General features: G+C 42.7%; 1 protein-coding gene and 3 long non-coding RNA genes across 4 annotated transcripts in view; 2 read left to right on the top strand and 2 right to left on the bottom strand.

Moving 5' to 3' along the window:
• Positions 1 to 3,369, top strand: part of LOC117507916 — an 11,686-nt gene extending 8,317 nt beyond the window's left edge. Inside the window, exons 2-3 of the long non-coding RNA XR_004559880.1 lie at positions 3,178 to 3,181; positions 3,358 to 3,369. This is a non-coding gene — a long non-coding RNA (uncharacterized LOC117507916). The remainder of the gene's footprint in view (positions 1 to 3,177; positions 3,182 to 3,357) is intronic.
• Positions 3,370 to 57,813: 54,444 nt separating this feature from the next.
• LOC117507915 lies at positions 57,814 to 64,291 on the bottom strand. Its single transcript, XR_004559879.1, has 4 exons — positions 64,277 to 64,291; positions 63,157 to 63,164; positions 58,612 to 58,616; positions 57,814 to 57,949 (listed from the first exon to the last, which is right to left on the bottom strand). It is a non-coding gene; the product is annotated as an uncharacterized LOC117507915 (long non-coding RNA).
• A 5,302-nt stretch (positions 64,292 to 69,593) lies between these two features.
• Positions 69,594 to 89,625, top strand: LOC117507914. Its single transcript, XR_004559878.1, has 4 exons — positions 69,594 to 69,606; positions 79,096 to 79,100; positions 83,647 to 83,648; positions 89,488 to 89,625. It is a non-coding gene; the product is annotated as an uncharacterized LOC117507914 (long non-coding RNA).
• Positions 89,626 to 166,169: 76,544 nt separating this feature from the next.
• On the bottom strand, positions 166,170 to 287,604 carry camk1a (calcium/calmodulin-dependent protein kinase Ia). Its single transcript, XM_034166388.1, is given in 13 exon segments — positions 166,170 to 166,457; positions 166,534 to 166,702; positions 170,077 to 170,164; positions 170,237 to 170,285; positions 170,288 to 170,314; positions 170,391 to 170,503; positions 170,593 to 170,668; positions 174,150 to 174,276; positions 174,357 to 174,495; positions 177,646 to 177,720; positions 178,586 to 178,717; positions 264,640 to 264,758; positions 287,493 to 287,604. Coding segments are annotated over 12 exon segments (1,185 nt in total). The 5' UTR covers positions 264,726 to 264,758; positions 287,493 to 287,604; the 3' UTR covers positions 166,170 to 166,353.
• Positions 287,605 to 288,358: the final 754 nt, after the last annotated feature.

The raw sequence follows: 288,358 nt of genomic DNA, 5'->3' as shown, positions 1-288,358 counted from the left end.
TCCAGCTACTGTTCTGGTTTAGATGTAACGTCATCCCCAGATGACCGTGGGCTGTGCATGGTTTAGTAGGTTAAACAAACAAGTCATGGAGCTTTCTGAAGTGGACTTGGATTCTCCTCATCAAACTGTGCTAAAAACTGGCATAGCAGAATTGATGTTGTTGGTTGAGATCTATATGATTGTAATAGTTATTAATGTAATAGTTATTAGTTAGCTTTTCATCGTTCAACAGTGAGATCCATCATATTTGGTCCTTTCAGTTTATAGCTGAGACAAATTGAGTAAAAACAGGAAGTTTTACTTTTGCAGTTGCTGGAATCACTTGAGGTCAAGGTCATCTGACCATAAATTCTGAACCTTGCCCAGAGCTTCATTAATTGCAAAGGGAGATGACATGAACATGATCCATTCCCTGATATCAGGAGCAACACGGTCACATTTCTTAGGCACTGAAGGAGAGTTAAGTATCTGTACAATGAAACTGTTGTTTACATAAATCAATACATCGCCTCCTTTACTTTTCTGTTCTATGTAAATTAATGTTATCGAGCAATAGTTTCTCTTGGTTTGGAACTTTGGCACTGACCCAGGTTGCTGAGAGGCTAAATCAGCATTTTGCAGTTTCATTTCAGTGCATTTTCAGAAGCAGGCATTTTATATTTAAGTGCCGAAGGCTGCACTCATTCCATTTTTTTTAATCAAGAGGGTTAAATTTTATTATTAGCCATGTTTATTGGTAATAATGAAATAGGGCTGTTTGCATAGGGCTGTTTGTTGCATATGTTTTTCTGTTTGTGTCTTTGTTCTCATGACAAAACACAGTAAGTAAATAGGCGCTTATACTAGTAGCAACACCAGTCAAGGGCTCAAAAGTCAAATGCTCCTTGGCATACTCTCTATGTTGACCTCTGAGCTGTTGCCTGTGGTTATATGTGTGATGTCAAAGGTCTGGAGTTCACAAAGTTTGAAATATCCTCAATTGATCCTCTCCCCTCCCCCTCTAGCTGCCACCTTATCGTGGTGGGGGAGTTTGTGTACCCGGATGATCTCCCCCTCACGCTGCCACCTTATCGTGGTGGGGGAGTTTGTGTACCCGGATGATCCTAGGAGCTATGTTGTCAGGGGCTTTGTGCCCCTTGTAGGGTCTCCCAAGGCAAACAGGTCTTAGGTGACGAGTCAGACTAAGGGCAGTTCAGAACCTCCATGACCAGTAAAAAAATCAAGGACTGAGACGTCGCCTGGTATGGCGGAGCTGGGGCCCCACCCTGGAGCCAGGCCTGGGGTTGGGGCTTGCGTGCGAGCACCTGGTGGTCGGGCCTTAGCCCATGGGGCCCGGCCGGGCTCAGCCCAAAAGAGTGACGTGGGCCCGCCCTCCTGTGGGTTCACCACGTGCAGAGGGGGCCATGGGGGTCGGGTGCAGACAGGATTGGGTGGCGGTTGAGGGCGGGTGGCCAGGCGGCCCGGTCCATGCTCACAGCCCCTGGCTGTTGGGACGTGGAATGTCACCTCGCTGGGGGGGAAGGAGCCTGAGCTTGTGCGGGAGGTTGAGAGATACCGACTAGAGATAGTCGGGCTCACCTCCACTCACAGCTTGGGCTCTGGTACCCAACTCCTGGAGAGGGGCTGGATGCTTCATTTTTTGGCATTGCCCATGGGGAGAGGCGGAGAGCTGGGGTCGCATTGCTTATTGCTCCCCAGCTCATTCGCCATGTGTTGGAGTTTACTCCAGTGAACGAGAGGGTCGCGTCCCTACACCTTCGGGTCAGGGACAGGTATCTCACCGTTGTCTCGGCCTATGGGCCAAGCGGCAGTGCAGAGTACCCGACCTTCTTGGAGTCCCTGGGAGGGGTACTAGATATCGCTCTGACTGGGGACTCCATTGTTCTCCTGGGGGATTTCAACGCCCACATGGGCAGCGACAGTGAGACCTGGAGGGGGGTGATCTTGAAGCACGGCCTCCCCGATCTGAACCCGAGTGGTGTTCAGTTGTTGGACTTCTGTGCTAGTCACAGTTTGTCCATCACGAACACCATGTTCGAGCACAAGGGTGTCCATAAGTGCACGTGGCACCAGGACATCCTGAGCCGGAGGTCGATGATCGACTTTGTAGTCGTATCATCTGACCTTCGGCCACGTGTCTCGGACACTCGAGTGAAGAGAGGGGCAGATCTGTCAACCGATCACCACCTGGTGGTGAGTTGGTCAGACCTGGTCAGACCTGGCAGGCCCGAACGTATTGTGAGGGTCTGCTGGGAACGACTGGCGGAAACCTCTGTCAGCGAGGTCTTCAACTCCCACCTCCGGGAGAGCTTCTCCCAGATCCCGGGGGAGGTTGGAGACATGGAGTCCGAGTGGACCATGTTGTCCACCTCCATTGTTGATGTGGCTGCTCGTAGCTGTGGTCACAAGGTCTCTGGTGCCTGTCGCAGCGGCAATCCCCGAACTTGGTGGTGGACGCCGGAAGTAAGGGATGCTGTCAAGCTGAAGAAGAAGTCCTACTTATCTTTGTTGGTAGGTGGGACCCCGGAGGCAGCTGACAGGTACCGGCAGGCCAAGCGTGCCACAGCCCGTGTGGTCGCAGAGGCAAAAACTCGGGTCTGGGAGGAGTTTGGGGAGGCCATGGAGGAGGACTATCGGTCGGCCTCGAAGAGATTCTGGCAAACCTGTCCGGCGCCTCAGGAGGCAGAAGCAGCTCTCCACCAGCACTGTTTACGGTGTGGGTGGGGAGCTGTTGACCCTGACTGGGGATGTTGTCGGGCGATGGAAGGAATACTTCGAGGATCTCCTCAATCCCATCGTCACATTTTCCGAAGAGGAAGCAGAGACTGGGGACTAAGAGGCGGACTCATCCATTACCCAGGACGAAGTCACCGAGGTGGTTAGAAAGCTCCTCGGTGGCAAGGCTCCTGGGGTGGATGAAATCCGTCCTGAGTACCTTAAGTCTCTGGATGTTGTGGGACTGTCTTGGCTGACATGCCTCTGCAACATCACGTGGCGATTGGGGACAGTGCCTCTGGATTGGCAGACCGGGGTGGTGGTCCCTCTGTTTAAGAAGGAGGACTGGAGGGTATGTTCCAACTATAGGGGATCACACTCCTCAGCCTCCCTGGTAAGGTCTATTCCAGAGTACTGGAGAGGAGAATTTGGCCGATGGTCGAACCTCGGATTCAGGAGGAGCAGTGTGGTTTTCGTCCTGGTCATGGCACACTGGACCAGCTCTACACGCTCCATCGGGTGCTCGAGGGTTCATGGGAGTTTGCCCAACCAGTCCACATGTGTTTTGTGGATCTGGAGAAGGCGTTTGACCATGTCCCTTGGGGCACTCTGTGGGGGGTGCTCCAGGAGTACGGGGTCCAGGGTCCTTTGCTAAGGGCTATCCGGTCGCTGTACAACCGCAGCAGGAGCTTGGTTTGCATTGCCAGTAGTAAGTCAAACCTGTTTCCAGTGCACGTTGGCCTCTGCCAGTGCTGCCCTTTGTCACTGGTTCTGTTCTTTTTTTTTTTTTGGACAGAATTTCTAGGCGCAGCCAGGGTGTAGAGGGGGTCTGGTTTGGGAACCACAGAATCTCGTCTCTACTGTTTGCGGACGATGTGGTTCTGTTGGCTTCGTCAAATCAGGACCTTCAGCGTGCACTGGGGCGGTTTGCAGCCGAATGTGAAGCGTCCGGGATAAGAATCAGCACCTCCAAATCCGAGGCCATGGTTCTCGACCGGAAAAAGGTGCTTTGCCCTCTTTAGGTCGGTGGAGTGTCCTTGCCTCAAGTGGAGGAGTTAAGTATCTCGGGGTCTTGTTCACGAGTGAGGGACGGATGGAGCGTGAGATCGATAGATGGATCGGTGCAGCATCTGCAGTGATGCGGTCGCTGTATCGGACCGTCGTGGTGAAGAGAGAGCTGAATAGGGGGGCAAAGCTCTCGATATACCGATCGATCTACATTCCGATCCTCACCTATGGTCATGAGATTTGGTTCATGACCGAAAGAACAAGATCGTGAGTACAAGTGGCCTAGATGAGTTTCCTCCGCAGGGTGGCTGGGCGCTCCCTTAGAGATAGGGTGAGGAGCTCAGTCACTCGGGAGGAGCTCAGAGTCGAGCTGCTGCTCCTCTACATCGAAAGGAGTCAGTTGAGGTGGCTCGGGCATCTTTTCCGGATGCACCCTGGACGCCTCGCTGGAGAGGTGTTCCGGGCACGTCCCATTGGGAGGAGGCCCCGGGGAAAACCCAGGACACGCTGGAGGGACTACATCTCTCGGCTGGCTTGGGAATGCCTTGGGGTTCCCCCGGAGGAGCTGGGGGAGGTGTGTGTGGATCGGGAGGTCTGGGCGGCTTTGCTTGAGCTGCTGCCCCCGCAACCCCACTCCCGATAAAGCGGAAGAAAATAGATGGATGGATGGATGATCCTCTCCCCACTGTGGAGAGGATCAATTGTGCATGAACTGAGTACACAAAAGTCGGGCGTCCGTTAGCATCTGCAACAAAGTTGGCCAGAAATGACAAATGTCCCAGTGTGACTCATGGATATGTCATTAATGTATAGCGAATATATGACAAATAAAAGCAGATATACCAGGGAATAAAAGTGAATGTGACCGCAGAGGCTCCCCCACGAGGGGCACAGCTGGTAAATTTTGTGAAATATATTGCAGCCATTGCGGATATATAACGCCCAATCACGGATGTGTAACACATATATTGAGGAAACGGATCAGACGCATTGCGACACACACGGAAGTAGAACGGATGTATTGGGAATGCAGTGCGCATGTGTGGCGGAAACAGCGGTTGCAGCGCACATGCGTGGCATCTGCATTGCGGTCATAAAGGAAGCACACTCGGGCCTGCCGGGATCAGTATTCACACTGACACCACAGCAACAACATGTCGACATGGCTCGGTCTCCCACCCCGCCATCCGAAGCCGCTGCTGTCAAAGAGGTCCTGGTCGTATTGACACCGAAGACGCGTGTGATTTGGGAGGGTGAAGGGAAGGAGAACAAAGCGCACAGAGAAAGCAGTAGACCAGCAGCCAGAGAGGAAGGTGAGGAATAACTTCACCCTCCCACCAGAACATGAGGACACTGTGTTTGAGTGGCTGAAGGACAATGAGCTGCTGTGGAGAAGGGGGCATAGGCTGTTCAAGGACACGAACAGGAAGAAGGCCCTGTGGGAAGAGAAAGCGAGGGAGCTGAACGTGTCCTCTGACCATCTGCAGGGCTGGTGGAGGTGCATGCATACGTGGTATGTGAAGCTGCACAAGGTCAAGTTGGGAGAGGTATGTGCTGCAGACATGTGTGTTCTATGAGGGAGAACTGAGACACCGGTCGTCTGCAGCCATGAAACACATAACTAATGTTTTGCAATGTGTGATTTATGTCATTTGTACATGCTATTCATTTTATTTTGGTTTCCTTCTTAGTACATTGCGTTTATAATGCAACACCATAGACCTGTAATTATTTTGGTTATACCTACAGCTGCCTCGTGACGCGGACCCTGATGCTGCAGACACTGCATCTGAGGCTGGGTCAGAGGCTGAGAGTGTCCCCATTGACGCAGCCGACCGTGACGAGGAGTTGGAGGCTGAAGGGCTGCTCTCCAACATAGAGAGGACCGCTGCACAGGCTCAAAAGGTGCATGCTACAGCAGAGGTGGCAGCGGCAGTCGGCGAAAAGGAGGCACCAGGATGCTGAGGAGGAGGACTGCTTGAGGGACATCTGGGACAGCATGAGAGCCAAAACCCAGCTGCTGTCCCAGCTTGTTGGCAAGAAGCCATCCTCACCCAGGAGCCCTTCATCACCTACGTGTCGGATATGCTGAGAGGGCTCCCAGAGGATCAGGGCAATGCCATGGTGAGGAAGATCAGCTCCCTGCTGCATGACCCCAATGCCACCATCTCCTCCTGTTCTACCGAGCTGCCCTTCATTCACCCTGCAACACCCAGGGTGAGCCAGTCCCTGTGTGCACCCCCTGAGGACCTGTACCAGCCGTACCCCCAGTACCAGCGGCCACAGCCACCTGCCTACCCCCAATACCAGCCGTCACAGTGGTTCTAGTAGCCACAGCCACCTGCCTTCCCCCAGTACCAGCCATCACAGCAATTCCAGCAGCCGCAGCCACCTGCCTTCCCCCAGTACCTCCCAGGTACCAGCAGTGCCACTGACCGGCCAAGACTTCCAGCAGACACTATGTCACATGTGTTGGAGTCGACACATGACATGGCTGGCTCCCTGAACCTGTCCCTCAGTGGATGGGGGGATGTCAGTTCACCATGCATGAGGGGCCTCCACACACCTCCTGCTCCACTGCCGTCGACACCTGCAAGTCCACAGAAACAGGTAGACACCTCTCCATAGATTTGTGGACAATATTGAGCCATGGACAGGTCACGTGTTTATGTGATGTTTGCAGTAATACCTTTATAATGACCCTTATGCACACAATGCATAACCTTGATTTCTGTTACATGGCTGGGGGGGCCTGGCTGCCTTTTTGTTTCTGTCCTTTGTTTCTCCTTCCAGGTGGCTTGCATTTGGGACTGAGTGGCTGTGTTGCTGAGGTTATCAGGACCTCACCCTGATCACCTGCGGCTCGTCAGGACTCACAGCTGTGGTGCATCTATATGGATTGGAACATGGTGGCATTTAAGACTGGAGTATACAGTGTGTATTTGCCAGAGACTCGACCTTGTGACCAGACGGGTGAGATCGTCGTCTCGGGAGCCATCTCATCATCAGTGGATGCAGAGAACGTCCAGGGTTTGATGCACGGTCTGTGAAAGAGGAGGGGGTGAGGTCTCACGCTCGTCAGCACACTTCCTGAGGTACGTTAGATTTTGTGACTAACATTTATACAGTCAGTAAATGTGGTGTCCCTCACACCTTTATTATATTGAGCTGTATGTTAGTCATGTATCGGCTTCCACTGCAGTGGAGTTTTGTGAACTGGATGTTCCATGCCTGCAGGTTGGGAAGCTGATTAGTAATCAAGCCAGGAAGTGTTTGCTGTTTGTGTACACCTTTAAGTGTTCTCTCTGTGTGTAGAGTGTGGACTCACATAATGGTTCCTTCTTTCACAGACTCGGTTTGTTGCGGCCACCTGGGGGGTGTCGGCGGGGTCCTTGGGTCTGAACAGCTTCTGGCTCCGGACCGTTAGCGCTGCTGGGAGCGCACCACGCCAGACCGCACTTTCTTTTGTATATTTTGTATCACTGTTATGTATTAAATTCAGTTAGCCTTTGTACCGTGCTCTGCTTATTTCATACTGGGTCCTTCAAACGCTGGTCGGTTCTCCGAGCTGCGTCCGACACATAACAATTTCAGTGTCCCTTTCTTGTGACCTCCTAATAAGACCTATATTAATGCAAGACAATTAATTGTGCACATGATATAACAGTGATGCATACCTCACATGCTATGTTCTCATAGTCCATTGACACATATATAATACAAAGAAAGGATTGTAAGTCATAATATACTTTCTTGTAAAGTGGAGACCAATACATGGAGATAACATCCAACATTACAACCTGCCAAAGAATTAATCAAGGAGGTGGCAAACTATACCAGTGTGTCTTCAGGGTTTGAAGGTCCATTCTGTGTTGCCAGGCTACGGCACCAGCAGGTGAATTGCACCAGTGCTTGATCAGGTTGCACTGCATCTTGCCTGCTTTTGACGCCGTGTTGGGTGCTTGGACACCCACAGTGTCAGCAGGGTTTGGACCCTTCTCCATTCTCCTGGCTCCATTTGACCATTTTGCAGGTGACGGTCCACAAGCCTATTCTGCAGTACTGGGTAGCGGGTGTGCATCAGGTTGTGGAGCAGGATACGTGCCCTCACTATGTGCTTGACTGTGTCAACATGGTGCTGAATGGTAGTGAGCAGTACCTGGAATCTATTGGCCATAATACCAAAGGCATTCGCCACCATTCTTCATGCCCATGACAATCTGTAGTTGAAGATGCGCTCCTTCCTGCTCAGATTCCTGGCACTGTATGGCTTCATCGGGTATGTTCTCAGGGAGAAAGCGTCATCACCCACAATGAAATAGGGAATATCTTGTGTGTCATTGGGCATGGGGTCTGGATGTGGCCAACCACTGATGTTGTTGTGTTCTAGACCTTGTTTCAGCTCACTGTGGTTGTAGTTCTGGGTGTCTGATGCAGCGCCATTACCTGATACATCAGCCAAGAGGAATTTGTAGTTGGAACTGACCATGTCAAGCAGTATGATGCTGAAGTAGCCCTTGTAGTTGTAGTATTCAGAGCCTATGTTGGGGATAGCTTGCATGCCAAATGCTTGCCATCAATGGCACCAATAGTTGAGGGAAGTTCCAACGCTGCAGCTAGTCATCAGCAATTTGCCGCCATTCGTCGTCGGTGGAGGGGCAGGTCATCAGCTCATCAAGGTACTCCCCCAATATGGCCTCACATACCTCTCTGACAACCTTGCTGATGGTGTTGTGTGGCACCCTCCAGGCATACTGCATGTCCTTGTATTTTGTACCTGAGGCCAGGTGGCGCAGGGTTACTGCCCCTTCAGGCCTGGCTCCAGGTTAGGTCTGAAGTTGGTCTGTTCCCTGATCAGTCTGGGAGTGAGCAGGTTCACCAATTCATTATACATGTCTGAGGGCATTCTCATGAAGTTGTGGAAGGCAAGTGGATCCTCATTACGCAGCTCCACCATCAGCCTATTGTACATGCCCATGTCCGGTCTTCTACCAATCCATGGTCTCACCCACACAGCCCTTTGTGTTACTCTGCACCTTCTTCTCTGCCTCTGGAGCACGTGCAGGACCTGGGCAAGTTGGATTATATGTTGTTGGATAGTAGAGAAGCTTGAATCTTCAACTGGACTGGGTTGCTTGACGTGAAGACGTTTTGCTTCAAATTGCAGAAGCTTCCTCAGCTAAAATTCTTGCTCTGGTAGTCTGACTTCTGTCTTGACTCTTGTAGAGAAGAACTTCTACAAGCTTCTCTACTATGGAAACCACCTGGACAACTGAGAGCCTTCACAGAAACATGTTGTTGGATGGCAGCAACTATCACACCATGTTTTTGGGGATCCATAGCTACATCTGTAATTCTCCACAGCTGGGTTGGCACTGACCAGCATATCCGTGTTTGTAATGCATCCGTGTATGTTCGCATATCAGATGCAAGGCAGGCGTAATACACACGCTTTATTCGTGGCCACTCTGTATGCATGCGCTACAACCCATTTGGGACCGTGATGTAGATGTGATAGGCACGCTTTATATCCATGTTACACAACTGTCCCAGTCCGCTGCCAAGCAACACTACCCCATCAGTTGTGGATATCAGCAGATAACAGTGGATATACAGTGCACAGATTGAGTATGTATTGCGTATGTAAGGCGGATGTCATCTGCATCTAAAATTTTGTGCAGCTCAAAAATCCTGGCAACAGACATACGTGCCTCTGCGGATAATCGCGGATGTGTGCGGATGTCGGGCAACTCACACACGCATGTTTCATGGATATTTGGATGTTTAGCGATTAAACACCACTTTTGTTCACATTTCATGTGCAAATCTTCCTGGATGCCAATGGGACCGGGCCCTAAATAGCTTTCATAGGGTGTATACTTAAGGTTTCTAATTGTTGAACTCATCCTCCGTGGTCTCTCCAAACTTCTTCCACACCCGAGATTTTTCCTCAGCCACCACTGAGGCTGCAGTCCTTCTGGCTGCTGGTACCTTTCCTCTGTGCCAACCAGACATAAACGGCCTCCTTCTTCAGCCTGATGGCTTCCCTTACTGCAGTTGTCCACCAGTGGGTTCTTGAGTGGCTGCCACGATAAATGCTGACAACGATCTGGCCACAGCTCAAAGCAACAGCCTCAGCAATGTAGGCCTTGAACATGGACCTCTCTGCTTCCATGTCTCGGGATTGTTCATAAACTGTTGGACTGTTTTTGTCACGCAGTTGTTCACAAAGTGGTGATCCTCACCCCATCTTTGCTTGTGAAAGGCTGAGCCTTTTGGGGATGCTCCTTTTATACCCAATCATGACACTCACCTGTTTCCAATTAACCTGTTCAACTGTGGAATGTTCCAAACAGGTGTTGTTTAAGCATTCATCAACTTTCCCAGTCTTTTGTCACCCCTGTCCCAGCTTTTTTGAAATGTGTTGCAGGCATCCATTTCAAAATGAGCAAATATTTGCACAAAAACAAAAAAGTCTATCAGTTTGAACATTAAATATCTTGTCTTTGTGGTCTATTCAGTTGAATATAGGTTGAAGAGGATTTGCAAATCATTGTATTCTGTTTTTATTTACATATCACACAACATCCCAACTTCATTGGAATTAGGGTTGTAATGATTGTAATGCACTTTACACAGATATTAACCAGTCATCTCTTGCATGCCTCCAGCTGGTGCAGAATGCTGCTGCTCATCTTTTAACAAGTACTTCTAGACATGAGCGTATTATGCTTGTACTGTACTTACTCCACTAGCTTCCAGTTTGTTTTAGAATTGATTTTAAGATTTTCATGCTATTCATGGCTTTACACCTTCCTACCAGTCTGAAATTTTAACTCTCTGCACTTACAGTAGGACATTACAGGCATTTGCTGTAGTTGGCCCCACACTCTAAAAAGCAACTGCTGTCTCAATGAGAAAAACTGATGTAACAATTTGCATAGCTTTTTTAAAGTTATTTCAATTTAGCTATTTCAGCTTTCAACTGAGTTAATGCCACAAGTCTTCTCTACTTAAGCTGACATAAAAAAAATAAAAAAAATCGATGCAAATTGCTCCATCATTTTTTTCTCAAGAGACAGTGGTTAATTTTTTTAGAGTGCAGACTGTGGAACAAGCTACCTCCTAATTTACAAGCTATTCCTGACCTAGCACTCAATGCTTAAGACTAATTTAGCAGTAGGCAGTGTGCATAAGAGCTCTAGGTCTGGGGTCACCAGACTACGGCCCGCGGGCCGACTCCAGCCCGCCACGCCCACTCAACCGGCCCCCCTGCCCCCCACCACCTGAACCGGCCCCATGAGGCAATCCCCCCCCAAAAAATTCAAATTTTTTTTGGCCAATAGTAGCTCATCTGCATCTTGGATTTTGTTGATTTTATCAATTATAATTGATATTTAGTCATAAAATTAGCTATTCATTAGGGATGTGAATTGTACAACAACTCACGATTCAATTCGATTCCGATTCTTGGGGTGACCATTCGATTCAGAATCGATTTTTGATTCAAAGAGCTCTGAGAAATAGTTATATTACTTAAAAGTGTTTATGTTTAAGAAAATGCAGCTTTACAAGGTTAATCAAGTGATTCTAGATGTAAATTTACTTATCTGCTTTGCTCGTCCAGAGTTGGCTGACAGTTTAGTGAAGTGCCGGTCAGTAGTCGGCAGATACTGCTGCTCTGCTCTTTTAGCTCCAGGTGTTAGCGTAGCATGTGGGCTTGCAGATTTGAAGTATTTCCGAAGTATTTGACTTTCATTTTGCAGATTTTGCACACTGCATAAGTCATGTCAAGCTCCTTCTTATGCAGCAAATAATAAAATCCAAAATGCGCCCAAACATTTGCCTTCAGCAAAGACGGTGCTGGCTAAATTAGCTCTTCATCCGCCATGCTAAGCTGCAGCCACTGAACCTGCAGCTCACAAGTGTTTGAAGCACGCCGGACCCCCCCCGCGCGGGGATGCTGTAGTACAGAAACTGTTGCCTGACAAACAGTACACGCAGCAAGTAACCAAGAAAATGTTTTAAAAAATGCTTTTTAAAAATCGATTCTCGGACATTTTGGATCGATTCAGAATCGTAATAAATAAGAATCACAATTCGGACGTGAATCGATTTTTTCCAACACCCCTACTATTCATATTTTCCTAATTTACGTCATACTGTAGCCCTATGCACACGATCAAGCAGACAGAGCCTGAATAGAGAGAACTGTCAATGTTGTTCAGGAGGAAGGTAAAATGGCTAGCAGTAAGTGGAAAGTTGATAGAGAGTGCAGAGTTTTCAAAGAACAGTTGCCACAGATTATTTTTTCATTCAGTGTAAAGAGTGTGCAGTTTGTCTTATATGTAAAGAAAGTGTGTCGGTTTTGAAAGAATATAATCTGCGTCGTCACTACGAAACCCGCCACAAAGAGTATGCTAGCTTACAAGGCCAAACAAGAGAAGACAGGATTCGGAGGATGAAAGGGGGACTGGCTGCACAACAAAATGTATTCCTTCACCAAACCCAGATCAACCAGGCAGCTCTCCGAGCTAGCTATAAGGTAGCTCACCTACTAGCTACCCATGGAAAGCCATTTACTGATGGAGACTTCGTTAAAGTATGCATGGCTGCTGTGGCCGAGGAAGTGTGTCCCGACAAGAAGGATGCGCTCAGCGTGGTGTGTCTCTCCGCAACAAGTATGACCAGGCGAACTCAAGATTTGGGGGACAACATGTATGACCAGCTAAAATGAGAAAGTGTCAGAATTTGAGTTTTTTGCGTTGGCCATGGATGAGAGCAATGATGTGCAGGACACAGCACAGCTGCTCATTTTTATTTGTGGGGTTAGCGCAAGATTTGAAGTCACTGAGGAGCTGGCATCTCTAAAAAGTCTCAAAGGTACTACGACAGGAGAGGATATTTTTGTCCAAGTTTACAAAACGATGGAAGAGTTGGGTCTACAGTGGTCCAAATTGGCCAGCATCACTACGGATGGCGCACCTAGCATGATTGGCAAAACGAGGGGGCTAGTAGGGCACTTGAATCACGAATTCGAGGAACGAGGTCTCAGCCCCCCACTACAAGTCCACTGTCTGATTCACCAGTAAGCGCTATGCTGCAAAGTTCTGATGTGGGTGTCTGTCATGAAGGTGGATGTGCACTGTGTTAACTACATCTGGAAAAATGCGCTGAAACACAGACAGTTCCAGGCCTTTCTCTCCGAGCTTGAGTCTGCTTATGGGGATGTACTGTATTACACAGAAATCCGATGGCTAAGTTGAGGCAGGGTGTTGTGCCGTTTTTACGACCTGCTACCTGAAATCAACACTTTCCTCCAATCTAAAGGTGAAATGGTGCAAGAGCTGACCGAGCCAGAATGGAAATGGGATCTCGTGTTTTTAACTGACGTAACTGAAATGTTGAACCACCTTAACGTGCAGCTCCAAGGCAAAGGGAAGCTAATCACTGACATGTATTCTCACATCAAAGCGTTTGAAGTCAAACTAGTGTTGCTTGCGCAACATATCCAAAAGCTGGACTTCACGCATCTCCCTGCCACCCAAAGCTACTGCGCTGAGAAACCAGCTGTCCTGTTCCCAGTAAAAAGTGCAAGGATGCACTGGAAATTTTGCAGGGAGAGTTCAGTGCGTGGTTCCGTGAAATTCATGTCATCGGTAAAGGAATACGCTTGTTCCAGAACCCTTTTGCTGCCGACATTAATGATGTCCTTCCCTCTCTTCAGTTTGAACTAGCCGAGCTGCAGAATTGCGATATCCTGAAAGACGCGTTCAAGCCAGACTGTCTCATTGAGTTCTATGCTGCGCTCCCAGAGCAAACCTACCGAAACATGTAAGAACAAAACGGAGGTGGTTTTGTCTCGCTCCAGTAGCGAATCCATCGTGACGCGCGAAGCCTCCGCTCGGCTTTCCATGACAAAATCTCTTGTTAAAAGTGAAATCTGCCGGAAAATGGTTGATGTCCAGCTCTTGTGATAACCAAAGAAATGGCACACGATGGTCATGGATCCAGACAGCCATCCGTTTAGAAATGAAATGGTCGTTCAGCCTGTCGATGGTGGAGGCCGTCCTTAAAGCGACAGTAACACTCCTTATTCTCTACCAAGCCCGTAACATTTTCACCGAAAGCCAGATAAATTTTTCTAATGGTTTCCAGCTGCCAGTCTCTAACAGTTTCTGAAAAAATTCTGATGGAAAAAAAGCCCAAATCATTCCGCCATTTCCTGACAATGAAAATCTGCCAAGGGGGTGGACCACTCCTCACTCAAAGCCTGCTCACAGGCGAATGACGCAAAAAACTCACGCATGCGCACGAGGGTTCAAGCTTGTCTGACGCAATCACACGTGATTCAAATCCATATGGTTTTTGAAAAAAATAATAAGGTCGGATACTTTTCTAATAGACCTCGTATGTGCCAGGAATCAAGTGTTGGCATAATAGTGGGGATGGCTGTGCCAGGCTAATATTCTCTACTACACAATAAGACCTGCTGGTGATCATTTTGTCTGGGCCATATGGCCGACCCGACCCCGGCCGCCCATCAAAGTCAGGACCAACAATGTAGCCCCCAGAGAAGAAAGTTTGGTGACCCCTGCTCTAGGTCGTTGTTTGTTTGGTGTTTGTGATCGCCTTTGATTTTACTCAGAAGCCTTCACTGTTTGTAAACTTGAAACTGGCTTATCAGCAGCTGACAGTGTACCAAGTACTAAACATAAGCGGTTAGCTGTAACTTCTGCTAATTTTTTATCGGTTTGTCGGTTTGGTGTTATAAAAGTCAACTTTTCATTTAGCTGATTAGCGGTTAGCTGTACTCACCACTGGTGGTTAGTATGTCTGACTCTGTCCATCAGCTTTGATTTCATCAATTCCACATTCCTTTCTGTGTGGAATTTGCATGGTTTTTGTCACCAAAACATGCACATTAAGCATTCTGAAGCCCATAATACAGTCCAACCACTCACTTATGGTGTCATGTTGTTTCATAATTTAGACATGAAAAACACCCACGGACATAATTTTAGCAAGCTCTAAGAAACTTCGACATGTTCACCACAGCAGTAGCATAAAGCATTGCAATAATAACTTGACGTTAGTAAGACTGCTGGAATGGAACCCTCGCTTAGACAGTTATGACTTGTCAAATTAGCGAGGATTTGGCTTAATCACGTTTGCTGGAATACGCCTTTGGTCACTGAGCTGATCCAGACCACGTCAGCCGCTGCTGTGGAGGGCCTTTGCTGCCTGAGCTCGCTTGGGTCCGGGGGGGGGTTAACCACTGGTATCCCCCATTGATCCCAAGGCTTCGGTGTTGGCTGAGTTTGCCAGGACTGTTGCTTCAGTAGTCAGTTCCATCAACTTGCTTGACCCAAGAGGTGAAGGTGTTTGTTGAAAATGGTTTCTGGTGGCTTCCCAAAAATTTTGTGGAACCAGATTAAAAGTCTTTGTGAATTTAGAAAAAGTTAGTTTTGAGAGCCGTGTTGTAAATTACAAAAAAAAGGAAAAGTCACTTTTCTGTAAATTCGCTCTTATTCGGAAAAGTTCCGCTAGGAAGTTATCTTATAAAAATGATCAACTTGACGAGCCTCAAAAGAGTTATCAGGCTGGTACACTGTCAACAAACAAGAATGAACAAAGAACCACGTGGTAGCTTAGCTACACGAGGCTATAGGCCACAAAAGAAAATTAAGCGTGCGCAAAAAACAAGCGGAGTGCTGAAGGAGAGAAGAATAGAGGCACAAAAGAATTAGCGGAAGGGGAAGAGCAGAAGGGCCAAGCACGAAGGGATTCTGTTCTGTCCTTTTAAAAGGGACTTACGCCATTAACTCCACCCACTTGGGTGTGCAATTTCACGTAAGAGCACTTTACGTGCAGAAAGGCAGACATATGAGTTAATATACTTAAAAACATTATGTTGTCACACACTTTGTTCTAAGATACTATCAGAGGTGGAATGTAACGAAGTATTTTTACTTCGTTACTGTACTTAAGTAGTTTTTCTGGAATTTGTACTTCACTTAAGTAAAAATAAAAATGCATACTTTTACTTTTACTTCGTTACATTTTTGTGACAATTATCTGTACTTTCTACTCCTTACATTTCTGGAACTGACGTCGTTGCTCGTTACATTTAGTCTGAAAATACTGTTGTGCTGCGTGGATATTTGCTACTGTCATTGCTACTGTACATTTCAACCAATCAGGTAAGTATCTGATGGGTCAGAACCCTTCCACTCAAAGCACCCAAGGATGCAAAGTATTGCATGAATATTCAGAATTCAGAAGAAGAACAATGGACTCGAAGACAGGTGACACAAGTCCGTGGCCATACCTAGAGAAAATATTTCAGTTCCAACATTATAAAGACAACTCTGATGCTTTAGGTGTGTTCCATGCAGGCCGAAGATCAAGGAATTGATGGCGTTTAAAAATTCGCCATCAAATTTGAAAAAGCATCTTGACGTAAGGCTAACTGTATGCTTCGCCGTTATGTCAAATGCTATGTGCAGATTATGACTTGACAGGCTCAGCAGGTGCGGTCGAGTAGCCCAATATTTTAAAATAGCATGAAGATTTGATTTTGCAAAGGTAGAATCTGTTCTTTTGTACTTGAATCTTGTACTTTTGTACTCAAAAGTAAATTTAAAAGTTAGTACTTCGTATTTTTACTTAAGTACATTTTTGGTGTACTACTTCTACTTTTACTTGAGTAAATATTTCGCAGGGTACTTCTACTTTTACTTAAGTACAAAACTTCAGTACTTCTTCCACCTCTGGATACTATTGAATGAATGTAGCATTATTAAAGTTACTTCAACACATATAAACAAACTATTGATTAGAAACAGCATATTTCACCATCAAAATATTGATAAATCGGAAAACATCACATTTAACACAACAGCAGTTACAATGTACACGTCATTAAATGGAATATACGTATGCAAAGCATTTACTTGATTAAATAAGACATTAGAATTTTTTTATATATATATATTGTCAGAGTTGAAATCTGTAAAAAGCAACTCAGTTAACTAAACACAAAGAATGATCACGCCAGAGACTGAATTTCATTTCCTGATCAGGGAGAGCCAGCATGACCCCTCGTCACTGTCCGTCAGTCAGCTCTGAAGGGCCCGCCCACTCTGCTCCTGAATTTATTGCACACAGACATATTACAAAACAATATACGAGGTGCAGAGGCATTCGCACGTTGGGACGAAGCCGCAATAGTGGAGAACAAAAGCAAGTCCGTGTTGGAAGTCTCACGGGACATGTTGTGACATGCCCAGCTCTCCACAATTTCTCGGATACTCACTCGACTAAAAAGCCACCGAAAGCCATCTGAATCTTCTGAATGGTGGAAGACCTCTGTCTCAGTTCAGCTCAGCAAGGGACTGAGGGACTCTGGAACTTTTTTTTTATGTTATTTCCCTTCAGCTGTAGTGCATAAATCTGTACTATCATCAGTATGTGTAAGGCATGCTGCAAGTGGAATTAAAATAATGTTAGTGCATAAATCTGTACGATCATCAGTATGTGTAAGGCATGCTGCAAGTGGAATTAAAATAATGTGTCATGTACGCTGTCCTGTGCCCTTTTCTTGACGTTTTCTTCAAACACAGGTGCACAGGAATGCAGGATAATCTTGTCTCCCGTTCTCAAAGATGCAGTTTCGTCTGCTTCTTTCTCCTGGTCTGGTCACATCAGTGCTGTATTTCAAGCTTGTAGTATGTCTGCTTCTGATCCTGGTTCAAGTTGACAGGCCTCTCCTTGGTCACAGCTGGTTACTCGTCTGCTTCAGGACCCTGGTATCTGCTTCAACCTCTGGTCTGTGTCTTTGTTCACTTGTGGTCACTCTCTGTCTCTGTTATGACGCGCTTCCAGCCATTGCTGGGCCTATAGGCCATCAGCCAACACTGTTACACGTCGCTCCCCTTGTCTTGTTCGGGATCTTTCAGGTATCTTTGTCTTTTGCAGTGGGATAGATGCACCCAAGATGACCTCTCTGCAATTTTCACTGCAGTGGGGGTGGTTAGCAGCACTTGGAATGGACCTTCTCACCTTGGAGATGACCATTTCTTTCTCTTAATAGTCTTTATCAGCACCCAGTCACCAATCTGGATCTGATTCTCAGGGTCTTGCACAGAAATAGGAGAGTCTGGTATCTTGTTAGCGTGTATGACATTCTTATGGGATAACACATGTTTCATATAATCAACTAATCCCTCATCCTCACTATCAGGCCCAGCTATTTTCTGTAAATCTGGTATTCTGTAGGGCCTGCCATACAAAATTTCGAATGGCGTAAGGCCAGTCTCTGAGTTGGGTGTTATATGCATGTACAGTTTCACCAAATCCAAACAATAAACCCAGTTTTTTCCTGTTTCTTCCATACATTTTCTGAGCTTACTTTTAATTGTCCCATTTGCTCTTTCCACTAAACCTGCACTTTGAGGATGGTAAGCACAATGTGTTTTTGCATTTATATTCAAATGTTCTATTAAATGTTGGATGATTTTATTTACAAAATGTGTACCATTATCACTGTACATTGTTTCAGGTAGTCCATGTCTTGGAATTATGTCTCTACAAAGTATCTTTGCAACTGTTAAAGCATCTGCATGTTAATCAGGGAACACCTCTACCCATTTGCTCTATGCATCAATCAATACTAGGCAATATTTTTTTCCCTTCACATTGGTTCAATTCAATAAAATCCATATGGATTATTTGGAACGGGTATTGAGGTGTTGTAAATTTTCCTCGTATTGGCCTCTCATTCCCCTGTGGGTTATGCTTTGCATAAATTAAACATGTTCTGCAGTAATGTTTTGCATATGCCTGAAATCCAAACATCACAAAATGATTATTAACCAGGCCAACCATCCCAGCCATAGAAACGGGACATGGTCCATGACTTACGACAGCTGCCCACTTGAAAAGGCTACGGGGTAGGACTGGTTTGTTTGAGGATTAGGCATAAACACCATCAGCGGTTTGGTGGACAAAATTGATTGATTGGATGAATGATAAGCACTGATTAATATCGATTATTATGTGCAAGCCAATCTTAATATGGCAATTCAATTCCTGACAATGATCCAATACTCCAATTAGATCAATAAACCGCCTACCATGTAGGCATATGGGCAAATTTTACCCCAGCACAGTACCCCAGTGCCATATCCTCATGTCCTAGTGAGTCAGAGCGTCACAGAGACAAGGTCGAGTAATCATGACTGGGCCTGCCTTAGGTTGTCTCAGGGTTTAAGATGGGATCTTACCCGTCATGGGCTTGCAGCCTTCCATACTGGGCAGGGGTTCCAAGAGGTGGGGGAACACCCATTAAGAGGTGTCATGTCAAAACAGCTTTAATTGCACAGAACATCAAACATGCAGGATCACTGAAAGTGAAATGAAGTATCTTTTAGCAATTTATCCCAGAATAGAACTGTTGGATTAATCATATGCGTAAACACCAATAATAAATAGAAATAATGACAGAATCTGATACATAAACAATGTTTGGTTTGCAGGAATAACTATGCATCAGGATGGACAATAATCATGTGAAAAGTTGTCCAACAATCGCTTTCCTTTAAGTCCTAACTTAATCTGCATATATTAACTGATAATTAATAAGCACCTCATTGGTCATCAATGCTTTATGAAAGGCTGCAGCTTCTTATTCAGTTTGCAGCAGGAATTAGTTGCATCTCATGAGAGTTCACATTATTTCAATCGGAACACAGGATGATAAAAATATTGAATTATTATTATTTGTTGCTTCTACATTGCTGTCAATTCACCCTCACCAACATTAACGCTTTCAACAGGAGCACTATAAACATGTTACAATAATCAACATAGTTTTACAGTTCACACACTGTACAACCTTCTGCTCTGCTCTCCGGCTGGAGTGATAAATTACACTTTGTTCCCAAAACAAACCACGCTTCAAAAAATAGAACACTGAATGTATTTGATAAAGTCAATGCAACGTAATGCAAAACAACATTAAAGCTGGAATTGATTACGTCAGATAAACAATATCTCTCTAAATTTAACAGTAACAAACACTTTTAAAACACTAGTATCAATTACATGTAAGCAATTATCAAATCAAATCAATTTTATTTATATAGCGCCAATGTTGTGTGGGCTGCCGAAGAGGAGGTACTGCTGGCCCACCACCAGATGGCGCCCTGCCATTTTGGCATTTTCTGGGCTCTAGAGGGCGCACTGGCCTTTTGTGGTTCTTCCAGGTGCACTGTTAGGCTGGCAGCTGTTTCTCATCATCATCACCACATCCATAAAAGCCTGGGAGAGACACCATAACTCTGCCGAGTTATCAGCTTACCACACAGGTAAACCGACTCAGCCGTTTTGTGCTGTATGCACATTCATTGTAACTGAAGTCTTTGCAGTTGTGACTTATACTTGCAGCTTGTAGCCGAGTTTGTGGAAGTTGGAGGAGTTGGCGTCTCCACTCCTCACTTCTGACTTACTGAGTATAACATTTGACACTGCACGTCCTCCAGTTTTTCCTCTGCACTCTGGGAGTATCTGGATTTATTCCTCCAAGAGGATAACTGTGAGTTTCTGACTGTTTGCTGGGTGTACACACATCCACCTTAACCTGTTTTTGCTCCTGCCAGCAGTACCGGTCTGACAGCCTCGAGCGGTGGCCACCTGGGGGACCAGGACTTGGCGGCTCTGGTGTATTGCAGGCCTCCGGCTGGCGGTGGAACTTCATGGGTTCCGGCTCTTCTCTGGATAGGCGTCTGCTACCCTCGGGCCTGCCCACGTGTCACCATTTTGTTATTAATTGGACTCAGCATATTCATCTTCTGTTTGCACTTTTGCATAATAAATCGTTATTTATTGGAATTCCTATTGACCGCTCCTTTACGCCCCCTAATGTGGGTCTGTGCATTCACTTTCCCAACAGGATAACTCGGCCACGTCATGGACTCCGAGGGGCGTTTAGCACCTACTGACCGTTCAATGGAAGTGCAAGGTGCGCAGGATCCACCAGGAAGATCGCTGAGTGAGCTGCAGCACATTCTGTCTAACCTCACTGCTTGGTTGGATTTATTAAATGAGCAGGACGCTCTCCTCAGCCATTGGATGGAGGCTCTCACCACGCAGGTAGATGCGCGCCAGGCACGGCTGCAGCTGCTCCCCCTCCAGTGGATCAGCCGCCAAACAGAGTTAAATCAGTGGTCGTTCAGAGGTCCCCCCCTCGTCACCCGAAGCTTACATAAGTCCCCCGGAACGGTACGGTGGTTGTGTTGAAACGTGCGCGGACTTCCTGATGCAGTGCGCGCTCGTTTTTTCACAATGGCCCATTATGTACGTGTCTGAGCACATCCGGGTGGCTTATGTAATTAATTTACTTCGGGGCAGAGCACGCGCCTGGGCTACGGCGCTCTGGGAACGAGATTCACGGGTCCTCACTACTTATACTGAGTTTATAAGGGAGTTTCGACTGGTGTTCGATCATCCCAACAGAGGCAAGGGAGTGTAGCTGATTATGCAATCGACTTCCGCATCACGGCAGCAAGGTCCGGTTGGAATGCAGTCTCACTCCGCGCTGCCTTTGTAAACGGGCTGTCTCCGGCCCTAAAGGAGCATTTGGTGGCTAAGGATCAGCCGCGGGATTTAGATGGGCTTATTGATCTGGTCATACTCTTAGACAATCGGCTTGAGGAATTCAAGTGGGAGTGAGACGAAGGGCGTGGCCGGGTGCGTCCTGTCCCTCTCCCCTCCAGATCCGAGTTAGTGCCATCCTTTCCCTGCTCCAAAGCCAGGGCTCTCCGCGTTACACCAGCTCCCCCTGCTGACGTAGCTATGGAAACGAGCAGGGCGAAAGTGACAGTAAAAGAAAAACAAAGGAGACTGGCATGTGGAGAGTGTGTTTACTGTGGCTCGAATGAGCATGCGCAGAATAAGGGGCCCCAGGCGGTTAAACAACAAAGCTCAACCTTAGAGACTGGGCTAAGAGTGAGCCATACAAACCACACGGGTGTCCCACACAAATGCGCACGACTCCCAGTCACAATCCTCTGTGGGGATTTAACCCTTACCGCTCCAGCACTGATCGACACAGGATCGGAAGGGAACCTACTGGATAGTAGGTGGGCTAAGGCTGTGGGGCTCCCTCTGGTGGCCGTTCCTTCACCATTGAAGGTGCGGGCACTAGATGGCACCCTACTACCAGAAATAACACACCAGACACAGCCTTTAACCTTGGTTGTCTCTGGTAATCACAGGAAGGAGATTGTGTTTTATGTAACACCTTCTACCTCCAGAGTTATTTTGGGTTATCCAAGGATGATAAAACACAATCCCCAGATTGATTGGTCGTCTGGGGTTGTGGCTCAATGGAGCGAAACCTGCCACCGGGAGTGTTTGAGATCCTCGGTGCCACCTTGCGATGAAGTTAAAGAGGAGGTCAGAGTCCCCCCCAATCTCACGGAGGTGCCGGCTGAGTATTATGACCTTGCTGACGTCTTCAGCAAAGATCTGGCACTCACCCTACCCCCTCACCGACCATATGATTGTGCTATTGATTTGGTTCCAGGCGCTGAGTATCTGTCCAGCAGGCTGTACAACCTCTCACATCCTGAACGCGAATCAATAGAGACCTACATCCGGGACTCATTAGCTGCCAGGCTAATCCGATATTCTTCATCCCCGTTAGGTGCAGGTTTCTTTTTTGTGGGCAAGAAGGATGGCGGTCTCAGTCCATGCATTGATTATAGAGGGTTGAACGAGATCACGATTCGCAACTGATACCCTTTACCTCTATTGGATTCAGTGTTCACGCCCCTGCATGCAGCCAAAATATTCACAAAACTGGATCTTAGGAATGCTTACCATCTGGTTCGGATACGGAAGGGAAACGAATGGAAGATGGCATTTAACACCCCCTTAGGTCAGTTTGAGTACCTGGTCATGCCGTTCGGCCTCACCAACGCCCCTGCGACGTTTCAAGCCTTGGTTAATGACGTTCTGCGGGATTTCCTGCACCGATTCATCTTCGTATATCTAGACAATATCCTCATCTTCTCCCAGGATCCTGAGACTCATGTTAAGCATGTCCGTCAGGTCCTTCAGCGGTTATTGGAGAACCGGCTGTTTGTGAAGGCCAAGAAGTGCGAGTTCCACCGCACCTCTCTGTCCTTCTTGGGGTTCATTATCTCCTCCAACTCCGTCGCACCTGATCCGGCTAAAGTAGCTGTGGTGAGAGATTGGCCCCAACCGGTAAATCGTAGGAAGCTGCAACAGTTCCTAGGGTTTGTCAATTTCTACAGGAGGTTCATTAAGGGCTATAGTCAGGTAGTCGGCCCCCTTACAGCCCTGACCTCCACAAAATTCCCCTTCACCTGGTCGGATCGATGCAAAGCCGCGTTTAGGGAGTTGAAACACCGGTTTTCAACTGCACCCGTTCTGGTGCAGCCTGATCCTAACCACCAGTTTATTGTTGAAGTGGATGCCTCTGACTCAGGGATAGGAGCCGTGCTGTCCCAGAGCAGGGAGTCCGACAGTGTTCTCCACCCCTGTGCTTACTACTCCCGCAGGTTAACCCCTGCAGAACGGAACTATGACGTTGGCAATAGGGAACTCCTGGCGGTGAAAGAGGCCCTCGAAGAGTGGAGACATCTGTTGGAGGGAGCTGTGGTCCCATTTGTGGTTTTCACTGACCATCGGAACCTGGAATACATCCAGACTGCAAAGCGTCTGAACCCCAGGCAAGACCGATGGTTGCTTATTTTCGGACACTTCAACTTTAAGATCACCTGCCGCCCCGGGACCAAGAACATCCAGTCTGACGCCCTGTCCCGGGTGCACGAAGAGGAAGTTGGAGCAAGGCTGTTGGACCCACCAGACACCATCTTACCGGAATCCACTATCGTCGCAGCCCTCACATGGGACGTGGAGGGTGTGGTCAGGGAGGCCGTGATGCATCATCCAGATCCCGGAGGTGGTCCTCCCAACAGGCTGTATGTGCCAAAAGATGCTCAGACTACCATGTTGGACTTCTGTCATGGTTCCAAGCTCTCCTGCCATCCGGGGGTGCGAAGAACCGTGGCAGTGGTCCGGCAACGGTTCTGGTGGCCGTCGGTCAAAGCCGACACCAGGGACTACATCCGGGCTTGTACCACCTGTGCCAGGGGCAAGGCTTCACACCAGCTGGAAACAGGACTCCTCCAGCCATTGCCTGTGCCTCGTCGCCGACTAACGGTCAAGCAGAGCGGGTCAACCAGGACCTGGAGTAAGCGTTGAGATGTGTCACCTCTGCGCACCCGACGGCCTGGAGTCAACATCTGGCCTGGATCGAGTATGCTCACAATAGCCAAATCTCATCATCCACCGGCCTCTCCCCGTTCGAGGTCTGTTTGGGGTACCAGCCCCCATTGTTTCCGGCTGTTGAGGGAGAGGTCGAGGTGCCCTCGGTCCAGGCCCACCTCAGGAGATGCTGTCTGGTGTGGAAGAAAGCCCGCTCTGTACTCCTGAAGGCCCGGAAGCGGGCTAAGGACCATGCAGACCGCCGACGAGCCCTGGCCCCAGCTTATCAGCCCAGGCAGGAGGTTTGGCTATCAACCAAAAACATCCCTCTCCAAACGGACTCCCCGAAGTTGACTGACTGTTACATCGGACCCTTCAAAATCCTCACAGTGATCTGCCCGGCCGCGGTGAAGCTCCAGCTCCCAGCTTCACTGTGGATACACCCGGTTTTTCATGTTTCCAGGATCAAGCTGTACCACACGTCTGACCTCTGCACCTTCGGACCGGCTCCGCCTCCTGCCCGCATCATTGATGGAGAACCCGCATGGACATGGTCAAAAAACTCCTTGATGTACGTCGGAGGGGTCGGGGGTACCAATACCTGGTAGACTGGCAGGGTTATGGTCCAGAAGAACGCTCCTGGGTGAAGAGGAGCTTCATTTTGGATCCTGCCCTCCTGGCGGATTTCTACAGGGAACACTCCGACAAGCCGGGTCGGGGGCCAGGAGGCGCCCTTTGAGGGGGGGTTCTGTTGTGTGGGCCGCCAAACAGGAGGTACTGCTGGCCAACCACCAGATGGCGCCCTGCCATTTTGGCATTTTTTGGCACTGGCCTTTTTTGGTTCTTCTAGGTGCACCGTTAGGCTGGCAGCTGTTTCTCATCATCATTACCACATCCATAAAAGCCTGGGAGAGACACCATAACTCTGCCGAGTTATCAGCTTACCACACAGGTAAACCGACTCAGCCATTTTGTGCTGTAGGCACATTCATTGTAACTGAAGTCTTTGCAGTTGTGACTTATACTTGCAGCTTGTAGCCGAGTTTGTGGAAGTTGGAGGAGTTGGCGTCTCCACTCCTCACTTCTGACTTACTGAGTATAACATTTGACACTGCACGTCCTCCAGTTTTTCCTCTGCACTCTGGGAGTATCTGGATTTATTCCTCCAAGAGGAACTGTGAGACTTGGCGGCTCTGGTGTATTGCAGGCCTCTGGCTGGCGGTGGAACTTCATGGGTTCCGGCTCTTCTCTGGATAGGCGTCTCCTACCCTTGGGCCTGCCCAAGTGTCACCATTTTGTTATTAATTGGACTCAGCATATTCATCTTCTGTTTGCACTTTTGCATAATAAATCGTTATTTATTGGAATTCCTATTGACCGCTCATTTATGCCCCCTAACGTGGGTCCGTACATTCACTTTCCCAACAGCAAAATCACAACAAACAGTTGCCCCAAGGTGCTTTATATTGTAAGGCAAAAGCCATACAACAATTACAGAAAAACCTCAACGGTCAAAACGACCCCCTATGAGCAAGCACTTGGCAACAGTGAGAAGGAAAAACTCCCTTTTAACAGGAAGAAACCTCCAGCAGAACCAGGCTCAGGGAGGGGCAGTCTTCTGAGAGAATCAGGAAAAAGACATGCTGTGGAAGAGAGCAGAGATCAATCACTAATGATTAAATGCAGAGTGGTGCATACAGAGCAAAAAGAGGTGAATAAAAAGAAACACTCAGTGCATCATAGGAATCCCCCAGCAGTCTAAGTCTATAGCAGCATAACTAAGGGATGGTTCAGGGTCACCTGATCCAGCCCTAACTATAAGCTTTAGCAAAAAGGAAAGTTTTAAGCTTAATCTTAAAAGTAGAGAGGGTGTCTGTCTCCCTAATCCAAACTGGGAGCTGGCTCCACAGGAGAGGAGCCTGAAAGCTGAAGGCTCTGCCTCCCATTCTACTCTTACAAACCCTAGGAACTACAAGTAAGCCTGCAGTCTGAGAGCGAAGAGCTCTATTGGGGTGATATGGTACTATGAGGTCCCTAAGATAAGATGGGACCTGATTATTCAAAACCTTATAAGTAAGAAGAAGAATTTTAAATTCTATTCTGGAATTAACAGGGAGCCAGTGAAGAGAAGCCAATATGGGTGAAATATGCTCTCTCCTTCAGTCCCTGTCAGTACTCTAGCTGCAGCATTTTGAATTAACTGAAGGCTTTTCAGGGAACTTTTAGGACAACCTGATAATAATGAATTACAATAGTCCAGCCTAGAAGAAATAAATGCATGAATTAGCTTTTCAGCATCACTCTGAAACAAGACCTTTCTAATTTTAGAGATATTGCGCAAATGCAAAAAAGCAGTCCTACATATTTGCTTAATATGTGCATTGAAGGACATATCCTGATCAAAAATGACTCCAAGATTTCTCACAGTATTACTGGAGGTGACGGTAATGCCACCCAGTGTAAGGATCTGGTTAGACACCATGTTTCTAAAATTTGTGGGGCTAAGTACAATAACTTCAGTTTTATCTGAATTTAAAAGCAGGAAATTAGAGGTCATCCATGTCTTTATGTCTGAAAGACATTCCTGCAGTTTAACTAATTGGTGTGTGTCCTCTGGCTTCATGGATAGATAAAGCTTAGTATCATCTGCGTAACAATGAAAATTTAAGCAATGCTTTCTAATAATACTGCCTAAGGGAAGCATGTATAAAATGAATGAAATCGGTCCTAGCACAGAACCTTGTGGAACTCCATAATTAACCTTAGTCCGTGAAGAAGACTCCACATTTACATGAACAAATTGTAATCTATTAGATAAATATGATTCAAACCACTGCAGCGCAGTGCCTTTAATACCTATGGCATGCTCTAATCTCTGTAATAAAATTTTATGGTCAACAGTATCAAAAGCTGCAAAGAGGTCCAACAGGACGAGCACAGAGATGAGTCCACTGTCTGAGGCCATAAGAAGATCATTTGTAACCTTCACTAATGCTGTTTTACTAATGTTATGATGAATTCTGAAACCTGACTGAGACTTCAAATAGACCATTCCTCTGCAGATGATCAGTAAGCTGTTTTACAACTACCCTTTCAAGAATTTTTGAGAGAAAAGGAAGGTTGGAGATTGGCCTATAATTAGCTAAGATAGCTGGGTCAAGTGATGGCTTTTTAAGTAATGGTTTAATTACTGCCACCTTAAAAGCCTGTGGTACATAGCCAACTAATAAAGATAGATTGATCATATTTAAGATCGAAGCATTAATTAATGATAGGGCTTCCTTGAGCAGCCTGGTAGGAATGGGGTCTAATAGACATGTTGATGGTTTGGAGGAAGTGACTAATGAAAATAACTCAGACAGAACAATCGGAGAGAAAGAGTCTAACCAAATACCAGCATTACTGAAAGCAGCCGAACATAAAGATATGTCTTTGGGATGGTTATGAATAATTTTTTCTCTAATAGTTAAAATTTTATTTGCAAAAAATGTCATGAAGTCATTACTAGTTAAAGTTAAAGGAATACTCAGCTAAATAGAGCTCTGACTCTTTGTCAGCCTGGCTACAGTGCTGAAAAGAAACCTGGAGATGTTCTTATTTTCTTAAATTCAGTGATGAATAGTAAGATGTCCTAGCTTTATGGAGGGCTTTTTTATAGAACAACAGACTTTTTCCAGGCTAAATGAAGATCTTCTAAATTAGTGAGACGCCATTTCCTCTCCAGCTTACGGGTTATCTGCTTTAAGCTGTGAGTTTGTGGGTTATACCACGGAGTCAGGCACTTCTGATTTAAGGCTCTCTTTTTCAGAGGAGCGACAGCATCCAAAGTTGTGCTCAATGAGGATGTAAAGCTATTGACGAGATACTCTATCTCACTCACAGAGTTTAGGTAGCTACTCTGCACTGTGTTGGTATATGGCATTGAAGAACATAACAAAGAAGGAATCATATCCTTAAACCTAGTTACAGCGCTTTCAGAAAGACTTCTACTGTAATGAAACTAAATGTAAATGTTATTAAGAAATGATCAGGAAAAAAAGGGGTTTTCAGGGAATACTGTTAAATCTTCAATTTCTATGCCATATGTCAGAACAAGATCTAAAGTGTGGTTAAAGTGGTGGGTGGGCTCATTTACATTTTGAGCGAAGCCAACTGAATCTAATAATAGATTAAATGCAGTGTTGAGGCTGTCATTCTCAGCATCTATGTGGATGTTAAAATCACCCACTATAATTATCTTATCTGAGCTAAGCACTAAGTCAGACAAAAGGTCTGAAAAATCACAAAGAAACTCACAGTAACGACCAGGTGGACGATAGATAATAACAAATAAAACTGGTCTTTGAGACTTCCAATTTGGATGGACAAGACTAAGAGTCAAGCTTTCAAATTAATTAAAGCTCTGTCTGGGTCTTTGATTAGTTAATAAGCTGGAGTGGAAGATTGCTGCTAATCCTCCTCCTCGACCCGTGCTTCGAGCATTCTGACAGTTAGTGTGACTCGGGGGTGTTGACTCATTTAAACTAACATATTCATCCTGCTGTAACTAGGTTTCTGTAAGGCAGAATAAATCAATATGTTGATCAATTATTATATCATTTACTAACAGGGACTTAGAAGAGAGAGACCTAATATTTAATAAACCACATTTAACTATTTTAGTCTGTGGTGCAGTTGAAGTTGCTATATTATTTTTTCTTTTTGAATTTTTATGCTTAAATAGATTTTTACTGGTTATTGGTGGTCTGGGAGCAGGCACCATCTCTACTGGGATGGGGTATTGGGGGGATGGCAGGGGGAGAGAAGCTGCAGAGAGGTGTGTAAGACTACAACTCTGCTTCCTGGTCCCAACCCTGGATAGTCACAATTTGGAGGGTTTAATAAAATTGGCCAGATTTCTAGAGATGAGAGCTGCTCCATCCAAAGTGGGATGTATGTTGTCTCTCCTAACAAGACCATGTTTTCCCCAGAAGCTTTGCCAATTATTTATGAAGCCCACCTCATTTTTTGGACACCACTCAGACAGCCAGCAATTCAAGGAGAACATGCGGCTAAACATGTCAGTCCCGGTCCGATTGGGGAGGGGCCCAGAGAAAACTACAGAGTCTGACATTGTTTTTGCAAAGTTACACACCGATTCAATATTAATTTTAGTGACCTCCGATTGGCGTAACCGGGTGTCATTACTGCTGACGTGAATTACAGTCTTACCAAATTTATGCTTAGCCTTAGCCAGCAGTTTCAAATTTCCTTCAATGTTGCCTGTTCTGGCCCCCGGAAGACATTTGACTATGGTTGCTGGTGTCGCTAACTTCACATTTCTCAAAACAGAGTCGCCAATAACCAGAGTTTGTTCCTCGGTGGGTGTGTCGTCGAGTGGGGAAAAACGGTTAGAAATGTGAATGGGTTGGTGGTGTACAGGGGGCTTCTGTTTAGAACTACGCTTCTTCCTCACAGTCACCCAGCCGGCCTGCTTTCCTGGCTGCTCGGGATCTGCTGGGGGACAGCTAACGGCGCTAAGCTACCTTGGTCCGCACCAACTACAGGAGCCTGGCTAGCTGTAGGATTTTCCAAGGTACGGAGCCGAGTCTCCAATTCGCCCAGCCTGGCCTCCAAAGCTACGAACAAGTTACACTTATTACAAGTACCGTTACTGCTAAAGAAGGCCGAGGAATAACTAAACATTTCACACCCAGCGCAGAAACGTGCGGGAGAGACAGGAGAAGCTGCCATGCTAAACCGGCTAAGAGCTAATAGCTGCGCTAAACTAGCGGATTCCTAAAAACACACAAAGTGAAGAATGTGAAAAAAATTTAGAGGTGATTCATCAGAGAGAGTGCTTTAGTTAAGGCACGTGAAGATTACACTGTGAAATAAATCGATATCTAGTTATCTAGATCAATCTATACGCAGATTAAACAGCTAACAGATACAGCAAAACACAGCTGTGCTCCGGAACAGGAAGTGATACAATACCGCAGTGAAAGCCAACCGCAGTGAGGGGTTTTACATGTAAAAACCCCTGTATCTTATGTGTTAAAGCACAACAAAACATTGCTGCAGTGTTTCTCAATTTCTCAAGTTGTGGGGCTGTGGAGCGGCAGGGAGAGGAGGAGGAGGGAAGTGAGCATTTAGAGCTTCCCTCAGCAGCTGTCTGTATACGGGTGATTCTTACACTACGGGCACTTATTATGTCCTTTGATCATATTGTATGAAAAACAGAAAAATGGGGAAATTTCACACTTTTATAGTTATCTTTACAATGAAAGTGTGTTAAGAAATTTGTTCTAGTAGTCTATGATGACTTTTTCACCTTTTTTCAGCATCATTATATGCAAATATTGCCGTTTTGTGCTTGTCCCACACCCAGGCTTTTGATCTTCAATGATAAAAATGAATGGTAAAAAAAATGTTTTTTCTAATGTTTTAAAATATCTCTTTATAAAATATCAGTAAAATAATCAAAACATAATTGGGGTATTCAATGTCATACAACTGTTGTGATTTTTTAAACAAAATGTAGTTGTCCCACACTATTGCCGTAATTTCCACCACAACACTGTAATGTCCCTTTAAACAGTTTGTACGAAAGATTGTTTGGGTAGTTCCTATGGAGATAAACAGTGACATCAGAGCACATGTATATAGCGCCAAATCACAACAAGGCGCTTTATATTGTAAGGCAATGGTGTGGTGGAAATTACATTTACAAGGCCAATAGTGCCCGTAGTTAAAGAATCACCCATACACGCTCCTCCTCTAACATCCCAGACCAGGAACAGAATACCACAACTGCTACAACAAACAAGCAAAATAACCCAACTCTTCTCAAATAAAAACCCAAAAAACATCCACAGGTCCAAAGAAGACCTGTATTACATTACATGCAACATATTATACACACATGTAGACACATAGAACTCAACGGAACTGTTAATTACTGTGGACTGATAGGAGACTTTTTTCTTTTTTCTCTTTTGCCAACCTTCTGTGAGGCTGTTTGGGGACCAGAGGTCAAGAACCGGGTATGCAATCACAGTCTCACAATCAGTTGTTTTTTTTGTTTTTTTTTAGTCCTCAGAGAAACTACCACAACCACTGCTCCCTTCTGTCTGTTATGTCATCAAAAGTAATTAGTGGATCAGTCAATCAACAATTTTTCAATCTTTTAGCAGTATTTAATATGTATATTGGGGAACTGATTCATAGAAATGTTTTATAACCCAAAGTCTTCATTGCCTAGATGAGCCTGTTTCCAGCAAGTTCATAGATACCCACTGGAACTCATTGATCTAAGTGGTCAGTTCCACAGTAGCTCATTCATGATTACTGAGGCAAGATTGGCCAAATACTGCAATGTTCAACTGAAGCAGTCAATCTGAATTTTCTTCTTTTCCCCCAGACAGAAAATAATCAACCCACACAAATTTCAAACCAACACCACACAAAAATATATCACACAAACAATAAGTCCAATCATTAATCACTCTACTGAAATATAATCTTGATCAGCTTTGCTTAAAATCTGTTAAGTAGGTGAAACTAACCAACTTTTACACCTTATCCAGTGTACAAAAATCAACCATATTTTAACCACTTCATCCCAGTTACTTGATCATTCAATATGGAAAGTAGGAAGACGATAGTATTTATTGTCTTTGAGTTATCATCTTAACAAGCTGAAAAGTTTTATTTCATCAACAGATCTATTTCAGAATTCTCCCTCAAAATACTCTATCTTTTACCCTGGACACCAACTCACACTCATATACACGTACAAAATTGATTAATGTGCACTTATTTCTCAGTATCTTAACTCCACACTTTAAAATGTTTGAGGAGCCAGCAACTGTGACCTTGACAGTTTTAAAACAATTCACAATAATTACACACAATCTGTCTATATAGAGACAGCAGAATAAAAGTAAGGAAAAATTGATAAATATAATCTTCTAGAAAAGAAAGAACTGCAACCTTATATGTACATAAACAAAATTCATGTTGAAAACAGAGGACTCACTTATCTTTGTGAGTGTGTACATTCACGCGCAAAGTGTCCATTCTTCCCACACTTCCAACATGTCAATTTCCTCTTTATCTCACGCCCACGAGCTTTGCCTCTGGCCGCTCTGCGGTGCTGACCTTTGCCCTTTCCTACAAAATACACTTCTTCCTCACACATCATTATGACTGCTCCGGCAGGTTTAAAAACTGCTGTGTTTGGTGCAAAAGCATGGTCTGGTGTACTTTTCACTCCACGTCTCTTGCCTTTTTGTAAAATCACTGGTGTTCTCTTTTATGGTATCATATACATTGTTGTGGAGTTTAACTGTAATTTTCCCAAGAAGTTAACTGTCTCTCGCCACATTTTTAAGTGTTCAGGTGATGCTGGATCTTTGGTCATCGTCTGTGGTCTGGTGAGTGTAGGGAGGTGGAGGAGGCACACTTGCTGTAGCTTCAGCATTATCTGCGGCTGGGTAAAGAGCTGTGTCTGCATTCTGCGGAGGGGGCCTCTGGCTCCCTCCCGGTGTCTCCTTATCAATTTCATTTTTATTATAAAAGACGCTCTTAAGATCGTCTTGTCCCTGCTTCAGTTTTTTTTTTTACTTTATTCTCAGCCTCACGCCGCCTGTAGGCTTCACTTTTCCACTTTAGTGCATTTTCTAACCCACACGTTTTGCTTTTTTTGCAGAGTCCTTAACTTTCTTCTTTATATTATCCACTAATTCTTCTGGCTGTAATTTCCCTGAGAAATTGAACTGTTTTTGCCACATGCTTAAATGTTTAGATGACCCGTGAAATTTAACCTCCATATACCTAAAATCATTAGACTGAGGTTGTGTGTCATGTTTACTGTGAGAACAGCAGTTACCCATTTTAGCTGTTCGTGGGGTTATCTCATAGGGAGATCTAAACGAACAGGTTGTTGTTCTTTTTTCACTGTTTGGTCATGATCACTCTGAAAAATGTCACCACTTCGACCTCTGAGAGGTGGGTGACCTTGCTTATGGCTTCTTTCCAGACTCGTAGCTTCACAAACAGGTGTGGTGCGTATAGAACGCTTACACCTTACTTCACAGACAGGGCTTCATTTCTGCCAGTGGGTTAAAACTGGTGACAGGGCCCCCGCGATTCAGTTGTGCACGCCCTCAGTCATAAAAACACACACATTCACACAAACACATTCACACCGCTGCGCTTCAACTGTTATCATGTTTTAGCTCTGCTGTTATCACGCTTTCTGCTCCAACTGGTTTTTATATCAGAATTTATATAATATGTTTATATATAATACATCGGAATTTTACGGCTCGCCCACCAAAGGTTTCACCGACCTAACACTGTACAGTTTTTTATGCGCTGTTCCAGACCAGAAAGTGCTCTTTCAGTTGTCTCTTGCTTCTTTTAATTGCCAATTGTAACCGCTGCCAGCTCAGTCTGGAGCCAACAGCCACATCAGGTGTCTGACACAGCAGGAAATGCAGCGCGCGCACGCGGCTCTGTAACAGATGGTCTTTAACCGCTGCACCACCTGACTTTTCTCTTTCTCTCCCAGAGAGTCAAATTTAACGCTTTACAGCCAGGCTTTAGCCTCACACCTTACAGTGTTTAAGCCAAGAGACAAACCAAAAAAGACATTACGGGGTTTTCCTTGCGGTGGTCCTGGCCACACACACACATGTGCACATAAAGAAAAGCAGTCTCACCCGTGATCACACTCTGTCACCACCGCTGAAGTCCGTATGACTTCACCCTGTTAGGTGCCGACCCGTTAGGGAGGAGACCCATCCCCCCGGAAAAGGGTCTGCGGGAACTAGTCCCGGCCATGGCCACGGTCTCCATGGGCATCCTCCGTCACAGGCCGACCACCGTTCCGGTCTGTTGGCATCCGGCTCGAAGGACCAAGATGTCAGAGTTGAAATCTGTAAAAAGCAACTCAGTTAGCTAAACACAAAGAATGATCACGCCAGAGACTGAATTTCATTTCCTGATCAGGGAGAGCCAGCATGACCCCTCGTCACTGTCCGTCAGTCAGTTCTGAAGGGCTCGCCCACTCTGCTCCTGAATTTATTGCACACAGACATATTACAAAACAATATACAAGGCACAGCTGTGTTTCTTCAGTCAATTCATACTTGTATCACTTCGCACCTGGAATGCGCCCTGCAGTATTGCTCAGACAGATAGTAATTGTTCTTCAAATTGAGACATTACAGCGCCAGCCTCGAACTAGTGTATAAGTTGTGTTATTCTCTGCTCAAGGCCGAAATATTAATCTCTAGCAAAACACTCTCGCATTCATTCACCAACAAATGTTACTTTTCTTATGGGAACAGTTGTAATCTGTGTTCAGCAAAAACATAGCTTTAGCAAAATAGTCTGCGCATTCATTAAGCAGAAGAACAAATGTTACTTCAACAGTTTATATTACTGTTTTAACAATAAGTGATTATTTAGAAGAATAATGGTGCATGAACTCTTACACATGCATATATGTATATATGGAAAACAGAACAGAATCAAAACAAGATGAAAGGCAGTTCATCAAAGTAAAGGCATCAAAGTAAAGACAAAGACATTAATATTTGATAATAATATTGATAATATTGACAATAATATAATATTATAATATTATATTATATAATAATATTGACAATATATAGAAAACTCTATCATATATATATATATATATAGAGAGAGAGAGAGAGAGAGAGAGAGAGAGAGAGAGAGAGAGAGAGAGAGAGAGAGAGAGAGAGAGAGAGAGAGAGAGAGAGAGAGAGAGAGAGAGAGAGAATAATGTTCTTTTGCATTTTAAAGAAAAAGTTCCTTTTTTTCACTGAGACCTGTGGAGATAAGCTGATTGTCAAAGTTTTGAGTTTATGGTTACCTTATCTCAGAAGAGATCCTCTCTGGATGATCTGGAAAGCTTCTCATTGATGTGAAACAATTAAGATGTCCTATAATTTCTGCTGACCGAAATTTCACTGATAAGCAGGTTTCAAGAACCTCTTTGAAGAGCTTTAAATTGGAGGCCTCGGGACAGCACATCTGGAAAGGAGGTTTCAGAGAAGTTGCCCGTTGGAACCAGGATTTTCCCAGGTCAAAAGTGAAACAGCAGTCATCCTTCAGTTAAAACCTCATGTTTTGGTTGAGAAAACAATGTATTTATTTAGTTATGATGAAGCAAGGCTATGATTGCTACAATACATTTGTGCTCAAAAGTTTACATACCCATTGGCCATTATTCAGGGAATATGAATGATAACACAAAAACTTTTTTCACTCATGGTTAGTGGTTGTGCGAAGCCATATTTTGTTAAACAACTGTGTTTACTCATTTTAAATCACAATGATAACAGAAACTATTCAAATGACCCTGATAAAAACTTAACATATGCTGGTGATTTTGGCCTGATAACATGCACACAAGTTGACACAAACAGGTACGATTGAGCCAGATACTCCTTTCAGACCAGTATCCGGTACATATAAAGCATTTTTGACTAGCACTCCAGTGGTGGGCACAGTTCCGCTAATCCACTAACCGCTAATTACTGAAGATAATGTTTTCATTATCGGATTAGATTTTCAGATAACTTTGAAAACCATTATCAGACTAATTATCGTCCGATATGTTTTGGTCCGATAATTTTTAGACCGCTAACATATTTTTGCAGATGTAAACAAAGCTGAGTAGTTACAAACATTTATAAAATCAGTTATCAGTTAGTAAAAATCAGTTGCATACTTAGTAGTTCATCATTTATTACTACATTGAATGTCAATTCCTGGGCTCTTCTGTTATTCATTCATACACTTAAGAATATTCATGTTCTGAGTTCAGAAAAAAAAAACGTGTTCTGTAAATATTTCTCTTACTTTTGTGATCAAAATCATTGACTTGAATCTCAATTTTGAGGCTGTTCTGTAAATAGTTTTCAAATAACCAATAAATATAGCAACTTCTCATAAATCCATATCAGTTTCAGACTTAAAATAATGTACTGATTTAAGCCCCACCCATTTCAGGTTAAACCACGCCCAATTCCGGTTTAGGCCACGCCCACTACGAGTACAGATATGGATGCAGATCATTTAGATGGTTGAACAGATACAGATACAGATAGTGGTGTACTCGCTCATCCCTACAAACAGGTTTGAATGGCTACAAAAGGCAGCCATCCTCGCCTGTGATCTGTTTTCTTGTAATCAGTGTGTGTGTGTGTGTGTGTGTGTCTGTGTGTGTGTGTGTGTATAAAAGTTCAGCGAGTTTCTGGGCTCCAGACGGACCCTTGGATCTGTCATCCAGTGCTGCACTGACGTTTCTGATTTCTGAGTGTAGCGCATGGCCTCGCTTCGCCATAATTAAATAAATACATGAATGCTTTCTCAACGAAAACCTGAGTTTTGAACTGAGGACAGAGACTGTTGTGTTTTCAAAGGAAATTCCTGGTTCCATCTGGAGATATGCGTTGGAGACCCCCGGACCCCCCCCCCCATGGGCCTCCACTGTGGCCCATATCACAACAGAACTGTATGGCCTCACGCCAAGGCCAGACGCTCTCCAGACTGCAAGAGGATCTCTTCCATGATAAGACGTGGCCATAAACTTTGAGCCTTGACAACCAGCTATTATCTCTAAGTGAAGAAAAAGACCTTTTGTTTAAATGCAGGAGAACAGTATTTTATTTTATGCATATATAAAATTCTAATGTTGTTTGTAGTGATTAATCAAACAAAATGCTTTGCATATAATCACTTCATTTAAATAACACGTGCTCCTTGTAACTGATGTGTGTTTAAATGTAATCTTTCTGCATTATCAATATGTTGATGGTGAAATATTCTTTTTTAACCAAATGGAGTGTTTAAGTGACTATTAATAATGTGTATCCATTTGAGTGTCTTAGAACAAATATTATGCCAAAATAGTTAGTGTTTAAATAGTTGAATAATTTCTTTGTCTGCCCTTCTCTTCACATGAAGTCTGTGAAGTTACCCATCCATGAGGCAGGGTTTAATGACATAAGCCCCCTTTAAAAGTTTCAGAAAGGAGCTCTTCTGTGGCTCCTTCTGCCTGCCTTCTTTAGCCTTTTCTGCCTCTCTCTTCCTTTCTTCAAGCGCTTAACTTTATTTTTAGGTCAACAAGGCCCCATGCTAGCCTAGCTAAGCTACCACGTGGCTTCATTTGTTTTTCATTCTTTGATAACTTTTAACAAATTAATAGGCTGACATTTTAAGGTTCGTCAAGTCTTTCAAATTTTTAAGAGAACTTCCTGAACTTTTCAAAATAGCGAATTTACAGAAAAGCAACTTTCCTTTTCTGTACTTTACAATGCTGCTCTTAAAGTTTTAGCTTTTTTCTAAATTCACAAAGACTTTTAATCTGGCTCCAACAAACTTTTAACTACTAGAACCCATTTTCAACAAACGCCTTCCACCTCTGGGGTCAGTGGACCTGATTGCAACCAGCCACCCTGTAGGTAAAACCAGCCAACACTGAAGCCTTGCAGTCACTGGGGAGACCGCTGATTTAACCCCTGACCCAAGTGAGATCACGCTACAAAGGGTCTAACACATCAACGACGGACGGACTGTTCATCCGAACCATCTCTTCAATGGATCAGCTAAGTGACCCAGTTAAAGGTTCCAGAAAATGGGTTTTGTTGTCAATGGATGCAAAGTGGCTTCTTTTTGAACATATTCATATATTTGTTTAATCATTTTCTTAATAATAATTGGCTTCAAATTTCATCACTAAATTCAAATCAGATTTATTTACTTAAAGTCTTTAAGCTTTATCTCACTACTTTCTTTCAACTAGGGTTGAGCCGGATACTCGTTTCAGACAAGTATCCGGTATGGATAAAGAATTTTTGATGAGCACAAGCATGATCCGAAAAAAACTTATAAATATCTGTACTCGTGCTGAAGGAAAATTCTCATTGGCTAACTGACTGTCTTCATGCTCTGTGACTGGCCAGTCACACAGAGCGCCCACCCATCCCGACACAGACACGTCTCTCTGCAGCTTCTCACAGACACATACAGACAGGATTTCTCTCTGTGCTTGGCTGGAATCTGCCTCACGTTGCTCTGTCATGACTCTAAGTTTTCTTCAGCTCGCCTCTTTTTCGGTTTGTCTGATATTTAAAATTACTTGGTGAACTTGTTTTGAATCTTACGCTGTGCTATTGACAAGAGAGAGCTGAAAACAGCTCCTGTCACGTCGGTCACTACCTTCACTACGGTCGGGTTATTTATTTATTTATTAACCGTTTGCTTGCTCTTCGTTTGGTTTGGTGATATAAAGTCAGTTGGAAAACTTTGCTCCTAATGAACGCAGTGCTTTTGAGAAGAATACAGCGAACAAGGCTGACATATTATTTCCCTGTTGGCCATCACTGGATGTTTGCATGAATCACCAAGTTCACCCAGATCATTAAAAAATAAACAGTCTTACAGACCACTTACACACATACACACATGTAGCTGAACACACAAAGTAGCCTATATTATTATAATTTTGTTGAATATGGCTGCCTGCAGTATCCGACACTTTATCACTGCTGTTCATAAAAATAAGCTGGTCAGTTGAACAACCTCTCTCCCTCTCATACAGTCACTCAGTCACACACGCACACTCAGACAGACATGCACACACATACACACATATAGCTGAACACACAAAGTAGCCTATATTAATATTTTTACTGTATATGGCTGCATGCAGTATCTGAAACTTTCTCACTGCAGTTCATAAAAACTAATTGGTCAGTTGAACAAAGTTGTGTTGAGTATGACAACTCTTGTTCATGCATACTTAGTAGTTCATAATTTCCTACTACATTGAATGTCAATTCTGAGGCTGTCCTGTTATTCATTCATACACTTAAGAATATTCATGTTCTGAGTTCATAACAAACTTGTTCTGTAAATAGTTCTCTTACTTTTGTGATCAAAAACATTGATTTGAATCTCAATTTTGAGGCTGTTCTGTAAATAGTTTTCAAATAAACAATAAATATAGCAACTTCTGATCAATCCATATCAATTTCAGACTTAAAATAATGTACTGATTTAAGCCCCAGCCATTTCGAGTTAAACTACACCCACTTCCGGTTTACGCCCCGCCCACTACGAGTACAGATACGGATACAGATCATTTAGATGGTTGAACAGATACAGATGCAGATAGTGGTGTACTCGCTCATCCCTACTTTCAACGTCTCATGAGTAAGAAAATTGTGTCCATAAATGAACTTTTAATCACTGCCCACTCAAAAATGTCAGTAAACTGTTCATTTCTTGTATATTTGTAAATATAATGTAAATATTTCTGCTGTGGTTCATTTTGGGTTCAGAAGGAAACCCTAGGTCAATCATATCGTAGAATTCACTTTTAGATTTGAGACTGATTACTTCAATTGAGACTGATTAATTAATGTTAAATTAAAGTACCTATGCTTTAAATAGGTGGTGCCCTGAGATAATTGCATGTTTTTCTAATCAAATAATAATTATTAAACCCTAAAATGGTTAATTATTTAGTTGACCCATTAAGTGAGGTCTAGGCCAATTTAGTTCATTTTGAGAGTTTAACAATACTTTCGTTACATATTTTTGGTGCTCTCTGTGAGGCCAATAACACATTGTGAGGCTTAACTACTTATTCACTACATTAAATTGGTGCCCATGTGAAGTGCCATTCATTCCAAATAAGTAAATTAAATGTAATTAGTTTACATGAGTCATAGAAAAAGTAAAAGAATTGCCAAAGAAAAGGTAATTGAACTGTATAAAACAAGAAAGGGATATAAAAAGATATCCAAGGGACTGAGAATGCCAATCAGCAGTGTTGAAAATCTAATTTATAAGTGGAAAATGAGGGATTCTATTGGAACCAGACCACGGCCAGGTACACCAACAAAAATTTCAGCAACAGCTACCAGGAAAATTGTTCAGGATGCAAAGAAAACCAACAAATAACTTTAGATGAAATACAGGACAGGAAAAAAGGGGTGTGGCTTTTGCACAATAAGGAGGCACTTGAAGAAGAATAAGCTGCATGGTCGAGTTGCCAGAAGAAAGCCATTACTTTGCAAATGCACCAAAGTATCCTGGTTACAATATGCCAAACAGTACAGAGAACAAAGTCATTTGGAGCGATGAGACTAAAATTACACTTTTTGGCCACAACCATAAACATTATACTTGAAGAGGAGTCAAAAAAGCTTATGAGGAAAGGTAATCCCTTCATACTGTGAAATACAAAGGTGGATCAATGATGTTTTGGGGATGTGTGAGCTACAAAGGCACAGGAAACTTGGTCAGAATTGATGGCAGAATGAATGCAGCATGTTATCAGAAAATACTGGAGGAAAATTTGCACTCATCAGCCCGGAAACTACACATGGGATGTACTTGGACGTTCCAACATGACAACAATCCAAAACACAAGGGCAAGTCAACCTGTCATTGGCTACAGCAGAATAAACAGAAAGGTCTGGAGTGGCTATCTCAGTCTCCTGACCTCAATATCATTGAATCACTCTGGGAAAATCTCAAATGTGGAGTTCATGCAAGGCAGCCCAGGAATTTACCAGAACTGGAGGCTTTTTGCCATGAAGAATGGGCAGCTTTACCATCAGAGTAAATAAAGAGTCTCATCCACAACTACCACAAAAGACTCCAAGCTGTCATTGATGCTAAAGGGGACAATACACTGTATTAAGAACTGGGGTATGTAAACTTTTGATCAGGCTCATTTGGGTAGTTTATTATTATTATTAATTTATATAGCGCAAAATCACGACAAAGTCGCACCAAGGCGCTTCACATAATTCACAACAACACAAATTAATCTAAATTCAAAATTAAAAGCAAGAAAAGCACAGTTAAAAGATAAAACACAGTAGAATAAAAAGAAATTACAAAGCAAACACAAACAGATTAAAAAATTAATGATAAGACAGTCTAAAAAAGTGGGTCTTCAGTCTTGATTTAAAAATCTCCACCGTGTCAGACTGCCGAATAACAGCAGGTAGTTTCTGTTGTCATGATTTAAAAAGAGTAAACACAGAGCATGATTACACAACCACTAACCATGAGTAACAAAATCATTTTTATGTTATTATTCACTGAAAAATGGCCAAAAAAAAAAAAAAAAATCTGCCAGGGTATGTAAACCTTTGAGCACAACTGTATAATGACAAAGGCTCTTCTGAAGCCAAACTCCCTTTGCAGATTTTTGGCCTTAATTTTGTGTCTATGTTCTAAAAATGAGGAAACTGCACCCAGTTTATTAAAATAGCAGGTAAAATTCTTGTTTCCTACTATTACTGACAAGTACATGAGTATGGACAAGTCCTATGACAGAACTGGTTGAATGCATGCGCCACACAGTGCTACACCATGCAGTCTATGCTGCACTCCCGTGGTTATTACCATGCTTTTGCACAAAGCAAAACTATATCTGTGAACTCAAAATAGCCTTTCATTTAAGAGCGCAACATTTCATGGCATTTATGCTGTAGATTTATGTTGGAGAGGCAAATCAATGAAATAATTGAATGCTTGCTCAAAAAAAAAATCTCAAAAAAACAACCTGTATTGTGTTTTAATTTTAGGTTAAATTGTAACTTAACACTGTGACAGACTGGCGTCCTGTCCTGGGTGTACCCCGCCTCGCACCCTATGACACCCTATGACTGTGATAAGCTCCCCGCGACCCTTAATTGGACTAAGCGGTAGAAGATGAATGAATGAATGTAACTTAACATGAAAATAACTTCATAGACAAATCCCTGTTCAAGCAGCAATTATTTATTTCAAGATGCAATAAGAAAATAAAAATCAACAACAAAAATAAAGTCATCTACAAAATTAAAGTGTGATGCATGATATAAGTGTGGCCAGTATCACTCCAGTATTGCTAAAGTGGAGCAAGATATGTTTCAGGCTTGATGTTCTAGTTTCTTTCAATATGCTGCTCCATGTTCCTAAAATTTGTCAATCCATTCCGGTCCACACGTGCTACACTCATATGGGGTGACATTTGCTAAATATTATCTTCTGTCTGCAGAAATTATGTCTGTTAATGTTTTGTGTATCACAATGTGTCCTGACATGACAAAAGTTTATTATATTCTTAATATATTTTAAAATTTAAATGTTATATTTACTTTTTTTGTATAAAATGTTTCTAATTGCTCAGTGTTCTACAATGATATGTTTACCACATACTACACCTGTTTTCAGGCCCAGACTGGGTATGCAATTTTTTTTGTGCCAAAAATGTACGCATTCCGGTTTCAAATATCAGCAATGGGAGCCTGGCTTAATCATTACGAGCTGGCCAAACTGCGAAATGAAGCTTTTTGCTTTTGTCTCGAGAAATCCCTTTTTCCCAAAGCAAAGAGGTATTGCTTGGAAGAAATACTTTTGATCTCCGTACACAGTATGTCAATTGGAGAATACGATTTGGCAGCGCTGCAGTGAACAGCAGAAGAGAATCACCTGGATGTGCCATGAGCAGCTAATGGTCTGGCTTCTCACAGACGTACTGTCCTTTTAATGGAGATGAGCAAGGCAGAGCAGATGTTTGCACAATGGAACCATTGCCTGGAGAGTGATGTTCTCCAACAGAATCAGTTGCGTTGATTGAAGGAGGCAGTTGATGGTCACCTCAGCAAGAAAAGCTCTCAGCCATGTTGTCTCTCACAGCACATCACCAAACCCAAAGCATGATGAGAGAAGAGAGACTAGAGTGTAGAGGAAAAGGTAACAGTGACTCGCACTTCAACTTGCCAGTCACTGCTCATCACTGTGTCCACTGTGACATGAAGGTAGAGAAAAATGGTAAAAGTGATCTTAAAAGTGAGTGATGACCACTTCTCTGTTACAGAGAAGTTGTCTGTCTGGCACCAGCTTGACACTCATGGCTGATCGCAGTCGATGCAGAATGATGTCACACGAGACAAACAAGGAGGCTGGAAACTGCCAGACCCCAGACAGAAATGGAGACTGATATGTTAAACATCAGTCAGTGTCTCAGATATCAGACAACTCCATAACTGTGCGATACTTTAAGTGGAGTGAAGATACAAGATTAAAACCTGTCAGCCTGCCTAGATACCCTCCCTGTCTCTTTCTCAAATTTTACTCAGTCATTGGAAGGAGGAGGTTTGGAGTATCTGGAGTACAACATAGATAAAAATAGTAACTGTGAGGAAATAAGAAGTGCCAGGTAACAGTTCATGAGTACAGTCTTCGATGACAATAAAGGCACTAGCCAGCAGTTTACAAATGCTATAGTGGTCCTACTGTAAAGAACAATGGCTATCCATCTTCATGTGTCAATACTCAGACCACAGTTTTATCTACCCAGGAGCAGCCTCATTCTCAATCACTGGCAGCTGGTGTTTGAGAAGGTTTCATGTACTTTCAAAAACAGGTAGAAATGCACATCAGAGCAATAAAAAGTTCAACCATGAAGCATCGTCAACATGGCAGCATGGCAGGACAAATGCTCAATGGGCATAGAACATGTAGATGCTGCTGCTAGTTACTATGTGACATGTTGCAGCATTGACACCAGGGCATCAGTGGCATCTTAAAGGCAAAGTCTTTTGGGGAAGAGGGGAATATTGATGGACTGAATCCCATAAATGGTGGGGTTTATTCAAAAGGTTTTAACCTTCTCTTAAAATCTAACCCTAATACCCCCGTCACACATACGGTGATTGAGGTTGAATGGCGTCAGAATGACACATTCAGCCACAGACGGATGGATAGCAGTCTCTGAGCAGTCTACATTGTTGGTCCCATTTGCTCGCCTGTCCCGAGTGTGTTGCACAGTTCAAAACACTCTTGGCACTGTCAAGATGGGACGCACATCTGATGGTGGTCTTTGTGCAGTTTGTGCACCATCTGACCGCAATCTACATATTCTGACAGCACTTGAAATGATCTGATTGTGGTTGATTGAGCTCTGAGATTGATTGCCACGGCAAAGCCTGCTGGTGTCGCCCCTAAAAATTGGTCCGCCTTTTGTATCTGCACATGCTGTTGTATGGCTGAGGGTGCCTGGCTGCCTTTTGTTTCTGTCTTCTGTTCTGTCTTTTGTTTTTCCTTCCAGGTGGCTTGCATTCAGGACTGAGTGGCTGTGTGGCTGAGCTGTCAGGACCTCACCCTGATCACCTGATGCTGGTCATGTGCAGCTCGTCAGGACTCACAGCTGTGGTGCATCTACATGGATTGGGGCATGGTTGCATTTAAGGCTGGAGTACACAGTGTGTATTTGCCAGAGACTCGACCTTGTGACCAGACGGGTGAGATCATCATCTCAAGAGCCATCTCATCATCATGGATGCAGAGACCGTACCAGGTTTTGATGCCATGGTCTGTGAAAGAGGAGGGGGTGAGGTCTCACGCTCGTCAGCACACTTCCTGAGGTACAGTAGGTTTTGTGACTAACATTAGTACAGTCAGTAAATGTGGTGTCCCTCACACCTTATTATATTGAGCTGTTATGTTAGTCGTTTAATCAGCTTCCACTGCAGTTGAGAATGTGAACTGGGTGTTCCATGCCTGCAGGGTGGGAAGCTGATTAGTGATTAAGCCAGGAAGTGTTTGCTGTTTATGTACACCTTTGAGTGGTCTCTCTGTGTGTGGAGTGTGGACTCACATGATGGTTTCTTCTTTCACAGACTCGGTTTGTCGCGTCCACCTGGGGGGTGTCGGCGGGGTCCTTGGGTCCGAACTGTTTCTGGCTCCGGACCGTTTGTGCTGCTAGGAGCACACCGTATCTCCACCTCGCAGACCGCACACTCATTTGTTTGTAATTTGCACATCACTGTTATGTTATTAAATTCAGTTATCCTTTGTACCGTGCTCTGCTTATTTCATACTGGGTCCTTCAAACGCTGGTCGGTTCTCCGTCCTGCGTCCGACACATAACACATGCATCATTTCGGACCACAGCAGGACGTCTGAGACAGAGTCTGTTCACCCAAAGCAATCAAATGGATTAATAAGATTATTAACCATCAGATGATAAAGGTAAAACCTCTTAAATCATCCTAAAGTGAGTTTTAAGCAGAAACAAGACTGTTTTAAACAGAAACTCTGTGAAATTCCATGACACTTTGAAATGTCTGACGTGCAGTGAGCGCATCAGCTAGCTGTTCATTTAGCCTCAGCACTCTGATCGCTTCCACTGCCTTTTATGATGAAATAATGCTGAATTTATGTGGAAATGATTGTTGTATAAAAGCTTCAGATATCTGTTGCTGACATAGATGATAACTGGAGTACAGTTTGAAGCAGAAACGAGGTGTTAATCTGTGAACTGCGCCATCGGGGGGACCGATTTTTAGGGGGACTGTTCAGTTGGCGATACCGGCATGTCCTGCCAGGGAGGGCAAAGGAAATGTTGATGTGTAATAACATGTATGTGGCACGCATTCATCATGTGTAGTGGGTGTGAACAGTGCGCAATAAAACCAAAAGCACCGTGTGCCAATGCAGGTCAGTGCGTTGCACAGTGCACACTGCCACAGATCTGAACAGGTTGTTATATCCATAATAGACCTTACAGTAGATATATTTCCAGTACTTCCTATGGCCAACATAAATAATGTGAAATATTGTGCCCATCATATTTGTCAAACCATGGGCAGATGCACCTCTCTGTGGTCTCATGCGCCGTAATGCGTCATTGCACATGTCAGAGGCTCAGAGCTGAATGGATCTCACCACTGCAATATATATATTATTATTTGATCACCATCTCTGTAGGCGGTATGACATGACAACATTATTAAACATGAATCTCACCTCCAGCACAGAACTAGGAGTGTTTCACAGCGCAGGACGGACAGGAGCCAGGGACCACAGCCTGTGGTGAAAACCCTCTCACCTGTCTGCTGTGTGCTTCAAACAACCACGGTATAAATAAATCCCATGTGATAATCCATTGGTGGTGTACAGAGATGCGTTGTGCTGAAGTGAGTGGTTTGTATGCAAAACCTCGTATGCACCATCCCAGTTTGTGTGCAAAACCACATAGTGAGCAGCACACCACTCACTGGCATGTATCACGGTCACATGACACAAAGATTGCGGCGCCCACGAGTGTTTCTCTAATGCTGTGTTTACACATAACACATAACAACACATACACATAACAACAGCACGTCACGAATGCCACGAAGTATACATTCTTGGCTGCTGATCACGGATGTGATGATTTGAGGCAGAAGTGTCAGGTGTCCTCAGGAACTGCTGCAACCTGTTACCACGCGTTACGATTAATGGAACGTGTTGGTGGAGCATTATCAGGAACGGTACGCACAGTCAAGAATAATGTTCAGCGCTGTTGCGCGCTATTGCGCTGTCATGGTATTAAGCACTAGGCAAAACCTTTGGTATATTTCAGTTCATATACAGCTTTTCATTGTAGCCTTTTATGTGATGCAGACCTACTTTCTTTTAGACCTAAGCAAGGCTGTGCAACATTAATTGGCCATCTGAGGCACTGGATTGATATCACAGATATTACAAGACAAAAATAGTAAATAGAAAAGTAATTTTCTTTATCACCACGCATGTAAGTCATAATCATCAGTGATCTTAGAATTCCACAGGGTGCAATTTTAGGTCCCATCTTATTTTTAAAGGATGATTATCTAAAGAGGTCTCCAAAGTGCACAGGTAGTTAATATTTATTTATGCAAGGACTAAAGCTTCAACATAACTACTACTTCACCAAAGTCATGTATAATAGCCTTTAAACAGGTAGACATAAATGGCCTCTTGAGACTATAATAAGGTCCTTAGCTGTGGCAAGATGGAGTGTTGCACATGTGTGCCTTTGTGCTGAAAATACATATACTGTATATTTAAAATAAGGCCAGTCTTATCTGCTTCACCAGACTTGAGATAGTTATGGTTTAATCTCCTTTTGCTCTAATTCTCCCCCAGTTAAAATTCTCTTCCATTTATGGCTCACAATGAATGCAGCTATCAGGGATTTAGTGGTTACAATCCCCACAATCATTAAATCTAAATTAATGAACAGATTAAAATTGTTCTTTTCACTTAATTACAATTTAACAAATACGAGGTCTGTTAGAAAAGTATCCAACCTTTTTATTTTTTTCAAAAACCATATGGATTTGAATCACGTGTGATTGCATCATCCAAGCTTGAACCTTCATGCGCATGCGTGAGTTTTTCACGCCTGTCGGTTGCGTCATTGGCCTGTGAGCAGGCTTTGTGTGAGCAGCGGTACACCCCTCTTGTCGGATTTTTATTGCGAATAAAGGTCTGAACGATTTGGAGCTTTGCTGCATCAATTTTTTCCAGAAACCTCCAGGTGGTAACCATTCAGAAAATTCAAATGGCTTTGAGGGACGATTTTATGGGGATTACACAGATTAAGGAGTGCTCCAGCCGGTTTAAAGACCACCCACAGCTGCTGAGAGCGTGCCGCGCTCCGAGCGCCGATCAACAGGCTGAATCAACCAGATCATTTCCAACGTGAAGGCTTTGTTGATCCGGGACATCGTCTGACTTACACAAAAATGGCGACGTGGACATCAGTACTTTTTCGGCACATTCCACTGTTACAGGAGTTTTTTTCATGGAAAGAAAAGCGGACGGATGCACCACCATGCCGTTCATGGCGCGGCACAAAACCACCTCCGTGTTGGTTTCACAGGACGGCTTTGAGACGGCTGTCAGTGGGTTTTCAGTCGTGTGACTAACTGAGAAATTGTGGATGAGCCTGGACATGCCAGAACATGTCCTGTGAGGCTTCATCACGGTGTTGCTTTGCGCCATGCGGCACCGCCGCGACGCGCGGAATTCCTCCGCTCCTCTTTCCATGACAAAAACTCCTGTAACAGTGGAATGTGCCATTCATTTCCAAACTGGATGCTGTGTTTTATCCGGGACATCCTCTGACTAGCACAGGAATTGTGGAAGACGTGGACATCAGCACTTTTTCGGCACATTGAGACAGACGTGCAGAGGAATTCCGCACGTCGCGGTTGAGCCACATGGCACAAAGCAACGCCGTGATGAAGCCTCACAGGACATGTTCTGGCATGTCCAGGCTCATCCACAATTTCTCGGCTAGTCACACGACTGAATACCCACCGTCCGCCATCTGAAAGCCATCTCAAAGCCATTCTGTGAGACCAACACGGAGGTGGTTTTGTGCCACACCATGAACGGCACGGTGGCGCATCCGTCCGCTTTTCTTTCCATGAAAAAAACTCCTGTAACAGTGGAATGTGCCGAAAAAGTGCTGATGTCCACGTCTCCTGCCATTTTTGTGTAAGTCAGACAACGTCCCGGATGTTGTGAAAGTGTAGGAACACGGACCCACAACAGGGGGCGTAAAAGAACGGGCAATGGATAAGCCAAACAGTAACAATTTAATGTTGTAAATTGTGCACAACGGAATACAGACAACAACCAGTTTGGAACTACAGTCAATTACGTTGGGTGACGTGTGGGCAGGCTTGAGGATAGGAGACGCCCGTCCAGAACCGAGCTGGATCCCACACGGCCCTCACCGCCAACGGATCTGAAGAACACCGGAGCCGCCAAGTCCTGGGTCCCCAGGTGGTCACCGTCTCCAACTGTCAGACCTGGTACTGCTGGCAGAGAACAGAAACAGTACAGGTGAGTGTGAGTACGCACACTCAGTAATCCCACAGTCTGTGTTCTTTTGGGAGGGAGCACCTCCACCTCCAGTCACACACTCGTGCAGCTCCTGTCTAACCACTTATCTGGTTGGGGTGTGAAGCGAAGCCGTCGCTGATCACACCAAACGCCAATCCCACAGATAAGGCAACACCACAGGAAAACGGCTGCAAAGACGTTCAGACTATTAGTCAGCGTTAAGTGTAGCAGAGAAATTACCTCCAAGGTAGCTGATTTCTCGGTGAAGAGGTGGAGTTGCAGTCCGGCCTTTATGGTGATGGTGATGAGTTGAATGAGTGACAGCTGGTGCTGATGATGAGTGACAGCTGTCACTCCCAGTGGCTCCGGCACCCGTGCTTGAAGCCCGCACTCCAAGCAGGGCGCCATCTGGTGGTGGTGGGCCAGCAGTACCTCCTCTTCAGCGGCCCACACAACACCAGATCAACAAAGCCTTCACGTTGGAAATGATCTGGTTGTTTCAGCTTGTCAATCGGCGCTTGGAGCGCGGCGCGCTCTCAGCAGCTGTGGGCGGTCTTTAAACTGGCTGGAGCACTCCTTAATCTGTGTAATCCCCATAAAATCATCCCTCAAAGCCATTTGAATTTTCCGAATGGTTACACCTGGAGGTCTCTCACAGTTTCTGGAAAAAATCGATGCAGCAAAGCTCCAAATCGTTCAGACATTTATTCGCAATAAAAATCTGAAAAGAGGGGTTGACCACTGCTCACACAAAGCCTGCTCACAGGTGAATGACGCAACCGACAGGCGTGAAAAAACTCACGCATGCGCACGAAGGTTCAAGCTTGGCTGATGCAATCACATGTGATTCAAATCCATATGATTTTTGAAAAAAATTAAAAGGTCAGATACTTTTCTAACAGACCTCGTACATTTCATCCTTCTCAAACCCCTATATAAAAAAGAATACAGTGAAAACCTCGATCATTTAGCTTTGTTTCAGTTTATACTCGTGCTTACGTTTTTATGGATCACACAGAACAGTGGAAACCATTACTGATTTGTTACTTTAAAGACCAAAATCAAGACATGAAATGTGATCCCCTCCCAATAGATGGGGTATGTTGCATCACAGATGATAATCTGATGACACCGGATAGAAAGATGAAAAATGAACAATATGAAATGTTATAATCACACAGTTAACTTCACCCACAGCTTCCAGTCTGACTGATATGCTGCTGATTTAGTCAAAGCAGATCTTAAAAATAAATTACTTCAAGTGGTCATACTGTGCAAAATCAGTTTTTTTTTAATCTCCTGTCTTTTACAGTTATGTACAGTTGTGGTTTCAAGTTAAACATACAGTAGTGTTCAGAATAATAGCAGTGCTATGTGAATAAAAAGATTAATCCAGGTTTTGAGTATATTTCTTATTGTTACATGGGAAACAAGGTACCAGTAGATTCAGTAGATTCTCACAAATCCAACAAGATCAAGCATTCATGATATGCACACTCTTAAGGCTATGAAATTGGGCTATTAGAAAAAAAAAAAGTAGAAAAAGGGGTGTTCACAATAATAGTAGTGTGGCATTCAGTCAGTGAGTTCGTCAATTTTGTGGACCAAACAGTTGTGAATCAGGTGTCCCCTATGTAAGGATGAAGCCAGCACCTGTTGAACATGCTTTTCTCTTTGAAAGCCTGAGGAAAATGGGACATTCAAGACATTGTTCAGAAGAACAGCATAGTTTGATTAAAAAGTTGATTGGAGAGGGGAAAACGTATACGCAGGTGCAAAAAATTATAGGCTGTTCATCTACAATGATCTCCAATGCTTTAAAATGGACAAAAAAACCAGACGCATGGAAGAAAACAGAAAACAACCATCAAAATGGATAGAAGAATAACCAGAATGGCAAAGGCTCACCCATTGATCAGCTCCAGGATGATCAAAGACAGTCTGGAGTTACCTATAAGTGCTGTGACAGGTAGAAGACGCCTGTGTGAAGCTAATTTATTTGCAAGAACCCCCCGCAAATTCCCTCTGTTAAATAAAAGACATGCAGAAGAGGTTACACTTTGCCAAAAAACACATCAACTGGCCTAAAGGGAAATGGAGGAATATTTTGTGGACTGAAGAGAGTAAAACTGTTCTTTTTGGGTCCAAGGGCCGCAGACAGTTTGTGAGATGACCCCCAAACTCTGAATTCAAGCCACAGTTCACAGTGAAGACAGTGAAGCATGGTGGTGCAAGCATCATGATATGGGCATGTTTCTCCTACTATGGTGTTGGGCCTATATATCGCATACCAGGTATCATGGATCAGTTTGGATATGTCAAAATACTTGAAGAGGTCATGTTGCCTTATGCTGAAGAGGACATGCCCTTGAAATGGGTGTTTCAACAAGACAATTACCCCAAGCACACTAGTAAACGAGCAAAATCTTGGTTCCAAACCAACAAAATGAATGCCTCGCAGATGTGAAGAAATCATGAAAAAATGTGGTTATACAACTAAATACTAGTTTAGTGATTCACAAGATTGCTAAAAAAGCAGTTTGAACATAATAGTTTTGAGTTTGTAGCGTCAACAACAGATGCTACTATTATTGTGAACACCCCCTTTTCTACTTTTTTTACTAACAGCCCAATTTCATAGCCTTAAGAGTGTGCATATCATGAATGCTTGGTCTTGGTGGATTTGTGAGAATCTACTGAATCTACTGGTACCTTGTTTCCCATGTAACAATAAGAAATATACTCAAAACCTGGATTAATCTTTTTAGTCACATAGCACTACTATTATTCTGAACACTACTGTACAAGCCCAATTCCAATGAAGTTGGGACGTTGTGTAAAATGTAAATAAAACAGAATACAATGATTTGCAAATCCTCTTCAACCTATATTCATTTGAATACACCACAAAGACAAGATATTTAATGTTCAAACTGTTATGTGCCGACGTGGGTTGAGGAGCGGACCTGCGTCTGACTGAACCCAGCGCTAAATAACCAGAAAGCGGTTCCAAAAACAAAACAATTTTATTTTCCCCTCTTGTGCAATACTCGGCGTACAACATAAAATAGGGTTTGTCTGGTGGAGTGAAGGACGGCGCGCTCTCCAGCGCCCAAAGGGATCGAAGCCCGGTGCTTCTGGACTCACATTCACCGCCAAACACCCCCCAGGTGGACACGACAAACTGACTCTGTGAAGGATAGAAGAGGTGAGGTAAGTCAACAGCTACAACTAATATCCTTCAAAGACACACACTATCAGCAACACATTCAGGTCTGAATTTAAGCCTTATGTAAATGAGCAGCTTCTCACAACAGGTGGAGGATCATCAGTCCGCACGCCACGGCCGTGAGAAGCGAGCTGCACAATTCTCATCAATGTTCAAATATACTGCGTAACAAAATACCAAATTACTATTAACACGTATTCAGACAATCAATCACCTCTGATGTGTGCTGACAGCATGTGTCCCTCACCCGTCCTCCTTCACAGGCACGATGTGTCAAACCCAGGCGCGGTCCTTAGCGTCTCACAAACGAACGTCACAAGGTCGAGTTCCCGGCAATTCTGCTTGAACCACTCATGGCTTAAATGCAGAATGCCATCTAATTATCTGCTTCAGCTGAAAGTCCTTAAGTCCGCACGTGAGCATCATCCACAGGTGCTGTGAGTCATTAGGCCTGCACGTGGACATCCTCCACAAGTGCAGCCAATAATGTTGATGAGGGTGAAGGATTCTTCTGCCAGCACCGTCTCCACAGACAAAAAACAGTTTGCATACCACCTGGAGAGCAAAGAAAAGAAAACAACACAAAAACATCCAGCCAAACCCCCCAACACACAACACAAACTGATAAACTTTATTGTTTTTGTGCAAATATTTGCTAATTTTGAAATGGATACTTGCAACACGTTTCAAAAAAGCTGGGACAGTGGTATGTTTACCATTGTGTTAATCACCTTTCCTTCTAACAACACTCAATAAGCGTTTGGGAAGTGAGGGCACTAATTGTTGAAGCTTTGTAGGTGGAATTCTTTCCCATTCTTGCTTGAATGGGAAAGAATTCTTGAATGGTTCTCTCCCTCAGCCCCAACCAGTCCCAACAGAAGACTGCCCCTCCCTGAGCCTGGTTCTGCTGGAGGTTTCTTCCTGTTAAAAGGGAGTTTTTCCTTCCCACTGTCGCCAAGTGCTTGCTCACAGGGGGTCGTTTTGACCGTTGGGGTTTTTACGTAATTATTGCATGGCCTTGCCTTACAATATAAAGCGCCTTGGGGCAACTGTTTGTTGTGATTTGGTGCTATATAAATAAAATTGATTGATTGATTGATTGATTGATTGATTGATTGATGTATGACTTCAGTTGTTCAACAGTCCGGAGTGTCCGTTGTCATATTTTGCGCTTCATAATGCCCCACACATTTTCAATGGGTGACAGGTCTGAACTGCAGGCAGGCCAGTCTAGTACCCGCAAGCTTTTACTACGAAGCCACGCTGTTGTAACACGTGCAGAATGTGGCTTGGCATTGTCTTGCTGAAATAAGCAGGGACATCCCTGAAAAAGATGGTGCTTGGATGGCAGCATGTGTTGCTCCAAAACCTGGATGTACCTTTCAAGCATTGACTACATTTACATGCAGCCAATAACCCTTTCATAACCCTTTCATAACTGGAATATTAGCAATAACCCGGTGGTGCACGGCCATGAAAACACCCGCAAAAACCCAAATATGCTCATATTCCGGTTTTTAAAAACCCGAATATGACCCCTGGGTTACTCCTTTTCTAACCCGAATATCAGGTCGTATAAACGCGCATTGGAATATCCCCATAGAAAGGAACATTATTTTGTGTTCTGCGCATGTCCTATCCGCAAGGAATCTTGGTCTTTTGAGTACAGCAACTACTTGTATGCGGCGCGCGCAACCCACCGGACACCACAGAAGCAAAGGTAAACAAGCATGGGGAAATCCAGATGCGGCAGCACAGCACCACACTTTTGGAGTGAGGAGGAAACGGAGTACTTCATTAGTATCGTGAAAGACATGAATATAATGTCTTTTATTGACGGTAGAAAGTACAGAGATAGCGACATTTACAAGAATGTGGCTGAAAAGTTACGTGAAGCAGGATTTGCACGAATGCCAGACTAAATCAAGCACCGGTGGAAGATGTGTGTCGCTGTTTAAATGGGGATATTCCAAATGATACCAATGACCATGTATACAGGAGGAACTCTGTCTGCTTAAGCATGTAAACAGGTTATTCCTAATGATTAAGAAACTGGAATATTGACCTTATCCCGAATATTAATGGCATATAAACATAGCCAGTGATGGTGCCATCACAGATGTGTAAGTTGCACATGCCACGGACACTAACACACCCCCAAACCATCACAGATGCTGGCTTTTGAACTTTGTGCTGGTAACAATCTGGATGGTCTTTTTCCTCTGTTCTATGGAGGACACGATGTCCATATTTTCAAAAAACAATTTGAAACATGGACTCATCAGACCACAGCACACTTTTCCACTTTGCGTCTGTCCATTTCAAATGAGCGTGGGCCCAGACAAGATGGCGGTGTTTCTGGATGTTGTTGATGTATGGCTTTCATTTTGCATGGTAGAGTTTTATCTTGCACTTGTAGATGTAGCGACAAACTGTGTTAACTGACAATGGTTTTTGGAAGTGTTCGTGAGCCTACGCGGTAAGGTCCTTTTCACAATGATGTTGGTTTTTAATGTAGTGCCACCTGAGGGATCAAAGGTCACGGGCATTCAGTGTTGGTTTTCGGCCTTGCCACTTACATGTAGAAAGTTCTCCAGATTCTCTGAATCTTCTGAATATATTATGGACTATAGATGATGGAATTCCTAAATTCCTTGCAATTGAACATTGAGAAACATTGTTCTTAAACTGCTGGACTATTTTTTCATGTAGCTGTTCACAAAGTGATGATCCTTGCCCCATCTTTGCTTGTGAATGGCTGAGCCTTTTTTGGGATGCTCCTTTTATACCCAATCATGACACTCACCTGTTTCCAATTAGGTGTTCTTTAAGCATTCGTCAACTTTCCCAGTCTTTTGTTGCCCCGTGCCAACTTTTTTGAAATGTGTTGCAGGCATCCATTTCAAGATGAGGAAATATCTGCACAAAAACAAAGTCTATCAGTTTGAACATTAAATATCTTGTCTTTGTGTTGTATTCAATTGAATACAGGTTGAAGACAATTTTCAAATCGTATTCTGTTTTATTTACATTTTACACAATGTCCCAACTTCATTGCAATTGGGGTTGTACTTAAAAGACCCATAATCCTGTATCTATTCATGTAAAAATAATCCAAAATTAATTCAACTTGAAGCCTGATGTGATTTGTTTTATACATTAGTGCCACGACACAGAAAAAGGAGCATATCACCTGGAATCCTGCTTTCTCTGAGTAGCAGTCTGTGTTCTGTGCAACACACCCACAGTCTGGCAGAGACACTTTGCCCCCCCCCCCCCCATTCACAGTAAAGTCCCTCACACGTGTCACAAAATGGCTGTGTAATTTGGGATAAACATATTGCAAATAACTGCATAGTGCATGTCGCAGGTAATCATTGCAGTGATGTCACAGCAGGTGCAGGGTTAACGCAGTCAATAAATTGCAAACTATTCTCACAGTAAGTGCAAGGCTGTCGCCTTTTCTGTGAGGTATGGACCGCTGTGTAGTGTGCATGTATGAATGAATGAATGAATGAATCGGGACTTCCTCAACTGGTTTGTTTTCGTCTATCTTGAGGATATCCTCATTTTTTCTACGACTCTCAGTGAACATATCAGGCACGTGCGTCTAGTACTCCAGCGGTTGTTAGAGAACCAGTTGTTTGTGAAGGCCCAGGAATGTGAATTCCACCAGTCCACCATTTCATTCCTTGATTTTATCATTTCTCCCAACTCTGTCAAGCCAGATCCCAGTAAAGTCACTGCTGTAACCCAATGGCCAGTTCCGACCTCCAGAAAACAGTTACAACAGTTTCTTGGTTTTGCCAATTTTTATCGCATATTCATTTGAAACTTCAGTCTTGTTACCTCACCTCTCACAGCTCTCACTTCCCCGAAGGTCCTATTTCAGTGGTCCGCCTCAGCTGACAAAGCCTTCCGAGACCTCAAACACTGGTTATCCACAGCCCCTATCCTACTCCAACCAGATCCGGACCGCCAGTTTGTAGTGGAGGTTGATGCCTCTGATTCCGGTGTTGGTGCTATCCTGTCTCAGCGGTCTGCCACAGATGACAAACTCCATCCATGTGCCTTCTTCTCCCGCCAGCTGACCCCTGCAGAAAGGGACTATGATGTTGGGAACTGGGAACTCCTGGCGGTCAAGGAGGCTCTGGCAGAGTGGAGACACTGGCTGGAGGGGGCCGCAGTTCCATTCACTGTCTGAATAGATCACAAAAACCTGGAATACATCAAAACAGCTAAACGTATCAATTCCCGCCAGTCCAGGTGATCTCTGTTTTTTGGACGCTTCAATTTCAATCTCACCTACCGACCCGGAACCAAGAACGGAAAACCTGATGCCTTATCCCACCAGTTGGAACTCTCAGATCCTCCCTCCACATCGGACCCAATTCTGCTTTGTTCCATGGTCATGGGGGCCCTCACCTGGGATGTTGAGAGAGTCGTCCGGGAGGCTTTCGACAGACATCTGGATCCTGGAGGAGGACCTCCCGGGCAGCTTTTCATTCCACCAGAAGCCTGCTCGGAAGTCCTAACCTTCTGTCATGCTTCCAAGCTCACCTGCCATCCTGGGGTTTCCCGAACTTTAGACCTGGTATGTCATCGCTTCTGGTGGCCCTCAGTCTGGGCGGACGTGCGCACCTATGTTCAAGCCTGTACCATCTGCGCCAGGGGCAAGTCTCCCCCTTGTCCACCTGCTGGTTTTCTTCACCTGCTTCCCACGCCAAGCTGCCCCTGGTCCCATGCCTGCCTGGACTTTGTCACGGGATTGCCTCCATCCCAAGGTAACACTGTGGTCCTCACGATCATGGATTGGTTTTTCAAGGCGGCACACTTTGTGGCTCTGCCAGCTATTTCAATGGCCCAGGAGACTGCTGACCTCCTAGTCCACCATGTGGTGCGGTTGCATGGCATACCCTCAGATGTGGTGTCGGACCGAGGTCCTCAATTCACCTCTCAGGTCTGGAGGTGCTTCTGTGCAGCACTTGGGGCCTCAGTCAGTCTCGCCTCCGGTTACCATCCGCAGAGCAATGGTCAGGTGGAACGGGCCAGCCAGGACCTGGAATCCACCCTGAGGTGTATCTCGTCCTCCCACCCAACTGAATGGAGCACCCACCTTCCTTGGGTTGAATACGCTCACAATTCTCAGATCTTCTCAGCTACTGGATTTTCTCCTTTTGAAATTTCACTTGGCTATCAGCCTCCTCTGTTCTCTCTACAAGAAGCGGACATTGCCATGCCATCAGTTCAAGCCCACCTCAGGCATTGCTGTCAGGTGTGGAGGACAGACCATTCCACCCTCCTGCGGGCTAAGGAAAGTATGGAATGTCATGCCAACCATCACCGCACCCCAGCCCCCCTCTACCAGCCTGGACAGGAGGTGTGGCTCGCCTCGTGGGACCTTCCTCTGCAGATGGAGTCTCCCAAGCTCGCTCCTCGCTTCATCGGGCCGTTTGTGGTTGATTGGGTGATAAACCCTACCTCTGTGCGACTCCGTCTGCTTCGTTCCTTGTGGATCCACCCGGTCTTCCACGTGTCCTGGCTCAAGCCTGTCTGCTCCAGTCCGCTGTGTCCACCTGCTCTGCCGCCCCCTCCTACCCGGATCGTCGACGCTCATCCGGCCTGGACGGTCAAAAAGATCTTGGATGTTCATATGCTCGGTCGGGGTTTCCAGTATTTGGTGGACTGGGAGGGTTATGGGCCTGAAGAATGCTCCTGGGTCAAGCAGAGCCTCATCTTGGGCCCTTCCCTCCTCTGGGACTTCTACCAGGAGCATCCTGATCGGCCCAGTAGGTCCGGTAGGTTGGCTGGTGGCGCCCATTGGGGGGGGGTACTGTTGTGTGTCGTCCTGGTACCTGCTCTCTCTCTCTCTCTCTCTTCCCAGGTGGCATTCCTTGTGGAGCTGATGAGCACACCTGTCTGCAATCAACCTGCCTCCATATAAACCCTGGTTCAACAGCTCATTCGTGCCAGAAACTCAGTGTTCATGACCTGGTACCTGGCCTCTCTATTTCTGTATAGAGCCTTTTTGTCTGCATTCCGTCGCAATTATTCCATGTCAGCTGTCTGGTATCAATGAATAAAGACCAATTTATGAAATGTCCAATTTAGAATAACATTAATTGAAACCCCACCCATCCCTAGCATTCATAATCTTAGGCTTGGAAGTTGGAATTGATCATATGGAACTGGTATCTTGATTGGCTTCTTGCAGGGCATGGGGCTTGACAAATCACAGTGACATCATGCTGGAACTGAAAAACAAAAAACTCCAGATATTACTAAAAATTTTAAAAATATTTCACCAAGCATTGGTGTGTGTAAGAAATAGTAGCTATCTACACCAGTTTAATGTACAAAAATCAAAATATCCAATAATATACACTCAATCCAAATTACATGATAATTTGTTTGTGAACAACAATAAAGTTTTTTTTTTTTTTTTTACAATTGATTACATGAGATGCCCGGAATTTTGAAGTAATATACATCAAGTACATGTTATAAAATTCAAAGAACCGCTGGACAGCATGCTTTAGTTTGTCAGGAGATGCCCCGAGTGTTGTGGCCAGCCTTTTGGCTGCCTCTCTCCCCTTCTCTTTCTCTCTTCTTGTGTGCTGTTCATCTGTTTTCTCTCCAGGTGGCACAGTTCAGAGCCGAGGAACACCTGCTGCTTATCAGTGACATGCACCTGACGTTCATGAGCAGCTCATCAGGAGCGGGTGACTTAAACCCCGGCGTTGAGCGCATTCACTGCCAGATTCTTCACTGATTCTCCATGATTGTGACCTCATCATTCCTGCCACTTCCAGCACTCTGAAGTCTGAGTTTTCCACAGCTCATTTCAAGTTTCTTGTCCTCGGCTCAGTGCATCCACCTGGCTCCGGCTCCAGTCCCATTTACTCCTGGATTTCAGTTCTCTTACAAGACTGGCTTGGGAACCTCCAGATCCCTAATTTCCACTACTTCAAGCAGGCTGACTCTCCACTCTGCAGGCACTCCCAGCACAGCATTATTATGGTAAATGGTAAATGGACTGCATTTATATTAGGGCTGAAACGATTAGTCGAGTAATTCAAATAATTCAATTACAAAAAATGTTCAAGGCAAATTCTGTGCCTCGAAGCTTCGTTTAACGTTGTAGTACATATGCCAGGCCTGTGTGTGGTGCTGTAATGTCCCCAGAAAAACAAACAGAAGAAGAAATATTGAAAGCGCTAATCAAATTAGCACAAAAGCTACAGCTTTCCATGCAACAAACAGAGGGAAATAAGGAAAACGACGGTCCACGCTGATCATATGAAATAGCTTACTGTGCATTTAAAACAAAGCAGTGTGTTTGTTTTTAAAAAAAAACTGTTTTGTCCGCTGGCTGCTCTACGCGTGGCGGACGGCTGCTGCCTTTCTCTGCCCGGTGTGAGCGGCTCAGCACTGCCGTCACACAGCTCCGTCCCGGCCACAGACAGTCTCTGGAATCAATCAATCAACCAGGCTCAGGGAGGGGCAGTCTTCTGCTGGGACTGGTTGGGGCTGAGGGAGAGAACCAGGAAAAAGACATGCTGTGGAGGGGAGCAGAGATCGATCACTAATGATTAAATGCAGAGTGGTGCATACAGAGCAAAAAGAGAAAGAAACACTCAGTGCATCATGGGAACCCCCCAGCAGTCTACGTCTATAGCAGCATAACTAAGGGATGGTTCAGGGTCACCTGATCCAGCCCTAACTATAAGCTTTAGCAAAAAGGAAAGTTTTAAGCCTAATCTTAAAAGTAGAGAGGGTATCTGTCTCCCTGATCTGAATTGGGAGCTGGTTCCACAGGAGAGGAGCCTGAAAGCTGAAGGCTCTGCCTCCCATTCTACTCTTACAAACCCTAGGAACTACAAGTAAGCCTGCAGTCTGAGAGCGAAGTGCTCTATTGGGGTGATATGGTACTATGAGGTCCCTAAGATAAGATGGGACCTGATTATTCAAAATCTTATAAGTAAGAAGAAGAATTTTAAATTCTATTCTAGAATTAACAGGAAGCCAATGAAGAGAGGCCAATATGGGTGAGATATGCTCTCTCCTTCTAGTCCCCGTTAGTACTCTAGCTGCAGCATTTTGAATTAACTGAAGGCTTTTCAGGGAACTTTTAGGACAACCTGATAATAATGAATTACAATAGTCCAGCCTAGAGGAAATAAATGCATGAATTAGTTTTTCAGCATCACTCTGAGACAAGACCTTTCTAATTTTAGAGATATTGCGTAAATGCAAAAAAGCAGTCCTACATATTTGTTTAATATGCGCTTTGAATGACATGAAGAAGTCCACTCTTTCTTCTGTGGTTTTCTTAGACTCGCAATGACTTTTAATTTTCGCTTTTTTGGGCAACACACAATGCTTCACAAATACGGGAACTCAAATAAAATAATAATAATAATAAAAAAAAAACAGTGACTGCGAGGCTGCATGTTCAACCTCCAGCTGAAAATGAAATGCATTGGCTGAATCACAGAGACTGTTAAAAAGAAATTCATGCAGGGACCCAGTCCACCACCTTAATAAATAAATAAATAAATATGGTTACGTTTTACAAGTTGGGGAAAACAAAAAACAGAAAGCCACAACCCATCGCCATTTCAGCAAAATGTCAAGACTTTGGCTGAGCTCCTGACACCAGGAAAGATCCAAAACTTGTAAAGATGTGAAAAAATAAATAATTACCCAGGAAAACAGAAAGGGATACACTATATTTGACAATCTCCGTGATGACGCAGTGACACTGTGCCATTACTTAGGGAGAGCCCTGAAAAAGCAAAAGTACTTTTTAATCCAATTACTCGATTAATCGCCAGAATAATCGATAGAATACTCGATTACTAAAATAATCGATAGCTGCAGCCCTAATTTATATAGCGCTTTTCCATCTGCATCAGACGCTCAAAGCGCTTTTATGCCTCACATTCACCCCGATATCAGGGTGCTGCCATACAAGGCGCTCACTACACACCGGGAGCAATAGGGGATTAAAGACCTTGCCCAACGGCCCTTAGTGATTTTCCAGTCAGGCGGGGATTTGAACCAAGGATCTTCTGGTCTCAAGCTCAACACCTTAACCACTAGACCATCACCTCCCTCCTATTATTTGTTTATTTATTGTAAATAAATCTCTTTTCATTCACAACCAGTTCTCTTCCTTGCTCCCTAGCATTTGGGTCCGTAGCCTGTACCAGTTTGGTCCTATCCGGACCTCTATCCACAACAGAACAATCTGGCCAGAAATATGGATTCAGCAGGAGTAGATCCAGTCCACCAAGCCCTCAGCTTTCATGGTCAGATCCTGGGGGACCTTCAGCTTTCCACAGGTTCTATCGGAGCCCAGGTCTACACCCTCTCAGCCCAGGTTAATCACTCTGACACCCGCTTTACTCAGTTAGCAGCTCAGGTCACTCACTTAGACACTTGCATTACACAGCTCACTGATCGACTCACACAGATCACCAATCAACTCTCAGAGCTTGTAGCCTCCTCAGTTTCAGCCCTGCCTCCTCCCATGCATTCTGTTTCTTCGTCTGCACCACTTGCTGAAACTCCCAAACCATTGATTAGTCATCCTGAACCGTATTCTGGTTGTGTTGAAACTTGCACAGCTTTTTGATGCCGTGTTCTCTCAGTTTTTCCCAAAAACCCTCACAGTTTTTCTCCGGCAGTAGCCGTGTAGCATATGTGATGAATCTGCTCCAAGGTGACACAGGAGCCTAGGCTACAGCTCTGTGGAGCAACGAATCATCAGTACTTAACACATATTTTGAGTTCTCCCGTGAACTCCATCTTGTTTTTGATCACCCACTGAAAGCTCACTCGACTGCTCAGCATTTACTCTCCCTCCGTCAAGAGCATTGAAGCGCAGCAGATTTTTCAATCGATTTCTGCATTCTCGCCGTGGAGATGGGTTGGAATTCTGCAGCGCTCTGAAACATTTACATCAGGGGTCTGTACGAGCCACTTAAGGACGAACTTGCGGTTTGTGATGAACCAGAGGATTCAGACAAACTAATTTCACTGGTCATCTGTATAGACTGCCGTCTAAGAGAAAGACGCTGAGAGAAAAGCAGAGGGTCGAACCAGACCGCCATCACTCGGGCTCCTCGCCGTACACGTTCGGCTCCATCTGTCCCGAGCTCCAAGTGAATTCCCCGCTCCGGCACACCAGCTTCCCCTGTCAACGAGCCTATTGAGATTGGCATGGCCAGTTTATCTCCTAAAGAGAGAAAGCGGAGACTGGTAGCTGGAGCTTGTATCTATTGCGGTACGAAGGGACATGTCCACATTAACTGCCCCGTATGGCCCAAGAGGTTGTACTCACCTGTCAGATCCGGGCTGTGGGTCATCGGGGTGCATGAAAATCCTGGCCACGGTTCTTTTCCAGAATTCTTCTCTTTCTCTTTCTGCACTGGTAGACACTGGAGCTGAGGGCAACTTTCTGGATAAAAGTTGTTGCCAAAGTTCACATCCCTGTCACTCCTCTTTCTGTTCCCCTCACCGTGACTTCCCTGGATGGAACCCCACTTACGTCAGTCACACATCAAACTGTACCGGTCACCCAAGTTGTTTCTGGAAACCATCGGGTGGTTATTAAATTTTTTGTTATTCCCTCCACATGTTCTGTGGTTTTTGAGCACCCCTGGGTCTTAAAACACAACCCCCCAGATTGACTGGCCGAGGTAGTTACCCAGTGGAGAGAGGCTTGCCACCGCGTATGCCTTCGTTCCACAATTTTGCACAGTGAGACTCCCAGAAAGTCGGTCACTTCACCTCCTGATCGGTCCCTACTTCCTCCTGAGTCCCATGATTTCCACATGTTCATAGTCCCTCCGAACTGTCTTAAACCAGATCCTTCAAAAGTGAAGGCAGTAACTGACTGGCTCGTTCCGTCAACCTGCAAACAACTACAGCAATTGCTCAGGTTTGCAAATTCCTTCCGTAGATTCATCTGTGGGTACAGTCAGGTCACCGCACCACTCACTGCACTCACTTCATCAAAGGTCCCATTCCAGTGGTCACCACAAACTGACACCGCATTCAACCTGATACAACAACGTTTCTCCTCAGCACCCATACTCATCCAACCTGATCCTGAAAAGCAGTTTATTGTGGAGGCAGACGCTTCAGACTTAAGGGTAGGTGCAGTTTTTTCACAACAGGCTGAGGGGGACAACAGGATGCACCCGTGTGCCTTCTACTCTCAGTTCCTCACTTCAGCAGAGAGAGATTATGTCGTAGGCAATCGGGGGCTACTACCAGTCAAAGAATCCTTGTCAGAGGGGAGACATTGGCTGGAGTGCCATTTGTGATATGGACAGACCATAAAGACCTCGAGGACTTAAGATCGGCTAGATGTCTCTACTCCCGGCTAGCCAGGTGGGCGCGATTCTTCTGCCGGTTTCATTTTAACATCATGTACCAACCAGTGAAGAAGAATGGGAAGCCCAACGCCCTTTCCAGGCGTTTCCACTCCACAGCCTCCACCACCTCCTCTGAGACCCTGGTCCTCCTCATCTGTCGGTCCTCAGCCATAGGGGTCCTAACTGAGGAGGTTGAGAAGACTGTCCAGGAACCTCTGGCGCACCACCCGGATCCCGGTGGGGGACCTCCTGGATGCACTTTTGTTCCACCACAAGCCTGGTGTGCAGTGATTCAATTCTTTCATGCTTCTAAGCTAGCTGTCACCCAAGGGTCCACACGATCTTAGACCTGATTTGCTGGCACTTCTGGTGGCCTTCCAACCAAGCTGAAGTAAGAAAGTATATGCAAGCCTATACAATCTGTGTAAATGAAAAGACATCACATCGTCCTCCTGTCGGACTCCTACAACCTTGTTTTGTTTTGGGACACACCTGGTCCCATATGGGGTTAGGTTTCACCTCCAGTCTGCCTCCATCCCTACAGAGCATTCTTGCTTTCCATCTGTTACGATTCCAGCCTGAACACACAAGAGACCTCTGTCTGCCTAGACCCTCCCTTCCTCCTGCTCAGATCTGCTGCAGACTCCCTCCTAGTCATCCCGTTGGGTCGCCGGGAGGCTCCCATTGAAGGGGGGTACTGTTTGGCCAGCCATTTGGCTGCCTCTCTCCCCATCCCTTTCTCTCCTCTTGTGTGTTGTTCATCTGTTTTCCCTCCAGGTGGCGCACTTCAGAGCCGAGGAACACCTGCTGCTTATCAACGACATGCACCTGACATTCATGAGTGGCTCATTAGGAGCAGGTTACTTAAACCCCTGCTTTCAGCTTACTGACTGCCAGATTATTCACTGATTCTCCATGATCATGACCTCATCATTCCTGCCACTTCCAAGTGCTCTGACATCTGAGCTTTTGACAGCTCAATTCAAGTTCCTCGTCCTCAGCTCAGTGCGTCCCACCTGGCTTGGGCTCCAGTCCCATGTACTCCAGGATTTCAGTTCTCTTACAAGACTCGCTCGGGAACGTGCAACATCCTAATCTCCACCGCTTCAAGCAGGCTGACTCTCCACTCTGCAGGCACCCCCAGTGCAGCATTATTGTTTACTTATTGCAAATAAATCTCTTTTTGTTCACAACCAGTTCTCTTCCTTGCTTCCTAGCGTTTGGGTCCATAGCCTGAACTGGTTCGGTCCTATTTGGACCTCTAACCACAACAACAAGTCCACAATTTCCCAAAAACAAATATGTAAAAACAATTTAATATCCAGACATATTTGTAGCATACTTTCCCTTTTAAAGGAATTCTTGTGGAAATGGCATTTTACTAACTAGCAGATTATCTCATTAATGGAACAGAGGATTTGGGAGAACAATGTTGTTGTTTTTTTCTTACAATCAACAAAAATATAAACGCAACACTTTTGGTTTTGCTCCCATTTTGTATGAGATGAACTCAAAGATCTAAAACTTTTTCCATATACACAATATCACCATTTCCCTCAAATATTGTTCACAAACCAGTCTAAATCTGTGATAGTGAGCACTTCTCCTTTGCTGAGATAATCCATCCCACCTCACAGGTGTGCCATATCAAGATGCTGATTAGACACCATGATTAGTGCACAGGTGTGCCTTAGACTGCCCACAATAAAAGGCCACACTGAAAGGTGCAGTTTTATCACACAGCACAATGCCACAGATGTCGCAAGATTTGAGGGAGTGTGCAATTGGCATGCTGACAGCAGGAATGTCAACCAGAGCTGTTGCTCGTGTATTGAATGTTCATTTCTCTACCATAAGCCGTCTCCAAAGGCGTTTCAGAGAATTTGGCAGTACATCCAACCAGCCTCACAACCGCAGACCACGTGTAACCACACCAGCCCAGGACCTCCACATCCAGCATGTTCACCTCCAAGATCGTCTGAGACCAGCCACTCGGACAGCTGCTGAAACAATCGGTTTGCATAACCAATTTCTGCACAAACTGTCAGAAACCGTCTCAGGGAAGCTCATCTGCATGCTCGTCGTCCTCATCGGGGTCTCGACCTGACTCCAGTTCGTCGTTGTAACCGACTCGAGTGGGCAAATGCTCACATTCGCTGGCGTTTGGCACGTTGGAGAGGTGTTCTCTTCACGGATGAATCCCGGTTCACACTGTCCAGGGCAGATGGCAGACAGCGTGTGTGGCGTTGTGTGGGTGAGCGGTTTTCTGATGTCAATGTTGTGGATCGAGTGGCCCATGGTGGTGGTGGGGTTATGGTATGGGCAGGCGTCTGTTATGGACAAAGAACACAGGTGCATTTTATTGATGGCATTTTGAATGCACAGAGATACCGTGACGAGATCCTGGGGCCCATTGTTGTGACATACATCCAAGAACATCACCTCATGTTGCAGCAGGATAATGCACGGCCCCATGTTGCAAGGATCTGTACACAATTCTTGGAAGCTGAAAATGTCCCAGTTCTTGCATGGCCGGCATACTCACCGGACATGTCACCCATTGAGCATGTTTGGGATGCTCTGGACCGGCGTATACGACAGCGTGTACCAGTTCCTGCCAATATCCAGCAACTTCGCACAGCCATTGAAGAGGAGTGGACCAACATTCCACAGGCCACAATTGACAACCTGATCAACTCTATGCGAAGGAGATGTGTTGCACTGCATGAGGCAAATGGTGGTCACACCAGATACTGACTGGTATCCCCCCCAATAAAACAAAACTGCACCTTTCAGAGTGGCCTTTTATTGTGGACAGTCTAAGGCACACTTGTGCACTAATCATGGTGTCTTATCAGCATCTTGATATGGCACACCTGTGAGGTGGGATGGATTATCTCAGCAAAGGAGAAGTGCTCACTATCACAGATTTAGACTGGTTTGTGAACAATATTTGAGGGAAATGGTGATATTGTGTATGTGGAAAAAGTTTTAGATCTTTGAGTTCATCTCATACAAAATGGGAGCAAAACCAAAAGTGTTGCGTTTAGATTTTTGTTGAGTGTAATTATCAACCATATATACAATTAATAATGTTCGTGTGTAAAACCAATCAGGGGACTTATGTTATTTTCTAAATGAAGCCATAACACTCCCATGGCCTGCTGTCTATTAATCTTGTGACTCACAGACAGAGTTAAACTCACATCTGTATGCTAATAGCGTTATCAGTTTTAGCAGCTGGGAGCTTCACCCGTTAACTTCACCTGTCAAATTAATGCATGATTACTGGAGGAAAAACACAGTTCAAACTTTTAACGCCCACAACAAAATAAACCGTGAGCAGAACCACCGCGCAATCCCCAAAAATATAACTTGACAAACTAAACAAAGTAACTCTTCTTCCTCTTTGGAAATTATTGGTAGCTTGCAATCCAACATAGTGCATTGCTGCCACCAACTGTTTGGGTGTGGAACTGAAATGAACTGAATGAATGGATTCTGACGCATGTTGTCAAAAATAACCCGTAAATGTTCACCATGTGAGTAAAAACCCAGATTTCCGGTAATTTCCAGAAAACCTTCATTACTGAGTGTCCCAGATTAATAAAACCATGGCCCAAATGTTACAGTCTGATTTGTGCACAGGTGTTACTTTCAAAATCTTTGTAATTATAGGACACAAATATCACAGTGTGTACCGAGTAAAACCAGAAGGCCTACTTGGAGAACACATACCTCTAGTTTAGTAAAAATAGACAAGATTTGTTCCTTTTGCAACCGAAGAGGGTGACAACATTGGAGGGGTTTTGATAATAATGACTTTTAACCCATCAGATCTTTGGGATGAACAAAATGTAAGGGAAATGTATCTTCATAAATGAAAAGAATTGGAAATGTTTTTGTTGTTTTTACTCATTTAAAACCAATTCAGACATCACTAAAATTTACTCAGCTCTTCTTTCACCCCAGACTGACCATGTTTCCATAAAAAAGTAATCCATGGATGACTTACCAGTCCTCTTAGTTCCATGTAAAAGCCCAACTACAGTTTTGTATGGCTGGCTATATCTAGTCCTTTTTGACATGAGAGCAGCTCTTTGTTCCATTTCCTGTTTATTCTACATCTTGTTTCTGTACATCTCTGTCTCTCCGGGCATGCACACTGATGCGCTGTCTTATAGTAAAAGGGACTGTATCACAGCAACACCGTTAAAACAATGCAGCCATGTCCTCCAGTACTTGTTTTGTTGATGAAAACCAGGTTTATCTGACATGAACATGGGTAGAACATTTCCATATTTTTAAATCTTTTAAATGAGATTTCATTTTAAACAGCTTGAAAAACATCATAATTATTGCTTCAAACCCCTGTGTGGACAAGCAGCAATCATTTCTTCTTTTTGGCACATTTGAGTGCTGCCACATCTTCAATTTCTGAGCTATTTAAAAACCCAATGGGGTTGTGCTTTTTGATTGAATGTCCAGTGAAATGAATATTACTACTGACAGCCACCTCAAACACTTTCCACTCCCCGGCTTGTTTCACATGACTCGACAGCAATTGCACCTGTGCTCGGGAAATTAGACTTTGAGCATCCTTTGATTTAAATACTGAACAGCAGCAGCACAGGATTTGCTGTTATTTTCATGCCTTTTCTTGGCTTTGAATTCCAACGTGATTAGTTTGAGAATTCTATCACTACTGCAAGGCTTCCTTACTGCTTTGGTGTTACACTTTTGTAGATGGCAATGGTCCTTGTTCGTAGAACATCTTTTTTTCTTTTTTTCTTCCTGACATAAAAGTACAGAGCCCTAGAAGTGTCATTGCAAAATGTTTAGCGTTTTGACAATGTGCTTTCATTTTACTATATTGTGTGTTCATTTTGTTGTGCTCATTTTATTCAATTGTGCACTCATTTCACAAAATTGTGTGTTTGTTTACTATAATGTGCGCTTATTTTGCTGAATTGTGCACTCGTTTCACTAAATTGTGCTCTAGTTTTGCTATATTGTGTGCACAATTTAGGCCCCATAAAAAATGCTGAAATTGGGCCACATCAATTTATTTTTTATTTTGGTGAATTTCATTGACGGTGGTACAGCTGGTGCAAGAACCGGCGTGTCCGCAAGGTGGAGTATGCTTTGGCCAAAGATGGCCATTGACAACCACACAGTCAATTGCTCAGTGTCACTCACACACAGTATGCATCTTTATCACGCTACTAGCGTCCAGTACACTGACTGTATTCAACATGAAAACAAGATTTATTTTAAAAATATCTGATATATTCAGTTCCTCACTTGGTATGCAGGTGCTGTGTGTGTCATTTTTCAAGTCTGAAATGACGTTGTATGTATTTGTTTCAAAGAAAAGAAAAAAAATCTGCCCACCCTCACAACTTTTTCCTGATGTCAAGCATGATAAGCTATTTTTTTTTAAATGGGGCCTTACTATATTGTGTGCTCATTTTACCGAATCGTGTGCGCTAGAGCCCTGTGCAGGACTAATTTCTTCGTCCTGCTCCTGCCCGCACCCACTGAAATTCGGACATTTACCACCCGCACCTGCAACGCGTGTGTTACAGTCCCGCCTGTTCCCACAATATGTATTTTAAGTTCCACCCACACCTGTGAAACACTGAGAATTTATGCACGCACAGATACAGACATGCATTGATTTGTAAAGATGGTTTCATATATGTGAGCCATATATGGGCATGAAGTGTTGCTATGGTAACTCTCACTGTCTGTCTGTGCAGCTGCTCTGGTCTGCTGCTCCTGTTAAATTAAAGATGTTTTATTTAAGCTGAAAGCATCATGTGGATACTGCATAGTTTTACACCATTCTCCTTTGTTGACTGAGTCATCCTGTCGCTTCCAAACTCGGAGTGTATTTCTTTTACCCACCCGCGGGACCCAATCCCAATACAGGGCTCTAGTGTCCACCTTTTACTATATTGTGTGCACAGTTTACTATATTGTGCCCTGATTTACTAAACTGTGTGTTTGTTTTACTAAACTGTGCTCACGTTTTACTATATTGTATGCACAGTTTACTATAGTGTGCAATCATTTTACTAAATTGTGCTGTCCTTTTAAGCATTGTAAAATGAACGCACAATTGAGTAAAACGAGGGCACAACTGAGTAAAATGAAGGCACAATTTATTTAAAAAAGGAAACAATTTAGTATAATGACAGCACAATTTAGTGAACACCATCAAAGAACATTGTGTGCGAGATCTAAACATGGCCACAATTTGTAAAACTTGTACTCAATATTGTCTTGACACATCTCAACAACAGATCTCGATCTACTAACCGCAGGTGACCCTGCTACAAAGAGTAGAAAGCAGTACCACCTAATGGTGAAAATTAAAAAGGTTTTAAATAACTGCCTACAGTTATCACCACTTACCAGTTTGAACTTTAATGTGTATAACTGTATGCCTATAATGTGCTCACATTTTATTAATTTGAGGGCTCAGTTAAAGGGAAATGCACTAAATTATCACAGCCAGAAAAAATATCACTTCAGTCACCTCTCCTAATGTCGCCGACCGAACGGTACCCTCCTAAAATCGGTCCGCCCTGCCTTCATTGCACATGTGTCATTTCAGAGCATCAGCAGCATCATTTCTTAGTGTCAGCAGGGATTCACCGATTATCACCTCGTTTCTGCTTGAAACTGCACTCCATCATCTATCACAGCGACACATATCTGAAGCTTTTGTACAACAATTATTTCCACATAAATTCAGCATTATTTCATAATAAGAGATGCAGGACCGAAGTCCAATAACTCCTGCTCAAGGAAAGATCACCAGCGACAGGACATGTCCATGTGCACTTCTCAAAGACAGCTCGTGCACACCATTACTGCTGCAGTGCGCAAATTTCTTTCACTTTCATGTTCTCTCAAGATTGTGGCAAGTTCAATAAAGTCCATTAACTCCTGCTCACTGACCAATCGGCGGCCAGCAAGAGGACATGTTCACCATCCACTCCTCATGCACAGAACACACATGCAATTGCCGGCGGCCACTCCACAGCACATTCACCTTCTTAAGTCCTTTCACGATTGTGGCATGTTAATAAAGTCCATTAACTCCTGGAAATAATGTATTCTGACTTTTTCCAATGTATCAAATCCATCTGTGTGTCCAGGCAGTCACGTCATGGAGCCAAGCTCCCTCTGTGCACAAGTTTTCTGTCTGTCTCTCTGTGTATGTGCAACTACATAGCCATGATGAGGCAGCAGAATCCCACTGTACATCGGGAAACATAAGTGCTGTTTGCTTTGCCTGTACCATTTTGAGAATGGAGCGCATTTCCACAATGCTAAAATAAAGGTAGGCAGGAGTGGACTGTGAGAGGCAGAAAAATAGCGTCAAGGGCTACATACATGGCAGTAAGCATACATTAAGCAATCATATGCAAGACTAGGAACGCAACCATGCGCCATCACACAACAGCCTACATAGGGACTGCGCCAAATCTGCACAATTTTCCAGCGTACTCCATATGCATCACAACGCAAATGTATGCAAGCCCGGTGTGAAAGGGGCTTTACTCGTGTGCAGTGCTTTAATGATTTTGCACGATAAAAATAAGTTGAACTGAAAATTAAACAGACTGTGTAAATCCTTCTATGTATTTTAATGGGCAGATTTCACATTTTTGAGACAGTCTAATTTGATTCTGTTGAATACTAAGGGGAAGTTGAATGAAGTACAGCTCTGCCATTGTAACAAATTATTGAAAATAACAGAGTGTGAGAGGAACAGAGGCTCAACTGTTACAAAAATATCCAAAACAGTGCATTTTCACATGTAGGCTGAAATTTAAAAATCTCACTGATCCAATAACACTATGTAACACAATTTTTGTTCCTGGCTTCTAAGTGTTATATTTCAACTGCTTAACTCAAACTTTGATTTTATTTTATTTATTTATTTTTTTTATGTTCTAGAAAGTTCTAAAAGTTTCTTGAAATTTCTAGATAATTCTGGAAACTTCTAGAAAATTCTGGACAGTTCTAGCAGTTAAAGAATATTCTAGAATCTACTCAGTAGTAGTGAAGGCGAATAGAGAATATTCTTGAAAACAGACAAATTTCAAAATATCATTGTCATTGTATTTTCTATTTATTTAAGGCATAACAGGTTAGGAAAACACACTGTGTACCCAGGAACAAAACAAAAATAAAAATTTGTTACATAGTGTAATTAAACTATTAAAGGAATGAAATGTTTGGAATTTAACCTGTTAAAAGTGTTTACATATCAACAGTTTATCAAATATGCGTAACCATATTCGGTAGGATTTTACTTTACAGAAATCTATAAACATTAATTTGGAAATGGTTCTAAACAGGCGCAGCACGGTGGCTTAGTGGTTAGCACTGCTGCCTCACAGCGAGAAGGTCATGGGTTCAATTCCCGTGGCTTTTCTGTGTGGAGTTTGCATGTTCTCCCCGTGTTTGCGTGGGTTTCCTCCGGGTGCTCCGGTTTCCTCCCACATCCAAAGACATGCGGGTTAGGTGGATTGGAATCTTTAAAAATTGTCCTTAGGTGTGCGTGTGGGTGTGTCTGTTTGTTTGTCTATTTGTGGCCCTGCGACAGACTGGCGTCCTGTCCTGGGTGTACCCCGCCTCACTCCCTATGACTGCTGGGATAGGCTCCAGCCCCCCGCGACCCTTAATTGGACTGAGCAGTAGAAGATGGATGGATGGATGGTTCTAAACAGAGACGAGGATCCAGGATTTTTTTTTTTTCTGCCTAAATAAATAATTGTGCAAAAGTAGGTGCCTGTTCGAGCACTTTAGGTTTTGGTGGAGGTATGAGCTCTCAGAGTGCCGTTCTATTTTTCCAAAGAGCGACTATCAAAGACCAAATTACTAATGTGGTTTGATGTGTTGGCTGTAACAGGTGAGAGCAGCACTGCAGAAACAAACAATAATAGATGTACTTGTGTTAAAGTGCAGCGTACAGTCAGTCCACAGGCAAAAGAAACAAATGCATAATTGCACCACTGACGCATGATGTAAAATGAAGATGAATTCAGTTTCACAAATGGCTCTGCGTGCACTGCTTCTTAAGCAGTAATTCATCCAGTGTCAGCCTCCATCTTTTTCTCTTGCTTCATTGTTTTAATTCTGACTGAAACTAGTGCACTCAAAATTATTTGGTGTACAATAGAGCCTCAAATAGAGAGGACAAACTCATTTAGAAAGTAACGAAGTACCTCTCACAGATACCGCTGAGGTTAAGACCTGTACTCTGAGCTGGAATGTGGACATAAAAGTCAGAATCTAATAAATGATCTTTAGTCTAAACTGTGAGACTGCACAGGCTTGGCTTTTTTTCTGGGAGCAAATGACAATTGGGGGTTTCATTGTTAATAATGGCTCGTTGAGGCAATTTAATGTGCTAGCTACAGTAGTTAGGACAGTGAGTGAATGACACGTGTGTCGTGACTGTGTTCATTTATGGTCTTTCCCTTAGGGAGTGGATGGAAGTGCTCAGTCCTCCCATTATGCCTCCCAGCCAGCGGATGCAGTGGCTGCTCCAAAGATTTTTTTTTCTGCAGGTGCTATGGGGAGCTTAGGTATTTTCATGAGGATGCCCGTGTGTAACGATGGATCTCGGCTACACCTTTGCCATGTTCCGGGGCGTGCGCACACATGGCCTCGACTGCATTCTCATCTGTGACAGTCACTAACAACATACAGAATGAACAAGTCCACACACAAAACTAGGCTACTGTTCAATACAAATATCCACAGACCTACACATGTAGCCTAGAGCCTAAGGGGAAAAAATACCAACGGCAGGCAGAGAGAAAATCAGTTACCATCGTTGTCTTCATAACAGCACAATGCGCCTATAGAGTTTTTTTCACTGATATCAGAATTTGAGTGTGCCAGTCATTTTTGCCATTTTGGCTGTATCAACAAGTAAACAATAGATAGTGGAAGCATACTTTGTGCTCTCTCACATGGCAAAAGTTCATAAAAATGTGGTAAAACGTCTTGAGGCAGCCGTGAAATATAGAGGTGGACTCAGCAGTGAAACACAATCACACTTTGAGATGAAAATGAAATTAATTGGTGGTGAAGATCATATGAAATGATGTCATCTGTGTGGTGGGAGAGTGGGAGCTCACTGCTGAGTGTTCCATGGACATCGTGAATTATTTACTATTTTCATGGAGCCCCGTCTGAGGACTAGAAAAACTACAAAAACTTTGATGCCTATAACAACTTTGTAGCTGGGTTCTAGAAAAAAATGTCATGAATCGTGGAGGACAAATGGAAAAGTAACACTATCAGCACATCCACAGTGCACGGGTTATTCTTCTTGTTCTTCCACTTAACGTTTCCTGCTGCTCTGCCACACATGCAGGTAAAATACTTTTCATACCAAAGTTAACTTGCTTTAATAACTATCACTGTTAAATCTCAAAATTCTCAAACCAACGTAATCATGACATTGTCAAACATAATGTCATTGAATGTCAGGTTCACACATCTGAAAAATTAGGTCAAACATGATTACACTCATTTTGTGTAAAACAATCAGTTCTGCTTATGAATGTTTATTTTCTTTTATGTGTGAAATATTTATCTAATCACATACAGTAAATCTGAAAAGATTTGTGTCTTCCTTTGGAGAACTAGTGTGAAAGGATGATGTCATAGCTCTGAATCTGTAACCTCTGTTGGGAAAGTGTAGTGACACGGACCCACAACAGGGGGCGTGAATGAACGGACAATGAAAGAGTCGAATATGAACACTTTACTGTTGTGAATGAGCACAACCACAATACAGAGGAATACAGAATTTTGCAAACAGTCAATCCACAAAGGTGACGTGTGGGCAGGCTCGAGGATAGAAGATGTCTGTCCTGAGAAGAACCGGAACTACACGATTTCCTCCGCCACCGAACCTGGAGAATACTGGAGCCGCCAAGTCCCGAGTCCCCAGGTGGCCACCGTCTCCGAATGTCGGATCTGGTACTGCTGGCGAGGAGCAGAAACAATAGGAAGTGGGTGTGTGTACACCCAGTAACAACAATGGTGGAGATTCCACCTCCACCTCTTACACACACTCGTGCAGCTCCTGTCTCAACACTTATCTGGCTGGGGTGTGAAGCGAAGCCGTCGCTGATTACACCAACCTCACTGATAAGGCACACCACAGGAAAGCAGCTGCAAAATGAATTCAGACTAAGACACAATTAGATTCTGGCTGAGGATATTACCTTCACAGGTTGATGATATCTCGGCAACGAGGTGGAGATAACGTCCGGGTTTTATGGAGTAGTATGATGAAGTGTAGATGGGTGACAGCTGTCATGAGATAATGAGTGACAGCTGTCACCCCCGGCTGTGTCCGTGGCGGCAGCGCCCTCTCGTGCCTGAAGCCCGCACTTCAGGCAGGGCGCCCTCTGGTGGTGGGCCAGCAGTACCTCCTCTTCTGGCAGCCCACACAACAACCTCAGCTGCTCATAATGAAAGATATCATGTTGTTGGTGTCATTAAGAGTGTAATTTAACATAAGACATTTTGTCTTGGGGTGGTGGGACAAAGCACCAGCCTTCTCAAGCTCTAGCTGAGAAATGCACCCAGAGCAGACAAACGCAGAGGGACTTATTAAAAAACCCTTACTTTATTGACAAGTAATTTGCATGATAAGGAATTTATGCATTTCCAGATGTCATCATCCACAGCAAGGGCATCATGTGGAGAACAGTTTTCAGTTGTGATGATGAATCCACGCAACAGGTCAGATTAACAGATTTTATTTAATCTATGTGCTGCTTTGTGAAGGTCTAGCTTCCATTGCTACAATGATTAGTGCCACGTCATTCTCCATTTTTTTGTGGAAGCGTTACAGCACCACATACAGGCCTGGCATATGTACCACAGCATTTTCAAGTGGTTTCACTGAATCTGTGAGAACTGAGATATTTCTTGAATGGACCACTTTTTGAAAATGACAAAGAAAAAGATCATATAGGGAAAGTTTTATTTCCCTGTGGACAAGGCCTTAAAACATCAGATGAAATTAAATGAAAATAACTGAGCAGGCAGCACGGTGGAATAGTGGTTAGCACTGTTGCCTCACAGCAAGGTCATGGGATCGATCTCGTCCGCTGGTCTTTCTGTGTGGAGTTTGCATTTTCTCCCCATGTTTGCGTGGGGTCCCTCCGGGTGCTCCGGCTTTCTCCCATATCCAAAGACATGCACGTTAGGTGAATCAGAAAATTAAATTATCCATAGGTGTGCATGCAGGTGTGAATGTGTTTGTCTATATGTGGCCCTGGGACAAACTGGCATCCTGTCCAGGGTGAACCCTGCCTCACAGCCTACGTGAACCTTAATTGGAGTAAGCAGATGAAGGTGAGTAAAAATAATGTGTCGTTATTTTCTTCGGGGTAGCTGTCGGGGTGCTACAGCTAATCCAGGGGGAGCTATAGTGCTCCCCTGGTGCCGCCCCTAAGCAGATGAGCTCAGGCACAACAGGGAAATGCAGTGATCTAATCAAAGGTAACAGATGTCCTTTCTTTTCCAATTTCACTGTTACATTTTAGTAACAGAAACATACAGGAGTGTGGGAAGACTTCACAGTATGGTGAGTACAGTCAATGTGTAAAACTGCCTCTAATTGAGGGGAAAAAGCCATAAGAGCAAAACCCACTGTCCTCCACATAACTCCGTAGATCACAAGAAGCGGGCTCATTACAGGTCCGTAGCCCGTAGTTAGAAAACATGCAGGGCAGGTGCTCTCCAGGAACAGGGTTGGTGAACCCTGCCGTAGACTAATCAACAAGGTTAACTGACAAAATCTTTTTGGTTTACAACATCATTTTTTATTTTTTATTTTTATTTTTTTTTACTGTTCCTACAAGTCTAATACTTCTGCTACTTTTTCAGTGTAACTGCTGTGAATTTTAACTCATTTATTTACTTCTGTGTGAATCCTGTGTGAGCCTCAGGAGTGGTTAGCTTATTCATTATTGGTTAGCTCATGCTTGCTTGGCTGTACTCTTGAATTTCCTAGTGCACAAAGTACACTACACCCTCCATAAATTCTGCGTGATGTTGGAAGATAGGGTGGCTCTTTTAGAGAGCCGTGTCCGTAAGTTAGAACAGCTTCTTAGCTCAGTGGAGTTCGATGTTACGGGCATGCCAGATGAGGTTAGTGTTGGGCCAGCCAGTGTGCCCATTAGCATCAGCCTAGAAACGCCGGCTATGGAGGACGACTTTCAGACTGTGGCTAGGTGGAGGAAGCCCCGTAGGGCTTGGTGCCCGGTTGTAGTAGCTCGATCACACTCGCCACTGCAAACTGTGAATCGGTTCTCCCCCTTGGATTTGCCTGATGTGAATTCTCTGAGCCCACAAGTGACTTCCACTCTTGTCTCCAGGTCGAAATGCCGGATTTTAGTGATAGGGGATTCTATCGCCTGCAAAGTCAGGTTACACACATCGACTGACGTTAAATGTATTCCTGGGACCAGAGGTCCCAACATTGCCTCCCATCTTAGGGTGCTGGCGCTGCAGAAGGGAAGACAGACTAAGGAACATGACATGAAATATAGTCACATAGTTATTCACGTCGGCACCAATGATGAATGATGATCAGGATGAAGCACTCAGACGTTGCAAAAATTGACATAGAGAGGACTTGTGACCTTGCCAGAAAGATGTGTCAGCATCGATTACTAGTCTCTGGTCCCCTCCCCTCCCAGGGTAATGATGAGGCGTTTAGTAGGCTGGCATCTTTAGGAATTTACAGCAGGCCACGGAACAGGTGATTAGAGACCCTGCAAGGCTTATGACGAATGTGGATGTGGAATCCATTAGCTTAGCAGGGAAATTAGTGCAGAAAATCCACTATGGTGATAGTGCAGTTTATCTGCCAGGGAGGGAAAGTCAACAAGTTGAGACTGTGGCCTGCTTCCGTAAACGTGTCCATAAAAATCATAGAGAGATATGCTTTGCAAACTTAATACCTGTTACTCCATTGGATGATGTTGAAATTGAGGATGGCCAAATGGTTGTTCCAGCAATATCAAAGATTTCGTGTCTGCTACCTACAACTCGTGTGGAATGCCTCAAACCTAAACCTACTTGGTATCTTATATATGCTACTCTGGAACCACCCCTAAAACCCAAACAGTCCAACTGTCAACCCCACTAAGGTCCTTAGTCTGGGTCTCATTAACATAAGATCACTATCCTCAAAATCATTGTTGGTTAATGATCTAATTATTGATCATCACTTAGATATGATTGGGTTATGTGAAACCTGGCTTAAACCTACAGCTGTCCTCCCATTAAATGAGGCCTGCCCACCAGCATATACATTTAGTCACGTCCCTCGTGATGCGAAGCAAGGCGGGGGTGTTGCTCTTATTTATAAATCTAGGTTTAGCTTATTAGGTGTTGGGGGTCACAAATATAACTCATTTGACCATCTGATTCTCCACTCTGCTCAGGATATTATGCATTGCCAAGGTCAGAAGAATAAAAATCAGCCATATCACTTTGTCACTGTATACAGGCCTCCTGGCCCATATTCTGAATTCTTAGATCAATTTGGTGCGGTCATCGCTAATCTATCAACGAGTGCAGATAACATTCTAATCATTGGTGACTTTAACGTTCATATAAATAAGTCTTCTGATCCCTTCTGCAAATCATTTATGGAAATTGTGGATGCATTAGGATTTCGGCAATGCATTCAGGACTTGACGTACATTAGTGGGAATAACCTGGATTTGGTTCTTGCACGTGGTATTGCTGTCACGAATATTGACATCATGCCTCTTACATTAATGGTCTCTGATCATTCACTTATTAAGTTTGCAGTTTCGCTGCCGTGTTTTGTGGAACAACAACCTTATTTTTCACTACAATGATGCATCAACTCCTCAACTAAGACTGAACTCGAAGCTAGACTGCCTGATGTCTTAGCTTCACATTTTGCAAATACCCAATCAGTAGACAGTCTTGTGGATAGTTTAAACTCAGTGCTCAAAACTACACTCGACATGATTGCATCACCTTGGTTAAACTTGCGCCCCCCCAAAACACAGTCACCTTGGTTGAATGATTACCTGCGTGACCTCAAGCATAAGGCTAGAGGTTTAGAACGGAAATGGCGTAGTTCAAAATTAGAAGTATTCCACCTTACATAGCGTGATGCTATCTTAGACTATAAGCATGCATTACTGGCTACAAAGCGGACCTATTACTCTGATTTGATCAACAAAAACAAGCATAACTCAACGTTCTTATTCAACACGGTGGCAACACTTATTCACGGACAGCGACCTGTAGTTCGCTCTCATTTTACAACACAAGATTTCCTGGATTTCTTTCAATCAATCAATCAATTTTTTTTTTATATAGCGCCAAATCACAACAAACAGTTGCCCCAAGGCGCTTTATATTGTAAGGCAAGGCCATACAATAATTATGTAAACCCCAACGGTCAAAACGACCCCCTGTGAGCAAGCACTTGGCTACAGTGGGAAGGAAAAACTCCCTTTTAACAGGAAGAAACCTCCAGCAGAACCAGGCTCAGGGAGGGGCAGTCTTCTGCTGGGACTGGTTGGGGCTGAGGGAGAGAACCAGGAAAAAGACATGCTGTGGAGGGGAGCAGAGATCGATCACTAATGATTAAGTGCAGAGTGGTGCATACAGAGCAAAAAGAGAAAGAAACAGTGCATCATGGAAACCCCCCAGCAGTCTACGTCTATAGCAGCATAACTAAGGGATGGTTCAGGGTCACCTGATCCAGCCCTAACTATAAGCTTTAGCAAAAAGGAAAGTTTTAAGCCTAATCTTAAAAGTAGAGAGGGTGTCTGTCTCCCTGATCTGAATTGGGAGCTGATTCCACAGGAGAGGAGCCTGAAAGCTGAAGGCTCTGCCTCCCATTCTACTCTTACATACCCTAGGAACTACAAGTAAGGCTGCAGTCTGAGAGCGAAGCGCTCTATTGGGGTGATATGGTACTACGAGGTCCCTAAGATAAGATGGGACCTGATTATTCAAAACCTTATAAGTAAGAAGAAGAATTTTAAATTCTATTCTAGAATTAACAGGAAGCCAATGAAGAGAGGCCAATATGGGTGAGATATGCTCTCTCCTTCTAGTCCCCGTTAGTACTCTAGCTGCAGCATTTTGAATTAACTGAAGGCTTTTTAGGGAACTTTTAGGACAACCTGATAATAATGAATTACAATAGTCCAGCCTAGAGGAAATAAATGCATGAATTAGTTTTTCAGCATCACTCTGAGACAAGACCTTTCTAATTTTAGAGATATTGCGTAAATGCAAAAAAGCAGTCCTACATATTTGTTTAATATGCGCTTTGAATGACATATCCTGATCAAAAATGACTCCAAGATTTCTCACAGTATTACTAGAGGTCAGGGTAATGCCATCCAGAGTAAGGATCTGGTTAGACACCATGTTTCTAAGATTTGTGGGGCCAAGTACAATAACTTCAGTTTTATCTGAGTTTAAAAGCAGGAAATTAGAGGTCATCCATGTCTTTATGTCTGTAAGACAATCCTGCAGTTTAGCTAATTGGTGTGTGTCCTCTGGCTTCATGGATAGATAAAGCTGGGTATCATCTGCGTAACAATGAAAATTTAAGCAATACCGTCTAATAATACTGCCTAAGGGAAGCATGTATAAAGTGAATAAAATTGGTCCTAGCACAGAACCTTGTGGAACTCCATAATTAACTTTAGTCTGTGAAGAAGATTCCCCATTTACATGAACAAATTGTAATCTATTAGACAAATATGATTCAAACCACCGCAGCGCAGTGCCTTTAATACCTATGGCATGCTCTAATCTCTGTAATAAAATTTTATGGTCAACAGTATCAAAAGCAGCACTGAGGTCTAACAGAACAAGCACAGAGATGAGTCCACTGTCCGAGGCCATAAGAAGATCATTTGTAACCTTCACTAATGCTGTTTCTGTACTATGATGAATTCTAAAACCTAACTGAAACTCTTCAAATAGACCATTCCTCTGCAGATGATCAGTTAACTGTTTTACAACTACCCTTTCAAGAATTTTTGAGAGAAAAGGAAGCTTTGAGAAGAAAATAGAAGACATTAGGTTAAACATATCCCAGCATGCCTTAACCCAGCCACTACACCCTACTATTGATGTGGGCGCCACTACTGAGGTATTACCTAGATTTACAGAATTTGACAGTATCTCACTAGGCATGCTGACAAAACTTGGAATGTCAACAAAAAGCACAACCTGTCTATTTGATCCTATACCAACAAAACTGTTGAAGGACCTGTGGCCCACTCTTTCTTTAATCTTTCTTTAACTTCTGGATCTGTTCCTAAATGTTTCAAATCTGCAGTGATTAAACCATTACTTAAGAAACCTAATCTTGACCTAGTGTAATGAAAAACTATTGGCCAATATCAAATCTATCATTTTGCTCTAAAATTCTGGAAAAAGTGGTTTCATGGCAGCTCATGGACTATCTTAATGAGAATAATCTCTTTGAGTCACTGCAGTCTGCTTTTAGAAAATATCATTCCACAGAGATGGCTCTCACTAAAGTGGTGAATGATCTCTTGCTTGCAATGGATTCGGACACCACTACGGTTCTTGTGCTGTTAGATCTCAGTGCTGCATTTGATACCGTGGATCATCATATTCTACTTGATAGACTGGAAAATCATTTTGGGATTACTGCGAGTGCCCTTGCATGGCTGACGTCATACTTGACCAGTCGTTCTCACTGTGTTTTGTACAGTAACACTACCTCTAACCTTAGTGACATGAGATTTCGGGTTCCACAGGGGTCCGTCTTAAGCACCCTGCTTTTCTCAGTTTATATAGCACCCCTTGGGCAAATACTGTGGCACTTTGGGATTACCTTTGACTTCTATGCTGATGATACTCAGTTATACACGCCGATAACTGCTTGTCATCTCATCCACATAAAATGCTTAGAAGATTGCCTTGCATCAGTGAGAAGCTGGATGTCTAGAAACTTCCTACTTTTAAACTCTGATAAGACTGAAATGATGGTTCTTGGTCCAGTGACACATCGGCATCAATTTGACCAGTTAATGCTGAGCCTAGGCTCGTGTGTCATACATCACATGGACAAAGTGAGGAACCTTGGGGTAATTTTTGATCATGCGTTGTCCTTTGGTCTCCACATTAGAAATATTACATGGACTGCTTCCCTCCACTTGCGAAATATCGCAACGATTCCTCCTATACTGTCTATGGCTGATGCTGATACCCTGATCCGTGCGTTTATCTCTTCTAGACTGGACTACTGCAATGTTTTATTTTCTGGTTTACCACAGTCTAGCATTGGGGTCTCCAATTGATTCAAAATGCTGCTGCCAGATTTTGACACAAAGCAGAACGTTCGACCACATTACACCCATTTTGGCATCCCTTCACTGGCTTCCTGTCCCAGTGAGATCAGATTTTAAGGTCCTGCTACTAGTCTATAAAATTGTTCACAGACTGGCACCTCCCTACCTAGCTGACCTAATTAAACCTTATGTACCGGCCCGGACTTTGTGTTCTCAGGGTGCAGGACTACTTTGTCTCACTAGGGTGAATAAGAAGTCTGCGGATGACAGAGCTTTCTCTTATCGTGCCCCTGTTCTGAGGAATGATCTCCCTGCATCAATAAAACAGTCAGATTCTGTGGAGGCTTTCAAGTCCAGACTTAAGATGCACTTATTTTTCCTTTCATATGGCTAGCATACTGGCATAGTATAGTTCGCTTTTCACTCTTTTAATTCATTTTATTAGGAAACGGAGCATGCCGCAGCCTCAACTTTACCTAAATTCTGGGTCTTTTAGTGAGGCTCAGGGCTATTGGCCTGCGATCACCTTAGTATTTCCTGTTTTTCTTGTTGTTTAATGCTGACAAATTATAGTGTGTTTCTTTTCTTTCTGATGCTTGATTGTTTTTTTCTCTCTGTTTAAGATGCAGCTCCATCCAGAGATGTGTGTGGTATTTGTGCTGGAGACCCTCCTGTGCTGTGCACCAACAGCTTTTCCTGTATATTTGTTTTGTGAATTGTTCTGTAATTTATGTTTGTAGCATGGCCCAAGCAGAGGGTCACCCCTTTGAGTCTGGTCTGCCTGAGGTTTTTTCCTCAGAGGGAGTTTTTCCTTACCGCTGTTGCTCTGGGAGATAGTAAGGGTAGACCTTACTTGTGTGAAGCGCCTTGAGGCAACTCTGTTGTGATTTGGCACTATACGAGGTCTGTTAGAAAAGTATCCGACCTTTTTATTTTTTCCACAAATCTGATGGATTTGAATCACGTGTGCTTGCATGAGCAAACCTTGAACCTTCATGCGCATGCGTGATTTTTTTCATGCCTGTTGGTTGCGTCATTTGCTTTTAAGCAGCCTTTGTGTGAGGATGGGTGGAGTCTCTTAATTTTTTCTTTGCAAGGAAATGGCGGAACGACTGGAGCAGCGCAACTGCATCAAATTTTGCAAGATACTGGGCGACAGCCAGGTGGAAACCATTCGGATTATTCAGACGGCTTTCGGTGACGATCCTCTGGGCATCACACACATTAAGGAGCAGTACAACCGGTTTAAAGACGGCCGCACAACGGTGGAGAGCGAGCCACACTCTGGGCGGCATCAACATGCTGAAATGAAGCACTTTTTCAGCACATTCCACTGTGAAAGAAGACTTTTCCATGAAAAGAGTGGCGGTGAAATTCATCGGCACGAAGCTGATGGCGCAGCAACAGAGCCTCCGTGTTGAAATCTCACTGGACATGCCCTGACATACCCAGCTCGTCCACAATTTCTCGGATAGTCACACGTCACCGTAAGCCGTCTGAATCTTCCGAATGGTGGACGAGGTGAGCATGTCACAACACGTCCTGTGAGGCTTCATCACGGAGGCGCTGTTGCTGCGCCATCATCTTCGTGCCAATGAATTTCACCGCCACTCTTTTCATGGAAAAATCTTCTTTCACAGTGGAATGTGCTGAAATAAGTGCTGATGTTCACCTCTTCCACCTGTCCACATCACCACAGCGTTCACTTTGGAAATGATCTGGTCATTTCAGCATGTTGATGCTGCCTGGAGCACGGCTCGCTCTCCACCGTTGTGCGGCCGTCTTTAAACCGGTTGTACCCCTCCTTAATCTGTGTGATGCCCAGAGGATCGTCACCGAAAGCCGTCTGAATAATTCGAATGGTTTCCACCTGGCTGTCGCCCAGTTTCTAGCAAAATTTGATGCAGTCGCACTGCTCCAGTTGTTCCGCCATTTCCTTGCAAAGAAAAAACGATGAGAGACTCCACCCATCCTCACACAAAGGCTGCTTACAAGCAAATGACACAACCAACAGGCGTGAAAAAAATCACGCATGCGCACGAAGGTTCAAGGTTTGCTCATGCAAGCACACGTGATTCAAATCCATCAGGTTTTTGAAAAAAATAAAAAGGTCGGATACTTTTCTAACAGACCTCATATAAATGAAAATAAATTGAAATTGAAAATTGAAATTTTTAAACCTCTTACACAATGTGTCTTATAATTAGTTTTCATTATCGTTACTGAACTTCTGATAAGATAAAATGTTCCATAACCTTTTTTTGCATTTAACTGCCCGTCAGTTTAACAGCTAAACTCCTGTCCTTTGATGTCGTGGGATTACAAGGAATCTCTTTACAACTTCATAATGTGGTAGTGGCTCTGGGTATCGCAGGTCTTGATTGATGCAAAAAAAAAGTGGTAATGACAGAAAAACAGTCTACCTAAGTCTGAAGGTCACCCCACCATCGAAGCTCCTCAGTTTTTCTAGTTAATAGAGTACGCTCCTCATCATATCTGGCATGCCATACCAGTGGAAATTTAATACATTATGCATACTCTGTGCAAATTTGAATAGTGTCTGTGCTGTTAATTGCACTTGTTTTGAACAGTTGTTTCTAAGAGTGGTTTTGTGTCATTCTTACAGGACGAGAAGAGCCAGTGAATGAAGAGGAGAATGAGGGTGATGACTATTTGAATCTCTTCTATGATCCTTGCCTGAAACAGTATTTTGATCCAAAAACAGGAAAGTACTATGAACTGGTCTGACTCAAAGCTGATGAGAATCAAAAGCTTTTGAGAGTAACTGAATGGATTCACATTTTTTTAGAAGCCTTGCTCATTGATCAGTAATGAATATCCCTTTCACAAAAAGTCATTTATGAGTTTTCGCTTTTGTTTTTGAGACTGTAGCAGCAGCTTTGTGTCGCCATGTATAGTCTTGAGTAAGATAAGACGTGCATGATAAAAGACCATTTTTGCGAGAGACTGAATTGGTGCCCTTTGACTTGCACGTGTGATGGTGAAAAGAGTCTTTTCAGAAGTCTTGGCAACAAATTGATTTGTAAGCCTCCTAAAACATTCAGAAACTCCTTTACAAAAGTTAACTTCAGAAAATAAAAATTTTGCTCTTGGTTACTACCACACACTGCATGTTGTATATCATAATGTCTAATCTTTAAAGGACATGTCACACTGAAATCATAACAATTTAGATTTAGGCTGTTCGTGTCCATCTGATTATCCACCGGGATTACTTTGTGCACTTCCGTGACCGGTTTCAAAGTATACTGCATTCGCAGCAATCAGCTACGGAGACTTCTGAAAACAAAGTACTCGTGAGTATTCGGGTGTTTCCGACAGGTGATGTAGATACTAGAAGCGCCCCAGCGTGCGCTTCAATGAGCTGAGGCACAGATTAATTCCAAAGTTTACACAAGTGTGATGTTGTGTTATGATAACTCATTTTTAAGTGATAACTGTTCATTTTGATGCAGTCACGGTAAAAGGAGGAGCTATGAGAAGGTTTTGTGCACCTGCGGCAATTTGTCATGAATGCAGCCTGTTAAAAACGCCAGTAACTGTGAAAAATCTCATATATATATATATATATATATATATATATATATATATATATATATATATATATATATATATATATATATATATATATGTGTGTGTCATCATGGAGACATTCCACGTCCATTAAGTGGCAATAAACAGCTGACATGCGGGTTAAAACAGCATAAATGCCATTTTAACCCGCATGTCACCTTTTTTTAAAGGGATTATTCAACATTAATTCTCTTTTTAAAAGTTCTTTATAGAGAATGACAGTTTTATGACATTTTAGAGAGTCTACAAGCTTAATACTGATTATATATTGTTCAAATTCAGCCACAAGTCTGTCTAAATTGGGGATTAAAACAGCTGCTGCGCTCACACACAAACACACACACACCACATCCACAGACTCTCTCAAAGTAAATAGCTCCATTGAAAAGAACACAAAGCAAAAGATGAAAAAAATTTACATTCCACTCACCCCACTGTGAAGATTTCCAAATTAGTCCACAACAAAAACAAGCCCCCATGCACGAGTCACATGATCGCAATTGCGATCGCCAGGTATGGAACGTCCACTCGTCCACACTCGGATCCACAGCCAGAGATCATTTTCAAGTTCCACTCGGCCAGAGAATAATGTCCAGGTCCACTCACTCTCCGGTTCTGATCACGCGCGCGCATAATGTCCGATTGCAGCTCTGCCTTCAACTCAACTTCTGTCAGGATCGTGGCACATTAGATAGTCCATTAGTCCTGAAAATAGCATCTTCTGAGTTTTTCCAATACAAGACATACTTCTGTGTGTCCAGGCATGTCCATGATCCCAGCAACATGCAGCTGTGACACAAACAGCAGCTTTACAACACTTTAGGTTCCAAAATCCGACAGACTGAAAAAGTTGAGTTTCGAGGTGAAGTGTGTCGCCTCCTCTGTAAATCCGAGCCACTACTTTCAAAGAAAAGCTCCGAAGCTTCATTATCGGACATAACCTCATTCTTTTTGCTCCGTTTGTCTCTGCCTGGGATGTTTGTGTTTTGCTCTTAACTATGTCCAGCCCAGTCTCACATTTTTTTTCGTGCTCCCGTGACAAAATGAGTCAAATTTTCATGACGGGGCTTTTTTAACTCACTATTCCTAACCCTACTCCCACCCCCAACCCTAACCATAACCTAATCTTACTCCTTCCCCCCATCGTAACCATAACCACCCCGACCCCCCCCCCCCCCCCCCCCCCCCCCCCGCTTCACTTTCAATTTCGTGCACCCATCACGGAATGAATTAGAATGAATTTGTGCTGCAGTGACAAAAATGAGGCGCTTTTCGTCACAATATCAAGAACCAATAGATTGTGTATTTTGTGCTGCTGAATCACGACTTGCTGTGAGACCAGGTTGCTATTTCACATGCAGAGAAATGCCGAGAATTGCCGAGTGAGACGTTTTTCGGAAATGCACCTGTTTCCTCGCTTCGGGAGAGGAATAAAAACATCAGAAACCACTAATTATGAGTGCATGTGCGCAGGGAGATTTATAATCATGAGTACTTTGATGGTGTGTTGCTAACTGGGACGTTAAAACACATGCAACATGTCCTTTAATGTAAATATATAATATATATAATAATATAATATGTATAGGTAAACTGAGGGTTTTTATGTTATACACGTTTTCTTAAGAATACAAAAAGCTTGTCAGTCTTTGAACTGTCTTTCTGGAAGGTTCTCCTCTCTCCACAGAGCAACGCTGGAGCTCTGACAGCGACTACAGCATTTCTCCTCAATTTCTCCTCGATCACTCAGTTTAGATGGGCTGCCAGCTCTAGGAACAGTCCTGGTGGATCCAAACTTCTTCCATTTATTTATTTATTTTTGCCAGCTTGCACTCGGCCGAGACGGACGCACTTTTCTCTTCTGCCTCCCTCCTTATCTTTCCTGCTTCTGTGGCATGTTGTCTGTGAGGCTGCAGCTTTGCTCTTCTGGAAAACGACAAAAATGGATCTGTTAAAGTGGTCTCTGAACGCAATTGACACTATTTTTTCTACAAGACATTCGGGGGCGGAGGACCCGACCTGTCCTGCCGGGACGCATGTGATGGGTTACGTGATGGACTCGTGGAGGAGATGGCAGGTCATGTGCCTTTACATGCTTTCTGTGGAGGACGTTGAAGATGTGTACATATTCGGCTTGGTGGTGACCGGCTTTCTGATGTGTGGAGCGGGCACTTTGCTGGTTTACCGGAAAATCAAGAAAGTGGAAGCAGCGTTGATTGGTCCTTCCAGGCTGCCCTACATGATTGATTTGATTGGGAAGGCAGTGGCTGCGCAGTCGGCGGGGGTTAACCGCTCGTTGGAAAACATCTCGAGCAGGATTGCAACCCCGGAAACCCGCTCTGACCATATGTGAAGACCACATTCTACATTCAGATGCATTGAGAGCCACTCTGTTCTCAGAACTGTGGAATCTTTCAGGCGTCTGCTAATCTGGCTATTCATTTGGCTTCCCCAAATACAGCTGCACTTCAAGGTCGCTGTGATAAAACCTCCTCAGAAGATCAACACTTAAGCCTCACTCCCTGGTCTTCCACCCTCCCCACAGCTTCTCCAGCTCTGACGTTGACTGTGTTAGAACTGTTCAGGACTGCTCAGACTGCGCAGGGCTGCTCCCTCCCCCTCCAGGACTGTCGGACAAGGCCGTTGACGGCGCCAAAGAGGCTGCCTCCAGAGTGTTCTGATAAACTGGTCCTTTCAAATCTCGGTTGTTGTCCTGTGTCCTTGTTTTTGTCTGTGTGATTATTGTTTTTCTGTGCTGATGGGGATTTTTTTCCTCATTGCCACTGTGTAATGCAGCGGCTATGAGGGTTTTGTTTCTCCTTTTCCCTCATGTTTTGCTTTCATATATATGTTTTATGTACCGGGCCGGCCTATGTGTTGTGTGTTGTGTGTGTGTTGTTTGTTATGGGTCGGTGTTGGTTTGCTCAGCCCTGCTGTTGACCAAGGCAGGGATGTACATCTGGAGCTGGTCCCCAGGCGCCTAATGGCGACTTCTGCTCCTACTGGCAATTAGGATGGGTTAAATGCAGTAGACACATTTCATTGTGCAGGGAACATGTTCTTCTGTGCATATGAAAATAAAATTTCTTTGAATCCTTGAATCCTTTGAATTTATGGATAATGGAAGCCACTGTGCTCATTGGGACCTTCAAATTGGGTTTCTGTACCCTTCCCCAGATTTGTGCCTCAAGACAATCCTGTTTCAAAGGTCTACAGACAATTCCTTTGACTTTGTGCTTGGTTTGTGCTCTGACATGCAATGTCAACTGTGGGACCTTATATGTAGACAGGTGTGTACCTTTTCAAATCATGTCTAGACTTGAAAGTCTCCACAGAATCTGACTGCTTTATTGACACAGGGAGATCATTCCACAAAACAGGGGCATGATAAGAAAAAGCTCCACGGCAGACTTTTTATTCACCCTAGGGACACAAAGTAATCCTGCATCCTGCGAACACAAAGCCCGGGCCGGTATGTAGTGTTTAATTAGATCAGCTAGGCAGGGAGGTACCAGTCCGTGAACAATTTTATAGGCTAGTAATAGAACTTTAAAATCTGATCTCACAGGGTCAGGGAGTTAGTGAAGAGATGCCAAAAGGGGTGTAAAGTGGTCAAACTTTCTGCTTCGTGTCAAAAGTCTGGCAGCAGCATTTTGAACCAATTGGAACACCCCTAATGCTGGACTGCGGTAACCCAGAAAACAGAACATTGCAATAATCCAATCTAAAGGAGACAAATGCATGAATCAGGGTCTCAGCATCAGCCATAGACAAGATGGGACGAATCTTCGCTGTATTTCGCAGATGGAAGAAAGCAGTCCTCATAAGATCTCTAATGTGGAGGTCAAAGGACAACGTAGGATCAAAAGACCCAAGAAAATCTTTTTCACATTTAGTCAGTAAATAAATTCTGATGTTTGGACAAAATTGCAAAAAAAGCTTTTTCAACTAATCTGGATAGGAAATCAGCTCTACTAGCCAGGATAAAAAAAAAAAAATCTGCCAAGATCTGCGAGGTTCTAGTACCTTAAATTCTTGAAAATTCATGATGGCCACCACTGAACTAAAAATTGCTTTCATTTCCTTATTATTGAAACTAGAAATGCAAATGAAGTGTCTATACCTATGTTTTTAATGCCAGGAAAGTCATTTCTAAAGATGTTTACAGCTTATTTTCAACCTTTTAAGTGATTATGGCACTTTACTGAGAAAGTTCCTGTCAAAATAATACAAATTCAAAAAAGAAGACCTTGTTTATTGGTGGACAAGCAGTAATAAGATATTGAAGCATGTAAAACAACTAACATGTCTTAATTTGTTTCTTTGTCATTTAAGTCATCAAAGTTTTATCTAGATTAACAATTATACAACACAGAAAATCGTTTTAATATGATGGTAGATATCTCAGACTGTAACTTTTCAGTTTCAAATGTCTCACCTTAGTATGATGTGACTTTCCTATACAAATTGCAAGGAAATACAACAGAAGTGAAACAAATTTATACAGTTCATAGCAGATTACTTCTCAGATTCTTACAGTGTATACAGGGTCGGACTGGGAACAAATTTCGGCCCTGGCATTTTTCCTCTGGACCAGCCCACTATTGACCCGATGAATCCACCCCCAAACACGCACACCCACCTGTCCATACCGAACCCCCAATGAACAAATACTATACACCTAAACACCATGAACACACACTTAAACACACACTTTCACTGTCATTTCACCTTGATCATAGTACAAAACGGAAGCAAAAGCACACAAGTGGAAAAAAGCTTTTGTGTCTCCAAAATGTGTGTGTGTGTGTGTGTGTGTGTGTGTGTGTGAGAGAGAGAGATCTATAATGATTATGCTATATAATGCTAGCGAGAAGCTAACCACTGCTAGGATTCACACAGCAGCAAATTAAGGAGCTGAAGTCCATAGCTGTTGCATTTAAAGACTAACAAAAGTAAAGCACAGTTAATTAAGATAAAAGAAACGATTCCAACCTTGTAGTCAGTACAGGGGCAGATCTAGAGATAAATTCATGGGGTGGCAAGCAGGGACAGGCACTATTATGTGGGGTGGCAATGTAATGTTTATGCATTATGCTATTATAGGTCAGGAATCTGGATTATAGCGTCACGAGTCCAAGTTTCATATAGCCTAGAGCAGCGGCCTGCAAGCTTTTTGCGCCATGGACCAATTTTCATGTAACGTTAAAACAACATTTTTAAAGACCAATATAGAAAAAAACTATAAACAATGTGTCGAAAAAATGCGTGAGTGGAATGGTAATTTCAAGCGCTCCAATGGGTGTCATAGATCTGTAAATTGTGTTTTCATGATCACAAAATGAATATTGCTGTAGTAGTGCAGCAGATAACCAAAACAATTGTTCAGTTTGTGATAAAAACTTGAAATGTGGCACACATATTCTAAATTAACTAATGTTTATTTTCAGATATGGAGACATCCTGGAGGTGACCTCTAATGAGCTACAGGGGTCAATAAAGAATTACACAGGGGTCAAAATTTAAAAATTCTCCAATCATGTTGAAAGCTATACCACACTATTTGTGTGATCATAAGGATTCCAAAAATGTATAGTTTGGGCTATCCATGACTGAATGTTATGGAGTTATGGGGTAAAAACAGCAAACATGGTGACAAAGGTCAGTTTCAGTTTGTACAAGGGTGAAAAGTTAAGTTACTTCAGTTTTGGTAAAAAGTGATGCAAATTATTGGTTGAGTAAATAGGATTAATAAATGATATCGTTTTGACTATGTCGAATGCTTGGTCTCCAAAGTAAAGGTCAAACAAGGTTGACGTCCATTGGATTCTATGACATAACATGATAACATGATAACTTAGCGTGACAGATGGTGCAAACTATTCCTTTTCAAAATACTATTAACTAAACCAAGAATTTGCATAATTTTTTACCAAAATTGGAGCAAGTTTAACGTTTGACCCCTGTACAAACTGAAACTGACCTTTGTCACAATATTTGCTGTTTTTACCCCCATAACTCCTGAACATTCAGTCATAGATAGTCCAAACTATACCTTTTTGGAAGCTGTGTAATCAGATAAATAATGTGGTATACTTTTCAATATGATTGGAGCATTGTTAAAGTTTGACCCATATTTAATACTTAATTTTTATTTAATATTTATTTCATTAATTTAAAAGAAAAAACAGAAGAGCAGAATTAACAAAACATTACAAACCATTGAATGAAAAGGAGCAGATTGGAAGAACAAGTCTTATATATTCTGCCCCTTTTTTACAATACAATCTTGCAAAGAATCATTAACTCTTTATTGACCCCTGTAGCTCATTAGAGGTCAGCTCCAGGATGCCTCCATATCTGAAAATAAATATTAGTTAATTTAGAATATTTGTGCCAAATTTCATGCTTTTATCACAAACTGAATGATTGTTATGGAAATTTTAGGGCAATTCTACGGTAACAGAATTACAATCTGACCTAATCTGTAGTCGTTAGATGCAGTATGTCCAGATTTTGCTGCTGTTGTAATTCCGTTACCATAGAATTGCCCTTTAACTAAGCTGCACAACTATAGTAGAAAACAACATATTTAATCAAATGACAGCAGAGAAGCTGTACGAGTCTTGCCTCAAATGTTTTTCTCCCTCAGCAATAAAAAAGTGCTCCACTGTCGCGTTAAGAAATGAAAGTGAAACCTAAAAAAGCGTACATTGCCGCACGCGGTGCACGGACTTTTGTTAACATAACGCGACTTTAAGGTTGGACGAATCATCCCTAATACCTATGAGAGACACGAGGTAAAGCTGAAGTCTAGCTACAAAAGAAAGTTTTGCCATCTGATGTGACCAGTGTTGATGTCCGTCCTCGTTTTCAGTTCACCTGAAACGATGAGGGAAACAAGAGGTTCCGCCCTAATAAAAATACCACTGAAAACTTATTCCTCATTGTTTATTAATTTATACAGTACTTGGTGAATGTATCAATTTTATATTTCTTTCTCCGCAAAGTTTTCCTGGCAGCCGTGTGTGCTGGCGTGTCGTCGTGTCTTTTAGGGAAAGTTCGGTGTCACAAAGTCCAGGCACCGAGGAGTCAGTCCATTCACAGGGGCGGGAGCAGCCACCTGCTCTTCCTGCAATTTGATTGGCCACCCTGTATGCTTCTCCAATTGTCATTGGCTGTTGGTCATGTCAATTATTGTGCTCGATGTAAGTCATCGTTGTGTGATCAAACGGAAACAAAAGTGAAACCTAGAATAAGACTGCACCGTGTATGAAACACTACAGAACTTTTATTTTGACACAAATTCAGGAAGTGGTTCTGCAGCTGCGCTGATTAAATGCTGTAGCTTCACCAATCACGGATTTTCCTCGTGTTGATAGCAGCGCGCGGTTTGAGAACACTGTATGTCCATAATCTCTATAAATATGGGAGAGCCGACCCACGCATAGGGCTGTCACGATTAGGAATTTCTGGAGACAATTAAATGTCAGACAAATAATTGCGATTGACGAATATATTGTCTATTTTTTTTTTCTTTTTTTCCCCTTCTTTATATTCTACTATTGTAGTATAATTACACAACTCTGGAAGAACGTTTGGCTTCTGTGAGTGGAGAAACTGGGAACGTGCACCATTTTTATTTTTATCTTCATTTTACATACAGTCCCAACTTTTTCTGATTTGTGGTTGTTTCTGTTGCATTTCTGAAATTGTTTCTCCTCATCAGTCACGTTTTGTGCTTAAACACTACATTAAGCTCAAGATTGAACAAATAAATACCTTTGGAAAATAACAGCTGTTAAAGTTTAGAGTTCTCAGCTGCTTTTTGTGATCTGTGCTTCTGAACATCACAACATCACCATGTCAGGGTTTTTTGTTTTTTTTTGTCGCTCAGTTCATTCATATATTCTCATTTTTAAATATGTTTTTAAAGATATTTGACCGTTCATTTCATCTCATGATCTCATAAATTCAGCATACGACGCGCACTTGGTGTGAACAGGACGGTAACGGCAGAATCACACCTTTAGAGAAAGTTCAGAGAGAAGTAAAAGCTTCACGTTTTGGTTTTGTTAACATGTTCACTCGGGTTAAAATCGTCTCTCTGCTCCGCGCTCACTGTGCACTGATGGTTCTCAGACTGTAACGTGTCGCGCCTGCATTCAGGAATCTCCCTCATGCACCACCTCCCAGTCAACCGCCTGCAGACTGCGCTGCAGCCTGTTGACTCCGCGCACGCGCGCACACACATACACACACACACAGACACACACACCGACAGCTCCGCATTTTAGACACGGCCGCTGTTTTAATCGGCCGGCAGGACAGATCGCCTTAAGACGAGAGCGAGGCTGCAGCCACAATGACATTAGATTCTGAGTCGTTTTATGCTAATTGTGGATAAAATAAATAATTCACAGTAATCGAATATGAAAAATAATCGCGAATATGAAAAATAATCGTGATTGATGAATATTGTAATAATCGTGACAGCCCTACCCACGCACGTCTAAACGTGTAGCGGCCCACCGGGCAAATGCCCAAAATCACAGATTATCAGTCCGAGTATGAGTGTATACCTCTGAATACTCTGCTTCAGTAGTCACTGCAGTATTGGAACAGGAGATCCCCTTACAGTGACAACAAGCCAGGGTGCACAACAGTCCATTCCTGTGACAGGAGCAAGTGTTTCTGTTACAGTTGCCTTGACAGCTGCATTTTATGAGCTTCATCAAGGATGGTTGCACAGGATCCATTTGCATCTTCAATGGCTTCAGCCTCTCAGCATTCTGACCCTTGTGGAACAGCCAGCCCCACTTGGTCGGATCCAGGTTGTTGCCAAGCCAGGTCTGAACTTGGTGGTACACTCAATAGCTGTGGTACCTGGCTGCATCACAGGTCGGTGGAAGAGACTCAGGTGGCAGATACACTGACCTGGAGGCCACTTTGCTGCTGAGCCTGGTTGCCCTCTCAAAGTCAAGGGTATTGCCAGACTTACAGCCATATAGCACTTCTAGTGTGGCCTGACCATGCCTGTTGACGACTTCATGGCTCTGACCACGCCTTCGTGAATACTCTGGTGTGGTCCTTCATGTGATCGAATTTTCCCATTGCCATTACCTTCCCTATTCCGTCAGGCCTTGACACAGTGTCACACCCTGTTACAGTGTGTTGATGTTGGGCGACCAACTTTCCTTCTTTTATTGGTAGATGTAGTATCTTCTTGCATTGTGAAACTAGGGAAGTCTTTGTCTGTTAAGAACCATTTATGATGGTAGAGGGCTTCTTCTGCAGGAAGATCAATCACGGAAAACAGGTGTGTTTGTACCTGCATACCCCAGTCATCTTGCCTACTGTCACAGTGATTATTTTCTGCTGAAAGCCAATTAAATTCTGGACTCATACACCATTCCAGCAGGGGGCGGCAAATCATCTATATAGTAAAAGCCAAGTGGCCTCTGTGTACATGTAAAATTAAACCGTTGGCCAAGTTTGGGTTGCTCATGACTGTAATCACACATCACTGCTATAGGATCTTCATCAATACCAATTTTTAGGTATTGTGTGAAACTGGTTCAGGTGCCATCTTGGAGGAATACCTGAGCTTAGTGCACATATGTTAGAATTATGCACATATTAATCATTATGACCTAACCTCTTGAATAAATGGTAGATGCTTTCTGTGTTCTTGTTTTAAGATTGTGTGTTTGGACTCTTTCTGTTCTTGTTTTAAGATTAATGTGTGTGTGTGTGTGGACTCTTTCTATGTTCTTAAGATTAATGTGTGTGTGGACTCTTTCTGTGCTCTTGTCTTAAGATTAATGTGTGTGTGGACTCTTTCTATGTTCTTAAGATTAATGTGTGTGTGGACTCTTTCTGTGCTCTTAAGATTAATGTGTGTACTTATCTTTTCTGTAAATTAACTCACTTGTGACTTGCATAACACACTGCACACACAGTGTGCATAGAGACACATTGTTCTTCTTCAGATGAGTGATATTCTGAACCTTCACCAGCTACCAGTATATTAAAATGTGACACAATACCAAGACATGCTCACTTTTTGTATGTGTCAGCTTGGCATGACATATATTACAATGGTGTTATGTTTCACAAAGTCTGTTTGCAAAGGGGCTGAAAGGTTCAAATTTCCAGATTCCAGAATAGTTTTTAACCACGTCTTGATGACATAGAGAGGATCACATTTGTGGGATATTCAACACCAAACTACCAGCAAATACACATGTAATAGCTTTTTCAAAGTGACTCTCAAGAATCAAACTCCTTTAAATTGCATGACACTGCCCCTCCTGCGCATTTTTTCCTTTTGTTCCCTCGTTTTTTCTTTTTGTTTTATCTTTGAGCTTTATTTTGGAGTGAAAGGTTATCATGAACCCCTTGAGATTTTTAGCTGACCTCCTCCATGTATTACTGTTTTTGCTTTTCTTTCTATTGTATGGTTTATCAAGTGAATAAACAATGAACGACATTTATTATTTAAAGCCCTGATACGGGTGTGGCTGGGAGCATGTGGTTTGCAGACTGCCTGTGTGTGGCAGCTCCACTGTGAAGGACATATACTGTAGGCTCTGCGAGGAGTTCGGTTTTCCACGCAACTACGGAGTCTATTAATTCAGCTGTGTGACATGAAGGAAGGTTGACAAATTTTATTTTCAATGTGGTTCACACAATGAAGTTCAGTGTTTTGCTTTTAATATTTCTCAATGTTTCATTCAAAAAAATGCATAAACCTGATGCAACACCTTGAAACCTGCCACAGATAAATGAAATGCAAAATAAGGCCAACTGAAGTCACATGGCAGCCAGCGTAGTCTGCTTTATCATTATCAAGCATTAGCACCGATAGCAGAACATGAAGCAAAAACAAAGCACAAAAAAGATTCAAAATATATATTCAAATTCAAATAATAATCTATGTTGCCTGAGTGGAATATATGGTATGAACATATGCTTGAGACAAAGATGGTTTATAAATGACCATAAAATAAAAAATTGTGTTTAGGCATGTATCCATTATCATTCCTGGTGGTGAGGGTGTGACAATGATGTCTACAACACCTCACAGTTCAAATAAGATTAAGACATTGTGTAACTTATGTCAGGGATGAAAGTGGAGAAAAATGAAAAAAAAAACCCTGAAACTCAAAATTACTGGGGAGTGGGAATCTGGGGGCATGTTCCGCCAGAAAGTATTTGAACTCTTGAAGCTCTGAGATGCAATCTGGGGCTATTCCAGACAATAAATTGCAGTGAGTGCAGCATCCATTTTGGTGAGAAAAAAAAACAAAAAAACAATTTTCCTAATTCAAAATCACTCCTCCAGTAGCATTCTGTTTCTGTCTTATGCCTACCTGCTCTATCAGTTCACAATTTGCCTAATTGACTTTGTCTGTACTGGTATGTGCAATGAACGAAACTAGAAGTAACAGCAAGTCAATTAGCACATTAAACACCAGATAGACGCTATACAAACAACATTATCTTATATTGGCACCGAAATTAGCCATTCCATTTGCAAATCGAAAGAACAAATTAACAACTGTTAATGGACTATTATAGCCCACCTTTATCACAAATGCAGGCAGTCATCAATGTAAAAGAGAGAATGGCGCCTATGGCACAATAATAATGTAGTACTAATACACTTACTGTTTTGTTTTATACCCCATGTTGTTTGGTACATCAGTTCTGTTAGAAGCTCAGTTATGTTAGTTACTTTGGGTGTTATGGTAACTTACATGCTACCGGAAGTGAGCACATTGTGCTTTTTGGGGAAAAAAATAGTTTAGGCAGTTCTGTTTTGATTGTGCATGTCGTGTGTCACTCGCTGGCTCTGGTGTGGCTCAGGAAGTCGTCTGCACTGGAGTTAAAGCGTCCACAGAACTGTACACCTGCCGCTCTTCAGTAAAAGAAGATAAACTTAATTTTCCTTGTCACAAGTCATCCTTCTCCTGCCTCTTTGTTGGCTGAAGCTAACAATACAATCCCAAGGACTCCTTAGCTGCCCAACAAGGTGCCTGATGTAAAAAACACTAAATTCAGCACTCAGCGGTTCCTGCAGGACAACACTGATCTCAAAAATCACCTAGGCGACTGGCAAAAAAGCGGAAATCCGCCAAAAAGCAGCAATTTTTCATCCCTGTTATGTGGAAAGACAGTGAGTGTGTCAATCATATTCAGTCTTTGTCTTTTTTTTTTCAAATCATGCAATCTCCATTAAGGACAGTATTGAACAGAAATATCACTTTATTGTGAAATGATTCAAACTTGTATCATCACTAAATAATTATACTGTCTATGACAGCTACGGTGTTTCCTTTTATGAACACTCACTCATCTTCAACCGCTCACTCCAATTAAGGGTCACTGGGGTGCTGGAGCCTATCCCAGCAGTCATAAGGCATGAGGCGGGGTACACGCTGGACAGGACACCCTGTCACAGGGCCACATATAGACAAACGCATTCAAACCTGCATGCACGCCTATGGACATATTAAAATTTTCAGTCCACCTAACCTGCATGTCTTTGGATGTGGGAGGAAGATGGAGCACCCATAGAGAACCCAAGCAAGCATGGGGAGAACATGCATACTCCACACAGGAAGGCCACAGGTAGGAATCGAATCCATGGCCTTCTTTCTGTGAGGCAACAGTGCTAACCACTAAGTCACCATGCTGCCCCTTTTACGAAGAATTAAAAGCAAATACTTCAGAAAAGCTATACTGAAAAATACAGGTCCCCAAGTGGAAACCTGATGTTACAGTAATAAGGACAAGCAGAAATGGGTAGTACAGTTGGGAGTCAGACTGTGACGGCTTGAGAAAATGCGGATTGAAATAATTTGTCCAATGACAGGACAGTGGTAAGCACTTTTGCATCATAGCAAGAAGACCCTAGGATCGCTTCTCACCTGTTCTGCATGCATTTGTGTGTGTTGCCTCTGGGGGCTCCGGCTTCCTTCCACTTCCAAACACATGCAGTCCAGATGAATTGGTGCCTCTAAACGGTCATAAATGTGCTTGCAAGTGTGACTGTGTTTGTCTGTCTATATGTGGCTGTGACATATTGTCCAGGGTGTACTCTGCTTCTCACCCTACGACTGCTGGAATTAGCTCCAATCTGCCGGTAACCATTAATTGGAGTAAGTGGGTGTAGAAAATGAATGACTGTCTAGTGGCAAAACACGCCTAATCCGTCAGCCTCCAGTGGATTTGGCTCCAGTCCCCCAGTGACCCTTGATTGGTGCAAGTGGGTATAGCAAATGAATGGCTGAATGTCCAGTGGCAAAAACTGCCTAATCATTCAGATTCCAGACGATTTGGGGCTCTAATGGAATAAGTGGATAAATATCAAATGTTGCAACTTACCAACAGATGTGAACTGAAGCCATACAGATAACGCACGGATAAAAGTAATGTCCACCGGATGTCCACTAGCAAGCTCACAAACAAGTACAGGACAAAACATTAAACAAGTGTGCAACCACCAGGACACTCTCCATCAGAGTCAAAATTTTTGAGCATGCACAAAATGTTCCAACGGACTTGCTGGACATTAACTAACAAAGGAACGCATTTAATTAATGATAAAAGGATTTGTACAGAACAAAAAGTGATGCTGTGTGATTTAGAGTTAAAGGTTTCCAACTTGTGCCAACTCAACATGCGGATCCACCTCAGATTTGCTGTGGCGAACCTGAGTGCAAACTAGGGAGCAGCCAAAGGGAATTTATATGGAATTAGGATTACATAATCACATTAACATACGGTGCATCTGGAAAGTATTTACAGCACTTCACTTTTTCCACATTTTGTTATGTTACTCCAAAATTTTTTGCCTGAAAATTTTACTCACAACACCCCATAATGACACGATGAAAAAAGTTTTTCTGAAATTTTTGCAAATTTATTAAACATAAAACACTAAGAAACCACATGTACATAAGTGTTCACATCCTTTGCTCAATACTTGATGCACCGTTGGCAGCAATTACAGCCTCAAGTCTTCTTGAATATGACAGCACAGCTTGGTATCTTTGGGGCAGTTTTGCCCATTCCTCTTTGCAGCACCTCTCAAGCTCCATCAAGTTGGATGGAGAGCATTGGTGCACAGCCATTTTCAGATCTCTCCAGAGATGTTCAATCAGATTCAGGTCTGGGCTCTGGCTGGGTCACTCAAGGACATTCACAGAGTTGTCCTGAAACCACTCTTTTGATATCTTGGCTGTGTGCTTAGGGTCACTGACCTGCTGAAAGATGAACCCTCACCCCAGTCTGTGGTCAAGAGCACTCTGGAGCAGGTTTTCATCCAGGATGTCTCTGTACATTGCTGCATTAATCTTTCCCTCAATCGTGACTAGTCTCCCAGTTCTTACCACTGATAAACATCCCCACAGCATGATGCCGCCACCACCATGCTTCACTGTAGGGATGGTGCTGGTTTCCTCCAACATGGCATCTGGCATTCACGCCAAACAGTTAAGCATTGTTTCTCATGGTTTAAGAGTCCTTCAGGTGCCTTCTGGCAAACGCCACATGGGCTGCATGTGCCTTTTGATAAGGAGTGGAATTCTGTGTGGCCACTCTACCATACAGGCCTGATTGGTGGATTGCTGCAGAGATGGCTGTCTTTCTGGAAGGTTCTCCTCTCTCCATAGACAAATGCTGGAGATCTGACAGAGTGACCATTGGCTCTGACCTCCTTAACCAAGGCCCTTCTCCCCCAATCGCTCAGTTTAGATGGGCAGCCAGCTCTAGGAAGAGTCCCAGTGGATCCAAACTTCTTCCACTGAATGATGATGGAGGCCACTGTGCTTATTGACACCTTCAAAGCAGCATAAATGTTTCTGTACCCTTCCCCAGATTGGTGCCTCAAGACAATCCTGTCTTGGAGGTCTGCAGACAATTTCTTTGACTTCATGCTTTGTTTGTGCTCTGACATGCACAGTCAACTGTGGGTCATTATATGTAGACAGGTGTGTTCCTTTCCAATTCATGTTCAATCAACTGAATTTACCCAAGATGGACTCCAATTAACTTGTAGAAACATCTCAAGGATGATCAGTGGAAACAGAATGCACCTGAGCTTGATTTTGAGCTTTATGGTAAAGGCTGTGAATACTTACACGTGATTTATTAGGTTTTTTTTTTTTTACTTTTAATAATTTTGTAAAAATCTAAAAAAAAACTTTTAACATTGTCATTATGGGGTATTGTGTGTAGAATTTTGAGGAAAATGAATGAATTTTCATTTATTTTGGAATAATGGGCCTTTCACATTGCACGCTTTATACACGTCAGGCAATGCCTACCAATGCGTGTGACGTCAGATGCTTTGCTTCGGAAGCAGCAAGAGGGACGGAGATTGCTACGCCACACTCTGGCTGTTTCTCCAAATTGAACGATCGTCATCTTGAATTTGCATTGTCTGAACCACAAAAAAGCTTTAAAAAACAGCAGTATAATGATTCTCCCATCACCCTGCTGTGAGAAGCTTTGTTTCAGCTACTTTTCAGAGTGATGCCGACCGAGGGAGGACTGAGGACTTGGTGGGATATCGATTGAACCACAACAGTGGGCCGACCCGCACCGAGAAGACAACGTTCAGGCATCATCCCTGGGCAGAGCGAGGCAGGCAGCCGGGGTGATGGAGCTTAGTTCTGCAGCTTTATCGAGGTGAGAATAATATAAAAATAAAATGTGACGTTTACTGATCGGCTAACGTTAGCTTAGGCTTTTAGCACAGTTGATCTGAGTGAACGCTTTAATTTGAAAATGGTTCAGTATTTTTTTATTTTTACCAAATAAAGCTACAGCTTTTATCGGAGACCACAAAAGCTCAACTTTAAATAACTTATTTTTTTCAGCTGTTTTTTCTGTATTTTTTCTGTTTATATATATATATATATATATATATATATATATATATATATATATATATATATTATATATATATATATATATATATATAAGTATTTGAACACCCTGCGATTTTGCAAGTTCTCCCACTTAGAAATCATGGAGGGGTCTGAAATTTTCATCTTAGGTGCATGTCCACTGTGAGAGACATAATCTAAAAAAAAAAAAATGTGGAAATCACAATGTATGATTTTTTAATCATTTATTTGTATAAACTGTTTAGCGTTTCTTTATATTTTAAGAAATATTTTTTATTTGTCCCAGTCAGGAACATTTGCTGTGCAGACAACCTAAATACAGATGCACTTCAAAAACCTCCACTGATGAGCTGAACACCATGAAGTGCAGTCGAAAGAAAACATCTCTGCTCTTCAAAATAGGAGAAAAGTGTCTTCAACAACACCAGAGTTTAAAGCTGCAGAAGAGACCTCCATCTGCTCCCAAGAATCCACCATAACATCACCTGCTTCTAAATAAAAGGCCTTTTAAACAGCAACTATTTTATTATTTTTTAAAAAGCTGTTTCATTTTATATTTTAACAATAAATGAATGGATCATTAAAAATGTCTACGAAAGTCAAAAGACATTTGCACAGGTAGAAGCTCTCCCCTTATTGTGCACAATTTTAAAACATTCACAATCACTAGTCAAATTCATATTTTGGAAATGACTGTCCTGATCACAACATTAAAGGCAATCACATATTTTGATGTAATTATAAGTTGAAATGGCTCAATTAAAAATAATATTTCATCATGAGGTTTATTTATTGTTTTTGCTATTTAAGTACAAGTGTTCTAAACTTCTTTTTACAGTAATGATAAATTTTGAGGTAAAAAAAAACATTTGCAAGGATTTTTCTTCAGAAAACTGCTCTATAAATGAGCAGTCCTGTAACATTTAAAAAAAAATGTAGAAAAAGTGCAGCAGTGTGAATAATTCCGGATGCACCATACATTAATGACCATATCGAGAACAACATGACATATTGAAAAGCAGCTTTGTCCATAAATGTCTGCTCTCCATGGTCTAACGGTATGGTCTGTATCACACCTCTGACAATGATATCACCTGATAACATGAAGTTATACTGCTGCCTTGCATGCCCGTATATAGAGGGGGTTCAGGGGGTTCAACCGAACCCCCCCCCCCCGAGAATTCTGCTGATTTTTTTCTGATCTCGATATCGTTATGTATTTTCTTTTCATTGATAATAAGCAACAAGCACTAACTGTTACACAGCTATTATCACACACCCTCAAGTTTCACCCTCAGCTTTGCCCCCCTGAGCCCCCCACGAGGGCGTTGCCCCTGGACCCCACCGGGGGCCCTGCGGCCCACTGGACCCCCAACTCAAGGATTTCAACCCCCCCCTTTCACATTCCTATATACAGCCCTGCCTTGGTGTTTACTCTGCTCCACTCCCCCTCCCCTTCAGTTTCTCCAGGAGCCGCATCACGGAGCTGATTTTCGTCACTTGTCTACAATCAACTCACCTGCTTATAAGCCCAGGTTCAGCCACTCCACCATTGCCAGCAACTCAGTTATTGCTACGTGGTAGCCTGACCTTTCTATCTGAGAAGATAGCACTTCATGTTGCTCTTGCCTCGTTTTCTGACCAGTCTTTTGTTTCTTTGTTCCCAGCGTTCCAGTCACCTGTCAGCTCTATGGGCAGCTGACTACGGTTAGTCGCCCAACATTATCCATCTTAGAGTCACCCTTTCACATCAACAGCTAAAGTTGTAGATTAGCCGTCTTACATTAGTCGATGATTTTACGGGCATAACAGCCTCATGAATGCTGTTGCCAAGAAACGCCTCCAAAGTAGGGTTGCCAACCGTCCCTTGAAAAACGGAATCGTCCCTTATTTGGAAATAAAAGTGTGCGTTCCGTATTGACCTGAAATGGGACGCAGTTTGTCCCGTATTTCTGTAAGAATCAAAAAGTCTGTAAAATGTCAATGGAATTGACTGGCGCTTTATATGGAAACTTACGGTAAATTTGATCCCAGCCTCTCTCTTGCTTTTCACCAATGAGCTGACAGACACGAGTTGACAATACAGAATCACTCTTATCTCATTGGTCGAGGGACATCTGCTCGCAAGAAGATACCGACGTCATGAGCCGACGACGGTCGCTGGACGACAATAACAAAGCGCAGCATGGCTGATATCGAATCGATACAGACACCGACACTGGCACTGCAGATATGCCTACAGACAGCAATGTCTGTAACGTCGTTACTCCTCCTCCTAAAAAAAAAAACAAACAAAAAAGAATGCAAAAATACAGGGGCGAATGAGAAAAGGAAAATGGCTGGGTGGAAAAGGTGCATGACAACAGCTAAGTATTGTAAGTATTGTTTACTTTTCAGACTTTATTTTTTGTACTTTTTATTACACTAAATATGTAAATGTGCACTGTTACATTGTTTTGCACTGTTACATTGTTTTGATGATGCAAATTTTTATAGTTTTTTTGTTAATTCATACAATTTTAAGTTAAGCACTACAGAGAGATTTTTTTTAAAGATTTTTTTTATTATTATTTTATGCTTTGAAGCAGGACAGAATGCTCATATTGAAATTGTGAGTGAAAATTTATTTTGCACTAAAAATAAATTGCTAAATAATAATTTCCACGTGTTCATATCAGAACAAATGCATGTATGTATCTACTTAAATTCAGGGTCAAGTCAACAGTCAAATGGTTAAAAATCATTTCACACAGATGCTGGGAAGGGTGAAGGCAATGGTCGGTCGGCCCTGGCGGTGAGGTGTCCCTTATTTATTTTTCAGAGAGTTGGCAACCCTACTCCAAAGTGAAAGAGTTTTGTTTACTTCTGGGTTGGTCGTTGTCATGAACTATCCAGCCTTTGTTTCATTAACTGGCTTTATTAACATTTAAAGACACATACGAACTGAAGAACGACGGGCTTAGCTCTTAGCCTCGCAGTTCTTTTTCCATCAAGGCTTTTTGTGCACACAACACTGCTCAACATAACAGCGATGCCCGGCGGCTAATGTTTGAACTGTCACATTAGCCGACTGTCACTCGAGTGTTCCTTCAAGTGGTGATACATGATGGCCGCCATATTTTGAGGTAATACACTGAAGTTTTGTTGACTAAAATAACATTAGCCTCCTCTGTACCAGGCTAAAAGCTTTAGTGAGGTAATGCGACACTTTAGTGCTGTGTGCGATGACAAACGTCAAAAAAATCCATCAACTGAGTTTATTCGACTAAACAAGGTTAAACTGGTCACTGGTTCTGGTTTCCTGCCGCTAGACCTGTTTTGATCCAGTCTGTGTCTCCTGCCTCCTGTGTCTCCTGCAACATTCCAAATTCCCTTTTATTGTCACCTCAGTAAATTGTTGTTTTGCTTTTGTTAATCTGTCTTATCAAGCGGACATTACAAGTATGAACCTTCTGTTCCTCTGTAGATGACCCATGGTCATAGATGTCAAGTCATGAAATGACATGAATGAAGCAGTGTGCTCCCATCATGTCCACATCTGCTGGCCCGGCATGTCCAGCTGGCCCTGCATGCATGTCCAGTGAGCAGCACGCCGAAGGACACTGCGTCATGTGGACCATAGCTCATATGGGTGATGTGACATTCAGATTGCCAGCTGAGTGTACACATGATCAGACTGTCCTTTTTATATGGGACAGCCTGCCAATGTGCGTGCTGACACGGTCGCTCCAGCCCCTGGCAAAGGCGATATGTTTTTATGTATTTCCACATGAGGACAGCAAACACACACACGCACCACACGGTGTAGAGTTGTAATGTCATGTCCTTGAAAACACGGTGTATGGTTTCCAACTGTGACTTGCGGGTCCAGAGATCTCAACAGCTGCCGCTGTTTGAGGCCACACCCACCTGTCCGTTCAGCCCACAGAACAAAGTGTCACTTTCTGTTTTTGTGTTCTGTGATTATTTGTTTTAGTTATTTGTTATGTAATTGTGTATGTAGCTATTGTAGTAATTATTTATACTTGTCCTGGCTGTGTTCTCTATGTTGTTAATGTAAAACATTGTGTGCACTGAGCCGTCATTTCCAGCTGCCAGTGAGTGGCTGGCTGGCGATCAGCTGAGAGGCGCCTTGCTGTGTTGTGTGCGCTCAGACGTGGCTGGCCGGTCCCCATGTGATCTTGTCTGTACATAAATATCAGCATGCCATGCAACCGCCCCCCAACCATCCCGCCACATGTCTTGAGGGGGGGGGGAGTGAGACACTGGCATGCTACATATGTTAGGGGAGCGGAGGGGGAGCGCGATACACACGCATGCCACATGTGGTGAGGTGGGAGCGACACACTGGCATGACATATATGTTGGGGGAAGCGTGATACGCACACCACATGTGTTGAGAGGGGAGTGACACACTGGCATGCCACATGTGTTGGGGGGAGAGTTCGCCACAGCCGTACCCATGTGTGTTGTTCGGTGATGCCCAGGGTTGGGAGGGTTACTTTAAAAATGTATTCCGATACAGTTACTAGTTACCTGTTGAAAAATGTAGTCAGTAACGTAATCCAAGTACCATAATATTAAAGTAATGTAATTTGATTACTTTCAATTACTTCTGGATTACTCCAATATCGAATATGGTAATACAGACAAAAGCAACTAAATATAAATAGTCTTGACCACATAGTACAGTTTATTAAGCAAAAATAAAACTGTTTCTTTTACATGGCATGCTCTGTTTTACTTCACATTATGAATTAAGAGCACCCACAATTTGTTTTTAAACACACCCAGTGTTCACCTGCTAAATTTTCAACAAAAAATGCCAAACAAATGAAGGATAATGAAAACTCAGGCGGTGTGCGGATGAATTTGTAATTAAAAGTGGCTTGCAGAACAATATACAAAACAAACAAAAAAAAGTCTATTACTTGTTCAGTAAACATAAAATTATCTTACTTTAGTCTTTCACATAACATTCGCACCATGTTTAACACATCAGTCCACTTATTGAACTTTCAAAATAAGAACAAAAGCATAATGAAAACCATTAAGTAAATACTGTCAGTAAGGAGGCGTGGTCGCCATTTTAATTCCGGGCAAGTTAGTGATTTGCGTGCATAGAAGTTCAAGAAACAAGTGGAATATGCCGGAAAGCTGCACATGTTGACAAAGCCACAAACGGAGGAACAAGGGAGACAATATTTCCTTCCATAAGTAAGTGGTTTTGGTTCTTCTTGTCACTTTGTGATATTTGGATGATAAACAGCTGTATGTCTCCTGCCGTACCTGTGTCGTCCGATGACACGGACCATTAACTCTTCACTTATGTCGAGTTGATATTTTCCACTGCTAGACCAATGTCTAGTTAAAATACTTGTCGTTAGTGATTAAAATTGTTTAACAAGACTGGGGATTTTTTTTTTCACCTTAAAATAATGAGATTATAATGACCCGCGCTGTGCCGCTCACAGTCACACCCACACATAGAGATGTGTACCCACACCACTGACTTCATGAATGAAACTCGGTCAATAAAGGATAATTGTGTAAAAATATGATATAAATATATATAAATGTAATGGTTTTAGGAGCTGCGCTGCGCTGAACAGCAGCTGCAGCAGGACGCCTCAGATCAGCAGCTTGAACAGCGCAGATCCGTGTAACTTTCAACACTAATATTTGGGAATGTGTGTGTCAGAGTAAGTTTAATACTTTCCTGACATAATTTAATGTAATTTAATTTTACTGGCTCGATATCCAGGTCAAAATGACATTTTAACACGTATTTTGCGAGCATTTTTCTGAGTGTGTTCAGTCGCGAATCTCCATTGAAAATGCATTAACATCCGGGCACTTCAATATTTTGCCCAGTTAGGAGACGTCATGTCGCTGTCCATGAAGGGACATTTTTGTTTCAAAGAAAAAATATATATACAAATAATATCATAAAATGCATTAAAATTGTAATCCTGCGAGCTAATCCCCATTTTTACTAAATACACCTGTAATCTGAATACTTCTTTTTTTCTGTAACTGTAGCGGAATACAGTTACCTTTTTTTGTATCCTAATTACGTAATGCCGTTACATGTATTCCGTTACTCCCAAAGCCTGGTGATGCCACACTCGTGGGGCATTTAGACAGTTTTCAAAAACAGCTCGAATGTGGCCAGCTGGTCTCTACTGTCCTGCCAGGAGTGTGAATAGTCCTGCCTTTTCTAAGTGTCCAGAGAGCAGTCTTGGATGTTTGTGTGTGGCACCTGGAATTTGGCCGGCACCTGCCAAGAGAGGGGTCGAATGGGCACTCGCAGGACATTTGGTGTCTTTCGGCCGCTGGTGTGTGAGAATGGTTGTAGCGACAGCTGTACGAGGTGTTTGAGGTGGCTCCAGTTTTTCAAGAGTGGCATTTGACTCCTCCTTCGTGCGCCATTCTGCCTCAATTGTTATGTGTGAAGGGGCCCTAAGGTGCACCTATTCACTCTTAAAATATCCAATGTCAGTGCTCTACACTTTATAGGTGATTTTAGATGGGGTAAAATGCTTTCCTTTGATGGATAATAGGAATCAATCAACTTTTCAGCCAACTACACTTAATTTTTTATAAAAACCCACCCATGGGTACACAAATGAGTGCAAGTAGATTTGGAACTGAAAGAAAATGGGCATTGAGGTGGAACTAGCAATGGCAGCTGTGCTGGACCATGCATCACTTTACAAAGGGTAGAAGACAGGGCACTATGTCTTTTCAGAAAGGCTTAAGAGAGGGAATAGCTGACAGTAGTAATATGAAGGTGTTCTACTCATCACTCCACCATTAGTGTTGGGAAGGTGTCGTAGCACGGACCCACAACAGGGGGCGCAAATGAACGGACAATGAGTAAGCCAAAAGGTAACAATTTAATGTTGTGATAATACACAACGAAATGTGTCGTAATTTTCACAGTCAATAAACACCAGGTGACGTGTGGGCAGGCTCGAAGATAGAAGACGAGAGAGAAGCCGCGTCCCACACGGCCTCCACCACCAACGGTCTGAAGAACACCGGAGCCGCCAAGTCCCGAGTCCCCAGGTGGCCTCTGTCTTCGGCTGTCGACCCTGGTACTGCTGGCAGAAAACAGAAAGATGATGTATGAGTGTGAGTCCGCACACTCAGTAATTTACAGTCCAGACACCGTTAGGAGGGAGCACCTCCACCTCCAAATCACACACACTCGTGCAGCTCCTGATCAACCACTTATCTGGGAGGGGGTGCGAGGTGAAGCCGTCACTGTCACACCAACCGCCAATCCTCCAGACAAGGCAACACTTCAGGAAAACGGCTGCAATAGAAGTTCAGTTGGTTACACAATGTGTCAGTCAGCAGAGAAATTACCTTGGTACTGGTAGTCGATTTCTCGGCGGGGAGGTGGAGTTGCAGTCCGGCTTATATGGTGGTGTAGATGAGTGACAGCTGGAGTAATGAGTGACAGCTGTCACTTCCTCTGGGTCTGGCGCCCTCTCGTGCTTGGAGCCCGCACTCCAAGCAGGGCGCCCTCTGGTGGTAGTGGGCCAGCAGTACCTCCTCTTCAGCGGCCCACACAACAATTAGTAGTAACTGGTCTGCCACTGAAAGTCAGAGCGCAACTGAAGCTGATGTCAGTGATTGGTGTAATGATGGAACTAAAGTTGTTATCAAAAAAGTACATTAGATATAAACTAATCCAAGGTTTTCCTGCAAAAAGTCATAAAAATATGTTATTCTACTCATTTGTCAAAGGCCTGAAGGGAAAGAACTGTGGTTGAGGTATTATTTTCTGTATTTTATGTGAAAGGGTAAATTATACTCCCATATACAAATATGTTAATTTACTTCATTAAGGATTAAAATTGTGACTTGAATATTGTATGCCCTTATCAATGACAGGGTTAAAGGTTGATTGAGTTCTACTTCAGCATATGCACCCAAGAATCTTATTCTGACAGATACTGAAGAAGAGAAATATGTGCCATACTTACACAACTTTAACACAAAAATGTTTTCCCTCTGGAATTATTACTTGCAGTACAATGAATTGTTGAGAGGCCAACTAAGAAAAACATTGACAAGGACACTATAGTTAGCATGGAGAAATACCCACAACAGTATCATCTCAGAAAAATGTTTGCAATGGTATGGTGACTTAAGAGACATTTTCCTATTTTCTGGTATTTGGATCTTCACTTTGTGGATGTCACCTTCCAGGCAGTAAACAAATCCTTTAATGTCTTTTTTATACTCCTCTAGGGAAAGAAGGAAGCAATACGGAAAATAAGCTTATATTGCTGGTCTTATTTTAGCTACTTTACAAAGGAGGTTGTTTATACCTCTGTCAGTTTGTTTAATAAGATGGACCCTTTACATTTTGTTGTGGAATGTGATCCAGACAAAGAAGCAGGAGTTATTTTAATTGATATAATTTTCAGATAAGGCATTTGTTATCATTCATGTCAAAAACTGGACAGGCAAATGCACAGACAGTGTGCAATGTTTTCCTGTAACTGTGCCTAACATCTCTGAAAAACAGCAACTAACCGCAAATATAACTAGAAGCAGTCAGAGAGCGCAAACCTCCGCCAAGGCCATAGGGTCATGGTTCTTGGTGATGGGTGTTTCTCTCTCTCTCTCTGGCCACACGCTGCTTCTGATGCTTTCTGTGTGCACCTGTTCCTGAATCGTGTTCCTGCCTGCCTCATAGTGTGTACCTGAGGCTGAGGCAGGGTGGACGCCGAGTCTCCAGTTACGCTATAGACTTCCGCATCCTGGCTGCTAAGAGCAACTGGAATCTCGCAGCTCTTGAAGACGTCTTTCTCCAGGGCCTGGCTGACGAGATTCAGGATTGGCAGATATCTGTGAATTTGCCCGATGACTTGGATCAGCTCATCGCTCTCTCCATCCGGAGCGACCGGTGTCTGCAGGACCTTCCGCGGCGTGCCGTCCAGCTGCCCATCAGCCGCTCTGCTGCTCCTCCTCTCTGCACCTCCTGGACGTGGATTCTATGCGTCGCAGCAGAGAGGAGTCTGTGCAGCTGTGTTGTGCTCGCCTCTCCTCCGCCGAGAAGCAGCATCGTGGTGACAATGGACTTTGTTTTTACTGTGGTCATTCAGGACACATGATTAGTCATTGCCAAGCCAGGGGTGCCACGTTGCAGCCAAAATCCGACATACAGGTGAGTTTAAATTCTATTATTCCATCCACAGCACACAATGTTGTTCCTGCAAGGCTCTCCTCTGGGTATTCCTCTGTTTCCTTATCAGCCTTTATTGATTCTGGTTCTGATGCAAATTTAATTCAGTCCTCTCTCGCCAGGTCCCTGCACCTGGAATTAGTTGAGCTCTCGCACCTCTCGCTCTCTGGTGGTGCATGCTGTGGATGGCCATGAATTGGGAAGTGTTACTCACCGCATTCAATCCGTTTCTTTGATTGTGATAGAGAATTACTCCGAAATGATCAGTTTTCATGTAGTCGACAAAATGACATATCTGCTTATACTGGGGCACCCTTGGTTACAGCAACACTGTCCTCATTTTAATTGGGCTGAGAGAAAAATTGTGTCATGGGGTCCGGCGTGCGATAACTCCTGCCTTTTAAAACCAGTTCTCTCCCTGCCTGTTGCTAACCCGAATCTCACTGGGGTTCCTGCATGCTACCATTATTTACTCAGCATTTATTCAAGGCCAAATCACTACCTCCCCATTGTGACTATGATTCCATTAACTTTAACTAGTGATGACTTCATGACTTTCTTTGCTAACAAAATTTTGACTATTAGAGAAAAAATTACTCATAACCATCCCAAAGATGTATCGTTATCTTTGGCTGCTTTCAGTGATGCCGGTATTTGGTTAGACTCTTTCTCTCCGATTGTTCTGTCTGAGTTATTTTCATTAGTTACTTCATCCAAACCATCAACATGCTTATTAGACCCCATTCCTGCCAGGCTGCTCAAGGAAGTCCTACCATTATTTAATGCTTCAATCTTAAATATGATCAATCTATCTTTGTTAGTTGGTTATGTACCACAGACCTTTAAGGTGGCAGTAATTAAACCATTACTTAAAAAGCCATCACTTGACCCAGCTATCTTAGCTAATTATAGGCCAATCTCCAACCTTCCTTTTCTCTCAAAGATTCTTGAGAGGGTAGTTGTAAAACAGCTAACTGATCACCTGCAGAGGAATGGTCTATTTGAAGAGTTTCAGTCAGGTTTTAGAATTCATCATAGTACAGAAACAGCATTAGTGAAGGTTACAAATGATCTTCTTATGCCTTCGGACAGTGGACTTATCTCTGTGCTTGTTCTGTTGGACCTCAGTGCTGCTTTTGATACTGTTGACCATAAAATTTTATTACAGAGATTAGAGCATGTCATAGGTATTAAAGGCACTGCGCTGCGGTGGTTTGAATCATATTTGTCTAATAGATTACAGTTTGTTCATGTAAATGGGGAATCTTCTTCACAGACTAAAGTTAATTATGGAGTTCCACAAGGTTCTGTGCTAGGACCAATTTTATTCACTTTATACATGCTTCCCTTGGGCAGTATTATTAGACGGTATTGCTTAAATTTTCATTGTTACGCAGATGATACCCAGCTTTATCTATCCATGAAGCCAGAGGATACACACCAATTAGCTAAACTGCAGGACTGTCTTACAGACATAAAGACATGGATGACCTCTAATTTCCTGCTTTTAAACTCAGATAAAACTGAAGTTATTGTACTTGGCCCCACAAATCTTAGAAGCATGGTGTCTAACCAGATCGTTACTCTGGATGGCATTTCCCTGATCTCTGGTAATACTGTGAGAAATCTTGGAGTTATTTTTGATCAGGATATGTCATTCAAAGCACATATTAAACAAATATGTAGGACTGCCTTTTTTCATTTACGCAATATCTCTAAAATCAGAAAGGTCTTGTCTCAGAGTGATGCTGAAAAACTAATTCATGCATTTATTTCCTCTAGGCTGGACTATTGTAATTCATTATTATCAGGTTGTCCTAAAAGTTCCCTAAAAGCCTTCAGTTGGTTCAGAATGCTGCAGCTAGAGTACTGACGGGGACTAGCAGGAGAGAGCATATCTCACCCGTGTTGGCCTCTCTTCATTGGCTTCCTGTTAATTCTAGAATAGAATTTAAAATTCTTCTTCTTACTTATAAGGTTTTGAATAATCAGGTCCCATCTTATCTTAGGGACCTCGTAGTACCATATTACCCCATTAGAGCGCTTCGCTCTCAGACTGCGGGCTTACTTGTAGTTCCTAGGGTTTGTAAGAGTAGAATGGGAGGCAGAGCCTTCAGCTTTCAGGCTCCTCTCCTGTGGAACCAGCTCCCAATTCAGATCAGGGAGACAGATACCCTCTCTACTTTTAAGATTAGGCTTAAAACTTTCCTTTTCGCTAAGGCTTATAGTTAGGGCTGGATCGGGTGACCTGGACCATCCCTTGGTTATGTTGCTTTAGACGTAGACTGTGGGGGGGTTCCCATGATGCACTGTTTCTTTCTTTTTTTGCTCCGTATGCATCACTCTGCATTTAATCATTAGTGATCGATCTCTGCCCCCCTTCTCGGCATGTCTTTTTCCTGGTTCTTTCCCTCAGCCCCAACCAGTCTCAGTAGAAGACTGCCCCTCCCTGAGCCTGGTTCTGCTGGAGGTTTTATTTTTATTTTATTTAGTAAGTTCAATGTAAGTACATAATAGAATTGTAAATATGTTAAAATACATGACACAAGAAAGTGAAAACACTTTTTTCCATTGTGGTCCATTTAAAAATGAAATGATAAAATAGAAGCAATAATAATAATAATAATAATAATAATAATAGTGTGTATATGATAACAAGAACCTAAACAATTTCTAAAAACATTAAGACAGTAAATTGACATTCAAAAAATATGTAATTAAAAGGAAATAAAAGGGTTGAGTTCTTCTAAAAACTGTTGAGGTCTAAGGTCTAAGGACTCACACACCATTCCAACTCATTAGAGAAACGCTGCACAATATATTACTACCCTTGAAAAATGTCAGCTACCTATTTTATAAACACTACCCAATCTAGAATCTGTGGATCCAGCACGGGTAACACACTACTTAACAGTAACACTGAATCGGAATTTGTTTTATCATCTTATGTGTGTTTCATTTCTTCATTTTCCTCAAATGCATTTGATATTTTTTCTTCTCAAGATGGTCTCATGGTAAATAATTCATCAAAAAAAAACCTGTAGTTTTTCAAAGAGCATGTTTTAAATTCTGTTATGAAATATATAAATAAATAAATATACCTAAAGATATCTCTACAAACCAGATAAAAATAGACATTCTGTTGAAATAAAATAAAAAAAACCTGTCATTGTCACTTGGTTTGTTTATCCTGGCAGCAGTGCTATTATGAGATCAAAAAGATGTCTTCTTAATTAGAAACAGAGGGAGACCACATCCGGAAGTACAATTGTATGACATACAGCTTATTAAAATTTTCGCTTGTGTCTGACTTCAAACACAAGATGGCTTGAGTTATTTGTGGCTATGGAACAAAAGAGACTACAAAAATAAATCTGCCCTCCTGTTCTGTATATGACTACAGTGAGTTTAATCGTTCTTGACTAAATCCTGCTATAGTTTGACATCATTGCCTCCTTTTGCTTTTTCATACATCCAAAACAATAACAAAATGGGTCTTGTGATGACAATAAAAGATGATACTGCCTGCTATCATCAACTTTTAAGTGTCTCTGTCTCATACTACAAAGTGAGCTACATAGAAATAATGCTAAATATTATACAAACACCTTGTGATCTTTCTGGATGTGTCACTTACTACAAATCCTTGTGTTGATCCCCAAAATATGAATCTGCTGGAAATCATGAATTATCTGCAAACCACGAGTACCTGCAAACCGTTAATTTTGCTGCAAACCGTGAATAAATTATCCCACAAAACGTGAACGCAGGTCTCGCAAAATGTTAGCAAAACATGAATATCATTCATGCTATATATTGTCTTTCAGTTTAAGTGCTTCACGGATTTACTTCAGTTACTTCAAATCAAATCAAATCAAATCAATTTTATTTCTATACCGCCAAATAACAACAAATAGTTGCCTCAAGGCGCTTTATATTGTAAGGCAAAAACCATACAATAATTACAGAATTATTCAACGACCCCCTGTGAGCAAGCACTTGGCAACAGTGGGAAGGAAAAACTCCCTTTTAACAGGAAGAAACCTCCAGCAGAACCAGGCTCAGGGAGGGGCAGTCTTCTGCTGGGACTGGTTGGGGCTGAGGGGAGAGAATCAGGAAAAAGACATGCTGTGGAGGGGAGCAGAGATCAATCACTAATGATTAAATGCAGAGTGGTGCATACAGAGCAAAAAGAGAAAGAAACACTCAGTGCATCATGGGAACCCCCCAGCAGTCTAGGTCTATAGCAGCATAACTAAGGGATGGTTCAGGGTCACCTGATCCAGCCCTAACTATAAGCTTTAGCAAAAAGGAAAGTTTTAAGCCAAATCTTAAAAGTAGAGAGGGTGTCTGTCTCCCTGATCCGAATTGGGAGCTGGTTCCACAGGAGAGGAGAGTGAAAGCTGAAGGCTCTGCCTCCCATTCTACTCTTACAAACCCTAGGAACTACAAGTAAGTCTGCAGTCTGAGAGCGAAGCGCTCTATTGGGGTGATATGGTACTATGAGGTCCCTAAGATAAGATGGGACCTGATTTTTCAAAACCTTATAAGTAAGAAGAAGAATTTTAAATTCTATTCTAGAATTAACAGGAAGCCAATGAAGAGAGGCCAATATGGGTGAAATATGCTCTCTCTTTCTAGTCCCCATCAGTACTCTAGCTGCAGCATTTTGAATTAACTGAAGGCTTTTCAGGGAACTTTTAGGACAACCTGATAATAATGAATTACAATAGTCTAGCCTAGAGGAAATAAATGCATGAATTAGTTTTTCAGCATCACTCTGAGAAAAGACCTTTCGAATTTTAGAGATATTGCGCAAATGCAAAAAAGCAGTCCTACATATTTGCTTAATATGCACATTGAAGGACATATCCTGATCAAAAATGACTCCAAGATATCTCACAGTATTACTAGAGGTCAGGGTAATGCCATCCAGAGTAAGAATCTGGTTAGACACTATGTTTCTAAGAGTTGTGGGGCCAATAACAATAACTTCAGTTTTATCTGAATTTAAAAGCAGGAAATTAGAGGTCATCCATGTCTTTATGTCTGTAAGACAATCCTGCAGTTTAGCTAATTGGTGTGTGTCCCCTGGCTTCATGGATAGATAAAGCTGGGTATCATCTGCGTAACAATGAAAATTTAAGCAATGCTTTCTAATAATACTGCCTAAGGGAAGCATGTATAAAGTGAATAAAATTGGTCCTAGCACAGAACCTTGTGGAACTCCATAATTAACCTTAGTGTTATGTTTCGGACGCAGTCGGAGCACCGACCCAGCGTTTGAAAGCAGCCAGCATAAAATAAGAAGAGCACGGTTCAAAAGATAACAGAATTTAATAAACATAACAGTGTAGTGATAAACAACCAAAAATGTCCGCGGTCTGGTGAGGTGAAAACACGGCGCGCTCTCAACAGCGCAAACGGTCCGGAGCCACAGCAGTTCGGACCCAGGGACCCCGCCGACACCCCCCAGGTGGCCGTGACAAACCGAGTCTGTGAAGAAAGAAAACATGAGGTGAGTCCAACTCCACACAGAGAGACACAACTCAAAGGTGCACGCAATCAGCAAACACTTCCTGGCTTAAATCTATACATCAGCTTCTTACCCTGCAGGCACGGAACAACTCAGTTCAAATCTCCACTGCAGCAGAAGCTGATTAGACAATTAGCATAACGTGACAGCTCACTAACACAAGGTGTGAGGGACACCAAATCCACTGTCATTACTTCATAAAAGTCACCAAAAACCGAATTACCTCAGGAAGTGTGCTGAAGAGCGTGAGACCTCACCCAATCCTCCTTCACAGACTGTGGCGTCAAACCTGGAGCGGTCTCTGCATCCGTGATGGTGAGATTGTTCTCCTGATGTCGATCTCACACGTCTACTCACAAGGTCGAGTCTCTGGCAATCACACACTGTGCATTCAAGGTTTAAATGCAGCAATCTCTGATCAAGACAAAATACACCACAGCTGTGAGTCCTGATGACCTGCACGTGATAACAAGCCTCAGGTGTTCAGGGTGAGGTCCTAATGCTCAGCCACTCAGTCCTGAATGCATACCACCTGGTGGGAGAAACAGAAAACAAAAACCAAGCCAGCCAAACACCCCAGCTCACAACACTTAGTCTGTGAAGAAGACTCCCCATTTACTTGAACAAACTGTAATCTATTAGATAAATATGATTCAAACCACCGCAGCGCAGTGCCTTTAATACCTATGGCATGCTCTAATCTCTGTAATAAAATTTTATGGTCAACAGTATCAAAAGCAGCACTGAGGTCTAACAGGACAAGCACAGAGATGAGTCCACTGTCTGAGGCCATAAGAAGAACATTTGTAACCTTCACTAATGCTGTTTCTGTACTATGGTGAATTCTAAAACCTGACTGAAACTCATCAAATAGACCATTCCTCTGCAGATGATCAGTTAGCTGTTTTACAACTACCCTTTCAAGAATTTTTGAGAGAAAAGGAAGGTTGGAGATTGGCCTATAATTAGCTAAGATAGCTGGGTCAATTGATGGCTTTTTAAGTAATGGTTTAATTACTGCCACCTTAAAAGCCTGTGGTACATAGCCAACTAATAAAGATAGATTGATCATATTTAAGATCGAAGCATTAATTAATGGTAGGGCTTCCTTGAGCAGCCTGGTAGGAATGGGGTCTAATAGACATGTTGATGGTTTGGAGGAACGAACTAATGAAAATAACTCAGACAGAACAATCGGAGAGAAAGAGTCTAACCAAATACCAGCATTACTGAAAGCAGCCAATGCTAACGATATGTCTTTTGGATGGTTATGAGTAATTTTTTCTCTAATAGTTAAAATTTTATTTGCTAAGAAAGTCATGAAGTCATTACTAGTTAAAGTTAAAGGAATACTCGGCTCAGTGGAGCTCTGACTCTTTGTCAGCCTGGCTACAGTGCTGAAAAGAAACCTGGGGTTGTTCTTATTTTCTTCAATTAGTGATGACTAGTAAGATGTCCTAGCTTTACAGAGGGCTTTTTTATAGAGCAACAGACTCTTTTTCCAGGCTAAGTGAAGATCTTCTAAATTAGTGAGACGCCATTTCCTCTCCAACTTACGGGTTATCTGCTTTAAGCTGCGAGTTTGTGAGTTATAGCACGGAGTCAGGCACTTCTGATTTAAGGCTCTCTTTTTCAGAGGAGCTACAGCATCCAAAGTTGTGCTCAATGAGGATGTAAAACTACAGATGAAATAATCTATCTCACTCACAGTGTTTAGGTAGCTACTCTGCACTGTGTTGGTATATGGCATTGGAGAACATAACAAAGAAGGAATCATATCCTTAAACCTATTTACAGCACTTTCCGAAAGACTTCTACTGTAATGAAACTTATTCCCCACTGCTGGGTAGTCCATTAAAGTAAATGTAAATGTTATTAAGAAATGATCAGACAGAAGGGGGTTTTCAGGGAATAATGTTAAATCTTTAATTTACATACCATAAGTCAGAACAAGATCTAAAGTATGGTTAAAGTGGTGGGTGGACTCATTTACATTTGGAGCGAAGCCAGTTGAGTCTAATAATAGATTAAATGCAGTGTTGAGGCTTTCATTCTCAGCATCTTATGTGGATGTTAAAATCGCCCACTATAATTATCTTATCTGAGCTAAGCACTAAGTCAGACAAAAGGTCTGAAAATTCACAGAGAAACTCACAGTAACGACCAGGTGGACGATAGATAACAACAAATAAAACTGTTTTTTGGGACTTCCAATTTGGATGGACAAGACTAAGAGTCAAGCTTTCAAATGAATTAAAGCTCTGTCTGGGTTTTTGACTAATTAATAAGCTGGAGTGGAAGATTGCTGCTAATCCTCCCCTCGGCCTGTGCTATGAGCATTCTGACAGTTAGTGTGACTCGGGGGTGTTGACTCATTTAAACTAACATATTCATCCTGCTGTAACCAGGTTTCTGTAAGGCAGAATAAATCAATATGTTGATCACCAGAGGCCAGCCAGCCATGAAGCCAGAGAACACACACCAATTAGCTAAACTGCAGGATTGTCTTACAGACATAAAGACATGGATGACCTCTAATTTCCTGCTTTTAAACTCAGATAAAAGTGAAGTTATTGTACTCTTAGAAACATGGTGTCTAATCAGATCCTTACTCTGGATGGCATTACCCTGACCTCTGGTAATACTGTGAGAAATCTTGGAGTCATTTTTGATCAGGATATGTCATTCAATGCGCATATTAAACAAATATGTAGGACTGATTTTTGCATTTGCGCAATATCTCTAAAATTAGAAAGGTCTTGTCTCAGAGTGATGCTGAAAAACTAATTCATGCATTTATTTCCTCTAGGCTGGACTATTGTAATTCATTATTATCAGGTTGTCCTAAAAGTTCCCTGAAAAGCCTTCAATTAATTCAAAATGCTGCAGCTAGAGTACTGACAGGGACTAGAAGGAGAGAACATATCTCTCCCATATTGGCCTCTCTTCATTGACTTCCTGTTAATTCTAGAATAGAATTTAAAATTCTTCTTCTTACTAGCTAGGACATCTTACTACTCATCACTAATTGAAGAAAATAAGAACAACCCCAGGTTTCTTTTCACCATTGTAGCCAGGCTGACAAAGAGTCAGAGCTCTATTGAGCCAAGTATTCCTTTAACTTTAACTAGTAATGACTTCATGACTTTCTTTGCTAATAAAATTTTAACTATTAGAGAAAAAATTACTCATAACCATCCCAAAGACGTATCGTTATCTTTGGCTGCTTTCAGTGATGCCGGTATTTGGTTAGACTCTTTCTCTCCGATTGTTCTGTCTGAGTTATTTTCATTAGTTACTTCATCCAAACCATCAACATGTCTATTAGACCCCATTCCTACCAGGGTGCTCAAGGAAGCCCTACCATTATTTAATTCTTCGATCTTAAATATGATCAATCTATCTTTATTAGTTGGCTATGTACCACAGGCTTTTAAGGTGGTGGAATTTAAAATTCTTCTTCTTTCTTATCTTAGGGACCTCATAGTACCATATCACCCCAATAGAGCACTTCGCTCTCAGACTGCAGGCTTACTTGTAGTTCCTAGGGTTTGTAAGAGTAGAATGGGAGGCAGAGCCTTCAGCTTTCAGGCTCCTCTCCTGTGGAACCAGCTCCCAATTCGGATCAGGGAGACAGCCACCCTCTCTACTTTTAAGATTAGGCTTAAAACTTTCCTTTTGCTAAAGCTTATAGTTAGGGCTGGATCAGGTGACCCTGAACCATCCCTTAGTTATGCTGCTATAGACTTAGACTGCTGGGGGGTTCCCATGATGCACTGAGTGTATCTTTCTCTTTTTGCTCTGTATGCACCACTCTGCATTTAATCATTAGTGATTGATCTCTGCTCCCCTCCACAGCATGTCTTTTTCCTGGTTCTCTCCCTCAGCCCCAACATGTCCCAGCAGAAGACTGCCCCTCCCTGAGCCTGGTTCTGCTGGAGATTTCTTCCTATTAAAAGGGAGTTTTTCCTTCCCACTTTCGCAAAGTGCTTGCTCACAGGGGGTCGTTTTGACCGTTGGGGTTTTTCTGTAATTATTGTATGGCTTTTGCCTTACAATATAAAGCGCCTTGGGGCAACTGTTTGTTGTGATTTGGCGCTATATAAATGAAATTGATTTGATTTGATTTGATCAATTATTATATCATTTACTAACAGGGACTTAGAAGAGAGAGACCTAATGTTTAATAAACCACATTTAACTGTTTTAGTCTGTGGTGCAGTTGAAGGTGCTATATTATTTTTCTTTTTGAATTTTTATGCTTAAATAGATTTTTACTGGTTGTTGGTGATCTGGGAGCAGGCACCATCTCTACGGTGATGGGGTCTTGGGGGGATGGCAGGGGGAGAGAAGCTGCAGAGAGGTGTGTAAGACTACAACTCTGCTTCCTGGTCCCAACCCTGGATAGTCACGGTTTGGAGGGTTTAATAAAATTGGCGAGATTTCTAGAAATGAGAGCTGCTCCATCCAAAGTGGGATGGATGCCGTCTCTCCTAACAAGACCAGGTTTTCCCCAGAAGCTTTGCCAATTATCTATGAAGCCCACCTCATTTTTTGGACACCACTCAGACAGCCAGCAATTCAGGGAGAACATGTGGCTAAACGTGTCACTCCCGGTCCGATTGGGGAGGGGCCCAGAGAAAACTACAGAGTCCGACATTGTTTTTGCAAAGTTACACACCGATTCAATATTAATTTTAGTGACCTCCGATTGGCGTAACCGGCTGTCATTACTGCCGACGTGAATTACAATCTTACCAAATTTACGCTTAGCCTTAGCCAGCAGTTTCAAATTTCCTTCAATGTCACTTGCTCTGGCCCCTGGAAGACAATTGACTATGGTTGCTGGTGTCGCTAACTTCATATTTCTCAAAACAGAGTCGCCAATAACCAGAGTTTGATCCTCTGCGGGTGTGTCGCCGAGTGGGGAAAAATGGTTAGAGATGTGAACAGGTTGGTGGTGTACAGGGGGCTTCTGTTTAGGACTACGCTTCCTCCTCACAGTCACCCAGTTGGCCTGCTTTCCCGGCTGCTCGGGATCTGCTGGGGGACAGCTAACGCCGGCTAAGCTACCTTGGTCTGCACCAACTACAGGGGCCTGGCTAGCTGTAGGATTTTCCAAGGTGCAGAGCCGAATCTCCAATTCACCCAGCCTGGCCTCCAAAGCTTCGAATAAGCTACACTTACAAGTACCATTACTGCTAAAGAAGGCCGAGGAATAACTAAACATTTCACACCCAGAGCAGAGAAGTGCGGGAGAGACAGGAGAAGCCACCATGCTAAACCGGCTAAGAGCTAGTAGCTGTGCTAAGCTAGTGGATTCCTAAAAACACAGAAAGTGAATAACGTGTGAATAATTTAGAGGTGATTCAGCAGAGGGAGTGCTTATTTAAGGCACGTGAAGATTACACTGTGAAATAAATCATTATCTAGTTATCTAGATCAATCTAACTACGCAGATTAAACAGCTGACAGATACAGCAAAACACCACTGTGCTCCGGAACAGGAAGTGATACAATACCGCAGTAAGAGCCAAGACTTCAGCAACTCTTGATCACAAACCCTATCGCCACAAAAATATTTTGTGTGTGTGTGGGGGGGTCACTACACCCAGTGAGGCGGGGAGGTGAGCCCCAAGCAGGCTCTCCCTTCTGCTGTCAAGCACCCGGCCCCACTGGGCGTGTCCCACTCCAGGGACAGTGGCAGGTGGGGAATTTGACTGGGGCGGTACACCTGTCAAACGGTAATGCAGGTGTCCTAAGGCAAGCTCAGGCAAGTCAGAAACCTCCCGTGGAGCAGAAGGGCAAAAGCTCCCCTGATCTTGATATTCAGTATGAATACAGACCGTGAAAGCGGGGCCTCACGATCTTTCTGACTTTTTGGGTTTTAAGCAGGAGGTGTCAGAAGAGTTACCACAGGGATAACTGGCTTGTGACAGCCAAACATTCATAATGATGTCACTTTTCGATCCTTTAATGTCGATTCTTCCCTTCATCAGGAGCAGAATTCACAAATTGTTGGATTGTGTCTGGTGTCTGGTGTCAAGCGCCTGGCCCCACTCGCCATGACCTGCCCTGAGGGCAGTGTCAGGTGAGGAGTTTGGGGTGGTGCACCTGTCAAACGATAATGCAGGTGTCAAACTTAGGGAGGACAGAAACCTCTGCTGATATTCACAGATTTGAAGTTCACGGCTCAATAAATCTTTAGAGAAATGTTGTAGAAAAACAAACAACACTAGTTTCTAACCTCAGGAAGGTAGACAACGAGCTACAACCTTGTTTTTATCCATATGAGCAATCCGCTGAGCTGAAGAAATAGTATTGATCTGAACAAGCAGGCGGCTGAGAAAGAGAAAGGTAGGGACCATCTACAAAGTGCAAAAATGAAAAGAGACACAGAAAAATATTAATTTCAGCTTTTAATCCTCACACTGGGGGTGCATGGGTGTCCAGTCCATTACATAGAATTTCAGCATTAAAAGAATGTATTTGTATTGGCACTTCAGCAGCCGGTCTGCTCTGTGTCAGCCTGATCCCGTCAGATCTCAGAAGCTAAGCAGTGCGGCATCTGGTTAGTACTTGGATGGGAGACCTCTTTGGAACACCAGCAGCTGTGTGTGTTTCTCCGGGTGACACTGGAGTTGCGTCAGGAAGGGCATCTGGCATAAAACTTGTGTCAAGTACCAATGCGGATCTATCCGCTGTGGCGACCCCAAACGAAACAACCAAAGCAGTCAACAACATTTGTATTGGCACTTCATGTTGTACTTGCCTCTAACCACAAGTTACTCTCCACTATAGTTAGAGAGTTTGCACGTTGAAGCCAGAAGCACATCTAAAAATGTGTGGGAATAACATAAACTGAAGCCCCGGTGTCCAGCTTAAATGTGACTGCATTTTGGTTTGTGCCAACTTGCATGTATGTCAAGGCCTGTTGTGCATCATGAGTGGCATTTCCTTGTGCTACTGCTTCAATAGACAAATCCTCACTGCTTGTGTTTTGATCTGGTGCATTTGCACTTACTGTGTGGACTCCTTTTCCTTGTCTAGAATGACACAGTTTTGTAAAATCGTTCCATTTGTTGCAGATCTTGCACTGTTTTGCTTTTGCTGGGCAGTTGTCCTTCATGCCATGAGCCTTGTTTCCACAATAGGCACGTTTTAGCACAACCTCTGTATCCTGGCTTGTGTGCATCATCAGAATGTCCTTTGACCTTGTCTTGGCACGTTTTCTGAATTCCTCTCTTTGAATGCTGTTTGCTAACTGCATGAATTGCTTGTTCGTATGAGCTGTTGCGGCCATCTATCTTTTTAAGTTGCAGTTGTGCTATTTTGTGAGATCTAGCAATGTCTATTGCTTTATCCAGTGTCAGGTCAGATCCGACATTCATTAGTTTTTCCACAAACATTAGTGAATGAATTCCAAACATAACATAATACCTTATCATGTCATCACTGTTAGCATATCCACAGTCTTTCATGAGCAGTCTCAAGTCCTTGACAAATTGTTCAAAAGGCCTTCTGGCTCCCTGCACCTTCCAATGAAATTTGTAGCGTGCATCAACAGTCTATAGACACTCACACAGTCCCTGCCCTGTGGAAACATTCCATGATCATCCTGGTGCCCAAGAAGGCAAACCCCACTGAAAACAATGATTTTAGGCCTATAGCATTGACATCAGTTGTGATGAAATGTTTTGAGAAATACATTGTGAGCAGGCTGAAAATAGATGTAGATGGCAAATCAGATCCATTTCAATTTGCTTACAGATGAGGACGATGCACTGATGATGCGATTTCCACCATCACGCATCTTGTTTGAAAACATCTTGATGACAAGTCATCATTTGCCCGATTACTTTTTGTTGACTTCAGCTCCGCCTTTAATACGCTTCAGCCATACTTACTAATTCAGAAACTTAAAGAGTTGGACGTCAACCCATCACTTATACGGTGATTTCACTCTTTTTTGACAAATAGAACACAGCAGGTCAAGGTAAATTCCAGCCTATCCCAAATCAAAGACATCAGTACTGGAACACCGCAGGGATGTGTGATCTCACCTTTCCTTTTTACTTTATATACTAATGAGTGTTCAGCCATGCACCCTGGGAACAACATTTTTAAATATTCAGATGACTCAGCAATTCTGTGCTTACTTCAACAGAATGATGATTTGGACATCTATCATTCAGAAGTAAGGTAGTTTGTTGAGTGGTGTGACTCCAATCACCTCGCTTTAAATGTTAAAAAGACAGAGGAAGCCATTTTTGATCCAAAGTTAGTCAGCAATCACAACCCTGTAATTATACACCAGCAACCAATCACACAGGTGCAATCGTACAAATATCTTGGTGTCTATATAGACAGCTCCCTTACATGGAACACTCATGTTGATTGGTTATGTTCCCGCTTGAATCAACGACTCTATTTTCTGCAGCATTTGCGTTTTCATGGAGTCAACCAAAAAATTATGTTACTGTTTTATCAGGCAGTTCTGGAAAACATTATAGGATATGGCATAACCACTTGGTTTGGGAACCTTCCTATGTCTCTAAAATCAAAATTAAACTACCTTGTCCTCACAGCAATGAAAATCATCAGTTTGAAACAGTGTGACAATCCTCAGTCAATTTTTGATCAGTGTGTGCTGAAGCAAGCGGACAGAATTCTTTCTGACCCCTCCCATGTCCTGCACAAGCAATAAGAGCTGCTACCATCAGGCAGGCGTTTCAGAGTCCCCCACTGCAGACTGAATAGATATAGAAACTCCTTTGTTCCTATATCAATCACAGTCCTCAACAAATACCGTAACAAACACCGCTAACAATCAGATTCAGTAGGAGGTCTTAGTATTTGTATGTTTTTTACTTATTTATTTATTCTTCTTCTTACTTCTTATTCACTGTTATTAACTGTTTATGGCTTGTTCTGTATCTCTGTATGGGTCTATCTATCTGTCTGTCTATCTATCAAAAGTGATGTTACACTTTGGCATTACGTAGGCTTCAAAATGGTCATAGTATGCATTGAATGTATTTCTTTCCTCGTCTGTTAAGAGTCCATGCATTATAAATGTCTCTACCTTTATCTCCGAGCCACAGGAGAAGATAGCTGCAATTCTTATTGTCATGTCAAAATTATAAATTTTTGCCTTACAGATAGCCTGCCTAAAACCTTTGCTTTTGCATCTAAACTCTATTAATTGTCTTTATGTAACTTTGCAGTTTTGCAGCTGCACTGATAAAACTCACCGTCGCTTCTCCAAGGCTGAAAACTGTGACAACATTCATTGTTCAGTGAGCGTTTTCATGGGAAACTCGAAGTTTCATTTACTGGCAAATGTGTACGTGACTGCTTGCTGTACCGCCCCACCTTTCTCTGAATGTACAAAAGTTCTCCTTCAGAACTGCTGTGTGCACACACACTTATTCAGAATCCTGCTGTTCTAATTTTGACTATTGCGTGTCTTCGAGGCCTCGAATTAAAAGCCTGTTATTTTAATATGCCAATTTCTTGACTTATTTCCACAAACAGCCTCAGACACTTTGACTTAAAATAATTTTTTGCCTCCACATTATCCTCTACTTTCTGCTGGAACAGACCAGAAAACATGAATTCTATGTGAAGTTTGAACTTGTGCCATGCTACAGGCAGGTTGCTAGCATCCCAAACCATGTGGGGCAAAGGAACTCCAGGGACGTCCATTCTGTTCGAGTCATCTGTCACTGTCACACCATGTCTTGTTTCTTAGGATGAATAAAAAATTCAGGAAGCACACTGACATGCCATGAAGTAACTTTTAATGAGTTGCTCGGTAGCAACAGGCAAACAACGCTGTTGGTCCTCTCTGTACTTGACATACACACACAGAGCATGTGCAGTAAGACACAGGTCACAGTGCGCGTTCACAGTCCAATGAGTACGGTATCGCATATAAACCTTTTTCACTAAATCATGCAGTATATTCAGTGTAAATATTACAGCATACACCTGTGCAAAACTTGTAAAGTGATTAATGATTATAAGAATATGCTCATAGCCTCCCCTACATTTGTCAAAGTGCAAGAAACCAACAGAAAGAAGCTCAAACAGTTGAGTGGTGACAATGTTCTTCAGTGGTGTTCTTGCTTCATGGCTTGGCTTTTTGCTTTTAAGGCACACACATTTCCTCATGACATAATCCTCAGTCTCTCATTACGTATAGGGCCAGTAATACTGGTCTTGCATCAGGGATATTGCCCTGTCAGCACCCTGATGGCCCATTTCATCATGTAATTCATGCAATACTGTAGCTTTATGTTTTTCAGGGAGCACCAGCTGCTTTCTCTTTGCAGTTTTTTTCTGTTCAAAACTCCACTTTCATTACTTTCCAACTCATCTCCCTCTCTGGGGAGACACAAGATGTGTGGACTCAGTTGTTTGAGCTCCTGGCCTGACTGCTTTTTTCTGCATGTTTATACTGAATCACTGAGTCCAACAATAGGGTCATTTCTCTGGTCCTTTTTGATTTGTTCTGGTGTTAGAGGAGTGAAAGGTGCATCTTTGTTTATCACTGCACATTTGACTGGGAAACCCATTGACCATGACATGCTGGATTCATCCTTGCTCTCCACTGCTTGTGTGGCTGCACCAATCACATCATATGACACGTCCTCTGAACACTCATTCATACAGTAAATGCTTCCATGTCTAGCGGCATTCTAGACAGACTGTCTGCGTCAATATTTTATTTACCAGGGTGGTGTTTGATTGTGAATTGAAAATCTGACAGTTCTGCAACCCAACAGCATCCTGTTGCATTTAGTTTGGTAGTGGACAACACATAGGTAAGTGGACTATTGTGACTGTAGACAGTGAAGAACGGGTCATAGTATAGATAATCTCAAAATTTCTCTATGATTGCCCACTTGAGCTCAGAGTACTCTAATTTGCCTGAATGGAGATTGTAATTTTTCTCATCTACAATTAAAATACGGGAGCTGTAAGCAGTCATAGCTGATCAGGTAAGCAGGTAATGCATCTCTGATGTTAACATTGCAGTCATTTTATCTCAAAGTCTTCATGTTCCCACCTAGAAACACATGGATAAATTTCTTCTTTCTCCATGACACAGATAGTTTTTGAAGCGTATTTCTCACACTTTGCTCGGCTGTAATTTTTCCACTCTTTACGGGAAGTGTGTAGAAAACACTTCCTGGAAAATGGACCTGATGTATCCTAAAATTCAAAGCAGATCTCCTGCAGTCTCATGAAACAGCCCTTCTCTCCATGTGACTCAAACAACCTCTGCACAAACCAGTTTTAACTTTGTCATCATTTTCTGACCCTGCTGGACAACAATACTGACAGCCATTCTTACTGAAGCTCCTTTCATACTGGGCCAACATAGAGTTGCGTAATGTGGCATATCGACTACGCCGAGCTTATGTCTGTGAAATGGATGCAAAAAATGAAACATGCTTCATTTTTTTCATGGACTTTTGGCCCGCAGCACTGCTACCATATGCAAGTCTATGCAACACTGTGCTATGATACACCATGCCTCTGCAATTGTGCGAGGTCTATTAGAAAAGTATCCAACCTTATTATTTTTTTCAAAAACCATGTGGATTTGAATCACGTGTGATTACATCAGACATGCTTGAACCCTCGTTTGCATGCGAGAGTTTTTTCACACCTGTCGGTTATGTCATTCGCCTGTGGGCAGTCTTTGAGTGAGGAGTGGCCCACCCTCTCGTCGATTTTTTCATTGTTTAGGAATGGCTCAGAGACTGCTGCTTTGTTTGATCAAAATTTTTTCAAAACTGTAAGGCACAACTGAGTGGACACCATTCGATAAATTCAGCAGCTTTTCGGTAAAAATTTTAACGGCTGATGAGAGATTTTGGTCTGGTAGTGTCGCCGTAAGGACGGCCCACGGTGCCTGACGGCGATCTGCGCTTCGAGGCGGCAGTGTCTCGCCGTTTCAAGTTGAAAACTTCCACATTTCAGGCTCTGTTGACCCAGGAAGTCGTCAGAGAATAGAGAACTTTCAGAAGAAGTCGGCATGAGGAGTTTATTCGGACATTCCATTGTTAACAGACATTTTGTAATGAAAGAACGTGCGGGCAGAGTCGCATGTCGGGCCGGACCCGACCGCGGGGGGTCGTGACAGGAAAAACACCTCTGTTGGAAACCTTAACGGGCAAGTTGGAACATGCCCAAGCTGTTAAACAATTTCTCAGTTACTCACTTGTTGAAAGCCATCAAAAGCCGCCTGAATTTTACAAATGGTTTTCAACACGGAGGTGTTTTTCCTGTCGCGGCGCACACAGATTCGCCGAGTCATCACAGAAACGACTCGGCGAATTTGCGCGCACGTCTTTCATTAAAAAATGTCCTTAAACAGTGGAATGTCCACATAAAGTCCTCATGCCGGCCTCTTCTGAATCTTCTCTGTTCTCTCATGACGTCCTGGGTGAATTAAGCCTTAAATTAGAATGTTTTCGGGATGAAACAGGCCGACGACGGCGCCTGGAAGCGCTGCGCGACGTCCCGCTCCATGGGAAGTCCTTACAGCGACAGAAACACCCCATAATCTCTCATCAGCCGTTAAACTTTTCACCAAAAACCAGCTGAATTTCTCGAATAGTGTCCACTCGGATATTCCTCACAGGTCCTGAAAAAATTTTGATAAAGCAACGCGCGCCGTCTCGAGCAGCGTGTGAAACAAAGGAATTCAGCCGAGAGGGCGGGACCACATCTCACTCAAGGCCTGCCCACAGGGAAATGACGTCACCGATACGCATGAAAAAACGCACGCATGCGCACGAGGGTTCAAGCATGATTGGTGTAATCGCACGTCATTCAAATCCATATAGTTAAAAAAAAAATAAAAGTGTAGTTTTCTTATCTAATAGACCTCGTATGCTGCCCTATGCCAGCCTGGAGAAAAATCCTTTTAGGTGTTTCAGTACATACCTGCATTGCTAGATTTTATTCATGCCGCTGGACTCTGCTGAACTTTGCTGGCAGTGAACCTTCAAAACCACAGAAGAAGGAGAGGTGGGCCAAGCTTCCCCCTGCTCGCAAATTACACAGCCATTCCTGCTTACTAGATCCACACAGTGGTGGGCACAGATAACCAAAAATTAACTTCGATAACAGATAATCAGATAACTGAAAAGTTATCTTTGATAAAGATAAAACAATAAACCACCCAAAAATGTATCAGAAGTTATAGATAACTGATAAATTCCAGTATTGTCTCTGGTATATTTGCAACTACTAACAAACTGAATTTGAGTTTTAACACCACGATCGCTTCTGGTAGCATCAAAAGTGACAACAGACCCAAACAATGAGCCCACACTTCTGTCTTTGAACATCTTGCCTGCTGGAAGCTCTTGTTTACTACATGGTTTCCAGCACAGAAGGCCATTGAGAGCAGCCACAAAGCCCAGCTCTCTACCCAATCATAACACTCCGGTCAGGCCAAGGTCTTCGAAAATAAAGCAGTGCTGACTTATGGTTTTGATTTATGAATAACATTAATACAGATAGAATAACTTCATTAATGTCAATTCTGTCATTTGTACAAAGTTAAAATATAACATATATCTTTTAATGTTGAATAATACACTAATTCTGAGGTTTTGTAACAAACACAGACAGATCGCAAAGGATTCTGGGTAAAATGTGCCTCTGCTAAACACTGATTGGTTCAGTCATTCATTATGTAAACCAACACATTAATGTGATGTGTGTCGTGTGTTGGTGTTTAGAGATAAATGTGCTTTTGTAAAATATTCCATTTTTTTATTTGTAAAAACAGCCATTTTTACGGAGCCCTGGAAGTGTCATCGCAAAATGTTTTGCATGTGGAGAGAATGTGTGCTCATTTTATTATATTGTGCGCCTGTTTTATTATATTGTGCACACGTTTTCTGATGTTGTGCACACGTTTTATGATGTTGTGCGCATGTTTTATTATATTGTAAAACGTGCACTCAATATTGTCTTGACACGTAAATGTTGGCTCTCTGCGCTGTGAGATCTCAGTAACATTGAGAACTGCATTGAGACACTCTGATCACACTGCACTTTAACCGCTGCACACAGACAACACCATTAAAATCACAACATAAAACAATTTTTATATTGTGCCTAAAACTCTCATGAATATATTCTCTGGGTTTATAGACATTGTTATTGTGTTTATTTTATGTAAACATGCGAGAATCACAGGCTGTCTCTTTGTTATTTTCAATGGGAGATGCTGTGAGCTACACTCGCTTCCTGATCATGTCATTTTGGGGGAAGTGAAGTTTGCTCTTTAATGTCTTGATTATTGTTCTTTACAACACGGTATGTCCTCTTTGTTTGAGACTAATATATATAATATCTCTGAAATTCAGTTTGCGTTTATTAAATTCCACACAGATTAAACATAACAGACACAGATTATTTGTTATAATTGTTTTAGCAAGTTTTCAGGGTATCATGCATGCAGTCTCTTATTAATGTGATGAAAAGCATAAAAAAAAGACATTTTTGTAGTATAATATTAATTTACAACTGTAATCGTGTTGATTCTCTATATGTTTGACTGCAGTGACTCTCTGGCACGCAAGGGATTATGGGATACGTCAATAGGGCAAATGAACACTACTGGCTAATAGATGGCAGTAGAGATCTTGAAAACTTGCCAAAACAAAATTCCAGATAATCCGTGTCTGCTACATTTAAGATGTGTGGAATTTAATAAACACAGACACAATAACAACGTCTATAAACCCAGAGAATATATTCACGAGAGTTTTAGGCACTAGAATTTAATGCTGTTGTCTGTAGGGCCTTATCAGAGTGTTTAAAATGCATTTCTCATGTCGTGAATGTACTATTACCCTATCCTACCCATAAAGCACTGCTGGGCACAGCATATATCCACACTAAAACCTTAAAATTAGCGCATCACTTTAAAACTAAAACATACGAGGGCTGTCAATAAAGTATAGGTCCTTTTTATTTTTTTCAAAAACTATATGGATTTCATTCATATGTTTTTACGTCAGACATGCTTGAACCCTTGTGCGCATGCGTGAGTTTTTCCACGCCTGTCGGTGACGTCATTCGCCTGTGAGCACTCCTTGTGGGAGGAGTCATCCAGCCCCTCGTCGGAATTCCTTTGTCTGAGAAGTTGCTGAGAGACTGGCGCTTTGTTTGATCCAAATTTTTTCTAAACCTGTGAGACACATCGAAGTGGACACAGTTTGAAAAATTAAGCTGGTTTTCGGTGAAAATTTTAACGGCTGATGAGAGATTTTGAGGTGATACTGTCGCTTTAAGGACTTCCCACGGAACGAGACGTCGTGCAGTGCTCTCAGGCGCCTTCGTCAGCCTGTTTTTAATGAAAGACGTGCGGATGGGTCCGCGCGTCGGGACGCAGCCGGCGCGGTGGCACAGGAAAAACACCTCCGTGTTGATAACCATTTGTAAAATCCAGGCGGCTTTTGATGGCTTTCAGTGGAGTGAGTATATGAGAAATTCTTTAACAGCTGGACATGTTCCAACTTGTCCTTAAGGCTTCCAACAGAGGTGTTTTTCCTGGGAGCCGACGCTGCAATCCGTCCGCACGTCTTTCATTAAAAAAAATCTCCTTTAACAGTGGAATATCCAGATAAAATGCTGAAACCGACTTCTTCTGAAACTTCTCTGTTCTCTCACGACGTCCTGGATCAATAGAGCCTGAAATGTGGAGGTTTTCAGTTTGAAACAGGCTGACGACGGCGCCTGGGAGCGCTGCGTGACGTCTCGCACCGTGGGACGTCCTTAAAGCGACAGTATCACCTCAAAATCTCTCATCAGCCGTTAAAATTTTCACTGAAAACCAGCTTAATTTTTCGAACCGTGTCCACTTCGATGTGTCTCACAGGTTTAGAAAAAATTTTGATCAAACAAAGCGCCAGTCTCTCAGCAACTTCTCAGACAAAGGAATTCCGACGAGGGGCTGGATGACTCCTCCCACAAGGAGTGCTCACAGGCGAATGACGTCACCGACAGGCGTGGAAAAACTCACGCATGCGCACAAGGGTTCAAGCATGTCTGACGTAAAAACATATGAATGAAATCCATATAGTTTTTGAAAAAAATAAAAAGGACCTATACTTTATTGACAGACCTCGTATATCTGATATTTTCACTTTATAAAACTTCAGACATGACATTAATTTAAATAACTTGTCCGACATTAGTTTGGTTAAAAGTTGAACCATAAGTTAAAAATGTATGCCTCTGGATGACTTGGGTGATATTGCCCGTATCAGTATGGGGGGAAATTAGTTTTTTTGGGGGGGGGGCGGGGACCAGTTTTCCTTTGTCTACAGAGAATAGAGCAGTTTCTTCTTAAAGCAACTCTTCTCTGTTTTGCAGAGGGTAGAACTACACATCAGCTACGAAACATTTAACAGGTAGGTGCTCAACTGATTTTAAGTTTTATAAAGATTTGTAGCTGTTCAGCTTTATTTACCATGTTATCGGTCTAAAAATTATCGGACAAAAATTTATCACAACATAATTAGTCTGATAATGGTTTTTAAAGTTATCTAAAAGATAACCCGATAATGAAAACATTATCTTCTATAATTATCGGATTATCGGAACTGTGCTCACCACTGGATACACACAGTAATGCAACTCTACGCAGGCCCGGTGTGAAAGGGGCTTAAGATGGGCCTCAACTAATCCAGTATGGAAACTCGATGTGCAATCTGCATGTTTGGTTTGGCAAACATTGGTGTGGGATGCTCTTCCTGACACAACCCTACTCGTTTAAACGGGCTTCCTTGGGCTAGCTCCCAGAATGCACTGGTTCATACACTCTTCTCGATTCAGCACCTTCTTTATTTGAATGTATGAAAATATTGTCAAAGCGCAAACATTTCTGGAGGCTTTGTATGCTAATTGGGATTGTGCTAACGCTGTTCAGTTCTTAGGGAGGACAGAAATCCACGTTTTAGCCCTGTTACATGTACATGAATCTGGAGTTGGACTTTACTCCGGCATGCTGCAGTTCCCTTAAATTTCACATCAGAGAAAGAGTTGTGTTCCATCAACTCCCGTCTTCAGCGTTTCATTGTTTTTAAATCGTGGTTTTGTGTCCCTGTTGGATATTTAGTTGCACTCACAAATGAACCCTAATTAACAATTAACAGACTGTTATTGGCACATCTCAGCCTCGACTGTTTACGGGTTTTTGAGTTGTGTCTTAGCCCGAGATTCACACTTGTGCTGTTGAGCTGTTTTGTCTTTCTTAATAATGTTATCCATAACACCACTGTTCAGCTGTCTCATCTCAAGTGCATATTTGCTTATCTGCGCCACATGAACTGTGAATGTTCATGGACTGTTTTAACGACTGCACACTATAATTGGATTCATTTGTCTCTTTAGCTGGGTTCACGACTTCACGCCGGCATTGTTGCATCAGTGATCTTCATTTCTCTTGCAGCAGTGGCCGCTGAGGCCCTCATCATCTGGAACTCCTGCTTCCGTGTCAAGTGAGCAAAGTTTATTTATGAGCCTTAACACTGTTATTGAGCATTATTAAGTGTTATTGTCGATATGTATCACCCAGCTGTGTCACATAACTTGATTTCAGTGAAGCCACATACAGATACTCGCTGCTGAGGCAGCTGGAGGATCAGGGTTCAGCGGTGACGGAGGAAAATGGTGACGAGGGGCCGTGCACAGAGGGAGAGGAGTCAGACGAGGTCAGTGCATCACGGCTTTCACTGTCATCTATCTGGCAGTGAAAACAGATACAGACATAACCATCCCGCTTACATCACACGTCATTTACAATGTCCCTTCTTCTTCTGACAGAATCTTGTGGAATAAACATCGGACCAGGCGATTCTGGTGCTAATTTTAAAAAGTGTGTATTGTGTGTGAAATCTTGGTTTTGTGTCTTTACGGTTGTATTTAGCTAGTGTTGGTGTTTTTGATCCATATAATCACTACATTTAAGTGAATTCTATTGTGTAAAGAAGCTCCCTGTATTGCAGGTAAATTAGTGAATAACCCTGCTGTGACTGATGATGTGCAGACGTTCATGCTGGATTATATGGGTGAACATACATCCTTACCAGCAACGCGTAGCGGAGGCGGTAAAAAAATGCCCTTGATGAGGGCAAGGTGGCAGGGTGGCTAGCTTTGAGTCTGCTGTGTCCATGTTAGCCAGTTTGTTCTGTCAGGCTGCGTTAGGCTTACAGGCACAGAGTGACTGGACACAATTGCAGGACTCACAGACACAAGCGTTGGAGTAAAAGGCTTTATCTTGAAAACAGGCTCAGGTTCGATACATGGGTGGACAGTCAGTGAAGCAGAGGTACAGGCAGGGACAAGACAATGGCGTAGTCAAAAACAGGCAAGGTTCAATGGCACAGAGAGACAATGCAATCAGAGCTGAGACAAAAGCGAGGCCACAAAAACAAGGCAAAGTCATACACAGCTGCTCGGATCAAAAACAAAACTAGAGCACAGATACTGAAGCTGGAACGAGGGCTGAAACACAGGGTGACAAGCACAACAAACTGGTGGAAAACATAAGGCAAGCAGAGTTTAAATACACAAGTGGAAATTAAGGAAACTAGACACAGGTGTGGAGAACATTCTGGAAGGGGGGAGTGGCAAATAGCAGGGACAGGACTAGGGATAGGTATTGATAAGATTTTATCGATATCGATACATTATCAATTCCGCTTATCGATCCGATTCCTTATCGATTCCCTTATCGATACCTCTTGTAAATTTTCTGTGTACTAAAAGTAGGCTTTACAGGTTTTCTATGTCAACAACATTTTATTGAGTCTTAAAGTAAATAAATGTGAAATTGATCACTGAATGTGAATGAAATGAAATGAATGTCTTTCCGTACATCTGAGCTGAGCTCTTGCAGCTGTGCTGTGTTGCACGTCAGGATGTAATTCATAAAGTATGCAGGACGTCTCATTTTGGGAGGAAAAAATGATTTAGTTTATTTAATGTTTATGTAGTTTATTGTCTGTATTACAGCGTTTGGAAAGAGGTGTCATTTTATTTAAAGCGCTAATTCATTTTGAAGTTGTTAATTCTGACCGGACTCTTTCTTGGCAGAGAGCGGTGCAGTGTTTGGAGCTGTGCCAATGGAACGGAGGACGATTCTCGTTTCTTGACTGCAACAAGACAAGAGTCCCAGTTAGTGACTTTAATCCACACAAAAGTGCCTCACGATTAACATATTTTAATGGCTTTGATAGGGGTTAAGAAGCGGACTTGCCGCTTCTGAAGAGCAGCGACTCAAAGAACCAACGAGCCAGTGGATCGAAGTATTGCTTCATTGGTTCACGCTTCAAAGGGGAGTCGCACTGCAGAAATGGTTGATTACAGAGCCGCTGCAGGGTCTGCAATCAACATAGAGAAATGATCATTTTCCCGACAAACACCCTAAAAAATAATGGCTGCTCTGAAGGTTCGATAAGGGAATCATTAAGCAAAAAGACTAGTGATATTGGTGGATTGAATCATTTCTTAACGATACCCGAAAAGAACCGGTTCTCGATACCCAACCCTAGACAGGACACACCCACACCAAACCCTGACCACCAGACAAGAGATTGCAGTCAGGCAAAAGCAAAGTGAAAAGGGCCCAACTCAAAGGTGAGCCTAAAACCACAGTGATCTAAACAAAATGCCAAAACCACTGATGAACACAACCCAAGTTCTAATAAATAAGAAATAAAATAAAAAAGACATAACGTGAAAGAACAAAGCATTAACCGAAAACCAATGTAAATACTGAAAAGAGATCAACAACAAAAAAATGCTCAGATTAAACTACAATGGAACTCCCTAGTGGCAAAAGTAAAATAAACAGATAATTCAACATATGATAAAAACAAAACAAACAGGTGATTCAACTAATGATTACACAATGGGAAAAAACAAAGGCTTTGAAGACACAAACTATAACGGAACATGACTCATGACTAAAGTATGATAAACATAAAATGCATGATAAACAAAATCAAATCAAATCAATTTTATTTATATAGCGCCAAATCACAACAAACAGCTGCCCCAAGGCGCTTTATATTGTAAGGCAAGGCCATACAATAATTACGGAAAAACCCCAACGGTCAAAACGACCCCCTGTGAGCAAGCACTTGGCGACAGTGGGAAGGAAAAACTCCCTTTTAACAGGAAGAAACCTCCAGCAGAACCGGGCTCAGGGAGGGGCAGTCTTCTGCTGGGACTGGTTGGGACTGAGGGAGAGAACCAGGAAAAAGACATGCTGTGGAAGAGAGCAGAGATCAATCACTAATGATTAAATGCAGAGTGGTGCATACAGAGCAAAAAGAGAAAGAAACACTCAGTGCATCATGGGAACCCCCCAGCAGTCTAAGTCTATAGCAGCATAACTAAGGGATGGTTCAGGGTCACCTGATCCAGCCCTAACTATAAGCTTTAGCAAAAAGGAAAGTTTTAAGCCTAATCTTAAAAGTAGAGAGGGTGTCTGTCTCCCTGATCTGAATTGGGAGCTGGTTCCAGAGGAGAGGAGCCTGAAAGCTGAAGGCTCTGCCTCCCATTCTACTCTTACAAACCCTAGGAACTACAAGTAAGCCTGCAGTCTGAGAGCGAAGCGCTCTATTGGGGTGATATGGTACTATGAGGTCCCTAAGATAAGATGGGACCTGATTATTCAAAACCTTATAAGTAAGAAGAAGAATTTTAAATTCTATTCTAGAATTAACAGGAAGCCAATGAAGAGAGGCCAATATGGGTGAGATATGCTCTCTCCTTCTAGTCCCCGTTAGTACTCTAGCTGCAGCATTTTGAATTAACTGAAGGCTTTTCAGGGAACTTTTAGGACAACCTGATAATAATGAATTACAATAGTCCAGCCTAGAGGAAATAAATGCATGAATTAGTTTTTCAGCATCACTCTGAGACAAGGCCTTTCTAATTTTAGAGATATTGCGCAAATGCAAAAAAGCAGTCCTACATATTTGTTTAATATGCGCATTGAATGACATATCCTGATCAAAAATGACTCCAAGATTTCTCACAGTATTACTAGAGGTCAGGGTAATGCCATCCAGAGTAAGGATCTGGTTAGACACCATGTTTCTAAGATTTGTGGGGCCAAGTACAATAACTTCAGCTTTATCTGAGTTTAAAAGCAGGAAATTAGAGGTCATCCATGTCTTTATGTCTGTAAGACAATCCTGCAGTTTAGCTAATTGGTGTGTGTCCTCTGGCTTCATGGATAGATAAAGCTGGGTATCATCTGCGTAACAATGAAAATTTAAGCAATGCCGTCTAATAATACTGCCTAAGGGAAACATGTATAAAGTGAATAAAATTGGTCCTAGCACAGAACCTTGTGGAACTCCATAATTAACCTTAGTCTGTGAAGAAGATTCCCCATTAACATGAACAAATTGTAATCTATTAGATAAATATGATTCAAACCACTGCAGCGCAGTGCCTTTAATACCTATGGCATGCTCTAATCTCTGTAATAAAATTTTATGGTCAACAGTATCAAAAGCAGCACTGAGGTCTAACAGAACAAGCACAGAGATGAGTCAACTGTCTGAGGCCATAAGAAGATCATTTGTAACCTTCACTAATGCTGTTTCTGTACTATGATGGATTCTAAAACCTGACTGAAATTCTTCAAATAGACCATTCCTCTGCAGATGATCAGTTAGCTGTTTTACAACTACCCTTTCAAGAATTTTTGAGAGAAAAGGAAGGTTGGAGATTGGCCTATAATTAGCTAAGATAGCTGGGTCAAGTGATGGCTTTTTAAGTAATGGTTTAATTACTGCCACCTTAAAAGCCTGTGGTAAATAGCCAACTAATAAAGATAGATTGATCATATTTAAGATCGAAGCATTAATTAATGGTAGGGCTTCCTTGAGCAGCCTGGTAGGAATGGGGTCTAATAGACATGTTGATTGTTTGGAGGAAGTAACTAATTAATTAATTAATTATGAGTAGTAAGATGTCCTAGCTTTACGGAGGGCTTTTTTATAGAGCAACAGACTCTTTTTCCAGGCTAAGTGAAGATCTTCTAAATTAGTGAGACGCCATTTCTTCTCCAACTTACGGGTTATCTGCTTTAAGCTGCGAGTTTGTGAGTTATACCACTGACATAACAAACACAACAAACAGAAAACAAAACCAGTGACCTCCATATACCAAACAGAAAATCAAAGACAGGGGATCGAAGACTGGAGACATGGACATAGATGAGAGACAAAACCAAAATAATAAGCCAGATATGGGGCAGAGCATGACAATAATCATGAATACTTTGATGGTGTGTTGCTAATCGGGATGTTAAATAACGTGTGACATGTCCTTTAAAGCTGCGATGGGGAAAGCGTCACCTGCTGGGAAATCATAAGCGAGCATCATTATGTGAGCACCAGTGCCGCAGGATGCCAGCGGAACAAACTGATTCATCATTCATCAAGAATAATTCCACTGCACGTTCCCCCTAATTATCCAATAAACAAAGTGGCTAATAAAATAAGCATGTTGTCTAAAATACCTTCTTGTTAGCGAGTGGCGTTAACGACGTGCAATGTCTTAATGACGTCTTCTGTCGTGCACGTGAGACGGCGACGCTTTGGACTGTGTGCATTACGTTTACCACCTGTCTTTGATTTATAGAGCATCTGCCTCTTTTATGAGGAGGGGAAACCAAATGATTGTTCTTCCTGCTCGCTGCCAGTTGACAGATGCAGGAGCTGTGAACTGGACCGAAGTGGACCGTTTAAACTCTCCTTAATTCTTTCATTATTCTCTCTGCAGTGGACAGTGCGAATTGTTATTGCTGACAATGAAACAAAGCAAAGCTGTTTGGTTCTCCATGATGTTCCTGCTGATTGGGATCTGCAGTCCACCATCGCCCTCTGCTGATCAGCTTCAGAATCACACAGTGTGAAGAGCACTCCTACAACCATCTGCTGCTGCCTGATGGAAAATCTGTTTATGTGACATCTTTCTGCTGTAATTTCTTGTGCCTTTAACAAACGCACCAATCAGAGGCCCCAGAGACATTAAGTGCTAAAAATAAACAGGTAATGAGTTGTAAAGTTTGTGCACTGAAGAGAAAAAGATTTCTGTTCTCATCAGGTCCACTGCAAAAAAAAAAAAACTGCACACTAACTGCTTAATTTGTCACTTCTGTTGATTAACAGCTGCAGTAAAACAGACAGCAGATATTTGGATAGATGACCAGAAAACACACACAAAAGTAAAATACACCAACACATAATACCGCTAACATCAAGATTCATTATTGCGTCAGGGTTTTATTGATATGTCGGGTCACAAAACTAATTTTTTCAGTGAGTGCATTAGACTTGGCCAGCGGTGACAAAGTAAAAATATTTTCTTACAGGACTTCAGTATGTTTTAGGACGATATGTACATTCCCCCTCCCCCCTCCCAAGTTAAAATTTCGAAATTTACTTGATACAAAAAATAAATAAATCTCTCCCTCAGTATTTTTGTTATTTCACTATAAATTTTGCTGAGTAAAATAAACTCTGCCAGGACTGTTTCATCCCAAAATAATTGATTAAAAAAATACAAATAATGTTAAATCAGCCCTGTCATAGTGTTAACCCATCAGTGTTAAATCAGCTTTGTCAGTGTTGTTAAATCAGCCCTGTCAAATCAACTCTGTCATAGTGTGAACCCATCAGTGTTACATCAGCTGTCAGTGTTGTTAAATCGGCCCTGTCATTGTTAAACCATCAGTGATAAATCAACTCTGTCATAGTGTTGACTCATCAGTATTGAATCAACTCTATCAGTGTTATTAAATTAGCCCTGTCATAATGTTAACCCATCAGTGTTAAATCAGCTCTGTCAGTGCTGTTCAGTCAGCCCTGTCATTAGTGTTACCCCATCAGTTTGAAATCAACTCTGTCACAGTGTTAACTCATCCTTGTGCTAAATAAGCCCTGTTCTAGTGTCAACCCCTCGTACTGTTACAGTAAATCAGCTCAGTCACCATTGTTTTAAATCAGCTATAGAGCTCATATAAAACTATGATGAGTTAATACCATGAAAATTCAGTAAGGTATATCTTATATATTATATTCCAATTCTAAGGTGGAACTATGCCAGTATACAAAGGTATATCTAAATATCTAAAAAGGAAGAGTAAAATAGGAGAGTAGAAAAGAGTAGAGTAGAGCCACTTAGGTGCCTGGTCATGACAGAGATTATAGACTATGATTGAATATCATAATGTTAAGTTGTTCAGCTATATCATATAGCATGCTGTTGTTGTTGTTGTTCATTCCGCTGCTCCCGGTTTTGTACAGGGTCGCCACAGTGGATACAACCAGATCCGCATTGGTAATTGGCACAAGTTATACGCCGGATGCCCTTCCTGATGCAACTCCAGTTTTACATGGAGAAACACACAGCCGCTGGTGTTCCAAAGAGGTCTCCCATCCAAGTACTAACCAGATCCTGCTCTGCTTAGCTTCTGAGATCTGACGGGATCAGGCTGACACAGAGCAGACCGGCTGCATCATATAGCATGCTGTGATAGAGTTTATTTAACACCAGGGGTGGTTCTATCTTATATGACACCCAGAGAGAACCCCCCTGCCCCTCCAAAAAAAAAAAAAAAACACCATTAACTTTATCTAATATTTATCGAATGTTTAGATCTAATGTGTGCCATGTCAGTTAGACTAACAACTGTCATCCTATGTGTAAGCAGTACATATGCATAGCAAGAGGCTGACAAACAGAAGACGTACTTAATTAAAGTTGCCCCCATCATTACATGCATATCATCTTCATAAAGCGATGTAGTTGCTGTATACACTAAAAAATTTCACATTTGCCAGATTTACTTTACGTTCACCAAGGACATAATAAAATCATCTGCATTTATTTATTTAGTTGTCTCTCTTTTACCAAGATTACATCAAAAGTAATTTTAAATTCAAAAATTTAAATTTAATTTAAAAAGAAAAAAAAATGAAATTTAATTAAAAAAGAAATTTTGACAAAATTTTCACCACAAATAGAGACGAAGGAAGACTCCATTAAATTTTGGAGGTGATCCGGATTCAGATTCTGGATCAAGTTTCACTTCATAAAGGCTTTGAAGGATACCTTTTAGCAGGATTAGGTCAAAACTACTGCACGGATTCTCATCAAATTTGCACCACAGATAGATATTACGTCATGAAAGACTCTGCTGTATTTTGGAGATGATCCGGATTCAGATTCTGGATCAAGTTTCACTTCATAAAGGCTTTGAAGGATACCTTTTAGGAGGATTAGGTCAAAACTACTGGACGGATTCTCACCAAATTTGCACCACAGATAGATATTATGTCATGAAAGACTCTGCTGTATTTTGGAGATGATCCGGCTCCAGATCTGGATTCTGGATCAAGATTTCCCTTTATATAGGGTTTGAAAGATGACTTCAAAATACTTCACGAATTCTCACCAAATTTGCATCACACATAGGATATTAGGGCATGGAAGACTCCACTGAATTTTGGAGGTGATTCAAATCCAGATTCTCTGGACAAGGAGGTCCACACAGTTGACCTTGGATCGGCACCACTGGCACTTTGACAGTCAGATTTTTGCACCAGCAGCCGTGAGTTGGCCCAGTATGTGGTCTATCTTGTCCAAATGTGCATCTTAAGTGGAGTTTCGCATAAGGATGTTATCGACGTAGATGAGGGTGCCTCGTTTGTTAACTCAACTCTGCAGTTGAGTTGGCGTAGCCAAATGGGCACCTGGTAAAGGTATACTGGCAGTTGGGAAAAGTAAATGGCAATTTGTGTTCATTGGCTTCATGGACGGGGATTGTCCAGAATCCAGATGCCACATCGAGCGTGGAAAAGTTTTTTCATGTCTGACTTTAGGGAGTTCCTGCTCTAACCAAGTCATCAGCCATCGCGAAGCAGCACCTGTTGAGTTAACTTATGGTAATCAATGGTAAGTCGCCACTTAACATTTGGTTTAATCAACGGCCATACAGGGGCTAATCTTTTGATTCGTTTTTCCAATAGGTCTTCTTTGATTTCCTGTATAAGTTCATAAGACGCCAAGGGAATTTTGTACTGCTGCACAAAGGTGGGCGGTGTGTTTGGAGGAGTTTGGATGTAAACACAGTGAATCCAATGAGTCATTAGCAAAGGACGCTTGACATTACAGAGTAGATCTCTCAGGCATCCTCGCTCATAATCATTCTGTATGGTGTCAGCTTTTTTAACACTTGTTCCACTTGAGATGCAAATTCAGTATCCAAGCCTTGGTCAAGGTTCAGAGCTTGTTCAGTGTCATCCCGAGCAGCAGTTTAGGTTAGAGAGTCAACTGTGAGGACCGTAAGGGTCTAGAAGGCCATGTTTTCTGGGTCGTCAAGATCTATTCTGCCGACAGTGTCTTCCTTGGAGCTGATCGCTGGAAATACAGTGATCGCTCCTGAGGGTTTTGAAAAGACAGCCTTCCATTATGAATAGGGAAGAAGCAATAGAGGGACTTGCCCGAGAAGTGGAATGTTCAGCTCAAAGTCCTGAAAGTCAGTGCTAATTAATGAGGAACAATCCCAGGCTGGTGAAAAGCTGGGATGGTTGAAAGACCACCTGGGGGTGTTAGAGCCATTGTCCTGGACGTATCACGGGGTGGATTGATGCATTCTTCAGGTTTGCAGGTGTCGCGATGTGACTGTCACTCACTACCTGGCATGCAACAGGGATCAGTTGCCCTGAATTTAAATACTCCAGATCAGAGTAGGCAAGGTCATTGTTTGCTCTAGTCATGGACTAGACTACCTGACTGATTCTGTCAACCTGTACTTCCCTGTCACCTCCTATGTAGAGTGAATGTGGCAAGTTTGGAAGTACTAAGAATGAGTGAGTCAATTCTCTCCGGTTCCAGCATGTTTTGAGAGTACCTTTCCCAGTGGCATTGAGTATGGTCTGGAGTAGATGGTCCTTTGGAAAATGGAAGGATTTTTCAACATATAAAATGTCAGGAATGAGTTTGCTCAGTGACTCAAATAGACTTTGACTGATTGCTGATCTTTCGGCCCAAACAGCCCAAGCTACAGAATCAGCATGTGTTTTCCAAATGGAGCCATCTACCACCAGAGGGCAGTACTCAGTCACATTAGTGTCCTCTGACAGCTTACAGAGGAAAGTCTCTGCCAACAGTGCAGGCCATGAGGCATTCGGCGGGTCTACAGCCGATGGGATGTTCACTGTGACCATGCTATGTGGTTTTTCCGTATCATCAGGTGTCAGAGTCTCACTAGCATAACACTGGGGCTCTGCTGGTTGATTCACCTCAGATGGGAGAGGTTCACAGAGCTGCACAGTTTCAACCATTTGAAATCGATGAAGGGTTCAAAGCGGTTGAGAAAATATTTCCCTAAATGGAGAGGAATGGATTTGTATGTAATGTAATGTCGACCAGAGCCACTGAGGGCAAGGTTGCAGAGTTGTCAGTGTAGGGCTGTTATGCACTATTGTGCGTAACAGCGCATCGTTACTTTCTGTCACGTTGTGAATGAGCCGAATTGTCTCCACACACACCCATATTCATCCATCAGCTGTTGAACAATTCAGATCACTCGAGTTTGCACATCAAAATCCACAGCAGTAGAACTTTGTGATTGCATGCTTTGTTGGGCTAAGAGAGGAGGAGGAGATGGAGTGAGCCAGATGTGTGGCTCCACACAGCTCTCGTTTGGTGCATTTTTTCCAAACATCAGGCACAGCAGCAGCAGGTGGAACACCTGCAGGAGCGCACTGATGAGCATTGGAATGAAACTTTTAGCCGACTTGGCGTTACTGTCCTTCTTCAGTATACTGCAACAATGAAACTGAATGTGGTGCAGCAGGGTTTAATTGTGCGCACGTCAGAGAAAAACGCTGTCACGCTGTATTAAGGATCACCACTAATCAAGACGGATCAACACGCTCAGTTGTGTCCTGAAGTGAGGGTGGTGCGTGACATTCATGGAAGATTTTTTTTGACAGCCAAAAACATGCTCCATGAAAATTCTGAATATTACACACCAACACACACTAACCATGCCATCCCTGGGAGCAGACATCAGGCTGATCTTCCCAAGTGGTAGGTTTTTCCCACAGTCTGGGTTTAAATGTATTACTCCAGGTTTTATCAGGTTCAGAGCCTGCATGGGTTCTGAGGTTGTTATGGTTTTGTTTTGGACCACTGTTGTTTTGTTCGTGGTCCAGTTTGCTCATTCGGTTGGCCTCTGAGAGATGTAGTGGACAGTTAGTTGCGGAGCCTGTATGGGGTTCAAGTGACCCCACCGAGGCACCTTCAAGCTCGAGGGTAGGCTTTGGTGCTTCAAGGCTGAGAACAGTGTTGTGCTCATTGGATTTATCCTCTCTTTTACTCTGTTTAGCGAAACCCTTCACTGCCAGGTCACGTACTGTATGTTAGCCTCCTTGGAATTTCCAAATAATGGCTTGTGGCTCCGTGGAGATTTTCAAGGAACAAGCTTTTAAAGTTAACGTCTCACCCGGTTTGTTTCAGGTACCATAGTAGGTACAAAGAAGGTGGTTTTATATATATATATATATTGATATATAGATTGATCTAGTTATCTAGATAACGATTTGTTTCCCAGTGTAATCTTCACGTGCCTTAACTAAAGCACTCCTTCTGCTGAATCACCTCTAAATTATTTACACATTATTCACTTTGCGTGTTTTTAGGAATCCGCTAGCTTAGCACAACTACTAGCTCTTAGCCGATTTAGCATGGCGGCTTCTCCTGTCTCTCCCGCACTTTTCTGCTCTGGGTGTGAAATGTTTAGTTATTCCTCGGCCTCCTTTAGCAGTAACGGTACTTGTAATAAGTGTAGCTTATTCGTAGCTTTGGAGGCCAGGCTGGGCGAATTGGAGACTCGGCTCCGCACCGTGGAAAATTCTACAGCTAGCCAGGCCCCTGTAGTCAGTGCGGACCAAGGTAGCTTAGCCGCCGTTAGTTCCCCTCTGGCAGATCCCGAGCAGCCGGGAAAGCAGGCCGACTGGGTGACTGTGAGGAGGAAGCGTAGTTCTAAACAGAAGCCCCGTGTACACCGCCAACCCGTTCACATTTCTAACCGTTTTTCCCCACTCGACGACACACCCGCTGAGGATCAAACTCTGGTTATTGGCGACTCTGTTTTGAGAAATGTGAAGTTAGTGACACCAGCAACCATAGTCAATTGTCTTCCGGGGGCCAGAGCAGGCGACATTGAAGGAAATTTGAAACTGCTGGCTAAGGCTAAGCGTAAATTTGGTAGGATTGTAATTCACGTCGGCAGTAATGACACCCGGTTACGCCAATCGGAGGTCACTAAAATTAACATTGAATCGGTGTGTAACTTTGCAAAAACAATGTCGGACTCTGTAGTTTTCTCTGGGCCCCTCCCCAATCGGACCGGGAGTGACATGTTCTCCCTGAATTGCTGGCTGTCTGAGTGGTGTCCAAAAAATGAGGTGGGCTTCATAGATAATTGGCAAAGCTTCTGGGGAAAACCTGGTCTTGTTAGGAGAGACGGCATCCATCCCACTTTGGATGGAGCAACTCTCATTTCTAGAAATCTGGCCAATTTTCTTAAATCCTCCAAACCGTGACTATCCAGGGTTGGGACCAGGAAGCAGAGTTGTAGTCTTACACACCTCTCTGCAGCTTCTCTCCCCCTGCCATCCCCTCATTAGCCCATCCCCGTAGAGACGGTGTCTGCTCCCAGACCACCAATAACCAGCAAAAATCTATTTAAGCATAAAAATTCAAAAAGAAAAAATAACATAGCACCTTCAACTGCACCACAGACTAAAACAGTTAAATGTGGTCTATTAAACATTAGGTCTCTCTCTTCTAAGTCCCTGTTGGTAAATGATATAATAATTGATCAACATATTGATTTATTCTGCCTTACAGAAACCTGGTTACAGCAGGATGAATATGTTAGTTTAAATGAGTCAACACCCCCGAGTCACACTAACTGTCAGAATGCTCGTAGCACAGGCCGAGGCGGAGGATTAGCAGCAATCTTCCATTCCAGCTTATTAATTAATCAAAAACCCAGACAGAGCTTTAATTCATTTGAAAGCTTGACTCTTAGTCTTGTCCATCCAAATTGGAAGTCCCAAAAACCAGTTTTATTTGTTATTATCTATCGTCCACCTGGTCGTTACTGTGAGTTTCTCTGTGAATTTTCAGACCTTTTGTCTGACTTAGTGCTTAGCTCAGATAAGATAATTATAGTGGGCGATTTTAACATCCACACAGATGCTGAGAATGACAGCCTCAACACTGCATTTAATCTATTATTAGACTCTATTGGCTTTGCTCAAAATGTAAATGAGTCCACCCACCACTTTAATCATATCTTAGATCTTGTTCTGACTTATGGTATGGAAATAGAAGACTTAACAGTATTCCCTGAAAACTCCCTTCTGTCTGATCATTTCTTAATAACATTTACATTTACTCTGATGGACTACCCAGCACTGGGGAATAAGTTTCATTACACTAAAAGTCTTTCAGAAAGCGCTGTAACTAGGTTTAAGGATATGATTCCTTCTTTATGTTCTCTAATGCCATATACCAACACAGTGCAGAGTAGCTACCTAAACTCTGTAAGTGAGATAGAGTATCTTGTCAATAGTTTTACATCCTCATTGAAGACAACTTTGGATGCTCCTCTGAAAAAGAGAGCTTTAAATCAGAAGTGCCTGACTCCGTGGTATAACTCACAAACTCGTAGCTTAAAGCAGATAACCCGTAAGTTGGAGAGGAAATGGCGTCTCACTAATTTAGAAGATCTTCACTTAGCCTGGAAAAAGAGTCTGTTGCTCTATAAAAAAGCCCTCCGTAAAGCTAGGACATCTTTCTACTCATCACTAATTGAAGAAAATAAGAACAACCCCAGGTTTCTTTTCAGCACTGTAGCCAGGCTGACAAAGAGTCAGAGCTCTATTGAGCTGAGTATTCCATTAACTTTAACTAGTAATGACTTCATGACTTTCTTTGCTAACAAAATTTTAACTATTAGAGAAAAAATTACTCATAACCATCCCAAAGACGTATCATTATCTTTGGCTGCTTTCAGTGATGCCGGTATTTGGTTAGACTCTTTCTCTCCGATTGTCCTGTCTGAGTTATTTTCATTAGTTACTTCATCGAAACCATCAACATGTTTATTAGACCCCATTCCTACCAGGCTGCTCAAGGAAGCCCTACCATTATTTAATGCTTCGATCTTAAATATGATCAATCTATCTTTGTTAGTTGGCTATGTACCACAGGCTTTTAAGGTGGCAGTAATTAAACCATTACTTAAAAAGCCATCACTTGACCCAGGTATCTTAGCTAATTATAGGCCAATCTCCAACCTTCCTTTTCTCTCAAAAATTCTTGAAAGGGTAGTTGTAAAACAGCTAACTGATCATCTGCAGAGGAATGGTCTATTTGAAGAGTTTCAGTCAGGTTTCAGAATTCATCATAGTACAGAAACAGCATTAGTGAAGGTTACAAATGATCTTCTTATGGCCTCGGACAGTGGACTCATCTCTGTGCTTGTTCTGTTAGACCTCAGTGCTGCTTTTGATACTGTTGACCATAAAATTTTATTACAGAGATTAGAGCATGCCATAGGTATTAAAGGCACTGCGCTGCAGTGGTTTGAATCATATTTGTCTAATAGATTACAATTTGTTCATGTAAATGGGGAATCTTCTTCACAGACTAAAGTTAATTATGGAGTTCCACAAGGTTCTGTGCTAGGACCAATTTTATTCACTTTATACATGCTTCCCTTAGGCAGTATTATTAGACGGTATTGCTTAAATTTTCATTGTTACGCAGATGATACCCAGCTTTATCTATCCATGAAGCCAGAGGACACACACCAATTAGCTAAACTGCAGGATTGTCTTACAGACATAAAGACATGGATGACCTCTAATTTCCTGCTTTTAAACTTAGATAAAACTGAAGTTATTGTACTTGGCCCCACAAATCTTAGAAACATGGTGTCTAACCAGATCCTTACTCTGGATGGCATTACCCTGACCTCTAGTAATACTGTGAGAAATCTTGGAGTCATTTTTGATCAGGATATGTCATTCAAAGCGTATATTAAACAAATATGTAGGACTGCTTTTTTGCATTTACGCAATAGCTCTAAAATTAGAAAGGTCTTGTCTCAGAGTGATGCTGAAAAACTAATTCATGCATTTATTTCCTCTAGGCTGGACTATTGTAATTTATTATCAGGTTGTCCTAAAAGTTCCCTAAAAAGCCTTCAGTTAATTCAAAATGCTGCAGCTAGAGTACTAACGGGGACTAGAAGGAGAGAGCATATCTCACCCATATTGGCCTCTCTTCATTGGCTTCCTGTTAATTCTAGAATAGAATTTAAAATTCTTCTTCTTACTTATAAGGTTTTGAATAATCAGGTCCCATCTTATCTTAGGGACCTCGTAGTACCATATCACCCCAATAGAGCACTTCGCTCTCAGACTGCAGGCTTACTTGTAGTTCCTAGGGTTTGTAAGAGTAGAATGGGAGGCAGAGCCTTCAGCTTTCAGGCTCCTCTCCTGTGGAACCAGCTCCCAATTCAGATCAGGGAGACAGACACCCTCTCTACTTTTAAGATTAGGCTTAAAACTTTCCTTTTTGCTAAAGCTTATAGTTAGGGCTGGATCAGGTGACCCTGAACCATCCCTTAGTTATGCTGCTATAGACGTAGACTGCTGGGGGGTTCCCATGATGCACTGTTTCTTTCCCTTTTTGCTCTGTATGCACCACTCTGCATTTAATCATTAGTGATCGATCTCTGCTCCCCTCCACAGCATGTCTTTTTCCTGGTTCTCTCCCTCAGCCCCAACCAGTCCCAGCAGAAGACTGCCCCTCCCTGAGCCTGGTTCTGCTGGAGGTTTCTTCCTGTTAAAAGGGAGTTTTTCCTTCCCACTGTAGCCAAGTGCTTGCTCACAGGGGGTCGTTTTGACCGTTGGGGTTTTACATAATTATTGTATGGTCTTGCCTTACAATATAAAGCGCCTTGGGGCAACTGTTTGTTGTGATTTGGCGCTATATAAAAAAAATTGATTGATTGATATATATATATATATATATATATATATATATATATATTTTTTTTTTTTTTTTTTTTTTTTTTTTTTTTTTTCAGTGCATAGGAAGATCACTTTGTTGGATATAATTAATGTGAATGTGGCACAGATCTGCATGTGGGACGTGAAATAAAAATACAGTAAGTAAAGATTTTATTTCAGATATTTTCATTTTAATCTAAATTTGGGAGCATAATGTGATAGATGGTATAACTGATATGGTGGATTAAAAATTCCTTTCTTATTTGTCAGGCTGTAAAATGTCATCCATAAATTTAATATAAGTGTATGGGTTAGTCTCTTGTGATCCATTTGCAAGACTGAGAGGAGGAAAGGAGAGGCATCAGCAACAGTATGACGGGATCAGAAAAAGGATTCAGCCATGCATGCAGATCAGGATACTTTTAAGATAAGATAAGATGTCTTTATTGTCACTATATTCAAGGGTGATATTGCAATTGCCCTTCACAGTAAACTGTTTAACATGAACGCGCGTAAAAAAGTCCTATATACACATACACGCATATAATAACAGTCTCATATACATTTAAAAATATTACAAAAGTGGCCTGGCAGATAGTTAGCTACAGTGTTCAAAGTTACTTGAGGTTTTTGTTTAGAGTTTGTATGGCCTGCGGATAGAAGCTCTTTAAGAGTCTGTTTTGGAGTTTTGTGACCTATCCGGTTGTTAAGTGTGATGTAACGCATCATTTGATTTTCAACTTCCGGGTCCAAACAAAAAACGGTGCGCAGTCATTAACATTGAGAACTGCACTGAGACGATCTGATCAGGCTCCACTTAAACCGCTGCACACGGACAACAGCATTAACATTGCAACATAAAACTCTTTGTATATTGTGCCTAAAACTCTCCTGGATATATTAACTGGGTTTTTAGATGTTGTTATTGTGTTTGTTTTATGTAAAAATGCCAGAAGCTCAGGTCGTTTCTCCGTTATATTCAATGGGAGTTGCTGTGAGCTGCGATCGCTTCCTGTTCAAAGTGAAAGTGAAGTTTGCACTTTAACATCCTATTTATTGTAATAAATATCTTTTTTTATTAACAAACAGACATGTATATTTTACGTGTGCATAATAAAATATATAAAGTAAAAGAAAAAAAATTATTAAGTGTTCTTACCTTAGAAACAGACGAATGCGGTTAACGGAGGTGGAGGCGGAGAAGGGAGGGATGGAGTGTCAGGATCTGACCCAGCCTGGGGTTCATGTCTGGGTATTCTGTTGTGTGGGCCGCCAGAAGAGGAGGTACTGCTGGCCCACCACCAGAGGGCGCCCTGCCTGAAGTGCGGGCTTCAGGCACGAGAGGGCGCTGCCGCCATGGACACAGCCGGGGGTGACAGCTGTCGCTCATTACCTCTTGACAGCTGTCACCCATCTACTCAACATCATCTCACTCCATAAAGACCAGACGTCATCTCCACCTCGTTGCCCAGATATCATACTTCATAGGAGGTAACACTCTCAGCCTTTTTGTGAGATTTGTAACTCTGTTATTTTGAGAATTTGCAGGAGAACCGGTCGTTTGTGAGGAGGCTGTGCAAGACGGCGCTCCTTTTCAGCTGAGACCGCTGCAACATATTGAATGAGAGGTGGAGGTGGCATTCCCACCGTAGTTGTTACTGGGTGTACACACACCCACACTTGACTGTCTTTGTTCTTCGCCAGCAGTACCAGATCCGACAGTCGGGGACGGTGATCACCTGGGAATTCGGGACTTGGCGGCTCCAGTATTCACCAGGTTCTGGGGCGGCGGAAATCATGTGGTTCCGGCTCTTCTCAGGACAGACGTCTTCTATCCTCGAGCCTGCCCACACGTCACCTCTGTGTATTGACTGTTATGATATTCTGTGATTGTCTGTATGTTCGTTGTGCACATTCACAACATTAAATTGTTACTTTTTGGCTCATCTATTGACCGTTCATTTGCGCCCCCTGTTGTGGGTCCGTGTCACTACACTTTCCCAACAGTTTTCCCCTTATTTGGTCGAGGCTTCCACTGAGGGTTTTATAGTTTTACTTTTCATATTATTATATGTGGTCATGTAAGTCTTGGTTTGGTTCTGTTCATTTCTGTACTTTGTGTAATGCTTCTATTACCGGTTTTATTCTGTGTATCATTTATTTATGGTTTAGTCATTCATTGCATTACCTAGTCCCTGGTTTTGATTTGTTCATCATTTATTTCCTATTCTGTCAACAGTTTGTTTTGTCATGTTTAGTGTATTCACTTCCTGTGTCACGTCCTCTCTTTTTAGTTATCACTGGTTTTCCATTCCTCAACTCGCCAACTTAATTTTAGTTTCGTCCCCTCTGTTTTGTTCGTGTTTATTATGGATAGTCAAGCACATCACATTTTGCACCGTTGGTTTTTCTGTCATTTAATTATCTTGCCCCAGTTTACTTTGCTTTTGCCTTACTGCACTCTCTTGCACTTACCTTTGTCTTCCCTGGTCTTCCTTGTTTTTTTTTTTGGGACTCCGCCTCAGCTTGCTACCTGCCTGTACCTCCACTACGTTGACTGGTTTCCTGTGTACCGAACCTATTGCCAGCTTACCAGATAAAGTTATTTTTTCTTACTCCAACACCTTTGTCTGTGAGTCTGCATTTGCCTCCTACAACTTTCAGGGTCAAGCCACCACGAACCATGACATGGAGGTTTGCGCACACTGTAAACACAAACTAAACTTAAACTGTAGATCCTTTAAAGGATCATACAGACATAACTTTAATTGTATACTTGCAGGTCTTTGGACCCGGAAACAGATTTATCACATGATGCATTATGTCAGAGCTTAACAACAGCATAGCACCTGCCTGAGGGCAAAAGGTTGAAAAAGGAGTATTTATCTTTGATTATATTATTTGCTCTGGATGGGTAGCCAATGCATGGGGATTTCCACTCAAAGTACAGTACCCTAAGCCTCTATGAGCAACACAAGGAGGGAGGGCGAGGATTAGTGAGTGTCAGAGCTACAATCCAGGATGAGATGAGGAGCTTCCATGAATACGTCCATGAATACATCAGAAAGATGGCCCCCCAAGATGAGCTGCTACAACAGCTGAAGACAGATGGTGATAAGGAACAGGAGGAGGCAATATCATGAAAGACCAAGCCCTATCCATGGGATGACAGTTAGAGGAAGTGGCTGACACCAAGAAGATCTACCAGGGGCTAGAAATGACTGGCCTAAAGGACAGCACTGAGGTTCTGATCATGGCAGCACAAGAACAAGCCTTAAGCATTAGATCCATAGAGGCAGAAGAATACCACAGCTGACAGGACCCAAGTTTCAGACTGTGCAAATGTGCCCAGAGACAATCCAGCACATAGTAGCAGGATACAAGGTGCAAGCTGTGACAGTGTACACTGAGAGGCCTAACCAAGTGTCGGGAATCATTTACAGGAACATCTGTGCCGCATATGGATTAGAAGTCCCCAAGTCGCCACCAAAGGTGGTTGAGAATGACAGGGCTAAGGTCCTATGCGACTTCAAATTCCAGACAGACAAGCAGCTGCTGGCCAACCAACCAGACGTAGTGGCGATTGACAAAGGAAAGAAGATTGCAGTTGTGAACGATGTGGCAATCCCAGCTGACAGCAACATCAGAAAGAAGGAGTATGAGAAAATAGAGAAGTACCAAGGGCTGAAGGAGCAACTGGAGCAGATGTGGAAGGTAAAGTCCAAAGTGGTCCCAAGTGGGATTGCCTATCATTGGTATGCCGATGACACTCAGTTGTACATGCTGAAAACTGCTGGCAATGTCGTACACATAAAATCCTTGTAGGATTGCATTGTGTCTGTGAAAAGCTGGATGTCCAAGCAATTTCTTACTTTTAAACTTGGATAAGACTGAAATGATGTTTCTTGATCCAGCGAGACATCAACATTAGTTTGACCAGCTAACACTTAAACTAGGCTTGTGCGTCATACACCATGCTAACCAAATAAGGAACCTTGGGGTGATATTTGATCCCATGTTGTCCTTTGACCTACACATTAGAGATATTACAAGGACTGTTTTCTTCCACCTGCGAAAGATTTGTTTCTTCTTGATTGGACGACTGCAATGTTTTATTTTCTGGTTTACTGCAGTCCAGCATTAGGGGTCTCCAGTTAGTTCAAAATGCTGCTGCCAGACTCTTGACAGGAAGCAGGAAGTATGACCACATTACCCCCGTTTTGGCATCTCTTCACTGGCTTCCTGTCCCTGTGAGATCAGACTTTAAAGTTCTGCTATTAACCTATAAAATTATTCATGGACTGGCACCTCCCTACTTGGCTGACCTAATTAAACCCTATGTACCGGCCCGGGCTGTGCGTTCTCAGGGCACAGGACTACTTTGTATCTTTAGGGTGAATAAAAAATCTGTGGGCCATAGAGCCATCTCATATCATGCACCTGTTTTGTGGAATGATCTCCGTGCAGAGACAAACAGTCAGATGCTGTTGAGACATTCAAGTCCAGACTTAAGACACATTTATTCTTCTTCTCGTATGGTTAGTATACTGGCATAATATGGAACTATGCTTCCTGTCCTTATAAATAAATTTTATTAGCAAGAAAACAAGTATCAGTCTCAATTTCATCTAAACTCTGCGTCTGTTAGAAACTTCAGGCTACAGCCGGCAATCACCTTAGTAATTTCTCTGCTGTCCTTTCAATTTACTGCTGATAAATTATAGCTTAAGTGTGTTTTTTTCTGGCCGACTGAGTCTGCTCTTTTTCTCTCTGTCCGAGGTGTGGAGGGCATTGCATGGGATTGCCGGCTGTGGACCCCAGGATGCTGGACTGACTGCGAGATGCCATGCATGAAGCTGATGCAGCACACTGCAGTCTGCATTTGGAATCAATGTTGCCGTGGTGACAGGCTCACTGACGGCATGAGGAATGAACAATGGCCCTGCACCACAGGGCATTGAATGATCCCTGCCTGTGACATAAATGCTTTCATGGTCATCTCAACAATTGCACCTTGTTTTTTCTTTTCTTTTCTTTTTTTTTTTTTTAAGTCAAGTTTGTTTTGATTTCCTTATTCCTGTCGTTGTTGTTTTTTTTGTTTGTTTGTTGTTTTTTTGCAGCTATGTAAAACTTTGTAAAAACCTTATAACTGTTAGAATGGCCTGAGCAGTGGTTCACCCCTCTGAGTCTGGTCTACTTAAAGTTTCTTCCTCAATATCATCACAGGGGGTTTTTCCTTACCACTGTAACCTGTGTGCTTCCTCTAGGGTTTGGTAAGGTTAGACCATACTTGTGTGACGAGCCTTGAGGCAGTTTTGTTGTCATTTTGCGATATATAAAATGAAATAAATTGAAAACTGAACAGCTAAGATACTGTGCCAAACCCTCAAATTCCCAGGCTATATATATATATATATATATATATATATATATATATATATATATATATACGAGGTCTATTAGAAAAGTATCCGACCTTATTATTTTTTTCAAAAACCATATGGATTTGAATCACGTGTGATTGCGTCAGACAAGCTTGAACCCTCGTGCGCATGCGTGAGTTTTTCCATGCCTGTCGGTTGCGTCATTCACCTGTGAGCAGCCTTTGAGTGAGGAGTGGTCCAGCCCCCTCGTCGGATTTTCATTGTCAGGAAATGGTGGAATGATTTGGGCTTTTTTCCATCAGAATTTTTTCAGAAACTGTTAGAGACAGGCAGCTGGAAACCATTAGAAAAATTTATCTGGCTTTCGGTGAAAATGTTATGGGCTTGGTAGAGAATAAGGAGCGTTACTGTCACTTTAAGGACGGCCCCCAGCGGCTGTGGGGTGCGCTGCGCTCCGAAGCTGCCATCGACAGGCTGAACGACAATTTCATTTCTAAACGGATGGCTGTCTGGATCCGTGACCATCGTGTGCCATTTCTCTCATTATCACAAGAGCTGGACATCAACCATTTTCCAGCAGATTTCACTTTTAACAAGAGATTTTGTCATGGAAAGCCGAGCGGAGGCTTCGCGTGTCACGATGGATTCGCTACTGGAGCGAGACAAACCACCTCCATTTGGTCTCACAGGACGGCTTTGAGATGGCGTTCAGACAGCTGTCGGTGGTTTTTCCATTGAGTGATTATCTGAGAAATTGTGGATGTGGCTGGACATGCCAGAACATGTCCCGTGAGGCTTCATCACGGCGTTGCTGTGCGCCATGTGGCACTGCCGCGACGCGCAAAGCCTCCGCTCCTCTTTCCATGACAAAAACTCCTGTAACAGTGGAATGTGCCATTCATTTCCAAACTGGACACTGTGTTTTATCCGAGACGTCGTCTGACTAGCACAGGAATTGTGAAAAGACGTGGACATCAGCACTTTTTCAGCACATTGAGACAGACGTGCGGAGGAATTCCGCGCGTCGCAGCGGTGCCGCATGGCGCATGCTTGGGCACACTCTCCACCACCTCATCTAACACACTCCAGAAATCTTCTTTCTCCTTCATCTCACAACCTACCTGTGGGGCATATGCACTGATGATATTCATCATCACCCCTTCAATTTCCAACTTCACACTCATCACCCTGTCAGACACTCGCTTAACCTCCAACACACTTTTAACATACTCTTCCTTTAAAATGACCCCAACACCATTTCTCTTCCTGTCCTCACCATGGTACAACAACTTGTACCCACCGCCGATGCTCCTGCTCTTACTTCCCTTCCACTTGGTCTCTTGCACACACAATATGTCTACCTTTCTCCTCTCCATCATATCAGCCAGCTCTCTCCCTTTACCAGTCATACTACCAACATTCAAAGTCCCCACTCTCATTTCCACCCTTCTAGTTTTCTTCTTCTCCCGCTGTTCGTGGCAACGTTTTCCTCCTCTTCTTCGCCCAGCAGTAGCCCAATTTCCACCGGCACCCTGTTGGGCAATAGCACCGGTGGCGGATATATATATATATATATATATATATATATATATATATATATATATATATATATATATATATATATATATATATACCAAGTGATGGGACATAATGAGGAGAACACACGGTGCATAGACAAGAAGTTTTATTTCATTTCCTGCAGTCGTATCTCTGTGGGTACAAATCACTGTATTTTCTTACATCTTGTTCACTAACCCATGATGCATTGCATCCATACATTTGTAGCTCAAAACAGCTTTTACAAAAAAAAGGATATACAAGATATACGTATCTATATAATATACATGTGTACCTTTATGCATTTAGATGTGGTTGTAATGGGTAAATTAAGGTAAGTGTTTTTTCCCAGGTAAAGGTCAATGAAACAACTAATTACCAGATTATCAAGTCCTTGACAGTGGTTATATTACAGTTAACATGAAGCCCTTCACCTACACAGTTTGCATATTTTCTAAAATTACAGTCATGTGAAATCTGATTTGACCACCTGTTTGTGATATGGATCTGCATGTGCCAATGAGATCAAGGTAATGTAGGGTGTGTGTGTGTGTGTGTGTGTGTGTGTGTGTGTGTGTGTGTGTGTGTGTGTGTGTGTGTGTGTGTGTGTGTGTGTGTGTGTGTGTGTGTGTGTGTGTGTGTGTGTGTGTGTGTGTTTATCAAAATGTAATATGTTGTTTGTTTTTGGTGGGCTCTGCAGATCTCTACAGCTGGTAACTGAGTGGATAAGGAGCTGGCATACCAATATATGGACATGGGTTGAAATCGCACTTAGGCTACCTGTCTGTGTCTATGGACAAGACACTTAAATTTCTTGTCTCAAGTAACTTGGCATCCCATACAGAGGGGAGTTGTAGACAATCATCCACTCTATACTATGGAATCTGGAGATAAATACTGGCACCAACGGGCTTTAGGGCCTGTATAGGACTTCTTTTCATAGGCTCCCATGACCCTTAAATGGTATAAGCAAGTCCTGAAAAATGGATGGATGTTCGCTTTTCTCCATAGATAACAAATAATACACCATTACGTTACATTTTAAACAATAATGATAGGCTGTTATTCAAATTAGTTGCAAAGTTTGTCCTGTCTTTTATCGATTTTAGTTCGAAAAAGTTTGCCCATGATACTAATGAATCATAAATTCTTAATAAAATTATCAAACTGAATCTACAAAACAACAATGCAGGTGTAAGGCCTCAGTACTTGAGTTCATATATATATATATATACTGTGTGTATCCATCCATACATTTTCCTGTTTATTCCAATTAAGGGTCACGGGGGGGTAAATAATAATAATAATAATGTATTTTATTTATAGTGCCCTTTTCATCAAGGATCTTAAAGGGCTACAGCTTAAAAAAAAAAATAAAAGCAAAAAAAAAACAGGCAAGCAGTTGTATTTTAAAATGGGAAAAAATGTCTGTCTAATGTCTGTGTGTATATTTAACTCAGAATAAATTAAGATCCTTATCTGGACATAATCGTTTGCTGATTGTGAGTCATGAGACGCTTCGGTTTGTTTAAGATCGGTACTGTCCTTTTTCAGAAGCTGTGAAAATAATTTTGAATAAAACAATCAAAACATCCACACTCAGATAAGACCAAAATGTAATGGAAAATGTGATGGACTAATCCGCTTGATTTGATTGATAAGTTCTATATCTTTAGGGACGGGATGCAAAAATATTTGCATGAGCTAACCAACAAACACCAGTGATCACATGACCACAGTGGTGCATGTTAATTTGGGAAACAAACTCTGTGAGAATCCCAACACACTATATTTATGTTTGAAATAATTGTGAAAATCAGGTGACCTATATTGAACAAAGTGTTTTTTTAATATAGGTTTGGTTTTCATTCTTAAAATAATACCACAGACACACACACTCATCTTCAACCTCTTACTCCAGTTAAGGGTCATGGGGGGGCTGGAGCCTATCCCAGCAGTCATAGGGCGTGAGGTGGGGTCCACCCTGGACGGGACACCAGTCTGTCGCAGGGCCACATATAGACAAATAATTCACCTAACCTTTGATGTGGGAGGAAGTCGGTGCACTCGGGGGGGGGGGGTCCACGCAAACACAGAGGGAGCATGCAAACTCCACACAAAAAGGCCACCGGTGGGAATCAATCCCATGACCTTTTTGCTGTGAGGCAACAGTGCTAAGCAGCATGGTGGCTTGCAAAGAGGTCTCAGTCTCAGTGAGACTAACCCGGTTAAATAACGCTGAAATAAAAAAACACTAAGCTACCGTGCTGCACAGCAATTCTCCTTTTGCACCAAAAACATGCACAATCAGGTATCAAATATTGGCAAAGGGTGACCAGCCTAAAACAACTCATTTTACATTTCTGTGACACAACACAAAAGTCCATATGTGAAGCCATATGCATAAAACTTTGTGTACGCACAAAGCCAAGATTAATTTCACCAGATTTATACAGCTGTGCATCTGCACGGGCCTCGGTTATGAATCTCAGTCTTCTTGAAAGTATATGCACACGTACGAGCCTGGATACCGCTCCCTCATTTAATCATTTACATATAAAATTGTTGTTTGCAGCACATGATATTAGACATGGAAAGAAAGAAAAAGAAAAAAACAACAAAGAAGAAGTACAGTTTCATCAAGTATGAGACCGGCACTCAGTGCAAAGGTGAAAGAAAAAAAGGAAGGAAATTGTTTTGTTTAGTTGTCTCCGGTGTGGAATCATGAACAAAAAAAAAAAAAAAACAGCTGCTGATTGGGAAAAATTAAGAAATGTGATCAACTCTGTACATTCAGAGTAAAGGACCCTGTCAGGACAAAGGACACACACAAAAGAAGAAGAAAAATTGTGGGTTTACAAAAGTAGAGTATGAGTCCTTCAACAATGCCAGAGCAGGCATCATTAACCACAACTATTATAGATGCCTGCAGCTATTTATAGCACCCACAATTAACAAAAACAAACAAACAAACAAATAATAAGAGGCCTGATCAAATTTAGTTCACATTCAGTTATTTACAAAGGTAACTTGTACATAATAATATATGTAGATGTAGGTGTGTAAACAAACATAATTGTAATGATAAGAAATGCAAGTTCTGCATAATTGGATGTTTTACGTGAAATTACATTTCACCTTTTTTCAAGTTCCACTTCACAATTATCAGGCTGGACCTGTTCACAAAAAGCTATGGGAGAGTTAGGCACATTATTCCTTTATAAATGCCTCTTCGTGCAAGGGGGAAAGTCGTAGAAATGGTTTTTATGGGCACACGGCACCATGCAGGACTCGTAGCCTCGCCCTCACTGCCTGCGGAAGGAAGGAAGGAGGTGACACCTCTCCAGAGGGAGTGAGGTCATGCCAAGAAGCCGCTTCTTTACAGTTTAAGGACTTTACGGATGTGTTCACTTTTTTACAACCCTGTTAGAAATTTGACTGCTAATGTTTTAAGCGCTCGACTCACCCTTCATGGTTACTCTGCACACTCAAAAAAATGACTCACTGGATAAACTCCATTCAGTTAAGAGCAGGATTTCCAACTAACAAATATATGTAGTCCCAACTCAAATAATGCACATCCATACAAGATATTTTAATTTAATTTAGTTGGGACTACATAGATGGGAATCCAATCCAGTGAGTCAGTTTTTTGAGTGTATGAGGGAAATCTCTTATTATCCGAGGCCATCAAATATGGCCATCGGGTATTGCGAAGGCTTTGGGTCCGTCTGTCTGTACTCAGCATAAGTCCTATTACTGCCAGAGTCTTCAAAATATTCAAAGATGGCTAACCTTGACCTACTTTAAGAGGTATTTTAAGAGGTTAAAAAGTCACATTCTGTTTCAATCTTTGCCTTTTTTTATTTTTATTTTTTGAGTGGCGGGGATGACAGCCAATCAGAGTAGAGCTGCACTGTGATGTCAGTGGCTGTCTCTCCAAAACTGTTTCGTTTTATGTGTTTATATACATTTCTCATATATTATGTAAAAGCTAGCGAGAAATAAACACTTCTAAAACCAAAAATGCTGTTTTTGGAACCTAATAACACCTCTGAACTTATTTATAAGACATTTAGCAGACATTATCTAAATGAAACAACCTATGGTGTAATTGCTAGTATGCTAGTGTTACAACATAATCTGAAGTATAGCTCAGTGAATTTTTGTTCTAACAAAGCAAATTATATAAATCCTGCATTATTCTTAAATTATTTATAAGAATAAATCAAAATTAGGCTTTATAAATAACACAGCCCATAATAAAATAGAATGTGACAGTGATTCTCCTTAATAGCCAAGCCAAACCAGCTAGTTTTTTACTCCAATCTGTGAGGAAGAATGAACAGTAAAGACAAATTTTGACTCCTCGGTGGAAGTCTTCACTGGGTAAGTATTTGCTAAAAAATATAGTAATAACAGTGTACCAGTACAGTGTGCAAGAATGTTAATAAGTTGATAAGAATGTTAATAATAATTATAAGGTTTGGAAAGAGTTTGAATTCATTTCGCGCTTTACTCAAGGTGCCTAATTGATCTCCATGTATTTCCTTTCCAGCAATATCACAGAAAAAAAGAGATTTCTATGATATGACACAGTTATCAAAGGCGAGTAAAGCACTCAAGAACCTGACTGCTAACAATGAGCCATTTTAAACAACAGGTCTGCAAACAGACTGCGTCTTGGCAAATTAAAAATTATTTGTTTTTAATTTTAATTTGTATGTCTTAAGGTGGAGCAATTCTGGAAAGAGCTTGACTCAGTGGGGGGTTGGGGGCGGTTATGGTTAGGGTGGGGGGAAGGAGTAAGTTTAAATTATGATTACGGTTAGGGTTGGTGAGTAGGCGTAGGGTTAGTAATAGTGAATGAAAAAAACCTGTCACGAAAATTTGACTCATTTCGTCACGGGAGCATGAAAAAAATGTGAGACTGGGCTGATGTGTGTGTGTGTGAGAGAGAGATACATGTGTATGTGATATCTTGAAAAGTGTTTGTATACTAAAGTGAAACTTGGTCCATAAGGACACAGTGTTCAGCACTTTTTGATTCTAATTGTGCCCATCAGGGCGCAGATTCTCTCAAAGCTTGTGTATATGATATCTTTACAAAAACTTACCAAGGTGAAACTTTGTACACGAGCACCTCACAAAGACCTCAGATGTGTTCACTCTTGGGCTTGGTGATGCAGGTTTGATTAAGTATTGCCTTTTTTGTAAGTAAATATCCCCTCAGGGTTTGTGACCCCCCCCCCCCCCAAATAAAACTGTCATATCACTTTTTATGACACCTGTGAACCTTCACACAATAAATTTTACTGTTGCATTAACACCTGCAGTGAGTGCATATGGTCCCATTCAAAACATTGTTAACCAAGTCCAATCACCTTGTAAAATAACTCTTATTGTTGATCACTTAATGATATAATAGAGTGGACTGAACAATATCACTTTACTGGGGCGTTGCTAGGCCAGTATCGTAGATTTACGTTGACGCTACCTGGCTATACCCGCCCGCTGTGCGTAAACAAATTACGTCTAACTCGGGCGAATATCTGTCATTTTGGGCAACTGGGCGTGAATGTCGGGCCTCTGAAAATGCATACCGCCCTCCAAAAGCATGTTATTGTATTATTATTTTAAAACAGTGTGTAGGAACGTGCTAAAGTATTAATTTAACACTGCAAAATTTACTGTGTATAAGCCTACTCAGTGTGTTGTGTGTGTGTGGGGGGGGGGGGGGGGGGGGGGGGGGGGTATAATACAACCTCTAATCTTTGAAACTGCAAAAGAAATAGACTGTATAGTCAGAGGAGAAACATCACTCAGGTAGAACCTGTGGGCACATGGTCATGGTCAAAAGCGCATAGCGCAAGTGCATTTGTGGCATGTCCAATTCCAATATACCATTTACACACTGCATAATCTGAGTTCAAATTCAGGTGCAAGGTATAAACAGGTTGTACTTAGTTTTCTCAATAATCATAGGTGTGTTTTGGCCATACCATGAATCTAACCAATCAGACGGTTAGATTCACTTTGTTATTTAAATGCTAGACTAAGAAGTGAGATAGTCTTTGTGTCTGGGGGGTATGCCCTCCTCACATCTGCATGCAAAGTTTCAATGTGCACGAGCAGTTACAGGAGCAGCAACCACCAATGCTCCCTGAGGTGAAGCAGTTGAGCGCATTGTTCCTGCAACGGTGCTTCCTAAAAACAAACACTACACCTAACCATACCTCATTTTAAGACCACTTGCTATTTAAACAACTGTGAAAATGACAACAGTGTCAGGTGGAAATTAGCAGTGCTTTGTGCCGGTGTAAGATGGGACCTTTAACCTGCACAGTCGATGCAAATGTCCACTGTCCCATTTTGTCAACCACATCACTTCTGGCATTTATCATTTCACATTATATAGCTCAAATTTACAGCATTACGTTATTTTAAATACAACAGAGTATTAATGATAATAATAATTATGAGAATGTTTATACAAACTGGTCAACATTCATGTAAACATATTTAACCAGGTCATGCAAACAACAGACCAAAAGTTCTTCCAGTGGAGGTGTTCAACATGGAGTGGGTGGAGCGTTCACACTGAGATCCCTCTGATGCAGTATCACACAGGCCTGAGTTAGATGAAGACAAAGATAATCAGTCGTCTGGTGGGTGTCCGTGGAGGAGCGTTACACTCCTCTCAATATTGGACTTCCAGGAATCTCAGTCTGAGTCTCCGTCCATAAGACAAGAAAGTGTCCTTTGAATTATCATACATACATCCACTGGTTTCCCCTGACAGAAGCATGCAGACACATCACGTCAGAACCCGTCTTCTTGAACCCAGGCTGAGCCAGCAAATAGAATCCAAAACCCCCAGAATCACCCTCAGCCTTCAGCTATCTCTTTTTCAACAAAAAGAGTGAATAATAACAAAATGATAAAATGAGGAAACAAAGCAAATAGAATATTTGGGAAATCAAATGGAACATTAGCTTAGAGTCACAACTCAGTTTATATTTGGCTAAACAGAAAGATACTCATTCTGTCCTGTCTGGATTCTGGAGAAAGCAGCGAGTAGTTTGGACTGTATAGAATCAGTGGGTAACTGAACAGAGGTAGACACTGATATGCGAGAAGAAAAGATGTGTGCCATATCACTTATAAAGATGCCATCCTGAAGTTAACACACACACAGTGGTTCCCAAACTAAGCAACAACTCCACACAATGGAGCCACCATGGATTGGAACCATCCAGGCAGACAACCATGGGATTTTCTAGTTGCTGGCATCCTCAATACAGAGGCACCTCCATACTGGATCATGTCCACAGAAGAGCCCCACGTGGCCCAAATGTTGTGGCTGACATTCCTTCACAATGTAACTCACACTCCTCATCTGAGTTTGCCTTCATTTGAAACAGTCATTCCAGAGGTACTCATTCACTCATTACACTAGGTCACTGGTTAGCATCCCAGTCTAATAACCACACAGGAAGACAGGAGGCACCAGGACCATAAAGACTTGGGGCCTGATTTACCAAGATTCCACATAAGGAATGCTAAACTGCATGGCCATAGGTAAATGAGGATTTTGCATGCACAAAATGAATGAACCACTTAACGGCACAGTGCCTTAGTGGTTAGCACTGATGCCTCACAGCAAGAAGTTTGTGGGATTGCTTCTGGGCCTTTCTGTGGGGGGTTTGCATGTTCTCGTCATGTCTGTGTGGGTTTCATCCACTCCAGGCACTCCAGTTTCCTCCCAAGATCAAAAACATGGTGAAAAGCGACTTTGTTATTTTTTACAGTTTCATTTTATAGTTACTTTATACAGTTACTTCATTAGCAGCTGCGGACAACAGCTGCTGAATGTAACTAATAAAGTAGCTAGTAATCTAACTTGGTTATTCTTAAGCTTGAGTACTCAGGAAAGTAACTATTAGTTATTTTGCTGATTAGTTACTTTGCTGATTACTCAATCTTAAGAGTAACCAAGATAGATTACTAGTTACATTACTTATTAGTTACAAGTTGTCGGCACCTGCAAATAAAGTAACTGCATAAAGCTGCTAATGAATTAAAGTAACTAAAAAGTAACTAATAAAGTAACTTTTCAAAGTAACTGTGACAGCACTGGTCCTATCTCACTGGGCTGTAACAGCCTGTGAACAGCAACTGCAAGGGAAATCACTTGATTCCGTGCGATGTTCGCTGGGTGGCGCTCTTCCATTGCTTCACTTGCAGGGCGTCATCTTTGTCGCACCTAGATTTTGAATTTTCCAAAGTTGACAAGGCAATAAGGGCTCCCCCCCAATTTGCTCCCAGTACCATCACTGGTGTTGTGCGACCCTCTGAATGTACTTGCTGCGACTCCTAACATGAGAGGGGGGGGGGGCAGGCTGGGCCACACGCATGAGCTTTGGGGGAGCAAGCAACAATAGTGGAGATGATCGGAGAGGAAAAGCCACTTCTGGAAGTGGCTGAGCGCCTGCCAGCCTGGCCACAGTTGCAGGACATAAAGGCTTCTGGACTTATGCATTTAATGTTTTTATTATTATTATTATTATTATTTACTGAGGGGCACACATTCTGGAGCGCTCTGTCTCTCCCCCCCCCCCCCCCCCCCCCACCCCCTCTGGTGATGTGCAGTTTGAGTTCTTTGATGTGCTGGTTCTGAGGAATGCACAATGAGAGGAAATATGACTATGTGCATTCATTAAAAGCACACACTCCTCAATTCCAGGTCCAACAGCGCACACGTGTCTTTAAACCGGGAAAATATTTCTGCTAAATGCCTTGCCATGGAAATGTGATGTCACATGTCCATCAGAGCCAAAATACAGGAGGATGTATCTGTGCCAAATCAATGTGTAGATCCACCTCAGATCTGCTGTGGAGACCCAGAGTCAAAAAAAAAACAAAGGAACAGCAAAAGGGACTAATGTTATTGCCAAATACATCAAATCAAAGGACCCACACCTGAAGCACTGGACATCACTACATCACGGAGAAAAGGGTATTCAAACACATGAATGATCGCTGTGCAGTGTGCACGGATGTCTGAGCCAAGGACAAATGCATCATATAAGTGTGGATTATACTGGACATGGAAGATAGGACAATAGATCCAGCAGAGACATCACTCTGCAAGTCAGTGAGTGTGCTGTAAGTTTTATTTATTTACTTGTATGGTCATTTCATTATTTATTTTAATTTATATTGCCATCATTGGGAACAGTGGGGGAATTTAAGATCAAGACGAACTGTCATTCATCTTCAGCTGCAAGTGGCCACCTCACACTGTTGCTCGTTTGCGTGTTTTGTCACTAAAGGCCCCCTGACACTTGCACAACTTTGATCTGTGCACTTGCACGCATTTCGTCGTGAGGATCCAACCTGCTGTGTTCCCAGCTGGATGCTGTGCTTTGTTCCACTGGATGCCACACGTTGTGCGCTGGACGCTGTGTATATAAAATAACTTTCGTAGTGGATTAATCATTTTCTCTCAGAGTTGGCCGTTGAAAACGCCTCTAATCGCTTCCGGAATCACAGAGGACTATTCTAGCTGCCGCCTTTCTCTCTGATGTCTCTGACACAGACCAGAATTAACTGGGAAGATGTCAGAGATTCTGGGCTCACACTGCACAGCACACACAGTACCTGTGTACACACCAGCTTTAATGTCCACCAACTTGTTGTGGATCCCACAAATTCTCAGGCTGGTCTAAAGCACAGCCCAGTCAACCAAATCAAATGTTTTGCCAAAATAATCATAGCTTTGCCAGGGAAAATAAAAGTGATGCCATCAAACAAAGACATCATTTATATTTCAGAAAAACTTGAATATTTATTAGAAATCTGACAATTCTTAAAAAGTTTACATGTGGAGATGAAAAAGGTGCACCTCGTCTTCTTCCTCATCAAATTTGAATTTGAATGAGTTTGGGAACCACTGACTAATTGTGAAGTCTGTGGTACCAACTGACCACAGTCTGTTTGGGTTGTGTCAACAGGAGCCTAATTCATTTCAGGTGCTCGATTTGTCATGAATTCTCTGTCCAAACTGTTTAAAAAAAAAACATCAATGTAAACCCTGTATCTTGACTCAGTACTTGCGGTACTACTTAAACTGTGACAGTGCACGCTCTCTGACACATGCTGTGCTGTCTAATATCACTTTGCATTCCTGGCCAGACTGGGTGTGGTGGGCTCTGGATGCTCCAGGGATTCAGTGTCACCATGACATCAGAAGGCTGTGCTCAGACGCGACTTGCCGGCCTGCAGCAGTAAGTGCAGCTCTTCAGGCTGTCCCGGTCTGTGCTGCCCTCGGTGCTTCCACGACGATCGTCCTTGTAGTCGGACACTGGAGAGCAAGGAGAGCAGGGAACATGATGCGTAACCAAAATGAGAATGTGTTCCTTTGTTCACTGTCAACTTACAGCTCTCCTCTTCCCCGTTCCCCAAATCCTCCTCTTCCTCCTCCTCCTCTTCCGGGAGCAGATGCCCGTGGCAGGGACTGGTAGGAGTAATCTGACTGGGTCCCTCAAGACTGGTACCCAGCTGCAACTTCCGCATGTGGCGCACCACTGCTGTGGCATTAAACGCTTGCTGCACACACAGAGTAGAATAAACAGAAGGTTTGTGTTTGGAAAAACTAAATATGTGGCATCTATATTATAATAGCCAAGTGGCCTCTGTGTGTGTGTGTGTGTGAGTGTGTGTGTGTGTGTGCGTGCATGTGTATGGCTTCGATCATGCAAAAACCGAGGACAGCTGACATTTGCTATTTGGCATGCTTATGTATTTTGGGTCAAGGATGAACGCTGCAAAAACGGAAAGTTGATAGGACTAATATTTTTGGAGAAATTAGCCATTTTAGCTAACCAATAAACAATGGATGTGCTGCAATGCACCATGGGAGTTTGTGGTTTGGGGGTTTTAAATGTTATTGTGGTTCATGTTAGTTTTACAGTGTTGTTAGTGTTATTGATTTATTGTGATCTTGTCGTTCAATTGGTTTAGTCACTTTAGTTATGTTGCCGTTACCATGCGTGAGTTCAGTCTCATGTTGCTGACACCATTGTGTTTGGTCTCCACCCTGTTTATGTCTAAAATTAGAAGCACCTGCATGTGGTAAAGACAAACAGCTGCGCGTGTGCGTGCACGCAACTTCGATCAGGGACAAAGAGAGCGCAACTGACATTTGCCATTTGGCATGCTTATGTACACTCAACAAAAATATAAACGCAACACTTTTGGTTTTCCTCCCATTTTGTATGAGATGAACTCAAAGATCTAAAACTTTTTCCACATACATAATATCACCATTTCCCTCAAATATTGTTCACAAACCAGTCGAAATCTGTGATAGTGAGCACTTCTCCTTTGCTGAGATAATCCATCCCACCTCACAGGTGTGCCATATCAAGATGCTGATTAGACACCATGATTAGTGCACAGGTGTGCCTTAGACTGCCCACAATAAAAGGCCACTCTGAAAGGTGCAGTTTTATCACACAGCACAATGCCAAAGATGTTGCAAGATTTGAGGGAGCGTGCAGTTGGCATGCTGACAGCAGGAATGTCAACCAGAGCTGTTGCTCGTGTATTGAATGTTCATGTCTCTACCATAAGCCGTCTCCAAAGGCGTTTCAGAGAATTTGGCAGTACATCCAACCAGCCTCACAACCATAGACCACGTGTAACCACACCAGCCCAGGACCTCCACATCCAGCATGTTCACCTCCAAGATCGTCTGAGACAAGCCACTCGGACAGCTGCTGAAACAATCGGTTTGCATAACCAAAGAATTTCTGCACAAACTGTCAGAAACCGTCTCAGGGAAGCTCATCTGCATGCTCGTCGTCCTCATCGGGGTCTCGACCTGACTCCAGTTTGTCGTTGTAACCGACTTGAGTGGGCAAATGCTCACATTCGCTGGTGTTTGGCACGTTGGAGAGGTGTTCTCTTCACAGATGATGCGAAGGAGATGTGTTGCACTGCATGAGGCAAATGGTGGTCACACCAGATACTGAGTGGTATCCCCCCCAATAAAACAAAACTGCACCTTTCAGAGTGGCCTTTTATTGTGGGCAGTCTAAGGCACACCTGTGCACTAATCATGGTGTCTAATCAGCATCTTGATATGGCACACCTGTGAGGTGGGATGGATTATCTCAGCAAAGGAGAAGTGCTCACTATCACAGATTTAGACTGGTTTGTGAACAATATTTGAGGGAAATGGTGATATTGTGTATGTGGAAAAAGTTTTAGATCTTTGAGTTCATCTCATACAAAATGGGAGCAAAACCAAAAGTGTTGCGTTTATATTTTTGTTGAGCATATTTTGAGTCAAGGATGAACGCCACCAAAACAACACTGATAGGACTAATGCCGCGTTCACACCGGGCGCGATCAGACGCTACAAATTCACGGGGGTCACGTGGCGATGAACGCGCCACCATCGCCCAGTGTGTCACTCTGCTTTTGCTGCGAAAATTCACCCCAGTGCGTCATCAAATAGGAAAAGCTTCCATTCCGCTCGCCGGCTCCGGTTGTCAGTCAAGTTAACATGATGGACCTTGATCATGTGGAGCAAGTTGTTGTGGAAAGCTGACAAACGTCATGAGATGTTCCCAATTCAGGGAGTATCACTATTTGCTGCAGGAGCTGCGTCTGGATGACGGCTGCTTTCAGTGGTCCTTCCACCTCTGCAGGACCCAGTTTGAGGACCTCCTGTCCCATTTACGCGTGCATATGTAAACAATTAAAAGAAAAAAAGAAACTCTGCTGCCTGCTGTGGGGCTGCTCCTTGCTTTTCCCCCAAAAACTCTGTCATAATTGTGTTTAGAAACCAGTCACCATTTCCTTTATTATACATCTGTGTAGTTAATAAGTAAAATAATCTCCATGGACGATTCGCTCGCGTGCACGTAAAATTAAAAAAAAAGATACTCCGCTCCCCCTGCTGTGGTGCTGCTGCTCACTCCAAAAACTCTGTCATAATTGTGAAATAAAGGACAAAAGAGACATAAGTCCTGCTCACAGGCTGCTACCAGATACAGGACATGTTCACATCTTCAGTCAAACTCCAGACATCTCCACGTCACTACATATTCAGTCCCTGATTGGTCATCGCAGCGCGACGAGATGAAAAAGTTCAGATTTTTCAACTTGGGGAGGAGGGCAACGCGACGTGATGCGACGCAATATCGCACCACAAACGCGCCAATCGCTCAAAATCGCTTCACTCGCGTCACTTCATTCATGTCCATCGCATCGCCCTGCGTGACTTGGTGCCAAAACGCATCATTCCATAGGGATTACATGGCAACCTGTCGCTGCTGTCACTGACGTCGCGCCCGGTGTGAACACAGCATAATAGTTTTGGAGAAGCTATGAATATTATCTAATCTTGCTAATTACATTTTTTACTCACACGCCTTTCCAGTAAGGGGCAGTAAATCATGTTTATATTAAAAGAGTGAGTGTGTGATCTGAATTAGTAAGATTTGATTTAGTAGTCAATCTAAGTGCATATACTTGTAAATATGTAAAAAAAAAATACATGGATGACACAAGAAAGTGAAAACACTTATTTCCATTGTGCTCCATTTAAAAATCAAATGACAAAATAGAAGTAATAATAAAATAAAAATAATAATGATAATAATAATAGCGTGTATATGATAACAACACCCTAAACAATTTATAAATACATTAAGACAGTAAATTAAAATTTAAAAACTACATAATTAACAGGAAATAAAAGGGTTGAGTTCCTCTTCTAAAAAACTGCAGAGGTCTAAGGTTCTAAAAACATTCTGGACTCACACGCCATTCCAAGTCATTGCTTAATTTATTATCACCCTTGAAAAATGTCAGCTACCTATTTTATATCACTAACCCAATCTAGAGCCCGTGGATCCCCACGGGCAACATGCTAGTTGACCTTAATGCTGCTCTTTCAGACCTTCACTGACCTTCCATTTACTTTTGGCAAAGTTCTTCTTGATCTGAGCACTAACAGATTCGTGGATATTCTTATCCAGGGCTGTGTCCCCACAGATCCTGTAAAGTCAGCAGAATGTGAGCATTCATGAGGCGGGTTGTAATGTTTGAGCTCATATTGAGGGTTACTACCATGGATGCTGCAGGGCCTGCTCACACGTATATCTCTTCAAAGGATCTTCTCCATCAAATGACAGATAAAGTCTTTGGCTGCAGAGAATAAAACCTGCATCACAATAAGTTACTTTGTTTATCACAATGTGTGAGCTGAACAGAGGGGTTGTACCTGAATCGGAGATGTCATCCCAGTACGGAGAGTCAAATTCATACTCTGCTTTTAGAATCTGCTCAAATAATTTGGCGTCATGTTCATCGTAAAATGGAGGATATCCACACAACCTGAAGAAACGAGATGAGAATATGCTGGAAAAACAATGGGGGAAAAGTGACTTTATACAGCTTGTAGAGACAAATGCAATAAGACGTACAGAATATAAGAAATTACTCCTATGGACCAGCAATCCACTGCTTTGCTGTACGGCTTCTGAGCAAGAACCTCAGGAGCTGTAAAGAAAAGAACAGATGTTCACCAGTAGCACCAGGCCATATTTTCACAGAGATACAACCCTCAATATGACAGGCTTGTATTTTCTTGAAGAGGAGGAAGTGCAGTCAGGCAAGCTCCATTGCAAACCTTTGAATATTTTGGTGGAAACTAATTCTAACATGTTGTATGGAAAAGAGAACTGGGAATCACGTCTGCTTCTCACGCAAAACGAGAACTACTAAATACACAAATGAATCCGCAGCTGTTTAGTTAGTAATCACATAGGTAGGTCAGTGGGATACTTCTCGTGACATCATGATTCTGTTCACATGGGTTTTTTGACAGATCTGGAAGCCTACAAAGACCTTTGTTGTAGGTTAGCTTAGAGAAATATCTTGCTTGTGTGGTCCTATCTAGGTTTTGAATGTATTTAGAGACCGCCAAATCTCTTCCTGAACTCGAAAACGCCATACTTTCTCTCTTTCACTGTATCAATTTACGCATTCTTGCCAACCACATCAATGCACATGCTTGTGACGTCAGTGTTTGTAAAGTATTGCTATATGTAGACCTGGGTTCAATTACTAGTCACTCTCTCTGTCTGTGTCTTTGGACAAGACACTTCAACTGCATTGTCCAAATCCACCCGCCTGTAACCTGCATCAGACCGATATCCCTTCTTTGGGGAGCCGTGGACTCTTAACCACTTCAGGCTGTGGAACCAGGGGATAAGCAATGGCTCTCAGGTTAGGACCAGCATTGGGATCACTAATACAGAGGACTTACTACTTCTTTTGAATAAAATGTAAAATACAAATTAAAGGAACAACACAGTGTTTCTTAAATTTGCAGCTTGCCCCCAATATATTTCATGTTTTTTTGTAGTCAGCTCATTTTGTTAATATACATCCATTCCTGCATTTAAGGCCTGCAACACGTTCCAAAAACATTGGACTGGTGCAATTTATTCTAAATATAAGAATTAAATCACACTTTATGGCCATAGTAAGAGAAGCTTGAATCTTCAACTGGACTGGGTTGCTTGACGCGAGGATGTTTCGCTTCAAATTGCAGAAGCTTCCTCAGCTAAAATTCTTGCTCTGGTAGTCTGACTTCTGTCTTGACTCTTGTAGAGAAGAAAAAACAGAAGCCAACAAAGCTGGAGTTGTTTAAACCCTAACCAGACCCCTCCTACCAAAAGGCCGACCTGCTACAGGCTAGTGACTAAACAATAGCTCTAATTAGCACTTATTGTGCTCTAGTTAGAACCCTCCTAATGACAGGACAGCTGTCCCTCCTAATGATGGGACGAAAGCCTCTCCTGATGGCTCCCTTGACGACTCTCCTGATGACGTGAATGACTCATTACCATGAACAAAAGACTGAAACTGCTTTGACCTGAGTACCCCATTGTAAACAGGGGACAAAGCGTGTCTCAGACCCCCTCCCCGGTTAAGGCTGGGTTTCAACTGTTTCACAAAGAATGCTTCCTTGACACCTCTCTCAAACCATTCTTCTCTCTGGCTAAGATTTTAACTTCCTTGTACTCAAACGTGTGGTTAGTGTCTTTCAGGTGGAGATGAACTGCAGACTGAGGTCCATTTGCGCCCTCTCTGCGGTGCTGGTATAGCCTTTTGTGTAAAGTTTGCTTAGTCTCACCTATGTAGTGTTCATTACAGTTTTCCTGACATCTGATAGAATACACTACATTGCTCTGTTTGTAACTAGGGATCCTGTCCTTAGGGTGAACTAATTTCTGTCTCAAGGTGTTAACCGGTTTAAAGTAAACTGGGATTTTGTGCTGTCTGAAGATCCTCTGTAGTTTTCCCCTACTCCTGCTAAATAAGGGAGAGACACTCCTCTTCTTCTTGTCTCCGTCTCCTGTCTAAACGAAAGCGAAACGTCCTCGCATCAAGCAACCCAGTCCAGTCGAAGATTCAAGCTTCTCTACTATGGAAACCACCTGGACAACTGAGAGCCTACACAGATACTTTATTGCCAGTTTTCAAGCAAGTTTGGGGATGGATACATGTAGATTTCCACGTCACTGCATATGTCTTGAACTTCATTTGCATCAATCAGTAAGACCAACCTGGTCTCACGGCAAGTTGTGATTCAGCAGCACGAAATATACATTAATCTATTAGTTTGTGATTTGGTGACGAAAAGCACCTCGTTTTCGTCACAGCAGCACAAATTCATTCTAATTCATTCCATGATGGCTACACGAAATTAAAGTGAAGCGGGGGGGTCGGGGTGGTTATGTTAGGTTGGGGGTAGGAGTAGGGTTAGTAATAGTGAGTTTAAAAAAACCCGTCATAAAAATTTGACTCATTTCATGACGGGAGCACGAAAAAAAAAACGTGAGACTGGGCTGAGTAAGACATACAAACAGCATGGTACTGTGTGGTAAGTAGCCGCTCTGCTTTGTTGGCCTGATCTTGTCAGATCGCAGATCCTAAGTAGGGAAGGCCTGATTAGTACTTGGATAGGAGACCTCGTGGGAATACCAGGAGCTGTGTCTGTTTCCAGGTAAAACTGGAGTTGCATCAGGAAGAGCATCTGATGCGAAACTAGTGCCACGGCTTTCGGTGACGATGTTATGGGCATCACACAGATTAAGGAGCGGTACAACAGATTTAAAGACGGCCGCACAACGGTGGAGAGCGAGCCGTGCTTCGGTCGGCCATCAACATGCAGAAATGACCAGATCATTTCCAAAGTGAACGCTGTGGTGATGTGGGACCGTTGTGTGACTATCCAAGAAATTGCGGAAGAGGTGGACATCAGCACTTTTTCGGCACATTCCACTGTGACAGAAGATTCGGCCATGAAAAGAGTGGCGGCGAAATTTGTGCCGAAGCTGCTAACAGCGGAGTAAAAGCACCTTCGTGTTGAAGCCTCCAGGACATGCTGGACTCCGAAAAATGATGCCCACCTCTTCCGCAATTTCTCAGATAGTCACACGACTGAAAAGCCACCAAAAGCCGTCTGAATCTTCCGAATGGTTTCCACCTGGCTGTCGCCCAGTTTCTGGCAAAATTTGATGCAGTAGCGCTGCTCCAGTCGTTCCGCCATTTTCCTTGCACTACACGACCTCACACAAATGCTGCTTGCCAGCAACTGATGCAATCGACAGGCGTGAAAAAATTCACGCATGCGCACGAAGGTTCAAGGTTGGCTCATGCAAGCACACATGATTCAAAGCCATCAGGTTTTTGCAAAAAAAAAAAAAAGGTTGGATACTTTTCTAACAGACCTCGTAACTGTTTTTAAAAGCCCTTCAAATCTTTAAAACTTGTTGAGACCTGCACAAACCTTTGCACTATATTTGAACTGGTTAAATAGACCCATCGTGGCAATAAGGGTGTATTCAATAATCCTGAAAACTGAGTAGTTCCCTTGAACTAAACAAGATGAGACAGTCGACACTGAGCTGACACAGATGATGGGGGGGGGGGGGGGGGGGGGTGTGAGGACAAGTAAATGCTTTATTACCCACATATCCAGGAGTACCACAGGCTGTGGACATGACGCTGCCTGTTCCCTCAATCTTTGACAGACCAAAGTCACTGATCATGATTTTGGAGTCTTCGTTCATACTGTAATACAACAAATTCTCCGGCTGCAGAAACAAGAAGGACGGTCTTACGGCGGGTTTCACAGGAGCAAACTGTGAGGCAGCTCGGCTTGTTACTGCTCTACCTTCAGATCTCTGTGGACTATTCCCATATTGTGGAGATATTTGACTGCATCCAAGATCTGGTGAATAAGCTGGCTGGCATCTCTCTCTGTGTAGAAGCCTTTCTCCACGATCCTGTCAAACAGTTCACCTCCAGATACCCTGTTAGTTCAACATCATAAACAGGTCAAAAATCCTGCAGATTTTGTTGAAATATTTTTTATACGAGAAGCGTCCCAAAAGTAACCTGAATTTGCCTGTAGGGGGCATTGTAGTACATGCATGAGTGAATCAGTGCGTGAAACCTCAGTGTGTGCATGCTTTCACATCACTGAGTTGATCATACTGTAGTATCTGATCAATCAACCATGAGCATTCTGCTGTCAGTGAGGCTCTCACTCACTTGTGCTTCATCCCTGATACACACACACACACGCGCGCGTCTGACGTGTGTCAGCTTGCAATGATCACCACTGATATTCTTTGTCTCAGCCGTAACAGACATCTCTGCATGTATGCACGAACAAAACTCTTCATTTGAAGAGAAAGGGCCCTATCTTGACAATCTATGGCACACACACTTAATGCATAGTGCAAATGCATTTACAGTACGTCTAATTCCACTTTGTTATTTACACAGTATGTAGTCTGAATTAAATAGGGCACAGGGTTGTATTTAGTCATTTAATTAGTTATGGGTATGTTTGCATAAGTGGGACCACAGTGGCTTCGTGGTTATCACTGCTGCCTAAAGTCCTAGGGAGCGTTTCCACGAAGCATCCTAAGGCTAAAAGTAGCTCCTAGTGACATTATTCTAAGAAAAATCTTAGAATTCCTCGAATTCTTAGACATTTCTTGGAATTTTCCTTGGTAAGATGAAAGTTGTCCGCAACACATCGTCAGCCTTAAGAAAGCTCCTAAGGTGCCAAACTGATAACAGTAGGAAGGAGGACTTTTAAGAAGCCCGAGAGTGTCTTAAGCAGAGAAGACGGCAGAAAAGACAGAGAGGAAACAGCTATTCTCCATATGTAGGATGACAGTGAGTCAGTAACACGCTACCCGTTTGATCTGCGTAATTATTATATGTTAATTTACTATCTTAATGTATTTATAAATTGTTTAGGTTCTTGCTATTTTACAAACACGGCTAATATTGTCATTATTTTTTTCAGTATTATTAATATTGTTATCTTATATTATTATCGCTTCTATTTTGTCATTTGTTTTTTAAATGGACCACAATGGAAATAAGTGTTTACACTTTCTTGTGTCATGCATGTATTTTGAACGTATTTACAAATACATTGAATATAATGAACACACCAAATTAAACTCACACATGCACACTTTTAATATATAGATATTCGGCATGTGAATGAGGGAAATTCAAACATTTTCAAGCTGTGTAACAATTCATTTAATTTTGCTGCGTTTCATCATCATGACATTAAGTTATCCTCACAATTACAGTTAGGAAGTAACCCTGTGGTGTCTGATGATTTGCACACGTTCATGCTGGTTATATGGTTGCCAAAATCCTTTACCAGAGATGCGTTTGCATTTTACCGGCAAAACGGATATTTGTGACTAATTAACCAATCAGATTAGCAGAAAAAAAAATGTAATTGGATTAGAATTCAGGTTATGTGATTGGTTGATTTTTCTGCCCATTCCTGACTAGGAGGGCATAGTGCATTTGTTTTTTTATTTCTCCTCCCCTTTCCCTGACAACCAATCACAGCTGTTAGAGGGCTGGGTCATACCTAGCAACGGGGTCAACCCCGCCTCCTCACAAAGATAGGAGTTTCTGTCTACTTCCTTGCTCTCAGACACCTGCTGGCTCACTCTTAGGCTAAGATTCCTTGCCAGGAAATTTTAGGCTAAGTTAGAAGCTCTTTGAGAGGACTTTGAGTTGCTTGGATACGGACCCTAGTCATTTCTGTGTGGAGTCTGCATGTGCCCTCCGGGTGCTCTAAAAACTTTAAATTGACTGTAGGTGTGAGTGGACATGTGAAGGAGTTTGTATGTCTATATGTTGCACTGTGATAAACTGGCGTTCTATCCAGGGTGTACCTCACTTCCTGCTTAATGACCACTGAGAGGGTTCAGCTCCCCCATGGCCCTTAACTGAAATAAGTGGGTATAGAATATTAATGGTAGCATAACATGGAATAAACCAGTCAAACTGTCACCTGTCACTTCCTTGAAGACACAAGTGTATCAGTGTGTGACGTGTTGCTACGTAGATAGTGGACTCACCGTGAGACTTTCTGCCACTGTTGCCAAAGTGCTTGCGCATGGGGTGGGAGAGGCTTAGAGCAGGGCTACCCAAATCTGCTCCTGAAATGCACCTGCCCCGCATGTTTTTTTCACTCTCCCTGCTCCAGCTATGGCTAATTCATTAATGCTGACAGGTGTGCTCAGCCAGTGAGGAGCTGGGAAACACCTAAATGAAATAATCAGCTGTGAGTTATGCAGGCCAGATCTGGGCAGCTCTGGTCTAGAGCTTACTCATATGTAGGTTCATTTTTTTATATTCAATGTTAAATATTGATATGGACGGAGCCTTCTGTCCTCTGTGTATTTCTTTAAATTGAACACCAGAGAGTGTGTCACTGTTGCATGTGGAAGCAAGGCATTGCACCGTTGGAAATGCACAGCTAGATTTACCTACGTAAATTAATTAAGTAGGGTACAAATGATGCTTAAAATGCTTTGAGGTAACCTATGATTTGGCACAATATAAATAAATTGAACTGAATGTTTCTATGTAAACACTGTTCAAAGGGCAAGCATACACCCAACTTAAAACAAATCAAGTCAAGTCAAATCAAGTCTGAGAGCATGTGGTGATGCTGCACTTCGTCGCATCCATGACACAGCGGAGCTGCCTTGCGTTCTGGATGGCAACCACCCAGGCAGACAACTGGTCCATCCCCCCTGTCTAAAATCACTATTTATCTGTTACAGCCAGGTGAAGTGTTGACATTCTCTTGCCCTCCTCCATCCACTAGGGTCCTCAACACTCAGACACCTGTGTGCTGGATCATGCGCAGAGAAATGTACCACACAGCCAAAATGTTGAAGGTGATGCACCCTTAGAAGGCAAATGTAAATAATCTCATATAAAGAAAAGACTAGAATGAAACATTCTACATGCAAAACATGCAAGATTTTGCACCCGTTGAGGCCCTGAGCCACTAATGCATGTACATGACCAGCTATAGGCCAATTCCAGTTATTTTTAGTACCCCCTGCACACTGTATTTCTAATTTATATCTTATATAACAGAAAAAGGAAAGAGAACTCACAGCTGCATGACAAGGTACAAGTGGGAGGTGCTTTCGAAGATGTCTTCCAGTGAAACAATGTTGGTGTGCTTGATTCTGAGGAAGGCCAGAAAGAACTGAGTTCACTTTTAAACATGTTTTCTCGCATTTAGTTACCTGAGTACATTCTTGTGGCGTGGTTCAGATTTGGCTGCTGTCTCTGTGGAAGTCCTGCCCCATCGCCCGATCAAACCTACATGATCACCCTGTTCTGCTAATGTACAAAAACAAAAATACACCAAAGCTTTCTTTTGAGTTTGGTGAGAGTGACAGAGAATGGGAGTACACGTGCTGAAATGTGCACAGAAAAATCAACAATGACAGCTGTAATGATTATAATGACAGCTTGACGGAATAATTGCAAAAAAGATGCTGTAAAAAAAACCCCAACAAAAAACCCTCGATTTGCTTTGTTTTGTGGCTGAGATCCAGCAGACACACAGCCGAGCAGCTCTCTTGGCTCTCAAGTGCTGTTGAGAACATATGAACACACCATCACAATAACGCAGCTGAGAGAGTCGCTCCAACGCGCCGCAAACATGACTGAAGGGAAGAAAAGAAAGAAACCCCCTTCGCTGGTGCCTCAGTGTTAACTTCTGGTGTATTTTTTTTAATTATGCCCTATTCAATCCTCACTTCTTCACCCTGTGTGTCTTTGTCTTCACCGCCCTGCTGTGGGGAACTCCACACCATCTCCGCCTCCGTGTGCTGTTGCCCTGGCAACAAGGACACTAAAAATAGGTCTGTCTTCTTTACGCCTGACATTTCCGGTACACAGTCCTACTGTTTCTACTGACACCGTGCATTTAGTCACCCATTCAGTTGACCCCCTCTGCATCTCTGCACATTCCGCACTGATTGATTCCTTCATTGGACCCAAATTGACAAGCGATGCATGACAGAGAACCCTTGGTGGCCTTACTTGTGTAGTACTGCAATCTCATTTTCAATGTTGTTCTCTTTGCCTTCCAGTGCTTTTTTAGGGATACACTTGATGGCAACCAGCCTCTGGGTCCTCTTCTCCTCTGCTAGAACTACCTCGGAGAACGCACCTCTGAAACACAAACACAACAGACAGGGAAGACAGCGAGATGGAGATGTGTAGGAGGATGAGGTTCAACATAAAATAACTCAAAACAAAAGTAGGACTCATTCTTCTGAGGCCAGAGGCCAGTCAACTCAAACAGAGGAATTCCCAAACGTAGGAATGTCGGCACAGTGGTGGGCACAGTAACCACTAATTAGCGAAGCTAACTTTTTGTTAGCAGATTAGCTTTTCAGCTAATTTTGAAAACCATTAGCTAAATTTAGTTCTGCTAACTTTCAGTCCGCTAACATTTTTTTTTTTTTTTATTTGCTGGCATAATGAGTAAAGCTGAACAGTCAAAACCATTTGTAAACCCTAAATCAGACATGTTAGTTCCTGTCTGTTGTGTGGTTTGCGACAGTCAGACCATTGTGAGCTCAGTTCTTCCCCACCAGAAGGGGGCAGTGTGGCTGCTGGCTGCTCTTGAGAGAGAGAAGAAAAAAAAGGGTTATTTATTTTCCACATACAGCAACACACACAGTGGGTAGGAGACATGAAGCACAATGCACAAAGCAGAGCTCATAGTTTCATTCATAAACTAAACTACTTGCAGACAGTTTATCGACATTAACTGCAACTCTGTCATTTTTACAAAGTGAAAATATCGCACATATCTTTTAAATTAATGTGCTAATTCTGAAGGTTTGAGCATTAAAAGACACTCGCACCAAAAGGCATTGTGGGAAAAATGAGTCTCTTTAAATCCCCCCCCCCCCCCCAAGTCAAAATGCATAGAACACTGCCATCTACTGGATGGGAGTGTGAATAGCAACCAACATTGGCCACTATTTGTTGTGAATTACACTTCACAACAGAATTTTCAGTTTTGCAAATGCCTTTTTTTTTTACAAATGGAAAACAAAATTACATATTTATAAATACACATTTCTTTGTAAAAAAAAACCAACACACATGTGACAGTAACTTGTGTGTTGACTTTTACAAATAAATAAACCAACCAACCAATGGACACTAATTTTTCCCATAATGCCTTTTGTTCTGTGTCTGTTAACGCTCAAACTTTCAGAATTAGCGCATTACTTTAAAAGATATATGCAATAGTTTCACTTTGTAAAAATGACAGAGTTACTGTTAATGTCGATAAACAGTCTGGAATTAGTTGTTTATTAGTAAAACCATGATTGAAAAGTGCTTTGCGCTGCCCATCGTCTGTGTTGCTGCATGTGGAAAGTAAATGATGCTACTTTTTTTTGGGGGGGGGGGGCAGCAGTGGACAGCGTGCATAAAACAGAAGCTCTGGCTCATTTGTCTGGGGTTTGTGATCGCCATTAATTTTACTCAGAAGCCTCTGCGGTGCTTAAACTCGAAACTGGTTTATCAGTAACCAATAGTGTACCAAGTCAGTACTAAAAGTTAGTGATTCGCTGTAACTACAAGTTAGCAGTTAGCTGCAATGGCCACTAATTTTTTTAGCGGTTTATTGGTTTAGCATTGCAAAAGTTAACTTTTCAGTTAGTGGATTAGTGGTAGGGGTGCACCTATACCACTTTTTTCCAGACTGAGTACAAGTACGAGTACATACATTTGAGTACTCGGCGATACCGAGTACCGATACAAATACTTAATGATACCATTACAGTTTTATGACTTTGAAAATGTTATTTATTCATCTGTTGTTCCTTACTTTTTGACTGTAACCGCTACCAATATCATAAGCTTTGTTTTATTCACAAACATTTCACTTAAATCATGTAACTTCACTTTTTAACTACAACAAATTATCCTTTAACATTAATTGTGTGTTTCTTAGCAAACATGACACTGCCAGACATCTCACTGAAATGTAAACTGTGGACTTCAGCACTACAAAATATACAACACCAGTAACAGAACCGAAACTGTCCATCACTAACTATGTCTGTGAGGACATAAAAAACAGCTTGACAGAACAGCTTCTTTGAAAATGTGAGGGCGGGGTTTTTTTTAATGAAAAGAAGCTTCTCTGTGTTATGAGCTGTGAGTCTGTTTCTGCTGTCATCAACAATGTGTCACACTAAGCTAAACAGCCTTTCACTCCACACTAACTTTTAATTAAATACGTACAGGTAACATACAGAAATGCAAACCGTAAATGTTTTTTTCCTCAAAGGTGGAGCATGTAATATTGATGAGCACGGCATGCACACATGCACACGTTGCCCGGCATCTCCGCAACACACGGAGGAAAAATGGAATAATTTTAACATTATTGTATTTTAGTTCATTTTTTCTTTGTGAATCATGTGAATCTTCTTTGTGAATCATTACATAGCGTGCACACAGAATGGCCTGAAGCCTGTGGTAACTGAGCAATGAATGAGGTGCACGGTGACTTTCAACTTGAGGCGCAAAGTGCAGCTCATGCAGGAGAGGAATTAAGCTCCGAACACAGCACCACAGACATCCAATAAACGGATTACACCTGTAGCGGACCAGAGCTTGGCTTCCAGCCTGGACAGTCACACCAAGGGCTGAAACTCACCAACCCGATGAACAATCTCTGCCGTTGAAACCCTGATCTGAGTTCTGATGGAGGAACTGGCACAAAGTGCAGAGTCAAGGAGAAACTTTTTTTTCAGCCACATGAGGAATTAAAGTATTTTCAGATTTTGTTTTCCAAACTCAGGAGGCTGTATGTGGATAATTCTTCTTCAGGATCATGTGATAAATTCCACTTTAGCAGGTAAGACTTTATTATTTTCTTTGTGTGTGAATTTTCTCCGCATGATGGACTGCGGCTTTCAGCTAATCAATGGAGAATGGACATACGAGGTCTGTGAGAAAAGTATGAAGCGAGACAAAGGAACATCTCCGTTTTCGGAGTGCCACGCATGCGCACAAAGGTTCAAGCTTGGCTGATGTAAAAACATATGAATCAAATCCATATAGTTTTGGAAAAAAATAAAAAGGTACGATACTTTTCTCACAAACCTCATATTTCAACTTATGAGTAAATTACATGAAAGCCTGTAAAAATCCATATATTAGCCACATCATTGTTTAAACCGTATTGTTCAAAATGTATGTAGAAAGTAGCGGTTTATAGTCTGGAAATTATGGAGCATGTGTGTGAAAATCCCACACTGAGAAATTGACATCACGCTGCTGTAAAGGGGTATCGGGTGCCGTAGTATTGGAGACGTTTTATGATTACAAGTATGAGTAAATGAACACAGGACTGGGCCACAATACCTGATACTGGTATCAGGATCTGCCCTAATTAGCGGTTATCGAAGCTAACTTTTTGCTTAGCTGTCAGGGCCCACTTTGAAATCTTAAAAATCATATGGGACAATCCAAACCTATAATCGTAATTTTGATTGAATAAGACAGGAATAAGATGAAGTATTATATATAGTATTATATATATATATTATATATGTACATAATATGAAATATTTTATATATAAGCAGGTAAATGGACTGCATTTATATAGCACTTTTACATCTGAATCAGAAGTTCAAAATGCTTTGCAATGATGCCCCACATTCACCCATGCACACACCGACATCAGCGTGCTGCCGTGCAAGGTGTTCAACTGCACACAAGAGAGCAACTGGGGAATTAAGGAACTTGAACAAAGGCCCTTAGTGATGTTCTGGTATGGCAGAGATTTTGAACGGAGGATCCTTTGGTCTCAACCCCACTGCTTAACCACTAGACCATCACCTCCCTCCAAAATACAGGTATGGTAGCAAAAGAGTAAGTGAGCTTGTTTCCAGAGCAGAAGGTTTCTGGTTCTAGACCACCCTGGGCCATTCTCCATATAATATGGAATTGTGTCAGGAAGTGCACTTGACATCTAAATCAGCATGCAGATCATGTTAATTCTGTCTGTCTGTATTGTAGCAAGGCCAAGACAGAACCAAAAGTTTGCGACGACTTCTATTTCTTTGCATTTATGTAGAAAGGCGAGAAAATAAAAAGAGCAAACAGGCTACTGCAACAAGTTGCATTTCGGTTGCCATGTTAACAAATAGCAGTTTGAAACGGGCATTTTTTTTTTTTTTCTCCTAAGGCGGAGGGGTGTCTCAATTCATAGGGCTAGAGGCATACCCCTTCGCCTTACCCCTGTTTTAAAGGGGTAGGCGTAGGGGTAGGGGTAGGGCCAAGGGGAAGGGGAAGGGGTACAAAAGAGAATTGAGACTGGGGGTTAGTCTCTTCCAGTTATCCTCTTGACTCTCTTAGTTTTTAGCTTAGTTAGTATCTCCTCCTCATGGTTTGTGCTCCATAATTTTCTTTGTTTGATTCCCACTTTTTTCCTTTTGATGGACCAGTTTTTCCCAAATAGTTTTAAGGCATGAGTAAAGTCATCTGAGCTTTGAAGACAACTTCCCACTTTTTCAAATTAAGAGCGAATTCACCAGCTACCTAATTTTTCATCACTCAATGTCGAAAGCCTTAAGTTAATTTTTTCCTCTGCAACAATATTTGCCAAGTCTTAAGCCTTCTTAAATATTACAAGAACTTTAAATTGATCTTCTAAAAATTTTTGAAGTCGCTGGAGCAGTCGTCTTACAGCAAAAGCTCATAGATGTCTTCCTCTGGATTTGGCAACTTCAACAAGCTTCTGTGTTTGGTCCTGCTGGGAAAACAAGCATCATCAACATCCGCACTCATCTGGTAGACCTGCCGGGTTAATCAGACACAGCTTGTAAAAGGAGGCCAGCAAACAGCCGGCAAGTGATTCGTCGAATGCTCTGATGGTCTTTGCTGTCAGTGATGCAAAGTGCCTTTGTTTAATTTCCTTAATAAAAACAATCATTTTGTGAAGCCAAAATTCACCACTAAATTCCAACCAGGTTTATTCTTACTCAATTCTATACATATTTAACCCAGTTCTTCTTTTCCTTCTGATTTTCCAGCCTTACGTCTCATATCACCTCAGTAATAAAACTATGAATCATTATCCATATTCTCAAATTCTGCCTGTAAATATGTAAATAAATGTGAAAATATTACACCAGTTGTCTGTCTTGTGTCCAATTGGAGACAGATGTTTAATCAATCATATTCAGAACTTGACTTTCACAAGACTGATCAATATTAATGTTTTCCTGTGGTTCTGGCAGGATGGTGTCCCTTTTGAGCTAATTAATTAAATTTCAGATTTAATTAAATGTTGTTTAGCTTATAGCCACTGCCAAGACACTAAGACAATGCATTCTAAACAAAAATATTTCCAGGTGTCTAAAAGATGACCTGTTTCTGTGTCTGCTCCATGCCATTTCCTGTCTCCTCATTCAGAGGGCACATTGCTGTATTTCTCTCCCACAGACTGTAGCACAGAGGTAGGTGGACTAATTAAGTATGTTGCACAGAGTCAGTAGGACTTCTGTGACATATCAGACTTCAGCATTACGCATTTTTGGCCTAATTATCTTATAGAAAATAGTTTTGTCCTTAATCGGTTGAAGCTGAGTCAAATGAGCACCACTGGTATGACATAAAAAAAATGTATTCATTCAATTAATTAATTCCATTCAACTAAATTTGAATGTAAATAGTATAATAAAATTCTCAGTTAATATAGAACAAGCTATCTATCTATCTAGCTAGCTAGCTATCTCTTGCTGTTGCATGTCCACTGACATTGTGCTATTTGGCCTCCAGTGTGTAATATTATAGTAAGTGTGTGATACATTACTGGACCAGTAGATGTCAGTGGTCTCTAATAAGTTGTGGCTAATGAAGCTTTTGGTGAAGCAATTGGCTGGAAGGCTCTCTGAAGTGTTGGAGGCATTGCATGTTGCTCATTCATATAAATATTTGAGCCAAATTCCATCTTGCTGTGATCACCATTTTTATAGGCATGCGACTATTTGTGTTGTTTCCCTGTACAATGGCGCAGCATTGCTCCGATTTCCAGAAGAAGTCATGGTCTTAGGAAATGTAAACATACAAGTATAATAACACCATCATCCATATTGTGAAGATCCATTTTAATGATGTGGAGAAAATAAAGAATATGATCACTTTATACTACAAATTTGCTCTAATATATATATATATTAGATTAATACAAGACAAATTGCTGCTGACAAGTAGAAAAACTGTACATGGGCATTTTATTACACCGAATGAGACAAGAGCAAATTTGTAGTATAAAGTGATCATATTCTTTATTTTCTATATTGCATATGTCACAAAAGTCTAAAACAAGTGCTTACTTTGCAGAACTTTGGGAATAATTAACATTGAACCCCAACAACCGTACTTGTAAATTAAACTTGGGTAACATATAAGGGGCATCAAAATATTTGAATAATCAATATATCATATTTTGCAATGTAACACAATATACATGAATCTCATAAAACTCCACATTAGGTTCTGGGTATATCAGTATGTTCTGCCTTCCTAGAACTCTGAACTCCTTTTTTCAAACTCTGAGATTATATCAATTTATATTTAAGATTTCTGGGTGAGACAGAGCAACTTTCAGTACATATGTTGTTCTTGATCGGCTTACAACAGTAATGACTCCAAGTTGTTCATCTCAGACAGAAGACGCATAATGTGGAATTTGGTTGCCAAGTATTATTGGTACGATGGAAACAACTGCCCGGACTGGAAGTGTGCATTAATTCAGTTTTTTGAACATTTTACACTCAAACACATAAAACAATGCAATGCAAATACGGGCTCACTCACTCACTTACTCACTCACTCATCTACAACCGCTTACTCCAATTAAGGGTCACAGGGGGTTGGAGCCAGTCTGTCGCAGGGCCACATAGACAAACAAACACATTCACACCTGCACGCACACCTACAGACAACTCTAAAGTTTCCAGTCCACCTAACTTGCATGTCTTTGGATGTGGGAGGAAGCCGGAGCACCTGGAGAGAACCCACGTAAACACGGGGAGAACATGCAAACACACAGAAAGGCCACATGTGGGAATCAAACCCATGACCTTCTCACTGTAAAGCAACAGTGATGGACTGCATTTATATAGTGCTTTTCCATCTGCATCAGACGCTCAAAGCACTTTACAATTATGCCTCACATTCACCCCGATGTCAGGGTGCTGCCATACAAGGCACTCACTACACACCAGGAGCAATAGGGAATTAAAGGCCTTGCCCAAGGGCAAGGGCCCTTAGTGATTTTCCAGTCAGGTGGGGATTTAAACCCATGATCTTCTGGACTCAAGCCCAACACCTTAACCACTAGACCATCACCTCCCTTAACAGTGCTAACCACTATACCATCGTGCTGCCCGCAAATAAGGGCTGATGAATTTACATCCATGAAAGGCCTTTATTGACAGTTAGGGACAATTATTATCTTTTGTGTGTCTGTGTTGTCTGTGTAGTTTTGTGTGAAGGGTGGTTGGATGGAAGTGATGGTGCAGGTTGGGGGTCTGTGGGTGGGGTGGAAGGACGGATCTCACTGGGTGTGTAAAAAAACACAAGGGACGTATGTTGAAGGAGTGTTGTGTTTGTGTCATAAAGCACAATTACTGGATATTTCATGAATGTCATTCAAACCAGAAAACAATAAACAAATAAAAAAAATCTAATCTTCTATTTTGCATTCAGCTGTCTTTACACATTGGTGTCTGTGTGGCACAGGTTGTGTTGGTACTTCTGTGTGAGTCGTGTTTTTGTTGAATAATTCAATGTGGTGACATTACCAATAGCTTTTTGGGGCTGAGAATCATTTAGGAAGGTAAAGCAACAGTCTCACACAGACATGTACAGTTATTTAAATAAAACCCTGTTTTAATCTAGTCAATAATGGATTTAGTAAATGAAGTGTGGCTGCGACAGAGAACAACCAGAGTGCATTATAGATTATGGTGCGGTGGCGATGACAGACAATAGCGCGTATTTACACAGCCTCCCTGACAGCAGCGTGGGAGGGAGCTCAGGAGGAGGCTCAAGCGCACGTACATTGTTAGTGACCACAGGGATCCTTTATATGCATTCCACACACCCACAATGCCCACTGTTCACAATCTAACACATAGTACAACAAATACTGTAGAGTCCTGATAAACATAGTTGTGTGTTTTTCCCCCTTGAACAGTGACAAAGGGAAGATTGCATTTGGAATATCTGACAAGTGAAATGTCCAAATGTGAGATTGTTTTCTGGTTTAATAAATAATAGAGGTGGGAGTAAGTCGCTGTCAAGTCATGAATCAGCAAGTCCGAAGTCAAGTCTCAAGTCAGCTTGGTGGTCATTATGACTTGAGACTTGACATGGGACTTGCTGATTCATGACTTGAGAGTGACTTGATGGTGACCTACTCCCACCTCTGTTAAATAATTGATCAATTATCAAATTACAAATCTCACTTTCAAACTTAAGCAATGATACCCTTCACTATCTACAACTCCCCCTGGACTAGACGCCAGTCCATCGCAGGTTGGTATCCACCTACAGCTGGGTGGACTGGGACAATGCAGATGTCTAGTCCAAGGTGTTGGGAAAGTGTAAGTACACGGACTTAGAAATGTTACTCAAACCACAAACCAGGAATCGACAGTCTACATATTGGTAGTCCAACTCCTATGCCATAGAGAAATATTTTGTGATGAAGAAGAAGTATACCTTAGACAGGGCCTGAGGTCCATCGGGATGGTGGTTATCCTTGGATATCATAGTGCAAAATGGATTAGAGTCTGGATGAGATGCCATTGAATGAAGATTCACTGAAATCAACAAACTGGTGTGGGGAAAGTTGAGCTTGCAAAGTCAATATCACAACGTAAAAATATCACACTGGAATACAAGAATCTCTCTCTCACACACACACACACACACACACACACGCAAAAAATAAGACGAAATCTCATTTCTTTCGGTGAGATCAAAACAAAATCAGTGAAAAGAAATCTCTACAACATGATATAAATTAAATAAAAATATCAAAAACAAAAAATAAAACAAAACATGAATTAAGTATGGGCACCCTTAATATAACTAAAAAACAAAGAAAAAAGTGGCATACACCTTTAATATTCCCAAGTCACTGAATATACAGTGGGGACCACTGTATATTCAGTGACTTAGGATATACAACCTGGGGACCAAATTGCACCATTTTCATGAAAAATGGTGCAATTTGGTCAGACCCCCCAACTCAATATAGCTAGTTTTCAAGCTCACCTCTCTTTCTTTCCCTGTCCTTTTTCTCTCTTCTTTTTTGAAATCCGGACTTTGATTTTTTTTTTTTTTTTAGGAAAGACATGTCTTATTTCAGTCTAAATACTAGGGCTGCAACTAATGATTATTTTAGTAATCGATTAATCGGTTGATTATTTTTTCGATAAATCATTTTTGGTTTTTTGTTGTTTTTTTTTTACTTTCATGTTTACTTTTCATGTCTTTAACTGAATTATTATTAAAAGGGCTTTATCACGCAACATCAACATTTGAGCTTGTAACAAAGTTATGATCTTATATTCTCATCAAAAACATACCTGGAGTATAGTTTTGTTTTGTTTTTTTATTTTGTACATACATACATCACCGACACACCACAAAGAGATTTCCATCAGGTTTCACCCAATTATGAGCATTTTTAGATGCCTACAGCAACTATCTCAACCACTGACAACATATTATTATTACTATTACTGTTGTTGTTGCTATTATTATTAACATAGAAATAAAAATACATTTGAAAAAATTACAATTTGTAATACATTTGACTCCTTTACAACATCTAACGCTAAGCCATTAATTATTATACAATAAACAAATGCACACAAATGCGCTGAGATGCCAACAGCTTAATGCTAACTTTAACATTGAAAACGCCATAGACATGCTAACGCGTTAGTATTGGTCCAGTTTTTAAGCTATAAAATACATCTATCAACTGTTTCAGAAAACCACAACAGGTCGGTTTAACATAAAAAAAGGTAAATATTACTCAGACATATGCGCTTTAGGGTTTTAGCGGGGAAAAATTAAGATAAAGCAAAATAAAACAAAGAAACAACGAAGCAGCAGATCGAAGCACTGCTTCATTGGTTCAAGATTCAAAGCAAAGCCGCGCTGCAGAAATGGTTGATTATATGGAAGAAACAAAACATTTGCGGTGAAACAAAGTTATTTAGCAACTAATCGATGACTAAATTAGTTGACAACTATTTAATAATTGTTTTTAATCAATTAACTCAATTAGTTGTTTCGGCTCTACTAAACACCCCTCCTCTTTCTGTCAGATCCCATTTGGGGGATGTGTGTGTGTGTCTGTGTGTGTGTGTGGCAGCGTGCAGCCTGTGTGCCTGGGCTAAACCATTGTACAACTGTGCAGGGGTGGGAAGGGCCCTCAGAGATCTTTCAATATTATTGTTAGAGCAGAATTAATTTTGCAATATTTATACATTCATTCTAATTATATTCTTTTACAACATGAATTGTAAGGACATTAATAACATGCAACACAAAAATGTATTTAATGCTAGTTTTTTGTGCTCCCCCCCCATGCTCAGGGCCCTGGGTACATAGTACCCTTTACCCCCCCCCCCCAGTCCGACGCCCCGGTAGAGCGCATCCAGAATGTATTCACAGTACTTCATTTTTCCACATTTTGTTATGTTGCAGCCTTATTCCAAAATCGAGTAAATTAATTCTTTCCCTCAAAATTCTACTCACAACACCCCATAATAACAACATAAAAAGTTTTTTTTGTTAATTTTTACAAATTTATTAAAATACTTTGTTGCTGCACCTTTGGTAGCAATTACAGCCTCAAGTCTTCTGGAATATGATGCCACAAGGTTGGTGCACCTATCTTTGGGCAGTTTTATCCATTCCTCTTTGTAGCACCTCTCAAGTTCCATCAGGTTAGATTGGGAAATTGGTGCACAGCCATTTTCAGATCTCTCCAGAGATGCTGAATCGGATTCAGGTCTGGGCTCTGGCTGGCCCACTCAAGGACATTCACAGAGTTGTTCTGAAGCCACTCCTTTGATATCCTGGCTGTGTGCCTAGGGTCATTGTCCTGCTCAAAGATGAACCGTCATCCCAGTCTGAGGTCAAGAGCACTCTGGAGCAGATTTTCATACAGAATGTCTCTGTACATTGCTGTATTCATCTTTCCCTCAATCCTGACTAGTCTCCCAGTTCCTGCCACTGAAAAACATTCCAACAGCATGATGCTGCCACCACCATACTTCATTGTAAGGATGATGCCTGTTTTCCTCCAAACATGACACCTGGCATTCACACCAAAGAGTTCAATGTTTGACCGGAAAATTTTGCTTCTTATGGTCTGAGAGCCCTTCAGGTGCCTTTTACTAAAGAGCGTTTTTTGTCTGGCCACTCAACTCAGCCCAGTCTCACGTTTTTTTTCCTCCTCCCGTCACGAAATGATTCAAATTTTTGTGACAGGGGTTTTTTAAACTCACTATTACCAACCCTACTTCTACCCCCAACCATAACCTTAACCATAACCTAACCCTACTCCTTCCCCTAACCCTAACCATAACCACCCCCCCACCCCCAACACTGCACTTTTAATTACGTGCAGCCATCATGGAATTAATTAGAATGAATTCGTGCTGCCATGACAAAAATTTTGCACTTTTCGTGACAATATGACAAATCAATAAATTAGTGTATATTTCATGCTGCTGAATCACGACAATCCGTGAGACTGGGTTCCTCCACCATACAGGTCTGATTGGTGGATTGCTGCAGAGATGGTTGTCCTTCTGGAAGGTTCTGGGAGGTCTACAGACAATTCCTTCGACTTCATGCGTGGTTTGTGCTCTGACATGCACTGTCAACTGTGGGACCTTATATGTAGACAGGTGTGTGCCTTCCCAAATCATGTCCAGTCAACTGAATTTACCCCAGGTGGACTCCAATTAACAGATCTCTCAAGTCTCACTCATTTGGCGTGAGACTCAACATGTTGTCATGCTCTCATGCTAATGCATGACATTCTAAAACATTTCACCACTTCGACCCGCAAGACAAGATTTGGCAGAAAATAACTTCTTGAGTGTATCTCAACTTGAGAGCTCTGAATTAACCCTCTGGGGTCCGAGGACATTTTTTTTTTTTTTTTTTGGAGTGTTCTGTGCTGCTCCTAAAGCAGCTTTCATTCACATTTTGGCTCCTTACAGTCTGAGGAGTGGCCCTCCCCCTCGCTCCATTGATATGGTAAACAGTGCTTTACGCCGAGAAAGCAACAGAGTTATCCAGTAACATTTACATGCAAACTAGTGGAGCAATCCTGATAGTTACACACTCTGTTTGAACACGTGAGATTGTCATCAGAGGCTCTCCGTCTGGTTTCAGTGATCACTGTGTGTAATGGTGCAAGCCGCATTGGAGCCCAATAGTATGTACTCATTGGAGCACCCAGGGGGCTATTCAAACGGGCCAACTAGTAACATATCACTCCTGAAAACGATCTTTGGCTTTTCACGTGAGGTAAATCTGCCCTATGATTGGATTTTGGAAAACCATGTGACGGTGAACCAATTCCGATTGGACAATCACATTGTGCATGTCATCACACAGCTTCTATGAGGAGTACAAAGATGGCCGATGGCTGGCTCGAAAGTCTGCGGAGTTAACTTTTCAGCAAAAAAAAGTAAGTTTCTATCTCATATCATTAAAAATATACGAGGTCTGTGAGAAAAGTATTGGCCCTTTTTATTTTTTTCAAAAACCATATGGATTTGAATCACGTGTGATTGCATCAACCAAGCTTGAACCTTCGTGCGCATGCGTGAGTTTTTTCACGCCTGTTGGTTGCGTCATTCGCCTGCGGGAAGGTTTTGTGTGAGCACTGGTCCACCTCTCTCGTCGTTTTTTCATTGTCAGAAGAATGTCTGAAGGACTGCCGTTTTGTTGCATTAAAATTTTTCAGAAACTGTGCCAAACAACCAGCTGGAAACCATTTCGAAGATTCGGTTGGCTTTCGGAGAAAATTTTATGGGCTTCAGAGAGATTAAGGATTGTTACTGCCGCTTTAAAAAGTTAAAGGAGATTTTGTAATGAAAGACGTGCGGACGGATTCGCACATCAGGACGCAGCCGGCGCGGTGCGGCGGCACAGGAAAAACACCTCCGTGTTGATAACCATTTGTAAAATCCAGGCGGCTATTGATGGCTTTCAGTGGAGTGAGTATATGAGAAATTGTTTAACAGCTGGACATGTTCCAACTTGTCCTTAAGGCTTCCAACAGAGGTGTTTTTCCTGTGGCAGAGCGTCGCGGCGGCTGCGAGCCGACGCTGCAATCCGCCCGCACGTCTTTCATTAAAAAAAATCTCCTTTAACAGTGGAATATCCGGATAAAATGCTGAAACCGACTTCTTTTGAAACTTCTCTGTTCTCTCACGACGTCCTGGATCAATAGAGCCTGAAATGTGGAGGTTTTCAGCTTGAAACAGGCTGACGACGACGCCTGGGAGCGCTGCGCGACGTCTCGCACCGTGGGAAGTCCTTAAAGCGACAGTATCACCTCAAAATCTCTCATCAGCCGTTAAAATTTTCACCGAAAACCAGCTTAATTTTTCGAACCATGTCCACTTCGATGTGTCTCACAGGTTTAGAAAAAATTTTGATCAAACAAAGCGCCAGTCTCTCAGCAACTTCTCAGACAAAGGAATTCCGACGAGGGGCTGGACGACTCCTCCCACAAGGAGTGCTCACAGGCGAATGACGTCACCGACAGGCGTGAAAAAACTCACGCATGCGCGAGAGGGTTCAAGCATGTCTGACGTAAAAACATATGAATGAAATCCATATAGTTTTTGAAAAAAATAAAAAGGACCTATACTTTGACAGACCTCGTATATATATATTTGCAAAAATCGCAAAACAAACAAAAAACAACTTTTTCACATTGTTATTATGATTTATTGTGTGCAGAATTTTGAGGGAAAAAAAAGATAGCATCCATTTTGGAATAAAGCTGTTACATAACAAAATGTGGAAAAAGTGAAGTGCTGTGAATACTTTCCAGATGCACAGTATTACGTCTCGTGAATTACACTGAATAAACAAGCTCTGTCATCTCTGATTTCTCTTGATTTTTCTCCGTGTCACACCGTGGCCCTATGAAGTGACTGTCTTAAAGGGGAATAACATTCCGTACTTAAGTCTGACACCTTAAATGAAAGGTTACAGATGGCACAATGCTGTTGCCAGCAGCAACCACGAGATGAGGCAGCCGACTCACTTTTTTGTCTGCTCTGCTTTCAATGGTTATTAGCATTTAGAGACCTGAGGAGTTACCGTGCAACCTGGCCATCTTTCACTAACCCTCCTCCCAAACAGAAATTTGCTTGAATGATTTCCATCATCAAGTTGCAATAAATGCTCAGTGAGATGATTTGTACAGTGGCCATGTTATGCTCAATGAACCAGCATAGCAGAAAGATTTGCATCGTGAAGCTGATGCCCGAGAGCAGAGCCAAATCCCCCACCATCTCCAGTTTTTCTTTTGAAACCCTTACAATGATCGCAAAGCAAGACACATAAAGCTCCAATTGTCATCCATCCATAAAAAGCTTTTTACATAACGTGTTTAAGTCTGCAGCATTTACAGTTTGGGCTACATGTGAGTGCCAAGAGAATTTAGCAGTAGTCAGTGAAAATCTATTCTGTTTTATCAGCAGGTTAAAATAAGAACATCACTCAGAGAGGCAGCATTGTCCTGAAGGCAATGAGTGAGACGTGGACGTATTATGGAAATTTGGGTCAGGCTTTATCACAAAAAACAGTTTTTCTTACAGAACAGAAAAATTTAATTAAAACCAATTCTTTTCTGAAACATCTGTGAGCTACACTGCAAAAACACAAAATCCTTCCAAGTACATACAGTATATCAAATCAAATCAAATTAGTTTTATTTATATAGCACCAAATCACAACAAACAGTTGCCCCAAGGTGCTTTATATTGTAAGGCAAAGCCATACAATAATTACGGAAAAACCCCCACGGTCAAAACGACCCCCTGTGAGCAAGCACTTGGCGACAGTGGGAAAGGAAAAACTCCCTTTTAACAGGAAGAAACCTCCAGCAGAACCAGGCTCAGGGAGGGGCAGTCTTCTGCTGGGACTGGTTTGGGCTGAGGGAGAGAACAATATCTGTCAAAATATCTAATTGCAGTTAATATAAGACATCACTTAACTTGTAAAATTTATCTTAAAATGATCTTATATCAATACATCTTAAAAATCCTAAGTGAAAGAGTCACAGAAACATCTTGTGTTGACTTTTATCTGAGACAAAACAAGCTGTTTTTTGACTCACCATAAGGTTTTTAAGATGTGTTATGCTGCCTAATATTGGCAAAATAAAGCTCAACATGAGTTTATGTTGCTATTACCCACAGAGCCACCTGCTCTGCACCATGTTTTTGTTGCCCTTGATGTTGACTTTTGTTCAGTCTTCTCCAAAAGTTTATCATCTCAAGGTATCGGCCCAAGTAATATTCCCAACAGGTTTGGTGAAAAACTGTCCATTTGATTTCTAGTTATTTTGTTCACAGACAGACACATGCAGGCTTGATTACAACACCCTATTTCACCGCTTCACCGGCCCACAGGGTAATTAACCACATGATGCTGATGCTGGGCAGCACAGTGGCTTAGTGATCAGCACTGCAGCCTCACAGGGAAAAAGATTCCAGGTTTGGATTCGACCTGGTGCTGGTTCTGTGTGGAGTTTGCATGTTCTTCCCATGTTTGTGTGGGTCCCTGTTGTGTGGCTTCCTCCTACTTCCAAAGGTTAGGTGATTGGTGACTGTAAACTGGCTGTAGATGTGAATGTGTTTGTCTGTCTGTATGTGTCAGCCCTGTGATAGATTGGTTGCCTGTCCAGGGTGTGCCCCGCCTCTCACCCAATGACTGCTGGGAAAGGCTTTACTATTAATTGTAATAAGCAATTTTAGAAAATGGATGGATGTTGAAGCTTGTGAGAGATGAGTTAGAGAGATGCCAGATGCACACCAGACACACAAGGCAGAGGTGGACTTTAATGGACATGCACGCCAACCCACTCAATGTCACAAACACCTGGACGACAGCCCAAATCTGTCTACACACATAAACCAGCTGGTGAGACAGAAGATTTCCTGAAACAGCAAGTAGAATCAGAGAGGCCGAGAACTATGGTACACTTGACCTCACTGGAAAGTGAAGGATGCATCCTGGAAGAGTGTGCAAACATAGTAGACTGAGGATTGTGCAAAATAAAGACTGCGATCAGACAGCATGCCAAGCAAATCTAATCTGAAAAAAGCTACACGAGGTGCATCCAAAAAGTATACGACCTTATTTTATCCCACAGAAGAAAATGAAGCATGCCAGTTGTCATTTGGTGAGGAGGTGTAGGGAAACTTCTTGTGCATGAGTGAATATCTTCTTGTCTGCAGAGCGCATCAGTCATGTGCCTTAAAGCGAAGACGTGTACTCAGCCCTCACTGGATTTTCATTTGCCGTAACTGACGGAACAACCTGAGGCCATCCACAAGCCGATCATTCTGCTTAGCTGATTTAGGCTTTCCCGGCCAAGCACAACTACTCCTGCGATTCATCAGGCTTCGTACTCTACTAATGTGGCTCTGATTTTTAGCTGTTCAAAACTGACACTAAAAAGGATTCGATCTGAGTCGTGAGAAGACATAATGGAGAAGGTGACAGCCCAGCTGGACACCATTCCAAAGAGGACTTCCAGAAATGCTTCAAACAATAACAAAAGTGCTGGGATAAGTAGACAGTAGGGAGTCTGATGAATCACAGAAGTGTTCTGTTTGACCAGGAAAGTCTGAATCAGCTGAACAGAATGAACAGCTGTGAGACTTCCACAAGCAGTTGCTTCTCTTCTGCCGTCAGTGGCTTCAGAACAAATTTCACTGACACGCTACACATGCGCAAATTGTCCGTCAAAATATAATGTACCGAACCTGTGTTAATCCCCACATCCTCTCCAAATTCTTGGATGGTGACACGACCATCATCCATGACCAAAGTCTGTAATTTGTCACTAATTTGGTCATTTTGGCTTGTGGATGGTCTCAAGTAATTCTGTCCTGTTACAAGCAATGAAAATCCGGCAAGGGCTCAGTACACATCTTCACTCTAAGGTTTGCTGCTTGTGACTGACGTGCTCTGCTGATGAGGAAAAAAATTCATGCATGAGTAACAAGGTTCCCCACACCTCCCTCACAAAATGACAAGACATGCTTCATTTGTTTCCGTGGGATAAAATACAGTCGGATACTTTTTGGATGCACCCCGTATTGTGCAAACAATTTTAAGAAAATACTGCATAATACAAGCCATGAATTTATATAAATGTTAATTTACTATCTGGAATGCATAAAGCGGACTCATAATTAGCCTGCAAGCATTTTTTTGACTATGTCACTTGTTCTGCTCATAAGTGTTTATTGTGCAACATCTCTTTGCTATACCCAGTTCAAAATTTCATGAAGTATTTTAATCTTGCAATCTTAGCATTCCATATTTGTGCATAATTAACTCCACACTGACACTGACACACTGTCCTGTATTAAGCCAAAAAAATAAATAAAATCTGCTAATGGGGTAAGAAAAATGTCATTTGTTAGAATTCTCAAAACTAGCAACATGTCTAGGTACTGAGTAATCAAAATGTGCCTTAAAACTAGACAGAATTCTTATTTTAAGATTAGCCTCTGTCTTAAAATAAGGAAAACAATCTTGTTCCTTTGTTTAGATCATTGGTTTTCAAAGTGTGGGAGAGTGAGCCCCCCTCAGAGAACAAATGAATAGCTGCCCCCCCCCCCCCCCCCATGACACACACACACAATTTCAACATCTTCACAGGGGCGGTCCTGGAGGCGGGCCGACTGGGCAGCCGTCCGGGGCGGCGTCGCGGGGGGGCGGCACGACCGTGCGGAAAAAAAAAACTGTCAAAAAAAAAAAAACGGGGTGAGGGGTTGTCCTGACGGGGGGGTTTGTGGTTACGTTATGGCAGAGTGGCGCCCCCCCCCCCGTCCCATGGTGGCTTTCCCCTCACTCATTCCCGCAGCTTCACAGTGCTTTAAACAGAGTTCAATAGCGAAGCAAAGACTGCAGCGAAACGAGACGAGTCATTGGATAAATGCTGGGCTTTGTCCCGCCCATCGGACGCTCAGCGTCTTTGGCCCGGACGTTCAGCTTCTGCATGATGATTGGATGATCTGTCTGAGGCTGAATCCCTTTTTGATTGACAGCGAAATGAGCGAATCAGCGATCTTTTGGTGTAAACATCCGTGGGAGCATTTTTTAATTTTCATTCTGTTCTGAGTTGAACCGGAGACTTTCCTAATCCTCTTAGCGGCATTTTCTTTGTTAAAAACGACTAGCGACAAATCGAGCTTCTATTTCTGGTGGGGGGTTTTTTGTAGCTGCTTGTGTTTGGAGACTGACTTCTATCACTCTTTCTGACTTCTATCGCAGTTTCTGTCCCTACCGAGCAGCGGGTGCTGCTGAGCTCCTCCACCGTCACAAAGCACTCACAGGCGGACACACTTCACACTAGCTTCGCGCCAGTCCCAGCTAGCGAGCTAGCTAGGTAGCAAGCTGCACATAATGGCAGACAATTTGAATGTTGTGGACCGGATTTTGGCGAAGTCATTTGATAGTCTTCCTTACGAAGAAGCCATGGCTGCTGTCATGACTTCAGCTCTCAATGGTTTGCAGGCCAAAGTTAAAGCAATAGCCCCCAGTGTAATGTTTGTGTATTGCTATGCACACAGACTGAATCTGGTTCTGTCTCAGGGGGCTAAATGCTTATCTGACTGCAGAATATTTTTTGCATCACTCTCTGGGATTGCCACATTTTTCTCAAAATCCACAAAGTGGATGTCTTTTCTTGAGTCTGCAGGCTGCTCAAGGTTGCCCAGAAATGCTCCTACTCAATGGAATTTCACATCATGGATAGTGAGCACTGTGGCAAACAATTATGATGCCTCCTGCAAACTTTTGAGATGATCATTGCAGAATAGTCCATGGATGATGACACATTAGACTGTGCCAATTTCTTTGTGTTTGTTATTGCAGTAGTCATTAAAACCGGAAATTTGTTCTTGAAAATAGCTGTTGTGAGTTAATTTGTGGGATTGTGGGTGTTCTGGACGAAGTTAGTGTTTTCATGGGTGGTGGGGCGGAGGTGGTGGCCACGTTAGTGTGCGCGCAGGGGGGTGCACGCAGGGGGTTTCGCCCGGGGAGTAAATCACTCTAGGACCGCCACTGCATCTTTGTGTTTCTTTTTATTCTTTTACACATCTTAAACACATTTTTAAAGTATTTGTGTGTTTTTAAGGAACTGTCTATGCGTTTACACATTTTATAGCCTTCATAGACATTTTAAATGTTTTTAAAGAACTTTCTATTCTTTCACACATTTAAAAGTATTTTTATGTTTTTAAGGAACTGTCTATGCATTTACACATTTTATAGCTTTTGTGGACATTTTAAACATGTTTTTAAAGAACTTTGTATTCTTTCACACATTTTGAACCCTTTTCAAACATTTTAAACATTTTTAAAGAACTTTCTATTCTTCTATTTTTACCTTTTTTCATATTTTAAACAATGTTTTTTAAACATTTAAACATATTTGGCATAACTAAGGCATTTTAACATAAATAATATTAATTCAAACAGGGATGGGTATTGATTTTATCGAAGCCATTATCGATTCCACTTATTGATCAGATTCCTTATCGATTCCCTTATACCTCCTGTGAATTTTCTGTGTACTAAAAGTAGGCTTTACAGGTTTTCTATGTCAATAACATTTTATTGAGTCTTAAAGTAAATAAATATGAAATTGGTCACTGGATCCTTGATCTCTGGACATAAATAAACTCTACATGGTGGATCCTTCATCTCTGGACAGAAATAAAAATAAAATCTGTAGTTTTTTCTCAAAAGTGTTTCCTTTCTGCCATTAATGGCATGAATGTCACTCCATACATCTGAACTCTGACAGCCAGCTGTGCTACAAGTCAGCATCAATGTAATTCATAAAGGACGCAGGATGTCTCATTTTGGGATAAAAAAAACATTTTAGTCTGTTGTAGTTTGTTGTCTGTGTTACACAACCTGGTCTCATGGCAAGTCATGATTCAGCAGCACAAAATATACATTAATCTATTGGTTTGTGATATTGTGATGAAAAGCGCCTCATTTTCATCACGGCAGCACAAATTCATTCTAATTCATTCCGTGATGGCTGCACAAAATTAAAAGTGAAGCAGGGGGTCGGGTGGTTATGGTTAGGGTTGGGGGAAGGAATAGGGTTAGTAATAGTGAGTTAAAACAAAAAAAACCCCGTCACGAAAATTTGACTCATTTCATGACGGGCCCACGAAAAATAAAACGTGAGACTATTTGATATAAAACTGTGATTCGCTTTGAAGTTATTCATTCTGATCGGACTCTAACTTGATTCAGCAGAGAGCGGTGCAGTGCTTGGAGCTGTGCGAATGGAACAGAGGACGATTCTTGTTTCTTGCCTGCAAGACAAGAGGACCAGTTAGTGACTTTAATCCGCACAAAAGTGACTCATGATTGACATTTTTAAATGGCTGTAATAGGGGTTAAGAAGTGGACTTGTCGCTTCTGAAAAGTAGGGAAGCAAACCAGAGCCGATTTTAGACTTCCAGTTTTAGGGGTGCTTAGCACATTTTAAAAAATTTTAAAATCTAGATGTCCAGAAATATAATTTCCCATGATTTCAGAGTGAAAACACTGCTTGTAAAAGCTGCATTCACTGTCAAATTGATAAAAACAAAATGCATATTAGCAATGGATAACGGCCCATACATAAAATTCCTGCATTCTGGTGCAGTTTATATAACAAATCATTTCATCTCCTAATGTGGTGAGGGTAAATAGTATTTGCAACTTAGGACCAGGTCTGAAATATTCAGAGGCTGAGTACAGTATATTATCCTTGTTTTTATATTAGTCTTATGAGCCTATAGTTATTGAAGATTTTTTATTTCATCTTAACAGATTATTATGTCATAGAACACTCACCCTGGTATCACTTTTCAATTACATTTAGACAGTTTTAGGCATTACATAGATTGTGTTTTAGTTCTGGCTATTCATTTATTTATTCTACAAACTGATTGATGTCTTGGTTTTTCTGGCAGCACGTACATCCACATTGTAAGTCATAAAAATACAGTAGTTGCAATTGTTATGATCAATGCAGATTCGAGATTCATCACTGAATATGACTTTCATCCAGTCATCCACAGTCCATGATTGCTTTACCTTAGCCCATTGTAACCTTGCTTTTTTCTGTTTAGGTGTTAATGATGGCTTTCGTTTAGCTTTTCTGTATGTAAATCCCACTTCCTTTAGGCGGTTTCTTACAGTTCGGTCACAGACGTTGACTCCAGTTTCCTCCCATTCGTTCCTCATTTGTTTTGTTGTGCATTTTCGATTTTTGAGACATATTGCTTTAAGTTTTCTGTCTTGACACTTTGATGTCTTCCTTGGTCTACCAGTATGTTTGCCTTTAACAACCTTCCCATGTTGTTTGTTTCCTTACATATGTTTATTAATTTTTTCTTTTTACACAAACACAAAACAAAATCAGAACCAAATATATAACAACAACAACAACACCCCAGCTCAAAATCAAAAAAGCCAAACTCATAATAAAAAAAAATAAAATAAAGATACAGTTTTAAAAATCATGGGCATTCCACTATTGGTAAAATGACCTTTGTACATCACACAAAGCCCCGCGAAAAAATAGCTGCCAGATCCAGACCAACATACCGCAAATAAGGGTCCCATATTTTATAGAACGCATCTTCCCTATTACGTAGCTTACTCGTTAGAAAGTCCAATCCAGTATTCAAGAACAGTCCGCTGCCACTGTGTTCTTGATGGGGCTTTGTCTATAATCCAGTTCGAGAGGACACATTTCCTAGCACAGAAAGTAAGCATCATGTAATGTTGTCTTTCACATTTCTTCTTAATGTTGTTATTTGTCATTCCCAACAACACATATACAATGGGTTACATTCAGTAATAATAGAAAGGATCTTGTCCAATTCACCTTTTATACTAAACCAAAATTGTTGTATTTTCCTACAGGACCAAAGACAGTGAGTGAGGTTACCCACCTTTGTTTTACACTTAGGGCAGAGCGGAGAAAGGTCTGAATTAAATCTGTGACGCTGAGAAGGAGATATATGAACACGATGCTAAATCTTAAGTTGCATTGTTTTTACCCTATTACAAACACTCAAAGACCCTGCGTTCTCCCAAGTTTCATTCCAGGCCTCGTCACTGATCACCTAAGCTAACTCCCTCTCCCATGTCCCGTTCAAATGAGCCAAATCTGAGCCTTCATATTCTCTCAATAAACCATAGCAAATCTTAATAGAGCATTTAAGTTTAGGCTGAAATAGTTGTTTTTCACAATCAGTGACGGTTTGGTTGGCAAGTATAGTTGTGTTCTTTAAGATATAATCTCTCACTTGCAGGTACCGAAAAAAGTCACGTCTGTGAATTCCGTATTTATTTACTAACTGGTCGAAGGACATTAGGTTTGATCCGTCCATCAAATCAGAAAGGGTAGAGATACCTTTTTTCACCCACACAGAAAAACCAGAGTCCAAAGTCCCAGACCGGAAAAGGGGATTGCCACATAACGGAGTGAAGAGAGATGTTAAGTGAGACCTACCCTCCATCTTTTGAATTATTTGCCAAGCTCTGACAGTACATAAAGTGAGAGGGTTACTACAGAATATTTTTAGAATTTTACCTTTTTTCAGGAATAGTAAATTTTTCAGAGGGAGATTGGACATGGAACTTTCTATATCAAGCCAGAGAGAAACAGGGTCTTCCACCCAGTCCGCCGCTACACACATATGGGCACTGAGCTGATACTTTCTTATGTCTGGGAGATCAAGCCCCCCCTTTGAAGATAAGAGGCATAACGTAGATATTTTAAGGCGAGGCTTTCTCCCTGCCCATATAAATGCACTAAACCAGCCATTCAAAGTCTTAACAGTCTTATGTGAAAAAATAACTGGGACCATCCGAATCAGATATAATAGCCTGGGTAAGATGTTCATTTTAAGAAGAGCAACTCGGCCGAGCCAGGACAAAGGCAAGGTCTTCCACCTCTCCAAGTCCAATTTAATGCGCTCAAACAGAGAGATGAAATTACATTTATACATCTGATCAAAAGCAGGTGTAATCTTAATCCCTAAATAGACAAAGCCCTCTGGAGACCAATTAAAAGGAAATGGAGAAGGGACCTGAGGTTTTTCTTTTAAAGTGCCCAGCGGCATCGCTTCTGATTTATTAAAATTAATTCTGTAACCTGAGATGTCGCTGAATTTGGTAATGGTCTCGATGAGTGAGGGCACAGATATTTCAGGTTAGGTCAATACAACCAGAACATCATCAGCATATAAAGTGATTTTGTGCTGTCTTTGTCCTAGACTCAGGCCGTAAATGTCCTTCCGGGCTCTCACCGCCTCCGCTAGCGGCTCTACTGCCAGGGCAAAAAGTAAGGGGGAGAGGGGGCAGCCCTGCCTAGTCCCCCTCAAAACACAAAAATTTGGGGACCGCAACCCATTAGTAAGAACTGCTGAACAGGGATTGCTATACAGAAGCCTAATCCAACTTATAAAATTTTCACTTAAACCAAATTGCCGCAAAGTAAAAAACAAACAGGACCATTCAACGCGGTCGGATGCCTTTTCGGCATCGAGCGAGACCACTATGCCAGGCACTGATTTTTGATTAAAAAACTGAATTATATTCAACAGTCTGCGCACATTATTATGTGAACTACGACCCTTAATGAAACCTGTTTGATCTTTATTAATTAGAGAGGGAAGTACACGTTCGAGACGCCTCGCAAGAATTTTGGAAAGGAGTTTCAAATCCACGTTCAGCAAAGAAATTGGCCTATAAGAGGCGCAGTCTTCAGGCGCTTTACCCTTTTTCAGTATAAGGGATATATTTGCCTCTCTTAAAGAGCTAGGTAGCAGGCCTTTCTTAAAAGAGTCATTATACATATTAAGCAATGGGTCAACTAGTATATTTCGAAATTCTTTATAAAATTCAGCACCAAGGCCATCTGGCCCAGCTACTTTGTCTGCCTGCAACTCTTTTATGGCATCCAGCACCTCCTCCTTCAATATGGGACAATCCAAATTTAACTTCTGGTCTTCAGTCAATTTAGGAAGATTAAGAGAGGAAAAAAAGGCATCCATTAACTCAGGAGCATTGATATGTATTTGAGATTTGTAAAGATTTTCATAGAATTTTTTAAAGACGTCATTAATTGTGGCAGTATCAAAAAATTATTTTCCATTTACATCTTTAATCGAAGAAATAGCCTGGGAGTCTGATTTCTTCCTTGTCAAATATGCCAAGTATTTCCCCGGTTTGTCACCGTGTTCATATAACCTTTGCCTTGCAAATCTAATTTTAGTCTCTGCTTCCTTTGTCAATAGACAATCCAGTAATGAACGGAGAGCAGCGATTTCTTTAAGTTTATATGCAGAGGATTTTTTAAGGTATTCCTCTTCCGCACATTTCAGTTTACTTTCTAAAATCGTCCTCTGTTCAACCTGTCTACGCCTTTTATTCTTTGTATATGCAGTAATGAGCCCTCTTGAATAAGCCTTTGATGTCTCCCAAAGTAATGATGAATTATCTGTGGAGGGTATATTAATTAATAAAAACTGTTTGAATTCTTCAGTAAAGTAAGTTATGAATTTGTGATCATACAAAATGGAGGAGTCGAAGTGCCAACATCTATTCTGAGGGGACGAGCTCCCGATATTACAATTAATGAAGACTGCAGCGTGGTCAGATATGACTATGTTGCCAATCGAGCTGGACAAGATTGATGGTAATATACGGTTCGGAACAAAAAAATAATCTATTCTCGTATAACACGAGTGCACTCTGGAGAAAAAAGTGAATTGTTTGTCTACTAAATGTTGTGTCCTCCACACATCTACGTAGTCCAGCTCCTCACATGAAGTGGAGAGAGCTTTGGCTTGGGGTAGAAGATATGATTTACCCTGAGGAGATTTATCCATAATTGGGTTTAGATGACAATTGAAATCACCTCCAACAAAAGAGTTCCTGACATTTAGTTCTACCAGCTTTGTAAAAGCAGATACCAGAAAGTCCCCAGGGTGACCTGGTGGGTGATAGATAGTCATAAAAGCAACTTCTTCTCCATATAAAACACTTTTCACAATCACGTATCGACCACCTGTATCTTTTATGCAATCAAGAAGTGTAAATGGTAAGTTTTTCCTAATTAAAATTGCTGTGCCTCTGCTCCTTCATGTGAACGATGAAAAAAAGACATGTCCAAAACCTCCCTGGGCTAGTTTAGAATGTTCTATAGAGTCCAAATGTGTCTCCTGTAGTAGGGCTATGTGAACCTGTTCCCTCTTGAGATAATTCAAGACCTTTCTCCGCTTAACAGGCGTGTGAATGCCATTTATATTCCAAGTACATACATTTAAAGTTGACATACTAGTATTATATGCAAATAAACAAGACGAGCGCTAGGCCCCCTTCCAATATTTAGCCATGGCAAGAAAACAAACAAACAAACAACAACAACAAAAAAAAAGGAGAGCTGTTGTTGTTTGTTTGTATTTGGTCCAGAGTTTAGACACAGCTGACTGTGAACAACCAACATCTTTTGCAACATTGCGTGATGATTTACCCTCTTTTAAGAGTTTGATAATCCTCTCCTTTGGTTCAACTGACATCTCTCGTGTTAGAGCCATGATTCATGTCAGTCCACTTGGTGCAACAGCTCTCCAAGGTGTGTTCACTCCTTTTTAGATGCAGACTAACGAGCAGATCTGATTTGATGCAGGTGTTAGTTTTGGGGATGAAAATTTACAGGGTGATTCCATATTTTTTTCCTCTGCTTGGTCTAAAAAAGTAACCGTTACTGACTGCGACAATCTTTTTTTCTTGATTTCTTATAGTGTTTCTTAAAGCCAGAAAGTTGCCATTTGAAATGACTTTAGTTTTGTGTCATGTCTGTGATCTGCTTTTTTTCTACAAAATTAAACAACTGAATGAACATCGTCCGAGGCCGGTGATTACATAATTTTTGCCAGGGGTTGTACTGTGTTTAGCAATAGGTAGCCAGGTGAGTAAAATAAGCACTTTTCAGAAAGCTGCACTTGCTCTTCACATTCAGAGACATAAACTGTGAATAAATACCTCGCAAATGTGACAATTACCTGGCAATCACTTGACAGCGCAGCTGGGCAAGGTTACCACCAGCGCTCACAGGACAGCGCCTCTGCTAAATGAGCGCCACCCGCAGCAGCACCACGCGACACAAACACATGCCAGAGCAGAGAGACGAATGTAGGTGCGCTTCGTAGATTGAACCATTTGCCCAAGAAGGGGAGATGATCAAGTTACTGTGTTCTTGTAATACATATTTTGGCATAATGCTTGAAATAGGTTGTTTAAAAAAATAGTAGTATAGAAGCGCATATATATATATATATATATATATATATATACATATATATACACACACAGTGAGGAAAATAAGCATTTGAACAATAATCTAAAAAAAAAAAATTCAGGAAATAACAATGTATGATTTTTTTAAATAATTTATTTGTATGTTACTGCGGCAAATAAGTATTTGAACACTTGTGAAAATCAATGTTAATATTTGGTACAATAGCCTTTGTTTGTAATTACAGAGGTCAAACGTTTTCTGTAGTTTTTCACCAGGTTTGCACACACTGCAGCATTTTGGTCCACTCTTCCATACATATCTTCTCCAAATCTTTCAGAATAAGAGGGCTTCTTAAAGAAAAATGAACAGGTCTGTGTGAGCCAGAATTCATGCTGGTTGGTAGGTGTTCAAATACTTATTTGCAGCAGTAACATACAAATAAATTATTAAAAAAATCATACATTGTGATTTCCAGATTTTTTTAGTTTTAGATTATGTCTCTCACAGTGGACATACACCTAAGATGAAAATTTCAGACCCCTCCATGATTTCTAAGTGGGAGAACTTGCAAAACCGCAGGGTGTTCAAATACTTATTTTCCTCACTGTATATATATATATATATATATATATATGTATATATATATATATATATATTATATATATATATATATATATATATATATATATATATATATATATATATATATATATATATATATTTAGGGGTGCTTAAAATATATTTATGCTTTATATTTATATGCTTGAGCACCCCTAAAAATGGGCTAACTCCGCCCCTGAAGCAAACCAACGAAGCAGTGGATCACAGCACTGCTTTGTTGTCTCAGGCTTCAAAGTGGAACCGTTACAGAAGCGATTGATTACAGACCCACTGCAAGGTCTGTAATCAACGTCAAGAAATTATCATTTTCCCAATAAAACACCCTCAAAAATAACGGCCGATCTGAAGGAGTCCTTAAACAAAAAGGCTATTGATGTCAGTGGATCAAATCAATTCTTAACAATTCTCTAAAAGAACCGGCTCTCAATACCCATGCCTTGTGCCCTCCCTGAAGAACTCTGGTGCCCCCCGAGGGGTGGGGGGTGGGGTGGGGGAGTTCCTCACAATTTGAAAACCACTGGTTTAGATGATTTGAAATCCATTGCTTTTCCTTGTTACTGGTTAAATACAGCTTGATATTAGCTGGAAAAAAAGAACTTATGAAGAAAAAGTGAGATACATTTTCCCAAATAAGACATTTTTTTCTTATGTAAAAAATGCTTGACAAGAGTATTTTTCTATTTAGTCAAAAATGAATTCAAATTTTCTTGAACTGTCTTTTTTTTTTTTACTTTCTTAGATATCAGTTTTTGTAGTGCTTTGATATCTTTGCAAATGTTTCTAATCAAAACACACACCAGTGCTCACTAAATGATCTTACCAACATGTTTATCTGTTTATTTTAAAAATCTAATGAATAAGATCACATATTCCTAGTCATGCACTAAGGTTGACAGACTGTACATTATATTTACCTGCACTAACCAGCAAAGTTGAAATATGAAAAACTGAAAGACTGTAATTTAGTCAGAAATGTATTGAAAGTATGCAAATATGTGATAGACGGAAAGATTTCAAGTGAAGGAGAGAGGAAGAGGAGGTTACACATGGATGCATGAACACACACACACGCACTCACACAACGTCGGTTGCCATGAGACACACTGTAATTAACCCTCCAGTTGCTCACCTTTCCTTGGAGACAACGCAGGAGTCGGCTCTCTGTGGATTTAGGAGAGGAACGGAAGAGAGGGAGCGACTCTGGGCTGACGAGATCTACTTAAAAGCTCATGAGTACATTTTGTTTCCATCAATATGAGCAAAAATGGCCAGGGGAAGGGCTTAAGTTATTGTTCAACCTTACACACGTGTATTTCTTCTCATGAGCAAACAGCAGAATTTTCTCATTGATGTTTGCTGTCATCTATTTCCAGTATAGTCGGATCAGTCACAACAGATCACAATAATAATTACTTTTATTTACAAATCAAATGCACAACAAAGATCCTTGTGCATGCTTGCAACTAATGAGTGTATTAGGCTATGAAACAAAATGTTGGAAGATCAATCAATCAATCAATCAATTTTATTTATATAGCGCCAAATCACAACAAACAGTTGCCCCAAGGCGCTTTATATTGTAAGGCAAGGCCATACAATAATTACGTAAAAACCCCAACGGTCAAAACGACCCCCTGTGAGCAAGCACTTGGCGACAGTGGGAAGGAAAAACTCCCTTTTAACAGGAAGAAACCTCTAGCAGAACCAGGCTCAGGGAGGGGCAGTCTTCGGCTGGGACTGGTTGGGGCTGAGGGAGAGAACCAGGAAAAAGACATGCTGTGGAGGGGAGCAGAGATCAATCACTAATGATTAAATGCAGAGTGGTGCATACAGAGCAAAAAGAGAAAGAAACACTCAGTGCATCATGGGAACCCCCCAGCAGTCTAAGTCTATAGCAGCATAACTAAGGGATGGTTCAGGGTCACCTGATCCAGCCCTAACTATAAGCTTTAGCAAAAAGGAAAGTTTTAAGCCTAATCTTAAAAGTAGAGAGGGTGTCTGTCTCCCTGATCTGAATTGGGAGCTGGTTCCACAGGAGAGGAGCCTGAAAGCTGAAGGCTCTGCCTCCCATTCTACTCTTACAAACCCTAGGAACTACAAGTAAGCCTGCAGTCTGAGAGCGAAGTGCTCTATTGGGGTGATATGGTACTATGAGGTCCCTAAGATAAGATGGGACCTGATTATTCAAAAAAAAGAAGAATTTTAAATTCTATTCTAGAATTAACAGGAAGCCAATGAAGAGAGGCCAATATGGGTGAGATATGGTCTCTCCTTCTAGTCCCCGTTAGTACTCTAGCTGCAGCATTTTGAATTAACTGAAGGCTTTTCAGGGAACTTTTAGGACAACCTGATAATAATGAATTACAATAGTCCAGCCTAGAGGAAATAAATGCATGAATTAGTTTTTCAGCATCACTCTGAGACAAGACCTTTCTAATTTTAGAGATATTGCGTAAATGCAAAAAAGCAGTCCTACATGTTGTGAAAGTGTAGTGACACGGACCCACAACAGGGGGCGCAAATGAACGGACAATAGAAGGAGTCAAATTTGAACACATTACTGTTGTGAATGCCACAACCATACACAGCAGATTATAGAATGATACAAAGTCAATGGATAAAGGTGTCGTGTGGGCAGGCTCGACGATAGGAGACGTCCATCTAAAGAAGAACCGGAACCACACGATTTCCTCCGCCACCAAACCCGAAGGATACTGGAGCCGCCAGGTCCCGAATCCTCCAGGTAGCCACCGTCTCCGCGTGTCGGATCTGGTACTGCTGGCGAAGAGCAAAGACAGTCAAGTGTGGGTGTGTGTACACCCAGTAACAACAACGGTGGGAATTCCACCTCCACCTCAAATCACACACTCGTGCAGCTCCTGTTTCAGCACTTATCTGGAAAGAGTGAGAGGCGAAGACGTCGGCACTCTCACAAACCACCAATCAGCGGACAAGGCTCCACAGGAAAGCGGCTGCAAAAAGAGGTCAGACTAAGATACAGTTTAGTTTATGGCTGAGAATATTACCTCCTTAGAAGAACGATATCTCGCCGACGTGGTGGAGGTGTCATCCTGCTTTTATCTGGGGTGAAGTGCAGATGATCGGTGACAGCTGTCATAGTTGATGAGTGACAGCTGTCACCTCGGCTGTTCCTGTGAGGCGGCAGCGCCCTCTCGTGCCTGAAGCCCGCACTTCAGGCAGGGCGCCCTCTGGTGGTGGGCCAGCAGTACCTCCTCTTCTGGCGGCCCACACAACAGGACCCCCCCCCCCCCCCCAACGGGCGCCTCCTGGCGCCCGACCAGGCTTGTCCGGGTGGCGATGGTAAAAATCGGCCAGGAGGGCCGGGTCCAGGATGAAGCTCCTCTTCACCCAGGAGCGTTCTTCGGGTCCATACCCCTCCCAGTCCACCAAATATTGGAAACCCCGGCCCATTCAACGGACGTCCAGGAGCCGGCACACTGTCCAAGCTGGCACCCCGTCGATGATACAGGCAGGAGGCGGCGCCGGACCGGGTGCACAGAGGGGTGAGGTGAGATGTGGTTTCAACCTTGAAATGTGGAATACAGGATGAATCCGCAGTGAGGCCGGGCGTTGGAGCCTCACTGCGGCGGGACTGAGGACCTTGAGGATCTTGAAGGGCCCGATGTACCGGTCCTTCAGTTTGGGGGAATCCACCTGGAGGGGAATGTCCCTTGTGGATAGCCACACATCCTGCCCGGCCCGATATGCGGGGGCCAGGGACCGTCGATGGTCTGCATGGGTCTTTGCCCTCGTCCGGGCCCTCAACAAGGCCGAACGGGCGGTGCGCCACACCCGACGGCATCTCCGCAGGTGGGCCTGGACCGAGGCTACACCGATCTCTCCCTCCACCACAGGAAACAAAGGGGGCTGGTACCCCAGACACACCTCGAATGGGGAGAGGCCGGTGGCAGAGGACACTTGGCTGTTATGCGCATACTCTATCCAGGCCAGGTGTTCACTCCAAGCCGTCGGGTGTGCGGATGTGGTACATCGCAGGGCCTGCTCCAGCTCTTGGTTAGCCCGTTCAGCCTGTCCATTGGTCTGAGGGTGATACCCACACGAGAGGATCACGGTGGCCCCCAGCTCCCGGCAGAAACTTCTCCAAACCTGCGAGGAAAACTGGGGACCACAATCTGAGACGATGTCTGTTGGTATCCCATGCAGACGTACGACATGGTGGACCAGGAGATCCGCTGTCTCCTGGGCCGACAGGAGCTTCGGGAGGGCCACGAAGTGGGCCGCCTTGGAGAACCGGTCCACTATCGTGAGGATGGTGGTGTGCCCCCGGGACGGCGGGAGGCCCGTGACGAAATCCAGACCAATGTGGGACCAGGGGCGATGAGGCACAGGAAGCAGCTGAAGGAGTCCCTGTGCCTTTTGGTGGCCCGCCTTGCCCCTGGCGCAGGTGGTGCAGGCCTGGATGTAAGCCCGGACGTCAGCCTCCAGGGACACCCACCAGAAGCACTGCCGGACCACTGCCACGGTCCTACGCACCCCTGGGTGGCAGGAGAGCTTGGACCCGTGACAGAAGTCCAGGATGGCAGCCCTGGCTTCTGGTGGGACGTATAGTCTGTTCTTTGGCCCTGTTCCGGGATCCGGGCTCTGTGCCAGGGCCTCCCGGACGGTCTTCTCCACGTCCCAGGTAAGGGTGGCCACGATAGTGGACTCCGGTACGATGTGTTATGGTGGATCCGACAGCTCGGTTTTGACTTCATGTTCATGCACCCAGAACAAGGCATCCGACCTCTGGTTCTTGGTCCCGGGGCAGTAGATGATTCGGAAGTCAAAAACGGCCGAAGAACAGTGACCAGCGGGCTTGCCTGGGGTTCAGCCGCCTGGCGGTCCTGATATACTCCAGGTTCCGGTGGTCAGTGAAAACCGTGAATGGCACGGATGCTCCCTCCAACAGGTGTCTCCACTCCTCAAGAGCCTCTTTCACCGCTAGGAGTTCTCGATTGCCCACGTCATAGTTCCGTTCTCACCGCCGCGACCTTGGCCGGATCCGGGGCGACGGAGTTGGAGGAGATGATAAACCCCAGGAAGGACAAAGAGGTGCGATGAAACTCACACTTCTCGCCCTTCACAAACTGCCGGTTCTCCAACAACCGCTGCAGGACCTGACGTACATGCCGGACATGGGTCTCAGGATCCGGAGAAAAGATGAGTATATCGTCCAGATATACGAAGACGAATCGGTGCAGGAAGTCCCGCAAGATGTCGTTAACCAAGGCTTGGAACGTCGCGGGGGCGTTGGTGAGGCCAAACGGCATGACCAGGTACTCAAAGTGACCTAACGGGGTGTTAAATGCCGTCTTCCATTCGTCTCCCTTCCGGATCTGAACCAGGTGATACGCATTCCTAAGATCCAGCTTAGTAAAGATTTTGGCTCCATGCAGGGGGGTGAACACGGAATCTAACAACGGCAATGGGTATCGGTTGCGAACCGTGATTTCATTCAGCCCCCTGTAATCAATGCATGGACGGAGTCCGCCATCTTTCTTGCCCACAAAAAAGAAACCTGCACCCATCGGGGAGGTGGAATTCCAGATCAGCCCAGCAGCTAATGAGTACTGGATGTAGGTCTCCATTGATTCGCGCTCAGGTCGTGAGAGGTTGTACAGCCTGCTGGACGGGAACTCAACGCCTGGAATCAGATCAATGGCACAATCGTACGGACGGTGCGGGGGAAGGGCGAGTGCCAGATCCTTGCTGAAGACATCAGCAAGATCGTGGTACTCAACCGGCACCACCGTCAGATTGGGAGGGACTTTGACCTCCTCCTTAGCATGTAAACCGGGAGGAACCGAGGATCCTAAACACGCCCGATGGCAGGTTTCACTCCACTGAACCACCACCCCAGACGGCCAATCAATCTGGGGATTGTGTTTCAACATCCACGGGAAGCCCAAAATCACACGGGAGGTAGAAGGAGTCACAAAAACTCGATCTCCTCCCGATGATTCCCAGACACCACCAGAGTTACAGGTTGTGTCTTGTGCATGATTAAAGGGAGAAGGGTGCCATCTAGTGCCCGCACCTGCAATGGCGAAGGAAGCGCCACCAGAGGGAGCCCTACCTCCCTTGCCCATCTGCTGTCTAGCAGATTCCCGAATCCCCCAGGTGGCCACCGTCTCCGCGTGTCGGATCTGGTACTGCTGGCGAAGAGCAAAGACAGTCAAGTGTGGGTGTGTGTACACCCAGTAACAACAACGGTGGGAATTCCACCTCCACCTCAAATCACACACTCGTGCAGCTCCTGTTTCAGCACTTATCTGGAAAGAGTCAGAGGCAAAGACGTCGGCACTCTCACAAACCACCAATCAGTGGACAAGGCTCCACAGGAAAGCGGCTGCAAAAAGAGGTCAGACTAAGATACAGTTTAGTTTATGGCTGAGAATATTACTTCCTTAGAAGAACGATATCTCGGCGATGTGGTGGAGGTGTCATCCTGCTTTTATCTGGGGTGAAGTGCAGATGATCGGTGACAGCTGTCATAGTTGATGAGTGACAGCTGTCACCTCGGCTGTTCCTGTGAGGCGGCAGCGCCCTCTCATGCCTGAAGCCCGCACTTCAGGCAGGGCGCCCTCTGGTGGTGGGCCAGCAGTACCTCCTCTTCTGGCGGCCCACACAACACTACATATTTGTTTAATATGCGCATTGAATGACATATCCTGATCAAAAATGACTCCAAGATTTCTCACAGTATTACTAGAGGTCAGGGTAATGCCATCCAGAGTAAGGATCTGGTTAGACACCATGTTTCTAAGATTTGTGGGGCCAAGTACAATAACGTCAGTTTTATCTGAGTTTAAAAGCAGGAAATTAGAGGTCATCCATGTCTTTATGTCTGTAAGACAATCCTGTAGTTTAGCTAATTGGTGTGTGTCCTCTGGCTTCATGGATAGATAAAGCTGGGTATCATCTGCGTAACAATGAAAATTTAAGCAATGCCGTCTAATAATACTGCCTAAGGGAAGCATGTATAAAGTGAATAAAATTGGTCCTAGCACAGAACCTTGTGGAACTCCATAATTAACCTTAGTCTGTGAAGAAGATTCCCCATTTATATGAAGAAATTGTAATCTATTAGATAAATATGATTCAAACCACTGCAGCGCAGTGCCTTTAATACCTATGGCATGCTCTAATCTCTGTAATAAAATTTTATGGTCAACAGTATCAAAAGCAGCACTGAGGTCTAACAGAACAAGCACAGAGATGAGTCCACTGTCTGAGGCCATAAGAAGATCATTTCTAACCTTCACTAATGCTGTTTCTGTACTATGATGAATTCTAAAACCTGACTGAAACTCTTCAAATAGACCATTCCTCTGCAGATGATCAGTTAGCTGTTTTACAACTACCCTTTCAAGAATTTTTGAGAGAAAAGGAAGGTTGGAGATTGGCCTATAATTAGCTAAGATAGCTGGGTCAAGTGATGGCTTTTTAAGTAATGGTTTAATTACTGCCACCTTAAAAGCCTGTGGTACATAGCCAACTAATAAAGATAGATTGATCATATTTAAGATCGAAGCATTAAATAATGGTAGGGCTTCCTTGAGCAGCCTGGTAGGAATGGGGTCTAATAGACATGTTGATGGTTTGGATGAAGTAACTAATGAAAATAACTCAGACAGAACAATCAGAGAGAAAGAGTCTAACTAAATACCGGCATCACTGAAAGCAGCCAAAGATAACGATACGTCTTTGGGATGGTTATGAGTAATTTTTTTCTCTAATAGTTAAAATTTTATTAGCAAAGAAAGTCATGAAGTCATTACTAGTTAAAGTTAAAGGAATACTCGGCTCAATAGAGCTCTGACTCTTTGTCAGCCTGGCTACAGTGCTGAAAAGAAACCTGGGGTTGTTCTTATTTTCTTCAATTAGTGATGAGTAGTAAGATGTCCTAGCTTTACGGAGGGCTTTTTATAGAGCAACAGACTCTTTTTCCAGGCTAAGTGAAGATCTTCTAAATTAGTGAGACGCCATTTCCTCTCCAACTTACGGGTTATCTGCTTTAAGCTGCGAGTTTGTGAGTTATACCACGGAGTCAGGCACTTCTGATTTAAAGCTCTCTTTTTCAGAGAAGCTACAGCATCCAAAGTTGTCTTCAATGAGCATGTAAAACTATTGACGAGATACTCTATCTCACTTATAGAGTTTAGGTAGTGTAGAAGAATTTTTAGGTCCATATTTGAACTGTGATGAACTATCAAGTGTCCTGATCCGAACTGTATGTCCTCTGGTTGAACTAGCAGGTGTTCAACCCAAAAAAAGGGCTCTATTAGTCATTTAGTCTGTCAGGGGCTTTCCAAGGCCTTTTAGGTGCTTTCCCGCAGGCCACGTGCGGGGGCCTCAGGCCAGCTGCACGTGTGGCTGAGGCCACGTGCGGAGGGGGCCTCAGGCCAGCTGCACGTGTGGCTGAGGCCACGTGCGGAGGGGGCCTCAGGCCAGCTGCACCTGTGGCTGAAGGTCTTTTAAAAAAATCAGTTGTAAATCCTTCATGTTTTAATGGGAGCGTTTGTCACATTGAAATAATGGCCTAACACCTGCTTAGGGTTCACTAGAGGACGCTTCCAATAGAAAACCATGTCTTGGGAATGAAATAAATAAAAAAGTCGAAGGAGGAGCGATGCCCGCGGGTCTCCAATAAATAGACGAGCGCGGTTGTCATATTCAGTCTCTCTAGAGGACTCAGTTTGTCTAAGCTTTGTGTCGAAGGCTTAAATAAACTTAAAAACTCTGTGCATTTTATCTTGCTTAAGGCTGAATTATTCTAAAGTGTTGTGTCCTCTTTCTAGCATATCACTTGCAATTAGTTTGTGTTATCTAAAAGACGACATCCTGAGAAGACCAAAAAGACGAGCCGCGACAGAACTTGGCGAGCCAGCTTCAGGAGGGTCCAGGGGCATTCCGGCAGCCTGGGGCAGTCCAGCTCATCCCTCCAGACCGTAAATAACAGTGATCACGACTAAAAGGTAAGCAGAAACCTTTTATAATTTCTGCACGATCTGGAGGAGTGAGTCGGGATTTCCGCCCAAGTTGACAGGTGATATTTTTTAATTGCCTCTTACCCAAAAGAACCTGGACTAAGAAAATTGATAAGAGACTAAAAAAAAGATAAGATTGAAAATTATCAGGCCTTGTAGATAAAATGCTCAGAAGGTGTGTGTGTTCCCGGGAAAAAGAATGTCTATGTGAGTGAAAGTTCAGGAATGTTCATGAACTCTGGTGCGGAAAGAGTGCGTGGAGAACTAACCTGGATGCTTGGGGAATAATTGGTGTTGAAATTCGTTACTAACGTGCCGGCTGATAGCATGCGCTGTAGGGGTTAATTTAGGGGAGTATACTGACAAATAGATACAAGGTAATACAAGGTTATTTAAAGAGTTTAACAGAGACTGAAGTGAAATAAGTGAGAAAAAAGAGTTTAACAAGAGAATACGTGCAGAGAAAGCACAAGATAAGCGCCTGAGGGGGCGCAGTAGAAATACCGTACGTGATAAAGAGATTTAAAGAGAAAAGTGCAAAGAAGCACAGCTGACAGTAAGTAAAAGAGCTCAATAAAGGACGTCATTTTTTAAGAAAAGAGAAAAACTATAAAAAAATAATAAAATAAATAGAGAGTTAGTGCAGAATACATGAGAATTAATGAAGCAGAAAATAGTGCAGTAAGGCACCAAATACACGCTTGTGGGGCGTGGGAGAAGAATAAGTAATTAAGTACACAGTAATATGAGTTTTTTTATAAGAAAAGAAAAAGAGAATATTTTCAGTGCAAAGGCACATTAAGCTCACGAGGAGCTCAGTAAGTGAAAAAAAAAAAAAGGCAGAAGAAAGTGCAGAAAGGCACAGGATACGCACGCGAGGCGCGGTAAGGCGTAGAAATAAATGAAATATTGTATGCTCAGAAAGGAGCTTGTGAAAATAATATATTAAGCACAGGATACGCACGCGAGGCGCGGTAAGGCGTAGAAGTAAATGAAATATTGTATGCTCAGAAAGGAGCTGGTGGAAAATAATATATTAAGCACAGGATACGCACGCGAGGCGCGGTAAGGCGTAGAAGTAAATGAAATATTGTACGCTCAAAGAGGGCTTGAAAAAAGTAATATATGAAGTTGCTGACAGCGCCGGAGAAGCTGTCTAACGTGAAGAAGAGATACATGCTTAAACAGAACACATTGGTGTTAAGTGAATAAAAAGGTTGTTTAAAGCCGCGGAGTGAAAAGTGGCAGAAGTCTAGATAGAGATATATAGAAAGTTGTTTTTAATCATTTTTGTGTATAAAGCTTTTGAAGATTGGTGTGTGGGAGAGTGGAGAGTAATCTGTGTAAAGCTGTGAGAACTTGCAGGCTGGCTGACATACAAGATTAATGTGAAAGAGTACGAGGGGGAGGTATTTAGACCCAACAGGAGGACTTGGGAGGTGCATGACAGGCAGAGAGGAAAGTGTGAAACAGACAGTGAAGAAAAGACAGGAGAAGAGTGCTATGTAAATACAGAGAAGGTAGATATTATTTCAAAGAGAGAAAACTAATAAACAAACATAGCAGAAAAAGACGAGAAGCAGAAAGTTAAAAAAAAAAAAAAATTAAATTAGAAGGGAAATAGAAAGTCGGGAGCAAAGACATTAGGAGGTGTTAGGGTTGTAAGAGGATTAAATAAATAAAGTTGGTTATAAATCAAAAGAGATAAAGCTTAGATTATAGTGAAAAAGCTGACAGACTGATCAATGCTTGGGACAGTCATTGATGGGAGACTTAAGTGATGATGAAATAATACTCCCAGAACATTACTTGACTGACGGAGACATCGAAACCCAGGGAATCAGGACACATTTTTGGCTGGAAAGGACCTATTTTGACAGGGTAGGAGCAGAACATTGGCAGGACGAACAAGAGATCAATCAGAAATTATGGCAGATTACTAAGGTAATCAATCTGAAGCAAAAGAAAGAACAATTCCCTCTAATTAATTGGGAGCTGCTGATAAGACGTCTGTGGCATCAGGGTTTAACCCCGTGGCTGGAGCTGCTTTGTGCTGACCCTAATAAAGAACTTAGCATACCATTAAATCATTTAGTAACACTACCAACCGATCCAGGTGAAGAACTGTTTCCTAGGTTGACTCTGACTGTGGTCCCAAGGAAGGTTCGGTGGGAAACAGGTAAATTTTCATATTTAGTTAAAGAAAAAGAAGACGGGCATAGCAGTTGGAAATTTAATCCTTTTAAGGGTTTAAAATACAAAACAGGTGTTACAGCCAGCAAGTTATTGGTCTGGATCAGGACAGCCCCTGAGGGACTACCAGAACACCATAGAAACACCTCACATAGCGTTTGTCAGGGTTACATGGGTAACTCTCAAGGTCAAGGTCGGGAAAGTACCCCGCTAGACTTAGTACTAAGAAAATATCCAGGAAAACGCACTAAGGCCAACCAATGTATGAGAAAGTGGCACAAAAGGTCACATGGGGGCAGGCAATGGCCTTTGGAGGGATCATTTGATCCGGTGATGTGTGAAGCAGTTGCGGTAGAAATACAGAAAAAAGAAATTAAAGATCAGCAGAAGAACGTAAATAACAACAAAAAACGCACTGAAGAAAAAGAAGTTTTGGCCTTGTTCAAGCAGGAAGCACAGAGGCTACAGCAGAAAAGAGAAAAAATGACAGAGGAAAGATCCAAAGAGACTAAAGCCAGTGCACCGAGCTGGGAATCAGAGCCACCCCCATATAAACGTCATGATATGGGAAAGACAGCTGGACAATTTGTATTAGGAACTCGTGAAGAGGACCAAGGCATGGATGTGGAGGGCAAATTCACACTGACACTAAAAGCTCGAGAGCCACAAGGAGACAGGTCCTCAGTCTGTCAAATGGATCATACAAGGTCTCCAAGTCCGAAAGTAAGTGGTCGCACACCACGACCAGCAGGGGGGGCCACAAATAACAGTGACACGGAGGCAGACGAGGATAAAGAGAGAGACCTGAAGGCTCCGCCTGCACATCGAGGTCCACTGAAAACCGTCCCCTCCCACCATAAGTCAGCCGACTGGACCTTCACAGGCTATAGAGGCTCCGAAGAGTGGCACAAGAGCTTCTGTGGCACACTGGATCTGGCCAGAAGAGATAATGAAGAACTAGCTGAGCAACTTCGGCTAGCGAAGGAAAGAATACAAAGACATAGGGACGCCGAGGAAAGAAGAATATTACAACAATCGACGCCCAATCAAGGGAATCACATTATACAGCCACCCACCCGAAAAATTTCTGGTGAGATCATCATTGAGACTGCAAAAGAGGCCCGACTCAGGCAAAGACAACAATGTGTAGCCAAAGACATAGCGGCTTTAGAACAGAATATAACCGACTGGATGGACTGCCTGGAACCAGTCAGTCGCACTCGATCTGGAAGACAGTATGGAGTCCGCACAGAAGAAGAGGAGGACGAAGACCTCATATGCCCATTGGTGGTTAGAAATGGTCATCATGTGTATACCCCATGGAGCTGGACAGACATGGTGGGGCTGGCCAACAGACTGCCAGACATCACCCAAGGAGCTGGGAGATGGATAACTGCCTTAGAAGAAGGCACTGCAGGGGTAACCTTGTCTTTAGGTGACATAAAAGCCTTGCTAATGCATGTCATGGGAAAACATGACACTGAAGAATTAGCAGGAAAGGTTGGACTAACACAAATGATGGGCACTAATCAACATGATGAAGTCCCCTTTAATCGCTATAGAAACTCCATGTGGGAAGGACTGAGAAGAAAGTACCCTGAGGTCTTGGATCCCTCTAAATTGGATGATGAGGAGTGGACACCTGAAGAGTGCCCAAAGAAGTTCCTGCACCGATTCCAGAAAAGATGGGCGGAGGAAACAGGAAATGCATGGAACCATTCTCCAGCAACTGAAATCCTGTTTAAAATAACTGTAAAAAAGGCTCTACCAGATGAGGTTCAGAAAGCCCTAGATGGAGTTGTGGGACTATCGAAAATGAATTGGGCTTTATACTCTGAGCATATTTGTCACCATCTTGAAATCTACAAGAAAGAAAAACAAAAAGAAGAAGATGCAGCAAAATCCCTGACGAAAAAATTGGTGCAGATGCAGTTGGGAGAGCTAACCAAAGTCAAGAAAGAAAAAACAAAGACCCAGGCACCAATGATGACCCCTGTTCCTTCTGAGTCGGCAAGCCTAGGCCCTACGGCAAACACTGCTGCCACCATATAGGCACCTGTGGTAACAGCCACACAGAGCCCCCAAGGAGCAGCAGGGAGCACTGCTGCAGGAGAAGTCTCAGCACCAGTGGAGCATCACTATCACTACCATAGCACTGGCACACCCGGAAATGGACACACCTACAGTCATGGGTGGAGAGGAGAGTCACGGAACTTTCAAGGTCAAAGAGGAGGGTGGCGAAGAGGATCTCGCCAACCTTCATTTGGAAGTAGATTCCAAAACTCAGCTCCCAGGAACAGTCAAGCGGGACCGCCTATGGGACCAACACCCCCAATAGGGGATCAACCCTCTAATGAGTGTTGGAGCTGTGGACAACCTGGACATCGAATGAGAAATTGTCCGGCCCAACCTTGGGTTGGACCCTCTGCCTATTGGCAATAGGGAGGCCTAGAGAAGACAGAGGGGGAAACGGTGGCATTGGCTATTTCGATGATACCTAAGGAAGAGCCAACCGTCACTGTTAATATACAAAACAGAGATTTCCCTTTCATGGTGGATACAGGGGCAACATACTCTTGCATAGGGAAAATGGGCGCTCATCTCCCCCTCTCTGGGTCTGTAATTAAGACCATCGGCTTCTCTGGGAAGACTCAAATAATACCGTTTACACGCCCACTTCCTGTAACGATTGCAGGAAAAACAATTGAAGCACCCCTGTTATACTCACAAAATACACCTGTGAATTTGCTGGGAAGAGACATTTTATGTAAGCTACAAACCCAGATAGTGTGTACCCATCAAGGACTGCAAATACACTTTCCTGACGAAGCACTCGCCAACATTATGGTGCTTATGGACATGGAAAACAAGGGCCGACCTGTGCAACCCATGGTATACTGGCTGAAGTTACAACCAGAAAATTCAAATCTCCAACTGGAATGGGAAAAATGGAAGCCCTGGGCAGAACAACACTATGAAGCAGTATGTACACCTAGTTTACCTTTACATGTCACCCTGATGTTCGACGCCAAACAAGAACAAACTGACTATGCATGCTGCTGGGATGCATTGATGAATCAACGGCTGTTTCACATAACCACCACAGAAATTTATTTAGGCCCCCAAGGGGCCGCAGCTTCTGTCAAGCTAACTTCAGCTGAACAACAATGGTATCAAGTGCCGAATGCCACGCCTCATGTGACCCTTTTAGTCTCAGAAAAGTACGAATCCCATGACCTAGGTCCAATGGTAAAGACAGCCTCAGAAGTTGAAGAATGGCAAAACATGGAAAGTCCACAAGTACATCTGTCAAAAGACCAGCAGTTTGTACGAATTAATTTAAAAGTAAATGATGAGGCTATAGCTCAAAAAGTGGAGCTCAATCCTAGACCAGAGGGACAGATGGTGTTATCGGCCCAACAAGAGAAATTGTTAGAGCAAATACCACCAGTGGTGTGGTCCAAAAGCAAAACAGATGTAGGACTAGTAAAAACAGCCTTACCAGTAAAAATAAAAGTAAAACCGGGAGCAAAACTGCCTCACCAAGGCAGTATCCATTAAAACCTCAGGCTATTGAAGGCATAAAACCAGTAATTAAGGGACTAATGGCAGCTGGAGTTTTAATAAAAACTGCAAGCCCATGCAATACTCCTATCTACCCTATCCCTAAAAACAATACCAAAGAGTATCGGCTGGTACATGATCTGCGTCCTATCAATGCAATTATAGAAATGGATGCACCTATAGTACCTGATCCGCATACTATACTATCAAGCATCCCTGCTGGAGCAAAATGGTACACAGTAATCGATCTGTGTTCAGCCTATTTCAGTGTGCCTGTGCACCCAGACTCACAACATTTGTTTGCATTCACATTTCTGGGACAACAGCTAACGTATACACGGCTACCTCAGGGACTGAACCTGTCCCCAGCCATCTTTAACAAAGTCCTGGCTGAAGATTTACAACACCTTGATATACCCAGTACATTGGTGCAATATATGGATGATCTCCTTATTGCATCAGAGACTCAAGAACAGTGTGAAAAAGATTAATTAATTGTATTGCATGCATTGGCAGATGGAGGTCATAAAGTAAATAAGGACAAATTGCAGTTCTGCAAACAACAAGTAGAATACTTGGGAAGACAGTTGTGTGGGACCACGCGATGTATAGCCCCAAGCCAAGTGGAGGCTATAATCAAGGCTCCCAAACCCCAAACAGTGGGACAGATGCTTTCATTCCTTGGGATGGCAGGGTACAGTCGGCCGTGGATTTGTGATTATGCTATAAAAACTGCACCTTTGCGTGCCATGATTAGAGCAGTGGGGCAAACAAGCAATGCAGCTCTCCTCGTCTGGACAGATGAGGCAACGGGAGCTTTTGAGGCCCTAAAAACAGACATGCAATCTGCTCCCGCGTTAGGTAACCCAGATTATGGGAAACCTTTCCATTTGTATGTTACTGAAAAAACTGGATATGCTTGTGCTGTACTAATGCAGGAAACAAATGAAGGAAAACAACCATTGGCCTATTATAGTACAAAGCTTGACAACATTGAAACAGGATTGCCACCATGCTATCAGGGTCTAGCAGCAGCTGCCTTTGCATTTCAAAAAGCATCATCCATAATCATGGGACATGCAGTAACGTTGTACACGTCGCATCAGTTACATGCCCTGCTAACCAGTCAACGTTTTGTCTTAACACAAGCTAGACGCACTGGATATGAAGTTGTGTTGTCCGCCCCAGAAATAACAATACAACGTTGTCACACGGTGAATCCCGCCACCAAATTGACCACACCGTTAGATGGTACTCCACATAACTGTGTGGCAGAGACAGAGAAATTTTTGAGAGCCAGAGAACATTTGTATAATCACGCCATAGATGCAGATCTAACCCTGTTCGTGGACGGCTCATGCTTTCGGGATGCCGCGGGATTGCATGCGGGTATGGGGATTGTTAAATTAAACACGGATGGCGAGACCTTTGAATTACTGGAGTCCCAAGGAATTGATCAGCCTTGTTCAGCCCAACTGGCAGAAATCAAAGCCTTAACTATGGCTTGCCAGATAGCTAAAGATCAACGTGTTAATATCTACACAGACTCAGCCTACGCTTATGGCGTATGTCATGTACATGCAAACATTTGGAAACAAAGGGGATTCCTGAGAGCAGATGGCACCCCTGTCACTCATGGAGAAGCGATTTCCCAACTGTTACAAGCTCTCCAATTACCGTCTGAGGTAGCCATCATTAAATGTGCAGGTCATCAAAAGAATAATAACATCATAGCTCAAGGTAACAATCTAGCAGATGACGCAGCGCGCAAAGGAGCACAAGGAGAAAATATGTTTCCCCTGCTAACCATCCAAGATTGTGCCCCACTGGTTTCACTTGACGCACTGATAGTGGCTCAAAGTAGGGCCAGTGGAGAAGAAAAACGAATGTGGGTTAAACGAGGCGCTATTGAGACACGCAGTCAGGGGCCAGCGGACAAGCTGTGGCGCAGTAGTCATGGACATTTTGTGTTACCCACCAATTTATTACGACATGCAATCATTTGGGCCCACGGACCCGATCATTGTTCGCGAGTCCAAATTATGAACAAACTAAAAGCTGTCTGGTGGTCACCATATATGGCAGCAACAGTGGACCGTTTGTTGAATGAGTGTGAGGTATGTGCACAGTACAAGGTCCGGAAATCATTCACAGCCCCTTTAGCCCACATTCCGGTCCCTGATGGGCCATTCAGACATCTTATGATGGATTTCATAGACATGGGAGCTGAAAATCGAGTTAAACGAATGAGATATGTTTTGGTAGTGATATGCAGATTCAGCCGATGGATTGAGGCAGTAGCCTCTGCAAATCAAGACCATAAAACGGTAGCCAAATTCTTGTGCCGAGATGTCTTTCCAAGATTTGGCATTCCAGATACTATCTCATCTGACAACGGTAGGGCTTTTGTAGCCAAGGTTACACAAGAAACATTCAAACAATTGGGTATCAAACAGAAGTTTGGGTGTGTTTATCACCCTCAATCAAATGGGGCAGTGGAACGGGCTAATGGCATTTTAAAGAACAAACTAGCAAAAATCATAGCAGACAGCAATGGCAAACTAACCTGGCTGGATGCGTTGCCGCTTGCTTTATTGTCAATGCGCTCACAAACTAACCGACTAACCCATTTGACACCATTTGAAGCTCTTACAGGTCGGCCGATGCCTATTCCATACCTGAGAGGACCCTACGAAGGACCATCGCTGGAGCAGCTACAAGACGAATGGCATAATTATCTGAGACAGTTAACCCAAATACACAAAACTATCTTTTTGCAGGTCAAAGGTGCTACAGAAGACAGAGAAGCAGAGATTCCACTCGAAAATCAGAGCATCCAGCCTGGTGATCTGGTTTACGTCAAGGTGTTCAAAAAGAAGTGGGACAGGTCCCGCCGAGAAGGTCCTTTTAAAGTTATTCTTGCCTCACGTACAGCAGTCAAAGTAGACGGTAAGGACACTTGGTTTCATTTAAACCACTGCTGTAGGGTTGGTGGCCCAGCGCCCCTGCGGCCTTGGCAAGCTCGTCTTGGCAGAGCCGCCGGGCCAAGGGGGGAAGCAGGAGAAGCCAGAGACCCTACAGCAGCACCGAGGGACGGCCACGCCTCCCTGCAGCCAGAAGAAGCACAGAGGGAAGGCCACGCCTCCCTGCAGCCAGGCGAACACCGGCCAAGGCGCTCACAGAGACTGATTGAACAAAGACGACGCACAGCTTCAGAGAGTAGTGGATCCCTGCCAGATAGAGCAGCGACAGACTCAGATGCAGACTCAGAGACAACTGGAGACGCAGGCCAACAGACAGACAGAAATACAGACCGACAGATAGACAGGCCACAGGAGACATCAGACTCGGACAGCAACTCAGTAGATTTACCGACAGAAGAACCGCAGGAAGTACAACCCAGACAAAGCACAGATACACCACACATCCCTAGTGACAGCTCATCTAGTGATGGCTCACTTAGTAGCACATCTAGTAGCACATCTCAACAGTCATCAGAGCAATGATTAAGGAATTATTCAAGGGATTGACAACACTACTGGTGGTCAGTATGGGAGAAAATAGACATCCAAAACATACAACGGACTGTGCCGTGGCCATGGCCGCAATAGCAGCTAAACAAGGCATTCTAAACACAGGAAAAACATATAATTTGGTATACATTAAATCAAAAGCCTACAAGAACATAGGAATACAGGGAAAGCTGGGGGATTACATATTAGGCGAAGCCATTAGCATCAAATGTGAAGAGGAGGGAACACTCAACATAGAGGTCATTTGTGATAAAAGAGGATGCAGGGAAACCAAGCAAGACGTAACTGTTACAGTACATGAAGCCACAAAATGGGTAAAAATCAAACCAAGGAAAAAGAGGACAATTAGAAGCCTAGAAACAAGCAGTCACTTAGGGAGATGGGATCCCAGTACAGACCTAGCCCGCACACAAGGGTTGAAGACCAATTTATTTTACCAATGGTTGAAATTTTCGGCTAGGCAGATCAGTGAAAAGCCTTGCATAGCCTGTCACCGGAAAGGTGTGATACCTCAGGCTAAACCCCTACCTGATATCAACAACTGTTATAGGAGTCCCCAACATAACTCAGACCAAGCAGAATGCTATACACAATGTGTTATGAAAATGGCAGTAGGTGATGAAAAATATGCTGCCGACAGTAAACTTTGTCCAGTGCCCCTAAGTACAGAAGGAACCGTTCCACCTATGATTAAAATAGAGAAAGGGATGATACACCCATTCTGTATAGCTAAAGGCTTAGTAGCACAATACATAAGCGATTGGCAGGTAGGGACGACCCAGCCAAAACACCACATACAGTGTATGCAAAAGCAGCAAGAATACAAACCGGCCAAAACAGCATGGAACATTACCGTCTGTCACACCCTGCCAGCAGCAGGCATACAGTGTGAACAAATAGTACCGGCCACAGGGGGGTCTGTAATTGGACTGAATCTCACCCATGCTTCATGGGTATCTACTCCAAATTTAGCTAAGGGAACGGTACCCTTAGCTGACATCTTTTGGATATGCGGACAAAAAAGGAAACTCCTGTCATCGCTGTCCCCGAATTGGAAAGGCCTTTGTGCTCCTGTGATGCTCACAGGAGCAATAACAGTAATTGAAATGCCAAATTCAATACAACCCATGCCACAGAAACTTCGTAAGAAAAGAGGAATAATGATGTTTAAAACAGACTACAACATCACAGTAAGAAACGGGATACCAGAAGGGATACCCCGACAGTTAGAAGCCATAGACAGTAGCAGAGTTAAAGCAGATGAAGATGCGGATAAATGGGGATGGGCATTGGCTCTGTTTGGGGTTACTCCAAAAATCCGTTCTAGGTTCCAGGAGGTGCAGTGGATTAATTACTTGTGGTATAATCAGCAAAGATACCTGAACTGGACATTGGCAGCAGTAGGAGCCTTAACCGAACAACTGCACGCCACCTCGCTAATGACAATGCAAAATAGATTAGCTATCGAGATGATGATGGCTGATGAACAAGGAGTTTGTATTATGATCAAAGCCACCGAATGTTGCACAGCTATTCCCATGCGTACAGGGGAAGACGGAAATTTGACAGAGCTCTTAATCACACTTGAAGAGATGCAACAGGAACTGTTAAGTAACTCCATAGGAGGGAGAAATGAAACTGACGATTCTGGATACATTGTAGGGAATGGAATGAATATTGGCCCACTGTTTTCACTGTTTGGGACTCTAAGGAGAGGGTGGATATCATGGAAAGACTGGTTATACCAGATAGGTGTAATCTTGGCACTAACAGGGGTGGCGGTCTTGCTGGTAATATGTTGTGGTATTCCCTTGATAAAATTTCTGGTCAATAAATTGCTTTCATCCACAGTAGGACAGCTCCCACTGTTAGCCATCCGAGCCCTAGAAGAAAGCACAAACGAAACAGACAGAGAACCAGAATATATGGAAATGGATGAAATACCAATTATCCTCCCCGACAGCCCCCAGCTCCCTAATATTGTGGCGTATACCCCAGATAGGGAGGACTGGGATGGACCGTGCTTGGTGATATTGTAGACGAGGAAGAAGACATGCACGCACATTTACATTCACACACATGCACCCACAAAAATGAGGGATAGGATAGACAATATCTGAAAGAATGATATGGAGCTGTAATAATGAACGTAAATGTATATTACTAGGACACAGGAGTATGGCTGAGAGACCAGACTCCCCTGATCAGGGACCTATGCCTGATCTGCCTCTATCAAGTCTGATTGGACTCTCAGAACTGTTTGGAGAAGAGGATATACAGGAGGGATGGTCGAGACATGATTGATCGCCACAGCCGCCATCCATCCAGCAGCTAAACCAGTTGGCAACAGAAGGATCTTCATCGTTCCAGCACCTGGCGATGACGGCTTCACAGAATCTGCCTGCAGCAAGAGTCGGCCCGAGGACTCCACCATCACCTGAAGGACCCTTTGGACTCAGGAACACACCCCTTCCGCAGATGCCATGGAGACAGTCACATGTGCCAGTGGCAACGATACCCTCCAGGGGAGGCAGCCAAGGTCGGCCATATGCAGCAACCGCCCGAGTGCATCCTAGACCCAATTCACTGCTAGGACCTGTCCCCAGCTTTCCACCCCCAAGGCAGGAGAGATATTCTGATCAGCCCAGTACCTCTGGAGGAGGATCAGCAGGGGTAGACCTTAGCCGAACTCACCCACCAGGACAGAGGGGAGCTTTGTACAGGCTGCTAAATGCCCAGAGTGTCCCACCCACTTGCCTGTGCGACATCAACAATACTCCCCCCACACACGAAATGCCTTCCCCCTTGTACTTCCTGTCCCCTGGACTGCACAACCTTAATCTGGTCATGGTCACCCCACAGGACATGGCAATCTTGGTTCGAGAGCTTCGTCTTCCACAAGAGTCTGTTCCAAAAACCTTGGAGCAGCTCCTGCCCCTCACAAATCACATTCCCCATGAGCTATTTGAGGAAATCATGCCACAACTAAGTCAGACAGCTGCATACCTGTTCAGGATACACTGTGACAATGCCAACATCTCTTGTGCTCAGGAGGGCCTCCATACTCAACTGTGTGGTCTTCAGTCTAGTATGGACATGCTAGCCTGCATGATGGAGCATATGGAAAGGGAACAGCTAGGGCTGGCCACCACCACCCTGAATGTGGGCAAGAATTCTCTGGGGGCCCTGTACAACCTGGCCAAGCAGCACAAGGAGCTGGAAAGATCCATCAGAGAACTGCACGACTGTCTGAAAGCCAGAATTCCTGATCCTCCCCCCACTACCCCTGAAAGGCCAACCTCCCCATGTTCCCCAACTTCTCCCAAAACTTCAGATGCTGAGTAAATGCTGAGGAGCGCGGACTGACGTAATGGCACTGAACACGGACTATGATCTTGGTTCTTGAGTTTGAATTGCGGACTGGTTTCAGAAATCTGAGTGTAACTAAAAACAAAGAAGGATATATGTTAGTAACGAAAGTTGGGTAAATGTCTGTCCTTACCATCATCTGCGTAACACAGATAAAGCTAAATGCATACACATAGATATCACATTGCAAAGTTATAAAAAGGGGACCCTTACACGGCGTGTTTGTAGATTTAGTAGTAAAAATGCACCATAGGGACCCCTTTTTCTTAAATTATAGCATGCCTCAAGAGACATGCATCGCCTAAATTTGGCGTCTGGCCAAAAAGGGCATTAGAAAACAAGCTGAAAAAGAAGAAAAACAAAGTGGAGAATGTTGAGAAATGGCCTATAATGAAAACCATTATATGATTGACTAAGGCAAATGACTTAAGGACGGACATGAAGGGAAACCATTTATTGTGTTTATCATTTAACTAGACATAGCTGCGCTAACCTTAGAATAGTTTCTTGATTGGTTGACTAAATAGTGGTAACGTAGGGGTTATTTGATGCATTTAAATAATAAATGTGTGACGCTTTAACAAAATAATATGTAGAACCAAGTATAATGGGTTGGAGCCTCTGGTTGAGTGAGTCAATAGATGCCAGAAGATGATTGGTTGCACTGATGTCAATGTGAAGCCTTTACTTTGCCATGATTAAGAGGTCGATGTAACTTGTTTTATGTGGCCATTTTAAGTGCCTTGAATTACACCAAAACTCAATGTTTGAATGTCACCTTGTGTTGATATAATCCAGCTAATTGCTCACCTTGTGCCTTAGTATGTAGGTTCACCTGCACTGCAATATATTTACCGTGTGAAGTATCACTGATATTCATATCCGCACCAGAGTTATCAGTAACTCGAGTGATGTGTTTTTCTTTTTTATTGCAATGCACAAATGAGGATGTCTTGTCAGTAAACAACCCAAGAGTATAGTTGATGTAATGGGACTCTTTCGAGTCCCAGAGGAGGGACTGTAGAAGAATTTTTAGGTCCATATTTGAACTGTGATGAACTATCAAGTGTCCTGATCCGAACTGTATGTCCTCTGGTTGAACTAGCAGGTGTTCAACCCAAAAAAAAGGGCTCTATTAGTCATTTAGTCTGTCAGGGGCTTTCCAAGGCCTTTTAGGTGCTTTCCCGCAGGCCACGTGCGGGGGCCTCAGGCCAGCTGCACGTGTGGCTGAGGCCACGTGCGGAGGGGGCCTCAGGCCAGCTGCGCGTGTGGCTGAGGCCACGTGCGGAGGGGGCCTCAGGCCAGCTGCACCTGTGGCTGAAGGTCTTTTAAAAAAATCAGTTGTAAATCCTTCATGTTTTAATGGGAGCGTTTGTCACATTGAAATAATGGCCTAACACCTGCTTAGGGTTCACTAGAGGACGCTTCCAATAGAAAACCATGTCTTGGGAATGAAATAAATAAAAAAGTCGAAGGAGGAGCGATGCCCGCGGGTCTCCAATAAATAGACGAGCGCGGTTGTCATATTCAGTCTCTGTAGAGGACTCAGTTTGTCTAAGCTTTGTGTCGAAGGCTTAAATAAACTTAAAAACTCTGTGCATTTTATCTTGCTTAAGGCTGAATTATTCTAAAGTGTTGTGTCCTCTTTCTAGCATATCACTTGCAATTAGTTTGTGTTATCTAAAAGACGACATCCTGAGAAGACCAAAAAGACGAGCCGCGACAGTAGCTACTCTGCACTGTGTTGGTATATGGCATTAGAGAACATAAAGAAGGAATCATATCCTTAAACCTAGTTACAGCGCTTTCTGAAAGACTTCTAGTGTAATGAAACTTATTCCCTACCGCTGGGTAGTCCATCAGAGTAAATGTAAATGTTATTAAGAAATGATCAGACAGAAGGGAGTTTTCAGGGAATACTGTTAAGTCTTCAATTTCCATACCATAAGTCAGAACAAGATCTAAGATATGATTAAAGTGGTGGGTGGACTCATTTACATTTTGAGCAAAGCCAATTGAGTCTAATAATAGATTAAATGCAGTGTTGAGGCTGTCATTCTCAGCATCTGTGTGGATGTTAAAATCGCCCACTATAATTATCTTATCTGAGCTAAGCACTAAGTCAGACAAAAGGTCTGAAAATTCACAGAGAGACCAAGGAAGACATCAAAACTCACTCAAAAACTCTAGTGTTTACATACTGTATGATCACCATCATACAGTATGTTCTTTGTCCTGTACAAAGTCTAAAACCCAAAGATTTGCAATTATATATGAGACAAAACAGAGAAAGTGATTGATGCTCATATGGGAAAAGCTGGAAACAGCATGTTTGGAACTTTTCTTTGATAAATTTTAATGATTCGTCAAGTCAGCGAAGAACATGAAGGCTCTGACACTTCAACAAATCTTGCAGCCAGTTCATTTTCTATACCCGCTTTTTCCAATTAGGGGTCACAGGGGAGCTGGAGCCTATCCCAGCGCTCAGTGAATGAGAGGCGGGGTACACCCTGGACAGGCTTCCAGTCTATTGCAGGGCTCAGGCAATTGCTTCACCAAAAGCTTTATTACTTGAGGACATATTTAAATGCTCATTATAGGCTACTGATATCTACTGGTCAAATAATATTTAGCACACTTACCATGATATTATAAGCAGGAAGCAACATGACACAATTTTAGTGGACATGTAGTAGTTAGCAATATTATAATCATAACTGACTCGATCAGTGTTTCCCAACCCTGGTCCTTGGGATCAAAAGAACTGCACAATTTCCATTTGTCCCTGAACTAATCAGAGCAGATCAGATCAGTCAGGTATGTTTCATTCCTCACTCTGCTGTTGATTTGCTGAACACACCAGTGTTCCAACCCAGTCTCACAGATTGTCGTGATTCAGCAGCACGAAATATACATTAATCTATTGGTTCGTCATATTGTCACGAAAAGTGCAAAATTTTCATCATGGCAGCAGAAATTCATTCTAATTCATTCCGTGATGGCTGCATGTAATTAAAAGTGCAGTGGGGTGAGTGGGGGTTTGGGGTGGTTATTGTTAGGGTTAGGGGAAGGAGTAGGGTTAGGTTATGGTTAAGGTTAGGGTTGAGGGTAGGAGGAGGTAGGGGAGTAGGGGAATAGTGAGTTAAAAAAAAAAACATCACAAAAATTTGAATCATTTCATGACGGGAGGATGAAGAAAAAAATGGGCTGGGCTGAATGTTCAGGGAATTTAACAGGTGGACTGCTCATTAGTGACGTCAGTGATCATTGCCTGGTTTTGTTGCTTTCCAATCATGAGTTGATAAAAATGATCAAAATGAAACTGAAAATTTCATAAGGAAAAGAGGGGAGGTGATGGTCTAGTGGTTAACCGTTGGGCTTCAGACCAGAGGATCCTCGGTTCAAATCCCAGGCTGACCGGAAAGTCACTAAGGGCCCTTGGGCAAGGTCCTTAATCCCCTAGTTGCTCCCGGTGTGTAGTGGGCACCTTGTATGGCAGCAGCCTCACATCGGGGTGAATATGAGGCATTGATGTGTAAAGCGCTTTGAGCGTATGATGCAGATGGAAAAGCGCTATATAAATGCAGTCCATTTACCGTTTAACTGATTATTTCATTTATATTGAGGATATTGACAAATCATACAAATTATTTATTTCTATTATTTCCAACTTGTATGATAAACATTGCCCATTTGTGTCAAAAGTTGGTAAAAAGCGAAACGTTTATAAACCTTGGGTCAAAGGGACTACAGAATGCATGTAAAAAGAAAAACCTTTTGTATACACAGTTTATAAACCTTAGAACAAATGAAGCTGAAAGAAAATATAACATATACAAAAACAAATTAACTAACATTATGAGATCTTGTAAGACGCAGCACTATAGTGATTTATTGGAAAAAATAAAACTAATATTAAAGGCACTTGGAAGCTTTTAAGTGAAATCATTAGAAAGAAAATAAGTTGTTAAAGGTTATCCAGCTTATTTTTACACAAATTCTGATACAACTGTAAAAGAAAATAAAGTTATCGCAGATCATTTTAAAGATTTATTTTGTTAATGTTGGCAAAAACGTATTAAATTAAACTGCATCCTCTAAAACGTGTTCTTCGGACAACAGTAAAACAATTGTTTAGTTAGTTTTTAGTTTCTTTTTTTTTTTTTTTTTTTTGATTGTGCGTTGTGCACTAATGTCTGTTCTGTTGTGTTGAGCTCACTGATTATGAGTGTGTGTGTGTATATATATATATATATATATATATATATATATATAAACGCAACACTTTTGGTTTTGCTCCCATTTTGTATGAGATTAACTCAACGATCTAAAACTTTTTCCACATACACAATATCACCATTTCCCTCAAATACTGTGCACAAACCAGTCTAAATCTGTGATATTGAGCACTTCTCCTTTGCTGAGATAATCCATCCCACCTCACAGGTGTGCCATATCAAGATGCTGATTAGACACCATGATTAGTGCACAGGTGTGCCTTAGACTGCCCACAATAAAAGGCCACTCTGAAAGGTGCAGTTTTGTTTTATTGGGGGGGATACCAGTCAGTATCTGGTGTGACCACCATTTGCCTCATGCAGTGCAACACATCTCCTTCGCATCATCCGTGAAGAGAACACCTCTCCAACGTGCCAAACGGCAGCAAATGTGAGCATTTGCCCACTCAAATCGGTTACAACGATGAACTGGAGTCAGGTCGAGACCCCGATGAGGACGACGAGCATGCAGATGAGCTTCCCTGAGACAGTTTCTGACAGTTTGTGCAGAAATTCTTTGGTTATGCAAACCAATTGTTCCAGTAGCTGTCCGAGTGGATGGTCTAAGATGATCTTGGAGGTGAACATGCTGGATGTGGAGGTCCTGGGCTGGTGTAGTTACACGTGGTCTGCGGTTGTGAGGCTGGTTGGATGTACTGCCAAATTCTCTGAAACGCCTTTGGAGACGGCTTATGGTAGAGAAATGAACATTCAATACACGAGCAACAGTTCTGATTGACATTCCTGCTGTCAGCATGCCAATTGCACGCTCCCTCAAATCTTGCGACATCTGTGGCATTGTGCTGTGTGATAAAACTGCACCTTTCAGAGTGGCCTTTTATTGTGGGCAGTCTAAGGCACACCTGTGCACTACTCATGGTGTCTAATCAGCATCTTGATATGGCACACCTGTGAGGTGGGATGGATTATCTCAGCAAAGGAGAAGTGCTCACTATCACAGATTCAGACTGGTTTGTGAACAATATTTGAGAGAAATGGTGATATTGTGTATGTGGAAAAAGTTTTAGATCTTTGAGTTCATCTCATACAAAATGGGAGCAAAACCAAAAGTGTTGCGTTTATATTTTTGTTGAGTGCATGGGTGGGTATTTATAATTATAAGCTTTACACCCTTTCGGCCGCACAAAACTGTGAAATTGTTTACGGGTTTTCTGTTTTTGTTTTCTGAGTTTTTTTAAGTACAACCCCTGGCGATAATTATGGAATCACCGGCCTCGGAGGATGTTCATTCAGTTGTTTAATTTTGTAGAAAAAAAGCAGATCACAGACATGACACAAAACTAAAGTCATTTCAAATGGCAACTTTCTGGCTTTAAGAAACACTATAAGAAATCAAGAAAAAAAAATTGTGGCAGTCAGTAACGGTTACTTTTTAGACCAAGCAGAGGGAAAAAAATATGGAATCACTCAATTCTGAAGAAAAAATTATGGAATCACCCTGTAAATTTTCATACCCAAAACTAACACCTGCATCAAATCAGATCTGCTTGTTAGTCTGCATCTAAAAACGAGTGATCACACCTTGGAGAGCTGTTGCACCAAGTGGACTGACATGAATCATGGCTCCAACATGAGAGATGTCAGTTGAAACAAAGGAGAGGATTATCAAACTCTTAAAAGAGGGTAAATCATCACGCAATGTTGCAAAAGATGTTGGTTGTTCACAGTCAGCTGTGTCTAAACTCTGGACCAAATACAAACAACATGGGAAGGTTGTTAAAGGCAAACATACTGGTAGACCAAGGAAGACATCAAAGCGTCAAGACAGAAAACTTAAAGCAATATGTCTCAAAAATCGAAAATGCACAACAAAACAAATGAGGAACGAATGGGAGGAAACTGGAGTCAACATCTGTGACCGAACTGTAAGAAACCGCCTAAAGGAAATGGGATTTACATACAGAAAAGCTAAACGAAAGCCATCATTAACACCTAAACAGAAAAAACCAAGGTTACAATGAGCTAAGGAAAAGCAATCGTGGACTGTGGATGACTGGATGAAAGTCATATTCAGTGATGAATCTCGAATCTGCATTGGGCAAGGTGATGATGCTGGAACTTTTGTTTGGTGCCGTTCCAATGAGATTTATAAAGATGACTGCCTGAAGAGAACATGTAAATTTCCACAGTCACTGATGTTATGGGGCTGCATGTCAGGTAAAGGCACTCGGGAGATGGCTTTACCTGACATCATCAATAAATGCACAAGTTTACGTTGATATTTTGGACACTTTTCTTATCCCATCAATTGAAAGGATGTTTGGGGATGATGAAATCATTTTTCAAGATGATAATGCATCTTGCCATAGAGCAAAAACTGTGAAAACATTCCTTGCAAAAAGACACATAGGGTCAATGTCATGGCCTGCAAACAGTCCGGATCTTAATCCAATTGAAAATCTTTGGTGGAAGTTGAAGAAAATGGTCCATGACAAGGCTCCAACCTGCAAAGCTGATCTGGCAACAGCAATCAGAGAAAGTTGGAGCCAGATTGATGAAGAGTACTGTTTGTCACTCATTAAGTCCATGCCTCAGAGACTGCAAGCTGTTATAAAAGCCAGAGGTGGTGCAACAAAATACTAGTGATGTGTTGGAGCGTTCTTTTGTTTTTCATGATTCCATAATTTTTTCCTCAGAATTGAGTGAGTCCATATTTTTTCCCTCTGCTTGGTCTAAAAAAGTAACCGTTACTGACTGCCACAATTTTTCTTCCTGATTTCTTATAGTGTTTCTTAAAGCCAGAAAGTTGCCATTTGAAATGACTTTAGTTTTGTGTCATGTCTGTGATCTGCTTTTTTTCTACAAAATTAAACAACTGAATGAACATCCTCCGAGGCCGGTGATTCCATAATTTTTGCAAGGCGTTGTATATGTGTGTGTGTGTGTGTGTGCCGAATAAATTCATTAATTCACTCATTCATAGATAGATAGATAAATGCACATTGAGACCTTAACTCAGTATGTGTGTGTGCAAATTAAAGTTCAGCGCAGCTCTGTTCAACTAATGAATATTTGCAGAAATGGCAAACACTGTTGAAAATATTCATCTTTTCATTTTAGAAGGACAAAACACTTTGGGAGTGTTACAGACCGCCGCAGGCATCCATCAGTCTATCGATCAGCCAGGCCCGGCATGTATCCAAGTCCCAAAAAAGCTATCTCAGTTTAACTTAATCCATTGTGTGTGTGTGTGTGTGTGTGTGTGTGTGTGTGTGTGTGTGTGTGTGTGTGTGTGTGTGTGTGTGTGTGTGTGTGTGTGTGTGTGTGTGTGTGTGTGTGTGTGTGTGTGTGTGTGTGTGTGTGTGTGTGAGAGAGAGAGAGAGAGAAAGGTTGAATTAATGTGATATGATACAGATGTTGAGCAGAGCAGGTCAGTCAGGTCTTGGTGTGTGCGCTCGTGCCACACCTCACTGCATCCAACACATTACATAACCACTTTGGTTCCTGGATGGCAGCCACTCTGGCAGACTACGGATCCATTCCCACAGGTAATATACACTGGCATCCGCAGTGACTGGCCTTCACCAGACACTGCGGCCCTTAACCCATGGGCACCCCTGTGTTGGATCATGCCCAAAGAAACGTGCCACATGGCGAAATTTTCTAGCTGACAGTCCCTCACAATGCAAGTGATACTCCTCATCTGAGTCTCCCTAAGTAACCGCTTCTTTGAAACACATTCCAGCTGTACCCAAGACAATTATGCACCACCTTAGGTCACTGGTTAGAGTCCAAGACTCACAACCATACAGCAAAATAAGAATCATAAGGACCCTAAAGACTTGGACCTTTATTCTACTGCAAAGATATCATCACCAGACATCTGCCCAGTGACCTTATGACTCAATAAGCTCTTCCCAGGCATCTCAAGATCTCAAAGGCTAAAGACGTCACTGTCAAGATCAAAAATGTCTATATGATTGACACTTTCACAGCATACAGATACACGGTATTTGTGGAGAGAGTATGTAAGAAGGATTCCTATACAGGCCCTGAGCTTATCTCCAGATCTAATAGTATGAAGTAGATCAGACCAGGACCCTGGAACAGCCTTCCCCAGCCAAGGATCTTTCTTATTTACAGGTGGGTGGATTGGGACAAGACCAATGAAGCATTGAAGAACTGAACCCATGTCTACATAGTGGTAGCCCAACTTTTATCTGACAGAGATACAGAGTATATAGATAGGCGGTTTCAGCTTCTCCCTTTATGTTCCCTTATGCTCCATGTTACATGGAGACTAATCCCCAGGCCTGGCTGGAGGTGCCCCAGTTTGCTGACAGATACAGTTGTATGCAAAAGTTTGGGCACCCCTGATAATTTTCATGATTTTCCTTTATAAATCATTGGTTGTCTGGATCAGAAATTTCAGTTAAATATATCATATAGCAGTTAAACACACTGATATTTGAGAAGTGAAATGAAGTTTCTAGTATTTACAGAAAGTGTGCAATAATTATTTAAACAAAATTAGGCAGGTGCATAAATTTGGGCACCCTTGTCATTTTATTGATTTGACTACATTTTGCACTAATTATTGGAACACAAAATTGGTTTGGTAAGCTCATTGACCCTTGACCTCCTTACACAGATGAATACAATCATGAGAAAGGGTACTGGTGGCCATTTGCAAATATTTCCCCTCTTTGCATCTCTTCTAATGAGTGGCAACATGGGAGCATCTAAATAACTCTCAAATGACCTGAAAACAAAGATTGTTCAACATCATGGTTTAGGGGAAGGATACAAAAAGCTATCTCAGAGATTTCAGCTGTCACTTTCCACTGTGATGAACATAGTGGGGAAATGGAAGACCACAGGCACAGTACTAATTAAGGCCCGAAGTGGCAGGCCAAGAAAAAGCTCAGACAAGCTGAAGCGAAGGATGGTGAGAACAGTCATAGTCAACCCACAGCCCTGCTCCAAAGACCTACAACATGATCTTGCTGCAGACAGTGTCTCTGTGCATCGTTCAACTATACAGCACACTTTGCACAAGGAGATGTTGTATGATCCTGTAATGCAGAGGAAGCCTTTTCTGCGTACACGCCACAAACAGAGTTGCTTGAGGTATGCTAAAGCACATTTGGACAAGCCAGCTTCATTTTGGAATAAGGTGCTGTGGACTGATGGGTGGTATGGGTGGTATGCATGGCTGAAAAAGAACACAGCATTACCTACAGTAAAATTTGGAGGTGGTTCCATCATGCTGTGGGGCCAGTACAGGTACTGGGAAGCTTGTCAAAGTTGAGGGTCACATGGATTCCAGTCAATATCAGCAGATTCTTGAGAACAATGTTCATGAATCAGTGACAAAGCTGAAGTTGCACCAGGGCTGGATCTTTCAACAAGACAATGACCCTAAACACTGCTCAAAATCTACAAAGGCATTCATGCAAAGGAACAAGTACAACGTTGTGGAATGGCCATCTCAGTCCCCAGACCTGAATATTATTGAAAATCTGTGGTGTGATTTTAAGCGGGCTGTCCATGCTCAGAAACCAACAAACCTGAGATGTTTTGTAAAGAAGAATGGTCCAAAATACCTTTAACCAGAATCCAGACTCTCATTTGGAAGCTACAGGAAGCATTTAGAGGCTGTTTTTTTTTTCTGCCAAAGGAGGATCTACTAAATATTGATGTTTTTTTCTGTTGGGGTGCCCAAATTTATGCACCTGCCTAATTTTGTTTAAATAATTATTGCACACTTTCTGTAAATCCTATAAACTTAATTTCACTTCTCAAATATCACTGTGTTTGTCTGCTATATGACATATTTAACTGAAATTGCTGATCCAAACAACCAATGATTTATAAAGGAAAAACATGGAAATCATCAGGGGTGCCCAAACTTTTGTATACAACTGTATATCGGCAAATATAACCCTGAATTTTAGTTTCAGATTTAAAATATGTTTAGAAATAAATACAAATTTAACAAGTTTGCATTCTCAGAATATTTAATAAAATGCCCAACGTTGTTGAAGAACAAGAAAAAACTTTCATGTAGTGAAATAAAAAATAGACATAAAATGTAATTGACAGTTATTGGCACACTGAATTTATAGTAAAACATAATATGTGTTTTAAATGGTTCCATTTCCTGGGATGGTAGCAAACAAATGTGACCATTTGTCAAAAACATCAAACAAAAAAAAAATCATTTAGATTATTGTTCCAACATTCTAAAAATGTAGAAACTCCTCAAACCAACTATTAAATGCTCATCTCAGCCATTCCATGAGCCTTTTAATTACACGGTAAAAGACAGATGTGTGTGATGTCAAAGTCGTGAAAGATAATATTTCCAGTAATTATCCTGCTAATAACAATATAAGTACTGCTGTGAGTATTAAACTGGCTCTTGATGGGCCGGCTGCTCCGTTCCAGCCCATCTTTCAGTGAAGCTGGCTGATGTAAACCTCCAGGACATCATTAAGGCAATCAAAGTGAGCATGTCTTACTCACTCACTGCTCCCAATAACAACACAGGGATTGTATATCTCTGATGTGGTTTTATTACACTTTTTGAATGGGCAGCTTGATAAATGTGATCTCAAAATACAACTCAGCTCCGAGCTCACCATGAAGTTTCTGAGAGCAGGCTCACCTTCAAAAAGACAACCAGTGTGGAGTCTTTATTTAAACACACATACACCTTATAAAAAAAAAAAGTGTATTGGTGGAGTTTAGAGCAGTGTTTGGTTTTGTTTTTCTTGTAGTTTGTTTTCTTCTTATAGTTCATTCATCACCTTGTTTTCCTAGTCTAGTTCTGCTCTTGTATTTGTTTCTGATCAGTTATCATGTCTAGTCTGCTTCCAGCCATAGTATGTTCTGTTCATAGTTCCCTGGTTCTCCTCACGCCCCTCTGAGTTCTGTTTCACTCCGCACCCTGCACCTGCCTTCATGTCTTCGTCCCTCACTTACATCTGATTATGTTCTCTCTGTACCTGCCATGTGTCCCTGTCTCTCATTTTAATTCTGTCTGCTTTGTGTTTCCTTTCTCTCACGCTCTGTGCACCTGTTCACATATCTTTGTCTTTTCTTCACTCCACCTTGTGTTCTCTTCCCTCACTGTCTTGCACACATAGTATCTTTGTTCATTAGCCATGCCCCCTTTCTGGGTCCTTCCTCTCACGTGCATCTTGTTAACACCACCTGTTCCTAATTAGTCCACATGCATATAAACCCTCACAGTCTCACAGTCCTTCACCAGATTGTTGTCGCTTCCAGCACACTCTCCAGCCTTCTAGTTCTCTGTCTCTGTCCTGATAGTCTTGCCGTGTACCAGTTCTTTGCTCTGAGTTTCTTGACCGCGCCTTTTTGCCTCAGCCTCTATGCCACTGTTTGCTCATGCCTCAGACCCCTGCCTGGAAATGACTACATTTGTGCCTCGCCCAGCTTGTACCTCTGCTCCGCTATATGACCACCTGTGTACTGAACCTCTGCCTGTAATAAACATGACGACTTCTTATACCTCAAAGCCTGGTTTGGGAGTTTGTACCATGGGTCCACCCGCTCCTGGTGTCGGGCAGCCACCCGTCATGACACATTTTAAGGATTCAATAAAAACCATATGCATTTAAACAAAGAAATTATATAACTCCTGTGCTATAATGATAGTAATACTCTAGAAACCCAACTGTAACATTTGAATATTCATGGATTGATTCTGGAGTACATAACTTCAGATAAATATATCAAAACAATTACAAATGTCAAAGTTTTGAAACATATTTACAACATGGAACATGCTTTTTCTCAGTCAATTACTTTTCATTATCATCATCGTCATCATCATCATCATCATCATCATCATACTCCAGAGAAACCTGAGTTGATTTCTCAGAATCTCCCTCAGCATCAAACTGGAGGGGGATAGCTGTGTTTTTGCATGTTTGATCTGTGCACTTTGAACACAGGGCTGAGCAGTGAACTCTCATCTTCCTGCAACCACATGACACTCCACAGCAGATGGCTGTGGAGTGTCACACAGGAGATCATGTTGAGCAGAGTGTCGGGGGATATGGGTTGATCAGTCTCAACTGGAGTCAGGATGTCCTCCAGTCTCCATCCCCAAACTGTTGGCAGCAAGGACCTTCCCATCCATTCTTGAATTGTGAGGTATGAGCTATAGGAATGTTGCTTGGCTGCAGCACTTGTCAAAAGCAGTGTAGCCGGCTGAAAGTTTGAGGAAAGTGACGTTCTGCTGATTGCCTTGTTATAAGCAATGTAACAAAACTGGTCAAGTGATTCACAACTGGATACACCATAAAGTTTAAGAAGAAAGCTTTCACCTGCTTCTTGTACTTGCTGGTGAGTACTCTCCCTGTTGATGAATCTGTCGAGTAAGTCATACTCATTATCGTTGTGCACCAGATTGAATGCCTTGCGCTTTCCTTGGCGATGTCACCAATGGTTCTTTGAAGGTCTTGAACTTTGCAGAGTGTTGTGGGGTTCTTGCAGCATAACATATACAAGTCCTTGTCTGCGTTTGCTAGAGTCACAGGCATTATGAGCAGGTCAGTATCAGTGCCGACCACAACAAGAGGTTTGCCACACTTAGCCAGGGACAGAGCAATTGACACAATCAAGGCATCTGCATCGGCCTCTGCTTGTTTCACAAGGATGTCCACTTGAATCATCATGTCACTGAGCATCTGTATCAGATGCTGCTAGTTGTGGTTATTTGCCAGGGATGCCGCCTGAGTAGTAGTGGTTTGCATGTTCTCATCAAACAAGATATCACTTGATGTTGACTTCTTTGCTCTGCGCATTTGCTCTGCTACCTTGGTTGAGAGGGATCTATAGCCATCAAACACAGTAGTAGTGCCAGCACCATAGTGTTTGAGGACATAGGTAACACACATCCATAGTTTGCTGATCTTGGCCAGACTACTGACTGTAAGAGATGCCCCCCATTGATGACAAATTGGGAGTCAGTTGTATGTTGGGTTGAACAGGGGCAAATGATGTGAGGAGAGTACCCAAGGCACTTTTGTTTGGTTTCCGCATGGCACAATCTTGAAACAAGGATGGAGGTTGAGGAGCCAGCTCATAGGACAGGAACTGCTCCATGTCAGAAGTTGTCCGAAGAACACAAGTGATCCTGTTGAAGAAAAGAGTGGAGTTCACCGCTGTGTTTTGGCCCCTGATCTTAATACTGATCCCGTCTCCCATAGTTTTGACTTTATCACTGCAATGTAGAGTGATCTTTGTGAACTGCTTCCTTGCTATTTTAGATGCTGCTGTTTGACCACTGTGAAAGGCATTGTCACAGTTGATGGATTTGTCAGTTACAACACCAGTGGAAATCAACAGTAGGTGATCAGCCTGATAGGCTACAAATGGTGGATGTGTTTCAAGCCACTGGCAAAACACATCATAATCTTTTGTGTCTGCAACCTCAGTGGATGGACAAAGGTCTTTGTGTTGTTCAGAAGTAGCAGTGTGAACACCTGTGAACCTCTCCAAAGCATTCCACACAGGAACACAGAGAGGCATTGCATGCACCCATTTAGTCAATGTGCTGTCTGTTATCCCTCTACCATGGGTCATCCCTCCACTAGCTTTCAGCATTCTCATTAGAAACTGCTCAGTTGTCTGGTCAGAGAAGTTGCCAGACCAAAACTCATTGGTGTGGCGAATGGTAAAATACCCCTTTGCAGAGAACAGTGTGTACTCTGCAGGTGACATGACATCTGCAATTGAGTTCATGATGCACAAGTCCCTACAAAAAAATGCATGAATCCGCCTTCAGAAAATAAAAAAAACCCAATAAAAATACAATGCATTTATAATATATTTTATTATTTGTTATACATTGATCTTATATGAAATATTTGTAATGCGACATGTAGTTTATGAAATATACTCAACAAAAATATAAACGCAACACTTTTGGTTTTGCTCCCATTTTGTATGAGATTAACTCAATGATCTAAAACTTTTTCCACATACACAATATCACCATTTCCCTCAAATACTGTGCACAAACCAGTCTAAATCTGTGATAGTGAGCACTTCTCCTTTGCTGAGATAATCCATCCCACCTCACAGGTGTGCCATACCAAGATGCTGATTAGACACCATGATTAGTGCACAGGTGTGCCTTAGACTGCCCACAATAAAAGGCCACTCTGAAAGGTGCTGTTTTGTTTTATTGGGGGGGATACCAGTCAGTATCTGGTGTGACCACCATTTGCCTCATGCAGTGCAACACATCTCCTTCGCATCATCCGTGAAGAGAACACCTCTCCAACGTGCCAAACAGCAGCGAATGTGAGCATTTGCCCACTCAAATCGGTTACGACGACGAACTGGAGTCAGGTCGAGACCCCGATGAGGACGACAAGCATGCAGATGAGCTTCCCTGAGACAGTTTCTGACAGTTTGTGCAGAAATTCTTTGGTTATGCAAACCGATTGTTCCAGCAGCTGTCCCGAGTGGCTGGTCTCAGACGATCTTGGAGGTGAACATGCTGGATGTGGAGGTCCTGGGCTGGTGTGGTTACACGTGGTCTGCGGTTGTGAGGCTGGTTGGATGTACTGCCAAATTCTCTGAAACGCCTTTGGAGACAGCTTATGGTAGAGAAATGAACATTCAATACACGAGCAACAGTTCTGGTTGACATTCCTGCTGTCAGCATACCAATTGCACGCTCCCTCAAATCTTGCGACATCTGTGGCATTGTGCTGTGTGATAAAACTGCACCTTTCAGAGTGGCCTTTTATTGTGGGCAGTCTAAGGCACACCTGTGCACTAATCATGGTGTCTAATCAGTATCCTGATATGGCACACCTGTGAGGTGGGATGGATTATCTCAGCAAAGGAGAAGTGCTCACTATCACAGATTTAGACTGGTTTGTGAACAATATTTGAGAGAAATGGTGATATTGTATATGTGGAAAAAGTTTTAGATCTTTGAGTTCATCTCATACAAAATGGGAGCAAAACCAAAAGTGCTGCGTTTATATTTTTGTTGAGTATGTACCTAGGATTTATCTTGTGTGTATTAATTAAAAGAAAAAACTTACCAAATAAGTGTAAATTTTGTCAAGAACTCATGGTACATATACCTATCGATTTACACTGTACGATACATCATAACAGCATTTCTGATCATTTGTGCCATGATATGTTTCATATCAATAGACATGTTAATTGATTATTTGTCACTTAAAGTAAATATGTTTACACATTATTTTTAACTCTATCATGATTTTAGGCTAATAAAGGAGAAAATCTCATGTGGGTGACGTTCTCAAACGCCATCTTGAATTGCACAAAAGCCCCGGGTGGATTCTTGGGGACTTTTATTATGTTATTCCTGACAGTATTCTGAACATATTCTGAAATTTTCGGCTTGTTATAAATTTGTTCCATGTTGGGTGCAAATCTGATCTAATGCTCCTTGACTACAGGTGATGAGCTACAGATGAGAAACAGGTGTGAGAAAGAACCAGAACGAGGGCGTGGCCAGACAGAGTGAAATGCCCACCACCACACACCAAGAGACAGACAAGAGAAATAGAGACAGAGAACTCCAAGCAGGAAAAAAGACAAGCAAGAAAAATTACCACCAAGAAAAGTAGTCCAAACTAGATTACAAAAATACAAACACAATCCATAATATCCAAACCCTGACAAACACATTTGCAGCCTGGTACAAAAATTGATTTTGGTCTCTAAATAATTTCCCTCTCTGTGACAACTGCACAGGAGTGATTTTTTTCCCCTAACTTCTTAGCTTAAGATGTTTTAAGACAGTAAAGCTAGAGGTAACTCTGTTCAGAAACACTTTTTGTTATATTGAGTGAAATGGTCTGTCTATCCTAACAGTAGTCAATATATTATGTATTCAGAAAAAGGAATGAAAAAAAATCAGACGTCTGTAGCAGCTGTACGATCGATAAAACTCTGACCAGTATGAGCCCCACAGTGCGCTCTCAAAAAACCAATCAGATGCCTTCATATCTAGTTCCTCCCGCTCATGTCACCAGGCTTAACGCCCCCCTCTGTCCCTTCGTCTTCCGGGCGTGCACACTCATCTCATTTCACCGAAGAAGTACCCTGCTCAGAGTGCCACTCTCATTGGACCGACATCAGAGCAGTCCTTTGGAACGCCACGCAGATTGCTGCTGCTGCTCCGTTCAAGTACCGTGAGAAATTACAGGACTCTTTTGTTCTTTCAAACTCAGCAGTTGCTTGTGGCAGGAGCGTGGTTTTCATTTTATTTTTTGGTAAAATAATTCATTGTATCCACACAAAGGATTAATTCTTGCCTATATAAGGTGCCTGAGCCCAGTGAAGCTGACTCCCACCCACATAAAAAAAATTCCAAGCAAAGAGGGTGTAATTTCCAACAGTACCTGAATGCAGCAGCAGCAGCAGAGATCTGCGCGGCATTCGAAATGAATGATCAATTTACTGCTCTAATGATATACTCAATCATCTTTACACTTATATTTATTGCCCCTTTTGACAGTTTTGTGTTATAAATCAATATACGAGGTCTGTTAGAAAAGTATCCGACCTTATTATTTTTTTAAAAAACCATATGGATTTGAATCACGTGTGATTGCATTAGCCAAGCTTGAACCTTCGTGCGCATGCGTGAGTTTTTTCACGCCTGTCGGTTGCGTCATTCGCCTGTGAGCAGGCTTTGTGTGAGCAGTGGTCCACCCCTCTCAAATGGCTTTGAGGGACGATTTTATGTGGATTACACAGATTAAGGAGTGCTCCAGCCGGTTTAAAGACTGCCCACAGCTGCTGAGAGCGCGCCGCGCTCTGAGCGCCAAACGACAGGCTCAAACCCCCCTGAAACAACCAGATCATTTCCAACGTGAAGGCTTTGTTGATCCAGGATGTCGTCTGACTTACACAAAAATGGCAGGAGACGTGGACATCAGGGCTTAATTTGAGGGGGAGCAAGCCGGAGCGCGCTCCAGAATCTCGGACGCGCGCTCCGGAACCTCTGACGTTGGCTCCGCCAGCTATTTATACTGGATCCGTGATCCGCCACCTCTCTTGACTAACAAAATATTTAAAAAATCACCGCGATTGCTCTCACTGCCAATCACACCGCCGCCCTCCTGTCTGCTGTGCTGAATTGCACCAAATCTGGCAACAGGTCCAGAGGCTACGCTCGCTGTTTTGATCCGGATGTTGACCGTAGCCGCAGAGCTCCGTGGCCACCGAGAGAGGACTTGAATTCTTTGTGGGTCCCACAGCCGTACCCCCGGAGGCAGTGAGTGAAGGGAGAGCCGCGCATTGTGTTCTGCGTGTCTGAGAAAAGTGAGAAAATGTTAAAGCCTGTTTGAGAAAAGTGTATAAAGTGTGTAGTGAGGGGTTTTACAGCCTTAAAACATCTATAATAGCGCTACTTCACGGATTTCGTACTGCGTTCACACCGGGCGCGATCAGACGCTACAAATTCGCGGGGGTCCCGTGTCGATGGACACGCCTCCTTCGCCCGGTGTGTCGCTCTGCTTGGGTGGACTTTCGCTGCGAAAATTCGCCCTGGTGCGTCATCAAATAGGAGGAGCTTCCCTTCCGCTCGGCGTCAAGTCATCATGATGGACCTTGATCACACGGAGCGAGTTGTTGTGAAAAGCTCCCAATACAGAGAGTATCATTATTTGCTGCAGGAGCTGCGTCTGGATGATGGCCGCTTTCAGCAGTCCTTCTGCCTCTGCGGGACCCAGTTTGAGGACCAGCTGTCCCGTTCACGCGCACACATGTAAACAATAAAAAAAAAAAGAAACTCTGCTTGCTGCAGCTCACTCTTCCCCCAAAAAAACTCTGTCATAATTGTGAAACCAGAAACCAGTCACCATTTGTGTTATTATACATCTGTGTAGTTAATTAATAAAATATTCTCCACACAGACGATTCGCTCGTGCGCACGTAAAAAAAAAAGAAAGAACAAAACTCTGCGGCTTGCTGTGAGGCTGCTCCTCACTCTTTCCCAAAAAAACCTCTGTCATAATTGTCTTTAGAAACCAGTCACCATTTGCTTTATTATACATCTGTGTAGTTAATAAGTAAAATAATCTCCATGGATGATTCCCTCGCGGGCGCACGTAAAAAAAAAGTAAGAAAAGGAAACTCCACTCCCACTGCTGTGGGGCTGCTGCTCGCTCCAAAAACTCTGTCATGATTGTGAAATAAAGGACAAAAGAGACATAAGTCCTGCTCACAGGCTGCTACCAGATACAGGACACGTTCACATCTTCAGTCAAACTCCAGACATCTCCACGTCACTACATATCCAGTCCCTGATTGGTCATCGCGGCACGACAAGACAAAAAAGTTCAGATTTTTCAACTTGGGGAGGAGGGCAACACGACGTGACATGACGCAATATCGCGCCACAAACACGCAAAACGCTCAAAATCCCTTCACTCGTGTCACGCTGCGCGGTTTGGCGCCAAAACGCGTCCTTACATAGGGATTACATGGCAACCTGTGGCTGCAGTCGCTCGCGTCACGCCCGGTGTGAACGCGGAGAACGTAACTCCCGCGATAAACGAGGGACCACTGTACATCATTAAACAGGAATTTGTACTCTATCCGGATTTGGTGTGACTAGTGTTATTAATGCCCAATTTATTTTCGGTGTGGCGCACAGCGTTGTTCGCAAGCCCCCCCCCCCCCCCCCGCCCTTATTTTTTTTCTGCACCGGAGCCACCCATCCTCTGCGCTCTGGGACCTCCCACTTTACAAATTAAGCACTGGTGGACATCAGTACTTTTTCGGCACATTCCACTGTTACAGGAGTTTTTTTCATGGAAAGAAAAGCGGACGGATGCGCCACCGTGCCGCTCATGGCGTGGCACAAAACCACCTCCGTGTTGGTCTCACAGGACCGCTCCTCTTTCCATGACAAAACTCCTGTAACAGTGGAATGTGCCGTTCATTTCCAAACTGGAGGCTGTATTTTATCCGGGACGTCCTCTGACTAGCACAGGAATTGAGGGAAGACGTGGACATTAGCACTTTTTCGGCACATTGAGACAGACGTGTGGAGGAATTCTGCACGTCGCGGTGGAGCCGCATGGCGCAAAGCAATGCCGTGATGAAGCCTCACAGCACATGTTCTGGCATGTCCAGCTCATGCACAATTTCTCGGTTAGTCACACGACTGAAAACCCACCGACAGCCGTCTGAAAGCCATCTCAAAGCCGTCCTGTGAGACCAACACGGAGGTGGTTTTGTGCCGCGCCATGAGCGGCACAGTGGCGCATCCATCCACTTTTCTTTCCATGAAAAAAAACTCCTGTAACAGTGGAATGTGCCGAAAAAGTACTGATGTCCATGTCTCCTGCCGTTTTTGTGTAAGTCAGATGACGTCCCGGATCAACAAAGCCTTCACGTTGGAAATGATCTGGTTGTTTCAGCGGGGTTTCAGTCTGTCGATCGGCGCTCGGAGCGCGGCGTGCTCTCAGCAGCTGTGGGCGGTCTTTAAACCGGCTGGAGCACTCCTTAATCTGTGTAATCCCCATAAAATCGTCCCTCAAAGCCATTTGAATTTTCCGAATGGTGTCCACCTGGAGGTCTCTCACAGTTTCTGGAAAAAGTTGATGTAGCAAAGCTCCAAATCGTTCAGACATTTATTTGCAATAAAAATCCGACGAGAGGGGTGGACCACTGCTCACACAAAGCCTGCTCACAGGCGAATGACGCAACCGACAGGCATGAAAAAACTCACGCATGCGCACGAAGGTTCAAGCTTGGCTGATGCAATCACACGTGATTCAAATCCATATGGTTTTTGAAAAAAATAAAAAGGTCGGATACTTTTCTAACAGACCTCGTATATGGTTTAGTAAATTAATACAGTCATGCATTAAATCATGCATTTAATCTATTATTAGACTCAATTGGCTTTGCTCAAAAAGTAAATGAGTCCACCCACTACTTTAATCATATCTTAGATCTTGTTCTGACTTATGGTATGGAAATAGAAGACTTAACAGTATTCCCTGAAAACTCCCTTCTGTCTGATCATTTCTTAATAACATTTATATTTACTCTGATGGACTACCCAACAGTGGGGAATAAGTTTCATTACACTAGAAGTCTTTCAGAAAGCGCTGTAACTAGGTTTAAGGATATGATTCCTTCTTTATGTTCTCTAATGCCATATACCAACACAGTGCAGAGTAGCTACCTAAACTCTGTAAGTGAGATCGAGTATCTCGTCAGTAGTTTTACATCCTCATTGAAGACAACTTTGGATGCTGTAGCTCCTCTGAAAAAGAGAGCTTTAAATCAGAAGTGCCTGACTCCGTGGTATAACTCACAAACTCGTAGCTTAAAGCAGATAACCCGTAAGTTGGAGAGGAAATGGCGTCTCACTAATTTAGAAGATCTTCACTTAGCCTGGAAAAAGTCTGTTGCTCTATAAAAAAGCCCTCCGTAAAGCTAGGACATCTTTCTACTCATCACTAATTGAAGAAGATAAGAACAACCCCAGGTTTCTTTTCAGCACTGTAGCCAGGCTGACAAAGAGTCAGAGCTCTATTGAGCTGAGTATTCCATTAACTTTAACTAATAATGACTTCATGACTTTCTTTGCTAACAAAATTTTAACTATTAGAGAAAAAATTACTCATAACCATCCCAAAGACGTATCGTTATCTTTGGCTGCATTCAGTGATGCCGGTTTTTGGTTAGACTCTTTCTCTCCGATTGTTCTGTCTGAGTTATTTTCATTAGTTACTTCATCCAAACCATCAACATGTTTATTAGACCCCATTCCTACCAGGCTGCTCAAGGAAGCCCTACCATTATTTAATGCTTCAATCTTAAATATGATCAATCTATCTTTGTTAGTTGGCTATGTACCACAGGCTTTTAAGGTGGCAGTATTTAAACCATTACTTAAAAAGCCATCACTTGACCCAGCTATCTTAGCTAATTATAGGCCAATCTCCAACCTTCCTTTTCTCTCAAAAATTCTTGAAAGGGTAGTTGTAAAACAGCTAACTGATCATCTGCAGAGTAATGGTCTATTTGAAGAGTTTCAGTCAGGTTTTAGAATTCATCATAGTACAGAAACAGCATTAGTGAAGGTTACAGATGATCTTCTTATGGCCTCGGACAGTGGACTCATCTCTGTGCTTGTTCTGTTAGACCTCAGTGCTGCTTTTGATACTGTTGACCATAAAATTTTATTACAGAGATTAGAGCATGCCATAGGTATTAAAGGCACTGTGTTGCGGTGGTTTGAATCATATTTGTCTAATAGATTACAATTTGTTCATGTAAATGGCGAATCTTCTTCACAGACTAAAGTTAATTATGGAGGTCCACAAGGTTCTGTGCTAGGACCAATTTTATTCACTTTATACATGCTTCCCTTAGGCAGTATTATTAGACGGTATTGCTTAAATTTTCATTGTTACGCAGATGATACCCAGCTTTATCTATCCATGAAGCCAGAGGACACACACCAATTAGCTAAACTGCAGGATTGTCTTACAGACATAAAGACATGGATGACCTCTAATTTCCTGCTTTTAAACTCAGATAAAACTGAAGTTATTGTACTTGGCCCCACAAATCTTAGAAACATGGTGTCTAACCAGATCCTTACTCTGGATGGCATTACCCTGAGCTCTAGTAATACTGTGAGAAATCTTGGAGTCATTTTTGATCAGGATATGTCATTCAAAGCGCATATTAAACAAATATGTAGGACTGCTTTTTTGCATTTACGCAATATCTCTAAAATCAGAAAGGTCTTGTCTCAGAGTGATGCTGAAAAACTAATTCATGCATTTATTTCCTCTAGGCTGGACTATTGTAATTCATTATTATCAGGTTGTCCTAAAAGTTCCCTAAAAAGCCTTCAGTTAATTCAAAATGCTGCAGCTAGAGTACTGACGGGGACTAGAAGGAGAGAGCATATCTCACCCATATTGGCCTCTCTTCATTGGCTTCCTGTTAATTCTAGAATAGAATTTAAAATTCTTCTTCTTACTTATAAGGTTTTGAATAATCAGGTCCCATCTTATCTTAGGGACCTCGTAGTACCATATCACCCCAATAGAGTGCTTCGCTCTCAGACTGCAGGCTTACTTGTAGTTCCTAGGGTTTGTAAGAGTAGAATGGGAGGCAGAGCATTCAGCTTTCAGCCTCCTCTCCTGTGGAACCAGCTCCCAATTCAGATCAGGAAGACAGACACCCTCTCTACTTTTAAGATTAGGCTTAAAACTTTCCTTTTTGCTAAAGCTTATAGTTAGGGCTGGATCAGGTGACCCTGAACCATCCCTTAGTTATGCTGCTATAGACGTAGACTGCTGGGGGGTTCCCATGATGCATTGTTTCTTTCTCTTTTTGCTCTGTATGCACCACTCTGCATTTAATCATTAGTGATCGATCTCTGCTCCCCTCCACAGCATGTCTTTTTCCTGGTTCTCTCCCTCAGCCCCAACCAGTCCCAGCAGAAGACTGCCCCTCCCTGAGCCTGGTTCTGCTGGAGGTTTCTTCCTGTTAAAAGGGAGTTTTTCCTTCCCACTGTAGCCAAGTGCTTGCTCACAGGGGGTCGTTTTGACCGTTGGGGTTTTACATAATTATTGTATGGCCTTACCTTACAATATAAAGCGCCTTGGGGCAACTGTTTGTTGTGATTTGGCGCTATATAAAAAAACTGATTGAAACTGATTGATAGAGCAGCCACCACAGCACACCAGTGGGGTTTTTTTTCAGGCCTCTGCACACTCCTGTAATATTTTCAGCTCCTGCGGGTCCTGTGTGTCCTGCACCTTTCAGTCCAGCCACTCCTCTGCCCTGCTGAGTCCCACAGTCAGATGCATGTTCAAGTTTGTGGGGACGTGGCTTTGGATGGAGCATTGATGGGGTGGGGGGGTGTAATCTAGAGGAGGTGCTACTTTCAAATCTTCCTAGCTCTCTTGTTAGCTCTCCAGGACTACCAACTCTAGCTTTAAATATGCATAATTAGAGGCATGGGTGCTTTGAGTGACAGCTCACTGATACCACGGTTCAGATTCAGACCGCTGGCCACTCAGAGGCAGCACGCTGTGGCTCCTGTTTGTCTGTCCTTTGAGCATTTTATTGCAAATATCTGTGATAATATGGTTTGTTGTGTGGTCGATTCTCCTTATGGATCACCTGAGATGTCTTTCCTACAAAGTGAAATTTTCACCTGATTTAATGTTGGATGCTAACAGTATTAGGAATTTTAGCAGCTGCCAGTAGCTTGATCTGTTGGGTTCAGTTATTCTACAGTTATTGAGGAAATAAGTAGGTTATAATTTTTTTTATGCCTGCACCAAGCAAACTGTTATGAGTCAGTCGCCAAAAATATGATTTGATAAACACCCAAACCGAGATTAGCCTGTTAGCTTAGCTTGTCGGAAACTAGTAGACAGTGGACATGTTAAAGCTTCATTCATTCTTCCCAAGACATGCACAGTGTCACACACACTCCATCTCTTTATCCAAATATAGGTTAGTCGTGATGTCAACAGCGTAAGCACTGCCAACATGGCAACACCCAAAGCAATAAATTTTGGGCTTCCTATCGACTCTTCTGGGTCTCTATAGTAAACATATGGGTGACATGATGAAGGGTTTGTCTAGTGTATATGCAGTCTATTGTTATGATCCTGACGTTAGTACTGGAGGACATTTCATTAATTCCTTGATGGTAATTTATGCCTCCATTCTCAAAGCTTCTTATCTTTGCCTAATAAACTGCACAGTTACACTTAGTAAGTTTCTCGAGAATAGCTCCGAGGGGAGAACCTGAATTGGTGAGATCAAAAATTTTGCTCCAGATGAATTGAGTTAATGTTTTTTTGTTTTGTTTTCATGCTTTCACATGGATGAAGGCACCAGTTCTACAGATAGGCCATAAAATACAGCCAATGTTTCCATTTAATCCTGTATTAGATAGCCCAGTCTCACGTTTTTTTCCCGTGCTCCCCTGAAGAAATGAGTCAAATTTTCATGACAGGCTTTTTTTAACTCACTATTACTAACCCTACTCCCACCCCCAACCCTAACCTTAACCATAACTTAATCTTACTCTTTCCCCCCACCCTAACTATAACCACCCCAAACCCCTCCCCCCACTTCACTTTTAATTTTGTGCAGCCATCACAGAATGAATTAGAATTAATTCGTGCTGCCGTGACGAAAATGAGGCGTTTTTCATCACAATATCATGAACCAATAGATTAATGTATATTTCGTGCTGCTGAATCACGACTTGCCGTGAGACCAAGTTGGTATTAGAGCAATTCAGAAACATTTACACCTAATTCTATTAATTTCACAAATATTCTGGAGTCTTCCATGCTGTTTATAAAGCCATTCATATTGATATGTAAATTAGTGGCCCATTGAAAATCTGATCTTCTTTGTCTTTCGGCTGTTCCCGTTAGGGGTCGCCACAGCAGATCAAACGTTTCTGTCTCACCCTGTCCTCTGTATCTTCCTCTGTCACACCAACCACCTGCATGTCCTCCCTCAGCACATCCATAAACCTCCTCTTTGGCCTCTATCTTCTCCTCCTGCCTGGTGGCTCCATCCTCAGCATCCTTCTCCCTATATACCCTGGGTCCCTCCTCTGCACATGTTCAAACCATCTCAATCTCGCCTCTCTGACTTTGTCTCCAAACCGTCCCACCTGAGCTGTCCTTCTGATATGTTCATTCCTAATTTTGTCCATTCTCATCACTCCCAAAGAGAATCTCAACATCTTTAGCTCTGCCACCTCCAGCTCTGCCTCCTGTCTTTATTTTAGTGCCACCGTCTCTAAGCCGTACAACATAGCTGGTCTCACTACTGTCTTGTAAACTTCCCCTTCACTCTTGCTGATATTCTTCGGTCACAAATCACTCCTGCCACCTTTCTCCACCCACTCCACCCTGCCTGCACTCTCTTCTTCACCTCTTTACCACACTCTCCATTACTTTGAACAGTTGACCCCAAATATTTAAACTCATCTACTTTCATCACCTCTGCTCCTTGTAACTGCACTATTCCACTGGGCTCCCTCCCATCCACACACATGTACTCAGTCTTGCTTCTACTGACTTTCATTTCCCTTCTCTCCAGAGCATATCTCCACCTCTCTAGACTAGACTCAACTTGCTCTCTACTCTCATTATAGATCACAATGTCATCTGCAAACATCATAGTCCATGGAGACTCCTGTCTGATCTCATCCGTCAACCTGTCCATCACCATTACGAACAAGAAAGGACTCAGAGCTGATCCTTGGTGTAATCCCACCTCCACCTTGAATGAGTCTGTCATTCCTACTGCGCATCTCACCACTGTTCTCTGCCACTCCAGACTTCCTCATACAATACCACAGCTCTTCTCTTGGTACCCTATCATAAGCTTTTTCTAAATCCACAAACACACAATGTAACTCTTTCTGGCCTTCTCAGTACTTCTCCATCAGTATTCTCAGAGCAAACATTGCATCTGTAGTGCTCTTTCTCGGCATGAAACCATACTGCACATATTGCACTCACAGATCTTCACCTGTTTTCTAAGCCTAGCTTCTACTACTCTTTCCTATAACTTCATGCTGTGGCTGATCAACGTTATGCCTCTGTAGTTACTGCAGCTCTGCACATCACCCTTGTTCTTGAAAATAGGAACCAGCACACTTCGTCTCCACTCCTCAGGCGTCCTTTCACTTTCCAAGATTTTATTAAACAATCTGGTTAGAAACTCCACTGCCATCTCTCCTAGACATTTCCATGCCTCTACTGGAATGTCATGTTGTATGGCTGGGGGTGCCTAGCTGCCTTTTGTTTCTGTCTTCTGTTCTGTCTTTTGTTTTTCCTTCCAGCTGGCTTGCGTTTAGGACTGAGTGGCTGTGTGGCTGAGCTATTAGGACCTCACCCTGATCACCTGAGGCTTGTCATGTGCAGCTCATCAGGACTCACAGCTGTGGTGCATCTCTATGGATTGGGGCATGGTTGCATTTAAGGCTGGAGTACACAGTGTGTATTTGCCAGAGACTCGACCTTGTGACCAGACGGGTGAGATCGTCGTCTCGAGAGCCATCTCATCATCTTGGATGCAGAGACCGTACCAGGTTTTGATGCCATGGTCTGTGAAAGAGGAGGGGGTGAGGTCTCACGCTCGTCAGCACACTTCCTGAGGTACAGTAGGTTTTGTGACTAACATTAGTACAGTCAGTAAATGTGGTGTCCCTCACACCTTATTATATTGAGCTGTTATGTTAGTCGTTTAATCAGCTTCCACTGCAGTGGAGGATGTGAACTGGGTGTTTCATGCCTGCAGGGTGGGAAGCTGATTAGTGATTAAGCCAGGAAGTGTTTGCTGTTTATGTACACCTTTGAGTGGTCTCTCTGTGTGTGGAGTGTGGACTCACATGATGGTTTCTTCTTTCACAGACTCGGTTTGTCGCGGACACCTGGGGAGTGTCGGCGGGGTCCTTGGGTCCGAACTGTTTCTGGCTCCGGACCGTTTGTGCTGCTGGGAGCACACCGTCATTCCACCACGCCAGACCGCGCACTCATTTGTTTGTAATTTAGCACATCACTGTTATGTTATTAAATTCAGTTATCCTTTGTACCATGCTCTGCTTATTTTATACTGGGTCCTTCAAACGCTGGTCGGTTCTCCGTCCTGCGTCCGACACATAACATGTCATCTGGACCAACTGCCTTTCCACTCTTCATCCTCTTCATAGCAGCCCTCACTTCTTCCTTACCAATCTCTTGTACTTCCTGACTTACTCTCACCACATCATCCAGCCTTTTCTCTCACTCATTTTCTTCATTCATCAGCTCTTCAAAATATTCCCTCCACCTTCTCAGCACACACTCCTCACTCGTCAGCACATTACCATGTGCATCTTTTACCACCCTAGCCTGCTGCACATCCTTTCTAGCTCTGTCCCTTTGTCTGGCCAATCAGTACAAGTCCTTTTCTCCTTCCTTACTATTCAACTTCTTGTGCACCTCGCAATATGCCTTTTCCTTCGCTTTTGCCACTTCTCTTTTCGCCTTACGCCGCATCTCCTTGTACTGCTGTCTACTTTCTTCATCTCTCCGACTATCCCAAAACTTTTTCGCCAGCCTCTTTCTCCTTATGCTTTCCTGGACCTCTTCATTCCACCACCGAGTCTCCTTGTCTTCCTTCCACTGTCCAGATGACACACCCAGTACTGTCCTAGCTGTCTCCCTCACCACATCTGCAGTACTTTTCCAGTTGTCCAAAACTGCTTCCCTTCCAACCAGTGCTTCTCTCACCTGCTCGCTAAATTTCACAAAACAGTCTTCCTCCTTCAGCTTCCACCATCTGATCCTTTGTTGAGCTCTCACTCTTTTTTTCTTCTTTACCTCTAAAGTCATCCTACAAACAACCATCCTATGCTGTCTAATGACAATCTCTCCTGCCACCACCTTACAGTCTCTGATTTCTTTTAGCTTGCATCTCCTATAAAGAATGTAGTCCACCTGTGTGTACCTTCCTCCACTCTTATATGTTACCCTGTGCTCCTCCCTTTTCTTAAAGTAGGTATTCACCACAGCCATTTCCATCCTTTTTGCAAAATCGACTACCATCTGTCCTTCCCATTCCTATACTTGAGACCATATCTACCCATTACTTCCTCCTCACCTCTGTTCTCTTCGCCAACATGCCCATTGAAGTCTGCTCCTATCACCACTCTTTCATGCTTGGGCACACTCTCCACCACCTCATCTAACACACTCCAGAAATCTTCTTTCTCCTTCATCTCACAACCTACCTGTGGGGCATATGCACTGATGATATTCATCATCACCCCTTCAATTTCCAACTTCACACTCATCACCCTGTCAGATACTCGCTTAACCTCCAACACACTTTTAACATACTCTTCCTTTAAAATGACCCCAACACCATTTCTCTTCCTGTCCTCACCATGGTACAACAACTTCACCACTGATGCTCCTGCTCTTACTTCCCTTCCACTAGGTCTCTTGCACACACAATATGTCTACCTTTCTCCTCTCCATCATATCAGCCAGCTCTCTCCCTTTACCAGTCATACGTGGTCTGTCCATAAATTAACGGTTCTTTTTATTTTTTCAAAAACTATATGGATTTCATTCATATGTTTTTACGTCCGACATGCTTGAACCCTCGTGCGCATGCGTGAGTTTTCCCATGCCTGTCGGTGACGTCATTCGCCTGTGAGCACGCCTTGTGGAAGGAGTGGTCCCGCCCCCTCGTCGGATTTTCATTGTCTGGAAATGGCGGCATGAAAAGGACTTTTTTACCATCAGAATTTTTTCAGAAGCTGTTAGAGATTGGCACCAAGAAACCATTCGAAACATTTATCTGGCTTTCTAAGCCATCAGCTTAGAAATGATCCAGTGGTTTGTGCCGCATCATCGCAGCTCGCAGCGCGGCGCACCGACCGTCCTTAAAGGGGTCCTTAAAGCTGTAGTTAAAGTCCTTATTCTCTGTGAAGCCCGTAAAATTTTCACTGAAAGCCAGATAAATGTTTCGAATGGTTTCTAGGTGCCAGTCTCTAACAGCTTCTGAAAAAATTCTGATGGAAAAAAAGTCCTTTTCATTCCGCCATTTCCAGTGAAAATCCGACGAGGGGGCGGGACCACTCCTTCCACAAGGCGTGCTCACAGGCGAATGACGTCACCGACAGGCATGGAAAAACACACGCATGCGCACGAGGGTTCAAGCATGTCTGACGTAAAAACATATGAATGAAATCCATATAGTTTTTGAAAAAATAAAAAGGTACGATACTTTATGGACAGACCTCGTACTTCCAACATTCAAAGTCCCCACTCTCATTTCCACCCTTTTAGTTTTCTTCTTCTCCCACTGTTTATGGAAACGTTCTCCTCCTCTTCTTCATCGTCTTCTGATACATTGAATAAAAACTGCTATTGTTTCTGTTAGTATTGTTAAAACTAAAAATCTGCACAACCTGAATGCTCCCATGCAAAAAGTTTTATTTAGATAAAAGATGTGCAAATTTTTTGTTTTGATATTTGTCTCTTTTTTGATCCAGCACACCTTTTTTACACATCATGGATGTGCATGTCTTTTCTGATTTATTCTGTTAGTATTATTACTATATTGTTTGAGAAAATGGAATATGTGTAGTACGGGAAATTTGAGCTTGCCTTTAAGACACATGGCGGTCGTAACCGGTCCTGGACACCAAACAGAGGGTGGACTGTGAGAATTAGCTGGATCTGAACATAGCATTTCAACATAAATCAACTAACTTCACACAATGGATTCCTGATTAAAGCTGCACTATAATCTGCTCTGCAAGTTTAAGGAGCTTTCTGTCAAAAATCTGCTCTCTGTCAGGTCCAGCTATAAAGACAAGAGAGAAGGAAAATTACTTCACATTTTTACTGTTCATTTTGGAAATACGGCAACAAACAATCCTCAGTATTCATTCTGTTGTATCACTAAATGATCTGTTGTGCTGCTCACAACCATTGGCTGGATTGGACTGTCCAGATGCCAGAATCTCTTGAATGGAATATTGATTTCATATGATGTCACATTGGCCTTAAACATTAGCAAAATACTAGAGCTTCCACCTGCCCCCACATCGCCACCACCATCACCATATTTAGCGTTTGACAATTGGCTGTTGGACTGCTCACAGACACTATGCGATGCACCAGGTTTATGCTTGGTTTACGATGATGTTTATGTTGGATTTACAACAGAGTTACACTGCAGTTCAGCTGCTCCAGTGGATCAAATTAGCAAAATGTTGGAGGAGCTTCCCCAGCCTGCATATTAAATGTATAAGTCATCCGTTTGGTGAGAGAATGTCAGCTTAGCTCACACCTGGGGCGCTAGTAAAATCTACGCTATGCAGAAACCATCTTATACAAGGAGCTTCATATGCAAAGCTTTGCAAGCTCTTTCCTCTGGATTTATGGGAGTTACACTGCATTGGATCTCTTTTAATTTTATGTACTATATATACCCACTCACACATACTACAGTTGTACCAAATATGGAGTAAGACCAGATGAGATAAGGCCAAGAACTGTTTGTATATTACAACCCTAATTCCAATAAAGTTGGGATGTTGTGTAAAATGTAAACAAAAACAGAATACAATGATTTGCAAATCCTCTTCAACCTATATTCAATTGAATACACCACAAAGACAAGATATTTAATGTTCAAACTGATAAACATACGCCATGTGTTGGGGGAGCAGGGGTGCGCGGAACACATGCACACGTGTTGTGGGGAAGCTGACACTCTGGCACACCACGTGTACTTGGCAACTTCACAGTCATGGGGTGCACTTAGACAAATTTCACACCCAGCTCGAAAGTGACTGTCTGCTGGCCACACATTTTCTAAGAGCCAAGCGAGCGGTGTTACATGTTCGTGTGTGTCACCTGGAATTTGGCCGACACCTGCCGCGAGAGGGTTCAGTGGGCTCGCACAGGGCAAATGCTGTCTTTCAGCCACTGGCGTGTGCAAATAGTAACAACAGGTGTACGAGGCGTTGGAGGCAGCTATGATTTTTCACAAGTGGCATGTAATTCCTCCTTTGTGCGCTAGTCGACTTAAATCATGTTAAGTATGAAGGGACCCTATTATTTGTTGTAATACCATGATTGATTAATCTCTAACTGCCTGATTTTTTTCCCCTTGTACACTTAATAATTATAAGTTCTGAGGTAGCTTGGGACAGGGATTGCTAAGACCCCAATCACACTTAAAACCCCAATTCCAATGAAGTTGGGACGTTGTGTAAAATGTAAATAAAAACAGAATACAATGATTTACAAATCTTCTTCAACCTATATTCAATTGAATACACCACAAAGAAAAGATATTTAATGTTCACACTGATAAAATTTATTGTTTTTGTACAAATATTTGCTCATTTTGAAATGGATGCCTGCAACACGTTTCAAAAAAGCTGGGACAGTGGTATGTTTACCACTGTGTTACATCACCTTTCCTTCTAACAACAGTCATTAAGCATTTGGGAACTGAGGACACTCATGAATGTGTATAAATGGAGCATCCCCAAAAGTCTCAGCCGTTCACAAGCAAAGATGGGGTGAGAATCACCACTTTGTGAACAACTGCATGAAAAAATAGTCCAACAGTTTAAGAACAATGTTTCTCAATGTATAACCAGAAGTTTCAGAGAATCTGGAGAAGTTTCTACACGTAAGCAGCAAGGCTGAAAACCAACATTGAATGTCAGTGACCTTCGATCCCTCAGGCAGCACTGCATTAAAAACCAACATAATTGTGTAAAGGATCTTACTGCGTGGGCACAGGAACACTTCAGAAAACCACTGTCAGTTAACACAGTTCGTCGCTAGATCTACAAGTACAACTTAAAACTCTACCATGCAAATCGAAAGCCATACATCAACAACATCCAAAAAACGCTGCCACCTTCTCTGGGCCCGAGCTCATTTGAAATGGACAGACACAAAGTGGAAAAGTGTGCTGTGGTCTGATGAGTCCACGTTTCAAATTGTTTTTGGAAATCATGGACATTGTGTCCTCTGGACAAAAGAGGAAAAAGACCATCCAGATTGTTACCAGCGCAAAGTTCAAAAGCCAGCATCTGTGATGGTATGGGGGTGTGTTAGTGCCCATGGCATGGGCAACTTACACATCTGTGATGGCACCATCAATGCTGAAAGGTACATCCAGGTTTTGGAGCAACACATGCTGCCATCCAAGCAACGTCTTTTTCAGGGACGTCCCTGCTTATTTCAGCAAGACAATGCCAAGCCACATTCTGCACGTGTTACAACAGCGTGGCTTCATAGTAAAAGAGTGCGGGTACTAGACTGGCCTGCCTGTAGTCCAGACCTGTCGCCCATTGAAAATGTGTGGCGCATTATGAAGCGCAAAATACGACAGCGGAGACCCCAGACAGTTGAACAACTGAATTCACACATCAAGCAAGAATGGGAAAGAATTCCACCTGCAAATCGTCAACAATTACTGTCCTCAGTTCCCAAACACTTATTGAGCGTTGCTAGAAGGAAAGGTGATGTAACACAGTGGTAAACATACCACTGTCCCAGCTTTTTTAAAACGTGTTGCAGGCATCCATTTCAAAATGAGCAAATATTTGCACAAAAACAATAAAATCAGTTTCAACATTAAATATCTTGTCTTTGTGGTGTATTCAATCGAATATAGGTTGAAGAGGATTTGCAAATCATTGTATTCTGTTTTTATTTACATTTTACACAACATCCCAACTTCACTGGAATTGGGGTTGTAGTACAAATGCGCACAAGCCAAGCTGACTCACACAGAGTGTCAAAAAAACTAAATTTGCACCACATCTGGGAGGGAATAAGAATTATGGTGCACAGCCATTCGAACCCAGTATAAATGTATGAGGAACACAGTAAGAGTTCCTGGACAGCTGCCAGATTGCTGTGAGAACAATGAGAATGCACTTACAAGATGTACGATTGTGGTCCAATTGCGATTTGGCAGAATATAATCCACGTGCAATCATAGTACATTCAAGCACATTTGGGACATTCACCCACCATTTGACATGGCGGAAACATGCCAAATGTCCCCAAACGTGATTAGAATGTCATAAATGCCGTTTTCACACCATCCAATTGTTTAGAATGCAGTCGACACTTTGATTACTGTTCGATAGTGGTTCCACCTTGACTGTGCCCTATTGTGTAGACTGCTTTGAGAATGCTTTCCAACATTTTCGAATGCACCTCGACGCACTCCGAATGTATGTCAAATTTTCATTCAGATGAGATTCAGGCTCATTTGGCCTGTAGTGTGATGGGATATTAATGTTTTGTTGGCATACTGAGCTGCTATGTTATGGGGTAATCTCCAGACTTGAGGGCTATGCTCTGGATTTGGGTTATTTTGTGGATTTTAATCATGAAAAAAACTGCCAAACCACTCAAGAATACTCGTAAATTTCTAAATTTATACACAATTATGTCCATTCACTTGCAGTTGTATAACATAACCTAAAATTTGTACCTGCGCCTTTAATAAATGTAACCTTTCAGTTTTTGAAAGAAAAAAACAACCACGCTCCATATGGCACTCCCGTGTCATCACAGGTGGACATGAGCTAGATCACTTCTGCTTAGTTTTTGGGGGGAGAGGTGCTCCTCAACCATGTGGGCTCAGTCATGTCCCCCTGGAGTGCAATCACAGGTCCACATGAGCCCATCCCTCAGCAGCACTGCGTACACAGGGTAGCATTTGCTGGCTGGTCGAAAATAGATTTTCTCTGTAATTTCAATTATTAAAAAGAAGCCGTATTAAATTAATTTTTCATTTGAAATCATTGATTTTAGCTCCCAGACTTTCTTGCAATGGCACAATGGAATCAGGGTCGGCGCAAAAGTAACAGGAAATATGTTGGCACCAGATTTTTCATGAGTGAACTGAACTTGAGATTCATGTGTTGATGAGCCAAACTGCAGGCTGGAACAGAACAGCGCTGCTTTCTGCTCAGTCTCTCAGATTTAATCCAATTTTGTACTATAATTAGTGCACTGTTAAACGATAAGTGATAAGAATTAAATCAAATTGTATCACAGAAAGCTGCAGGATGAAATGTATTGTCACTGATTCACTCAGCAGAAAAGCGGAGAGTGGAACTGTCAGATCATGTCACTGTCACATGTCAATTCTTCCCATTAAAAAAAGAAAAAAAACATCAGAGGTGGGAGGAAGTCACCATCAAGTCACTCTCAAGTCATGAATCAGCAAGTCCCAAGTCAAGTTGCAAGTCATAATGACCACCAATTGTTTGCAAGCTGACTTGAGACTTGACTTGGGACTTGCTGATTCATGACTTGAGAGTGACTTGATGGTTAATTCATCCCACCTCTGAAAAACATCACAACTGTCTTGGAGGACAAGCTGCCTAAATATTATTAACTCTGAGATCTCAGCCATGCCTGCAACAAGATCAGCTTCATTTCATGATCATCACTGCAATTAAAAATCATTCAGGTCAGATGGTGTCAATGTATTTCTTGTTTGAATAAGAATAAGACTGACAACACCAGGGACCAATCACAAGGAGTTGCTAGGCAGCCATCCTGGCTTGAACCAAAACTGTACAAGTTCATTACACAAACACTCATTGATGTTGTGGGTGTTTGTGGAGAATTAATAAACTTCCAGAGCAAATAACCTGTACTCACCATCAGTTTATTCGTCAGATGGTGTTAAAAACCATCATCACAAAGGCAGCGCAGGTCAAATTGTGCATACAATATAAGACTTTACTTTTGATAGTTAAGTTCAAAACTGCTGATGCAATGCCCAAGACAGGAAGATTAACTACTGACCAAATTCACAATGCTGTTATGAAGCAAGAATACAAGTCACTGCACAACCATACCATCTCTGAAATGAAATAATGCTAACAGAAATGCTAACTGAAAAGTTAACAACAGCAGTTGTGATGAACTGCCCATTGGACTTTATCACAGGGATTTTACTTTGGGGATGGTTATTTTGCTTTTGTTCACTTGGTTTTTGTGATTGCTAGTGTGGCCAAAGCAGTAGATCACCTGTTGGAGTCTGGCCTGCTTGAGGTTTCTTCCTTAAGAGTTTTTCCTTGTCACTGTTGCCTATGTGCTTGGCCAGGGGGGTTGGTGAGGTTACCCTTGTGAAGCACAATGGGGTGACTTATGTTGTGATTTGACACTATATAAATTAAGTGATTTTACAAAACATAAAGCTAACTAAAAACATTTAAACTACAGTCAGATTAGCTACAAATGAGGATGTTTGATGAGCATTTCCAAGGCGTGCGTAGCTCATGGGTAGCTGTGCACAATGTTCTAATCGATTATGGTCACTAAGAGGTCTTAGTCCATGCATGACCACTCAACACAGCCAAAGTTCAATTGATTTGTTTCAGTCCAACGTCTTTCACAGTGATGTTCCTGTATCATTAATTCGCACGCTAACATCTCTGTAAGATGTCTTGTAAATAACTTCAGAGGTATTATCTGGTTACAAAAACAACATTTTTAGATATAGACGTGTTTATTTCTCTTTAACTTTTACAAAATATGAGAGAAAATGCCAAACATATTAGATTTACATAGAAATACAGCTGTTTGACAGTAAATTCTTGGATTATATTGTTCGAGTGAGCGAGCAACCAACCAACGTACATCATACTGATGTCACAATTCCTTCACTTGGATTGGCTGTAGTTGTGTCGCATAACTCAATATTTGGATAAAATAGAATTTGCCTCTATTTTGACCGTGCTTGGCTGGCATCGTAGTGACCATTTGTCTCTGTTTTTGTAAGAAGTCCACTCTAATTGAAAATGAATGGCAGCTGATCACTTTGCCTCTGTTTCTTGTAGCTAATGTGACCAAGGGGTAAAAGAAAAGAATTATAAGCAAACTCAAAAGCTAACAGAATATAAAAATAACTGGAAAGCTGAGAAAGTATGAAAGGAACAAAAAGCTAACTGAATATAAATAAAGTGAAACACTTATGGGAGGTGTGTAGGTTTACATCATAAGGTCACAAGACTTTAAAAGAAACACTGTGTGTGTGTGTGTGTGTGTGTGTGTGTGTGTGTGTGTGTGTGTGTGTGTGTGTGTGTGTGTGTGTGTGTGTGTGTGTGTGTGTGTGTGTGTGTGTGTGTGTGTGTGTGTGTGTGTGTGTGTGTGTGTGTGTGTGTGTCCAGTACATTGCCCCCATTCATTCTCTCTGTCTTGTGTCTTGCCACATCCCCTGTGTATATTGTTCATTTGTGTTGGTTTATGTTTGTTGTGTTCTGACGTTTTGTGTGCACAGTTTAGTTCTTGGTTCCATGTTCTATTGTAATTCTGGTTTTGATCACGTTTTTGTGTTGATTGTTATGTATGTTTGTTATCCGTGATGTTTTGTTCTTAGTGTTGTATTTATTCAGCTCAGAGGTTGTTTTTTTTATTTCTGTGTGTTATTTCTCTTCATCTGTGGTCTTGGTTATTGTTAATTATTTTTCCTACTCATCCCTTGTTGTCAGATTTATTATCTTTCTCCAGTTATTGTCTGTGTAGTTGTTTTCTCTGTGTCTTTCCATTCACGTGCATCGGTTCTTCTGCCTTCTGGTGGTCTGCACACCTGTTGTTCACAAGTTCCATCTTTATAGTCACTCCTTGTTTGATGTTCGGGGGCCGGTTGATTGAATTGTTTTGCTTAATGTATTGTTATCGATATTGTGATAACTATTAGGTGTTTCTTTGTTGCTCTTCATTTGTCAGTATTTTTTGTGTCTCTGGTCCCCGCGGTGTTCAGCAATTTTGTTATCAGTAATGTTGTTAATCCTCTGCTCCTAGAAAAGCAATGACACCACCTGATAAACAACATCCCAAGCTTCGTTTCAGTACATGTGATGCATGTATCTTGTTTGTTATTGTAATAAACACACAGGAGGCAGAACTTTTCAGCCAACCCTCATACATACACATTATGGAAAAGCAGACATATCAACACTAATGCAGGAAAACTTCCTTCAATTATTATTATCCAAGTTTTAAATTTGTCCAAAGAGATCAACAGAAGTTGCCAAACAGGATCAATTTGGATTAATAAAGCACCTTGGTTTTTGTACCACTACGTTTGAGTCCTGGCTGCCTGCCTTTGGGGTTCTCTTTGACTTTGTTCCTTGCCCCAAACCATAACAATATGGCACAGTAATTCAGAGGTTTTTAGGGTTCTTGCCAGTGGTGTTCCACAGCATTTGTCCACTTTCACCTGAGGGAAGTCCCTCTGCTCTGATAATGACAAAAAAAACTCACTGCAACTTACGTTCCCAGCACTTCTTTGAAGTCATAATGTTCTTTGATATCTGATGTCTTCTTTTTCCATCCATTTCCATCCTCTCCCAGAGGCATCCTACAATGCTGATCGGACTCGCCACACTAAACCTACAGGAGAGAAATTAAACAGTTAATGAATTGTAATAAATTTACTCCACCACGTACATAAGTGATTATATTAAGATTTGTTCCAAAGAATCCTGCTAAACTGAAACAAGATTAATGAACTGACTGAAGCAGATAAATAAATAAATAAATAAACAAATACTTGAAATTAAATTGGTGGAAAAAAGTTTGTTCAAAGACAACATAGTTTATGTTGTGGGCTCCAAACACTTTTTGTCACCCACATTAATGACTGTGTTGCACTGCTTTACCTTTATTGCAATTAATCAAGATTACTGCATTTATTCCGCTTCAGTATGAAGGATCATTTTGGCCTTGACAACTTGTTTGGGTGTTAAAGAAATCCATCACCCATGAAATAATAGATTGTCAGATTTAAGTGTCCTCATTATTGGTTGCATTTCTTTCATCTAGTTGAACTGATTTTACTGAATGATAAGAAAGTGTAATGTTAACAGTTAAAGCTGCTGAGGATTCGTGGTGTTTAATGTTGGTTGGCAAACAGTGCAGTATGGACACTAACAGAACTTGAGTATGCATCACTTGAATGTTTCCCACACTTTCAAAATCCAGATTATTGTTTGTATTTAACAGGCCTGTACTCGAGAGCTTGTTCTTTCGGTCATGAGCCAGAGCTCATGACCATAGGTGAGGGTCAGAACGTAGATCAATCGGTAAATCGAGAGCTTTGCCCCCCTGTTCAGCTCTCTCTTCACCACGACGGTCCGATACAGCGACCGCATCACTGCAGATGCTGCACCGATCCGTCTGTCAATCTCACGCTCTATCCATCCCTCGCTCGTGAACAAGACCCCGAGATACTTAAACTCGTCCACTTGAGGCAAGGACACTCCACCAACCTGAAGAGGGCAAGGCACCTTTTTCCGTTCGAGAACCATGGCCTCCGATTTGGAGGTGCTGATTTTCATCCCGGACATTTCACACTCGGCTGCAAACCGCCCCAGTGCATGCTGAAGGTCCTGATTTGACAAAGCCAACAGAACCACATCGTCTGCAAACAGCAGAGATGAGATTCTGTGGTTCCCAAACCAGACCCCCTCTACACCCTGGCTGCGCATAGAAATTCTGTCCATAAAGGTAATGAACAGAACTGGTGACAAAGGGCAGCCCTGGAAACAGGGCACTGGAAACAGGTTTGACTTACTACCGGCAATGCGAACCAAGCTCCTGCTGCAGTTGTACAGGGACGGGATAGCCCTTAGCAAAGAACTCTGGACCCCGTACTCCTGTAGCACCCCCCTCCAGGGTGCCCCGAGGGACACAGTCGAACGCCTTCTCCAGATCCACAAAGCACATGTGGACTGGTTGGGCAAAATCCCATGAACCCTCAAGCACCCAATGGAGGGTGTAGAGCTGGTCCAGTGTGCTGCGACAAGGACGAAAACCACACTGCTCCTCCTGAATCCGAGGTTAGACTATCGTTCGAATTCTCCTCTAAAGTACTCTGGAACAGACCCTACCAGCTAGGCTGAGGAGTGTGATCCCCCTATAGTTGGAACACACCCTCCGGTCCCCCTTCTTAAACAGAGGGACCACGACCCCAGTCTGCCAATCCAGAGGCACTGTTCCCAACCGCCATGTGATGTTGCAGAGGCGTGTCAACCAAGACAGTCCCACAACATCCAGAGACTTAAGGTACTCAGGATGGATTTCAGCCACCCCAGGAGCCTTGCCACTGAGGAGCTTTCTGACCACCTAGGTGACTTCAGCCTGGGTAATGGATGAGTCCGCCTCTGAGTCCCCAGTCTCTGCTTCCTCTTCTGAAGACTTGACGATGGGATTGAGGAGATCCTCGAAGTATTCCTTCCACCGCCCGACAACATCCCCAGTCAGAGTCAACACCTCCCCACCCTCACCATAGACATTGTCGGTGGAGAGCTGCTTCCGCCTCCTGAGGCATCGGACGGTTTGCCAGAATTTCTTTGAGGCCAACCGAGAGTCCTTCTCCATGGCCTCCCTGAACTCCTCCCAGACACGAGTTTTTGCCTCTGCAATCGCACAGGCTGCAGCATGCTTGGCCTGCCGGTACCTGTCAGCTGCCTCCGGGGTCCCACTTACCAACAAAGACAAGTAGGACTCCTTCTTCAGGGTGATGGCATCCCTTACTTCCGGTGTCCACCACTGGGTTCAGGGATTGCCGCCGCGACAGGCACCAGAGACCTTGCAACCACAGCTACGAGCGGCGGCATCGACAATGGAGGTGGAGAACATGGTCCACTCGGACTCCATGTCTCCATCCTCCCCCGGGATCTGGGAGAAGCTCTCCTGGAGGTGGGAGCTGAAGACATCGCTGACAGAGGGTTCTGCCAATCGTTCCCAGCAGACCCTCACGATACGTTTGGGCCTGCCAGGTCTGACCGGCTTCCTCCCCTCCCAGCAGATCCAACTCACCACCAGGTGGTGATCGGTCGACAGCTCAGCCCTTCTCTTCACCCGAGTGTCTGAGACACGTGGCCGAAGGTCAGATGATACAACTACAAAGTCGCTCATCGACCTCCGGCTGGTCCTGGTGCCGCATGCACTTATGGACATGCTTGTGCTCGAACATGGTGTTCATGATGGACAAACTGTGACTAGCACAGAAGTCCAACAACTGAACACCACTCAGGTTTGGATAGGGGAGGCCGTGCTTCCCGATCACCCCCCTCCAGGTCTCACTGTCGTCGCCCACGTGGTCGTTGAATAAGTACAAGCGGCCGAGATGAGTTTCCTCCGCAGGGTGGCTGGGCGCTCCCTTAGAGATAGGGTGAGGAGCTCGAACACTCTGGAGGAGCTTGGAGTTGAGCCGCTGCTCCTTCACGTCGAAAGGAGCCAGCTGAGGTGGCTCGGGCATCTTTTCCCGATGCCCCCTGGACGCCTCGCTGGAGAGGTGTTCCAGGAATGTCCCATTGGGAGGAGGCCCAGGCGAAGACCCAGGACACTCTGGAGGGACTATGTCTCTTGGCTGGCTTGGGAACGCCTCGGGGTTCCCCCGGAGGAGTTGGGGGAGGTGTGTGTGGATCGGGAGGTCTGGGCGGCTTTGCTTGAGCTGCTGCCCCCGCGACCGACTCCAGATAAATCGGAAGAAAATGGATGGATGGATTTAACAGGCTGATTATCTTCGTTACTCTCTTTCTGTTTGTATTTCTGCACATAGTTTTTGGATATGGTTCAGTTCTCTTTGTTGTTAGATTTATAAATGTTTTCTGTTCAGGTGTTAGTTCTTGCCTCCGTTGCCTATAATGCACTTTTGAGTTCCACAATGCTTTCCTGTTCATGTTCATTGGTATTTGTTTTGTTCTTATTATTGTTTGATCACTCCTTTGTATGTGTTAGTTTATTTAAGATGTTAGTCTTGTGAGTATTCTCTTATGTTACACTGTTTGCACTTTTGAATCCCATGGTTGTTTCTCCTTTTGTGTCCTTGGATTTATATTTTGGTGTACTTTTTGGAATCTTTCTTGAGGTTTAAATATGTTTGATCCCTTACTCACCTTCTACGCTGTTAGTTGTTTGCCATCTTTTTGATGTCACTTGACCTTTGACTTTTTCACATACTTGTCTTTATATTTTACTCACTTACAGATGCTGTTACTTTTTTGCCACCTTTCTGTTGTCTGTTAACCACTGACTTTTGCACACATGTATCTTTCATTTACTCATCAGTTCACTTTCAGGTGTTCATGTTTGTGTCAAATGTTTATTTTTGGACTCTGCCACACCTTGTTTTTGCCTGGTTTGGATATTTACCTCTGTTTGAGACAATAAATCACCTGTGTGTTTGCACCAACCGTGTGCCTCATCGCTGCCTGCATTGTGGGTTCAACCATCCGTAGTTTAATCATAACACATCCTGGGAATGTGTTTGGGACTACACAAATTTACAAGATAAATTAATGCAAGATGAACCAAAAAAGACAAGATAAGCACAAAGGACAAGGAAATCAAAGACCAAATATCACTATCATATGTTAGTGAGCATAGAATAATGAATTTATGTCAAATTTCAATTTTGGTTTTATGCTTGTATATTTGTTGACCTGTGCTCTTACACTGAAAGGGAGGTTTTTTTTTCCCAATTTTCAAGTTATTTTCATTTATATAGCAGCAAATCACAACAAAGTTGCCTCAAGGCACTTCACAAAAGTAAGGTCTAACCTTACCAACCCCCAAACCAAGCACACAGGTGACAGTGGTAAGGAAAAACTCCCTGTGAGGAAGAAACGGGGGTGGATGGCTGCTGTGGGTTTGGGGGCCGCGGTTTCCGTAGGATGGGGTGTTGCCTCGTTCTCGCTTAGGCAGTTCCCGACCTTGGGCTTAGTTCCGGGGTGGAATCCGGGGTGGGGGTGGTTTGGGGGCTGGTGGTGTCTGGGGGGTCCTGTGGGCTGCTTGGGGGGGGGTCTTGGGTGTCGGGGGAGCCTCGTGTGCTTCCTGGCCCTGGGGGTGGGTCTCGCCTCTTTTCTAGGGGCTGGGCCCCGCCCTCGTGTGCTGGTGGTCCCTGCCTGCTCTCTGGGTTCAGTTGTGGTGGCTCCTTTGCCCCCCGTCCCCGCTGCCGCTCACACCTCCCTCCGGTGTTGTGGGCGGGGTGGTGTGGTTCTGGGCCCCCCCTCTTGTTGGGCCCTCCCGTTACCCTGCGTGCTTCCCTCGGTGTGGGGTTACTTCCTGGGCCTCCGTTGGGGGGGGTTTCGGGGGTGTGTTCCAGTGCCGTCGGGCCGCTTCCTTGTTGGTCCGTCGTGCTGCCCAGGTGGCTCTGGTGCCTGCCCTTCCTGGCCCCTGTGCCCCTCCACTTCCCTTTTTCGCCTGGTTCCTCCTGGGGCCCTGCGTCCTGGGCCCTTTTCCGTTGTCACTTGCAGTCGGCCATATGGTTTCCGACGCGCCGGAGTGGTCCATGTCTTATGGTAGGGTTCTGTACTTTTATCTTGGCCCAACACACCAGCCACAGTAGTGATCGGATATATAGCTGTGATCTGGGTCTCTGTGTGTGGCTGATCACGTGTTTGTGGCCAACATCACAATTCGGTTTTGGGTGCTCTCAAGGGGATCAAGACTCTGGTGTCCTAGATTAGGGAATGAATGCTCACTAACTAGACAACAGACTGTCGCTGTCACTGCTTGTTCACGTGTGGTGGTTTGTTCTGGCATGTTTTATATTGGGGCACTGTCTCCTCGGTGTCTCACTTCACAGTTATTGCTTTCACCACTTGTCTTTCGTTTTTGTTTCTCTTTGTGTTGTTTTGGTGGTTGGTCCCTCCTGATAGAAGTTGTCAGTCGGCTTTGAGTAGGATCTTGTAGGGTGATCGGGAAGGTGGATGGGGGTCACACACGCACACCACATTCACTCACGCACTACATACCTTCTGTCCAGCAAGAATAAATTGCATATATGTGTATTAATGTTCATAAATGGTTCTGCCAGTGTGGCATTTACCATTACTGTATATGCAGACAAGGAGAAAAAAAAAAAGGAAGAAACTTCAAGCAGACCAGACTCAAAGGGGTGACCCTCTGCTTGGACCATGCTACCGACAGAAATTACAAAACAATTCACAGAATGATTATACAGGAAATGTGGCTGTGCACAGGACAGGAGGGTTTCAGGAACAGACACCACACCCATCTCTGTATGGAGCTGCACCTCAAACAGAGAGAAAAGAAAAAACTGAATCAGGCATCAGAAAGACAACAAATACAGTGTAATTTGTCAGCATTAAGCAACAAGAAAGACAAAAGAAATACTAAGGTGTTCGCTGGCCATGAGCCCTAAGCTTCACTAAAAGATCCAGAATTTAGATAAATTTGAGGCAGTGGCACACTCCATTTCCTAATAAAATGAAATTAAAAGAGCAAAAAGAATAGTAACATACTATGCCAGTATGCTAGCCATACGAAAGGGAAAATAAGTGCGTCTTAAGTCTGGACGTAAAAGTCTCTACAGAATCTGACTGTTTTATTGATGCAGGGAGATCATTCCACAGAACAGGGGCATGATAAGAGAAAGCTCTGTGACCCACAGACTTTTTATTCACTCTAGGGGCACAAAGTAGTCCTGCACCCTGAGAACGCTAAGCCCAGGCCGGTACGTAGGGTTTACTTAGGTCAGCTAAGTAAGGAGGTGCCAGTCAGTGAACAACTTTATAGGCTAGTAGCAGAACCTTAAAATCTGATCTCACACGGACAGGAAGCCAGTGAAGAGATCACAGGAAGTGCACGCTTAATAAATGGCCAGCAGAGGGAGGATTTTTTTTGTGTGTTCCTGACAAAGATATTGATGATGTGTGAGTCTCTATTGTTCCCCCATGAAATGTGCAAGTTACCTCAGTATTCCTGCCCTTAAGATGAATGAACCAACAGGTTATGGGCCCAGGATAAATGGAGGAAACCAGTGGAGCCGTTTGAGCTTCGACAGGGACGAGAGAAATTACAAGTTATGGGAAACAAAGTTTTTGGGACACCTACAGCTACTTGGGATAAAGGTCACCATATTGAGAGAGCCAAGCACTGAGGAAGAAGAAGAACATGACAATGAGAAAAATGAAGGAACTGATACAGGTTTTAGATGATAGAGTGTTTAGTGAGGAGAAAGCCACTGATGATGGAAGGAACGTGCTAAAAATATTGAGAGAACATTATGCAGGTTTGGACAAATATAGCCTCTAAGCTAATATCACTGCAGAAAACAGCAAATGAAAGTATCACAGACTACATTATAAGAGCTGAGACTGCAATTACAGCTCTGAGAAATACTAAAGAGACATTAAGTGACAGCTTGCTTATTGCAACGGTTCTTAAAAGCTTGCCAGAATCAATTTAGCATTTCTCGATTCACATTACACAAACAAAGAAAGAAATGACTTTCAGTGACTTCAAAGCCAAGTTAAGAAGCTTTGAGATGACTGAAAAGAGCATAAACTCAAATGACAACATGATCAAGGTAAATAATTGGCCCAAGATCAAAGGCAGGGAGAGCCCAGAGATAACGTGCTACAGCTGCGGTCAGAAAGTGTCAGGGATTTGGCCAGGTCAGGGCGCTGAGCCCTTGTTTTCCCCCTTTTTGTTGTTTCCTGCCTGCTTCAGCTTTGATTTATTAATATTTATTTTCATCAGGATTTATTCTGTCATGTTTTTCTTGTCACTTTGTTCTTTTTATTATGATTCACTGGTTATTTCATTTTCATCATATGGTTATTCTCTGTTCTGTTTTGATTTGTCACTTTGTTTTCTTTGTCACTTTTTACTTTGACCTTTCGTTCTGTTCAAGTAGTTTTCAGTCATTGTTTATTAAGGTATCACTTGTTCCTCTTGGTTATAATATTTGTTGTACTGTTATGTCAGGATTTGTTTTGGTTATTGTTTGGTCACTGCTTTTTCTTATGGTTTGTCTTACTGCCTTGTTTTCTTAAGTCAGTTTGTGTTTAATATTGTTTTAGTATTTTGCTCCATGTCTCCTGTTCAAGTCTGTATTGCCAGTTCATGTTTAGTTTAGTTCTCATGTTCATGTTGGTTCCTGTTCACAGTAATATTATATTCAGTTGTAGCTTTGTGCTTATTTCTGTTTCACTCCACATCCTGCACCTGCATCGTGTCTTTGTCTCCCACAGTTTGATGCTGTCTGTTTTGCATTTTCATTCACTCCCGCTCTTGCACCTGCTCACGCATCTTTGTATCTGACATCACTCCACTTTGTGCACTCCCTTCTCCATTAATCTTGCCCATGCTTAATCTTTGTTCACTAGTCACGCCCCCTTCCAGAACTTTCACTGACATCTGCATCTTGTTACACTAATTACACCACCAGTTATTTAAGCCCTCACAGTCTCACAGCTCACTGCCCGATTGTTGAATGTTATTCACTTTCCAGCCGTTCCTCGTCTTGTTTTGCCTGCTAGTGTTTAACCTTGCTTTTCCTTTGACCTTGAACTTGTCCTTGCCTCTGAACACCTCCATGCCGTGCTTTTTGACCTCAGCCTGTTTTTTGGACCAAGCCTCAGCCTCACATCTGTCTGTACCTTTGCTTCGCTGCTGGACCTCCTGTGTACCAAATCCCTGCTTGTTAAATTAAACCTTTTTCTTACACCAGTCTGCCTTTGAGAGTTTTGCATTTGTGTCCTGCTCTGTTTGTGCCACGCCTGACAGAAAGGACATAAGGCCCATGAATGTAACAAAACTGGGGAACGCAAAGAACAAAAACAGAAGCAGTGGTGCAGTTTCTGGTTTTTGTGTGTGTGTGTGTGTGTGTGTGTGTGTGTGTGTGTGTGTGTGTGTGTGTGTGTGTGTGTGTGTGTGTGTGTGTGTGTGTGTGTGTGTGTGTGTGTGTGTGTGTGTGTGTTATATGTCCCCTGCCCGTGTTGGTCTTCTGTTTCTTCCCCGATCCGTGTTTCTGTGTCTTTTTGTTGTCATCATGTGCACACTGGCTATTCTGAGTTCCACGTTGCTTTGCTGGTTTAGTTCTGGATTTAGGTTTTTGTTGTGGTTGAGCTCTGATTATCATTTGTGTTCTGATCACCTCCTTTTCATATTGGTTTCTACTTTGTTGCTTTTTGTTCACTTCCAAGTTTGACATTACTTTTTGTATTATGATTTCTCGTCTTCTGTGGTTATGGTTGGTTATTTAGTTTCCACTCACCCTTTGATGTCCGTTAGGTTATTCATCACCGGCTGCTGTTTGATTATTTTTTTGTCACCTTGTGTTGTTTATATTTGCACATGTGTTTTTGTTTCCTGTTCCCATTTTGCGCACCTGTTTTAATCATGGAAATAGAGACTGGAATGGACGTCACGTGACTAGTGGCGTGCCACATGGCGGCTATTACTAAAGGTGGAGAGAGCGCCTTGAGCCAGTTAAACAGAAGCGAAATGAGGGGAAAAAAGGCAGCCAGTGCTTCACCATCAACTGCACCAACTACAAAAACAAATTCTCGAATACTAAAATGAACTGTACAATAGCCTTAATGTAATTATGTAAAACAAATGTCTATTTTAAAGTCGTTATGTCGCAATTTAATATCAATATACTGAGACTATAACTCAACACCTAAGTTCTTTTCATTAAGCTGCGTTCACATGCGGAAACAAAAATGTTTAAATATATTTATGTCTATATATATATATATATATATATATATATATATATATATATATATATACTTGCAGTTGTTTTTTAATATGATATGTACATGGTGGTCACAGGCGGCATTTAAATTTTAACAGTGTGGTTGGAGGGGGTGGAGGAGGTACTTTTTACCCTGACTGAGGGTCAAAAGTCATAACTTTTGAATGGCTTTATATCTACTTGTAATAAAATGTTAGTAAAAATCATATATATGTTGTTGTCATTAAAAGACTAGCAATAATATTACAGTGGAAAAAGCAGCAAGGTAAATGAGCACAATGGCAAGGCATAATTCAGATTTATATTTTAATACATAAGGATTTTTTATCCAGGCATGTATGGGTTCATTAGAGCTTTTAATCAGCTTGAGTACAACTTACAAGGCTTCATTCATAAAAATCCATCGAGAATTATGATGACAGGAAAAAAAACATCACAGTAAATGAACAGAATGGCATATTTTCACCAAATTTCCACACTTTACATAAAACATTTTTTTTCTACCCAGACATGTATGGGTTCATTAGAAAGAGCAATTAAAGGGCTTTAAAACAAGCCTACTTTTATTACAATCTGTTAACAAATAGCAACAATAGAGAGAAGAAAAGCAGCACAGTTTGTCATAATTTCCCCAAATTTCTGCATTTTACATAAAAGTTTTTTTTCACCCACACATGCATAGGTTCATTAGAAAGAGCTTTCAACTGGCTTTAAAACAAGCCTACATTTATTAAAATCTGTTAAGAAATAGCGATGCTAGTGCAAAAAAAGCGGTCAGTTTATTACTGATGATCGGCACATCTCCACCCTTAGTAATGGCGCCTTTCTGTCCTGAGCGACGCTAATAGATTGAGGCACGCATGTCCGTTCCAGTCTATATTTACATGGTTTTAATTACTCATTTTGCGTTTAAGCCATCTCCTTTTTCCTGCTTGTTGCCAGCGCCTTTGTGTGGTGCCCTGTGTGTACTCGTGAGTAATTGTGTCTGTCTTTTCCAGTTTCTTCTTCATTTGTTTTTTGGTATTTGTTCATTGTTTTGCTATGGTCCTTCCTGTTAGCTTTCCTTGTTGATGGTTCCCTTGATTTTTTGCTATTCACATCTAGTTTACTTTGTTTGCTGTTTTGGAGCTATGGGGGGGGGGGGGGGGATTATAATAAATCACCTTGTTTTGCACCTGTCATCTGTTCATTTTCTGCCTGCATCATTGGATTTGATTTGACGTTGATAAAACATAACATTTTCTGCAAGAACTCCACATATGAAGACATGAACTGTAGACGACAAAAAGGACCAATGTTAAACAAACACCTGATGTAGAAAATCATTCTTTTACATTCAAGGTAAATGACTGTGATGTTCAAGGTTTAAAGCAAAAAGACCTTAAGGGTGACACAGGAGCTACATCACACACTACCGCGTGCTGGGTAAACGGGAGAGTCGGGAGTTTTCCCGGTGGGCTGGTCCAACCTGGGGCTGTTGTGAGGGGGTGTTAATATATGCATACATATATGACCACCACTAACTGTTAGGCTACACAGCAAGACACTTGAGCTGCGATATCTTAAAGAGAAGACATTAAATGTTATAAATGTTTTACAATCATGAAAATTCACAAGAAAATAACTTAAGACTGCTTCTTTTGCAATGCTGTTATCTTTTCCAAAGCCTAAGGTAGGGACATACCATTACACGTTTAACACCCCTATGCATTCATTACAGTTAGTTCAGTCCAATCAAGCCCTGTGCGCTCAGATGGGACTTGCGCTACTAGCAAGTATAGGAGGAGTGTCCCGTGAATGAAAAGATGGACAGAAAAATGCCAGGTGGAGCTGAAAAAGCTAGATTAAGAAAAAGAAAAGCTTTGAAAGATGAAGAAAATGAAGATGCTGCCAAGTGTGCAAAGCTCACAGATATTTTTGCAAGAAGACAGAGCGAAGAGGGAAATGGTAGCCTGTTATGCCCAGATGTCAGCCGTATCAACATTTGTAGTACAGTACCACCTCTTCCAGCTACTTACAGACTTCACTGACTTAAGCTGGGCAGACACTGTACGATATTTTCAATTGCTGTACTTGGCTCCAGCTCAAACTGTGTGACAAAACCGCAGGGTTTAAAAGTTCAGAGCGCACGATTCATGGTCTCAAAAGGAACACCATCCTTAGGTGGTGCACTGGTGAGTTAACAATACCATTCTTGTTTTAACTAAGGCTGGTCTTACACTGTGCAATTTTTGGCCCTTTTTCAACCGATTTTTCACTCGTGAGAATTTTTTGGATCGCGCCAAGTTTCAGCTTAATCGTGCGTCCTGTGTCATGCAGTCTACATGGAGTAATGAGCTGCATTTAACATCTCACGACCACCTCCCGATGGGGAATCATATGGTTGGATAAAAATCAAACCTGTTTGATATTTTGGTTGGCCGTTGTGACTCGTGAGGGTTCTGCACTGTTGAAGCAGCGCTACAAGTGTCTACGCGCTGATTACCTTGCGCACTGTGCATGTGCAAACACCGGAGAGAGCAAACAGTGATCTCATGTAAAGTCTTGTGTTTTTTTTTATTGTGTTCCCTTGCAGTAACCTAATATCATATTAAAGTCCATAACTATCAGCGCGCACAGTGAGTGGAATCAGGTGGGGGAGACTGAACGTATATGCGCACACGCGCACACACACACACACACAGAGCAGACAACAACAGGATTTACGACAGATGAGCACAGCTGTAAGACTCCGTATGAAATATAGTTTATTTATACAACAGTGTAAGTAGCAACACCTGTTATGAATGTTTATGTTCTTTTTTTACCGTCCTCTCATGAATCACGTTGCTGTCTGCTGTGTGTGCGTGCACGCACATATGCGTTCAGTCTCCCACCTGATTTCACTCACTGTGTGCACTGATAGGCATCAAATACATTTTTTTTTAAAGAAAAAAAAAGCTTCTGTTACGTGTTGCTTCCTGTGGCTTACTTGCATGCTCCAGTTGATTGTGAAGGGTACATGGAGTAACCGGAGGGATATGAAGTAAAGTCAAAGGTGAAAAACTAGTCTACAAACTCAGTGTATGGCTTGAAACAATCCGGGAGAAACTGGAATAAGATGTTACATGATCATCTGAGTGAAAACATTTTTACACAAAATCCAGCAGGTCATTGTATCAGACAGACAAACGGGGAAATGACAGAATCATTCTGATCATTTGGGTTTATGATGTTATCATTGCTACAAGTAATGAAGACTCACTCAAAAGTGTAAAGGACATGTTGAAAGAGAAATTCAAAATGAAAGATCTTGGTGGATGTAAACATTTCTTGGGTATTGACTGCACACAGGGAAGAGAGATCAAACTAAACCAGATGAGATACATAGCAAAAATACTGGAAATGTTTAATATGTCAAACTGTAAGCTGCGCTCAACAGAAACACAACTTTAAAGCTGTTGATGATCTTGTTGATGCAGGGAGATACCGTGAACTCGTGGGCAGCTTGAACATATTTGATGAGCTGTACACGACATGATTTGAGTTGGATTGCAAGCAAATTATCAGAGAAAACCACTGGTCAGCAGCAAAATGTGTTACAATACCTAAAGGGGACAATGAACATAGAGCTGTGCTATATAAAGATAGAGGGACATCTTGGTCTTATTCACCTTATTCATTTTGTCAAACAACTTCCGGTTTGCCACTGCATCTAATGATTACCTATGCGGGGACACAGTACGCTAGAAGTGTCCAAACATGAGCAGCATTAATTGTTCAGTTCTTGGGTGCCACAACAACTGGAAGAAGAGGAAACTATCGCTTTCAGAACGATGTTTTGAACATGGAAAGAAGAGATCTGAGTGCTGTGGACCAAAATTTAACTTGTCACACACACAATTGTCACACTTGTCACACAATTCTGCGTTTTGTATCTCCAGTTATACAGCTTCATGATGAAGTGGTATAGAGGAGGGTCTTCTTTCACTAAAACATCAAATCTAGGCTTGCATCTCAGATGTATCTTCTGGAAAATTGTAGGTGAACTTTCAGGTCTTCTTTTTAAGAAAACCCTCCTCTGCTCCACTTCATCATGAAGCTGTATAACTAGGGATATAAAATCCAAAACTTGCAGTGTACACAATTTCTCCAATCAGTCACAGAAGCCTATAACTTGTTCTGGGTTGTCTAGGTGTCTTGGTGGCTTTCCTCACTCTTTGCCTTCTTGCACAGTCACTTAGTTTTTCAGAACTGGCTACTCCACACAGATTTATCATAGAGTGTCATACTGTTTGTATTTCTTCATAACTGATGTAAATAAGGTCCAAGACATATTCAGTGACTTAGAAATGTTCATGTATCCATCCCTTGACTTGTCTGAAGAAAACTGGCAATACAACTGATTATTTACAGGTATTACACCAAAGGGACCCATTACTTATGCAACCCATCATCTTGGCTTTTATATTTTTAATTAATTTATATCAAGTTGTAGAGATTTGGTTTGAGTTTGAGTTTAAGGAAGCTCATTTTACTTTTTTTTATATTGAGAAGCCTGGTTTACTTTTTGTATTTCAAATGCATAAACAAATTCAAATGTGTGAAATACCAAGGGGCTGAATACTTTTGCAAGCCACTGTACATACACAATTACATAACAAATAACTAAAACAAATAATCACAGAACACAGAAACAGGGGGAGACACTTTGTTTTGTGGGCTGAACGAACAGGTGGGCGTGGCCACAAACAGCAGCAGCTGTTGAGATCTGTGGACCCGCGAGTCACAGCTGGAGAATATGTACCGTGTTTTGAAGGACATGATGTTACAACTCTACACTGTGAGGCATGTGCGTGTGTTTGCTGTCCTCATGTGAAAATACATAAAAACATATATTGCCTGTACCACGGGCTGGAGCAAGCACACATAGGTAGAGTGTCCCATGTGAAAAGGACCGTCTGATCATGTGTACACTCAGCTGGTGATCTGAATGTCACGTCACCCACATGAGCTATGGTCCACATGACGCAGCGTCTGTCCTTAGGCGCATCACTCGTTGGACATGCATGCAGGGCCCGCTGGACACGAAGGCCGGCAGATGTGGACATAATAAGAGTGCACTGCTTCATTTATGTCATTTCATGACTGTACGTCTATGACCATGGGCCATCTACAGAGGTCCATACTTGTATTGTCCGCTCAGTAAGAGGGATTAAATATTAGAAATTGCAGTGTTTTTTTTATGGTGTGTGGCTTTTATTTTTTTTTTCTCCATAGCAGCAGCACGATGTGGTGCCACAGGCTCCAGCTGCTCGCACTGTGTTCATGCACGTGCACGAGCGTGTATGAAACCATCGCAGCTGTATCATGCACGCCTGTCCGACTGTGTGTCCCTCCCGACAGCAGGTGGAACATTTCGCGGTTCCCCATTTCGTTTTTTGTTTGCGGATTTTCTTCCAGTTTCTCCTTCTTTCGCCCAATGTAGTGTTATGTGTGAAGGGGCCAGTACATTGTGGTGATAACACAAGACGTAGACAATCCCTGAAATTTCACCATACAGCAGTGACAGCAGGGAAAAGCGCCACCATGAGCCTTGATACCAGTGAATTTTAATTGAGTAAAATCACTGTAGAAAATGTGGAAGAAAACTCAACCAGTATGATGGACACCACCACTGGGACAGCCCTGAACTTACAACCTATAGGGATTGCATTCTGGTTAGTCTCATTATAAACCGTACAAAAATGAGTAACAGTATTTCTGGGATTTGTGGGTATCAAGGAAAATCTTTATCAAGGCCATCTCCCTCAGTTCATTTATATCCCAAGTGCTGATTTTGTGTGACTCTGACCCTGACAGTGGTAAATCAGCTAGTCTGCAGGTAGCTGTTACTTCCCCCACCACTGATGCAGGTGACACAACATCTGAACCATTCCCAGAGGGACCAATACCATTACTGCAGCTGCCCTAGTTAGCGTCCAACACCTGCCTCTACACAGACACCGCTTTCAGCTTCCATCTCTCAATGGTGTTGTACCAGCCTGCATTCTTTCTACACTACCAAGTCACAGAGAGCCTGAGTCCAGTCAAGGTTAGCCTAATTCTAAGTTTTGCCAAACCCATTCACACTCCTGCTCCAGCTGTGATTCTGGCTCCAAGGCAGCAGTATGTACCATTCCAGCTCCTAACCTATCAGATGACTTCATGGCAGGACATCCCGCTCCCACCCACTGAACGACTCTGCCATTCTGCATCCTAGTCATAATGCATCAGACCACCCAATTACTCCAGATCCTGACACCCAGGGTGTCAAGTGAGAGAAGACCTGATGTGGCAGAGTAGCTCCTGGATTCTGGTCCTGCATGTGAGGTGGCAGAGATACACCTAAGCCCGGTTTCATAAAGCAGTCCAATAGACGAACAGACTTAGTTGACTAATTTTTTGACAATCATCGTTGCACAAAGCGCTTAGTCAGCTAAAGTTTTATTTTACCAAACTAAAGTTTTTAGCGTGGTACAGAGGAGGCTAATCTTATTTTATCCAACAAAACTTCAGTGTCTTACCTCAAAAACAGCAGCTATCATGTACCACCACTTGATGGAGCACTCAAGAGCACCCTTACGTCACTTGTATTCCTTCAAAAGGAGAGCTTCATCTGCTTTTGGCCACTGTTGCAACAGATGACTGTCATGATGTGTTTGTGACAGTTCTCACACGAGCCACCAGGTGTCGCCGTTACGATGAGCAGCATTGTGTGCACAAAAAGGCTTGACGGAAGTGTAGAAGAAGAAACTAAGGGCCCCTTCGCACATAGTATGAATAAGTACAACTCAGGGTGATTCATGGCGAAACAGCTCATATGAGTGAACCACAAAAACATTGCACCGACGGGCAGGCGTGCACGATCCCAGTGTGATGGTTCTTGCATGTGACTGTGTCTTTTGAGCAGGAACACAGTGCGAGCAGCTGCACCACATCACGCCGCTGATGTGGAGAACAATAAAATAAAAACCAACTGTATAACTAATGAATATCACTGGATTGATATAAATAATACATTAAAGGGGACATAATACAGAACCCCACGGTTAAATAACCCTGGTTAAATTTTTAAAAAATGTCACTCTCAGGATTCGAGCCCGTAAGCTCTGATTACCAGACAAAAACTTTACCACTGAGCTACCATCACTGGCCTGTAATCAGTGTGGAAAAATGCCTGAAATCAACAAAGACATGGACGAGGTGCGCTGTGTGCAACGGCAGCAGCCGGCGCAAAGGCAACATAAGTTTGATATATTTCCACGTGAGGACAGCAGGCATAGACACATGCCTCACGGAGAAATGTTGTAAGTTCATGTCATTCCAAACACGGAACGTGTTCTCAAGCTGGGACATCCAGGAGCAGAGATCTTTACAGCCGCGGCTGTGAGCGGACACGCTCAGATCTGATACATATAAGCATTCGCCCCCCGGCATGCCAGATGTGTTGGGGGTAGCGGGAGGGCAAGACATGCACCAAATGTGTGTGGCTTTTTGCAACTCTACAGTCGTGGGGCATTTAGACATATTTCACATCCAGCTCAGCAGTGATCGTCTGCTGACTGTTTTCATGATGACAGTGCAAATGGCCACACATTTTCTAAGTGCCAAATGAGTGGTGTTAGATGTTCTTGTGGGTCAGCTGGAATTTGGCCGACACCTGCCACAAGAGGGTTTGATGAGCTCTCACAGCACACACTCTGTCTTTCAGCCGCTGGTGTCCGCAAATAGTTGTAGCAACAGCAACATTCAAAGCAGCTACGATTTCACACGTATTGCATATGATTCCTGCTTCATGCACAATTTGACCAAATTCACACAATGTGTAAAGGGGCCCTAATGAGTGAAACTGCTAGGGTAAGAGTTAAGCACGTCAATCTGCTGTCCGTATGGTTCTGTAAATGTTAATAAAGCCAGTTAATGAAACAAAGGCTGGATAGTTCATGACAACGACCAAGGGTTTTATTAAAAAAAGACCTGCAAGTTCAGCTACAATTTGCCAGAAGGTACATCTGAGATGCAAGCCTAGATTTAATGTTTTGGTGAAAGAAAACCCTCCTCTGTGCCACTTCATCATGAAGCTGTATAACTGGGGATACAAAAGGCAAAACATGCACTGTGCACAATTTCTCCAATCACAGCCTCAGAAGCCTATATCTTCTTCTGGGTTGTCTGGGTGTCTTGGTGGCTTTCCTCACTCTTCTCCTTCTTGCACAGTCACTCAGTTTTTAAGAACTGTCTACTCCACACAGATTTACCAAAGAGTGCCATACTGTTTCTATTTCTTCATAACTGATGTAAATAAAGTTCAAGACATATTCAGTGACTTGGAAATGTTCATGTATCCATCTCCTGACTTCTCTGAATAAAACTGGCAATTAAACTGATTATTTACAGGTATTATACCAAAGGGACTGATTACTTATGCAACCCATCATCTTGGCTTTTATATTTTTAATAAATTTATATCAAGTTGTAGAAATTTACTTTCAGTTTGAGTCTAAGGAAGATAATTTTAGAATTTTTTCATACTGAGAAGCCTGATTTACTTTTTGTATTTGAAATGCCATAAACAAATTAAAATGCGTGAAATACCAAGGGGCTGAATACTTTTTCAAGCCACTGTATCTCTGCATCAACTCATAAAAAAATCAACCCCAGCTTTTCACCCCCTCATCATCATACCATTGGTTTTTCCCATCAGAATAATTAGCTCACCTGTCTGCATTCCTGCTTGTCTTCCTGCCAGCTGGCCAGTATTACAGTCATGCTCTCAATCCTGCCATCAGCTTCCACTCACGCTTGCTTCATGTCCCTCATCACATTGCCTGTCTGATTCTCTGCTCCTCTCCCTGTCAGCCAACCAGCCGTGCCCACAACTCTGTCCGGCCTTATCATCCACAGTGTTCTCCCTCATCAGTGCTGCAACTTTCCGCTGTCATGCATTGCTGAGTTTATAAATTAAACAGAGCCAGCCCAGGTCAGTGCATGGGTGGGAGACCACTTGTGAGTAATGGTGTCGCAGACCGAATGGTCCGCCCCTAAAAATTGGTCCGCGCTGCCTCCACTTCTCCTGCATCATTTTGGAGCTCAGCTGCTCGTCCAAGATGGAGTCTCTTCACCCAAATTGATCAAATGGATTAATGGGATTATTAACCATCATATGACAAAGTAAAACCTCTTAAATCATTTGAAAGTCAGTTTTAAGCAGAAACAAGGCAATACTCTGTGACGCTTTGAAATGACCGACGCGCTGCGAACACATCAGCTAGCAGCTTGTATAGCCGCAGTGCTCTGATCGCTTCCTTTGTCTTTTATGATGAAATAATGCTGAATTTATGTGGAAATGATTGTTGTACAAAAGCTTCAGATATCTGTCGCTGAGATAGATGATAACTGGAGTGCAGTTTGAGGCAGAAATGACGCGATAATCTGTAAACCGCGGCTAATGACGCATGCACAATGAAGACAGGGTGGGCCGATTTTTAGGGGGGACCGTTCAGTTGGCGACACCGGTGTCTGGTCTCTTCCTTTAATACTCACAATAAATCTTGTGCATTCATTCAAGCTCTACTCTATGTACTCTTGTGTTTGGTTTCCCCTGCTGATTTCAACAGAACATTCATGTGTTTATTTTTGGGCATAGTAAATTATCTTCCATCAAAATTATATAAGCTTCATCCATGCGTGCGTCCAAGCGTGCATGTGTCAGTCACACTTTATTGTCACATGGGAACTTGAACAATATTTATCTGGTTTTCATCCATTATGAACAGGATAACCTATCTAAATAGCTCTTCAAGTAATATTCAAACCAAGGTTGATCCATGTTGACTTCTTGGCTGTTGAAATATACAAAAAAAGAGGTGATTTTCAGATCACATTGACTTTGACTTGTGACCAAACTACTCAAAAATCTAATCACATCAACATATGTATCCAAGTAAGGGCCCTGTCCCACTGGCGGTTAGGAGGATTTGCGTATGGAATGCGCACAAAAGTGGCCCACATCCACCAAACAACCGCAATATCCGTGTAACATTCCTGTATGAGTCGGCCGACCTCTGAACACGTCCGTGATCATCCGCAGAGGCACGCATGTCCGTATCAGGATATTTAAGCGGCTCAAAAATCCTGATGCGGATGAGATTCGCATCACTTCCTGAACACATACTGAAGACATACGCAGGACATACACAATCAACGCACCGCATATCCGCTGTCATCTGCTGATATCCGCAACGGGTTGGTGCGGCTTGGCGGCGGACCGGGACAGCGTGCAAAACAGATATAATGCGTGTCCAGCACGGCCACATCACTGTCGCAAATGGTATGTCGCGCATGCAGACAGAGTGGGCATGGATGAAGCGAGTGCATCACGGCCGCTGTGCATCCAATATGCAATCATACGCGGATGCATTGCAAAACACATATATGCCGGCCAGCACCAGCCCAGCTGTGGATACTGATCCCGGCAGGCCCGTTTGCGCTTCCTTTGTGTCCGTGATGCAAATGTGGCACATGCGCGCCACCACCGCAGTTCCCGCCAGTGCACTGCGTCCCCATTGCAGCCGTTGTGCTGCCGTGTTCGTCGCTCTGCGTCCGATCCCTCTCCTCTATCCATGCGTTTTATACATCCGTGTTTGGCCGTTGTGTTTCTGCAATGGCCGTGATACGTGCCACTATATTTACTTCCTCATGTATTCGCTGTACACTCATGATGTCTACGTGATTTTACGTGACATTTGGCATTTCCGCCCACCTTTGTTGCGGACGCTCAGCTTTTGTCTCCTCATTTCATGCGCAAATCCTCCTAAACGCCAGTGGGACAGGGCCCTAACATTCCCACCAAGTTTGAAGCAGTTTTGATCTTGTACAAACACAAAGGAAAACAAGGTGCAAGGTAGCAGTAATAATAATAATAATAATAATAATAATTCACCATTTCTGTGAAAATACAGTTGCCAGCAGCAAAGCCTGCAAGTGAACTGGATATAAACAAATTTCTACTGGCTTCTCCCTTTATGATCTCAGTTGCCACAACAGATCTGGATCTGCTTTCTGATTTGGCACAAATTTTACATATTCATGATGCAACTCCACATGTATATGGACAGTTTGAGTGCAAACAAAAATTCACCACGGGGGTCTTATTTGAAATGGTTCAGAGACAATTAGTAGAAACTTTTAAGACATCAAAAACATTACATTTCCGTATAACAGCGGCAACAATCTAAGAGCTAAATCCGTTTTTAATGCCGCAAATTAGAGGTGGGCGATACCGGGAATTTTGGTATTGATCCGATACCAAGTAAATACAGACCCAGTATTGCCGATACCGATACTGATACTTTTTCATATTTAAGCTTCATAGATCCAAAGGATCCAAAAGACCTAGGATAGGTACGTGACAACAAAATACTTTATTATCACAATCAACATTTTTGCTGAAAAAAATATCACTCAACACAAATAAAATCTCCTGAGGTAGAGGGCTGACAAACCACAATACAAGGGTGCGCTGCTCTGTGTTGTGTGACAGCGCAACGCTGCTCTTACAAAAAGAGTAGACTTTGTTGAATCTGCGTGCGCTAGTGATGGGATGATGACACCTCAAGGAGTGTATTGACACACTGCACAAACTGTGTCGGCACTGTGTTGGTCGCTCAATAGTGACCCCTGCAGTAGTTATAAAATCATTGCAGGTAAATAAGATGGAAAAGCTAATGTGCTGCAAACGCAACATCAGCCTGTGAAATAGTTAATCGCCAGTCGTCTATTTAAAATATCTCATCATTGCATAATTTCATGTGCTCAATTTGTGTGTCGAGTTAAACTGTTCATGAGAACAGTTTAAAATTTGCTTAAAACCTTGTTTGTGTAAATGCTAAACTGAGTTGGTTTGTAAAATATAGCAAATTTGTCTGTAATAAAATTCAGAGTTAAAATTTGTAACTTATGTATGGAAATTTGTTAACTTAAGTGTTAAAGCATACGAAATAAAAGACAAAAAATAGATTCATTTATGCATTTTTATTGAGGAACAAAGGTTTCTGAAGTGTCTTTGCTCCAAGGCGATTTCTCCTCTTATACACCAGTTCCCCTGCCTTAAAAAAAAACTCTTTCACAGGGTACAGATGAAGATGGTGAGCATAAAAATTTCAGTGGGAGTTGATAAAGGTGTGGATATGTTTTGTGGTTATTCTTCCAATACTGTAAAGGAGTACAAACATATCTAATTGGAAAAATAACAGTAAACAATGCCCAAAGGAGAAAAAGATTTACCTTATTTGGCGTCAAAAGATCAAAATTATTCCAGACTGGGGAAACGTCTTTGAACGATCCATGAAGTCAGTGCAACAAGGTGAGGGCAAGCAAAAATCCACCAGCAAAACTCCATCCAACAAATCCGCAACATGTCGATACAGTTTGTTTCCTTATAAACACAATTTGGCACAGCGCAGTCGAACGACAGTTCCTGTATCGTTCACATGATTTTTTTCTTAAAGCGATATGTGCATCGATACGGGGTTTCACTCTTGTGTGCTCGGCACAGTGTTGATGCACAGTGTTGTTCATCCCATCACTAGCGTGCGCAGCAGTCAATGCTTGCGGGAGAAAAAAAAAGCTCTGTACTAGCGTTGGTATCGATATTATCAATATTAGGATCGATCCACCCACCTCTACTGCAAATATGTTTGGGAGCCCCGGGAGCCCCCCCCCCACACACACACACACACAGAGAGAGAGAGAGAGACAATGACTACGCCCATGTGTGGTGTAGCGTTATTAATAGTAACACAGTATAGTGTGATATGAGTATCACAAAATCCTATAAAATCTGATATGTTGTTGATGTAATATTTTCCCTCAGTCAATAAAACTGCATTGTGTAGTTGGGAGAGTTGGAAGATTTTTATTTCAAAGTGAAATAAAAATGCAAACTGTTGTTTTTTCATGCGCTTTTTTGTTTCAAAAGAAAGATATTCTCGTAGCTCATGAATATGTTAATTTTCATGATCCCAATAACACGATCCAGACAGAAATACTTACTGAGATATTTTTTCCCCGCCTTGAGGAGGAGGATACCCAACTTCTTTGTTGATTTTAATCGAAGAGCGCAGCTGAGATGTAAAAATAGCCAGAAACCAACTGAGGGCCCTTTGCTGCTTTTTGGCATGATGTGCCTTTTTTTTTTTTTTTTTTTTTTTTTTTTTTGCAAACTGCATTAACCTGGACAAATCTTTCTGCAGGAGCTCTGATCTGATCACACGGAAACTGTTTCCCACTGAGAGATTTGATGACATGATATCTGCATGAAGGCTACGGAGTGCGCGTGACACGTCTAAGAGAAATAAATAAATAAATAAAAAACGTGTGGCTGATTTAAAAATAATAATAAATCCAGGAATGCTCGTGGTGATCACGCAAGGCGGTGCGATCACCGCAGTGCCCAAGGGTACAGCGTCTGCAGGCAAATCAGGCTGCGCGCACGCAGACAGAAGCGCACTAAAAACAACTTTCTGCTGACAGAAAGCAATCACGATTACCGTTGCGTTTGAATGGAGGTGGGAAAAAACACGTACCTAAATGGCGATCTGTAGCCGTGGTGCGTCCTCGTTGCCTGTGAGAGCGATGTGGAGCTGCTGTGCCCGTGCACGGTGCGCAGCGCTGGACCCGCTCAGTTGACGTCAAGAAAACCAGGCGCCTGCACAAAACCGCTCACACAGCTTCCATCAGGAGGAGTGCTTTTATTGGACAGGTGTGGTTATATCCTAAAAGGCTTTCTTTGGCAGTGTAGACATTTTTTTTTTGGGGGGGGGGGGGGGGGGGGGGGGGGGGGAGCATAATGTGCATCGTTAATAATTCATCACACAGCCCTGCAGAAGCAACCCGTGCAACTTTGGAAATGCAGGCTCTGTGTGTGTGTGTAAAGAATTAAAGCCCCCGCTTGTGTAGTAAGTTTAAGGTGAAGTCCTGCCTTCTGCAAAGCAGCTTGGGATTCTGATCAAAAGTAACACAGAGAGCTGGTCTAAAAATACCCCCCTAAAGAAAGAAAGAGAACTCAATTAAAATTTCACAAATATCACCAACCCGACAGCTGCAGAGCCCAGTTAACATCAGATACATTTGTTAGTCTCAGGAGAGCAGAAGCTTATGCAGAAAAGTGTTTCAATGTCTCATGTAGTTTCTGAGATGTGGTCATTAAAATATTTTACATGATGACCTCTGATTTGACCTTGAACTTATGTTGGAATCTCAGTCTCAGTGGATGAGGAACTGGCCCAGGGGTGTAGGTTTGCATATGGACCATAGGGACAAGTCACAACCAATATTTTGGGATGGCAAAATAGTCCCTACCAATATTTAGCATTTTTTTATATAACAAAATCATTCACTATTTTTTTGCGAACTCGATACTATAATTTTAGTCGTCACGTTTTGTGTTTTC

Source organism: Thalassophryne amazonica, chromosome 3 (genome assembly GCF_902500255.1).
Source record: "Thalassophryne amazonica chromosome 3, fThaAma1.1, whole genome shotgun sequence".
Lineage (NCBI taxonomy): Eukaryota > Metazoa > Chordata > Actinopteri > Batrachoidiformes > Batrachoididae > Thalassophryne > Thalassophryne amazonica.
This window is presented reverse-complemented; position numbering and strand designations above follow the sequence as displayed.